Genomic DNA, 288,358 nt, shown 5'->3' with positions numbered 1-288,358 from the left:
GTCTTGATCCAGGTTGACAAAGTCATTCTGAACCAGGTTTTCATTGTCACCTCCCTGAAGTTCACTTCCCTCCCTGCCTGATACTTACAGAGACCCTTTCAGTCACCACCCACAGTTTAAGCACACAGAGCTCTATGGGTTTAGTGTGTAGTAACTCCAAGTAAGAAGTCATTTACAGTCTTAGTTTTCATATGCTTAACCCTTGCATTTGCCTCTTCTGCCCATCCTTGTCTGATGTTCAGGAATATAATTTGTTCCCCTCAAATACTTCACCTGGCATCCCTGGAAAATGAAAGTTTCTCACTGATTGTACACATCTAGTAATGTTATCAAATGATTTATTTGTTTATAAGCAGATTTACTGGGATAAAGTTTATGTGTCATACTCATTTTGAGTGCACGATTAAAACAATAAATTCAGAGCTGTGCAGACTTCATTACAATGTAATTTCTACTAACCCAGAGGATCCCCTCTTTTCCCCTGTGCATTCTTTCTTCATTCATACTCTTGTCCCTGGAAACCACACATATATCTTCTCTTCCTATAGATCACTCTCCTAGATACTTTACATAAGTGATGCTGAACAGTACAGTTTTCAGTCTGGTAATTCTTGCAACAGTATGATGTTTGTAAGACTTATTCATGTTGCAGTGTGTTCCAGTGCTTTATTTCTTCATATTGACAATCACAATTACATTGACACGTTACATTTTAGTTATCCATCTGATATAGCTGGACATTTGGGCTGCTTCTAGTTTGGGGTTATTATGAATGGTGCGCTAATGAATACATGAATGACATGTCTGTGAGTGGTATTCTAATTTCCTTCCTGATGCTGGGATAAAGGACTATGACCAACAGAAACTTAGGGGAGAGAAGGGTTTATTGGCTTCTACTTCCAGGTCATAGTCCAGTATTGGGGAAGTCAGAGAAAGAATTCAACTAGAAATCATGGAGGAATGCTGCTTTCAGGGTCATTCTCCAGCTCTCAGGCTCATAGTTAGCTTTCTTATGTAGCACAGGGCTGTAGTAGAATATTATTTGAAGGTGTGTTACTTTTGTTTATGTTGCATTTGTTTAACTCTGTGAAGCTGTGTTCCTGTGCCTGTCTGAAACACCTGATGGTCGAATAAAGAGCTGAACAGCCAATAGCAAGGCAGGAGAAAGGATAGATGGGGCTGGAAGGCAGAGAGAATATATAGAAGGAGAAAACTGGGAGGAGAGAGCTAGCAGCCAGGGAAGGAGGGGGACCCCAGGAGCCAGCCAGCCAGCTACATGGCCAGTCATGGAGTAAGAGTAAGATTTACAGAAGTAAGAAAATGGGAAAAACCCAGAAGCAAAAGGTAGACTGGATAAGTTAAGGAAAGCTGGTAAGAAACTAAGCCAAGCTAAGGCCGGGCATTCAAAGTAAGAATAAGCCTCCGTGTATGTTTATTTGGGAGCTGGGTGGCGGGCCCCCCAAAAAGAGCAGAAACAATACAAGACAACCTGCCCAAGTAATGGTGGGTTGGGTTCTATGACTTTGATTAACAACTAAGACTATTACCCCTGCAGACATGCTACAGGCCGAATTCAGTGGACAATCTCTCAATTAAGACTCCCTTCTCGAGTGACTCCAGGCTATGTCAATTTGACAAAGCTATCTAGGACACATGTTTGTTTGTTTTAAAACTCTCCTGGTTAGAATCTGGAGTAGAATAAGGTTTTATATAAGTCTGTTTTATAGTTTAATAAACTTTTTCTAAAGTTTAATGAACTTTTTTCTAAAATAGCTGCACCATTTTACATTTCTACCCACAATATATGGTAATGCTAATTTCTCTGCTTTCTTCCATGTTTTTCTACACTCTTGACAACACTAGTTACTGTCTGTGTTTATTATGATCCTAACAATGACATACATCAGTGCCCGCTAATTTTATGTCAACCTGACACAAGCTAGAGTCATCTGAACAAAGGGAATCCCAATTGAGAAAATGCCCCATAAGACTGAGCTGTGGGCAAGCCTGTAGGGCATTTTCTTAATTAGTGATTGATGAAGGAGGACCCAGACCACTGTGGGTGGGGCCACCCTTGGACTGGTGGTCCTGGGTCCTATAAGAAAGCAGGCTGAGCAAGCTATGGGGAGCAAGCCAGTAAGCAGCACCTCACCGGGTCCTCTGAATCATCTCCTGCCTCTATGATCCCTCTGTGTTGAGTTCTTGTCCTTACTTCCTTGTGATGGACCATAGACTTGGAAGCATAAGCCAGGTAAACCCTTTCCTCCTCAAATTGCTTTTGGTCATGGTGTTTTATCATAGTAATAGTGATCTGAACTAAGACAGAGATTACTGTACTGAGATAGAGGAGTATTGCTATGATGGATCTGACTTCGACAGAATTTGACGTATTTTTGGGAGGATTGTGGAAGAGCTTTGGAACTTGGGGCTAGAGAAGATGAGTGTTGAGAGCTCTTGGGGAGCTTGGAAGACAAGAATGGTGAGAGCAATGCAGAGGATGGAGACCTGGCTGGGGAAGTTTCAAGACTCTATCGGAGCCATTTGTTATTTTGAGTTAAGAGTCTGTGATTCTGGTCAGCTGAGGCAAAAGAATCAACTGTGATTAATAAGAGATCAAAAGTGAAACCTTGGTTTTGCTGAGACAATGGATGCTGGTTAGCTGGAGCTGAAGAATCAGCTGTGATTAATAGGAGACCAGCACCACGGAGGTGAAGTCTTCTAGAAAGTGTTTCCTCAGGGATAGCATACAGAAGCTGTGTTCCAGAGGCAGCCAAGGTTGTACCTTGTGCTGGCAGCCAAATTTGGTCATGGGTAAGAGTCTCCCAGTTGGTACTGCTTTTGAAGGTATGAAGGGGTCATAGAAAGCAGCTTAGACTTGGCACCAAGAGAGGCCATTGGTGAAGAGCAGCCAGCGTAGCAATGAAAGCCCCAGGACTGAAGAGGTCATGGGGAAAAGTTGAGGCTCTGCACCATGAAGAGGGGCCAGGAGAGGCTCCTGGTGAAAATGCAGCCCAGTTGCAGCAGAAGATCCCAGCATTTTGGAGATGCCAGTACCATGGGATGACCACCAAGAACAGCAGCAGCTGTGGAGTGGAGCCAGCTGGAGCCTAGAAGACAAGGTGTGTCTGTGTATGTGTGTGTGTTACAGAGGGTGAAGCTGGAGAAGTAACCCAAACCCCTTGGAGAGCCCAGAAAATTGTGAGTGAACTCCAGATATTGGACACTAAATTATTTACACTGTTGGGGTGTGGTTTTTCTTTGTTCAGATTATGACTATCCCCTAGTTCTTGAAGAAAGTATTTAACTTATTTTACTGGAGTCCATAGTTGACCTTTGAAAAAAAAGAGAGAGATTGGGTTTTTACAGACTGAACTTTTAAAGTGTTTGAGTTGGTAAAGACTGGGAATTTTAAGTTTGAAATATGTTTTATATTTGTAATATTCATATCTTGGTGATGAACAACAAAAAAATTTATGTCTCAAAAGTATAGAATGTCACATTGGCAAGGGGTCAGTTGTGCTGGCTAATTTTGTGCAAATTTAACACAGACTATGGTTATCTGAGAAGAGGGAATCCCAATTGAGAAAACGCCCCCATAAAATTGGGCTGTAGGTAAGCCTGTATTTTATTAATTAATGATTGATGGGGGGAGGGCTCAGCCAATGGTGAATGGTGCCATCTCTGGGCTGGTGGTCCTGGGTTCTATAAGAAAGCAGACTGAGCAAGTCATGAGTAACAAGCCAGTAAGCAGCACCCCTCCATGGCCTCTGCATCAGCTCCTGCCTCCAGGTTCCTGCCCAGTGTGAGTTCCTGTCCTGATTACCTTCAGTGATGAACTATGACTTGGAAGCATAAGCCAAGTAAACCCTTTCCTCCCCAGATTGCTTTTGGTGATGATGTTTTATAATAGCAATAGTACCCCAAACTAAGACAGCATCTCATAGTCTTAATTAGTATTTTTTCATGATGTATGCTATTTTCATGTGCTTGGCCTTTCTTATATCTATTTTAGTGAAATAGTTATTGAAATATTTTGCCAATTATAAATGCTGGTCATTTATCTTCTGCATATTGAATTGGGAACAATCTTTATATTTTCTGGGTATGTCCTTTATCCTATACATAATATGTAATTACTTCCTACTTATCTGTGGCTTATACTGCCACATTTGTGAGGGTATGTTTTATATTTTAAATGCTCTCAGTTCTTTTGAAATACAGTTCATATTTACTTTTGCTTTTGGGGTAGAAAACTATGTGGCTTTAGTGTAAAAAACAAACAAACAAAAAAACTTGGTAGACTTCCTAAATATATAAATTAACCTCTTTCCCCATTTTGGAAGCACTTTACTCATTCTAATTAAATGAAGATAAAATGAAAACTCTGTCTCTTTTTCAAAATCTAGTTTCCTTAATATCTGAGAAATAACTTTTTTTGTTTGTTTGTTTCAAGACAGGGTTTCTCTGTGTTGTTTTGGCGCCTGTCCTGGAACTCACTCTGTAGACCAGGCTGGCCTCGAACTTACAGGCTCTTCCTCCCAAATGCTGGGATTAAAGGTGGCCGCCCAGCCCGAGAAATAACTTTTTTTTTTTTTTGGTTTTTCGAGACAGGCTTTCTCTGTGAAGCTTTGCGCCTTTCCTGGGATTCACTTGGTAGCCCAGGCTGGCCTCGAACTCACAAAGATCCGCCTGGCTCTGCCTCCCGAGTGCAGGGCGGTGGTGGTGCACGCCTTTAATCCCAGCACTCGGGAGAAATAACTTTTGAGTGCAGTAATCCTTCAGGTAGATTTTCCCTTGCCACCCACGTCCATCTTTACTGTTATTTCTGTGTGTGTTCACACTGCACATTATCACTCCCTTTGGCAGTCTCTCCAGTTACTCACACTCACCACAAGATCCATGATCCACAAATTTGCTGTTTCCTTTGGTGGCTCCTTGGGTTTTTTACAGGAATGAACAATAGCACATCTTTTGTGGCTTCTGTCTAGAACACTTGGAATCCTTTGTTCAATCAGCAAGTGAGCCTTAACCTCTTCGGGGGATGAGCGACCTCAGGTTACTTTGCACCAATAGTCTCTTACACCCTGTGGGACATCAACTGCTTCTCCTTTATCAACTCCCAGCAGTTAAGAAATTACTAATGGCCGGGCAGTGGTGGTGCACGCCTTTAATCCCAGTACTCGGGAGGCAGAGGCAGGTAGATCTCTGTAAGTTCGAGGCCAGCCTGGTCTACGAGTTCCAGGACCAGCTCCAAAGCTACACAGAGAAACCCTGTCTCGAAGAGAAAAAAAAAAAAAAAAGAAAGAAAGAAAAGAAAAAAGAAAGAAGTTCTAATGTTTATTGTCTACTTGTGCCCACGTGCTGTGATTCACAGTTCACATAAGATCGCTCATTCAACCAGTTACTTGTTAAGCAGATATCCCTACCTCATAGAGAAGGAACTTGGAGCTTGGAAATGCTAAGTAATTTCATAGCTTTTCCACCATAGGCAAAAGAGCCTGCCTCCTCTAGAGCTCACAGTTTTCTGTTCCAGTTGTTCTTAACCTATACTACTTAGCCACCGATTCACACTTTTCCTGCCTTGATCTCTTAGGAGTCTTTGGGGGAAAATGTGTGTTCTATATTGGGCTTTATTTTTTTAGATATATTACTAAATTAATATCTGAGCTTTTGTTTTGAACCTAAATATTCAAATCAAGGTAAATACTCCAAGGGCACTGTGATTTCATGGGTAAAGGAAAAACATTCATATACATATTAAAGTGCCTTTTGATTACCATAAAATAATTGCATAATATTATAACGCAGTTAAGTGGTGTTATCTTGAACTGCCAGTTTCACATGGAATTTTCTTTATCTTTTTTTTTTTTTTTTTGCTGTGAATTTGTTGCAACGAGAGTGGAAAAAATAGATGCTGACAACGTTAATAGACTTATTTTTAGCATCCTTAATAGGTTAATGCTGATGGCCTCATCAATCAGTTTGGAGTGTCCTTGGCTTTTATCCTTTTTGCCGACTGCTAGTATTCATTACTGTCTTAACAAGCAATTCCGGCTGGGCTTACTCTCACGTCATACGTACAGGGAATTTATTCATGTAGAAAGTGATGTAAGAGGTGAAGCCTCATTTCAAATACTTAAATTAAACGTCGCCATGAAGGCATAGCTCCTCACTTCATTTTGCACGTTAAATAAAACAGCTGCAGCACAAATACTGAAACCCGTCGAAGAAACATCTGCCCTTAAAAAGGAAGTTAGAATTTACCCATTTAATCTGAAGCCCTTTCCTCCGAGGAAGGCGTTTGAAATAGCTTCTTTCCACCGTGTGCAATGGACCACTTCGTCTTCCCCCGCCATCTTGTCCTGTGGCCACCAGCAGCATTGAGTTATAGACGAGTGCTTTGTGGCCGTCTATGTCCTAATTCCAATAATGGCTTAAAACTTCAACTTGATCTACGTACCTTGCTCCGGGTGCATAGTAGGCAAAGCGGGAGAGGGAATGTGGGCACAATCCATCTTGAAGTCTGTAGCTTTCCAGGCTCTTGTGACTCTAAATGAACAGATCTGCTGTGGCTGGGAAAATGATTTTCTCTCTCTCTCTCTCTCTCTCTCTCTCTCTCTCTCTCTCTCTCTCTCTCTCTCTCTCCCCCCTCTCTCCCTCCCTCCCTCCTTCCTTCCTTCCTTTCCTCCTCCCTTCATTCATTACTTTATTATAAGTTTGCTGCTTTGGCAATTTCACGCATGTATATAATGCATTTTTTTTCTTATTTTTTCCACTCGCTTTTATTTACCTCTCACACCAATCTCTTACCCAGATTCATGACGTTTGGGTTTGTTTTATGACCCTTTTGGTTGAACCAAGACAATCTATGTGACCCTTGTGTTGGAACTGTCTTCTGAAACCTGGGAGGGGGGCGACACCAGTGGTTATGCAAGCAACGGCAATGACTTCCCTCTTCCTCCATCTATTAGTGGCAAATAGTAAAGCAGGGAAGGGTAGGGTCCCCTGAGCCCCCCTCCATCCATGCCTGACTGTTGCAGGGCCCATGCTTGTGTAGACCCAGTGCAGACACCCACAGCTGAGTGAGTTCCTGTTTCGGTGTCCGTGTCTTGTCCAGAATACAGCATTTTGGAGACTTTCTTCCTATCTCTCTGATGTTCTTTCTTCTCTCCTCTCTCCATTGTTCCGGAGTTCTGGAGAGGATTATGTACACGTCTTGTTTCGGACTGAGCCCTCATTTATCACTCATTCTCAGGCACACTGTTGAGCCGGAAGTCTCGTCACCATTCACCGGAAAGGGAGGCTGCTCTGAATTCATTTATGGGTACCAACAAGAATATTTAGAAGGCATCCAGTCATGCACCCATCTTTGAGGCCAATTTAGCTAAATGGCAATCAGTATTCAGTTTCCTCCTGGGGTCTGTGTCCGACTGGTCATGTCTTTCTCTTCCCTAGGTTTACAGTGCCAGACACAGATGACTTCCTGTGGAGTGGTCATCAAATTCATACCAGGAGTATCATTATTACATCTTGTCTGGCATGGCGGTCTGATAGTTTGTAGGGTTCATAGCTAGGTCAGAGCGTTGATGCCTTTTCTCTCCCGGAAGCTTGCATTGCTCTCTGGAATCTGGTTGGTAGGGACGACAATTCGAAATCAACTCCAGCTTGATCGACCCGTGTCATGCAATCAACTTGTACTTTCTTCTCACTGCCTTTATTATTGTCCTTTGTAAGCCGGCTCTAAATATGCATTTTAATTTTCCCTTTACTTACTGTGAACTTGGGATTCTCTTTGTAAACAAGTGGCAAGTAAGTTTGAAGGCAAGTCCTGTGATGTAGTCACACCCGTATCTGTGCAGAAATGACCTTTGTTCCTAGCTCACAAGAAGTGCTCAGTGAACAGCTGTTGTCTTGAGCTGTTTCCCACAAGACCTATGATTCAGTAATGGCAGGAAGTTCTTATTTTTAATTTTTGGATTAAAATGGCTCATAATAGTTACAAAGTGGATGTGAAACTGATCACATTGTAGTCCTTTCCCAGTTTTTATTTTTGTTGTTGTTGTTCTGATTTTGATCTTTCTGTTTATCCTCTCTCCACCCATACATTTACATACTTATCCACCCACCCACCTGGCATCTATTATCTTTTCCTGCATCACCCACCAGCTCTCCTGGGCAAAGGGTACACTAGGATTAATAAGCAATTATCTACTGGCCCACTCAGACCAATTCCCAACTAGATACTAACATTGGGTACTTGATAGAATTCATACTTGTGTTCCTTTGAAGTTTATGTTATTTTTTAAAACTATATGTGCTTCTGTGGTGCCAGTCAACTTCAAATATTAGCTGGAGATCTTCTGATGTGCATTTATCTCTTATAATAATCTGAGACTTTCCCCCATTCCCGGATACTTACAGCAGTTTACTTTTAGTTTCTCTGTTAGTTAATTTCGTGTTTTAATACCCCAGAGATTGTGCTTCTGGGTTAGTCATTTAGTAGCAGCTCCTGGCTGCCTCCGTGGTGCGGGAGGATCTGAGGAGGCCACATTTTGTCCTTTCTTTCTTGGGACACCAAACTGCTTTTCTGAGCTTCACCTTTCAACCTTTCCATTCTTCTTTATATCCTTAATTAAATGCCCAGTGCTTTGTCTGGAGAGGGTCGACTAAAAGTTTAAAATCAATAAGGCACATTTATTTTTGTCGATTAAAACCATCTACTGTACGCCAATGACTTGGTTTTCTCTTGACATCACAGTTTGGAGTTTTCTCCCTGTCATTTTCCATTAAAAAAAAAATTTAAAAAAGGTAAAAGAAAAGAAAAAGTCCATCTCTCCACCCTTGTTTATCAGCTCACAATAAAAATACTCTCTCAGCCAGGAACTACTTTCTTGGTAGAAGGTCTCCCTTCTGGATTTATAGTAAATAACAAATTTATATGTAATAAAAGCAATGTGAAGAAAGAAAAACAACTTAATACATAAAGTATTTGTCAAGTAAAAAGTACTTCACAGTGTGTGTGTGTGTGTGTGTATGTATGTATGTATGTATGTATGTATGTATGTGAGGCAAGAAATCTTAAGTGAGCAAGGAAGGAAGAGACAGAATTAAAAACAACTGTGAAGGAAGAGTTTAATTCAAGAGCACTAATGCTGGGTTTCCTCCATCTTTTCATCCCTTTCTTGGGTTGGATCCTAACTTTTCATTCATCTCTGTATTTGGGTTATCCCCACATTTTCTTGGAGCACATATTTAAGGAACTACTAATTTTTTAAAAATAAATGTGAGAGGAGAATTTTCTCAATTTTTTAAGAATCTGGAAATGTTTTCTGAGCTCATTATTGATTTGTATGATGTCTAGGTTAAAAGTCTAGGTCGAAGGTCACTTTATGGATGTGTTGTTGGCGACGAAACTGTTTATTCTTTGTACCACCTTCCCATGTGTCCCCGGTCCCTCTGTACACAGCTTTAGAATCTTGTCTTTAATATTAAAGAGATTAATTTTCAGTGTTATGAAATTTTGCAAGCGGACAAGTGTCTAGCAATGGATTTTATTTTAAAAGTCTTGTGTCAATATTGTTCATCTTCTGACTTTCCCCTCTTCATCCCTCTAAATTCTATTAATATTTATTTCTTTTTATGCTTTTGCTTCTCTTTTCCTTGGTGTTCTTGATTTAAACTGTCGTGGTTTTTTTCCCTTCTTTTTCTTTGTTGCTCACTTAAGATTTCTTGCCTTACATACACGTCTGTGGAGTATGTTTCACTTGGCAAACACTTTATGGATTAAATTAATGTTTTTCTTTCTTCTCATTGCTTTTTTATTACAGCAATTTGTCATCCCTTTCTTGCTTTACGGATACAGTGAGTGGCTCCTGAAATGTATGGGTGGTGCTACTTACATGCTACCTGGAGCGCCCCCTCCCTCCTCCCCACAGTGATGCCTCATCCCTGCCCTGATGCTCAGGTTGTTGCTTTTAGAGTCCCTCCTTGAGGGTGTTACCTGCCCCCTCCTCGGGTGAGCTGAATCTAGAGATGGATCAATAAGAACCAGTGTGTGAGGTGGGGTGGGGCTAGAAAATGAGCTGGCCTCATTCCTCAGTTCTAGAAATACCTAAAGGACCAGCTCAGCTTCTGGGTGTCCTCTGGGGTTCCCTGAGGTATTTGGTATTCCGCAATGACCTTTGTTACCTTCTCCGTGTGCTCAAGCCTGCTCCCCACATTCCTTTACTCTCTCTTGAAAGCACAAAAAGACTTCTTTCAGAGTCTGTTTCTTTGGGAGCCCCGTCTAAGGATATTATATATGGAAACCCATTTGAAGCGGGTACTGTTATTTTTATTATTTATTTGTCTTGGGGTAAATGTCTGGCTGTGTTCCATTCATTCCATAGACAGTAGTGTAAGAAGGTGGAGGCAGTAGTTCAGAACCACAGTTAATCTTCCTTTCCAACCCTCTTTCTCTCTCTACTCCCCATTTTCACGTCCTCATATGCCCCATGTCTGCACAGGGGGCCTCTCCCAGTCTTTCTGACAAACTGCATCTCTGTGCTCTGCTTTGTGCCAACCCATTGGGTCGGTCACAAATTTAATCTGCATTCTGAGTTCGGGAATGCATGAACCATCTCTCCTGTTGATGCCGCCTCTCCTCACGTGTTTATTTGTAGCACTGAGCTTTTTCTTTCTTTATGTCCTGTGTGTGGTCCTCAGAGGAGCAGTATGCGCACTCTCGGCTAATCCTGGGTCTTCTCTGGCCTTCTGTTTGGTGTGCAGTTGGAATAATTTACCAAAGCACTTTCAGTGAGTTTATTATATTCTTTAAAGTGGTCTAAAGAGTATAGATATTTCTGAAGTTCAAGGGGTTATTTGAGAAAGTTACTAGATTCAAATAAATGTACTTGATATCATTTGGGATGGAGATTTAGGACTGAAATCCCCCAGAAAACAAATAAACAAAAACAAAATAGTACCTGAATTTGCAATTTCTGGAAATACAAAAAAAAATTTTAGTCAAGAAGGCTCATGTTAGCTAATAACATTGATGTGTGTGGAGCTCACAGTTAATGAGTGCTCATGTATACTGGGCCCATCCTTCTTAACCTCACATCTATTTACAAACGAGTATTCACGATACACTTAGAGAACTATTCTCTTAGGCTAGGAGGGGATTTGCCAAGTTTTGAGGCATTTGCTGAAGACTCTTCAGGTAAGTCCTTCCCATGAACTGGTCACTTGGTTATGCCCTTTAACCAGAATCTTGTCATTCACATTAATTAAAGTCAATCTGGATATGTATGGCTTTTATTACTTTCTTTAAATAACTTTGGTAGTTAAAAATCAAATGCTCTCAAAACTATATTAAAGTATTTGTTAGTATTTTCCTTTGTACCATGGAAGAAAATACTGAATCATAAAAGAAACATTTAAGTATAAATTATTATACATACCAGTCTCTCAAAAAATCACAAGTCAGAAAATATCAAGTATTAGTATAAATGTGGAAATGTAGACATTCACATAGAGTGTTTGTGGGCTATAAGTTGAAATAATTTGGAAAATTTAGTATCTCTTAGCAATTGTTCATTTCCTACAAACAAAATTTCCCATATTTATGTTTACGCTTTCAGGAAACTCTTAACACATGATTCCACTGGGCATACAAAAGAAATTCATAGCCTTGCTTATCATAGCAACACTCCCAGGACAATGTGAATGTCCAGGAGACACAGAATAGCTAAATCAATCATGATGCATTCATAAATGGGAAAATGTAAATATTGAAGGATATTTTACAGTCTCTTATCTTTGTGGTATATTTCTAAGGGAACATTCTTAGAAGAAACAATAACAAAATATATTTATAACATATTTTTAAATTGTGTTTAGAAGAACAATGTGAGATTTATACAACGTCTTGGTGTAACCTTTCTTAATTAGCATAACGTTGTTTAAAATAATCATAGCAGAATTGTCTAACTAGCAGGCTTTGTACTAAAGACTTAAAGGGAGAAAAACTACCAAGCTCTTTAAATCTTCTCTTTTCTAAAAACTGAAGTTCCCAGTGCAGCTGTATGGTATCCTAGGTAAAAATCCGTTCTCTTCTTTGTTTGAGTCTTCAGAATGAATGCCTGAAGAACAAGCTAAGAGCTCTCCAGGCAGAAGGAAGAGCCAAGGGCATTTCACAAAGAGAGAGTGGCATAGAAAGTTCCTTTTGCCAAGGAGAAGAACCATGGTCTATCCCACAGGCCTGCCTTGGTCGCTTCAACCCAAAATGGCTCACTGTGAAATCAGTTTGCTAAATTCCTGGATGTTGTAAGTCATAGGTGCCACAGACATTTAAAACAGAGGCTCTACCTGCATTTGTTCATTCCCTAATCTAACAAACATGTTTTTGCTATGTACTGTGTTCTAGTCATTGTGCTGGGGAGATGCTCCTGACCGAGACTGGATGGTTCCTGCTCTCTTGCAGCTTACTGCTTGTGGGGGAGACCAGGCTGAGAAAATGAGATAGCGTCTCCACATTTTGCTCCTGGTACTTTGAAATGAAGTCTTGTCCTACTGAATCACGTGTATAGTGGTACATAACCAGCACTCGAAATTATCTTCTGAGACATTAACACAATGAAAAAAAAAAGTCTTTAAATACATCAGCTGTGAGGAGAATGAAATTTTGGCTTAAAAGATCTTTCAGGTAAAATATGAATCTATGATACTTCCCTGGTCATTTTTGTCTGAATCATTCAAAAAAAATGGAAATCTAATGGGACATAAACTCTACACTCAGACATTAGCCAGCTGTCACATGGTACCTCCATCATTTCCTCTCCCCAGGTTTTCACTGTAGAAGCTCACTGGCTCTTCTCCCACTGAAGCCCATGTTGGCTATGTGGCTCTTCTTCCCACTGGTAGGCTAGTCTTCACTTGAAAAGACTCTTTCTAGCTCATACAGGAACGCCCTGTGTTTGCCAGTGTTTCCCAAGCACAGCCTTGGTGGACACCTGTGACCCTAGATTCTTTTCTCATATCCCCTTGGATCTTCCACATTGAACATGAGCATCACAGGGTTAGACATGAGGAAAACAAGGCTAGAGCTCACTAGCTCCCCGATGTGAGTTGTCAGCCCCAAGAGGTAGAAGTTAGTCTTAAATGCTGATCTTCCAGGAGGCAAATTCTTACAAAATTCAAAACTCATCTTCTCTCTAACCTCCCTCCCTACTTCCTCCTTCTCTCCCTCCCCACTTCCTCCCCCTCCCCACTCTGTTCTCTTTGCCTCCAGAAGTATTTCGGGATGTCTGTACTTCCTGGGAGCCACTTCTAGCCCCTGTCAGAGTTCTGAGTCTCTCCTGTCATAATTGCTGATGCTGCAATAAGGCTCCAGTGTCTCATCCAGTCATCCCCTCCTCCCCCAGTTTTTCAAACCGCTGATGAAGCTATGGTTCTTTGCGTTTTAGCATAGGCACTCGTTAAAATTATTATTTATTGTCTAGCCAGATGTTTGCTCAGTCGGTTGTCATATAAGCATGAGGACCTATATTTGGATCCTCTAAGCCCATGTAAAAGCTGTATGAAGTGATGGTGGTCATCTGTAACCCTAGTTCTCGGAAGGAGAAGAGACATGGGCCTCTGGAGCTCAGAGGCCAGCCTGTCTAGCCAAATCAGTGATTTGCAGGTTAAGTATGAGCGACCCTATCTCAAGAAACAAGGTAGAGAGTGATTGGAGAAGACACTTGAAGTAGATCTCTGGTGTTCACATGCATAGACATTCGTATGGACCTATAGACATGAGCATCTGCAACTGCATATGGAAGCACACACACACACACACACCACACACACACACACACACACACACACACACACACACACACACACACATATACACAGAGGCAAGCACCCCCTATACCCACAGAAGAAAAAAGAAAATTATGAGTTACTTCATTTTCACTTCATAAAATTCCCAGAATTAAAGGATCTTATACAAATGGTAATACTTAATTTTGACCTTGTGAAATGTCAGTCATGAGGCTCTAAGAAGCTAAGCGAGGGAAGAAAAGGGGAAGTTGCTTTTCATCACAGGCCATGCTAGTCTCCAAGCGGAAGGCATACCAACACGCAAAGAAGCTTGGCACTGTGCCAGAGAGTTCTGCAGCACAGACACAAACCAAAGGTTTTGTTTCAACCTCCTGTGGTAATCAGTTACTGAGAGGAGTCACACATTGACTTGCACCATTCCTTCTTTCCTAGATTCTGAAACATATTTGTTGAATGCCAACTTCGTGCTTAATATTATTCTAAGCATAAAGTTTATAGCCGTCAACTCCAAGGACAAAAATATCATTTTCATGTGCCAGGAGTACAGTGAAAGATGGATAGTAGACAAATGGGCACATAAATAATACAAACTTCAATAACAATAATAGAAATGAAGAGAAGGCCAGAGAGATGACTCCTAATTTAAAAGTGCTTACACCAAACTTTTGAAGTCCAGAGTTCAGGTCCAAGCACTCATGTATCAAGCTGTGGGGTATTCCCTGTAAAAGACTAGAACTCCAACTTAGAGCCAGACAGAGACAGGATGGTTCACTGGAACTTGCTGGCCTATCAGAGGCTCCAGCCCCAAATCCAGGAAAACACCTTACCTCAGAGATACAGGCATAGAGCAACGGAATAGGATACCAGACACCCTCTTCTGACCTCCATGTTCATGCACAAGCATGTCCTCCCACCCACATGTGCCCACATACTCACACAGACACACATAAATAAATATAATTAAAAACCAATGATGTAAATGAAGTAGGTCATGGACTGTGTTTATTGAGTGTGGCTCCCAATGACCCAATCCGAAGCCCCATTTTCAGTCTGTAAGTTTCAGGATTTCGTGGATAACTCTCCCAGCTGGTTTCTTCTCTACTGAAGGAAGACTCTTTTTCAATTTCACTGCGGTAGGGTACGCCTTACTTGCCATTTCTGTCGGGCCCCTGTGTAATTGTAATCTTTACCTTCTGAATTAGCATTAGGTGATTTAGAGCTTTTTAAAAATCACTATCTAATTAATTTGTGACGAATTGTGCCAGTTGCCAAGAGAACCAGCCTTAATGGGATCTCTTTCAGCTTCCACATTCGTTAATTCTCGTTGAGAGCCATAGGCTTATTCATGACCTATTACCATTAATAATGCTTAAATGAACTCCGATGTAATACTTGATCATGCATCATTTATCCTTTGATACATTTAGGATATATTTGAAGTTCATACACTGGAGGACGTCCAAGGCATACAGAAAATTAACCATTATTCACATATCAGAAAACATTACACAAGAGCTATTCCCACAGGGAGAGCATGCGGGAAGCTGTGTGGCTGACAAATGGAGGTTGGATTTAGGGTACCACTATCCAACAGCTCTGGCACCATCTCCCAGAACGAGCTTCCTAGTTCCTTGCTATAAAGCTGCCTGATGAGTCCCAGGATTGGCTTCTATGAAAATCTTCAGTGGAGGCATCTATACCTTCACAATGTACCATGTAGGATACTGAAAAAAATCTTCCAGGAGGATGAGAATGGCAAGGAACAAGAGTAGCATACAAGGATCATATATATCACTGGAGAGAAAGGTGAGAGAAAGGTCAACCAAACATTTGGCTCATCCACAGCTGTCTCCTTTAGTACCAGCTCAGCGCGCTCTCTAGAAACCATCTGAAACTGAGACATGGAGCTTGTGGCTTCTCTTCCTTCCCTTGCTGATTCTGTGGGGATGCTCTGTCAAGAAGTGTGGCTCATTTTTCCATATAGAGTTGGGATTTCCCCCTTTATGATCTCCCAACACCAAACTGAGAAGTCCAAACATCTCTAAAAGGGTATTTAATAATTTCAACAAAATTTCCTTTTAACATAGGACTCTTGTGAATATCTTCTCAAATAGGAGCTTTAGTTGTTAAGGACTGACACCATTTCATACCTGACTTTTGTCACAGATATACTTCCCACTGGATTGATCATCAGATGTGCAGACAAGAACTAAGAAGGACATTCAGGGCTGACAGTTACTTAGTGACCGAACACATGACCCACAGTAGTTTTAGATCTAGTCTCCAACTAAGAGGGCACAAGGATCATATCTCTGTAAAGGAGAGGTGGTCAGTCAAAACACAGTCTGCATGATTATTCTTGCTTTGGTAACTGGAAACAAAGGTAAACACTGAAGGCAAGTTGCTTTCTGGCATTCAGGAAGCAAGAAAACTCCAGGATTGGTTGCTGGCATTGGAACTTGGGTATGAAAGGGGAGGTGGAAATAGAAAGATACACAGAAGTAGAAATCTCCCATAGCCTCTGCGAAGCTGAATTTGAAAAAACAATTTATAGTTATTGTCAACAAAGATTCTCTTGCATGTGAAAAGGCCGTGGTGTCCCTGACATCTTGGCTACATGGCAAACCATGGCTGTATGTCTGCCAGGTGTGTCCGTGGAAGGATGTGTGCATGTTTTGTGATAACACTGCAGACTGCTTCTGTGGGTGTCAACCTGAAACTGTCATAAGAACTGCCTCTGTCAACCAGTGACATCCTTGAGGTGAATTTTAAGTAGACACTGGCTCAGGATTCTTCTCTTCCTTGAGTTTCTTCATAAGTGATATCCACACTTGTCTCTCAGACTGATGGATGGATAGGCAGATATACATTTCACAGTGTTTCAGTAATAATCTGTCCATCTCTACAGTTCCTGCAGATCAGTGCTATTTTCATATGCTAGAAGCCTTATTAAAAAATGATAGGTATCAAATAGGTAGAAACAATGGTGGTTTAGAAGTCAAAATGCCCAGGGTTCAGGTGCCTGTGACTAGCAGTGTGTGTCCTGAGCTCACTACAATTTTTATGAAAGTCAAATTTGTTTGTTAAGCAACAACAATTTTCATAGCTTCTTTTGTTTGCTATGTTATTCTGAAAATCATTTTCTTCATCTGTAAGATGGAAATATTGTTGTGGCCCTCAAGAGGCATTTACAAGAATTAAAGAAGATGCTTCCATTTGAGGTGTTTACAATGAGTTCTGGCATAAGGAAAGTACAGTCTATGGTAGTTTGAATGTAATTGGCCCCATAATTTTCTAGGGAGTGGCACTATTAGGAGGTATGGCTTTGTTGAAATGGGTATGGCCTTATGTGGTGATATTTTATTTGTACTGAAATGTTATTTTAATTTTATGTTAATAAATAAAGTTGCCCTGGGGTCAGAGCTATTAGAGCCATAGTAAGAGCATGGTGGTTAGAAGAGCTAGGTAGATTTCTGTGTGTTCAGGGATACAGCCAGTATTGGAGACATACGCCTTTAAGACCTGGAGGGCGGTACTTACAGGCAGTGATGAGGCAGTCATGTGGTTGGGTTTACAACCAATGAGAAGGCAGAACAGAAAGATTATAAAAACAGAGACACAGGAAGTACCTCCCTCTCTCTCGGGGAAGCTAGGAGCATTGCAGGAGGTAAGATTTTATCTCTGAGCTCTGACCTCTCGGCTTTTCTCTTTTACCTTGGCTCTGTGTTTCTTATTTTAATAAGACGATTGGTTGCATCTACATCTGGCGCCCAACGTGACAAGAATCCATTAAAAACTGCTTGGGGCCGGCTCCCTAGCCGGAGCAACCGGCTCCCTAGCCCCGGCCCAGGTCTGGGCTCAGGCTGGACTGTGAGCTGCTTGCTTAAAGCCAGTGCTACAAACAGCTCAGGCCTGCCCTGCTAAACAGGGCCCCTGGCTGTAAAGCCAAGCCTTGACTCGGCTCAAGAGGGAACAAGTGGCTGGCTTTAAGCTTTAGCCGGCTACCCCTTCGCTTTCACTTTCACTTTCGCTTTCGCTTTCGCTTTCTCTCTTGCTTTCTCTCTGTCTCTCTGTTTCTGTCTCTCTCTCTCTCTCTCTCTCTCTCTCTCTCTCTCTGGATTTACACCTAGGACTCTAGGTGGCTGTTTTGAAATTCGCTCGGATTTCTACTGTTCTACGCAGATTTGGTAAGTCATAAAGGAAACTATTTAAAAGACAAATTTTTTCCACATTTAAAAAAAAATGGGTTTCCTGTGTACATTGGAAGAAAATTGGGTTTTGTTTGAAATTTTAGGCAGTCTGACAATGGAACAACTATATGAAAAGATTAGTATTATGGGAATTATGTAGTTAATCACCATGCTTATTCTCATTTTACTATTTAAAAAGATAGTCGATTTAAGTGCCAGGATAACAGCTTTAGAAAAACCTGTTAATTTTAACAGTGAAGTTGGTTCAAGTTTGGATCATAAGGTTACAGAAAGAAAGCCTGTTTTCACACAGTCATCCTTAATTTATCCTGTAACCGTACAGCAGATGCCTGATCAAATGGCTACACAAAATATCTGGGCTCCAATTGAACTGATGGATTTTAAAAGGTTTAAGGAGGCAATAGTATCTTATGGCATGCATTCCCCATATGTAAAGCAAATGTTAAACTCTTGGTCAACATATAATAGGATTATACCACAGGACTGGCGGGACCTTGCACAAGCTGTTCTGGAACCCAGCCAGAGAATTCAATTTCTAACGTGGTTTAAGGAGGAAGCTAGAAACGTAGAAACACAATGGAGGGATAAAGGAATACAAGTTTGTCAGGATCAGCTTATTGGAGAAGGCCAATATGCTTCAATACAAACACAATGTTTATATGATGTTCAAACCGTAATTTTATGTCGAATGGCAGCCTTGAATGCATGGGACAGAGTTGATGAACCAGGAAAAAAACCTGAGTCATTCACAAAGGTTATGCAAGGCCCAAAAGAATCTTTCACAGACTTTTTAGAAAGACTGGCTTCAGCAGTAAACAGAATGGTCTCAGGATCAGAAGCTAGTAAGGCAATAATTGAAGCTTTGGCATTTGAGAATGCGAATGCAGCATGCAAAAGAATAATCAGGCCATTAAGGGCAAGATCTGCACCTTTGGAAGATTGGATTAGAGAAACAATTAATGTTGAGGTTGATGAGCATGATACGTGGGTAGGAGAAGTAATTTCAAAAGGTTTGAGGAGTGTTAGATGTTTTGGGTGTGGAAAGCAAGGACATTTTAAAAGGGACTGTAAACAGGTCATTCCTAGAAGCAATGTTTCTTCAAGGAACAATGGCAACAGAATGCCCCTTCCTTCTGGAATATGCAGAAGGTGTGGTAAGGGAAAACACTGGACCAACGAATGTAGATCAACAAAGGACAGACAGGGTAATCCTTTGCCTCAGTTTTCGGGAAACTCCCGGAGGGGCCTCATGCAGGCCCCCATAGCAAAACCAGTTCAAACCTTTCCTGCAGCTGTAGAGGAAATCCCTGCTCTGAGCGATTAAATAACCAAATGACTATTGGAATAAATCATGCTGGTCAGGATGATGAAAAAGAGAGAATAGAAAATTCAGGAGAAAACATAAAGAAAATTTTTTGGCAAACTTCTATTAATGAACAGAGACCAAAATTAACGATAAAAATAAATGGTGTTTTGTTGTCTGGTCTGGTAGACACAGGTGCGGACATTACCATAATTGCACCAGAATTTTGGCATCCAGCTTGGCCTCTTCAAGAGGTAAACGTTCAACTGTTAGGAATTGGGACATTATCTGGAGTGAAACAGAGTGCAAGATGGCTGGAATGTATAGGTCCAGAAGGACAGAGAGGAAAATTAAAACCATATGTCGCTAACATAGCTATGAACCTGTGGGGTCGAGACTTGTTGCAACAATGGAATACTCAGATTAAAATCCCTCCAATCTCAGAAACAAATCATAAACTAGCACATGTTTCTGAGAGAAATATTAGAAGGCATTATTTTGAGTGGTCACCAGCCATCCATATTATACAGGAACAGGGCACAACAACTGATAATCCTCCAAAAATACCAACAGCTCTACCTTTAAAATGGTTAACAGACAAGCCTGTATGGGTTCAGCAATGGCCTTTAACAACAGAGAAACTCCAGGCTTTAGAAGAGCTGGTAGAAGAACAGTTAAATGCTCAGCATATTGAACAGTCAACCAGCCCTTGGAATTCTCCTGTATTTGTTATTAAAAAGAAATCTGGTAAATGGAAAATGGTAACAGACCTTAGAGCAATTAACAAAGTAATTCAGCCGATGGGCTCTCTACAATCTGGGATTCCTTTGCCTACTCTGTTACCAAAAGGATGGCCTCTCATAGTTATTGATTTAAAAGACTGTTTCTTTTCAATACCCTTACAAGAAAAAGACAGAGAAAGATTTGCTTTCACAGTGCCTACTTATAATAATTCTCAACCGGTTAAAAGATTTCAATGGAGGGTCCTCCCACAGGGAATGTTAAATAGCCCAACTCTGTGCCAATATTTTGTACAACAGCCATTGGAAGTGATACGTAAAAAATTTCCTAAATCTATAATTTATCATTATATGGATGATATTTTACTAGCTGACTCAAATGCAGATACTTTAGAAAGAATGTTTGAAGAAGTAAAGAAAATTTTGCCTTGCTGGGGATTACAAATTGCTCCTGAAAAAATACAAAGAGGAGATTCTATTAATTATTTAGGATATAAAATAGAGCTACAAAAAATTAGACCCCAAAAGGTGCAAATTAGGAGAGATAGACTACAGACTCTTAATGACTTTCAAAGATTATTTGGAGATATTTCTCATCTACGAACTATTGTTGGGGTAAAAAATGATGAACTGACTAATTTGTTCAAAACCTTAGAAGGTGACAAGGACTTAAATAGTCCAAGAGAATTATCACCTGAAGCTGAGAAAGAATTGGCCTTGGTAGAAAAGAAAGTACATGAAGGGCACGTGGATCGTATTGATCCAAAGCTGGATTGCATTTTGGTTATTTTACCTTCTAGGCATTCCCCTACTGGAATATTAATGCAGAGGGAAGATATTATATTGGAATGGATATTTTTACCAAATAAACCAAATAAAAAATTAAAAACTTATGGGGAAAAAATCTCTGACTTGATTTGGAAAGGAAAATTGAGACTTCGTCAATTAGCAGGAATAGACCCAGCAGAAATTGTCGTACCTTTAACTAAGGAGGACATTGAAAAATTATGGACAGAAAGTGAACCTTGGCAAATAGCTTGCAGTAATTTTTTGGGAGAAATTAACAGCAAATATCCCAAAAGCAACAGAATTGATTTTATAAAGAGAGCTGATTGGATCTTGCCTCGAATTGTACGGCAAAAACCCATATCTGGAGTTCGTACATTTTATACAGATGCCAACAAACAAGGAAAGGCAGGTTACAAATCAGAAAATTTAAGTAAAGTGGTACAAAGTCCTTATAATTCAGTGCAAAAATCAGAATTGTATGCTATTCTGTTGGTATTAATGGATTTTTCAGAACCTCTCAACATAGTAACTGACTCTCAGTATGCTGAAAGAGTGGTATTACATATTGAGACTGCAGAATTTATCCCTGATGCTTCAGAATTAACTTCACTATTTATTCAATTACAAGATACAATCAGGAAAAGGAGTCATCCTTTATATATAACTCACATCCGATCTCATACTGGTTTGCCAGGCCCTTTAGCACAAGGCAATGATGAGATTGATAAATTATTGGTAGGAAATGTGCTCGAGGCCTCAGAATTTCATAAAAAACATCATGTCAATAGTAAAGGTTTAAAAAAAGATTTTTCCATAACCTGGCAACAAGCCAAAGAAATAGTAAAGAAATGTCCTACTTGTTCCTTCTATAATCAAACACCATTACCAGCAGGATGTAACCCAAAGGGTACTCAGAGGAATGAAATTTGGCAGATGGATGTGTTTCACTTTGCAGAATTTGGAAAATTGAAATATGTACACCACACCATTGATACTTATTCAGGATTTCAATGGGCAACTGCTTTGAGTTCTGAAAAAGCTGATTCTGTAATCACTCATTTGCTAGAAGTTATGGCCATCATGGGTATACCTGCACAAATTAAAACTGACAATGCTCCATCATATGTCTCTGTTAAAATGAAACAGTTTTTTGCTTATTACAATATAAAGCATATTACAGGTATACCACATAATCCTACAGGTCAAGCAGTTATAGAAAGATCAAACAGAACTCTAAAGGATATGCTAAATAAACAGAAAGGAGTAACAAAAACCCCCAGAAATAGACTGCATAATGCTCTATTAACTTTGAATTTTCTGAATGCCAATGAGAAAGGAACAACAGCTGCAGAGAGACATTGGGTAATAGAAAGAACTACAGAATTAAATCAGCCTATATACTTTAAGGATGTGCTGACCTCAGAATGGAAGCCAGGGTATGTATTACGTTGGGGACGAGGTTTTGCTTTTGTTTCTACAGGAGAAGATAAGCTGTGGATACCATCAAAATTGATAAAGGTTCGATTTGAACAAGAAAAACCTCTTAATTAGAGGAGGTGATAGTTCATCAACCAGCATGAACATCCAATTTAAACTAACTTGTACCTGTAACACATGTCTTTTCATTTAATCAGATAATAACTTGCCAAAAGGGAACATCCCCAAAGTTAGTCTTGGGGAAAGGTTTTTGTTTTTGTCTTTTAGGAGAATGAAGGTTAAGGAATCTGAAGGACACAAGACAAATGAGACAACTGAAGAAAAGGGACAAATCATCTATCCCAGGAAATAAAGTGAAACGGCGTATGGGTATATATAATCTAAAAAAAAAAAAAAAAAATTTATGTCTTCTTAAATGTTTGTTTCTGCTTTTCTCTAAAGATTTAACACTATTGGTTTTCTAATAGTCCCAGTTCAATTAAAATTTAAAGCTGACTTTGGAGTTGGAGAATGGCTCTCTCCTTCTTTAAACTCAAGCATGTTGTTAAAAGGAAAATGCAAACTCCCTGTATCATGCCAGAAAGAGCCATTTTCTGCTATGGGACAGGACAAAAGCCAAATTAATTAAGGGACTATTCTATTACTAATCTCAACTCTTTGATTCTATTCTGATTCTTTAAACTTTTCTTAAAGTATAAATTTTATATCAAAATTTACAAGATTAATAGATACATATACATTTTAAACTTTGTTAAGATAGGAATGGTCATATAGAGTACTAACTAATTCTAGAAAAAAGGCTTCAATTAGCTGCATATATATGTCTTTGTGTTCGAGTCTCTTATCAGTTTTCTGCAGGAAATCATGGCCAGGCCTAACATCAACTGAAGTCTCCAAGAAGAAGATGGGGCCCCACAACAACAACAACAACAATTCCACGTGGACAATAATAATATCACTGAACTGACAAACATCATCTACAGATCAGCTTTGAACTACAAGGTGCTCAGAGCAATTTTGAGATGACTAGCTGAGATGATCCAGTCTCAAAGACTACTTGAATAAGGACTTGAGATAAACCCTGAACTTTGGCTTTATACACAGACTGGATAATAATGAAGGATATGTTACCTTTCCTAGAATTTGACAATTAACCTAAATTTTTCTTTCAGGATAAAGATAACTTCGCCCATACCCAGCAGGAAACAATTTTAAGAATATGACACCCACATTCCCAAAGAGGTGGTGTGGGGCGGGTAGTTTTTTTGGTTCTTTTAATGGGTTTTGGGTCTGGGACAATTTTCATTGTTTAGGGGGGTTGGTTACAAGTTGTCAAGGGTTAGGAAAAAGGCTAAGCAAAGGAGATTAGATTTAAGGTTCTTGTTTTAAAAAAAAAAGAAAAAGAAAGAAAGAAAAGAAAAGAAAAAGACAGTTACTAATTTTAAATACTTTACATTATTACCAACTATTAGGATATAAGGAAATGAAAGTTAGTAGTTAGACATTACAATAGAAATTGTAGTCATATTAGATATGTTTTAAAAATTGAGCAGATGTATTTTAGACAGGTCATCTTCAAACCCTTCAGAGATCTACAGAATATGGCATTTAAAATGTTTTAATAACTTAGAAATTTTTCTTTTTTGAGACATGTCGGCTCCTGGCAGTACCAATCTACTTCAGAGAAAATATGGGCATTGAAGAAATTGCATATGGAGTTAATTTTCATTGTGGCAAAAGTTAGCCACTGGACAACAAAGTATCCTCAAATCAACAGGACAAAATGGACAGACAGAACATGAAACAAAGGACTACTGATTCCTGCCAAAACAAGTGTGGTTATGGCTTTATCAAAAGGCATCTTCTGAGGCCAGGACAATATGGCACCATCCCTGAAGTCGCCTTCACAATCTGGAAAAGGTACAGTACCCTTTTCTTAGAAGGCAGCTGAACAGGCAGTGGGCCGATGGCTTCTGTTGTGCAATGGAAAAACAACTGAAAGCTCGCGCCTCTCAATAGTAGACTGGCATTTAATAGAGGGATGTGGAGAAGGGGATGCTTAGATGAAGCCATATATACACAGCCAAGAAGAATGGACAGCTGAATTCAAAAACCATCAACAATTTCCAGAATTTAAAATCCTGAATCATGACATGACACTAGTGGAATTCAGGTGTTTCTGGTATATGGACTGCTCTCACCCAATGTGAGGTTGAACTGTTGACCTTGTGTACAACCTACTTCACAAATGAGTCTGTCAGATACGATAAGCCTATAGGCTGAAGATGATGCCCCAACACTGTGGAGAAACCTCAGGTGACTGTCCAGGCAGCTGGCTGTTTCTGTCAACTCACAAAATTTTTGGAAGTTGCTTTTGTGCACTTCTTGTTTTTATTTTTGTTAGCTAATATTATTTCCTTCTTGGGTCTCTGAGGGAGTTGAAGATTAGTTAGTTATAGTTGAAGATTAATTAGGATAGAAAGTGAATTAGATACATTTTGGACTTACTAAAATAGGATAGATAAGGGAATTATTTTCTCTGATTTGTCAAATACAAATGGACTAGACATCGTTTAGGTATTTGTTACTTGTATATATTGTATATAGTTATTGTACTTTTGTATATAGTTTTTCTTTTGTTAGTTATAACTTTTTGCCTTTTTTCTTTTTATTAAAATAGAAAAGGGGAAATGTGGTGATATTTTATTTGTACTGAAATGTTATTTTAATTTTATGTTAATAAATAAAGTTGCCCTGGGGTCAGAGCTATTAGAACCATAGTAAGAGCATGGTGGTTAGAAGAGCTAGGTAGATTTCTGTGTGTTCAGGGATACAGCCAGTATTGGAGACATACGCCTTTAAGACCTGGAGGGCGGTACTTACAGGCAGTGATGAGGCAGTCATGTGGTTGGGTTTACAACCAATGAGAAGGCAGAACAGAAAGATTATAAAAACAGAGACACAGGAAGTACCTCCCTCTCTCTCGGGGAAGCTAGGAGCATTGCAGGAGGTAAGATTTTATCTCTGAGCTCTGACCTCTCGGCTTTTCTCTTTTACCTTGGCTCTGTGTTTCTTATTTTAATAAGACGATTGGTTACATCTACAGCCTTATTAGAGGAAGCATGTCACTGTGCAGGCATGTGTGTGTGAAGTTTTTTATGCTCAAGATACTGCCCAGAGTCTCAGTTGACTTCCTGTTGCCTGCAAGATGTAGAACTCCCAGCTACTCCTCCAGCACCATGTCTGCCTGCACGCCGCCATGCTCCATATCATGATGATAATGGACTAGATCCCTGAAACTGCAAGTGAGCCCCCTCAAACTGTTTTCCTCATAAGTGTTTCTGTGGTCATGGTGTCTTTTCACAGCAACAGAAACCCTAACTAAGACCCAGTCTATATTGGCTTTAATACCCTCACAGATGTTGATGGATGTTGATTTCCACTGTGAGTTAACATGACAAATATTTGTGAGGTGGCAACTGTACAGAATGGTTGTAATGTGGAAGACTTTAGTGTTTTCCTGGTGAAGCATGTGGAGGCAAAAGTTAGGTCCTTGTTCACCATTCATGAAATTTTGAGTTAGTGATGCATTTAATATTAAGTTGTAAAGAAATGAAATACTGAAAGAAGTAGAAGAAAATTTTGGTGAATAAGTGAAGAACATTGACAACAGCTGTATGTTGTCAATACACACATGCACACAGTACACACACATGCACACATACACACATACACACACACACACACACACTTATTCTTGGAAACCTTTTGATTTCTCATGGCTTTTATATTAGCTTATGAGGAAAAATTTTTACTCTGTTCTGTCATTTCTCTGGAGTGGATCGCATGAAAATAATTAGTAATCCATGCTTGTTCTCCACTTCCTGTGTATGAATTAAAAATCTTTTCCTTGACCACTTTCAAATTTAATTAAGAATCTAGGGTTTTAGGGGTTGGGGATTTAGCTCAGTGGTAGAGTACTTACCTAGCAAGTGCAAGGCCTTGGGTTCAGTCCTCAGCTCCAGAAAAAAAAAAAAAAAAAAAAAAAAAAAGAAAAGAAAAAAGAAAAAAAGAATCTAGGGTTTTAAAATGTGAATTTCCTTTTCTCTTGATTGCTTTATGATGTTTTTTTGGTTCTCTGATTTCATGTTTACTTTACATTTTAGTAAAAGGCATCACAAGCAGCTGAAGTTCTAAGACTCCTCCATTATGTTACTCTACATTAGCATAAACATGTGTGTAAACAGCAACAGGTAGGCCATTTCCCTAGGACCCCAGATCATTACTCAGTAAGGTTTTCAGGCAAGCAACACTCTCACAGATGGGAGAAAAAAAAGGTATGTGTTGTGTAGAATTGTCTACTCATTTTTGTTTTGTTTTGTTTTGTTTTTAAGGATAGAAAGCAGATAGACCAAAACCACAACCAGATTGATTTATCAGAAGCACATGCATAAACATCAAGAGCTTTAGTTGTCTGGAGAAACAAAGAGAACAAAATAGCTCACCTTCTCAGAAAGAAGTTTAGATACTAGCTTCCTAACCATTCCTGGTTGGTTTTCTGAGTGAGGGAAAAAGGAATTCTGATCTTAATGCTTCCACCCTGCAGAATTCTGATCTTAGCAGAGAGCTGCTGGTTTTGAGTCTTTCCTTTCTCCTGAGATTTAAATTGCATGTGGTAATCATTGACCCTGGTCTCATCCCAACAAAACTGAATGCTTCTTTTGAGTTTAGATTTATGGTCTGTAGAGGTTGCTGTAGACAGACGATTCATACAGAGCGGCACTCTGGGTCTCTGGAGCGTTTAAGAGACCCAAATTCAAGCATATTCCTCAGAGTGTAGAGGTTCCTTCCTGGTAAATGATGAGAGGCATAATTGAGAGCAGAATGAAGGGACAAGTGGTCTTCCTAAAAAAGCATTGGTTTTGAAGAACCCAAGGGGAGATGTCAGAGCACTAACAAACTGAAAACAGAGAAACGAGGTGAATACTAACCAGTAGGGGCAGAGGCATTGCACGGTGAGAGGAACTCTATCTAGCATGCCTCACCATCTCAGTGAAAATGACTTATATCACCACTCTGGAAAACCAGACAGTGACTCAGATATAAAACCTCACCTTTCAGAGCTCATTTTATCTCCTGGGCTATACAGCTGACAGATGAAATAACTCCACTCTGCAACTGTGAGAATGAGGAATTATACAACACATGTTTTGCTTCTACGAGTCTCTCCAGAACCTCTCCATGGGGCCTGACCTCTCTTGACTTCCTTGAAGAAGCTTGATTTTATGACCTAAGAGCTAGAGGCCCTAGGAGGAAGGTCCTCTGACCCCATGAGCTCATCTGGGAGGTTTGTACATCATGTCTAAAATTATCTGAAGGTTGACAATTTCAGAATAACCTGCCTGACAATTTGCATATGAAAAAAAAGTGTATAGGATTTTAAGAGTGCTGCTTTACGACCTCACATGTACCTCTGCTCCTAGGGCAGCATTGACAGGTTAGCTGGCATGGCCTTTGCATTGTGGGTGGCAATGCTGGCTCTGAGGGAAGATGGCAGGTCTGAGTTCCACCTTAAAGGTTCCACCTTAAGGAATGTGCGGAGAGTTTTAAAACATTAAATGTTAGGTTCTATTCAGAGTGCCTAACATCGTTACCATGGGGTCAAGGCTATCTACCTAAGGAATAAAAGCTGTGCAAGGTCAAGGAGTGCATACTGACTCAGGTGGTCACTGGAGCAGGGAGGACAGATGTAGAGGAAGTTAGGAAGAAGCACACTTTGTTCCCACATCAATGGGCAGCTAAATAATCCAGTAAAAAGGGCTGTGGTACTCACCCATCATGCACAAAGCCTTGGATTAGATCCAATGGATGAAAGAAGAAAAGGGAAGAAGGGAGAGAAGGAAGGATGGCAGTGAGGGAGGAAATCCCCATGGACCACCTTTACAGGTTCTTTACTTTGGGTCCCCAAGATCCATTTGGTTCTTTTCCAGATATTGCTGGATATCTAATCTCACTACACCACCTTTGGTCTTAACCAGAGTCCTAGTTAAACTCTTACCTGTCTTAATCCAGCTTCAGAAAAAGCAGCCAAACCCAAAGAAATCCCAGCTTCCTTGGCAAACACGTTTAACCTGAGGCCACACGCAGCCCAGGCTAGCTATGGGTATAGCCTAAGACAAATGTGCATGGTTCTTGCACATGAACATTATAGATGGAATCATCTGGTACATTGTCAAAAGGTTGGACATTCTTAGACTGTCTTCAGAATCATCAGAGCTCCAAAACCCTAAGAAAGCTCTCCTTTTTCTACCTTGGCTTTCCATGGGTTTTCCTTCACTTCATTAAATCAATCTTATCTTATCCAGTAGACTTGTGCTGAAAGGACCAAGCAGATATCATAACAGACTGCTCAGTCTTCTCTCAGAGATCAGGCCTCACTTTCAGTTTCCTGAGACTTGAGCAAGCAGGTTCTGGGAGGGCTATGACTTAGTCCTTGCAATAGCTCCCTTTCTGCATGTACTCTGACGGCTCAAGGTTCAGGCAGTTGTTTACTGTCTGGGACCCCTCACCAACTTAGAGCTTCATGAATGGGGTCACTGTGAATGTGTGAGGGCAGCCAGCCTCCGTGGCAGCTCAAGGACAGAGCCTGGGCCACTGAGTCAGCCCGCACAGTCAGTACATGCTAGACCAGCCAGCCCTCATGGCAGCTCAAGGACAAAGCCTGGGACTTGTCCAGGCCTGCCCCCAAGATGATAACTGTAACCCCCAACCAGTAAATTCAAAGGTTACACACCCTTACCCAATCATGTGATGCCAAGGTTTGTGCCACACTGCTTGTGGTGTTTCCCTTTAAAAAAAAACCCTCACCCTGAGAGCTCAGGGCCAACCTCCTTCACCTGGCTAGCCAGTGTGTTGGACATGAACCAATCCCGGGCTTGTAATAGACCCCTGTGTGTTTTGCATCGAATATTGGCTCTGTGGTGGTCTTGCTTGGGGGTCTCTTGATGCGGTCACAACAGTGCTTGGTTGGTGGTCTTTGGAAGTAGAAACTTTTAAGTTGGCATATTATTTTATGATATTGTTTAGATACGTGTATGCATTGGGTGCTCAAAGGGTTTATTTGAATTATATGTCCTGATCATACTCCATCATTAAGAGAAGCCAACGCAGGAACTTTGTCAACACAAGCAGGAAAAAGGTGTCCAGAAATCCAGAGATGTATTTCATGCATCCCAGGTAATTTTACTATTTGTTATTTATTTGAAATGAGGAGAGATTTTGTGGGGATATGCTGGTAGTGAGTGGGAGGAGATGGGATGAGATCATGATTTTCCAAGAAATCTAAGTTCTATTGTTGATTTGCAAAGTTTATGCATTCTCAAAGCAATCAAACACTGAGGTTAGGTAAGTGAAGAAAGGCAGAGAAAATAATCTCTGTGGAAGGGGGATATTGACCTTCTGAAAATGTAGTTTTTCAAAGCAAAAATGGAGAAATTGCTTCATATCAATCAGAAAGTGTTGGAGAAATTCTTCACTGAGCTCAATTTTGGAGAATGGAGACAGAGTTAGAGTTCTGGTTTCTGCTCTGGGAACAGTATGGCCAGGACAGTGATCCACAGCACAGAAAACCTCAGTGGGTAATAGGAAGTCTAGAAAAGCAGAATGATACAGGTCAGGGTGACTGTTGTATGCCAGTACTTGGTACCCTTTCCCCAAAAGTAATACTGAAAGATCTCTCCAGTGATGAGGGGGCATCAATGTTCCCATCTTGATGGAAGAAGTCAGTTTAAAGACAGATTAAATAAGAATGGGAATGAAAAGGCAAAATATAATTAATTCATGGTTAGTGAATGCTATCACTTTTCAAAGAAACACAGTATGGTACATTTGCAATATTATGAGTACTATAGCATTTGGAAGAGAGAAAGTGACTAGAACAGAGGTCGAGAAAGGTTTGGTAACAGCCAAGCCCTGAAATGATCTTTGAAAGATGGGTAGATTAGAAAGGGCATGCAACACTTAGAAGAGTTTGAAAGCAGAACATGAATCTAGGTGTGGACTAAGGGAGAAAAATTTTAATGTTCTTGTCATAAAGAAATGATAAGTGCTTTCTGTTTTCTTGGTTTGATTGATATGTTAATTTCCTTAATGTTTGAATGTAATTGACCCCCATAATCTCATAGGGAGGATTTTATGTATTAATTTTTTCAAGAAGAGAAACATATTTCATTTTACAAAAAAGCATATTTTTAAGACAAAGGAGCTAAAACAATAGTTAACCATTTCTGGTGATGAGGCTGGTCCCTTACAGGTTCTGGATATTCACTGTATCATCATTTTTGCACTTCTCAATGTCAGATTAAATGGTAAACTTCTGGAGTCACAGAAGACTTGGGGACCTACACAACACAGGCAGGCCTTCATTTCTGCCTTTGGAGCACAGTACCAATAGAATTTTCTTCCTTGATGGATATGTTTTATATCTGTTACTGAGCACTTGAAGTGTGGTGAATATAAGGAACTGAATTTTGACTTGAGAGTTTGGGGTAATTCAAATTTAGATCTACACAGGGACATGTGGGTAGTGACCACTGTATCAGACAAAGCAGGACTGACTGACTTAGAATCTCTAGTAGATGCTGGCATGATATTAATGATGTTGCTCTCACTGAAATCAGTCTCTAGAATTTAGCCATCTTTAGAAGTTGGGCTTACCATTTTTATTAGAAATTAAAGAAAATGAAATGAAAGATAATAACAAACGCAGAATCCCTTGGTACTGAATGTTTCTAATTTCTGGTCTCCATCAATTGTTGATAAAGAAGCTTAAAAATCAAACTATGCCCCATACTCTTGCTTGCTTAACAGAACTATAAAGCAAGACCCTGTTGCTGAAGACACCACATCGCTGTAGGACATAGAGAAATCAGTCTGGAAGGGAGCTCTAAGCTTCTTCCCTGTTGGTTAGCTTTCATAGTGTGGGAAGGTGTTGTGCAGAGCACTGGGAGAGAAAAATCGTCAGAGGTCTTATCCAGAGGTGGACTGTGTGTACTAAAACACTGACTCTCCAGGCAAGATATGCCCACTGTTGCTGTCTTAGTTTGTGTTCTACTGTTGGAATAAATACCATGACCAAAGTCAGATTGGTGTAGGAAAGGGCTTATTTAAATTACATGTCCTGATCACAGTCCATCAGTAAGAGAAGCCAAGGCCGGAACTCAAACGGTACAGGAACTTGGAGGCAGGAACTGAAGCAGACCATGGAGAAATGCTGTTGATGGGATTGTTCCTCATGGCTTGCTCAGCCTGCTTCTTATAGATTACAGGCCCACTGAGCAAGGAATGACACCACCCTTCGAGGTCTGGGACTTTCTACATTAATCAGGAAAATGCGTTATAGTGTTGAATACAGGTGTTTTCTCATTTGAGGTTATCTCTTTCCAGATAACTCTATTTTGTTCTGAGCTGCAAACCACTCCCCCCCAAAAAAACCCAAAAAATCAATCAGCATAGGTACAATAGTACCATGGCTTTTTTTATTTTGGTCTGGAGCTGAGGCCCAAACCCAGGGCCTTGTGCTTAGTAGGCAAGTGCTCTACCACTGAGCTAAATCCCCAACCCCATGGCTTTTATATAAGTATGCAATGGCTTTCTGATTGCATTTGAGGTCCAAATGGAGTAAAGAATTCATGGTACTATAAACAGGATCAGTAGACCAAAGCTAAAGGTGTCATATGCCTTACGGGGGGACCTACTGCTATTATGCTAAATGAACATGCTGTCAACTTGCCTTCCAACTATTTATGTTTATACCTAGAGGTTGATACTGTGCTCAGCCTTGGCCAGATAAGCTTCTTTTTTTGCATTGAGAAACAGTTAATGCATAGACTCATAAATTATCACAATGCTACGAACAAGTGATGGCTGAGTGTTCATCCTTAAACGAGACATCTGTGTCACCTCCTCAAAGGCTCCGGAAACATGGTAGAAGAGAAGGCAGAAAAACTTGAGATTCAGTAGATGGGGAGAAATTCTGAGAAATGCTTCTTATGGGCAGGCTGTGTCTATTGCACTGATGAAGAAGAGCATCTGTGGTTGCTTGCACAAGACTTACACAAAAAATTGGGCTGATAGGGCTGGAGAGATGGCTCAGAGGTTAAGAACACTGGCTGTTCTTCCAGAGGTCCTGAGTTCAATTCCCAGCACCCACATGATGGCTCACAAACATCTGTAATGGCTCCCTCTTCTGGCCTGCAGGGATACATGCAAACAGAACACTGCATACATAATAAATAAATAAATCTTTAAAAAAAATTGGGCTGTCAACATTCTGTCATGATGGGGGAGGGCTTCATGAGGCTCTATCCCTTCTCAAGGAGTTATTAGTAATTAGTTAGCTAGAAATTAGTTAATTTCTGCCAAGAAAGTGGAAGTAATTTTTCTTTAGTATTTTAGCCTTTGGTAAGCTGTAGATGAGCCAGTCGATAGCCCTCCGCTAATGTTCATGCAGGCAATCCTAATGAAACTCAACGGTTCTTTAAAAAAAAAAAAAGTTATCTTAGTTATCTTTAACCATCACCTGGACACAACCTAAAGTTATGTGAGAAGGAAGTCCACAACTGGAGAGATTGCCCAGATCAGATTGGTCTTTGCGCATGTCTGTACCAGGTTATCTTTATTGTTAATTGACATAGGAGGGCTAAGATGATGTTGAACATTCTTGGGACAAGTAATACTGCCTGAGTAGTAAAGCTAGCTAACTATAATCCTGAGAATAAGCTATCAAGCTGTACTTCCTTGTAAATGAGTAAATTCTCTGCTAATGGGTCATACAGTAGCATGGAATAGCACAGTTCCTTTCTTCAGTTTCCTGCCTTGAGTTCCTGCCTCGATTTTTCTCAATGATGAACCATGACCTGGAAGTATGAGGTGAAATAAACCCTTTTGTCAGAACGTTTTATCACAGCAACATTATATCGCAGAAACTATAGCAGAGCAGGGCTTGGGAAGCAGAAAGTGTTCTGTGGTAATAAGAGAAGATAAGAGAGAGTTATGGTCATGAATATGATCAAAATACTTTACATATATATGCATACAGATATGAAAGTGTCAAAGAATATTAATAAAAAGCATTTTTTTTTAATAAAAAACAACACAACGCCATCAAACTAACCAACCAACCCAACAGAACAAACTTTAGAAACACTGTTGAGATGCTTAATTGGTGACAGTTGATAGAGGTGACCACTGGGTACCTGTTCCTGCTGTGATTTGTTAGAACAAAATCTATTTCAAGTAAAGCTAAGCAGTGGGGCTGGAGAGATGGCTCAGAGGTTAAGAGCACCGACTGTTCTTCCTGAGGTCCTGAGTTCAATTCCCAGCAACCACATGGTGGCTCACTGCGATCTGCAATGTGATCTGGTGCCCTCTTCTGTATACATAACAAATCTTTTTTAAAAAAAAGAAAAAAAGCTAAGCAGTTTTGCATATTTCATTTTCATGCTGTTGATTAAAATGTTGCCATTTACTCATTAAGAGATTTACAACATGTGTCTGAATATACATTAAAGCCTGGTGGGGTTCTGATGTCCTTTTTTTTTTTCTTTTTTGAAATTAGAATTTTTACTTTCTTCACAATATTATGTACTGAGTCCTGGGGAGGGATGTGTAAGTTGAGCCTGGTCTTTTGCTTAGGGCATCATTCATTGGTTGAATCTGGCATTGGTGTTCTAAGAGGGTTTAGGATACAACGGGCCAGCTCTTAAGGCTAGTATCCAGGTTCAGAGACCTAGTCAACTTCCCTGTTGTCTCCCAACCACTCAAGCTGATGTGTTATATGTACTTTCTTTGGAAACATTGGACTGAGTTTTAAGATACCCAGGCACAACTGAATGGAAATGGGAGCAGCAGATCCCACCCCTCGACTTTCTACTGGGCCCTGTTTGCAGAGCTAGCTTGCAGTATACACTTTATCCCAAAATACTTCTTTTCCATGGCTTGTGAATACTCTGCTCTTGATTAAATTTATTTTCTGAAAAGCTATTCTTCGGTAAATATCAAAGGTACATTATGCAAAAAAAGAAATGAAAAAAAAAAGCCTCAATACATTATTCATCATAATCTATGTTCCTCAAAGATGAACAAGGCATCTTACCTAGCCAAATAATGTGCTTGGCCAAGGATCTTCCTAAGGACTCCACAGTATTGATAACCATAGCAATAAAAATGCTTCTCAGTTGCAAAGTGTATTGGTAAAACTCCAGGAATCATCTTTGTTGCTAAAAACATATTTGGTAAAAATTTCTGCTTTAATGTTCTCAAAAAGAGGGAAGCCTTTTGAAAAACAGGCTTTGCATGTAAGGCTTTTCAGTCCTATGTGCAGACAAAAAAAGATGCATTAGGAAAGGCTCTCCCTTAAGCAGTCTGTGATTGAGTCAGGCACAGCAGTCTCCTGGTTTGAGAAGCCACGTTTTTGCTCTGTGACATTTTACCAAGTTTTATTTAACTCAGAAATTTTTTCTTGAATTAGATTAGTGTGAGATATATTTCAACTTTTTTTTTTTTACTTAAAGAGAAGCAAGTTCTTGGGCTTATTTTAAACTACTAATATAAATTACTGTGCTAAATTATTAATTTTAAATTATATTTTTAATTTATGTTTTGCTTAGGATGTCATTTACTTATTTCTATATTTAACTTAATGTCCAAGGTGATGATTATGGCTTCTTAAATTTAAAATGAACCTCTTCCATTCTACTTTTTCTCCACTCCTTCATTTCATCTCCCCCTTTCTCCCTCCCATTCTTTCTGATAAGTTTAGTTCAGTATAGCTATCTCTGTGGTCCAGAAATTTAGTGAATTAATATTCTGTTACACTTTCTATAGTACTTACTATTATTGCCATGATTGAACCATGCCAGAAGCATAGACAACCATGTTGTGTTGAGTTTTAATAAGTTTCAGTTGTAGGCTGATAAAACTATAAATGGGGTCTGTATTGATTTGAAGACAACCCCAAGCCGGCTGGAAAAGAAGCTGCCCATGTTATACAGTAAGCTTGAGAGTAAGGATGTGAAGCCAAGTCCAGGTAGGTAATGAAAGGGTAGGGCAGGGTCTAGAGTTGGAACAGGTGGATAGATTGATGAATGGTAGGTCCAGATTGTCCAACAGAAATATGGGCAGCTGAAGAGGCCATGCCAACAAAGTGGATCGAGCAGCTGTTGAGACAGGAGTTCTCTACCTATCAATTCTTAGGAACATACTGGATATCAGATGACAGGTAAGTGGGTGGCCATTGCCATCAGTGTGGTAGGTGTCTACCTTTCCACAGGGTCTAAAGAGGGGGGGGTATTGCACCATTTCTTTGATCTGGTTTCTGATAAGTTTGGGGGCTTCGTCTTTTTGGTAGGAATTTAATATGCCTGTGTGGCCACATAGTCTCAATTCACCCTGATAAATTCATGGGGTGGTACTCTTTCTACATCAGTCTGTGCCTCTGAGGTAGGGCTGGACAGATGATGTTTTTGTGGGTCCACTCAGGCAAACAGTTACCCCAACCCTTAAAATGGAGTCAAAAGCTATTTGTAAAATTAAGTCTCGCAGAGGAGGGACAGTTTGAAAAACCACCGTTTTATAAAATGTTGAGTAATCTAAATCAGGGCACAGCCTGATGTAAACAATTATATACTTACTTTGTTCCATTGAACTAAAAATGCTTTATATGTATATTTTTATAGTACTCAGCACTTAGTTTAAATTTTTTGAGGGCATGGGTAGAATGTACTTTTTAGTGTCTCTCAGAGTTGATTTGATCCTTCTGTTTTCCGGTAATTCTTCAATCAATTTGTATAAATATATCATGGATACTTGAAAGGAAAGCATAGTTCTTGCACAGCGTGGCATCTGTAAATCAGCAGGGCCCTATTGATTAACTCCGATTTTATCCTTCAAATTACTGATGGCTGCATGATGGACTTTGAGTGGCGTATAAAATTCTTCATCAATATGTGTATTGGTTTGTTACTCTTAACCCTCTTAAAAACTTCTTCATGCCGGGCGTTGGTGGTGCACGCCTTTAATCCCAGCACTCGGGAGGCGGAGGCAGGCGGATCTCTGTGAGTTCGAGGCCAGCCTGGGCTACCAAGTGAGCTCCAGGAAAGGCGCAAAGCTACACAGAGAAACCCTGTCTCGAAAAACCAAAAAAAAAAAAAAAAAAAAAAAAAAAACTTCTTCATATACTTGACACCTCTGCTGTTTCTCACATAGGATTTTATGAATGAGACTTTTGGTGTGACTGAAACCATTCATTGGGGCTAATTTACTCTCTCTACTCTATTGTTTAGTATCTTAAATTCTGTTGGCACTTTAGTGTTACCAGTAATGTCTCCTTTATATCTACTTTACACACTACACTTGTGTTTTAGCTTTCTTTCATGAATAGTGAGCAATGTGTATTTTTAATACTATGTGATATAGTTGATTTTCAGACTTTAAAGAGCTTAAATTATTAATCATCCCAACAGGTTTGTTGTTTTTGAATGACTTTTGCCTTTGCTTTATGATTTTCAGATTTCCTTCCTAGTTATTGTTTCCTTGGTAGTTGTTCTGTTTAGTTATTTTTACATTAAAATATTTTACTGGTAAAATAGTATTTTATTATAATAATGCAGTTTTGAAAGTTTCTAAAATATAATTAAATAAACCATTTTGAAATAAGAGAAATATAAATTAATCTAAATAATGTCATTTTAGAGCTGAAGGATATATCTACTGAATATTCTGCCTCCTTTTCTTCTGTACTGGGATCATAGAACTTTGGATACAGAACTGCAGCTCATGAAATACATGTACATACAAATATAAATATAATAAAATATATTGACTGCAAACACATCAACACATGTATCAGCAGCCATTGAAAATGAAAGTGAAACTCTGTAGACTTAACCTAATCAATGGAAAATGATGATTCTTCTTCCATAGCCTTTAAACATCCTTGACAAACCATGATTTAAGTCTGTTATCATTGGACTTATTATTGATCGGATAGAGAAATAAATATAAAAATGTATGCATTAGTGACTTTTCTATTGCTGTGACAAAACACCATGACCAAGGCAGCTTCCTGGAAGAGAGAGATGATCCAGGCTCACAGCTTCAAAGGGTCCATGAGAGCGGAGGATAGCAACAGGCACGGAGGTTGGAAACAGCAAGCTGAGAGCTCATGTCTTTAACTGCAAGCAGGAAGCAGACCGAGTCAAATAGAAACGATGTGAATCTTTAAACTCTTAGAGTCTGCCCCTAGTAATATTCTTCCTCTGACAAAGCCATACCTCCTAAACCTCCCCCAAACAGTGCTGTCAAAGGGGCCCAAGCATTTAAATCTGTGCATCTCATTTAAACTACCACAATGTATTTATTGATTGCCTGGGAATTAAAGCGTAATGGCTTCTGATATATAATTCACATCCCATCAAGTTCACCCCTTACAGGTGCCTTTAGCACATTTGGAGTCCTGACCTATGAGGATGCTTTACTGTGGTGATATTGTGTCCCCCAATATATCATGAATATAATAAACTTATCTGGGGTCAGAGAACACAACAGCCACTAGATAGACACAGAGGCCAGAAAATGGCGGCACCCACACCTTTAATCCTATCACTTGGGAGGCAGAGATCCATCTGGTTCTCTATGAGTTCAAGGCCACACTGGAAACCATCAGGCATGGTGACACACACCTTTAATCTCAGGAAGTGATGCTAGGAAGCAGAAAGGTATATAAGGTGTGAGGATCAGGAACTAGAGGTTTTTAAGCTTTTAAGCTTTCAGCAGCAGTTCAGCTGAGATCCATTCGGATGAGGACACAGAGGCTTCCAGTCTGAGAAAACAGGATCAGCTGAGGAATTGGCAAGGTGAGGTTGCATGTGGCTTGTTCTCTTTCTCCAATCTTTCAGGGTTCACCCCCATACCTGGCTCCGTGTTTTTTATTAAAAAGACTGTAGCGGTAACGCCAGCATTACCAATACCCGTTCACCATGTCCGAGCGAAGGGCTGCGGATTAAAAAATAGAGACAAGAGACAGCGGGTCATCCATACGATTGGATGTCGAATGCTGTTTATTGAAAGAGGGAAGAAACCTTAAATACAGGCTTACAACACAAATGGAGGATCCTCTGAGGGCAGAAGTTCGCTACCAATGGTCTACATTCTAGACCCAATGTTCTGCATTCTTGCATCTAAGTTGTTTACACCAAATACAGGATGCACCTAAGTTGTTTACACCACAAGCAGGATGTAGGAACAAAGAACCTCCGGTAAGCTCTCCGATGATCCTAAGGTGAGAAGGACACCGGCAGGGAATCTGAATAGGGAGGACACCTGGTCAGCAAGCAAGGCTGCAGCCACTCACAGTCGGGGGCCAGGGCCCATGGCGCCCACAAAGACCTTTTAGAGATTTGCATTACACTGTACCCCCAGAATCTCACCCCTGTTTTCATTAGCAGTCACCCCTCCTTCAGCTTCTTCTTCCAGTCCGCCAACATATTTCTCTGTCTGTGGATCTACCTCTGCTGGACATTTTATGTAAATGAAATATATCATGCGCGATCTTTCTTTACAGGCTCCTCTCTCTTAGCATACCTGTTTAAGGAACATTCCTGTTGTAGTATGGAACATAGAACTTCATTCTATTTTAAGGCCAAATAATATTCCATGGGATGGCTCTATCGCTTCATCTCTTGTTGATCAAATTTTATGTCACGAATAATAAAATCTCAAGTGACCAAAAGAGGGAGCCACCACATCTCTTTTCTGATAATAGTTTTGACTTTATTTTTCTGAGGTCAGCCACTAAATCCAGGAAGAAAATATCCCAGATGACTTACAACTTAGCTACTTTTTGGGTTTGGGTTTCCCAAAAAGTTGCTGAAAATGTAGAAATGTATTGTTTTACCTTAAAATCATATGAATTTGTTATGCTTACCTCTTAGACATTGTTTAACACCATGGCAGTGCTTAGGGGTCATGGCAAATGAAAAGGGAAGATTGTTCCTTCAAGTACTGGTTTCTTCAGTGTAGTAAAAGGTTATTAAGTTTGCATTCTCAAGATGGAGCTAAAGGTGCTAGCAATTTATCAATGAATCCAGGTCCCTAACATATTTTTAATAATGAAAGACTTGAGATTAAGTGCTAGTTATCCCTAATGGGACAGCTGTGCAGTATGCGCTCACGCTCTCATGCGCACGCGCTCTCTCTCTCTCTCTCTCTCTCTCTCTCTCCCTCCCTCCCCTCACTCCCCCTCTCTCCCCCTTTCTCTCTCCCCCTTTCTCTCTCTCCCTCTCCCCCTCCCTTCCTCTATCCCTCCTCCCTCCCTCCCTCCCTCCATCCTTCCCTTCCTTCATCCCTCCCTCCATCCATCCATCCATCCCTCCCTCCTCCCTCCCTCTATTCTTCCCTCCCTCCCTCCCTCCTTTCCTCTCTCCCTCTCTTCCCCTCCCTCTTCCTTTCTCTCCCTCACCTCTCTCATCAATGGCAGGTTTACTTTCCTCTCAAGTGTTTCTTGAGGCTTTGGTACAAGTCATAGAATAGAAACTGAAGTTCCTGCGGGGACAGTTTCAGAGCTGTGTGGAAAGAACTGTATCAGTTATTGTGTGTGGGTGTGGGTGCGATGTATGCAAGTGTGTGCACCTGTATGTGCAGGTCTGGTGTTCAGAGAAGGGTGCCAGGAATCTTCTTCCTCTCTCACACTCTACATATTCCCTCGAGGCAAGTTGTCTCATTGGACCACTTTCTTGGCCAGGTTGCCTGGCCTGGCAGCAAGTTTCCATCAGCCTCCTGTGTCTACCTCTCCCAAACTATCCCCAGCAGTGGTTCCAGCACTGGTGTTATAAGTACATATGGTCACACCACTGCCCAGTTTATCTTATGTGTGGATAACTGTGTATATGTGGAAATGAATGTTATGTGTGTTCAGGAGCCTGAGGAGTTCAGGAGAAGGCATAGGGCCCCTAAGAGCTGGAGCTACAGTCAGGTGAAACCTCAGATGTGAGTTCTGGAAACCAAATTCTGGTTGTCTGGAAGAACAGCAAGCACTCTTACCTGCTAAGCTACCTCTCCAGCTCCCATGCCTCTTTAAATGGGTGCTAGGCATTCAAACTGAAGTCCTAACGCTTGCTCCCCAGCCCTGTACCTGGTATTTTAAACTCTACAAGAAGGAATTGACATAGAGATAAGTTCTCCACTGACATCACTTAGACAACTGATACAGGGCACCAGGGGGCACCTATTTTTCAAGTTCTTTGTAGCAAAAATAATAACCCACATGAATTTATGATAGCAGATTGCAGACAAAAGCTCCAGCTAAACAAAAATTAATTACACAGAATTAAATGAACTGATAAATGCAAACTAATTGTGGTCATTCATCCCGGAGTGTCGCTGGCTCTCTTCTTAATGCTCTGTTATGAATATATGCAGAGGCCTTTTATCTCTCTTCCTGATGACTGATCTCTAACTCTCCTCCTAGTAGAAAACTTTAAAAAAAAAAAGATACACTGTTTTACCTGTCTATCAAAAATCCCCAGTTTTATTTGGGTCCCTTTATGTTCTGGTAGAATGTTTGTTTCCAAAAATTTAATAAAAGAGACGATGGTGCAATGAAGGATATTCCTGCTGGTAATCTTTGAAAAGAAATCTCATTCATTAGTTATGATAAACTCACCATTATGGAATTAGAGCATACTTCCTGAGTGGAACTGGCATGCAAAACATCCCTCTGGAGGTCTGTTCTGGTGCCTGTTCTACGCTGAAAGAATTCCAACTTTGTGATCAGAAAAGGCCTACTTCCTGATAGGCTAAGTACTTTAGAAAATTTGGGAGGCGTCTGGTGATAGTGGTTTTGGCTTGAAATCCTAATATTTGGCAGGCTGAGGTGAAAATGAGGTCAGGAGTTTGAGGCTAGCCTGGGTTACAGTGAGTTTAATCCAGTTTGGATTGTAGAGTAAAACTCTTATTTCTAAATACCAAAGGGAATAAGTAAGATTTGGAGGACAACGAAGAAAGAGGAATTCACTCCCATGTACAGATTAATCAGATAAAATAGTGTGAGAATGAAGATTTGGGGTTTGGTTTCTTAGCCTTGGAGTAGAAATGCAAAATAAACCAAAAGCCTTCTTAAAAGTGTACTAAAGAGCATCACAAAGCCTCTTGAGTTACAGCTCATGGGTCACTACCTTAGATTAGTTGTACTAAATGCTGCACCATATTGTTGTTGGTAAATCAATTAGGCTGGCACACCAAGAGGCAAGCCTTTTTCATGGTAAAGTGTCAACTTCACTATAGTGTTGACTACCAGAGTTAAGAAAAATTACCCCAAACTTGGAAATAGGTTAAAAAAAATGTCGACACTTATCTTTTCAAAATCATGGCCCATCAAAAGACCATTTAGTGCTCTACAGCTATAATCTTTTAAGTTCCCCTAGGACAGTGGTCCTCAACCTTCCTAACACTGTGACCCTTTAATACAGTTCCTCATGTTGTAGTGACTCCAGCCATAAAATTATTTTGTTGCTACTTCATAATGGTAATTTTGCTACTGTTTTGAATCCTAATGTAAATATCTGATATGTAGGATATCTGATATGTGACCCTTGTGAAAGGGTCATTTGACCCCAAAAGGTCTCAACCCAGAGGTTGAGAATCATTGCTCTAGAAGATCCTAACACAAGTTTTAAGAAGTTATACATTTAATTGTGGGATTTTGTCCTGTAGAGATTAAGTGTTTCTGCTCATCAGAAAAGATAAAACCATACACTGAAGTCTCAGTTCTCTGAGAACATGAGTCATGTTCTAGCCCAACAACCATTATCCTCAAGTTTTCTCTCACCATCATATGTATCCATATTCATCTGTATGTATTTTTGAATTCTCTTATAAGCCAGATTTATCTGGCCAGATCCTCTACTAGCTAAGTGACATGTTTTTTATTCTGAAATATTATGAAAGTTATATTTCTAACTCTGAAATTATATTTTGACATTCTTATCTCAATCTAGCTTTGCTATTATGCTTAGCTAAAAAAAACAAGTGATTTTTCTCTTAATTTATTATTCTCTTTTCCTTATGTGACAGATTTTTTTTAAAAAAAAACTCTAGGTTGACAATGATTCTTTGTTTTTGTTTAAGCTGAGAGAGAGGAACTCTGTGCCTGTGTTTTCTGGTTTAAGGAAGGGGTGCCATATTTCTCTTGGCCTTCTCCACTCACAAGCATGCCTGTTAGCCCCATAATAGCTTTAGGTCATCTCTGAGGATGGCACAACACCCTTTTAGTGATTGATCGTTACCCAGCCTTGAGAGACAGTCTAGGTGGCAAAGTTTCTCACTCTGGCAAAGAATGTTTGCCTCCAGAGCAGTATTCTCCAAACCTGACTTAACAGCATCCCTAAAGAATATTAAAACTAAGCAGTTCTCAAGATTCCTTGATATTTCACAAAATTTTAATCTCTGTTGCAAAGACTTGGAGGGTTTAGAGTTCTTATTTCTTAATCTTTCCTTAGTTCCTTGTAATAGAGCTTGTGAAGAGCCCATCTTCAGATGAACTAAATCCATCCATGACATCTACAATTCTGGCTGAATCTGTGTCCTGGAAGGTGGTCTTACATCCCAGGATACATGCACAATTCTGCTGGGTGTGTCCTTCTCAGGGGTATTTCTCAAACCTTAAACCTTGTTGACAGTAGAGTGTAGCTAGAGTTTTCCTGGCCCACAGTCAAGACAAATCTCTCTCACCTGCCAGTCCCACAGCCACTCAGACCCAACCAAGTAAACACACAGAGACTTATATGATTTATAAACTTTATGGCCGTGGCAGGCTTCTGGCTAGCTGTTCCTATATCTTAAATTAACCCATTTCTACTCATCTATAAGTTGCCACGTGGCTCATGGCTTACTGGTATCTTAACATCTTGCTTTTCATGGCAGTGACTGGCAGTGTCTCTCTGCCTCAGCCTTCCACTTCCCAGAATTCTTCTCTATGCTTGTCCCACCTATACTTCCTGCCTGGATACTGGCCAATCAGTGTTTTATTTATACAGAGCAGTATCCACAGCAGTAGAGTTGAGTTGCAGTCTACAAGGAGATGTGGGTGTCACTAGCAGAAGGATAAAGAGTAAACCTGATTTTTAAAAAAGAGCCTGCAGAGATCAGGTGCATGATTTTCAGTTTCATAGAAGACTAGGCCAAAAGTAGAGAGTAGAACTTCCTTCACTAATGCTTCCCAGATGAGAAATATGGACCATTGTAGACTGGGGGTTTTCCTTACTCAGGATGTGATAGATGTGTTTGATAGACATATTCCACTACCGTATGCCAGAGCAGACCTTCCTTTCCTAGATAATGAGCCCCCTAAGGGCACTAAATGTGTCTCCATGACCCTATCCCCATCACTTCCACAGGACCTGATCCATAGTAGACATGTGAGTATGTGAGAACAACCAGACAAATGGTTTCATGATGCTGATCCCACGCAAAGAGAGTAAAGACCGTTACCCAAATTCTTTGGTCAAATTATACAAGCTTTATTTTCTATCAGATAGGGCTATCTCCCTGAAGTGGGGTTTGAGAAAAATGGAAGTGAACATAGGAGACAGTGGGGTTTATATAGCCCCCCAAACTGCAAGACTGGGGATTTTCAAGGATTTCCAGAGGAACTTAGGTTACATAGGAACTTGGCTGAATGTTTTAACATTATTTGGCAGAACATCTTATCAGGGTGGTGGTCAGGGTATAAGGTACGGAATCTGTCAAATTCCAGAAAATGGGTCAAGACCTGGTCAAATCCAAATTTTATAAGAAACAGGAATGATTTTTTTTTTGATCTTGTAATAAGATGGCTTCTAATCTTAAGATGGAGTCAGGTGGTCTATCAGTGATTTGTTGCCCAGTATCCTCAGAATTCAATTATGACTATATATAATGAGCACATGGAAAATGGGAGGGGCAATATCCAAATCCATAAAACTGCAAGTTACCTCAGTGTAGCAGTCCTGCATATATCTTCTCCAAAAAATAAGAATAGTGACTTAAGAGTAGATGGCTAGAGGCAGAAAGAAGGGTTGAGAAAGCATGCCTTTCATTTCTTATACATATTGACATAATTTTGTTTTGTTACATTACCAAACATGAAAGGACTTAGCCATGCCTTCCTCCCTAGGACTGGGTTTTGAACCTCAGGACTCATACGCTAACCTCATATTCTGCTAAAAAGTTTCATCACCACAGCTTTTTTTTTGGTTTTGGTTTTGGTTTTTCGAGACAGGGTTTCTCTGTGTAGCTTTGTGCCTTTCCTGTATCTTGCACTGTAGATCAGGCTGGCCTCGAACTCAAAAAGATCCACCTGTCTCTGCCTCCCGAGTGCTGGGATTAAAAGCATGTGCCACCACCGCCCGGCTCAAATTTTACAGATTATTATATTTCAATACCACAACTGGAGAAATTTCACAATCCCCCCCCCCTGCAGCTCTTTTTACTGTTTATTTTGAAACAGGTTGCACTAAATTGTCTAGGCTGGTCTAGAATAGACTCTGTAGCCTAGATGGACCTTGAATTCAAAAGCCGCCTACCTGAACTTCACAAGTAGCTGGGATTCTAGGCCTGATAAGTCCTGTTACTTCCTCAAAGTGATCTTACAGCTTTTCTGTTTTGTATCCTGTTATATATATATATATATATATATATATATATATATATATATATTTTACACACACAAATAAAATACCAAATGGGGCTCTAATTTCCAACCCACTCCACTGGAAATTTAAAGTTGATGAACAAAGAATATATATATATTCTTCCTTGGTATGAGACATGCTAATAAAGGGATAGAAATAAACAAAAGGAGAAAAACAAAGACAGTAATGGCTAGCTAGGTGGTGGTGGCACATGCCTTTAATCCCAGCACTCGGGAGGCAGAGGCAGGAAGATCTCTCCGAGGTCGAGGCCAGCCTGGTCTACAGAGTGACATCCAGGAAAGGCACAAAGCTACACAGAGAAACCCTGTCTTGAAAAAAACAAACAAAAAAAATAGTAATTGCTTTATTCGGGCTGTTCAAAGAGCTCAGTGTGTGCTGTCACCCTGGAGATTTTTGAAGATTTCCTCTTGCTAATCTGGATTTGAGTTATAGTTGGCTCTTCTCTTGCTCCAGTGACCACTTTGTTTTGTGTTTTGAGACATAGTCTCACCATGTAGCCTTGGCTGACCTTGAACTCAGAGGTCTGTCTGTCTGCCTCTGCCTCTCTTGGATTAAAGGTGTGTGCCAACATCCCTGTCCTTCCAGTGAAATCTTTGAAAATGACCTTTTAAGTCCAAGTTGCACATTTGAACACAAGTTTGGAATGTAGAAATTCTGGCTGGGACCAGGTAGACTTGGAAAGACAGGAGCAGTGACACATTATTTAACCCCAGCACTCTGGGAGGCAGAGGCAGACCATCTTTGTGAGTTCAAGGTCAGCTGTGGATACACAGCAAGTTCAAGCCTGCAAGAGACATTACCTCAGCAGACAAACAAGGGAACTAACCGAAAGACTGAGTGGACTTCAGTAAACTCTCTCCTTTGCTCTTTCTTACATTGACTTTAGAAGTACCTATGTCATCATGTATGTATTTCAGCTAGTTCTCCTCATAGGCCCTGTTGAGTTTCTGGAACTGTGTTTTTGGCTTTTGCCTCTGGGTTGGTAACTTTTGAGAACTGAATATGGAGAATGTGGAAATAGCTTCAAAATGGGTTTATTTTCAAAGTCATGGGTTTTTGTTTTGTTTTGTTTTTTTTCATCTGTAGCTGGAGTTCCCAAAACATATTCCCAAGGTGAGGGCAGAGACCATGACTGGCTTTTCAGGAGTGCTTCTTCAAACCTCTGTAGCCCCAGATGTGACCAAGCTTTCTGTGGAATGAGAGCACTCTGTTCTAAGACTTGCATCTTGGACACTTGAGCCATGTTGTGCAGATCCACAAGCAGTGGGAGGTGTGAGCCTGGGTATGAGGAGAGGAGGATCCTCCCTTCCAAGGACTTTAATAGGAATGTGTACTGTTTACCTTCTCACACTGACACTGAAATTGTTCCCTTCTGTTCCCTGCACAACATGGCTCCTGCTCCAGGCTTATCGCTCTATCTCAAACTAAGTCATGCATACACATCCCTTTCTTTTTATCTTCTAGACTAAAATATGCAACTCTTCAGTATGGTTAATACTCTTTCAGGCAAGGACATAATGAACTACCTCATTCTTGTGCTTTTAAAAGAAATCAGAATACCAAGAGAACAAGGCCTGCGTAACAATTAAGCTGGGCTCACAGAGACTGAAGCAGCAATCACAGAGCCTGTGTGGGTCTGTGCTAGGTCCTCAGCATGTATGTTATGGTTGTTATAGCCTGGTGTTCTTGTACTCCTAGTAGTGGGTGTGGGATGTCTCTGCCTCTTTTGTCTGCTCTTGAGATCCTTTTCCTCCTACTGGGTTGCTGTATATGTAGCCAACCATCTTATTAAATAAGAAACACAGCACCAATGCAAAGAAGAAAGCCAAGAGATCAGAGCTAAGAGCCTTACCCGCCTGCTGCAGCTAGCCTCTTAAGCCAAGAGGCCTCTCCAAAAGAGAGCTACTTCCTGTCTGTTTGTCTTTATATAGACTTTCTGTTCTGCCTTCTCATTGGTTGTAAAAACCAACCACATGACTGCCTAGTCACTGTTGTACCCCTCCAGGTCTTCTATGGTATTGAGATTAAAGGCGTGTGTCTCCAATGCTGGCTGTATCCTTGACCACACAGAGATCTACCTAGCTTTGCCTACCAAGTGCTGGGATTAAAGGCGTGCGCCACAAATGCCCAGCTTTTGCTATCTATGGCTTGCAATTAGCTCTGACCCCCAGGGAACTTTATTTATTAACATACAATTAAAATCACATTTTAGTACAAATAAAATACCACCATAGGTTGTGTCATCTAGTCCTGATATGAGGGTTTGTGCCTAGACATGTATCTTGTTCTGTGTTTGGTTGATATCCCTGAGAGGCCTGCTCTCTTCAGAAGGGAAATGGAAGAGGAGTGGATCTGGGGGAGAGGGGGGTTGAGAGAAGGAATTGGATGGAGTAGTAGAGGGAGGGGAAACTGCAGTCAGGATGTATTATATGAGAGAAGAATAAAAACAAAACAAAACAAAAAACATACATATTTTTTTTTACAACTCAGGTTTTGGGGTTTTTTTGTTGTTGTTGTTTGTTTTGTAAGGAAAAGCTTATCCACCCTCTGGGTTTCTTCCTGGCAGTCTAGTATTAGGGTGACAGCATAGATGAAGCTATGCAGGACTCAAGAAGGATGGGAATGTGTGTTCATAGTGGTGCACAACATAATGAACACCATTCAGGCACATTTACCTAATGGAGAGGCCTGCAAGCATTTGTAAGATTTATGTCTGTTTCTAAGAACAGCAAATGTAAAAAGACATCGTTAAGTCAGCCATTTGAGTATGCAAGGTGTTTATATATTTATACATTCATGCACTAACTGTTCTATACTAGAAAAGCTAGTCTTCTAAGACAGAAGAGGTTGTGAGGAAGGTGGAAGAAAAATGGAGCTGAGTAGTTTTGGGGAAGTAAAAAAAAAAGCTCCCAACTTTATTTTTGAAAACTACTTGTGAGTTTCAAGGACTATTTTGTGCATCTTTCAATTTCTAACTGAATTTGAATTAGATGATCTTGAAGTGTTGAATCCCAGTAGCTTTTCCTTTTGTATTTTAAGAATATTTTTGTTGGATGGCTATATCAAGTAGATATACTTAGCTATTCCAAAGCAGCTCCCAAGTATGGCGATCAAAAGACAAAAAACAACACAGCCTGTAGAATTGAAGTTGTCCATTGACTCCCTGTTGAGGACACAGGGTCTCCGAAGTGTTGTGTGAGATTGTAGTGTCTAGGAAACAACAAGTTCACAGTGACAATACAATCAAGGCAATGTTCGGGTCTGTGGCTGGCTAGATCATTACTGTTGGTCTGGCTTTCCTGCAAGAAGCTGGTATCAGAGCAGACACTGAGTCCTCTCCTGGGAGTGGAATTGGGAATGTACTTCTGGGGGTAATACAGGCTTGAGGTATCCTGGTCCTGTCTCTGCGAAGTTTTCTGTCTCTTACAGAACTTATCAGAGAGAAGACCAATGTGGCCTCTTGTAGTCCCAGATCCTTGGAATGTTCAAAATAAAACAAATTCAGAGACGTCAACGAGAGTATGAATTCTACCGAGTTGATGCCAAATTGTGCTGACTTTTCGATTCAGTAATTAATCAATGACTTTTGAAATAAAGTTTTCCTTCCAATACTAAGGTTAAAAAAAAAAAACCTAATGCACTGGAGATCAAGGTGGGAGAAACAACTTAATTCTCTTTCCAAGTGATGGGCAATTTGGTTAGAGAACTATAATGTTCCCAAATTGGAAGCTGTTTTTTCTGACCCTGTTATATGTTGGATTTTACAGTCACTTTTCTGTTTTGTGATTGTTTTCACCTATATATAGGATGAAGCAATAAAACTGACCGTATCATGTAGCATGAATTTTAACAGTTCTTATTAATAAAATCAAACCTGAGGCCAGTTATTGGGGTGAATACTGGAAGGTCAGAGAGACAGAACAAGCCACAGCTACCTCACCTGGCCAACTTCTCAGCTAGTCCTATTTTCTCAGGCTGGAAGCTTCTGTGTCCTCATCCCAATGGCTCTCAGATGAACTGCTGCTCCAAAGCCTGAAAGCTTAACCAGCCAAAATGCTTAACCAGCCAAAATGCTTAACCAGGCCAAATGCTTAGCCAGCCGAATGCTTCTAGTTTCTGCTTTCTCCCACCACTCCCTGGGATTAAATGCTTGCTTTCTGGGATTAAAGGCGCAAGTCACCATGCTTGGCTGTATCCATGAACACATGGATTTCTGCCTCTGGCATGCTAGGATTAAAGGCGTGTGCTACCACTGCCTATCCTTTATTTTTAATATTGTGGCTGCTCTGTCTCTGACCCCAATAAGTTTATTAGCATGCACAATATTTGGGGGAACACAATACCACAATATCACTCAACACACAGCAAAGGATACACCTATTTGGTTAATGTTTGGACTATATAGGTCACATATTCCTTACAACAATATTTGTTATTGTTGGTTATTATTTTATTAATGAACATAGCAAGTTCAGAGCCTCCTTTAACTCCTTGAATTTGAGATATGGCATTCGTAGGACCAAGGAAGACTCCCCCCTTTACTCCTATATTGACCTGACTGAAATATCAAAAGCACACACTAAATTATGCATGCCTTTCATGCTAGATATCTTCACTGGCCCTGCTGGGTTTCTGGAATTAGGTTTTTTGGTTTTTGTCTCTGGTTCTTTAGTTTTTGAGACTGAATATAGAGAATGTGTAAGAAGCTTCAAAATGGATTCATTTTTAGTCTTTTTCCATCCTTAGGCAGCTGGAGTTCACAAAGCATATTCCGCATAGGGAAAGCATGGACCATGACTGGTTTTCCAGGAGTGCTTCCACACACTGTATAGCTCCATATTTTCTTCAGAATGAGAATGCAGTTCTAAGGCTCTCATCTTGGACACTCCAGCCTTGCTGTGCAGATCCACAAGCAGTGCGAGGTGGACTATTCACATACAAACAATGCTGGGCAATACATGTGGGTGTATCCCTCCCCCTCCTCTCTGTCCACTCTTTTCTTATATTCAGGGCTTTGGACATATTTCTTATTAGTGATTGTTGGGCAAAATATGATCGACTCCAAACTCAGAGCCTGAAGCCAGAACAATTGTTTTGTTATCTCTCTGGTGTCTCTAGGCCAGGACTTATGAATGCCGAGGCAAGGGCCATCTTGGCTCTGGAAGTTCCAGTCTGATAATGACTAGAGTTAGAAACACAAGGGGCTGGCATGTGCCTGGTGCTGAGTAGGTAATTCACTCCATTCAGGCCATCTCAGAATGTCTCCTTGCCTGTCTAGGGAGAACTGACTTGGACATCTTGAAAGAAGATTGACTCAGTTCAGCAGAACTTCTTTCAAAGAGGCAGGAATCAGTGAAAGTGTTTTCTATCTAGCAAAGATAAAACCTCACTTGTCATTTAGCATCATCACTGGAACATTGATTATTTGGTTATAGGCAAGTCACTTACACTCCAAGATTGAAAGAGAATAGAATTAAACTCCATGTATTGATTAAACAGTTTGAAGATTCTGGAAATATATGTGGGATTAGAAGTACTGGAGAAGCCACGTGTGCAAAGTGCAGTTTTACCAGTCATTCTCACTTATGGGAGGCCTCACTGATAATAGCTATTCTGTGAATACATATGCAGGTATCCACCAGGCTGATATTTCCAGTGGCAATCACCTGATTTTGCAAGCAAAGCTCCTGTCTTTTAAAATGACCTTGTAGCCCCAAGGTTACCTTTTGTTTCTAATAAATCCTGACTCTGAAATTTGTATGGAAACAGCTCAAATGACCAGTCATACTGTGCCATCTCTCATGTGAAACAAATTGGCCTCAATATCGACATCCCTGCTTTCCTCATGTTCCAAAAGATAAATGAAAATTTTGTAAAAAACATTAATTTGTATCCTAGATTTCTTCCAGACTCCAAAGATTTTCCTCTCCTTGAATTTTTTAACACTGGGGTTATTTTCATTTTCTTAGATAGTAGGGATAAACAAATACTTGTTATTCATGTGATGATTAGTTTATTTCTTCACCAAGTATTGGTTTTCTGCACTAAATCTATTTAACCCTACATTCTTTTGCTCAAAAAATAAGTTTTCACTCATTTTTGTTAATGTTTATTTTCTCATTAGCTCTAAGTGGAAAGGAATAGTGTGGTGTACAGAAAATAAGAACTCAGGGATGTCGAGATAGCTTAGGCAGTAGACTGCTTGTCTCATGTGTGTGCAGGAATGTCTGGAGTCAGACACCAGTAATGCATAAAACTGGGCATGGTGACGCTTGCTTGTAATCTCACCATGTGCATGTGAGGGAGGAGCAGGAGGTTCAGAAGTTCAAGGTCATTATCAGTTACCTAGTAAGGCTGGCCAGAAATATACAAGATTCTATCTCAAATAGAAAATCATTTATGTCTTTGAGTATAGTTTTTCTTATGTACTAAATGGAAGATAAGTAACCACTATCTAAAGATCTGAACATGTTCCTTGGTAAGTGTTAGTGTTTTTCCCTTCTCTTTTAGTAAGCAATCTGCAGGGGGTCATTTTTTTCCATTGGAGACATTAATTCTTCTCCTTAGAAAACACCTAGGTATAACTTTAATGACCTTGCTCATTCTCCACCAACAGGTCATTGTTGGGACTGTTTTCTTTTGTCACAGTGCAGATTAATTTGACACTCTCAGACTCTTGCACGGATTCGTCCAGTCTTATGTGTAACTGAAGCCACAGTGTGTACTGAAGTAGAAGCTATGGGTTAGTCAGGGTCCCTCAGGTGATTGACATGCAACTAAAATCTCCGTTTTCTGACTGTCAGATATTAATCTCAGGACTTAGGTTTGATTAAAACTCTCAAATTCAAAAAAAATGACCCCTGGAAAACTTGTGTAAGTTACCAGCTGGTTAATTTGGGCTTTAAAAGATCCAATCAGTGCTGAAATAAACATTCCCAATGGAGGAGGAGCAATCTGTCTGTCATCTCATATCTCATAGACTCATTGAAGATAAACATTTGCCAATGACAGAGGACATAGACTTCAACTGCACTGAAATTAGCTTTGTATTCTTTACTTTGGAATATGATACAGGTGGTTCCAACTTGGAATGTAAATATGAGAGGTCAGAAAGTTAAACTCTCACCTTTTCAATCAGATTTTAGACATTGATTTCCACCTTAGCCTTCAGAAAACTATTGATGTTGTGCAGACAGGAAATGATGGTAGATAGAATAAAAGATTCAGTCAATGCTCTCTTGTTTAGTCTAGTCACATTCACTCATTTTCTATTGAGAGAACCATGCTGTGTCTTGTCAGACAATGGCACCTTCTAGAAAAGTACTTTCTGTGACACACAGTTCTGGGTCCTTCTACAGGGGATGTCTATGGCTCTATCTTTGGGTCATTTGCCTACTTTCAGGAAACCTATTAGTGTATATTCTAACTTGCCTCAAGATCATAAGAGAAAGAGGTTTTCATTCTGGGAGATCTATAGGGAAAACTATCTATTTTTGTTTTGTTTTTCCCCATAAAAATATAAAAGCTTCAGTAAGTATTTTTTCCTAAGATGTAGAAGTTAGGGTCCACGAGAAGTCCCATAAAAGACCACCAGTCACATATGCAATCAACAAGTATGGTTAATAAAAAATTCCAGTATGCAGAGGTTAAACCATCTGACACAGTGGCAAATGATGACTTCAAGAGAAGGTCAAAAGCTCCTTTTAAGCAGGATTTGGGGAATTCCAACTGTGGGTAAGTGTACTCTGAAAGTGATTGGGTAGAGACCCTTCCTGGTTCAGGAATCATTTTATGATTGGCTCATGACATCTGGTCAGCAACTGTAGCTGCAGTGTCAGGGGTCTGTTTGACTGAAAATAGTAAAAACAGTTCCTGCTTGTGGCCAGGAAGGACCCCGATTAACTATGACACTGGACATACTTCCTGAGGGTCTGATGGAGGCCAAACACAAGTCAATAGGATGGTGGGATAATATGGGGCAGAGGTCTTAGACAATTGGCTCCTGGAAAAAACAAAACAAAACAAACAGCTGGCTCTATTAGGGTCATTCCTGTTATAAGAGGGGATGTCCACTTCATAGACTTGAACAAACATCAATTTACCCAGACAGGGAACTCATAACCAACTGAAGAATGCCAACCACCAATGGGTTTCATTGGGGTTATTTACAGGAATATGGAAGAGAGATCACTTACAGGAACAGAAATGACGCAAAGACAGCTGCATCACCAAGCCCACCCCAGCCTGGGTGACGGCTCACAAAAGATAGAAGTCTGGAGCACATGGCACCTCTCCCAAGCAGCTCAGCTAGTCTTTGATTCTAGTTTGGATAGACTTTCTCATCGGATTTCTCTTGGCAGCTTTGCCTGTCTGATTGTGACTCTCGGGAGTCTTGACTGTACCTATACTCTTGGAGAGGGAGGGGCCTCATGAATCTGCTCAGTTTCAGAAACTCCCTGAAGCTGTTTGGAGTTGCTTACTTCCTGTCTCATGGACCTCCCCTGACAGATGGGATATTTCAACCTGAGAGGAAAATGCGACACACAACAGTATAAAAGTCACATGGCTGATAATCTGCATGCAGTGAAGGCTTTTCAAACCTAATGTGCCTATGGATTCTCACGTTACAAAATTACAATCATTGCTATTAAAAAGGCAAGCAAAAGGACAGAAGGCCGTCTTCACAATAGTGGCTTAAGATCTTCAGAGCACTTTTTATCTTTCCAAAGAAAATGTAAAAGGCTGAAAGTGTTAGGTATTCCCAGAAAAATACAGCATTTTCCACCTCATTTAGTTACTGAATTGGTTTGATATTTGTGGTAGTTTATATGTCAAAGTGTAACCTTTCATGTTCCTAAAACAAACACACTAAAAAAAATGAAAGTGGTTTAGAAACTGGAAAGTGATTTTTGAAGCTCAAGGTTGAAAAGGAGACATTTAATTTACAGGAAGAAAGATCAATGGGTTGGAGAGATGGCTCAGAGGTTAAGAGCACTGACTGCTCTTCAAGAGGTCCTGAGTTCAATTCCCAGCACCCACATGGTGGCTCACAACCATCTGTAATGAGATCTGGTGCCCTCTTCTGTATACATAATAAGTAAATAAATCTTTAAAAAAAAGAAAGAAAGAAAGATCAAACATGAATATCACATTCAAGGAGACCCAGGATTCAGGCCTAACTCTAAAACACTGGACTAGCCCCTTGGTCTCTCGTAATCATAGAGAAGGAGCCTGGAGGGCATTCTGAGAAAAAAGAATGGGAAGCAGCATTCTACTGAAGCGGCCATCCCCTTCTAAGGACTGACTGTAACAGGGCCAATTGTTTTGTTTTGATTTTTCTGGGGACCACTTTGTGAAGATCTCTGCCTCATATTACTGCACCATACTATTGACTCATGTCTGCTTCAATCAGACTCTTATTGACCCTAAGAGCCAGCCACTTAGCTGAGAATTTCATGAGTGCTACTGCTGTCTCCCCCTTGGACATGTGGCATTTGCACTCTGTTCCTCAGACCTAGAGCCTATCCCTGTAAATGAGGTTATTAGAGACCTTGGGCAAAGCTGGCAGTCTCCTTGGCTAGCCCTTTAAAGTGGCTCAGAAGGGAGTATCACCTGCAGCTAGGAGGCTAAGGACCTCATCACATGACTTTCTCATTCTAATTGCTTCTATATATATTCTTTAAGGAAGAAGATTGTCAAAGATCAGTTTCCAGAAGTCTCTCCTAGGAAACACAGAAGTTAGAGGGCAGCCTGGAACTAAAGAGACTAGTGGACACATTACCACTTATTATGTCCACCCGCCATATCTGGCAGGTAAAGTGCTTGTCTGGTTTGACCTTTAAGGAGTATCTCCTGACCTCCAAGGAAGGATACACCATAAGGTGGAGATTCATCTTTAGGGCTGTGATTCCAAATCTAATTCCCCAAATTTCAAAATTCTTAGGGTCAGTAAATCTATAGAGAAATAATTTCCAGTGAAGTGGAGCTTGTTTTATTTAATAGAATAGAGGAAATTGGAGCAGCATTTGCTATGGCAAGACAGTACGCAGAGGGACTTGTGGGCAGGATGACATGCTGTGTGGGTCCATGGGTGTCTGTGTCTCTGTAATATAGTGATGGGGCACACAGGGTTGGGCTCAGAAGGAAGCAGGAGCTCCCGCTCTGGGACTGATGTGCTGCTGCTGGGCATGGTATTCATAACTCACGTCTCCCTGCCTTGTGACAACCCCAGTGTCACAGAGTGGGGTCTTAGCATCTTCATTACATCCAGGCCCCAGGGCCAGCATCGTACGAGAGGAAGAATTGATTTTAATGCACATTTCCAGGTATAGTCCATCTTGGGGAAATCAAGGCAGAAACTCAGTCAGCTAGTCACATTACCACCCACCCTATCAAGAGCAAAGATTTGAAGGCTCCCATGCTGCCTGCCTCTACTTCAGCTCCAGGTTTCTTCACTGTTACAGAGTTCAAGTCCCAGCCAATGAAACAATTCTGTCCATCTCAGTTAACAATCTATAAAACCCACAGCCATGCCCAGAGTCAACCTGATCAAAATAGTTCATTTTGAGTCCCTCTTCCCAGCTGACTCTAGTCTGGCTCAGTCTGATAATAAAATTGTGTTGGGATTTTGATGGTCTTCTAAGATCATCAGGTAGCTTCTCTCTGCCATTTTTTTCTAGAGGTCTAGTGGTCCTTGTGCTCGTGAATGCCTATGATTTGTTAACTGGGCAATGTGTGGTGTTCAGAAGGCAGGTTTGCTGTGTTGATCAATGTTTGGATTTGTAGAGAGTCACTAAAGTCAAAACTGAATATAGTAAAAAATGGTATAGATATTTTGGTTTTTTCAGGGGCTAAAATAACATGAAAGAGAAAATAATTAATTGGCTAGCAATATTGAGCAGTAACTGCTTCACAGACATTTCACCCCTTGGTGTCATTACTCCATGCCCAAATAGCCCTGAATCATATTTCTCCTGCTTGGTTGATGGCCATGCTCTGTATGCATTTAATGACTTAGGTTTTCAAGAGACATGGAAGAGAAGAATTAGATTCTAAATTGCTTTAGGGGTAATAATCATACCTATTCTTTAAGTCTTGTAAAAAAAATTACATTAAATAAAAAGGTCCATATGTTGGTTTTTATGCTAGTACCAAGCTGTTTTTATTACTATAGCTCTATAGTAGAGCTTCAGGTCAGGAATGGTGATGCCTCCAGAGGTTGCTTTATCATACAGGATTCTTTTAGCTATCTTGGGTTTTTTGTTTTTCCATATGAAGTTGAGTATTGTTCTTTCTAGGTTTATGAAGAATTGTGTTGGGATTTTGATGGGGATTGCATTGAATCTGTAGATTGTTTTTGGTAAGATTACCATTTTTACTATGTTAATTCTACCTATCCAAGAGCATGGGAGATCTTTCCATATTCTGGTATCTTTTTCAATTTCTTTCTTCAGAGACTTAACGTTCTTGTCATACATGTCTTTCACTTGCTTAGAGTTACCCCAAGATATTTTATATTATTTGTGGCTATTGTAAAGGGTGATGTTTCTCTGATTTCTTTCTCAGCCCATTTATCATTTGTATACAGGAGGGCTACTAATTTTTTTCTTTTAGTAAATCTTGTATCCTGCTACATTACTAAAGGTGTTTATCAGCTGTAGGAGATCCCTGGTAGAATTTTGGGGGTCAAATATGTCTACTATCATATCATCTACAAATAGTGAAAGTTTGACTTCTTCCTTTCCAATTTGTATCCCTTTGATCTCCTTTTGTTGTCTTACTAATCTAGCTAGAACTTCAAGTACTATATTAAATAAATATGGGAAGAGTGGATAGCCTTGAGCAAGGGACATCGAGATCATGATGGAAAAATATAGAGAAGACCAGATCAAACTACTGAGAACTAATGAACTGTGGACCAATAGCTGTGGAGCCCCCACGGGACTGAACTAGGCCCTCTGGATAAGTGAGGCAGTTGTTTAGGTTGAATTGTTGAGGGGGCCCCTTGGCAGTGGGATTGGGATCAGTCCCTGGTGCATGAGTGGGCTTTTTGGAGAGAGCCCAGGGCCTATGGTGGGACACTTTGCTCAACCTTGGTATAGGAAAAGGGGCTTGGACCTGCCTCAACTGAATGTACCTGGCTCTGCTGACTCCCCATGGGAGACCTTGCCTTGGAGGAGGTGAAAATAATTGGTGAGTTGGGGGGAAGGTTGGGGAATGGGCAGAAGGGAAGGGGGATCTGTGGTTGGTATGTAAAATGAATAGAAAATTTCTTAATAAAAAAAAGGAAAAATAGCTATTCCTTGTTGTAGACCAGCAACTGTGAACATCCAGGGGTTTGGAAGCCTACCTGCATCCTCCTGGCTGTGGTCAGATTAGCCCCAAAGGCCTGTGTTGAGAGGATGCTGTCCACTGTGAAGACAGAAGATAATAGAGGTGGTAGAGGGCAGGGGCAGAGCTGGCAAGGGGCAGAGGGAGGTCAAATGCACAGGAGAGGGTTCCCTGTGGAGAAGAATGTCAGCAAATGTTTTCCAGATCCAATGAGGATGAAGAAGGGCTCCCTCTGTCAGAAAAATTTTCCTTAAAATCTTCTCACTGCTGGAATGGGCACCTGGGGTCTCCTAACACCAGTTAGCTTCACTGAGAGCTCTGGAAGTCCTTTGTTAGAGGACTCCCTGAGGGAGTTTTAGTAAAGTAGTCATAGCTGTGAGTAGCACTGATTTAATAAAGCAGTGCACTGCACACAGTTCTGGTCCTTTCCTGTGCGCTCACTGCTTCTACTTCTTACATCATTCCTGTTATCACTGCACAGCTCTACAAGGATGGCAGTGGTGATTATGTCTGCCTGGGGGAAGGAATTGCTGTTAATATTAAAAAATTGAGTTTCCTCTCAATGTGTTGAGGAATTGGTAGAATAGTGGCTGTGCATTGCCTGCATCAGAGACCACACAACCTGGTGGAGAGTGTGCCTCTGCAGCCCTCAGATGGGAGAGGGCACATGAGAGTGGAGACTAATGCTTTGTTCTTTTGCCATGGCAGATCTTAGACTACACTGGTGAAGAGTTTCTTCCTGATGACTGTATTATTCTTGCCCGGTCCCCCTGGGAGAGATTCGACTTCTGAGATTGGAGGTGAGTCAGAGAGTAAATTTTTTGAAGAAATGATACTGTGGGTCCTGAGACAGGTGCTGAAGAATCATAGATTTTTATAGGTCAACAGCCAGAGGAGCAGAAGAGAGGATGTGCCTGGTCTTTGTTGTTGGTCACCACATTGAACTCTTCTCACCTTACAGCCTTCTGAGTTGGCTCTAATGCAGACAAGACGTAGTCCTCTATAGATGCACAAGGAACTCTTTGAGACTCACTCTGATCTCAGTTTGTCAGTTTATCATGTAGTGTTAGGATATTTGATCTCTTCATCTATCTTCATGGCCCATGGATGGAGAATGGGCCACTTCTGCCTTACTCACTTGCGGCTCCTAAGCACAGTGCTTGACGGGTTTGTGATGCTTTCAATTGGAAGGTTATCCTGAGCTCACACTGATATTAGAGGTAGACAACAGTTGACTGATAACCACATTCCTAGAGGTCAACTGAGGTGGATAGCGATTGCAGATCCACCTTGCCTTTTGCTACTTAAGCTTGTTGTAGACTTGAAAAATCCTGAAAGCTATTCTCAAGTGCCATAATCTTGTGGTTCCCCAATGACAGTCAAGTCTGTCTTGCTGTGTGCCTTGTGACTCTGGTGGTAGAACTGACTTAGAAGCCTAGTATACACCTTGGTAGTGAAGTGATTCTCTTGCATTTATAAGATCTTCAGTTTTATCTTAGAACCAAAAACAGGGAGAAAAAGAAGAATCAAATTACATTTGGGGTGTAGTACACATCAACAAACTTCAGCCCTTTTGGCCTCTGATCTCCAGATACCCCTGAACTTGCTCCATGGATTCTACTTGTTTTCCTGAGTTGAGAATGAATTTTCAGTGAGACAAATAGTCATGCTTTCAATAGAGTTTCCTGTTCATGAATAAAGCACAGATATTGAACATAAATACATATCAAAATCATGTGGGTCTAGAGAGATGGTGCATAAGAGCATTTACTGTTTTTCCAAGAACACACAAGTTCTGTTCCAGCACCAAAGTGTAGGGTATCTCGCAACCTCCTGTAACTCAAGATCCAGGGGATCTAACATCTTCTTCTGGTTTTCATGTGTAACCCCATACAGGTGACATATACTCACACAGGCAAACACACATACCCAGGAATAAGAATTTAAAATAGATTTTATTGTAGAGAAATTAGCATAAACATGACTGGAATGACTTCTTCAAAAGTCACCAGGAAACTAAGAATGGAAGCTGTTGTTGCAGAAGTCTGCAGATATCCTGTACCCATGGCACCTTGCAGGTGAATGCTGAGACTGTGAGATCCTCTGTCTGTACATCCAGGCTGGCCGGACAACTGTCATCAGTGAGATGCAGGACACTATGTACCGTCACAGCATGAGCATCGACAGAGGGCATGCGATGCTGCTCTTTGACCTCCTGACCTACAAGGTACAATGGAGGGGAAGCCCCAGGTTGCCAGAGGTCTTGAAGTCCACTGTCTGGCAAACAGACCTGGGAGCATCTGTGGCATGGAAAGCACACTATTGTAAGCATTGACCTGGACAGAAAGTAAGGTGTCACCAATAAAAGACCTGAGTATTGTAATGTGGCCAGGAGTTCCCAGTGTGAGAATTATATCGCAGAAAGTTGTTAGAGGACCAAACCTGGGACATGACTTTGTCTATATCCTAAATCTCATCTTATAGGAAAACTGGCCTTTGGCAAAACCAAGATGCCCATGGTGACCAGGGGTCTTGGTCCCTTAACCCATTCCCTGTGCTATTTTTCACAGTAGCAGTTCCTAGAGAATAGGGCTGGGGATGTAGCTAAGTGTTTGCCTAACATGCATGGAGACTGTGTGTGATATCCATCAACACACACACACACACACACACACACACACACACACACACACGGGAGTGTAGGCAGAAGCTCCTGTGGGCGCTCGATTCCTCACCATACAATAGTGCATCAGCTTTTCCTGACCCTTTCCTGATCAGCCTATACTATAGTGAAGGGCGTGAGAAAGAGGTAGACCAAGGTCGTGATAAATATTCCTGAGATCTTGCCTCACTTCCAGCACCAAAACATAAACTAGACCGTGTATGACAGTAGGAACCCTGAGGATAGGTTTCAAGTGTTTATTCTTCTGGTCTGATTTTTTTTTTTTTAATGCATATACCATTTCCCTGAATCTGCCATACAGATTTTATTTCTATTTGTTAATGTGTGCATGTGGGTACATAATTGTGTGGGTGCCCCTTTATGTGTGCTGAGGCCTGAGGTAAACTTCATGAGCCATTGAAAGTTTTTTAAAAAATGTTTTTTTGGGCTGGGTGGTGGTGGCGCACGCCTTTAATCCAGCACTCGGGAGGCAGAGCCAGGTGGATCTATGAGTTCCAGGACAGCCAGGGCTACATAGAGAAATCCTGTCTCAAAAAAACAAACAGGGCTGGAGAGATGGCTCAAAGGTTAAGAGTACTGACTGGTCGTCCAGAGGTCCCGAGTTCAATTCCCAGCATCCACATGGTGGCTCACAACCATCTAGGAGATCTGGTGCCCTCTTCTGGCCTGCAGGCATATATGCAGGTAGAACACTGTCTACATAATAAATAAAAAAATTATTAAAAACAAAAAGTTCTTTGGCATATATTAATTATGCATAGCATGGGTTTTATTATTATGCATTTCCCTTTCTCTTTTCCTTTTTCTTTCTTTCTTCCTTCCTTTTTTAATAACCCAATGAATCTCATTGGGGCTGCCTACCATATCCAGATCAATAGAGTGTGATTACAGGAACATGGGCACCTTACCAGTGCTTACACTTTTGGAACAATTGTCTGTTCCTGCCCCCATCAACCACTACCTGGCTAAAATTCCTCAGCGAAGAGTGGGGCTTCATCACACTAAGATGTTGACAGAACTGGTCTTCTGCATGTGTAGCACAGGGTTTCCTTGGCTGGAAGCACCTGTTTCTAATTTTAGCTGAGTATAGTAAAGCAGAAGCTCTCTCCCCTTTTTTAAAAACTGAGATCCCTAATTTCTCGTGGCACAGCATCTGTGTATAATTGAAAGGCTCCATGCCCTTGCTGGGCCCACTGCATTGGCTATTAGGCTGCCCTGATAACCATCTGCCTTTTGTGGTACCACGAATACCTGCTTGGCTGGTTTTGTTGTCTCTGATGTAGAAATATCTGCTGCTTTGGTTTGGAACTTCTGGGAGTGGCTTGAGACTCTTCTGACCATCTTCTCTGACACAGGATAAAGTCCTGGTTATTACCAAGTTTGGCTGGCCAAGATGGAGGGTGTGTTGATGCTGTCCTCCTTTGAGAAGATGGCAGACTATCTCTTTGAGGCTGCCTACTCTGGGCAGAAAGACTTCTTTTTCGGTAGGTTTGTAGTGTCAAAGGCTTATTGCTTACAGAATCAATGGATTTTTTTTTTTTTTTTTTTTTTTTTGGTCTCCAGAGCCCAGCTAAGGTACCTTGCCATCTACATTCACTTACATAATTGTCTGTGTTTGCTGTTGAGCTGCTATGTCGGTCACACTGACTGAATAGTTTTTTCTGAGATCTCTGTTGTGGGTTTAGATCTACTGAGATGTAGCTATAACTATAACACAACGATATGTGATAAAGCATTTAGTAATTATATATAGCTAGACAAAATGGATTTGTTAATAAATACTTATCACAACATTTGAAAATCACAAATTGAAAAAAAAAACAATCAAGTGTAAAACCAAATGTGATGACAGTACAATTTCTTCTCAATGAACTGAGGATGTGACAAAAGTCAGTTCCCAAGTGGCACATTTGTTAGCCAAGTCATGAGGGCCATTTACTGAATTAAATCACATTGGCAGAAACAGGGGAAAAGAACACGATGTTTAAAAGCTATGAGCTTTGAGTGAAAACAGTGGTTTTAGACATTGGAAACAACAGCATGAACGTGTATAGTGACCTGAAATACAAGAAGTATTCCACATGGTTTTCCTGGGCTCAGGACGAGGTGACAGATGGGACTAGCACTACTCTTTTGAGACTGTTTGAGAAGTCAGTGCTGAATGACTGAATAATTAGCTTCTGTGAATAACCTGCAGGAACAGCCACAAATAATATTTTCAAGGAACACGAGAAAACACAAATTTAGTACAAGCTCAGGTGGAATTTGTTAAGTCCCCTCATGGGAGACTACTACATGTGAAACAGAAAAGCTTAATTTGATGTCTCTGTTAATTAGAAGGCTCTACCTATCCCTCTGGAGCAGTGGTTCTCAACCTTCCTAATGCTGCAACCCTCTACACAGTTCTTTATATTGTAGTGACTCCCAATCATAAAATTTTTTTTTTTTTTTTGGTTTTTCGAGACAGGGTTTCTCTGTGTAGCTTTGCGCCTTTCCTGGATCTCGCTCTGTAGACCAGGCTGGCCTCAAATTCTTTCTGCTACTTCATAACTATGATTTTGGTAGTTATGAATCATAATGTAAATATATCAAATGAGTGAATGTTCTAACAATAGAGACATATTTTTCTGATATTCTTAGGGCTGGATCTGAGTCTATATATGTACATACATACATGCATATATACATAGATATACGCATATGTACATACATGTACATGGTTTTCAGCCTGCTGAGTCAATTTTTGTGTAAATGGTTTTAGAGTGGACTGCTCTACTGTACAACCAATAAGGAACTTCTTTCCTGGGAGAGGCAAATTCTCCTTCTCCCAGCAGTCATTTGTTGCCTACAGTTCCTTGTCTAGGGGTGAACCTCCCAAAATTTTCTCCTTCCATGTTAACATGTCCATTGATCTTACCATTGCCCGATCTTCTTTATGCATCCAATTCTAAGAGAGACTGTTTTCACGAGACTTCCTGGTTTTCTCACTCTTACCATATTTTTGCTCCCCTTTCCTGCAATGTCCTGTGAATCACAGACGCAAGAACTATCTAAGTAGACTTAAAGTCCACTCACAAAGTGGGAAATTATACTTGATATTGGAAATATAGCCAGTTTCCTGAAAACTAGTGAATTCACAAACCTTAGGAAAATAACCACACTGCCTCTTTGCTTGACCAGCATATTCCCTAACTACATTCTAAATCTTATTCTTATACTAACAGGTAAGTACAGCTACCACCTCCTCCTTAAAGAAGCCTCTTTTTACAGAAAGTGGAGACCCTAAGAGAAAGCAGGACTGGACACAGTGGAGGAATCTCACGTGCAGCCCAGGCCCAACATGTACACCATGCAGGTTTTGTGTGCGTTCTTTCTTGAGGCATGAGTTCATGCAATCCAGGATGATCTTGAACAGCTGATTCTCCTGCTTTTGTCTCCCAAGTGATGAGATTACAGGAACAAGATGGAATCTAGCTGCAATGCATGTCTTGACAATATTTCACCATCCCAAATAAGACCTTTTGAGTCAAATAGTGAGACCTCATTTACACCACAAATGGCTGACAGAGTATGATCTCAACTCCATGTGAGAATCAGATCCAGATGAGGTCATTGTTGAATGGGGTCAGCTCACTGCACCTGCGAAGGGTTAGAGGTAAATTCTACTGTGAAAGTCACTCAGTGCATTCTTGTATTGACTTTTGTTCCTTCCATGTTTATGACTGCAGTGTGGTCTCAGTATATCATCTGTAGACATGTTATAAATGTTAAGATGTATTTCATAAGTGATAAGCAAAATAGACAAGTTCCAGAACATCAAAAATACTTATCTTGTATTTTACAGCTAGTCCTAAATGGTAAAATAATTATTTGCATTTGGTGCAATAAAAAGATTTAATAATGGTATTATTGAGTAGCAACATTTGGAAATTTAATTTTTATTTAAAATATTTACTTATATTTTTTATTATTATTTTTATATGAACATAGATTTATCAAGAATTATTTTCAAATGTTAAACTAGATTTTTTTGTATACACTAAAATTGATTAAAGATATTTACAAAATAAAATCCTAACTGTATCTATATGTGAAGCATTAGATTCACCTTAAATTCTATTAGAAAGCATGCATTTCTTAAGCAGCATGTCTAGTCCTATTAGTTATAATTAATTCAAGAGTCTGGGCCTATTTGTTAAGGAGAATAGGAACACTAGCTTTTGTATCATTTTCTTACAAGCCTGATTATTTGGAAGCAGGCCTTCTCAGAGTTTTGTACAGTTCTGCCTTTCCAAATAGTAATGTTTGTACCTTATGAAGCTCCTATTCTGTTTGCAGTACATTTTCAGCAAGCCAGTTAATCCTTAAGGTTGTACTTTGTGATTGAGCATCCATTCAGATGGCCTGCTACATGGCTGTTTCCTTTAAAATAGGGAAGCATCCTCTCCTTTAGAGGAGAGTGGCTCTTTTGTCAGAAAGCTTAAAAAGCTTACTAGCTCTGAAAGTTGCAAGACCCCCCAGGCATCTCTACAAGGTTAAATAAGTGGTAACGTTGAAGGGGACAGGAGGCTAGCTGGACTAGCTGCCTCCAAATGGGGCAGGGAGTTCTAAGGATGCCAGTTTCATGAGTCATCATGAATAGTACTTGGATATTTCTGCTAGCATGAAATGCAGTACAAATAATAGGATCTTTCATCCAGGGAAGCCATGTAAAATACTCACAAGCAATATTGCTAGGAATCTAAATACATATATACCCACATATCTGTATAGGTGTATATATGTACATATAACTTAGTTAATTAACATTCATGAGCTTGTAATACACACATATGTGACATATATTAATGATATATGGTACAAGAGACCATATAATCACATAATATGTAATGTTTGGTCACCTTTAATCTATATAGTTGATAATATAAATTAAGCAATGATTCATGTTATCTAGATTAATGCTATAATTATTCTTATAATTCTATAATTATAAATTATAATTTATAAATATAGAATTCTAATAATTCTATAAAATGAACTTACTACCTCAATACAGATGAAAGCAGAATGGCTGTTAATCTTATTTTAAAATAAAACATGTTTTCTAGACCAGTTCATGAATTATGGAGAAATTGAACCTGCCATGTTGAAAGTACTAAAATACTCCTGCCTCTCAGTGAGTTGTCTCCAAGGTAATGTTCTGAGCTACTGTTACACTGTTTTGACTAACAAGGAACCTGTGTTGACAGATTATTGACACCATCCCACTATGGAAGTGGGAGTTTTGTCTCAGTGCCTTGCAGGTTTATGTTTGGAAAGTACAGGATGCTCTGTTTACACCACTGCTGTATCCCAAGGCAGTTTCCCCTTCTCTTCTCCCTCCATAGCTTTTCTCACCTTCTCTCTAAATGAAAATCTCCTGCAAAGTGACAGATTTAATCATCTACAGGTAAAACATCCAGTTTTTGTTTTCTTGTTTACAATCAAGCATGATGACGTATGGTTCAAATGTTAACACTTGGGAGGTCAAGGGAGAAGGTTCAGGATTTCCAGGTCACCCTTAGTAATTAACTATTTCAAGGGCAGACTGGGATAAACAAGGCCTTCTCTCTAAAAACCAGAAAATATTTCTCTGCAGATATTGATATTTTCTCTTGCATTTTCTTCTTAAACAGTACTTCAAAACATTTAGCGTAAGCAGAATGCATAGTGATCACTTCTTTTTTATTTTGTGTACTTAAAATGTTGTTCCTTGACCATTTGTTACTTGCACTTCATAATTAAATGTCTTTTTCCTCTGATTTCTTTTAGACTCAGCATGTGGCCAGGTCAGAAATTCTTCCCTGAGCTATAGTCACCTGAGGAGGGGGCTCATCAAAGACATCCTCTATGGTGGTATTTTATTTGTACTGAAATGTGATTTTAATTGTATGTTAATAAATAAAGTTGCCCTGGGGTCAGAGCTATTAGAGCCATAGCAAGAGCGTGGTGGTTAGAAGAGCTAGGTAGATTTCTGTGTGTTCAGGGATACAGCCAACATTGGAGACACACACCTTTAAGACCTGGAGGGCTGTACTTACAGGCAGTGACGAGGCAGTCATGTGCTTGGGTTTACAACCAATGAGAAGGCAGAACAAAAGGACTATATGAAGACAAACACACAGGAAGTAGCTCTCTTTCAGAGAGGTAGGACCACTGCAGGAGGAAGGGTAAGGTTTTAGCTCTGAGCTCTGACCTCTTGGCTTTCTCTTTTACATTGGTTCTGTGTTTCTTATTTAATAAGACGGTTGGTTACATCTACAATCCTCCATTTCAGTGATCTTGACATCCAGTTTTTGAGTTCCAATCATTCTAAAATTTTTCATCTGGCTACTTACATTATATTTTGTTTAAAATATATAATACTGTTTAATATAAACAAATACAAAATATATATTTCATAATATATTGATATAATACATGTAATTTTATCCAAATATATTTATAAAAACTTCTTTAAATATATTTATAGAAATAAATAAATAAATAAAATATATAGATTTGCTTCTACTTGTTTTATATTTGGTTTATTTTTCAAGTAGAACTCTAGTCCCAGAAACTGAGATCAACAGGTATGTTGCCTAGGCATGTTGAATGCTTTGAATGGAAGGGAGGAAGATACTTCACAACCCCCAAATCTCTGGTTTCTACTGTCTCCTTTTTTCCAGTACCACAGTCAATACAAACTAAGAATTCTTCCCAAAACTCCACCAGAGAAAGCAGAGGCTCTGTCTACCAAAGCCTTCCATAAACCCTAGACATAGTACACTTACCTTATTTTTCCTTTTTCTCTGTGTAGCAGCAGATGAGGAAATTGTCTGAGCTACCTTGTCAGACAGATTAACAAAAGTCTGTTTCTCAAAGCAGGCCATACTCGCCAGGTGGTGGTGATGCACACCTTTAACCCCAGCACTCGGGAGGCAGAGCCAGGTGGATCTCTGTGAGTTCAAGGCCAGCTTGGGCTACAAAGCGTGTTCCAAGAAAGGGCAAAGCTACACAGAAAAACCCTGTCTCAAAAAACCAAAAAAGCAGACCATACTCAAGAGGAAATGCTACAGAGACAAACCAGGAATAATCAGAGCAGGCAACTCTGTTTCCCTGAAGCCTGAGGGACACCCTTTGTTGTTCAATCTCAATTCCACACACTGTCCAGCTGCTTCAAACCTCAGCACAACAGTGGACGACTCTCCCCAGGGTCTTTGTCTCTTGATTTATACTATTGTTAACCCACCTTTGGCTATATAAGTGTCATTGGTGACCCTTGTGATGAGGAGGAGACATTACATATTTTCTACCTGTTTATGTTTTTTATCGTAAATTTTGGAATAACTACGTCATCTCTGAGTTTGATACTATGTATGTTCTTTGTATAGCCCTGGAACTAGCTCTGTAGTCCAGGCTGTCATTGAACTCAGACATTGGCCTGCCTCTGCCTCCTCGGTGCTGGGATTACAGGTGTGCAGCACAACTGTCTGGCAGAATTTTGTATTTTTAGGAAAACAACTCTGCTCTGTTTTTTAAGTGCTATTAGTCATAAAGCTGAAGATAATTGTTATTTTCAGTACACTAAAATGACTAATTTTGTATCATTTACCTTCATATATTCTACTAAAGTTACATAATGCATTGTTTCATTTTGGAGGATACTTCACACCGTATGCTAAGGTACTCTGACCTATGACAAAGGAGATTTGAAAAATAACCACATTAAGGTGAAATAAGCCAAACAGGGCAGTGTATTTGCAATTCTGGAATAAGTTAGAATATTATTTTAAAGAGCTGATGCCCTTACTTCAATATTAAATGCTATAGCATGTCAGGGACAACAGATTGATCCTAGATGATTGTCAAAAGTGCTCCTAGGTTTATTAAAGTTCACTGAGATGTATCCTTTCTGACATCACTGCCAAAGCCCTTCATTATCACAGGCCACCGCTTCTTCTTGTCTTAGTCTTTCCCTACTCCTTCCAAACTGATTCTCAAGAGCTGCCAATCTTACCACAGCTCACTTAAAACTGCACCATGTCTCACCTTACACTATTCAAAGCTTAAATATATATAAGTGACTTGCTAGGAATGGTGAGACAGCTTAGATTTTTTCTTAACTGTCTAATTTCATTCTCCCTTATCATTAATTGATAAGGAGTATTTTTCATATTCTGCCTACCCCCATGATATTTGTAGCACTATGTATTAGATTTCTTACCAATGTAATACACACACACACACACCACACACACACACACACACATCAGTGGAACAACTTAGCAGGAAGAAGAACATATTTTGGCTCATGGTTTTAGAGGGGCTTAGACTACGGTTACTCGGCCCAGTGCACTTGGGCAGAACATCCTGCTGGCAGAGTATATGAGAAAAAAGAGCTGTTCACTTCATGGTATGTGGGGAAGTAGAGTGAGAAATGACAGACAGGGGACTATTATTATGACCTAGGTCCTTTAGTTATGTCCCATTTCCTAAATTAGGTTTTATAACCTCCCAAAGCACTGTCACCAGTATAGGACCAGGCACAGAAAACATGAGGACTGATGGAATTATGGTTTTCAGTCAATAACACAGTGCCTTCTACTTCAGAGGGGATTAGTTATCTGTTTACCATGCAATAATGAGCCTTAAACATCGTGATGCAAAACTATTAGGCTTACTGTTTCTTACAAGTCTGTAGAGATCTACAAAGAGCCCATTTAGTCTGCGTTATCTTACGAGGCTATGAATGATTTTCCACGGACTCAGTCACAGATCTCTGTTCTCTGCCAACACTATGGGGATAGCTGTAGCCCCTGTCCTGTCTCCTGAAGGTCTTTTATCCTTCATGAGATAAACTAGGCTTTTCCATGTAGTGGACGCCAGCTACACCAGCCAGCTCCCACAGTGTTCACTTATTTGTGTGTGGTCATTTGTGCTACTGTCAATTAGGATGTTATTCCCTTGGTATATATAAGCCACATGCTAACACAGGAAAAATGGAAATCAACGCAGTTCTTCAGAAAAAGTAGTGGGAAAACCACACCACCACGCTTGGACCACAGTTGCAGCAGGATCTGTATGAAGTTGCTTCCTGGAAATAGGAATCACTTTGCCTACTGTTTCCATTGATGAAAGACTTAGAGCGTGGAGTGTTACCCTTACACAGTACCTTGCTAGGCTTCTAGGCTACAGTAAGGGGTTTCTCTTTAATGGTGATAATCTTGAACATCCCTACCTGTCTCAGTACTTGGCTGCCATCTCGAACTACCTAGTGCAGGATTCCTCAACAAACCACAGACTTTGCATTTCTTTTTATCCCACTTGTTGCTCTTTTTCACTATAGACCTGAATGATCCATCAGTAATAACCATCCAATAAAATCAATACTTTGTCTAAGAAATCAGCCCTTTGCTTTTCAATTCTGCCTCATTCAATTTTATAGGACATATACAGAATAACAAAGATTTTGGGCCCAAACACCACACAAATGACCTCTGGCTGAATTTTTCTTGGAGACTATTTACCAATAAAATCCTATGACCTTGACCTCAACTGCATGCATTACCAGTGACCATCCCATCTTCCAGGTCCTAAAGGAATCGCTGACTAAGCTCTGCGTACAGCTTTCTTTGGCTTTTTGCCACCTAAAGTCCTGATATCTTCCTCATTCGTCCAAAAGACAACATTCCCAAGTCCTTTGCAGCAACAAAATCACCTTTGAAGTACCATTAACAAAAAAAAATTCTCTGTTGCTTCTCTGTTGCTGTGATTAAATTCTCCAACCAAAAGCAACTCCGGTCATGAAGAGGTTTATTCAGTTGACATCCCAGAACACAGTCCATCATTGTGGGAGCTTAGGATACAGGCTCAAGCTAATCACTAAGGACAAAACCACATGGAAACATGGTTTCTTGGCTTTCTTGCTTTGTTAATGTCTCATGTTCAGCTAGCTCTCTCATACAGCAGAGTCCAACTTGCTTAACAATATTGTCACCCTCCGTGGAAGACCCTTCCCACACCAATCCTCAATCAACACAATCTCGAACAATCAAATCCCATTGCAACCAGCCAGTATGATCTGGTCAAGCCATCAATTGAGGCTCACTCAGAAGACTCTAGGCTACGTTCGTGTTGACAGTTGAAGCAAAGTAGGACACAGAGACAATATATGAGCGTCGTTGAAAAATCCAAAACCAATGTATCAACCATATAAACCACCTAAGTAGCAACATCCCAAATGATGATGATAGCAAACCTGGAAAACACGGATATGCCAAGAAAGGAGGAGAGGGAAGCCTCTAAGATCCCGAGGAGGAAACTAAAATTCTTTCTCCACCAAAAGTCCTCGAACCAATAAAAACTCAAGGAACACAGTAAATTTTCAGAATACAAAGGTCAAGGTCCATTTTCAGAGAAACTACAATATAATTGGATATAATAAAAACACACAGCAATGATGGTATCATTGGTAAATGCAGACACCATACAGACCTATAAATATAACACTGTCCTTTAAAGAGGAACTACAAGATTATAATCAAAATCAAAATCAAAGAAATCACTGGCCAGCACTCACCCTGTATACTCCAGTTCTCTCCATTGTCCACTGGAGAAAATGGGTTGGGAGTGGAGGGCTGTATCACCAAAATGGGAGAGCTTTGCATAAAGCATTCTGATGTTTCAACACTGTAGGAAATAATTTTGACTGCTAAATGTATTTCATTCCCTCATGATAAAGAAAAGGATGTCTGTTAGGACCACTTAGAATCCATTTTGCTTTTTATGACTGATGATTGAATGTAAGTCTGCATCAGAGTGAGGAAATGAAAACTTTTAAAACCAAATGCAAAATAACAGAGTTTTAGAGAATCACTGTATGATTTGTCTTATACATGACGTAAAGCAACTTGTTTTGCTCTAATTGCTTTAGAAGCCACAAGAACTTTTGAAAACAAGTTCATCTTGTTTCATGAGTCTATTTGGGTGTGTGAGAGAATGTCTCCCATGAGTATATAGGTGACACAGCAGACAAAAGGGTGTCAGATCCCCTGGATCTGGAGTAGCAAATGGTTATGAGCCTCCCAATTTGGGTGCTGGTATCATCCCCAACAAGAATACTTGTTAAGTCGCCTCCCTAGTCCTCATAGCACTTGTTATTCCAATAAGCTAAAAGTCTTTTACGGATTAACCATAATAACAACAACAGAAGCCACCTAAATAAGTAAATACACGATCCCTGGGCAATTGCTGCATTAGTATTAAGATGTTGGGTATGCAGGCAAGACACTACCCATCATCCACTAAACCCCTTTAAGCCTGCCCAAATATTCCAGACTGCAGACACCACACCACCTCCAATCCCTTACCTCTGGCTCCATATCCTGCTCTACAACTTTGGAAGAAGACTTCAGCTTTACTAGGAGCTAGGCTGGATCTAGGGACCCCAGGTAAGACACTGCCCACTGCCCACTAACACTCCTTAAAGCCCACCCAGCAACACCAGACTGTATTATCTACTTTGGGCTCCACACTAGAGCCCAAAGTAGCCTGCAGCTGTACTGGAGGCCAGAGAGGTCCTCAGGACCCCCGGGAAGACACTGCTGACTACCCACTAAACCCCTTTAAGCCTGTCCAAATACTCCAGACTGCACCCCCTACCTCTGGGCCCCATTTCCCAACCTACTACTTTGGAAGAACTCTTTGGCTTTCCCAGAGACCAGGCAGATTCAAGAAACCCCAGGTAAGATACCACCCATGGCCAGCTAACACTCCTTAAAGCTTGCCCGGCAACACCAGACACCTCACCCTCCTCTGGGCTCCAAACTAGGGCTCACAGCTCTGGCAGCCTTACCTAGGGACCTCAGGTAAAACACTACCCACTACCCACTAATTCTGTTTAAGCCTGTCCCCAAACCCTAGACTACACACAATGCCCAACCAACCCTCCCCTCCCCCCTGGCCAGATCTAGGAATCCCAGGTCTACAACTTCAGAAGAATTCAGCCTTACTGGAAATCAAAGTGGATCAAGGTCACCAACAATGGAAGTTGTACTGGAGGCCAGGCTGCTCCTAGAGACCCTACTCTTCACTCTCTCTCTCCTGGGTTCCATATCCTGGCCTACAACTTTGGAAGAGGACTTTCAGCCTTAGTAAAGGCCAGACTAGATCTAAGTATCCTTATTCCAAAAAAACCCAGAGGGGACACTCTAATGAACCCAAAACCACACTAGTCAACATAAGTCTTGGCCATTTGGGCCAGAAGACCAGAGAGGAAAGAGAAACTGAGGAAAAAAACAACCATCTAACTAAACAAATGTAGGAATCAACACCTAGCTCTAAAATTACCCCAAATCCAGAGGGATAAATGCCAGTGTAAGAGAACAATCAATTATAAAAAAAAAAAAAATGCAATATGGCATCACCAGAGCCTGGCTATTCTACAACAGCAAGACCTGAACAATCCAACATAGATAAAGCACAAGAAAATGATGTTTAAAAATTACTTTATGAAGATGATAGAGGTCCTTAAGGAGGATATGAACAAATGAAATTGAGGAAAAGACAAACAAAAAATTGGAAAAAAATCAATAAATCTCTAAAAGAAAACCAAGGAAAAACAAACATTTCAAGACCTGTAAATGGAAATAGAAGTAATAAAGAAAACACAAATGGAGGAAATCCTGGAAGTGAAAATCTTGGTAAGTACACAGGAACTACAGACTCAAACATCATCAAAAGAATACAAGAGATGGAAGAGAAGATCTCAGGCACTGAAGATATGATAGAGAAAATAAATTCATCAGTCAAAGAAAATGTTAAATATGAAAAATTACTACTATAAAATATCCAGGACACCTGGGACACCATGAAAAGACCAAACATAAGAATAATAAAATAGAAGAATAGGAAGAAACCCAGCTCCAAAACCCAGAGAATTTATTTAACAAAATCATAGGAGAAAATTTTCCCAACTTAAATAATGACATGTTTATAAAATTACAAGAAACTTACAGAACACCAAAGAGATTGGATCAGAAAAGAAAATCACCTTGCCCCACAATAATCAAATTTTAAACATACAAAACAAATAAAGAATATTAAAAGCATCGAGGGAAAAAGGCTAAGTAACATATAAAGGCAGACCTATTAGAATTACACCCAACCTCTCAGGAGACCCAGAAACCCAGAAAGACTTGGATCAATGCCTTGCAGACTCCAAGAGACCATAGATGTCAATCAAGACTATTAGACCCAGCAAAAGTGTCAACCACCATAGATGGAGAAAACAATATAATTCATAACAAAGCCTGAACTAACAGACATTATGACTCAAATGTACGAATGAAAGTGATAGACTTAGTGCCATTAACTTTCCTCTTAGCACAACTTTCATTGTGTCCTTTAAGTTTGGGTATGTTGTCTATCACTTTCATTGAATTCTAGGAAGTCTTTAACTTCTTTTATTTCTTCCTTAACCTAGTAGTAACTCAGTAAATAGTTATTCAGTTTTTTGGGTAAAATGTTCTGTAGATATGTTAGGTACATTGATTCATAATGTCTGTTAATTCCATTATTTGTCTGTTTAGTTTCTGTCTGGATGACCTGTCAATGGTGAGAGTGTGGTGTTGAAGTCTCCCACTGTTTTTGTACGGGGCTCTATGAGTGATTTAAGCTTTAGTGATGTTTCTTTTAAAAATGTGGATGGCCTTACATTTGAGGCATAGATTTCAGAATTGAGACATCATCGTGATAAATGTGGAGCCATCCCATACTAATGACTTAACAGCACACCTGAAAGCTTTAGAACAAAAAGAAGCAGACACACTGAATAGGAGTAGATGGCAGGAAATAATCAAACTGAGGGCTGAAATCAATGAAATAGAAACAAAGAGAACAATACAAAGCAGCAAGAAAACAGAGCTGGTTCTTTGAGAAAACAAACAAAATAGATAAATCCTTATCCAAACTAACTAAAAGACACAGAGAGAATACCCAAATAAACAAAATCAGAAAGGAAAAGGGGGGCATAAGAATGGACTCTGAGGAAATAGAGGATAATAGCATGTTTGCATCTCATCTCTGTAACAATTCTTACTACAAAGTTGGGTATTTAATTATTCTTCTCCACATACCAACTAAATGAAAGTTAGAAAAACCCTCTGGAGGTGATTGCTTTCACTAGATGCTGTATTCTTTAGGCCCTTCATTTTCTATTGTTACCTGTAGTGTAGAGAAGATGGCTGGAGTTCTCACATCCACCTGACAAAGGAGAGGGCAGTAAAGATTAAAATCAGAAAATCAGATGGGAGAATGAAGTGGGCTGACAGAGCCTGACCTGTAATTGTACGCTGTTTCATGAACGATACAATGTTGGCTGTGAGAGTCCTATATAAGTGTAGAATCCTTTAGCCACTGCTATTGTCTTCATTCATTTAGCACTGTGTCCTCTTAAGGCCCCAAGCTTGTCCTCACCAAGTAAAAATGTAGGTTATTTTCAAATTTAGGCCACCATGAATATAAATGCCGTGAGCATAAGAATTCTGATACTTCTTAATACTAACTTTAATTGTATGGAAGATATACTGGGAAGACTGCAGGGGTCCAGGACAATCTTACCATTTTGTGAAAATCTTGTATTCTGTAGACACACATGAATACACGGATAGAAAGAAAATATCTGGAGAGTATGGTTTACTCTTTTGTTTGTAGTGATGAGGTTGCTTGGGTGTAGGTACTATGTCCAAATGCATCAAAATACATACACTAAATATGTGCAGTTTTCTATCAACTATTGCAATGCAACATGCTTTTAACTAATTTTACTTGATATCTACAGAAAATCACAAACTACAGCTATCAGAGATTATTTTGCACGCCATTACACAATGCCATGTCACATTCAGATTCAATGTTAAATTCTAGAGCATGTTTTACTCTCTTTGCTTTCTCAATTAAATTATAGTTAATAGGATATCTTTTAGATGAACATAACAATGCATTCTATGTCACTAAACTTACCGCAATCCTCTTTCTATGTCTTGGTACATTTTTTTCAAATCAGTTTCAGTTTCACACATTTACAGTAGTTTGCTAAAAAAAAAGATTATACAGAATAGTGGTTTTTACCCTATTATACTTTTGCAAACAACACAATTAAAATAATGTATTTTCAACAACAACAACAACAACAACAAAATGATGTTGGGTATGGTCAATTTACAGCATAAATTTAATGTAACCCACAGAAATTTCCCAACAAATTCTAACAGGAAAGCTGATTCCAAAGCTATGTGCCATGTGGAAAAACTCAGAACTCTTAATAGGATTAAGACAAACTGGTCTTAATTGACCAATGTGGCTTTTGTACTTAACACAAGTCTGCAACTGTTGTTGTTAGTCTTTTTTGGTGGGACAAATCACACACAGAAGCTTATTCTTCCTTATGAATTCCCGGCCTTAGCTTGGCTTCTTTCTTGCCAGCTTTCCTTACCTTATTCCAACTACCTTTTGCCTCTGGGCTTTTTCCATTCTCTTACTTCTGTAAATCTTACTCTTACCCCTTGACTTGCTGTGTAGCTGGGTGCCTGGTCCCTCAAGTCATCCTCCTTGGGTTCCTAGATCTCCTCCCTGAATTTTCTCCTTCTATATATTCTCTCTGCCTGCCAGCCCAACCTATCCTTTCTCCTGCCTCGCTATTAGCCGTTCGTCTCTTTATTAGACCATCAGGTGTTTTAGACAGCCACAGTAACACAGAGTTAAGCAAATGCACATAAACAAAAGTAACACTCCTTAATATTCTACTACATACAACAATGATGAATATGTACAATATTTGTGAAAGAATAAGGGAATAGAGAGAAAAAGCCAAAATCCAAATCACAAAAATATAGCCAAGGTTTCATCAGAGGACCCAAGGAAACTCAACCAGGAAAAATGTGAACATGACCAATGTTATCTATGATTGTACATCTATAAACTACATGAGAACAGACTGCACAACTCCCGCAAAAATAACTCAAAGCAACCCCGAAACTGATATATTTCTGACCCTCCAGCTACTACTGATCTCTTTTTCAAACAGAGAGCCCACCTGCTCTAGAGCTCTCTGGAATTGTAGGGGATCAGAAACATTGACTATGGCTATGCATCCCCTCATTTCCCCTTGTGGTTTCAGGAACACCCAGTCTGACTGATGCCCATACACAAAACAATGTTGAAGAATAATTTAATATCTGGCTCCTGACACATGAATTATGGCACAAGATGTGGAATCTGCCCTATCTACCTGCCAAACACCATGAACACTCAAGGAACCCTGCAGCTCAGAAATTCCTTTTGTTTCCCAGAACTGAATTTCCCTGAATCATGCCATTGTGACTGGTGGTAGAGGAAAGTTAAAAGCATTCTAATCAAGAATATCTAAAAGATGACACCCATTACCTCCTTTCTGCCAGTTTCTAAACTATTTGTAAAACTTACCACACAAACTGTGGATTGCAATGTTGAGAATTTCTACAAACCATGTCTTCGTTTTTCCAATCTCTCTTCCCACTGCACACCAAAAGCAATGCCAGTGTGTGCACAAAGGACAGTGATAATATACACACCATATCTCCCTAGCCAGGCCTGCAGAGCCTCCCCATTCCTAGGGAATGTGCATTCAGGAAGGTTTAGAGAAGGGCCACTGCCTGGGTCAACACATGGACCAACAGAACCAGACTGTCTCATTGTCTATCCAACTCCCAGCCAATCGGACAGCTCAGGCAATATGCTCCTCCTGCATGGGAGACAATTACCCCTCTTCATCATGGCATGGCTTATGGTCTCCATGTAGGCTCCTATAGCTGCATTAGAGGAAAACCCTAGAAAAACCCACAATCTACCTCCCACTGGGACTCCTGCTTGTTAGGCTTGCCCAGAGTCCCTCAATAACTAGTATTACCTGGGTGGGCCTCAGTCCAGATGAGCAAAGATCAACTGACTAAGGTAGCACAGGTCTTCCCAGCTGTGTCCTTCTACTTTAAGGGCAGACAAGGATCTAGTCTGGGAAATTTGTATTTAAGTAGAAACTCTTCCAGTCTCTCAGAGTACTTCCTGTTCCTCTTTTAAGATACAGTGTCCCTTCTGTGCATATTCCATTCCACAGTCACTGACCAGTGCAGCCACTAGGGAGTTTCCCAGTAGAGATTCTGTTCCATGACATCCAAAGAAGATCTTCACCAAAACTTATTCAAGAGATTTAATGGGGAGAGGGGAATCCAGAAGAGTGTCTGGAAAAGGGCAGCTGCTAATTAAATAGGCACAGGGCACATATAGGGCTTCGTAGGGGTAGACTTTTCTGAGGAAAAATTTTCAGGATGAGAATTGGTCAGATTTCAATCTCTGAGCCTGGACAATCTTGGATATTGGCTGGATTTTGTGTCAGGGATTGGTTGACTTTCCTGCTCAGGGATTAGTTGGTTTCATGCTAGCTTGGTAATGGCTACACATGCGTGGTTTTTTGGCTCTGGTTTCAGGCTCAGTGTGTGTTTCTTTTGCTGGTTCTTTTACCTTACACGTATGGCTCCATAAATTCACAAATATATTTTTGCTATGACTTTGCAGGTGCACACAGTTTAAACGTGGACATCATAATGTTTGAACAATTTGTTGACACTGTCAATTATTTTCTACAGAATAAATACAGTTGTATAACTGAATGTAAGAATTTTAGCTAAAGATCTTAGAAAATACTTTATATTAAGAAGCCCTTAGTATTTTTCTCAGGTACTCAAATATTATTGTAATATGCAAAGGCTTTAACAGACTCATTGCAAGCAAAAAGTTTATTTCTGTATAAAGTGCAAACATCACAACACTGACTACATTTACAGGCTTTCTCCACAGTGTGATTTTTTCTCATGAGTTCGAAGACTACTGGTATATGCAAAGACTTTACCACACCAATTACACTCATATGGTTTGTCTCCAGTATGTGTTCTTTTATGCCTTTGAAGAACACTGTGTTGAACAAAGGCTTTACCACATTGATTACATTCATAGGGTTTCTCTCCAGTATGTGTTCTTTTATGCATTTGAAGATGACCCACTTGTCCAAAGGCTCTACCACACTGATTACATTCATAGGGTTTCTCTCCAGTATGGGTTCTTCTATGTAATTGGAGACTTCGATGTGAAGAGAATGCTTTACCACATTGATTACAGTTATATGGTTTCTCTCCAGTATGTATTCTTTTATGCATTTGAAGAGAACTCTGATGTCCAAAGGCTTTACCACACTGATTACATTCATAGGGTTTCTCTCCAGTATGTGTTCTTTTATGTATTCGGAGATTACTATGACATACAAAGGATTTACCACACTGATTACATTCATAGGGTTTCTCTCCAGTATGGATTCTTCTATGTGCTTGGAGACTACTCTGTGTAGAGAAGGCTTTATCACATTGATTACATTTATAGGGTTTCTCTCCAGTATGTGTTCTTTTATGTATTTGGAGATTGCTGTGAAATGTAAAGGCTTTACCACACTGATTACATTCATAGAGTTTCTCTCCAGTATGTTTTCTTCTATGTAATTTGAGACTACTCTGTATAGAGAAGGCTTTACCACATTGATTACATTCATACGGTTTCTCTCCAGTATGGGTTCTTCTATGTAATTGGAGAGTACTCTGTCTAGAGAACGCTTTACCACATTGATTACATTCATAGGGTTTCTCTCCTGTATGTGTCCTTTTATGTACTTGGAGAGAACTCTGTTGTCCAAAGCCTTTTCCACACATATTACATTCATAGGGTTTCTCTCCAGTATGTGTTCTTTTATGCATATGGAGGGAACCTTGTTGTCTAAAGGTTTTATCACACATATTACATTCATAGGGTTTCTCTCCAGTATGTGTTCTTTTATGTATTCGGAGATTACTATGACATACAAAGGATTTACCACACTGATTACACTCATAGGGTTTCTCTCCAGTATGTGTTCTTCTATGTAATTGGAGACTACTGTTTGTAGTGAAGGCTTTACCGCACTGACTACATTCATAGGGTTTCTCTCCAGTATGTGTTCTTTTATGCACATGAAGATGACCCACTTGTCCAAAGGCTTTACCACACTGATTACATTCATAGGGTTTCTCTCCAGTATGTGTTCTTCCATGCTTTTGAAGATGACTGTCATATGCAAAGACTTTACCATATTTAGTATATAGAGAATGTTCCTCTCCAGTATGTCTTCTTTCGTGCCTGCAAATAGAATTAGCACAGGTAAAAAGCTTTACCACATTCAATACACTATTGAATCTTTACCTCTGTATAAATTAATTTTGCCATTTGGACCAACTGCAAAGAGGAATCAAATCTTAAAATTTTATCACTGTATTTGCACTCATGTTTTCTCCCTTCAGGAAGGGTTGTTTTGCATCGTTGAAAATACATATGATGGAAAGATCCTTATTTACATGGTTCACACACATTGAAAGTTTTTGCTTATTAGAGGGTTTTAGAGATATTCTTATGACCTCTTCAATGTGTGTATCTTTTGAAATATGAGTAGTATGAAATAAATAGATTAGCAGTTTTACAGCATTTGTCTCATGGTGCTATAATTAAATGTTGATATCTGTTAAGGCATTGTTTCCTTGTCTTCTTTCTTAAAAGACTGCCTTGCAAATGCAATTCACCAGCTGAAATTGAGGTATATCGTTTTGTGAGAATTTCATAATCATCAATACATTTTAAGCAGTGCTTATTTATACTGTTGCTTTTGTTTAAAACTTCCACAACACATTACAGTTTCTTGAGAGGCACATTTGTATCAGTTTGCACATGAAAATTACCTTTCATGACTTCTAGAAATTTGATGGTGTTCTTCAATATTATCATCTTCCCAACTGTATCCTAAAATATAGTACCAGAAAATGTATGGTATATTATTAAAAACTGGGCAAAATATAACATAATACCTTCAGTGAACCTTAGAACCATGTCTGAATTATTCACCTCATTCTTTTTCCTTCTCAATCAAACAATAGAAGACCATCACTAACCAAGGAACAGTTCTCTCTTTAATTTTAATATGAAGGAAAATTCGGTCTTACCTAAAGTATAGAGGTTCCTGTAGGTCTCCAGCATCACATCTTTGTAGAGAGTCTTCTGGGAAGGATCCAGCAAAGTCCATTCTTCCCAAGTGAAGTCAACATGCACATCATCATAGGTCACTGTATTCTAAAATATCCCATACATGTTTATAACAGGAAGTATGATACTGATGACATTGCAAATGTATACTTCTTTGACAACATAGTGATATAATTCTGGTACTCCCCACACTTATTCCATAACATAAAAATTATAATGTAATTACCAAGTCCCTTTAGATGAGATGAGAGAAATTGTATGAACAAATAGTAAGTACAAAAAATAAAAATAAGATGGACAAGCTGAATGTATTGACTCATGCCTTTGACCTCAGCACTCAAAAGGCAAAGGCAGGTATATCTGCCTCTGAGTTGAATCCCAGACTAGTCTATGCAATTGGTTCCAAGACAGCCAGAAGTACATATTAAGATACTGTCTCCCATGCAAAAATCAGTCAAACAAACAAACAAGATAGAACTCAGAGGTTTCTCCTGAAGTTCCTAAAAAGAGTTATGCATTCCCTCCAGTAGTGTACTCATCTTCCCGAAACCTGAAGTGCCCCGATTTAAACTGTAACATCAATAAGATTTTATTAAAAGACACTGCATGTTTAAACAGTTACAAATGGACAGATAAAAACATTAGCAATATAAATGTTGATCATAAATAATCAAAACAGGGCAGGAGATGGCTCAGTAGTAAAGAGCTCTTGCTGGTCTTGCATATAGGTGGGCTTAATTGCCAGTACTTACACGGGGGAATCACAACTATCCATTACACCAAGTTCAGGGGTGCTCAGACCATATTTTGGTCACTATGAGGACCAGGTAACCATGTGGTACATAACCATACATACAGGTAAAACACTCATATTCATTTTAAAAATATCAAAATAAACACAACAGGAAGGAAGAAGGTCCTATACCTGCATAATGTCCTAGACCTACATAATAACTCAGTAGGCTCATGCAGTGTTAATGTCATGAATATTTGCTATCCTGGGAAACAGAATGATATCCTCCGCCAAATATTAAAGTTCAAGATATGGGTGAATTTCAGTACAACAGCATATGCACAACATGTACAAAAACCTATATTGCAGGCCCATCACCCAATAATATAAAAACAAAAAAGCCAGAAATGGTGACCTACTTTTAACCCTAGAACTTGGGAGCCACAGTCAGGGATCTCTCAGTTCGAGGCCAGCCTGTTGATCAGAACTACTTTCAGGACAGCCAGGGCTACACAGACAAACCTTGTCTTCAGAAACAAAGGAACAACACAAACAAACAAACAAACTAAAACAGCAGGCTACCAAACTGACTCAGCAATGAATAGCAATGGCTTCTACGGTATCTTATGTAACTCTGGGGTAGAGTCTATAATGGTGGTTAAAGCATGACAGCACAAGAAGGAAGCTGACTGATTTGTTTCAATCACAACATAGTAAATACAAAGAACAGTAAATGGATTGAGGCTATTGCATCCCCAATGAGAAATTTCATCCAGAAAGGCTCCTCCAACCAAATGTTTCACAAGCAATTGAAAGACAGTCACCAAGGAGATACACATGTTCAAGTATATCATCCAATCTAGAAAGTTTTCATTCAGTCAACTACAATGTAAACCAGGTCACTATAGACTCATGGTCAAGAAAATGCATTTAGTCATTTCAATGATCCTCATAGTCTGTGACAGACCCTGAGCTGTTCAAATGTCCAAAGACTCTTCTGACATGCAAGACAATCTCTTCACAGTGACATATAAAATCAGAAATCAAGTTACATCTTTCCAACATACAATGGCACAGAATACGATTCACATTCCAAAAGAGAAATGGAGACCTACTGAGGGAAGATTAGACCAAGACAAGAATGAAGCACAGCAGGACAAACATCAAATCCTGTAGTTCTGTCTCAGATGCACGGAACTTCAGTTTCAAAGGGCTTGGATGGCCCTATCCCTGCAGCTTCTCATACATATTTCTCTTTGGTTACTTCCATTCACTATATGCAGCTAGGTCTCCATTGAAGATGTCTCATAGCTTAGGTATCTCAACATCTTGTAGTCTCAAAATGAAACCTAGGCTGTTGTGGAATATTATTTTAAGATGTGTTGTATTTGTTTATGCTGTGCAACATTTGTTTTAATGATGCAAAATGTGTTGCAGTCTTTTATGTTGCGTTTGGTTAACTCTGTGAAGCTGGGTTACTTTGCCTGTCTAAAATACCTGACTGGTCTAATAAAGAGCTAAACAGCCAATAGCTTGGCAGGAAAGGGTAGGAAGGGCTGGCAAGCAGAGAGAGAATAAAAGGGAGGAGAAATAAGGTGGGGGGGAAGGAAGGAGGAGCAAGAAAAGATGACACCAGGGACCAGCCACTCAGCTACTCAACAAGCCAATGGGTCACCACCAGATTCCAGCTATCCTACCATAGCAAACCCTGAATATTCCAATACAGTTGAAGCACTAGAGACTTAAGACCAACTTTTTAAAGATGACAGAAGTCCTTAAAGAGGAAGTGAATAAACCCCTTAAAGAAAGCCAACCCACAAACAGTTTAAAGAAATGAATGAATCTGTTCAAGACCTGAAAACTGAAATAGAAGCAACTTTTAAAAATGCAAACTAAAGGAATTCTGGAAATGAAAATCTAGGTAATTGTACAGGACCTACAAGGGCAAGCTTCACTAAAAGAATACAATTCATAGAACAGAGAATTCCAGGCTTTGAAGACATGATAGAAGAAATTGATAAATCAATCAAAGAAAATGTTAAATCTAAAATTTCCCTGAAATATAACATCCAGGAAATCTGGAACACTATGACCAAACCTAAAAATAATAGGAATAGAAGAAGAATCTTAGCTCAGAAAATATTTTCAAATAAATTTATAGTTGAAAAGTTTCCTAACTTAAAGAAGGACATAGGAAAATACAGCCCACAGAATCACTTAAGCAGGTTTCATAGGGGCTCACAGAAACTGAGACAGCAGTCATGGAACCTGCAGGGGTCTGCACCAAGTCCTCTGCATATATGTTACGGTTGTGTAGCTTGATGTTTCTGTGGGACTCCTAACAGTGGGAGTGGAGGGTGTCCATGACTCTTTTGCCTGCTCTTGAAACCCTTTTCCTCCTATTGAGTTGCCTCATCCACCCTTGATGAGGGTTTGTGCCTAGACTTAGCATAATTTGCTATGCAGGGTTGTGTTGTTATCCCTGGAATATCTGCTCTATTCTGAAGGGAAATGGAGGAGGAGCGGATCTGGTGGAGAAGGGAGCCGTGGAGAGGACTGGGAAAAGAGGAGGGAGGGACAACTGAAGTCAGGATGTATTGTGTGAGAGAAGAATAAATTTTTAGAAAGGAAAAAAAAAGTGGACACAGTGAGGGAAGATTGGACCAAGACAAACCTAAATTTAGCAGGGTAAACAGCAAATCCTGTAGCTCCATCTCAGACAAGTGGGGCTTCATTCTCAAAGGTCTTCCATAGCTCTATACCCCTGAAAATGTTCATACATGTTTCTCTTTTGCTACTTCCATCACTTGGCAACAAGCCAAGGAAATTGTAAAAAAAAATGTCCTACTTGTTCCTTCTATAACCAAACTCCATTACCTGCAGGAAGAACTCCTAAAGTAAGAAAAAAAATGAAATTTGTCAGATGGATGCGTTTTGTTCACAGAATTTCGAAGATCAAAATATGTACACCATACCATTGACACCTATTCAGAATTTCAATAACCAACTTCTATGAGTTCTGAAAAGGCTGACTCTGTGATTACACACCTATTAGAAGTTATGGCCATCATGGGGATACCTGTACAAATTAAGACTGACAATGCTCTAGCATATGTCTCAAAATGAGACAGTTTTTTTGCTTATTACAATATAATGCATGTTACAGGTATACCACATAATCCCACAGGCCAAGCAGTCATAAAAAGATCCAATCGAACTTTAAAAAATATGCTACATAAACACAAAGAGGTAACAATGACTCCTAGAAACAGATTACATAATGCTTTATTAACCATGAATTTTCTCAGTGCTGATTGTGGGCCCCAGCCCCTGACTGTGAGTGGCTGCCACCTTGCTTGCCGACCTTGACCAGAAGTCCTCCCTATTCAGATTCCCTGCCGGTTTGCTTCTCACCTAAAGATCACCAGAGAGCTCACCGGATGTTCTTTGTTCCTGTATCCTGCATTTGGTGTAAACAACTTAGATGCAAGAATGTAGAACATTTGGTAGTGAACTTCTGCCCTCCAGGGATCCTCTATTGTGCTGTAAGCCTGTATTTAAGGTTTCCTCCCTCTTTCAATAAATGGCATTTGGCATTCAGCCGTGGCAAATGACTCACTATCTCTTGTCTCTTATTTTCTAATCCACAGCCCCTCGCTCGGACATGGTGAACGGGTATCGGTAACGTGGGTGTTACCGCAACAGCTGATGAGGAAGGGATAACAGCTGTGGAGAGACATTGAATAACAGAAAAAACTCCTGAGCTAAACCAACCAGTTTACTTCAAAGATGTTTTGACCTCACAATGGAAACCAGGGTATGTCCTATGTTGGGGAAGGAGTTTTCCCTTTGTTTCTGTAGGAGGAGAAAAGCTATGGATACCAACAAAATTAATAAAAATTCACATAGAACAGGAGACACCCCTTGATGAAGAGAAGTAATAGCTCTCCCACTGATGCAACAACTCTGTAAAAGTTGTAAGAAAAACTCAACAAACAAGTGTCGGGACAAGGTTTTGTTTTTTGTCTTTGTAGGATAATAGAAATACCCACCTTCAAGAAATCATAAGGTTGTGGACACCTACATGTCTAGCGCATAAAGGAAGGACCTACTGGCACCAATATACTCTACAGGGTAATATCTCACTGCCTCATATCAATACCTCTTTAACTCTAGAATAGTTGTGGTCTCCAATTCAATTATAAATCAAGCTGGATTTGAAGTTGAAATGTGGCTCTCCCCTTCTCTAAACCCAAGCATATTGCTAAAAGAAAAATTAGGAGATTCTGTCTCATATCAAAAGAGCCAACTGGTATGGGACAAAAGAAAACCAATAATCTAGGGATCATTGCTGTCAGGATTCTATTTCTCTGCATGTTTATTTTTGATTTCTTGGAATCCTCCTCACATGTCATGTCATCTTAAGATTCAAACTTTCAGGGCTGGGGAGATGGCTCAGTGGTTAAGGGCACTGGCTACTCTTCCAAAGGTCCTGAATTCAATTCAAAGCGACTACATGGTGGCTCACAGCCATCTGTAATGAGATCTGGCACCCTCTTCTGGCCAGCAGGCATACATGCAGACAGAACACTGTATACCTAATGAATAAATAAGTTTTTTAAAAAAAGATTCAAACTTTCCATTTTGATATTAAAAATGTAAAGTTTTCCATAGTGAAAATAAGTCTTTCCGATAGCAATCTCTGAAGTATTCAGAAGGAAGATGGGACCCCACGACAATGACTCTACTCTGTCCAGAAAGATGCCATTGTACTAAGAACATTACTCAATGATCAGCCTTGGACTGATAACTCTTCACAACAGTTCTAAGATGAGATGGTCCATTATGCTACACTACTAGCCAGAATCTTCAACAATCTTATCCATTTCTGAGACTGGCTACAGACTTTATGGCTAGCCCTATTGAGACCTATCTAAGTTTTCTTACAGGACCTCACAGAGATACTGTCACCCCCTAAACATCAGGAAGCAATTCTAAGAAATTGATGCCACTCTCCCAAAGGTTTCATTTTTCTCAGAGTTATGGATGGATGGCTATAAGGTTGGAGGTGGAACAATAAAATTTAGGCTCAGTATTCTCCTTTAGAAAAGAAAAAGGGGAATGAATAGGTATAGTATATTAAGGTAATTATTGTATCTACTAGTAAACTGATTTAGCAAATTGGACAATTTGCACTGGTATGGATTCTCATATATTTGGTATAAATGTAAACTATTCTTATATTCCTATTTAAGATGATTTGTATATTGATACAATGACAAACCTCTACCTGTTGTACTGTACAATTATTTCAACTGTTTGAAATATTTTGTATATTGATACAAATGTAAAATTATATTTGTCATACTGTATGTATGTTCTACTTTTGTTTAAGATATTTTGTGTAGTAACACATGTTGAGGATAATGTTGTCATATGGCATATTACATTATACAGTTCTACCTCTGTTTAAGATATTTTAGGGGGGCTGGAGAGATGGCTCAGAGGTTAAGAGCACTGCTTGTTCTTCCAAAGGTCCTGAGTTCAATTCCCAGCAACCACATGGTGGCTCACAACCATCTGTAATGAGACCTGGCACCCTCTTCTGGCCTGCAGGGATACATGCAGGCAGAATACTGTATACATAATAAATAAATAAATCTTTTAAAAAAAAAGATATTTAATGTATTGTCACAATTTTGAGATCATTGTCCTTATATGGTTCATCTGCTTACAGACTGCTTATCTTGTTAATGTGAAGCCTTACCCCTTAAGATATTTAGGTAGAGAAGACTTACAGATTTATAGTCACCCATGCTTGCCATTTCTATAGTTATGTTAGTTAGGTTGTCCAGATTTACAGAAACATGTCAGATGGACAGGTAATCTTCAAACACATCACAGACCTAGAGAATATGGCACTTAAATGTTTTGATAACTTAGAATTCTGTTGACGGAGACACAATAGCTCCTGACAGCACGAATCAGATCCTAAAAGAATGTTGGGCTTCTGAGACATTTCCATTTGGAAGTTTGTCTTCTTCTTGGCACAAAAGGGGCTGCCGAGCAAAGAACTGCCCTTGCCTTGACTGCCGACAGTATGAACACTTTCCTTTCCAGACAAGCAAAACATAAGGAAAAACAACTACTGAACCATGCCAACACAGGGAAAGATGGTCTTTCAAAATTCCTGATTCTGAAAATGGTCTGTCAGATATTCTAGGCCTGTAGCCTGTAGATGTAACCAACCATCTTATTAAATAAAAAACACAGAACCAATGCAAAGAAGAAAGCCAAGAGATCAGAGCTAAGAGCCTTACCTGCCTGCTGCAGCTAGCCTCTTCAGCCAAGAGACCTCTCCAAAAGAGACCTGCTTCCTGTCTGTTTGTCTTTATATAGACTTTCTGTTCTGCCTTCTCATTGGTTGTAAACCCAACCACATGACTGCCTCGTCACTGCCTGTCTGTACAGCCCTCCAGGTCTTCAATGATATTGAGATTAAAGGCGTGTGTCTCCAATGCTGGCTGTATTCTTGACCACACAGAGATCTACCTAGCTCAACCTACCAAGTGCTGGGATTAAAGGCATGCGCCACAAACACCAAGCTCTGCTATGGCTTGCTATTAGCTCTGAAACCCAGGCAACTTTATTTATTAACATATAAATAAAATCACATTTCAGTACAATTAAAATATCACCATAGTAGCCAAATTAGATGCCCCAACGATGCTGAGAAATTTTAGGTGACTGTCCAGGATGCCAACTGTCTCTGTCTATTCTCACAAGAATTTTCAAAAATTGCTTGCTTGCATTTTCCATTTTCTCTGTTATTATTATGTTCCTTCTCAGGTCTTTGATGGAGTTGGAGACTAGATAATTACATTTACAATCTTCTCATATCTTAGCTAGAACACATTAAGTACTAGAGTTAGAATCTTCAGGAAAGGTCAGCTATTATAGTAATTTCAGTAATTTGTCATTTACCTATGATCTGGACATTCCTGAACATTTAGCATGTCTTTCTTGTTAGATGTTGTTCTTGTTGGTTGTAGTCCCATTTTTGTTTATATTACTACCCTTTGTTTTTCCAGGATAATACTTAATAATCATTCTTATTGCATGTAGTTTGCATTAAGTTTACAACCTTCTTATTTAGACAAAAAGGGGAAATGTAGTGGTATTTGATCCACCCTTGACCTTGGGCTATAGGGCCTGAAGGAGGCGGTGCTTCTTGCCATTTTATGTGACCTTTTAAAAGAAAAGGGATGAGTCCCTTCTCCTTGCTGCCTGCCAGGTAGATTCATTCACTTCTGGTCAGATCAGAGGACAACTTCAGCTGTCTACTCCATTCTGTCTTTGTGATTGTATTTCCTAAATTTACCCTAATAAATTTCCCTAATACTCCTTAACAGCCTCCCGTGGATTTATCACATTATCCAGCACCCAACATGTGTGCTCCATTAGGAAACCTTCCTAGGCTTCAAATGCCGAGAGGGACCTTCTCTTTAATGGTGCTAAACTTCTCGAAATCTCCTGCCTCTGCTTCACCAGAGGACTGCCATGTGAAAGAACCGAGTGCTGTTTCCCTCTACAAAACAAATTTTTCATTTCTTCCTGCACCACTTGTTTCTTTTCCATGGCAGACCCGAATGAATCCTCAGTAATAAACACCCAATAGAATCAATACTTTGTCCAAGAAATCAGCCAATCACTTTATAATTCTGCCTTACTCGTTTTCTCAAGGAATGGAGAAAATTGGAATTATTCAGGGACAGAACACTATACAAATGCCCTCTAGCTACATTTTTCCTGGAGTCTATTTCCCACTGAAATCCTATGACCCTAAGCTCCACTGTCTATATTACTATCAACACTTCCATATTCCTAGTCCCACAAGAATAGCTGATTAAGCTCTGTGCGCAGCTTTCTATGGCTTTTTCCATCTAAAGTCCTAATATCTTCCACATTCCTCCAAAGACAACATTCCCACGTTCTACACAGCAACACAATCACTTTTGGTACCACGTGTTGTTCTAACTTTTCTTGTTTCTGGATGTGATTAAATTCTCTAACCAAAAGCATCTCAGGTAACAAACAGGTTTATTTGGCTGACATTTGCAGATCACAACCCACAATTGTGGGAGCTCAGGATAGAAACTCAAGCTAGGAACTGAAGGCAAAAACCACAGGGAGACATTGTCATTGTTTCCTGGCTTTCTTTCTTCCCTGGTCTTATCCATCTCAGGCCCACTTGCTTCAGGTATTACAACCTCAGTGGAAGGACCTGCCACACCAATCATCAAGCAACACAATTTTGCACAAACACAGTAACTAGTGATTCTGATCTAGGCATAGCCTCTATTGATATTCCCTCAGATGAGTGTAGGCTACACCATGTTGAAAGCTGAAGCTAATTAAGACAAAGAGACAATAATAATATAAGAGAAGATTTTAAAAATACAAAGTCAATATATTAAACATAACCATCTATCACTTAAGCATCAAAAACATGAACGTGAACATGGTAACAACTGGAAAACATAAATATGTCAAGAAATAAGGAGAAGCAAGCCTCTGAGATCAAGAAGAGAAAACTAAAACTGTCTCTCCACAGAAAGTTCCCAAACCAACAAAAGCTCAAGGAACTCACATGAAATTTTCTGAATACAAAGTTGGTGAAGGTCCATCATTTTCTAGAAAATGAACAGTATAATTAGATTACAGTTAATAAAAATCAACAACATGGATGGCACAATTGACAAAACAAGACACAAAAACATACCTACATATATATATAGGTGCCTCACACAAAAACGACAAGATTCTAATCAAAATCAAACTCCAAAAAGGAAAAAAAAAAAAAAAAACCACTGGCCATCATTCATCCTTTACCCACTCCAGTTCTCTACTTTATCAATAACAGAAAATGAGTTGGGTGAGGAGGGTGTTCCACCAAAACTGGAGAGATTCACGTGAAATCTTCTGATGTTTTAACTTTATAGAAAATGGTTTTGATTGCTAAGAGGATCTCATTCTCTTATGGTAAAGAAAAGGATATCTGTAGGATCAGTGAGACACCATTTTGTATCCTATGATTGATAATTGCCTATAAGTCTGCATCAGAGTGAGTAAATGAAAACTTTTAATGAGGAAATGAAAACTTTTAAAAACAAAATGCAAGATAACAGATTTTTAAAGAATCAGTGTATGATTTGTATTAAATACCTAAGACAATTTGTTTTACTATAATTGCTTTATAAGTCACAGCAATTTTGAAAATGGGTTTATTGCTATTTTTTTGCATATGTTTGTGCATGATAGAATGTCTTCCATATGTATACAGGTGACACACAAAAAGAGGCTGTTAGAACCCTTGGATCTTAAATAGTAGATAGTTATGTGCCTCCCAACTTGAATGTTGGTATCTGAACTCATGTCATCCCACAAAAGAATATGTGCTGAGACACCTGCCAAGACCCATAATACCTTGTATCCAATAAACCAAAAGATCTGTCACAAATTAGCAACAACAAAGCCTAACTAAATAAAGAAGAAAAGAAATGACCCTTGGGTACATGAGGCATCAAAATTAAGATGTTGTAAATGATAAATCTGCAGAACAAATAGAATCCAATTATAATGCCCAACAATTTACAACAGGAAAGCTGATTCCAAAACTACATGCAAAGTGGAAACACTCAGGATATTCAATGGGATTATTAAAAAATAGTACACAGATTGAAATAATATGGCTTCTAAACTTAATACAATGATACAACAATCAAGAATGGGTACAATATTTGTAAAAGAATAAAGAGGAGAAAGAGAAAAAGCCAAGAACAAAAGAAGCCAACCTTTAATCAAAAACCAAAATAATAATAATAACGTAGCCAGTAAAAGTGTATTCTTGACCAATGTTACCCAGCTACCTATGATTCAATGTGCATAGAAATTAAATAAACACAAACTTGACAACTTTCACAAAATTAACTCAAAGTGACCCTTATACTGTTGTTTCTGACCCTCCAGCTACTGATGGTTCATCCAAAGACAGAAGCCCCATGCTTTAGAGCTCTCTCTGAAAATGGAGGTGATCTCCTGCTATGGCTCTGCAGCCCCTTACGTCCCCTTGTGGTTTCAGGTAAACCCAGCCCCACTGATGCCAAATCCCAATACAACATAGAATGATTTATAACCTGCTGCCTGCCAAGTGGATTAGGGCACAAGATGTGGATTCTTCCCTATCGACCTGCCCAACACCATGCACAACTGAGAAATCTCTGCCGATCAGAAAGTCTTTAGTGCCCGAGAACTAAACTTTACTGAATCACAACACTGTGGCTGATGGTAACAGAAGGTTAAAAGCATTCTAAACATGTATTGAAGAAATATGATCCATATCACTACCTTTCTACCAGTTTCTAAACTGTTTGTAACATTCATAAGACAAACCTGAAAGAGGAATGCCATATTCAAAACTTCTAAAAGTCAGACCATCAGTTTCCAATCTGTCTTCCCACTGAACACCAAAAGCAGTGCCCTTGTGTGCACACTAGACAGTGATATTACCAGCATTATATCCTTCCATGCCAGGGCTGCAGTCTCCCTCTCCCCAGCAAGTTCAGACATAGGAAGGCTCAGAGGACAAAGGCCACTGCCCAGGTCACCACATGGATCAACAGAACCACAGTCTTGCTCATGGTCCATCCAAATCCCAGCAGAAATGACAGCACAGCAAACCTGTTCCAATACCCTATACTCACCATGGCATGGCTTGGGGTTCTTCCTAACAACTCCCCACAGAGGATGCAGAGAAGAATCCAAAAAAATACCTGAAAGCTACTTGCTGCTGGTACTCCTGATAGATAAGCCTTCCCATAGTTCTTCATTGGCTAGGGCCACCCAGCTGGGTCTCAGAATATTAGCAGCTTCCCTACTGGGTGATCTTAGGTCAAATGACTCAGACAGCACAAGGCCCAGCAGGTACAGCCCTAGTCTAGAAAGTTTTTATTTTAGTAGACATTCCTCCACCCTCCAGAGCACCTCCTCTTCCTCATCCAAAGCACAGGGTCCTTTGTGTGCACATTCCATTACACACTCAGTGTCCAGTGCAGCCAACCCATCGCCTCATAGCTGGGAAATCCTGCAGCCAAACACAGGTCACATTCACACAGTACATGTTTTACTGTGTAACTGCTGTTAAGGAAAAACAGGCCATGAATTAGAAAACAATGAGGCATCATGGCAGGGCTTGGTGGCAGGAAAGAGAATGTGGATATGATGTAGTGATGATCTCAAAAAATTATTTTGAAAAATTGAAACAGGGTTTATGGCCATGTGCTCCAGAGACTAGGGATTTGTTTTAGAGCACATCTAAGATTTCTCATACCTCTTCTCTCAGGATGAACATCTTAAACTAGAAAATTAACAGTCCTGTTAGGCAGGGCCACAACATTTTACACAGACCTTCTATTGTGGTTGAACTACTATAACCATAGCAATTTGGTTTCATGATAAGGTCAGTCCTTTATCCAGATTCTAGATTGCCTTGGTCTGTGAAACCCAAGAAATGGCCAATCAGGACATTATGGAGCATCTGAAATTGATTACCTAATTCTACATTGCTACTCTCAACTACTGTTGAAGTAGGAAAGCTCTCAACCTCTGTCCTGCCTCTCCCTTTCTGCACTGTGACTCCACAAGCTCCACAGTTGGTCAATGAACTCAATTCTTGCACAGGTCCCTCTTCATTTATAAATCCTCACTAAAAGCCAGAGGTTGGAGGTCACTCATTAACTGGTCTATTTTTCCTCTTCACTGAATAGTCAAGGCCCGGATTCGAAGGAGCTGCAGAACTGTCTTCCCAGCCCTGGGCAGCAGAGGCAGGATTAGGTGTTCAATGCAATTCTCAATAACACATCATAAAGGAAGCCTGGGCTACTGGAGGCCTTGCTCTACACAGAAATAAAAATCAACAGCACCTGAGAGAAAAGGATTGAAACTCTCCATTAGGCCTCAAAACTTCGGGGGACAGAAACCAATAGAGATAAGAGCAGTAATATACTTATAGAAAATATTAGAAAAATATTAACAATAAAAATATTAAAAATATTAACATTTAAAACATTAAGTGACTTATAAAATGATAAAAATAATGTATTTTTCAGATTAAAATAACTTAGCTATATTGTCTTTGAAAAAGAGTAGGCCCTTCCCTAGCAGAGGGAATGTCATTAATAAGAGATAGATTGATTTTGCACAGATGCACATCTTGGCTGCTGAGTTCTGTTACCTGACACACAGTTACAGTCAATGGCCCGTTTCTCAAACCTCGGAGCTGACATAACTGTGTCAAGCAGAATTGACCATGTCTGCATAGGAGAGTAGCCTAATTGCAAATTCAATATTCATTAGCTCAAGATAACCTTCCCAAACTGTACACCTACACAATCTGGTCTGTGTTCATTCACATGAGATGAATTAAAACATGCTGGGAAATAACAAAATTACTCCCACTCCCACAATCAGATCCTTTTTCATAATGGTGACTGCAGCAGCTGATTGCCTACCCTGTTTCCCCTACTGTGTACCCAAGAACCTGTTCCTTCTATCTGGTCTGAAGACAGAAGCAATGTTCCACATGTGGATCCTTCTCCTGTGACTGCATTGTATAGTCCACTAAAATACTCAAATGGATAATTTTAGAACTCTGGGCTTGTACAGTCATTTCATTTAAGAAAGAATAGTATAGAAGACAGCAAAGTCATTGCTCTGGAAATCAACAGACTGGAATCAAGGCCACCTGAGTCAACATAAGAGAGCTTGTCTCAGAAACACTTTTCTCAACAGGATGAAATGCAGGTGTTCTAGAATTAATATGCCTTCCCAAGAAGAAATCACTCCACACACTTAGGAGAATAATAAAGAAAAATCTCTTTAAGGATAGTATGCCTCCATCTCTGGCTAATGCTCAAAGAGGAAACAGCCTAGACATATAGTGCATTCCACATATGCTGTCAGCCTCAAGTGTCTTTTAGGTTCATGCTTCAGGTTAACTTTGAACAATCTAAACAGAGACAGCAAATTGTAAAAGTCTAGCTACTTAGACAGACAGGAGAGTTACACAGCAAAGATATTCCCAGAATTATTTGAGTACACCAGTGACTTGAAATAGCAGACCTTTCTTCATAGACAGTGTCCTGAGGTGGAGGTGCCAGGAAAGAGAAAGATAGGAAAAGTAGAAGGTAGAAAAGATAAAAGCTGTGGTGGGGAGGTCCTGCACAAGCTACGTCTTATGCCAAGTAAGTTTCTTCTTAAGAAGAATAGCATCTTGTATACTACATTCAGGAGGGAAATGGAAGACAATTGGGGACTTGTATGAAGTCAACAGAAACTATCATACAATGAGACAAAATCAGAAGGAGACTAATTAAACAATACTGCACAAGAGGAACACAGGATATCTCAAGAACTTTACTGACAAAAGCCCACAGTGGCCTTGGAACTGATAACCATAGCTCCATGTGTTGGGAATAGCTGAGTTCTCAGCATTGGAGGAAATCCCTGCACAAAGGCATTACCAGCATTGCCAAAGCATATTCCAGGCTTTGGGGAAGGAGCTCTGTTTTATTGCCAATACATGAGGCCCTTAGGGAAAGCTCCCAAGGCCTAGGCCCCAGGCCATTACTAGCTCTCCCAAGAATACTCCTCCTCCAAGGCTGAAGGTCTAAATGAAAGCCTTGCTTGATCAGGTAAGTCCGTAACACAACACTGATTGATATTTCAAACAGTGACCACCTGGTGGCATATTGGCCATTTTCCAGAACTACACTTTTCTCAGGAAGAAAACTGGACCTTTCTGGCACACTGTGCCTTAAGGTTGGCTGTGACCCTGTAATGGCTCCTTGAGCAGCTTGTTAGAGGCCTGTTCTTTGATGTGGGGATGGGCCCAGTGGCTGGTAGTAAAATAGGAGTGGCTCCTTTGTAATAGTTTGGAGCCAAATGTCTGGACAGTCTTGGAAAACAAATGTGTATCCTACCATCCTTATCTCTAACAGGCCTGGTTAGCATACTTCTTATCTTTGGAGTGTTTTAGAGGCAGTCCTCCCTCAGCAAAATTCTACTTTGAGTAATTGTTACATCCTAAACTTTTGTAAATGTTTTATATCACCAATTCTACTCTTCCACATGACAGCTTAGTAGTGCAGTGCTACGCAACACTTGAGATGCCTTTTACAGCTTCCACAAAAACAACTATAAATGAGCTTTACATGTAAAAGTAAAATGCAAAGTGCTGAATGTCTGGAAGCTACTGGAGAAACTATGCGTCTCTGAGTTTGGCAGCCTGCTTTCCAGGAATGTATCAAAAACACGTTGAAGTTCACTACAATGATCTTTCTACACACAGCTCCCTGCTCCCAGTGATCTGTGAGGATGCAGCCACAGAGCAAAGTTATTCAGAGGCCTGCCCCTCTCGGACCAGGGAGTTGCAATGACCGCTGGGACCTCACAGGACAGAGACTCTGGTTGCAGGATCCCACCCGGAATTGGGGAGTCACAACCGGCTCTCACAACCTCGCCATCTGGAGACAGCAGACCCTCGCTCACCTGGTCACGGTTTCCCATGCTCTCCTCTCAGCTCCCCGCAGCAGCAGCACTCACAGCACAGCACACAAGACCTCTCCCGCCAGCTCCTCTTCAAAGCAAAGCCTGAAGCCGGGAACCCGGAAGCGCCCTGCACAACTCATGACTGGCAGGTCGCCTGGAGGGCCTGATTGGCTAGTGAGTTCTGAGTGACAAGAGAACCTCCCATAGGGTTACACTGTGCTTAAAGACACAGTACCATGGTTCCTGACCCTCCCTTCCACCTCAGACAAAGACCTTTTCTAATTCAGCAGAGATATGCAATTTAATAGCATTTGCCTCCTGACTCCAATAGCCAACCCTGCTAACTTTTTGCTATCCATAGACACTTCCTCCTTTTCTCCTGGACACAATGTGGCTAGCTAGCTTGAGCAGCCCTTTGTACTGCGTGGGAGAAGTGATTCCCTATCACAGAGGTGGAAGGGGGCCCATAATATTAACAACTAAAGAAGGATTTATGGCCAAACACCCTAATAGTTGTGCCATAAACCCCATCCAAGGACTGAGGAATCTGGATGCAGACATCCATGGCCAGGCCCTTGGTGGAGCGCTGGGAGTCTAATTAGTGAGAAAGAGGAGGGTTTATATGAGCAAGAATTGTTGAAACCAAGGTTGGATAAAGCACAGGGACAAATAACCAAATGAATGGAAACACATGAACTATGAACCAAAGGCTGAGGGGCCCCCAACTGGATCAGGCCCTCTGAATAGGTGAGACAGTCGATTGGCTTGATCTGTTTGGGAGGCACCTAGGCAGTGGTACCAGGTCCTGGGCTGGTTGCATGAGTTAGCTGTTTGAAACCTGGGACTTATGCAGGGACGCTTGGCTCAATCTGGGAGGAGGAAACTGGACCTGCCTGGACTGAGTCTATCAGGTCGATCCCAGTACTCGGGGAGACCTTGATCTGGAGGAGGTGAGAATAGGGGGTGTGCTGGGGGGAAGGGGAGGGGGGCAGGAAGGGAGAAAACAAGGGAATCTGTGGCTATTATGTAGAACTGAATAGTATTGTAAAATAAATACAAAAAAAAAAAAAGAACACAAAAGGAGATGATGTTCAGTGGCTTCACACAGAGGTCAGGTGAAATGAAGGTACTTTTTACCTGGTTTTCACAGGGACTTCAGAGAACCAGGAAAGAAAAGCAGGGACCAGATCACAAACAAGATAATAGATCTTTCTCCCATCAGAAGGCTGGATGATGGCGCCATTAATTTAGGAGTTTTATTCCTGAAATACAGAGCAAACTGCTGGCAAATGAGTAATAATAAAAAGAGTAGTCTTCATGGAAAGACAAATATTTAGAGAATAAAGGAGCTAGGAAGAATGACTTTATGAGCACTATTGTTAGCCAGCTAATCGGGCAGGTTAAAAAAAAAAAACAACACCAGCTGCATTATTCAAGGTTTTCCATATAAACATGACTAGTAGAATTAATTTCTAGATGTATGTATAAAGTCAAATTATTGGACTGTCTCACAAGCTGTGGCCCAGCTACTCCAACAGTGGCTGTCTACCAATGGAAATTTGAAGAAGACAGTAGTTGTTCAGTTCCTTTGACTGGATGTCTTAGCTCCTCTTCAGTATACAACAAAATTAAAAGGAAGTGGGCCCTAATGGTAGTAAAGGAGTGAACTTGGTAGCCAGAGCTAGGGCAAGCAGGCAAAGACTTCCTTCTTCAATATCCTTTATATATGTCAGCTGTTGCCAAAAGGTATGATCCAGATTAAAGGTGGATCTTATTCTTTGTTGATTGGTGTTTTGGTGTTTTCAAGACACGGTTTATCTGTGTAGCCCTAGAACTCATTCTGTAGACCAGGCTGGCCTCAAACTCAGAAAATCCAACTGTCTCTGCCTCCTGAGAGCTGTGGTTAATGGTGTGCACTGCCACCAAACAGCTAAAGCTGGATCTTATCACCTCATATGATACAGAGTAAAGATAGCTTTTTAATTTCATAACCTTTAAGGAACATTCTTCACAGATGTACTCAACTCTTTGGGTTTTAGTTAATTCCAAAGGTAGTCAGTTTGACTACCAAGAATGGCCAAGACAGAAAAATTAGAAAGATTTCTTACTTGAAGGAGGTAAAGAGAGCATGTGAGTTATTTCCAAAACAATGCCTTTCAACAAAGGAAGCATGTGGATTTTACTTAGGGAGTAAGAACATGTTCATGTAGAATTCTGAGTATTTATAAGCATGCGCGGTCAACAAATCTGCTTCTGAACATGATCACAATGTAAAAGCAGAGACATTCAGGGACATTCTTCTCTCAAAGTCATGTAAGAACATACATAAATTATGAGAATGATGGAAAGAAATGCCTCTGGCAATTTCATCTTGTACCACAAGGTCTTAGCTAAAAGTCAAGCAAATGGCACTGTGAAGGTAGACTGCTCTGGAGCCCATGGTGCCTGGCACTCTTGAAGTTGGATCTAAAAGATAACTGTACCAATGCCACAGTTCTCACAGATACAAAAGACAGAGAACACAAAAAGAGAAAACATCCAGGAAAGTTCACCTAACAGCACTGTATACTCTGCTCTTAGATGAACGGTTATGATGAGTGCTATTAACCTCAGAACAAAGCTGCTTTTGCCTCTGAGCAGGCTGACTTGGCAATAGGCCACAACTGCTTCCCTGAAAGACCAGAAGGAGTTCATTTTAACTAGCCCTGGCTGCTGTCTGTCTCAGGCCTGTGACATCACTGTAGAGAATTCCATTCTTCCTTTTTTCTAACTTTTAAAAATAAATTTTAGTTATATCGTGTTTTGCCTGCATGTGTCTGTGCATAGTACAAACAGAGGCCAAAAGAAAGCAGGAGATCCCTGGGAATGGAGTTACAGCAAATGGTTAGGTACCATGTGGGTTCTGGGAATGGAACCAGGGTCCTCTGTAACAACACCCAGTGCTCTCAATTGTGGAGCCATCTATCCAACCCCTGTTTTTTATTTAAAAGTTATTTCCATAAATGATTAATTAAAAGATATTTCATCACTGTCCCCTTTTATCTCTTCATTCTATCCCTTCCCAAATACCTTCCAACTTCTTCCTTGTTAAGTATGGTTGAATCAGTATGCTGAATACATGAATACAACCTGCTGTGTCCATTTGTGTTGTATACATATCTGTTGTATATATATGGATAATGGGCTCACCACATAGTACTTGATAAACAATTAAGGAGCTCATCCTCAATTAACGGATTTCACAGAGGTGTGTGTGCATGCTTCAGCTGCTAAGCCTGAAGTCATAAAATTGAAACACTAAAGCTTTAAAAGTATGGGTTCCTAATGAACTTAGAACCCGCAAAACAATACGCACAGGACAGTTTAGGGGGGGGTTTTTGGAAGTGAATGAATGAAGGAAATTTATTTGACATATCATTTTACTTTGAAAATGTAAAGTAACTTAGACATCTTCAACACACAATCTCTACTATGCTCTCCCTCTCACACAAAGCCTGTTATTTAATGGATACATAATGATATTCACTTTCGTTTTATGTTTGAAATACTTGCTAGGTTTCAGGGATTTTTGTGTGAGCATGAATTTGTAGGTTTTTTGTTTGTTGGTTTGTTTGTTTACTCTTTGGGACCAACCACGCAGCTCTCAAATAAGTACACTGAGATTTATTCTTTTTTTTTTTTTCCTTCTTGAGCTGAGGACCGAACCCAGGGCCTTGTGCTTGCTAGGCAAGTGCTCTACCACTGAGCTAAATCCCCAACCGAAATTTATTTTTAATTGTGAATGTCTGGCATTAGCTTGGCTTGTTTCTAGCCAGCTTTCCTAACTTAAATTATCCCATTGCTCTTTAAATACATTTTGCCTCTGGGCTTTTTACCTTTCCTTACTCTATATATCTTTATTTCCCTCTTACACTGTAGCTGGCTGGGTGGCTGGGTGGCTGGCCCCTGGTGTCCTCCTCTCCTCCTTCTTTTCTCACTCCTCTCCTTTTTTAGATATCTCCTCCTCTTTATTCTCTCTGCCCATCAGCCCCATTATTTCTCTCCTTCCTAGCTATTGGCCATTACGCTCCTTATTAGACCAATGAGGTGTTTTAGGCAGGCAAAGGAACACAACTTTATAGAGTTAAACAAATGCAACATAAAAGAATGCAACGCATCTTTCAGCATTAACAAATATTCCACAGCAGAAGTACATGTAACATATCTTAAACTAATATTCCACAATATAGATTAGCCCATAACTTACTATAGATAAGACCTAAGATATGTGAAATTTACTGTTTCTGAGCTATGTTATGTTAAGATACATGTGTTATCTTTTGAGTTGTAGATCACAGTCTCAGGAAGAGTTGGCTGTAACCGACTACTATCATTGATAAAGCATTATTGAGCCTAAAAAAAATAAATAATTGTAATGGCATTCTGTCTTTTGCTGATAAGCCAAATGTGTCTTGTTAATGGTCGATATGTTCTAAGTGGAATTTTAATGGCTTGCAGCAATGGTTAATAAGTACTGCAGAAGAACTGTTTTGAGGACCCAGGATCAGCAGGTGGAATGGAGCTGGTTCCCAGAGTGTGTGTAAATTCAACCTGTGAGGAGCTCAGGCTTATCTCTGTAGTTATTTAATTAGAGTAAGTTAAAGTATCAGGTATGGCCTTGCTAACAAGTGCAGTATTTGGTAGGATAAGTAATATTGTGTCTTTTAATAAAATGTAAGCTCTCATGATTGAATGCTTTTTGCATGACATATATATCAAGGATTACTTTGGGGATACATATGTATTTAGTTAACAAGGAATCCTTCATCTGCTGGCTATTTGTTTTGTAATCATAATGTGTAATTTATATCAGTTTGAAAAAGTATTATTAAGTAGACAAGGGAGAAATATATTAACAAAGGTTGCATGCTTACTTACTGTTTAATTGGGGTTTTTGTTCCTTATATTTCTGAGCTTTTGACAAAAATAAAATGGTAATATTTTTAAAATTAAATCATCCTTAAAACATAGCAAGGGAAACACCACTGACTTTTTATATTGGGTGTGTTGAAGTTACTTTCTGAAGATTTTTTTTCTGAGACAAATTTTACTCATATTAATTTCTTAAGACTCCAGTTAGTACATTATTGTATATTTAATAAAAAAAAATCAAGAGTATTTTTTGATCGGCTTACTTATTTAAAGAGGTAAAAACTACCCAGATAAAATTTCTCTCCTTGAGAATTTTGGAGTTAGACTCTACAATGAGTGCTAATCAGTCCTACTTTTTTGTTTTGAGAATAGATTTCAGCATTCCCAAGCAAATGGGTGGACATTTGTTAGGTTTAGAAAATAGTAAAAAGAACACCAGCCTGAATCTTTTGGGAAAGAAAATTCCTTGACACAGGGTCTCACAGGATACCTTAGCCTGCTTTAAAACTAGTGGTGATCCTCCTGCATCTGTTTGCTAAGTACTGAGATCTGAGGTGTGAGCCACCAAAATGGGCAAGTATGTTTGTTTGCTTGTTTTGTTTTGAGATAGGTTCTTGCTAAGGAGACTAACCTGATCTGCAATGCAAAATCCTCTTGTCTCCATATTCAATGTGTTGGGATTACAGGTGTGGAACAATGTGCCCAACTGAGATCTGGCTCCTTTGTCAACCTCTGATGGGTTTCAAAGCCCTCAGCCTTGCACTGGGAAGATGCTGAGAGGAGAAAATCAGTTGTTGCCAAAGAGATGACCTCAGTTAAATCCTCTGTATCCATGTGGTTGGAAAGAGAACCCCCCCCACACCCAAGTTGTGTTCTGACCTCCACACATGGGCTGTTTTATCCTTATGCCCACAAACACAGACACATAGATACACATACAACAGACACAGACACAGACACACACACAGACACACACACACACACACACACACACACACACACACACACACACACACACGGTGAGTAGGAGTAATAAATAAGAATTTAACAAATCTAAACAACACCAGTAAATCCTCTCCACATTGAGACCTGGTCTCACATATCATAAACTGGAGAAAACTACAGAAAACTCTGTTCTCAGACAAGGGATGTTGAGGCCTTAGGGCTCTGTTAGGATTCTTTCTTGTGAAATATAGACTCTCTTTTACTCCAGAAATCCCTGAGCTCTGCCTGGGTAAAGAGCTGCATTAGGGAATGACAGAATGTAAAGGTCCTGGCAGAGGTGAGAGGTGAACCAGACAAGCTGTGGGAAGTCAGGCAGGCTCCTAGGCCTGAAATCCTAGTCAGGGAAAGGTAAGGCCTCAGCTCTCTTCTCCCCCATAGGCCCCAGAAAATACTTTGAACAACAGCACATCAGAAGCCCCCAGGTAGACTGGATGTCTGGGGTCCTCAGCTTGCTGAGAGGCTGGCAGCCTCTGGATTTATGAAGTGGTGTGTCCACCCTTAACTAACATGGAGGCAAGGAATGTAATGGAGGTCACATTCTTGGAGACTTAGGCAGGAAGCAGTAGTGAGGCATGGGCAGGAAATTCCCTTGGAAACCTAGCTGTCCCCCAGCAATTGGTTCCTTCTACAAGAGAGTTTTGCTCCCAGCACCATTCATCAATACACTGCCCTCCAGGGGACACTGGAAGGAGGACTTGAGATAGGAGGAGACCTGGGTAAAGCCAGGATGCTGACCCCTCTCCTATGCCTACCTAAGCTAGCATTGCCCAGCACATCCCTTCCCAACCTGAGGAGTCTAGATCTCCATGATGCTAAAAGCCCATCCTCTGCCCCTCAATGAAGACCCATGCCACAGTCTGACTTTCTTGGCTCATCAGGAACCCTGGGTCTTCCTGGCTTCACCTCCTCTCTTCCTGCCTTGCTTGGTCTTGAAGAGGCCTAACAACATGAGTGCGGCCATGACAGGCTGCAGACTAATAATACTAAGATTAGGCTTCACCATTACAATAACCAGGAAAATCCACAAACTGTACCCTGCAGGAAACCAATCAGAATTGATACAAACAAGTACTAAATGCTCTAGAACATAAAGGATCGCTTACATAATCTGTGTATAGATTTCCTTGCTGCAATGCCAGAACAATCCCTGTTTAACAAGACTTCTGTTACCTCACTCCTGCCCAATCAGGAGTTCAAGCTTCATCTGAATCTAGAATTCCCCAAAAACCCTATCTTTTAGTCCTTAATACCCCTGCCATAACTGAGCTCAATGATCTCCCTAATCCAACTGGTATGTCAGAATGGACCAGAGGCCCAAGACAGAGCTTGCAATAAAGGCTCTTTGTTTTTGCATACAGACTCGAACTCCTGGTGATCTCTAGTGGGCTCGTGATGAGAGCATAACAGTCTATGCCTCCTTAGTACGCTTCTCCCCAGTGCCATATTTGATCTTTCAGAAGCCCATGGACTACATTACACCTGTGGCCTTCTCCTGGAGTTATCATTTCTCAGAACACAGACCACATTCCCTTCAAGAACTCTAAGAAGTATAACAGCTACTCCATGTCCTAACCCTTCTCTTATCCAAAGATTCTGCAAAGAAGGATTCAACCATCCAGGGTTCAAAAGAAAAAGTGTATGTCTCTATTAAGCATTGCACACACACACACACAGGCACGCACACATCTTGGTAAATATTTTACATCATACTTGTATTGTAAATATGTAAAAACATATGATTTAAATTCTGTAATAATGATTAATTACCCACACATATTCTACACTTTTTGTTCGTATCTTTGTATTTATTTTGTGATAATCTAGTGATACTATATACTTACCTGTAATCTGAGCTATTTAGAAAAGCAAGGCAGAAAATCACAAATTGGAGGCATGCCTGGGTAATAGAGTGAAATATACTGTTTCAAAAGGCAACCACTGCCTTGGTGCTCTTCTTTCTCTCCATGATCTGGAGTACACTGGTGAACTTAGCTTGTGTTTTGCCTCTTTCTTGTAGTATCTTAGTTTGAGTTTCCACTGACTCTACTGGACATAGTGAGATAACTGCTCGTAGATGATTTGTCTGAAGACAATTTTCAGAATTTTTGTATTCTGAATGAATTCATAACATTGGCTCCCAATGTGGGGCTGTTAAACTGATACCCTACTCATCAAACAGCATCAGATCTGAGAAGGATGAATTTGAGAAGTATTCATGTGTGGGGAACCGCCAGATGTCCAAGCCTAGGTATCCCACGCTCGTGGGAAAACATGCTGGCATGCCTCTGTGGATGCAGCAGCAGTGGCGGGTGGACATTCACAACCCAGATGCTGCATGGAAATAAGTTTATTGTAATAGAGAGATGAAGGGAAAAATAGAAAAGAGTGGGAGAAGAGAGAGAGAGAAGAAGAAGAGAGAGAGAGTTCAAGGGTGTGCAACTTCTGGGAGGAAAAGCAGAAGAGAAAGAGAGAAGAAAGGGCAGAGATTTTTCTTAAAATGAGGATGCAGGGCAGCACCAAAGAGCAGGTCAGAATATTAACATCCTTTTTAAATTATTATTATAAAAAGGTGAGTTATGACTATCGAGTGGGGGAACATGGGCACTGAATTCCAGAGATTGCTTCAAGCTGACAAAGAGTGAAGTGGGGAGGGGGAAACCTGGAGTCCTGCCTGGCTGGAGATCTCAGGCACATCTGTTCCTAGAGGGAGCTTAGAAGGCAGGTTGCAGAAGTGATGTTCCAGGAGCTTAGGAAGAAATGGGAGGCCAAATCAGGAGTAGAGAAGTCATGGTATCTATTTTACTGGAGGTCAGGCAGGAACAGTAATTCTGCTAAATGTGCTAAAAAAAAAAAAAAAAAATAGGTGGGGTCAAAATGGACTCTAAAGACTGTGAAGTTTTTATCAGACCAGGTTTCTTGATATAGTAGCAGAACCTTTCCCAGGAACCTGCAGGTATATGTAAAACAGGTGGAATAGATTTAGCAGGACTTTTTCTAGGAACCTGTAGGTATCTGTAAAACAGCTGGAATGAATTCATATCATAGAAGAAGGGTTAAAAATACATAGAAATTTAAGGACTCTTGAGAACTCTTTGTAGTGAATGTTCCATCAGTTTGTTAAAGCTGTATTTATGCCGGGCGGTGGTGGCACATGCCTTTAATCCCAGCACTTGGGAGGCAGAGGCAGGTGGATCTCTGTGAGTTCAAGGCCAGCTTGGGCTACAGAGTGAGGTCCAGGAAAGGTGCAAAGCTACAAAGAGAAACCCTCTTTCAAAAAACCAAAAAAAAAAAGAAAAGAAAAGAAAAAAAAAAGCTGTATTTATGAGTATTAAAACTTTGAGTCTCTGGAGTTATATCTGAAACCAGTCTATCCTGTACCATGAAGTCTTGGGCTATTAAACTGATACCCTAGTCATCAAACATCATCAGATCCAACAAGGATACATTTAAGAAGAAGTGAGACAGCTTCCCAGCTACCTAGGCAGCAACCCCAAGTCTCTCTGTGGTTGTTGGGGGGGGGGGACAGAGGCCCCAAAGGCAGCACTTGCTCAGCTGATATGCACAGAAGATCTGACAGATTTTTTTCCTGTAAAGTAGAAATTTGAGGAGGTCATCCTACCTGTCTCGGTGGAGAGGACAACCTATCGCTATTGTTCCTCTTATTTACAATATGGACAGGATCTCAGCTTTTTGCTGTATGACCAACCTTGCCATAAGCTCCAAGTTCTTCTGCGGCCATCCATCTTCTTTGAGAAGATACAGGATGCTGCCAGGAGCCGATATGTCTCTTTATCATAAAAAGCTTTTATATTAAATGCCATATTCTCAGATCTCTACAGGTGCTTGAGGACTGGGGGACCAAAATCTCTTAGATGCATTTATAACTTTGAGAGCATATATATGACATAAATCTGAATATACAGGTTTCCCAGTTAGTTACAGCTTAATGAAGTTAGCAAGGACATGAAGGCTCACATTCCTAAGCCTGAATAGACCTTAAGTAAGGAGAGACCCTTTTTAAGCAGTTGACAGTGATATCTGAATCTATTACATTTTAAGGACCTGTAGCTATAGTTCTGGTATTTGCGTACAGCCACATTATAATCCTGAATGACTTATATAGAAATAATTATTTCTTGGGGTTGGGGATTTAGCTCAGCGGTAGAGTGCTTGCCTAGCAAGTGCAAGGCCCTGGGTTCAGTCCTCAGCTCCAGAAAAAAAAAAAAGAAAGAAAAGAAAAAAATAAATAATTATTTCTTAAGCTGTCTCCTGAGAAGGCAAAGAAGAGTGACATGGGAAAGATCCCAAGGCCAAGTGAGAACAGGAGAGAAGGAGCTTATGAGTCGTGGTATGGCCCAACTTTCAGAAAAGAACCCTCTGAAGAAAGGAAAAAGACCTTCTTGGTGGACTCTTTGCCAGGGTTTCCATCCCTAACCTAGTCCTCCAGCCTGTCCTTGGAATAGGGAGCACAGGACAAAGTATTCTCCACAGCTGCTTCAAGCTGAAACAGGGCACAGGTGGTCAGGAGGACTCTGGCTAGTTAAGAGTAAGGAGCTAACCCAGGCATGTGGTCATCAGACCTGGATGTAGAGACAAGGAACAATTACATTTGGATGGACTGGTCCTCATCACATAGACAAGAATCTCTGCTGGCATCCGTACCAGGGAAAGTACTGAAGGGTGTGGTCTACAACTACTGCTTTGATGTTTCTGCCAGCCTGCTGAAATATAGGCTGGAGACAAGAATTAAAATTTATGAAATCTTCAGGCCTGTAGTTTTGGTAATTGGAGACCAGGAAAGAAAAATGCCATCCTCAGGAACAGACAGGTGAGAAAGACTCCTGAACTGGATAAGGGATGGGACTTCTAAAAGCAGCAGTAGACTCATAAATATAGGTTTAAAATCTTGAGCTTATAACCCAAATAATATCAGAATTGTATTAATGTTAAAATCTGAAATTTAAAATCCTTTTTTTTTGGGCGGGGGGAATGTTGAGACAGAGTTTCTCTGTGTTGCTTTGGAGCCTGTCTGAAACTCACTCTGTAGACCAGGCTGGCCTCAAACTCACAGAGCTCCACCTGCCTCTCCCTCCCAAGTGCTGGGATTAAAGGTGTTCACCACTACCACCTGGCTTGAAATTTAAAATATTAAGCATTAGTGCTGCTACCCTATCCTGGCATAGAAGCATGGAGTCACTGCCCACATGAGTGGCCAGGGAGGAACAAAACAATGCACAGTAGGAGGCAATTCCCTAAATTCCCTCCATACTGAAGGCCTGAGCACCAGGAGCACTACCCATGCTGCCCTTAATAAAGATGGCAGCAAGGTCATATGACCTGTCTGTTTTGACCTTAGCCAAGATGGCAGCTAGACCACGTGGTTACCCTTATTTAAGATAGCTCCTTGATCATGTGGTTGCCCTTATTTGAGATGGTGCCACCTGATCACGTGACTGCCCCTATCAAATATGGCAGCTGACCATGAACAGATAAGGAATAGGTAAAGCGAAGCATCTAAAAGTTAGTCAGGCTGGGCGGTGGTGGCGCAATCCTTTAACCCCAGCACTTACGAGGCAGAGACAGGCAGATCTCTGTGAGTTCGAGGCCAGCCTGGGCTACAGAGTGAGTTCCAGGAAAGGTGCAAAAAGACACAGAGAAACCCTGTCTCAAAACAACAACAACAACAAGTTAGTCAGAAATAAGTTAATGTGGCCATCTCTTAAGGCTCAGGAGCGGCAGCAGTAGTAGAGGAAAGGCAGGCTGATGGAGGAAAGAGGGGTTTGGCTCTGAGCAGTGGTGGAGCAGACAGTGGGGCGGGGAAAGGCCCCTGTACCAAAGTCCCATGGGTGAAAGAGGAGGTCCCTTCAACAGAGTCAAGCAACAGAAAGAAAAGATTTAAGAGAGAGACTTATACACAGGGAGAGGAAGTAGAGACCAGGGCTGTACATGCCGCATAAAGAAACCTGGTGATAGGTGATAATGTAATTGCTTAGCAGAGGTTGGGGGGGAACTTGGGGGGGGTAGGCAATGAGGAAAGAGCTGGAATGGGAGGTGTTGGTGCACTTTTTCCACAGTGAGATGTAAGACCCAACCGACTGACCTTCAGAGTCCCATAAAGGCACACGATAGCCAATGGACCGTTGTCACAAAGGCGATGGGCCATGGGATTGAGTGGGCACAGGCTGTCTCTATACACCATCACATAGGGGCTGAGAGGCTTAGAGCCCAAAAGACACGTGGTACCAGCAAGCAAAATGAGTCAAATCTGACCTCACCACATCCTGCACAGCATGCCAGCATGTTTCCCCTCATGAGTGGGATACCCTAGCCCTGCCAGCTGGGGGTTCCCCATGCGTGAATAATTCATAACAGCTTCTACAAAACTCTGTAGCCTCGGCTGTGACCAAGCTTTCTGCATAATGAGAGCACTCTGTTCTAAGACTTCTTAGATCTTGGACACTTGAGCCATGTTGTGCAGATCCACAAGCAGTGGGAGATGTGAGCCTGGGCATGAAGGAGAGGAAGGACCTCCTTTCCCAAAACTTTCAGTAGGAATGTGTACTGTTTACCTTCTCACACTGACAGTTCAAATTCTCACTCTCTTGCTGTCTTCAGAACATGACTCCTGCTCCAGGCTTATCTCTTCCATACATGCAAATCCCTTTCTTTTTATCTTCTAAACCTAAATATGCAACTCTTCAATATGGTGAACTCCCTTTCAAGAGAGGATATGATGAACTATCCTTGTGGATCTCTGCATCTGCTCCCATCTGTCACTGGAGAAAAGCTCTGTGATGACAGTTAGGGTATTTACCGATCTGATAACTGGGGTAAGCCAGTTCAGTTCAGGCACCCTCCCCACTATTTCTAGTAGTCCAAGCTGGGGTCATCCTTGGGAATTCCTGGGAACTTCCCTAGCACCCAGTTTCTCTCTGTCCCCATGATGTCTCCCTCTATCATGGTATCTCTTTCATTGCTTTCCTACTCCATCCCTGTTCCAGCTCGACCATTCTGTTTCCTTATGTTCTCATCCCCTATCCCCCATCCCCTACCCTCCATTGCCCACCCTTCATCCCCAGTTTACCCATGGAGATCTCATCTATTTCCCCTTCCCAGGGCTGTCCATCCATCCCTCACTTTTGTATCTTTGTCAGCTAGTTACCAAAATACCATTGTTTTGAGTTTCAGAATGGAATGGACACTTGTTCTGCCCTACTTAATATTCATACGTTGACCACACAAAATGCCACTGACTGTATGCCTTAGACAGCAGGAATTCATTTTTTCCATAGCTCTGTAACAAGAAGGTCCAAGATCACATTTCCAGAGGGTTTTCTTCCTGTTTGAGAAGGGACTTCTCTGTCTCTGCTGCTTGTCTTCACATGACTCTCTTGCTGCTAGCTTGCTAAGGGGGAGCTGGGGGAGGAATGCACTGATGTGTTTCTCTCTATAAGAACATTAATCCTACTGGATCAGGGCCCTACTCTCAAGATGTAATTTAATCTTAATTACTTCCTATGACCATTATTCCCAAATATAGCTACCCTGGACATTAGGGTTTCAGGTTGAGAACCACTGGTATATATCTATCTTGATTGCCAATCTTGTACTTTATATGAAGTTAGCTGCATTTTAATCTCTCTTTACTGTTTCCTTCAGCCCAGTGTCTCTTCCTAATTCTGTATTGGATCCTAGGGTGACCAATTTTACAAATTCATTTAATATACATTTTCAGTGTTTATTTACCATATAGTAGCGTAAAGATTTCACTTTCCTTTTTATAATTGGAAAAAATTTATATTTATATATATTATATTATATAGATAGATGTAGGGTACAATTTATATGTAGAATATATTTCAATTAAGTTCTAAAATTAAGTGTATTTATATAAGGAGATTAAAAATTACCTTTAATTCTATTTCTATTTTTTAATTAGTCTTAATTTCCTGTGAGGTAAAGCCTGTTCATCTAAAAAAAGTCCCTGATCCTTTGTGTGAGTATGGATCTGTCATGATTTTTGTTCAGCTAAGCTAAAGCCATATTGACTGTCACCAACAGGTCCGATGACAGTAGCGTTGATTAATCTCCATATGCACGGGCATCTGGTTTCAGAGCATTGCACATGGCACACTCAGTGCCAGCTCAGCCTTAGGGTGTTCAATGACTGATGAATACTGGATATGTGTAGCTAGAGTTTTCCTGCCTTGCCCACAGTCAGGACAAATCTGTCACCTGCCAGTCCCACAGCTGCTCAGACCCAACCAAGTAAACACAGAGACTTATATTGCTTACAAACTGTATGGCCGTGGCAGGCTTCTTGCTAACTGTTCTTATAGCTTAAATTAATCCATTTCTATAAATCTATACCTTGCCACGTGCGTCGTGGCTTACCGGCATCTTCACATGCTGCTTGTCATGGTGGCGGCTGGCAGTGTCTCTTCCTTCCTGTTCTTTCTTTTCTCCTCTCTGTTAGTCCCTCCTATACTTCCTGCCTGGCCACTGGCCAATCAGTGTTTTATTTATTGACCAATCAGAGCAACAGATTTGACATACAGACCATCCCACAGCACATATGCACATCCAGGATGGCCGCAATGGAAGTACCCACTGTGGCCAGACATTTGGCTTTGCAGATAGACCTGATCTCTACACTTTGGTTCACCCAGCCCCCACACCTGAGTTCTGCCCTGCAGTGAGCTGCTACATAGGCTGTTTCCAGGAGAGGAGGGGCAGGTGAGGGGCCGTGGCCCTTGCTGCTTCCTGAAATGACAGCAGGTGATACAGATAATTGTGCTGCACACACACTGTTTCTGCGGTTCTTGTTGACTGCTCTTACCCCCACCCTCTCCCTTTCTTCCCTGGGCTGACTTATTCCAAGTGTTCAGTGGTCTATCCTCATCTATATCACAAATTCAGAGGGAGGTTTTCTCCAGGAGTGTGTCACTATCATAACCTCTTTCCCCACATCTTCAGACCTGAGCCCCGGATATCACTGGGGATGAACAGGTCTGTTTCTTGCAGGGGTGTTGTATGTGATGCTCTTGAGTTGCTAACCTCACTTACCATCATCCCCATGCCTCCGGCATTCTGTGCCCAGGACTCACAAACATTAATGAGAGGGTTTACATAAATATTTTTCCCCTTAAGTTGAACAAGTCTTTTAAAACCCTCAAGTGGCATTTCATCAGTGCATGCATGCATAGAGTGGATACATTTTTATCAATTAGATAACTAGTTATTGAATAATTGGTACCAAATTCATTCACTGTTTGCCTTTCTTTTAAAATTGTTAGATAAATTCTAATACTAGCAAGGAGAAAATATTTTTTCCCAAACTTGAATCTGTTCTCTGGAAATAGTTTACAAAACTGGTCCACAGTGGGGAAAGAAAAACTGAGATCCTTGGTGTTAAGTGATTTTATTCCACAGAACCTGACTGTGGATAATTGACATTTCTTTCTAAGATTACTTACTGAATGGAGCCTATTAATATGTGTCTTGCTTTGAAGTAATACCAGTAGGAATTAAATTAGCCTTATGTTGAGATGTTTATGGATTTTACCAGTTTTTAGGGGAAAAAAGAGTTCACTGAAAAGAGCAACTGCTTATAGGGAAGTTTTCACTGAATTTGAAAAGAACCATAGACCAATTAGACATGGTTCCATCTTCTCAGTGTGCCTGGAACACTGTGTGATGCCAACACTCACATCCCTCCAGAAAGTTCCAAATTACAGTCCCCCAAAATTATGTCAAGACTTCCATATCATTTCTCAGCATCAGGGTAGCATTCAGCCTGGAAGACTTTTAGTTGATCATCTTTTATGCCTCTCACTCATTGGTTAAGAAATGATGATAAAATGATGAGCCATTAAAACTATAACTTAGCTTAAGGAAAGGACTGATATCACTTTAAAACATCTCATAAACCATCTACTTAGTTTAATAATAAAGTGAGAAAGCAATGAGCAAAAACAGAGAATAGAGTCTCACAGAAGACAGGATTCTCAGCTTCAGTTTTACTGAATGGAGTCTATTTCCTACCTCCATTATAATGTAGTATAACTTGACAGGAAGAAGACATAAGTAGGTTCTAATGGTGTGTGTCCCCATGTAGTATGTGTACCTTGGGCAAGTCATTTTGAATAAGTGAAGGAAACAAATTATATCTTGGTTTCTGCTTCAGTACAATGAGAGCACACAGACCTGTTTCAGAAACTGACATGAAATAGCATATGTGATCCGTTCTGTTGTAATGCTCATCTCCTGTATTCTGAAGCATAATAGGTCATTAAAAATCCACCAATTTATTGGTCCAGGAGCTGGAGGAGGAGGCAGCCATTGGATTTCATGTAGAGAGACTGGCTTGGGTGATGCTTTTCTTATTTAAGGAACATGAAAATGTAGAACAGAAAGCTTATGTGCTAGGTTTGAGAAAATATCAGAGTGGGTGCTAAAAAAAATGACTTCCCTTCTCTTTTGCATTAAGAAAATATACTTAGTCAAGGAGACTGGGATTTCTTGGTTTATTCATAAGACATTTTATTTCTAGTATGACTGTGTAGCATCTAGTGTATAAAGGTCAGAGAATCCTTTCCTAGGATGTGTGCATGTGTCATGTGGCTGTTATTTTTTCTGTTAAGATTGCAAATAAAATGAATTGGCCCATAGGTTTGGGAAGCCAACAATCAGAGTGTTCCAGAAACTGAATTTCATTGATTCTTGGAACAACCTTTTTTCAGCACAACAAGAAAATTGCAAACGCAGGAAAGCTAATTATGGATAGTCATTGTGAAATTTATTTCTATTTTTACCAAAGCGAAGTGTTGAGTTCTGTATGTGCTTTGGTTGATTTTGTTTGGGGGCCAGAGATGGAGGTCTCATAGGGGAGTGTTTACAGCTGGGGAACCAATGCAGGCAGAACTTCTGACTGTTAATCCCTCCAATAAACCAGGCTCCCTCATGGAACAGAATGATGAGAGGTGTATTTTTGGCAGACCCTCAATGGTTGGTGTTCCAGCATGCTACTGGGACCGCCATACCCTGGGACAAGAAGGAAAGGGTTGTGTTATCTTATATGGACTGTTCGTGCCTAAGCTTTTGGTACTTCTGTTATAGTTGCTGGGTTACATCTCTCATAAGTAAGAAGTGATAAGTTACATGGTAAGAAACGGGATATTTGTCCAAGCACATCAAAGAGATATTAAAGAAGATATTTGTTGGCACAATAAGAAATTTTTTTTTTCAGTGACTGTCTTGCTTCTTAACCTCTTGTAGTATATCATTATCTTTTCCCACCTTAACTTCCCAGATGAGAAGATGCATGGGCTAGGTTCTAGACTTCAGCATCCTGAAGGGCTCCCATTGCTATTCAACCTCAAAATGCTCAGGACTTTTCTTTATCAGCTCTCTAGTGATAGGCCATTATGGTTTGCTCTCCAAGTACTGCTCAGGCTGAGCATCTGCGTTGTCCCTCACATAGCCTGCTAGCTTATAGGAAGTCATTTCTCTCTCTTCTTTCAAATGTTCTACCTTCAAAGCCTGGAGATGACTTTGGCAGAGGCAAAGTAAGAGCTGTAGAGGTAACAGTGAAGGATAAAGTAAGAGCTCTTATCTATTGGTGAAATTAAGGCCATTCTACATAGTTAAAAGGGAGGTTTATTTAGTGGCATAACTTACAAATGAAGGGATAGGTAGGTTGCAGGGTCTGGGAAAGACACAGTGCAGTCCAGCGGTGCTCTCTAGAGAACTCTGCTCTGTCTACCTCCAGCGTCCAGGAACTAAGAGAGACAGCACATCCAGATCTCGGGTCTTCAGGGTCCTCTCTTGGCCCTGCCTTGTAGGCGTGACAGTTACCGAGGCCCCAATGGGGGTTGGAACTTCCAGATCAAGGTTGGAATGGCTACCCACTACCCTTACCCAATTTGTGGAAAATGTTATTTTACTATCACTCCCTGTGTATCTCCTTGGTCCAACTGGGATGGATCCATTGGTATACACACCTCCAATGAAGTTAGGGTGTCCTTGGGCTCAGTCTCTTGACTTCTATTTTCCTGAATTGTGTTTGTACATTTATCTTCATTTCTCTAATTGGTTATTTGTATCGATTCAAAGTGGTAGATTGTAAGAATAAATATTAGCTTATTAGCAAAAAAAAAAGTAAGTGATTAATTTCTAGTTCTGAAGAGACTGGGCACTGGCTTTTCAGGGCAGGCAGTTTGCTGTGAAATGCTACAGATAACAGCATTTCCTGTTGAACAGGCTCTCCTTAAGGAGGGGAGATTTGCTGGCTAGGAAGCAGCCACTCATTCTAAGGACCGTGAAACCTCTTAGATTATAGAAGGACTATCTATGTGTGAATATTTATACACGTCTTCAGGGTCCTATGGGAAACAAGGCAAACAGGAATAAACTAAATAAATGCGTGGAGGTGTTTCAGGTTGATGTCTGGGATTCCTATGGCTGTCAGCTACGTGTAAAAGATCTCACTGAAGATTATTGAACCCACACCCATTCTTTCTCTTAGAAAAAAAACCCATCATATTTAACACACTCCGATAGATACCATAGAAACACGGATGAGCACACTTCAAGTGGATTACTCATCATAGCTTTCTGGATTTAATGTTGCTTCTCCTTCAAAATCTGAATGTGCACACTAGTTTTCTTTTTCCTCTCACCATCTGTTTCCATAAGCTCATAGACAAAATATAGCTATAAATCAGAGTTATCAAATTTTACCCCTTTTGTCTCATGGGATCTATTCATGGGTGTATAATTTTGTGTGCTCATAAATTCTTAGTGTCTTGCATTCTCTGCATTTCTGCTAAATAAGAGGCAGACTAACCTCCTTTGGGTCATTATTACAAGCTTCAAACAAAGATAATGACTTTGAACTTCTGAAATAACCAGCGATCTTTAACTATCATAATTTTTTTTAAAGCAACACCTCTGTGGTGCAGAGAAAGATGCATTTCTTTATCAGACTTCGTTTTCTTCTTTTTAGTAGAAGAGATCTGTCATTTCTGAGTAGACTTGTAGGAAAGGATAATTATGCACACTGACTGTGCTGACTCCTTGGAGGAGCGCATGTGCCTACTAAGTTGTTAACAGATATGTATCTTGGCCGTCAGTCTCCAAGAATGCTTATAACCTCATGTTTGTAAGGAGCTGTGTGAAAAAAAAAATCAAAGTATTTTCCTATTCATTTAAACAGTTAACTCTTGATAAAGAACACTTTATCTCTGGTCACCAAAATGAATGTGGGGGAAAAAAATAATAACACTAGCAGATACCAACTGAATGTTGAATAATTTATTTAAATATTACCAGTGAGCACTTGAAGATAACATCAGAACACACATTTTCATAAAACGTCCCACTCTCTGCAAGCACTAACCCTTATCCTGATGTTAGCAAAAGTAGGATGTTTGTTAGCATTTCAGGCATCACCTAGCCAGCCCCAGGATCCTAAGGCAGCACGTACGCTGTCAGTATTCAGATAAATGCTTAGTCAGCCCAGGGTCCTACTGTCCTAAGTCATTACATAATCTGTACTCATGCGCTGTGACTGAGTAGTCTCTGTGCGCATGCGCTAAATCCCTTTATTAAAGGCAAACCGGTACCCGTCTCTCTTTGCATGAGGCCGAGTCTGCACCTTCTCTTTCCCCCCTTTTCCAGTCTCTTCTTCCCTTCCTCTCTTCTTCCTCCTCTCTCCTCAGCACTACATCTCCAGAGGTACACTCTGCATCTCTTTCTACCCTCCCCCAATAAATTCTCCATATGAGTTCTTTTGTGTGGCATGACTTTCTAGGGTCCCCTGGCTCCAACCTGCCAAGGTCGCCTCCCAATGTTGTCACTAGAATTCTTACCAATTCTTACCAATAGTCAGTAAATTGGGCTTAATTAGTTTAACCACTGAAAGACTCAAAGAAATACATTTTCTAGTTTCTTTTTTCTTCTCTCTCTCTCTCTCTCTCTCTCTCTCTCTCTCTCTCTCTCTCTCTCTCTCTCTCTCTCTCTCTCTCTCTCTCTCTCTCTTCTTTTGTTTTGACGGAGCGGAGGACCGAACCCAGGGCCTTGCACTTGCTAGGCAAGCGCTCTAACGCTGAGCTAAATCCCCAACCCCTCTAGTTTCTTATAGAACCTATCAAAGGGATTGAGATAATGAGGCAGCTGAAGAGTTGGATGGAGTAAGGTAAGGTCTGGGGGTGGAGCTTCAATACACTCTATGCTGATACCCTTAAGCATTTCCACAGGTCAAGCTACTTACTAGAAGATCTCCAAGCCTAGTCATTTCGGATTTCATGAAGGATTTGTTATTTAGACGTAATTTATTAAATCATTGGCCATTGGTGATCTCTTCAACCTTCAACCACAGGTCAGATGTTAATGAAGACTTTTAAGTGCCAGCCTTTAAAAGCCTTCTCTTCAGGGTTCTAAAAAGGCACTAGAAGCAGCAAGGGGCAAGTAAGTAGTATCTGAGGGCAAAAGAATGAATCTGCTCCCGTCATACATTGCTGTGTATCTCCTTATTCTGCTCTGTCTCCTTGCTCTTCTCTCTCTTTGTTCTTCCCCAAGTCTCTACAGTTTTCCGTTTTTATGCACTACACACAACCAGCAATTCTCTGACCAAAGCAAGGTCACAAGGCTTGAATTCTTTCAGGGTCATAAAAGCAGATAAGAACGGCACCAGGCCGTGACTGTCAGGCTTTCTTGAGGACTCCAGGTGGGGGTGACGTGTAAAAACCTCAGTGAACTCTTAAAGGGAACGGGGTCACATGAGAGGGAGATAGGCTTTAAATCAAATAGAGAAGTCTAAGAAAGGAAAAGGGGAATTCGTGAGTAATACTACATTCCTAAGTGTGGCTAGATCAATAAACTAAGGTAAAAGGTACAAAGAGTTAAGAATTTTTTTGTTTTGTTTTTTTAGGTTAATGTGGCAAGGTTAGCCTGGAGCAATAATTCCCTTATCTGCTGGCAGAGTGAATCCGGGGCCCTCTGCTCTTCCTATCTCTGGGGGCTACCAAACTTAGACAAGTTGTAATTTTGTCCTTGGGCCTGTCTTGTGAGGGCCCCAATTGTGATCTATTGGTAGAGAGACTTTTTCTGACCAAATGTTCTGCCATGAAGATAATTGCAGGGGGCAGACTTCTAAGTTTATAATGGAAAATGGAACAAAGACCTGGTGGTGGGAAACAAAGGTTTGCACTGTGTGGTTGCTTTCACACAGAGCTGAGGTGGGTCGTCCAAAATACACCAATATGTGGGGGAAACTGTGCTCAATAAATGATCAAGACTGCTAAACTGTGGGAATAAACTCCAAGGCTGTAACAGATGGGAAGCACTGTAGCTCACAGGAAATCTTGCAGCCAGAACAGCTATCCGTTCAAAAGGCCAAAATGCCCTGTGTGATGGTTTCCTCCAACAGAATCCATGTTTCTGATGGGTTGGCCTCAAAATGACAGCTGAATTCCTGCTGCATAATTCCGTGGCATGCAGCAATCTTTCATCTTTTTAAGGTATCAAAAATTTCTTTATAGTTCCAGATAATTGGAATGAAAGAGATTTGATAGGAAACTAGAGAGGAGAACCTACTGTCTGTCTGTCTACCTGTCTATCTGTCTACCTGTCTATCTGTCTATCTATCTATCTATCTATCTATCTATCTATCTATCTATCTATCTATCTATCCATCCATCCATCCATCCATCCATCCATCCATCCATCCATCCATCTCAGATTCATAATTGTAAAAGCCACAGCGTCAGACTTTGAAGTATATGGTACACCAGAGAAGTAAAACAAATGATCAACAATGAAAACTATTCTAGGAATATTTTCTTAAATAAGATGTGTTTTTGCCTCGTTGACTAAAATATTACATCAAATCAATAAAAAGAAAACATTCTTAGTACATCCTAATGCTTTGAACTCTAGTTCATACCTTAGAAATCCAAAACAGGATAGATATATCATGAATGTTCCAATATGACTTAGACTTTGGCTCTCACTTATCTCTCAGCCTCTGTTGGGTTCTTTATCATCGACAAGGCAGAACATTGTGTTGTAAGAATTATGCTGGGGCTGGAGAGATGGTTCAGAGGTTAAGAGCACTGACTGCTCTTCCAGAGGTCCTGAGTTCAATTCCCAGCAACCACATGGTGGCTCACAACCATCTGTAATGAGATCTGATGACCTCTTCTGGCCTGCTGTCATACATGCTGTATACATAATAAATAAATAAAATCTTAAAAAAAAAAAAAAAAAGAATTATGCATTTCAGCCCAGCGGTGGTGGTGCACGCCTTTAATCCCAACACTCGGGAGGCAGAGGCAGGCGGATCTCTGTGAGTTCGAGGGCAGCCTGGTCTACAAAGTGAGATCCAGGAAAGGCACAAAACTACACAGAGAAACCATCTGGGGGCAGGAAGAATTACATATTTCAGCTTGAGCAGTACTTGTGTTTTCCTTGTGAGGATGCTGACTAGCCCCCACAATTTGCCCCAGAGGTAATTTCTCATTTGCTCCCTGGATTCTCCATGAGGAGGCAGTCTTTTTTTTTTTGTCACACCTGCAACATCTGCTCTCACCTTAGCTGTGCTATGGCATTCAAAAATTTAAATTCCTCTGTTTGAATATACAATTGTGACCTTTCTTTTTTATAGGAGACCTATTCTATTTTCATCTTTGCTTGACACACAGCATCTTCAGAAAAAATGAGGCTGCGACTTTAAAAATGCCACCAGTGAGCCGGGCGTGGTGGCGCACGCCTTTAATCCCAGCACTTGGGAGGCAGAGGCAGGCGGATCTTTGTGAGTTTGAGGCCAGCCTGGGCTACCAAGTGAGCTCCAGGAAAGGCGCAAAGCTACACAGAGAAACCCTGTCTTGAAAAAACCAAAAAAAAAAAAAAAAAAAAAAAAATGCCACCAGTGAATGCCTGTCACTTAGCATCAACACAAGATAATACAGAAGGAGTTATCATTTGGTTTCAAAAAAGCCATCAAGTGAAGACCTACTTAAACAATTTATTTGTTTTATTTTAGGACAGTAGAGATGCATGCGTGTGTGTGTGTGTGTGTGTGTGTGTGTGTGTGTTTTCAGATTGAGGATGATAGTTATTATACTTAGTCTTTGCTTTACACACACAGAGAAAAATATAGAAGGTTTAAATTAGACCAAAAAATTAAGAATCATAAGCCGTGCGGTGGTGGTGCACCCCTTTAATCCCAGCACCTGGGAGGCAGAGGCAGGCGGATCTCTGTGAGTTCGAGGCCAGCCTGGTCTCCAAAGCGAGTTCCAGGAAAGGCGCAAAGCTACACAGAGAAACCCTGACTCAAAAAACCAAAAAAAAAAAAAAAAAAAAAAAAAGGAATCATAGACAGGCTAATAAACAGGAACCATATTAACATTCTGGCTTTTTGCTACCCATGTGCCCCAAGAAAAATCAACCTTTCTGTGTCATGATTTCTTATCAATAACCTAAAAATAGTAACATCTGCTGAGTTTTTCTGGGTTCTCATATGAGATCATATTCTTGGAATCTGAAGGACTGCACAAATATGAGCTGAAGGTATTTGAAAACTGAGCTAAGATCCTTTTGGTTAGAGGTAAGACAGTATTAAAATTAATGTTTATGTCAAATTACTCCTCTGGTAATAGAAAAAAACTTATCCTAGCACTTAAAGCTAAACAACAATAAATGAGGATTGCTTGAGGTGGGCATTTTTCTGACTTTGAGGTTGCTGGTTGCTAACGTTTGAGTACTGAAAGTCTCTGGAGGGCTGAGATATTAAAGCATTGTTCCCCAGGGAAGCTCTCTGCGGAGGTGATGGAACTGTTAGGGGCCTAAGGAAGGTTTTTAGGTCACCGGGACAAGACATTTTGTGTATTATTTAACAAATTTCTCTTGCAAATCTGAAAATTAAAAATGCATGTCATCTCACTTTATCATTTTTATACACTTACTTTAGCAGGATTATCATTTCCTGATATGTAAATGATACTCTCCATGTGATTATAAAGGTAGGTGTCTGCATGACATGCATGAGGGAAATTTCACAATTAGCAGTAATCAACTCATGTGTACACAGTGTTGTACCACTAAGAGACAATAAAACAAAAGTAATTTTAGTATGATGGTGCTGATTTTTCTATAGTGGAATTTCTTGCTCAGATGTACACTTTCCATTTAAAGAATGGAAGTAGTATAGTGACTGGAAAGATTGATCAGCTGTTACAAACACTTGCTGCATTTACAGAAGACCTGAGTTTGATTCCTTTGTCAAAAACCAGGCGTTCATAAGTGTGTGGGTTAATGTCAGGGTCTTCAGTTAGATTCCACTGGTCCATATGTTGGTTTTTAGGTCAATACCAAGCAGTTTTTACTACTATAGATCTATAGTAGAGGTTGAGGTCATGGATGGTGATGCCTCCAGAGGTTGCTTTATTATACAGGATTCTTTTAGCTATCTTGGGTCTTTTGTTTTTCCATATGAAGTTGAGTAATGTTCTTTCCAGGTCTGTGAAGAATTGTGTTGGGATTTTGATGGGGATTGCATTGAATCTGTAGTGCGGTCTGTTGTTGGAGTTCATGGTGGAATGGCAGAATTGGTAACCTGAGTCAGAGCTGAGATTAGAAACCTGAAGCCAAGGTTCAGGGAACCAGAGGGACAGGAGGAGTCAGAGGAGAGGAATAGCATGGGACACTGGAGCCAGCTGAGGGACACTGGAGTAGCGCCCAGTGAGCTTAGGTGGTCAGGGTTCAGCTGCCACCACCACCATCAACGTTGTCCCCTCCAACAGGAACAACAGGGTGGTGGTCTGGTGTTATTGCATGCATACATGTATCTGTATATACATATATATATATTCCTAGATATTACCTGTTCAGTTGGTATAATGTTATCTGCATGTATGATTTCTGGGCTCCCTGTTTAGCACAGGACAACCAGTTGGTGTTCTCTCCCCGGAGAGGCTCAACTCCTCCCTTATCTGTCTATTTTGTTGTTGTTGTTGTTGTTGTTATTTTTGTCCTGGATCTCACTCTGTAGACCAGGCTGGCCTCAAACTCACAGAGATATGCCTGGCTCTGCCTCCTGAGTGCTGGGATTAAAGTTGTGTGCCACCACTGCCTGGTTATGTCTGTTTATAGTGTTTATATCATCTTGGTTTCTTTCACTTTGATACATCAAATATATCAGGAAATTCATCTTTTTTTATGTCTTCCAGTTTTGCAAAAAACAAAATTTTAAAATATGTCCTTATGATTCTGTCAATTTCCTCAGAGTCTGCTGTAAAGTCACCCCTTTCATTTCTAACTTCATTAATTTACATAGTCTCTCTCATTCTGTTGACTTATTTTGGCCAAGGGCTTGTCATCTTATTGATTCCTTTGAGGAAACAACTTTGCTTTTCATTTATTCTTCTTTTGGTTTTTGCTGTTGCTGTTTGATTCTCTCTTATCCCTAATTTTTATAGCCTGGATTTTTCAGCCCTATTATTTCTTTACATCTACTCTTTTCAAGTATTGTTTTTGTGGAGATTTAAGTGTGTAATGAAATTATTAATGTGAAATCACTAAAGTATTTTTGTGTTGGCATTCATTGCTTTGAACTTGCCTCTGAGAACTGCCTTCATTGTGACCCATAGTTTGGATATGCTGTGTTAACATTTTCCTTCTTGATTGCTGTCTTGATGCACTGTTCATTCAGGCATGAGTTGTTCAGTTTCCATGAGTTTGTACATTTCCTGTTGGTATAGTTGATATCCAGCTTTAATTCATGGTGGTAGGATAGAGTCCAGAGTCTTTTTTCAATTTTCTTATAACTGTGGAGACTCTTTTATTGTTTATTCATGATCAATTTTGGAGAAAGTTCCATGCATTGTTGGAAAAAAATGAATATTCTTTAGTGTTTGGTTGCCATATTCCATAGATGGCTGTCATGCCCATCTGATTCATGAAGTTATCTATCTCTAGTGGTCCTCTGTTTAGATTATGTCTGGAAGACCAACCTATTTGTGTGATTAGGGTATTGAAGTCACCCACTGTCACTGTATTAGGACCAATTTTAGCAGTAGTACTGTTTCTTTTGCAAACTTTAGTACCCTAGTACTTGGTACAAACATGTTTAGAACTGTAATATGTTCTTATTGTAGTTTCCCTTTAATTAGTATATATTGTCCTTCTCAACCTCTTTAGTTTAGTTTTGGTTTGATGTTTATTTTGTCAGATAAAATACCTATACCTGCTTTTTCTTAGATAGATTTCCTTGCATATTTTTTAAACCTTTTAAATTAAGCAATGACTGGCCTTCATGGTGAAGTGTGTATCTTGCAGGCATCAGAAAGACGCATTCTGTTTTCTAATCCAATTTGTTAGTCAGTATCTTTTTATAAGGCAGTAAGACCATTAATGTCAAGAGTTATTAATGGGCAGTGTTTATTGATTTCTGCTATTTTGTTGTGGTGGTGTGTTTTCTCACCCCCTTTTGATGAACTGTTACAGGATTATTTCTCATTTCTGTCCTCTTGCATGCAGTAAGTCTTATTTTCAGACTGATGTTTTCCTTTTGTAGGCCTAGGTTTCCTGACAGAAATTGCTTAAAGTTGATTTTATCGTAAAAAGTTTCTCTTCTTTGATGTAAATGATACTTTTGCTGGGGATAGCAGTCTATTTTGGTATCTGTGGTCTGTGACAACTTGTAGAACGTACATCTAGATACCTCTGTATTTTAGAGCATCCATTGAAAAGTGGGGCATTAGTCTACTGTATACAGCTTTTGGATGTGATGTGGTCTCTTTCCTTTGCAGCTTTTAGTGCATTCTTTGCACTGTACATTTAGTGTTTTCATTATTTATGTGTCATGCATAAAATGTTTCTTTTCTTCTCTGCCTGTTTGGTGTCCTGTATGCCTCTTGTTCTTTAATAGAGATTCCCTTCTTTAGATTGGGAAAACTGTTTGCATCCAAATCATATACAAGCGGTCATCTCACTATGTCCAGTAGAGTCAGTGGAAACTCAAACTAAGATACTACAAGAAAGAGGCAAAACACAAGCTAAGTTCACCAGTGTACTCCAGATCATGGAGAGAAAGAAGAGCACCAAGGCAGTGGTCGCTGTTTGAAACAGTATATTTCACTCTATTACCCAGGCATGCCTCCAATTTGTGGTTTTCTGCCTTGGTTTTCTAAATAGCTCAGATTACAGGTAGGTATATAGCATCACTAGATTATCACAAAACAAATACAAGGATACAAACAAAAAGTGTAGAATATGTGTGGGTAGTTAATCATTATTACAGAATTTTTTTTAAAAGATTTATTTATTTACTATGTATACAGTATTCTGCCTGCATGTGTCCCAGCAGGCCAGAAGAGGGCATCGGCTCTCATTATAGATGGTTGTGAGTCACCATGTGGTTGCTGGGAATTGAACTCAGGACCTCAGAAATAGCAGTCAGTGCTCTTAACCTCTAAGCCATCTCTCCAGCTCCCTTATTACAGAATTTAAATCATATGTTTTTACATATTTACAACACAAGTACAATGTAAAATATTTACCAAGATGTGTGTGTGTGCGCGCGTGTGTGCGTGTGCGTGCGTGTGTGTGTGTGTGTGTGTGTGTGTGTGTGTGTGTGCAATGCTTAATAGAGACATACACTTTTTCTCTTGAACCATGGGTGGTTGAATCCTTCTTTGCAGAATCTGTGGATAAGAGGAAGGTTAGGACATGGAGCAGCTATTATACTTCTTAGAGTTCTTACAGGGAAGGTGGTCTGTGTTCTGAGAAATGATAACTCCTGGAGATGCCACAGCTATGATATAGTTCATGAGCTTCTAAAAGATCAAATATGGCACTGTGAAGAGCAATAGGGAGGCAAAGACTGTTAAGCACTCACTTCAGACTGTGGCATGGGTCTTCACTGAGAGGCAGAGGATGTGCTTTTAGCATCATGGAGATCTAGATTCCTGACGTTAGGAAGGGGTGTGCTGGGCAATGCTAGCTTAGGTAGGCATAGGAGAGGGGTCAGCATCCTGGCTTTACCCAGGTCTCCTCCTATCTCAAGTCCTCCTTCCAGTGTCCCCTGGAGGGCAGTGTATTGATGAATGGTGCTGGGAGCAAAACTCTCTTGTAGAAGGAACCAATTGCTGGGGGACAGGTAGGTTCCCAAGGGAATTTCCTGCCCATGCTTCACTACTGCTTCCTGTCTAAGTCTCCAAGAATGTGACCTCCATTAAATTCCTTGCTTCCATGTTAGTTAAGGGTGGACACACCACTTCATAAATCCAGAGGCTGCCAGCCTCTCAGCAAGCTGAGGACCCCAGACATCCAGTCTACCTGGGGGCTTCTGATGTGCTGTTGTTCAAAGTATTTTCTGGGGCCTATGGGGGAGAAGAGAGCTGAGGCCTCACCTTTCCCTAGGAGGCTGCCTGACTTCCCACAGCTTGTCTCCTTCACCTCTCACCTCTGCCAGGACCTTTAGATTCTGTCATTCCCTGACGCAGCTCTTTTGCTCTCTTTCCAGGCAGAACTCAGGGATTTCTGGAGTGAAAGAGAGTCTGCATTGCACGAGAAAGAATCCTAACAGAGCCCTAAGGCCTCAACATCCCTTGTCTGAGAACAGAGTTTTCGGTAGTTTTCTCCAGTTTATGATATGTGAGACCAGGTCTCAATGTGGAGAGGATTTACTGGTGTTGTTTAGATTTGTTAAATTCTTATTTATTACTCATACCCACCGTGTGTGTGTGTGTGTGTGTGTGTGTGTGTGTGTGTGTGTGTGTGTCTGTGTCTGTGTGTGTTGTATGTGTATCTATGTGTCTGTGTTTGTGGGCATAAGGATAAAACAGCCCATGTGTGGAGGTCAGAACACAATTTAGTGGAGTTGATTCTCCTTCCAACCACATGGATACAGGGGATTTAACTGAGGTCATCTCTTTTTAGCAGCAAGTGATTTCCCTCTCTCAGCAATCTTCCTAGCTCAAGGCTGAGTGGGGGCTTTGAAACCCATCAGAGTTTGACAAAGGATCCAGATCTCAGCTGGGCACAATGTTCCACACCTGTAATCCCAACACATTGAATATGGAGACAAGAGGATTTTGCATTGCAGGTCAGGTTAGTCTCCTTAACAAGAACCTGTCTCAAAACAAAACAAGCAAACAAACATCATAAATGCCCATTTTGGTAGCTCACACCTCACAACTCAGTACTTAGCAAACAGATGCAGCAGGATGACCTCTAGTTTCAAACAGGCTAAGGTATCCTGTGAGACCCCATGTCAAAGAATTTTCCTTCCCATAGGTTCAGACTGGTGTTTTTCACTATTTTCTAAATCTAACAAATGTCCACCCATTTTCTTTGAATGCTAAACCAATTCCAAACAAAAGAGTAGGACTGATTGGCACTTATTGTAGAGTCTAACTCCAAAATTCTCAAGGGGAGAAATTTCATCTGAGCACTTTTTACCTCTTTAAATAAGTAGGCCTATAAAGAAAATACTCTTGAATTTTTTTTTTATTAAATACCCAATGATGTAGTAACCAGAGTCTTTACATCTTTTTTTTTTTTTTTTTTTTTTTTTTTTGGGTTTTTCGAGACAGGGTTTCTCTGTGTAGCTTTGCGCCTTTTTCCTGGAACTCACTTGGTAGCCCAGGCTGGCCTCGAACTCACAGAGATCCGCCTGGCTCTGCCTCCCGAGTGCTGGGATTAAAGGCGTGCGCCACCACCGCCCGGCGTAACCAGAGTCTTAAGAAACTAATATGAGTAAAATTTGTCTCAGAAAAAAATTTCAGAAAGTAACTTCTACACACCCAATACAAAAAGTCAGTAGTGTTTCCCTTGCTGTGTTTTGAGGATGATTTAATTTAAACAATGTTACCATTTTATTTTTGTCGAAAGCTCAGAAATATAAGGAACAACAAGAACAAAAAAGAATTAAACAGTAAGTAAACATGCTACCTTTGTTAATATATTTCTCCCCTGTCTACTTAATAATACTTTTTCAAATTGATATAAATTCCACATTATGATTACAAAACAAATAGCCAGCAGATGAAGGAGTCCTTGTTAAATAAATACACATGCACCCCCAAAGTAATCCTTGATATATAAGTCATGCAAAAGCTTTCACTCATGAGAGCTTACATTTTATTAAAAGACACAATATTACTTATCCTACCAAATACTACACTTATTAGCAAGACCATACCTGATACTTTAACTTACTCTAATTAAATAACTACAGAGATAAGCCTGAGCTCCTCACAGGTTGAATTCACACACACTCTGGGAACCAGCTCCATTCCACCTGCTGATCCTGGGCCCTCAAAACAGTTCTTCTGCAGTACTTATTAACCATTGCTGCAAGCCATTAAAATTCCACTTAGAACATATCGACCATTTACACTATACATTTGGCTTAGCAGCAAAAGACAGAATGCCATTACAATTATTTATTTTTTTAAGTTCATTAATGCTTTATCAATTATAGTATTCAGTTATAGCCAACTCTTCCTGAGACTGTGATCTACAACTCAAAGAATAACATATGTATCTTAACATAGCATAGCTCAGTCATGATAAATTTCTAAATCCTATGTCTTGTCTATAGTAAGTTATGGGCTAATCTATATTGTGGAATATTAATTTAAGATATGTTACATGTGCTTATTCTGTGGAATATTTGTTAATGCTGAAAGATGCGCTGCATTCTTTTATGTTGCATTTGTTTAACTCTATAAAGCTGTGTTCCTTTGCCTGCCTAAAACACCTCATTGGTCTAATAAGGAGTGTAATGGCCAATAGCTAGACAGGAGAGAAAAAGAGTGGGGCCGGTGGGCAGAGGGAATAAAGAGGAGGAGATATCTAAAAAAGGAGAGGAGTGAGAAAAGAAGGAGGAGAGGAGGACACCAGGGGCCAGCAACCCAGCCTCCCAGCCAGCTACAGTGTAAGAAGGAAAGAAAGATATATAGAGTAAGGAAAGTTAAAAAGCCCAGAGGCAAAATGTAGTTAAAGGGAAATGGGATAATTTAAGTTAGGAAAGCTGGCTAGAAACAAGCCAAGCTAATGCCAGGCATTCATAACAAAGATTAAATCTCTTTGTATTTATTTGGGATCTGGGTGGTGGGTCCCCAAAGTGTAAACAAACAAACAAAAACCCTATAAATTCATGCTCACACAAAAATCCCTGAAACCTAGCAAATATTTCAAACATAAAACGAAAGTGAATATCATTACGTATCCATTAAATAACAGGCTTTGTGTGAGAGGGAGAGCACAGTAGAGATTGTGTGTTGAAGATGTCTAAGTTACTTTACATTTTCAAAGTAAAATGGTATGTGAAATAAACTTCCTTCATCCATTCACTTCCAAAAGAACCCCCCAAACTTTCCTGTGCATATTGTTTTGTAGGGTTTAACTTCATTATGAACCCATGCTTCCTCCCACCCACCCCCACCCCCGCTTTGGCTTTTTGAGATAGGGTTTCTCTGTGTAGTTTTGGTGCCTGTCCTGGATCTCACTTTGTAGAACAGGCTGGCCTTAGACTCATAGAGATCTGCCTGGCTCTGCTTCCCGAGTGCTGGAATTAAAGGCATGTACCACCACTGCCCAGCTGAACCCATACTTTTAAAGCTTTTGCATTCCGCCGGGCGGTGGTGGCGCACGCCTTTAATCCCAGCACTCGGGAGGCAGAGCCAGGCGGATCTCTGTGAGTTCGAGGCCAGCCTGGGCTACCAAGTGAGCTCCAGGAAAGGCGCAAAGCTACACAGAGAAACCCTGTCTCGAAAAACAAAACAAAACAAAAACAAAAAAAAAAAAAAAAAAAAAAAAAAAAAAAAAGAGTACTTACTTTGCCGGGCGGTGGTGGTGCACGCCTTTAATCCCAGCACTCGGGAGGCAGAGCCAGGCGGATCTCTGTGAGTTCGAGGCCAGCCTGGGCTACCAAGTGAGTCCCAGGAAAGGCGCAAAGCTACACAGAGAAACCCTGTCTCGAAAAACCAAAAAAAAAAAAAAAAAAAAAAAAAGCTTTTGCATTCCAATTTTATGTCTTCAGGCTTAGCAACTGAAGTATACACACACACTTCTGGAAAATCCATTGTCAGGATGATACTAGAATAAAGATCCCTCCATTTAGAAAGGGCTGTTAAATTTCATTCAGTACTCTAAATTTTTTTATATGCATTGGTGTTTTGTCTGCATGTGTGTCTGTGAGAGGGTGTCGAGTCCCCTAGAACTGGAGCTACAGATAGTTGTGAAACACCATGTAGGTACTGAGAACTGAACTCAGGTCCTCTGGAAGGGCAGTCAGTGCTCTTAACTGCTGAGCCATCTTTCCATCCCATCATTCAGTCCTTTGACTACAATTCTAAATGGTGGCTTTAGGACTGGAGACAGAGTTTCATTTCTCCTTCTTTGGTGTTTGGAGCTTTGATGATGGTGTTTCCTCTTAAGCATCAATTTACTTAATTTTTGAATTTTAATAGGTTTAAAGAAAGAATGTCTACAAGATTAAATTAATAAATAAGTAGCTTTCTATTAAGTAACAAGTACCTTATCAACTTGATCAAAACAAATAACCAAATCTTGCCATGTATCTAATGGCTCATACTATTTTATAAATTTTTCATCAATTATAAGAACCAACCCTATGGTTCATTCTTTCCCATATTCTTTAGCTTTATACAACAGGAAAGGTTGATTTCCGCAAATGAAATAATGTGGTGCTTGAGGTATTTGCTAAGAGTGTTTCAGTTGTGTAGTTAGTGTATAAATCAAAAATTAGGACCTAACAGTATAGAAATCTCATTGACTGGAAATCCCAGGGTATTAGTCAGGGTTCTCTGGAGTCACAGAACTTATGGAATGAATCTATGTTTCTTTCTTTCTTTCTTTCTTTCTTTCTTTCTTTCTTTCTTTCTTTCTTTCTTTCTTTCTTTCTTTCTCTCTCTCTCTCTCTCTCTCTTTCTTTCTTTCTCTCTCTCTCTCTCTTTCTCTCTCTCTCACTTTCTTTCTTTCTTCTTTCTATCCATCCATCCACCCACCCACCTACACACACACACACACACACACATATGGATTCCCATATGTATGAAGTTATTGGAATGCCTTACAGGCTGCAGTCTAAAAATGGCTAGCTACGAATTGAATGTCCACGAATCTAGTAGTTGCTCAGCCCCATGAGGCTGGGCTTCTCAGGTATTTTTTTTTATATGCTGGAATCTCAAGGAAGTAGGTTTTAATGCCACAGAAGGAATGGATGTGCTGACAAGGTGAGGGAAAGCAGACAAAGAACTAACATACACCTTCCCTCTTCCATCATCCTTCCAGCAGCAGGGGTGACCCAGATTAAAGGTGCGCCTTCCAGCTTCAAGGTCTGGATTAAAGGCTTGAGTCCTGCAGCCTCAGGATCTGGATCAAAGGCATGTTGTCTTCTTGCCTCAAGGTCCAGAGCACACCATGCCCTCCATTTCTGAATTGCAGTTCATTCCGGATATAGCCAAATTGACAACCAAGAATAGCCATCACAATCCACCCCTTGTCAACTTGACACACAATCACATTGCCTAATATCATGATTAATTTCCAAATGAAAAACAATAACCAGGTCATAATTAGCCTAAACATAACATAACTGTCCCATATACAATTGCAAATGCATTATATATTTAGAGTAGTGGCAATGTCCCTTGGGGGACATCTTTCTATTATCTCAAGCTTACATCTGATAACCAATGATATTCTCTTAATTGGTGTTGCAACATATGATAAGGAAATTGAAAGAAAACATAAATGATTGTACAAATGCATTATTAACAAAATACAACAGAAGCACTCTTGTCGGTTATAATCCTCATTTCTGCAACTGGTCATATAGCCTTTGATGATATTTAGAACTAGCTTCCTCTACTACCCATTCTGTACTTCCTCCACCCTCTGCAAGGGCTTCAGCAGGTCTTGGGCCTTCTCCTAGAGAGATGACCCATACCTACGTTCCTGATGGGTCTGTTTCATTTGTCATCCTTCCTGAATTAAATTGTTACAGTTTCCCATTAACTTTAATAACAGGGCACAGTAGTACAAAGAGAATGCACTAAAGGATCTCTTGCCCACGAGACATAATCCTTCTTATCTCCATTGTAGAGAGGCAATCCAGCTCTTCCATGCCAATCTGTATATATCAGCCTTCCTAACGCTGTTATTCCTTTCTTAGTCTGTTGGTCTAAAGGCATTTGAAGCCCAAAATAGCTATGGGGAAGTCTGAGTTTCCACTTCAATGGAATGCTTGTTGTTGTGGTTCCTGACAGGAGCATTCCCTTCTCTGGAACCAAAACTTCTAGGCCAGGAGATTTTAAGGTTGCACAAACACGAAGCAAAAATTTTCCTAGTTGGTCAGTAGGGGTGATAGTGAGTGGAACTATTCCCTTCTCCACCCCTTGATTCCTGGACACGTGGGTGCTGGCCATAGGAGAAACAGTATCATATATTGGATGCTAATTCAGAGCATATACTGCCTTCTGGAGAACCCTGCCCCAGTGCTCAAGATGCTGACATCTAATGGATGCCATAACTGTGTCTTCAAAAGACCATTCCATCTTTCTACCAAGCCAGCTGCTTCTGGGGAACAAGGTAAAAACAGTGGATTCCATGATTGTGGACCCACTGACATGCTTCTCTGGATATGAAGTGAGTTCCCTGGTTAAAAGCAAGAGTGTGTAGAATACTATGTCAGTGGGTGAGACATTCTGTAAATCCATCAATGGTGGTTTTGGCAGAAGTATTACCTGTAGGAAAGGCAAATCCCGAACCAGAATAAGTAACTACTTCAGTAAGGACAAAGAGTTTTTCTTTCCATGGAGGAAGTGGTCCAATGTAGTCACACTGCCAATAGATTGCTGGCTGGTCACCCCAGGGAATGGTGTCATATCTGCAGCTCAGTGTTGGTCTCTGCTATTGGCTGATCTGGCACTCAGTGTTATCTATAGCCAGGTCAACCATGGTGAGTGGATGTCCATGTTGTTGAACCCATGAAGAACCCCCATCTTCTCCAATATGGCCACTTTGTTCATGGGCCATTGGGCAATGACATGAATGGCTGGGAAAAGAGGCTGATTGTCCACAGACAGTGTCACCCTATCTACCTGATTATTGAACTCCTTCTCAGTTGGAGTCACCTTTTGGTGAGCATTTATATGGGATACAAGTATCTGCATACTCTTTGCCCATTTGGAGAGATCTATCTGCATACTTCTTTTCCTAATGTATTTTCTCACTAATTTTTCAGTCATGTTTTTTCTAAGTCCCTGACCATGCAGCCAATCCATTGTCTACAGCCCATCAATCAGTGTTCAGTTGCACATTTGGCCATTCCTGCTTCCAAACAAACTGTATGACCATGTGTACTGTCCAAACTCCTGCCCACTGTGATGATTTCCCTTCACCAGTATCTTTCAGGGTTGTCCCAGAATGAGGTTGTAATGCTACAGCTATCCACTTCTGGGTGGTACCTACATGGTGGACAGGACCATCAGTAAACCCAGCCCTGGTCATCTCTTCCTCAAACAATCATCAAAAACACTCCATGTAACCATAGGTAGATGTTTGGCAGAAAAAGTATTATAACAGGAGAAGAAACCATAGGCATTCCAGCAACTTCATGGAGCTTGCTTGTGCCTTCAGGACCTGCTTCGGCCTGATCTCTTATATACCACTATCATTTTGATAACAGTTGCTGCTGTGTATGGCCTACTTTATGACTTGGAGGGTCTGATAACACCCAGCTCATGATGGGCAGTTCAGGTGGCATGGTAACTTGGTGGACCATTGTCAAATGTTCAGTTTCTCCCAGTGGCTGGAATTAATGACATGTGTTCACATGCTTAGCCATATTTACTTTTGAAAATGATTCTTTGGGCACCAGTGGCAGACACTTGAACTGTCTTTAAGAAGTATTATATTGTCCCAATTCTCCAGTGCTCCTTTTCTTTGTATATTATTTAGTTTTGTTCTTATTCTGTGTGTGTATGTGTGTGTGTGTGTGTATGTGTGTGTGTGTGTCTGTCTGTCTTTCTGTCTATGTCTGTGTCTGTGTGTGTATAGACTATTTAGCATAGGCTCTAAAACTGACAGTGATCTTCCTACCTCTGTGCCCATATTTCTGGTACTAAAAGAATGCACTATCACACACAGCTTGAAAAATAATTTTTATGGTGTAAGTATTCTTTTCTTATGGGGGCCAGGGAGGCCAGGAGATGATGTCAGACCCCTGATACTGGAGTTACAGATAGTAGTGAGCTCCTATATGTACTGAGAATAGAAGCTAGATGCCCTGAAGGAATCTTCAGTGCTCGTAACTGCTAAGGTATTTTCCAATCTAAGTGTTCTGTTTTTGATTCTGCTTCTTGTCCAAGCAAGGTCAGACACCTGATGCTCATTACAAAGTGGAATTCTCCTCTAGTTGAGAGAATTAGCCTCAGCCAGGGATGACCTCCTTAATTGGTTATCCAGTACAAGGTAGTCAGCCCATTATCCATATATGTACAACAGATATGTATACAACACAAATGGACACAGCAGGTTGTATTCATGTATTCAGCATACTGATTCACCCATACTTAACAGGGAAGAATTTGGAAGGTATTTGGGAAGGGATGGAATGAAGAGATAAAAGGGGACAGTGATGTAATATCTTTTTGTTTTGTTTTGTTTTGTTTTTGTTTTTAGTAATTATTTTCATGTTTTTTTATTTGTAGCTCTATCATACATGTGTATGTTCTTTTTTTTCCCTTTTATTTTATTTTATAATGCCATTCAGTTCTACATATCAGCCACGGATTCCCTTGTTCTGCCCCCTCCTGCCCCCCTCCCCTTCCCCCCAGCCCACCCCCCATTCCCACCTCCTCCAGGGCAAAGCCTCCCCTGAGGACTGAGATCAACCTGGTAGACTCAGTCCAGGCAGGTCCAGTCCCCTCCTCCTAGACTGAGCCAAGCATCCTCCCTGCATAAGCCCCAGGTTTCAGACAGCCAGCTCATGCACTGAGCACAGGACCCAGTCCCACTGCCTGGATGCCTCCCAAATAGATCAAGCCGATGTAATATCTTTTAATGAACCATTTAATGAAATAAATTTTAAATAAAAAACAGGGGCTAGATAGATGGCCCAGCAATTGAGAGCACTGGATATTGTTACAGAGGACCCAGGTTCCATTCCCAGAAGCCACACGGTAGCTAACCATTTGCTGTAACTCCAGTCCCAGGCATCTCCTGCCTTCTTCTGACCTCTGTAGGTACTGTGTACAGACACATGCAGTCAAAACACCATATAAATAACTTTTTTTTTAAGTTGGAAAAAGGGAAGAATGGGCCAAGCAGTGGTGGCACATGCCTTTAATCCCATCCTGGGGCGGGGCGGGGGGGGGGGGGGGGGGGGGTTGGGGGGATGGGAGGGGGGATGGGGGGGTGGGGGGGTGGGGGGTGAGGGGGGTGGGGGGGGGAGCCAGGAGGATCTCTGAGTTAAAGACCAGCCTGGTGTACAGAGTGAGATGCAGGACAGGCACCAAAACTACACAGGAAAACCCTGACTCAAAAAAAACAAAAAAACAAAAAAAAAAAAAAGGAAAGAAAGAATTCTCTACAGTGATGTCACAGGCCTGAGACAGACAGCAGCCAGGGCTAGTTAAAATGAACTCCTTCTGGTCTTGCATGGAAGCAGCTGTGGCCTTCTCCTGAGCCAGCCTGCTCAGAGGCAAAAGCTGTTTTGTTCTGAGGTTAATAGCGCTCATCATGACCGTTCATGTAAAAGCAGAGTATACTGTGCTGTTAGGTGAACTTTCCTGGATGTTTTCTCTATTTGTGTTCTCTGTCTTTTGTATCTGTGAGAACTGTGGCATTGGTACAGTTATCTTTTAGGTCCAACATCAAGAGTGCCAGGCACCATGGGCTCCAGAGCAGTCTACCTTCACAGCGTCATTTGCTTGACTTTCAGCTAAGACCTTGTGGGACAAGATGAACTTGCCAGAGGCATTTCTTTCCATCATTCTCATAATTTATGTATGTTCTTACATGACTTTGAGAGAAGAATGTCCCTAAATGTCTCTGCTTTTACATTGTGATCATACTCAGAATTGGATTTGTTGACTGAGCATGCTTAGGAATATGCAGAACTCTATGAGAACATGTCAAGATTCCCTAAGTAAAATCTGCATCCTTCCTTTGTTTAGGAAAAGCATTGTTTTGAAAATAACTCCCATGCTCTATTTGCCTCCTTCACATAAGAAATCTTTCTAATTTTTTTCTGTCTTTGCTGTTGTGATGGCTATTCTTGGTAGTCAAACTGACCACCTCTAGAACTAACTAAAACCCAAAGACTTGGGTATATCTGTGAAGAATTTTTCTTAAAGATTTTGAAATTAAAGACTGATCTGCATCATATAAGGTGATAAGATCCTCGTTTAGCTCCTTGGTGGCAGTGCACACCGTTAGCCACAGTACTGAGGGGACAGAGGTAGTTGGATTTTCTGAGTTTGAGGTCAACCTGGTCTACTGAATGAGTTCCTGGGCTACACAGATAAACCGTGCCTCAAAAACACCAAAAAACCCATCAAACAAACAAGTTCCACCTTTAATCTGGGTCACACCTTTTGGCAGCAGCTGACATATATAAAGGATATTGAAGAAGGAAGCCCTCTGTCTTTGCCTGCTTGCCCTAGCTCTGGCTACCAAGTTCACTCCTTTACTAGCATTAGAACATAAGTTTTGGTAATTTTGTTGTATACTGAAGAGGAGCTGAGACATCCAGTCAAAGGAACTGAACAACTACTGTCTTCTTCAAATTTCCATTGGTAGATGTTGTGCCCAGATCGTAACCCCCAGAGAGACCACCAAGGACGAGCATACCAGAATGAATGCAAAAGCAAGGTTTATCTGTTACAAATCATGACAGGGAACTCATCTCAAGCCATCTCAAGTGAGGCAGGGAAGAGTTACTCTTTTTTGGGGAAGTTAGTTTTTATAGGCAAAACCCATAAAATTTCTTAGAGGGGAGGGGGTTAGTATGGGTCCATCCTTGATTGGTCCAGTTTTTCCCGGGCCTGGACTTTACCTTTTTTTTTTTTTTTGGTTTTTCGAGACAGGGTTTCTCTGTGTAGCTTTGCACCTTTCCTGGTACTTACTTGGTAGTCCAGGCTGGCCTCGAACTCACAGAGATCTGCCTGCCTCTGCCTCCGGAGTGCTGGGTGGACTTTATCTTATTCTAGCTTATCTGTTTGCCCTATCAGGAGTTTTACAACTCCTCTCCGGGGTCTGGTCATGTTATCTCCGGAGAGGGGCATCTCGCGGTTAATTGGTTACCATCAGACATTCTGACTCTGTTCTTTTGTTCCTGGGGTTGGCACCATCATTTATGGGGACTTGAAACTGGCCTGGGTCTATCTATATTGAGATAGCTTTGTCTAAGGCCCCCTTTTTGAGACAATAGAGTGAGGGTCTTGTTGTGCCTAGATCATGTCCCCAAAGCCGCCACTGGAGACTTTAGGTACTGTGAGACAAAAATGAGCCATCTTAGAAATAAGACCAAAATGCTTTCACCCTAAAATTAAGGCCTAAGATTTCTCCTTTTGGGAATAGGCCATTAGTTACTAAAACCAGTCAGTTCAGATTCCAGAAACCAGGAAGTGTAAAAGTACAGAGTCACAAGATAGTCACAAGGTAATGCCTGCCAGACTATGGAATGTCCTCTCCCTGGTTTCCAGGGTAACTGACCACAGAAATGCCCCCACCTGAGGGCAGCCAATGAGAAATGGTGGCGGGCAACCACTCCCTTAGAAGTAATTTCTAGAAGTCCCTAGAAGCAAGCCAATCAGAATTGTACCTGTACTAGCACCCCTAAATGATGTAACCTTGTGACTTTTCCCTTTAAAAACTGAGCTTACAGACAGGTGGGCACTTCCTCCAGCCTCCACTGCATTGGATGTATTGGACGAAGTCCCTGCCTAGGATTGTATTGCTTTTGGATATCCAGAATTAAACCTTGCTTTTGCATTCCAGCATGCTCGTCTTTGGTGGTCTCTCTGGGGGTCACGCTCTGGGCACAACAGTACAGAATACAAAAGTAAGGTGTTTCCTAAGTTTACAAGCCCCCAGGGAGGCTCTTCCAAATCTCTCACTCACAGCAGGGAGGTTGGAAGGAGAGCTCCCCTTTCTTTGTGAGGCTAGTTCTTAAAGGCACAGATCATATAATTTATTTTAACCCATCTCCCTTTTTAGTCTTTTGGTCGAATATCCTGACTGTGTTTTCCAAAGTCCCTGTAGCAGATACAGCCACCTGGGGAAAAGGGGTCTAAGTTCTTATCTACAATTAGGAATCCTGGTTTAAGCTTCTCTTTGTCTGTAGGGGAGAGAGTGGGGGGTTTTTACTGAGGTATCACAGTAGACAGCCACTGTTGGAGTAGCTGGGCCTCAGCTTGTGAGACAGTCCAATAATCTGACTTTATACATACATGTAGAGATTCATTTTACTGGTCATGTTCATGTAGGGAACCTTGAATAATGCAGCTGGTTTTTTCTTTTTAACCTGCCCACTGAGGAAGATGTGCTGGCTAACAGTAGTGCTCATAAAGACACTCTTCATAGCCCCATTATTCTCTAAGTATTCAACTTTACATGAAGACTACTCTTTTTATTACTCATTTGCTAACAGTTTGCTCTAAATTTCAGGAACAAAACTCCTAAATGAATGGGGCCATCATCCAGCTTTCTGATGGGAGAAAGATCTATTTTCTTGTTTGTGATCTGCTTCCTACTTTTCTTTCCTGGTTGTCTGAAGTCCCTGTGTCGACAAGGTAAAAAATACCCCAGTGTGAAACCACAGAACAAACATCTCCTTTTGTGTCCTTAAATCCCTCTCTAGTTGTTAATATTCCAGGCCCCCTTTTACCTGAGTGATAGGGAATCACTCCACCCACATAGCCACATTGTGTCCAGGAGGAAGAAGGGGAAGTGCCTGTGGAGAGCCGGAAGATGGCAGGGTCTGCTATTAGAGCCAGGGGCAAGTACTGTTGAAATGCATATGTCTTGCTGATTTAGAAAAGGACTTTGTCTGTGGGGGAAGGCAAGGTCAGGAACCATTATGCATGTAACCCTATGGGAGGTGCTCTTGTCACTCAGAACTCAGTAGCCAATCAGGCCCTCCAGGCGACCTGCCAGTCATAAGTTGTGCAGGGCACTTCTGGGTTCCGGGCTTCCGGATTTGCTTTGAAGAGGAGCCGGCGGGAGAGATCTTGGGTGCTGTGCTGTGAGAGCTGCTGCTGCGGGGAGCTGAGAGGAGAGCATGGGAAACCGTGACCAGGTGAGCGAGGGTCTGCTGTCTCCAGATGGCGAGGTTGCAGGGACCAGTGTGGTGGGTCCTCCCCAGTTCTGGGTGGGAACCTGTAGCCAGATTCCTTTGTGCTGTGAGGTCCCATGAGGTTCTTACAACTCCCTGGACTCAGGGGCAGGCCTCTGAATAACTTTGCTCTGTGGACTGCATCTTCACAGATCACTGGGAGCAGGGAGCTGTGTGTAGAAAGATCATTGTAGTGAACTTCAACGTGCTTTTGGTGCATTCATGGAAAGCAGGCTGTCAAACTCAGAGACGCATAGTTTTTCCAGTAGCTTCCAGACATTCAGCACTTTGCATTTTACCTTCATGTGTAAGACCATTTCTAGTTAGTTGTTGTTGCAGAAGTTATAAAAGGCATCTCAAATGTTGGGTAGCACTGTACTACTAAGCTGTCATGTAGAAGAGTAGAATTGGTGATATAAAGCATTTACCAATAATTAGGAGGTAGTAATTACTCAAAGTAGAATTTAGCTGAGGGAGGACTGCCTCTGAAACACTCCAAAGATAAGTAAGTATATGATATCCAGGCCTGTTAGAGATTAGGATGCTAGGATACACATTTGTTCACCAGGATTGTACAGACATTTGGTTCCAAATCATTACAGAGGAGCCACCCCTATTTTACTACCAGCCACTGGGCCCATCCCCACATCAAAGAACAGGCCTCTAACAAGCTGCTCAAGGAGGCATTACAGGGTCACAGCCAACCTTAAGGCCTGATGTGCCACAAAATTCCAGTGTTCTTCCTGAGAAAAGCATTGTTCTAGCAAATGGGCAATAGGAAACCAGGTGGCAACTATTTGAATGTAAAGGAGTGTTGTTTATCTGATCAAGCAAGGCTTGCCTTTAGGCCTTCAGGCAGGAAGGGGGAGCATTCTTGAGAGAGCTAGTTATGGCCTGGAGCCTAGGCCTTGAGAGCTTTCCCTAAGATCCTGATATATTCACAGTAAAACAGACCTCCTTCTTTAAAACCAGGGATATGCTTGGAAGAGGTGGTAATGGTGTGGGCCCATCCTTTGTGGAGAGCTTGCTTCAGATCCTGAGAGCCCAACACTTCCCTCTATCTACATGGAGCTATGGTTAGCAGCCCCAAGACAACTGTGGGCTTAGTAACGTTCTTGAGATACCCTGTGTTCCCCTTATGCAGCATTGTCTGATTAGCCTTTTCCCTGGGTTGGTCCCATTGTATTATAGTTTCTGCTGACTTCATAGATGTTTCCCATTGCCTTCCACTTCCCCCTAGATGTAAGATACAATATGAATCTATTCTTAAGAAGCTTACTTGGCATAAGACAGCTCGTGCAGGGCCTCCCCACCACAGCTTTTATCTTTTCTACCTTCTATTTTTCCTAGCTTTCTCTTCCCTGGCACCTCCCCCTCAGGACACTGTCACTGAAGAAGGTTCTGCTGTTTCAACTCACTGGTGTACTCAAGAAATAATGCTGGGAATATCTTTGCTGTGTAACTCTCCCATCTGTCTAAGTAGCTAGACTTTTACAAGTTGCCTGTCCCTGTTTAGATTGTTCAAAGTTAACCTGAGGCATGAACCTAAAAGACACTTGAGGCTGAAAGCATATGTGTACTACAGTATATGTCTAGGCTGTCCCTCTTTGAGCATTAGCCAGAGATGGAGGCATACTATCCTTAAAGAGATTTTTCTTTATTATTCTCCTAGTGTGTTGAGTGATTTGCTCTTGGGAAGAGGTGTTAATTCTACAACAGCTGCATTTCCATCCTGTTAGAAAAGTGTTTCTGAGACAAGCTCTCTTATGTTGACTCAGGTGGCATTGATTCCAGTCTGTTGATTTCCAGGGCAGTGATCTTCTGTCTTCTATACTACACCTTCAAATTTCTTAAATGACTGTACCTGCCCAGAGTTCTAAAATTACCCATTTGAGTCAATTAGTCAATCATCCAATTCAGTCAGAGGAGAAAGATCCACATGTGGAACATTGCTTCTGTCTTCAGACCAGATAGAAGGAATAGGTTCCTGGGTACACAGCAGGGGAAACAGGGTAGGCAATCAGCTGCTGCAGTCACCATTATGAAAAAGGATCTGATTGTGGGAGTGGGAGTGATTTTTGTAATTTCCCAGAATGTTTTAATTCATCTCATATGAATGAAAACAGACCAGATTGTGTAGATGTACAGTTTGGGAAGGTTATCTTGAGCCAATGCATATTGAATTTGCAACTAGGCAACTCTCTTATGCAGATATGCTCCGTTCTGCTTGACACAGTTATGTCAGCTCAGAGGGTTGAGAAACAGGCCATTGACTGTAACTGTGTGTCAGGTAACAGAACTCAGCAGCCAACATGTGCATATGCGCAAGATCAATCTATCTCTTATTAATGACATTCCTTCTACTGGGAGAAGGCCTACTCCTCTTCAAAGTCAAGATAGCTAAGGGTGTTTTTTTTGGGGGGGGGGGTTCAAAACAAGTTTTCTCTGTGTAGCTTTGTGCCTTTCCTAGAACTCACTCTGTAGACCAGGCTGCCCTCAAACTCACAGAGATCCACTTGGCTCTGCCTCCCGAGTGCTGGGATTAAAGGTGTGTGCCGTCACCACCCGGCCTTTTTTTTTTTTTTTTTTTTTTTAAGATTTATTTATTTATAATGTATACAATATTCTGCCTGTATATGTCCCTGCAGGCCAGAAGAGGGCACCAGATCTCATTACAAGTGGTTGTGAGCCACCCTGTGGTTGCGAGCCACCCTGTGGTTGCTGGGAATTGAACTCAGGATCTTTTTAAGAGCAGTCTGTGTTCTTAACCACTGAGCCATCTCTCCAGCCCAACTTTTTTTTTTTGTTTTGTTTTGTTTTTCAAGACAGGTTTTCTCTCTGTGTAGCTTTGCGCCTTTCCTGGAACTCACCCTGTAGCCCAGGCTGGCCTCAAACTCACAGAGATCCATCTGCCTCTGCCTCCCGAGTGCTGGGATTAAAGGCGTGCACCACCACCACCACCACCACCACCACCACCACCACCACCACCACCACCACCACCACCACCTGGTTGCTAAGTGTTTTTTTTTTCCTTTTATTTTATTTTACAATACCATTCAGTTCTACATATCAGCCACGGATTCCCTTGTTCTTTCCCCTCCTGCCCCCCCCCACTAAGTGTTTTTTTAATCTTAAATATACATTATTTTTATCACTTTATAGATCTCTTATTGCTTTAAGTGTTACATGTTAAAATTTTTAGAATATTTTCTTCAAGTGCATTACTGCTTTTATCTCTATTGATTTCTGTTCCCCACTGTTTCTAGGCCTAATGTGAAATTCACCCTTTTTTTCTCAAGAGCTGTTGATTATTTATTTCTGTGTAGAGCGATGTCTCATATATAGCCCACGCTTCCTTCATGATATGTTTTGAGAATTGCTTTGAACACCTAATCCTGCCTCTGCTGCCCAGGGCTGGTCAGACAGTTCTGCAGCTCTTTCCATTCTGAGCCTTGACTGTTCAGTGAGAAGGAAAAATAGACCAGTTAATGAGTGACCTCCAATCTCCCTGCTCTTAAGGGGACTTATAAATGAAGAGGGACCTGTGCAAGAATTAAGTTCATAAACCAACCTTGAAGTTGGTAGAGTCACAGTGCAGAAAGGGAGAGGCAGGACAGAGGTTGAGAGCTTTCCTACTTCAACAGTAGTTGAGAGTAGCAATGTGGAATTAGGTAATCAATTTCAGATGCTCCATAATGTCCTGATTGGCCATTTCTTGGGGTCCACAGACCAAGGCAATCTAGAATCTGGATAAAGAGTGACCTTATCATGAAACCAAATTGCTATGGTTATAGTAGTTCAACCACAATAGAAGATCTGTGTAAAATGTTATGGCCCTGCCTAACAGGACTGTTAATTTTCTAGTTTAAGATGTTCATCCTGAGAGAAGAGGTGTGAGAAATCTCAGATGTGCTCTAAAACAATCCCTAGTCTCTGGAGCACGTGGCCATAAACCCTGTTTCAACTTTTCAAAATAATTTTTGAGATCATCACTACATCATATCCACATTCTCTTTCCTGCCACCAAGCCCTGCCATGACCCCTCATTGTTTTCTAATGGCCTGTTTTTCCTTAACAGCAGTTACACAGTAAAACATGTACTGTGTGAATGTGACCTGTGTTTGGCTGCAGGATTTCCCAGCTATGAGGCAATGGGTTGGCTGCACTGGACATTGAGTGTGTAATGGAATGTGCACACAAAGGACCCTGTGCTTTGGATGAGGAAGAGGAGGTGGTCTGGAGAGTGGAAGAATGTCTACTAAAAACTTTCTAGACTAGGGCCCTGGCTGCTGGGCAGAGACTGTGCTGTCTGAGTCATTTGATCTAAGAATCCCCAGTAGGGAAGCTGTTAATATTCTGAGGCCCAGCTGGGTGGCCCTAGCCAATGAAGAACTCTGGAGAGGCTTATCAATCAGGAGTACCAGCAGCAGGTAGCTTTCAGGTACTTTTTGACATTCTCCTCTGCTTCCTCTGTAGGGAGTTGTAAGGAAGACCACAAGCCATGCCATGGTGAGTGTAGGGTATTGGAACAAGTTTGCTGTGTTGTCATTTCTGCTGGGATTTGGATGGATCATGAGCAAGACTGTGGTTCTGTTGGTCCATATGGTGACCTGGGCAGTGGCCTTTGTCCTCTGAGTCTCCCCATGTCTGAACTTGCTGGGGAGGGGGAGACTGCAGCCCTGGCATGGAAGGATATAATGCTGGTAATATCACTGTCTGGTGTGCACACAAGGGCACTGCTTTTGGTGTTCAGTGGGAAGAGAGATTGGAAACTGATGGTCTGACTTTTAGAAGTTCTGAATATGGCATTCCTCTTTCAGGTTTGTGTTATAAATGTTACATATGGTTTAGAAACTGGTAGAAAGATGGTGATGTGGATCATCTTTCCACAATACGTGTTTTGAATGCTTTTAACTTTCTGCTGCGACAGTTTGCTATAGTGAAGTTTAGCTCTAGGGGACAAAAGAAGTTTCTGATCGGCAGAGATTTCTCAGTTGTGCATGGGGTTGGGCAGGTAGATAGGGCAGAATCCACATCTTGTGTCCTAATCCGCTTGGCAGGAAGCAGGTTATAAATCATTCTATGCTGTTTTGGGATTTGGCATCAGTGAGGCTAGGTTTATCTCGAACCACAAGGGGGTGTAAGGTGCTGCAGAGCCATAGCAGGAGATCACCTCCATTTGCAGAGAGAGCTCTAGAGCATGGGGCTTCTGTCTTTGGATGAACCATCAGTAGCTGGAGGGTCAGAAACAACAGTATAAGGGTCACTTTGATTTAAAATTTTGTGAAAGCTGTGACGTCTGTGTTTATTTAATTCCTATACACATTGAATCATAGGTAGGTGGATAACATTGGTCAAGATTACACTTTTCCTGGCTGATTTCCTTTTGTCTTTTGATTAAAAGTTGAGTATATTTTCCTATCGAGGACTATGGGGGTCCAGCCCCTCGATAGTCCCCTCCCAGGGTCCAGGAAGAATCTACAACCAGCTGATAATTAATCTTTGATGAAAAGAAATGAATCTATGTACATGAAACTCCTTAGTCCATATACTTTATTATTCTGTGACAGTTATAAGCTTATATTCTGCTCTCATATTTAGGTCATCTTTAGCCTGATTTCTCTCTACCCTTGTCTGCGATCCCCTCTAAGTTCTATCTTAATTCCTTCATCTAGTTCTGCCCCTTCTAGGTTCTCATCCATCTTGTTCCTTCCCATATCATTTCCTCTCCCGTCTCCTTCTCTCTCATCTGGCTCTTCCTCATCTTCCATCTCGTTCTTCTAGTACTCTTCTGTAACCCTTCAATCCACTTCTTCCCCATCTCAGTTTGTTCCTCTCAAGTTCTTACCCATCTAGTTCTTCCATTCTCTTCTCTCTTCCCTGTCCTGTCATGTCCTGGAAGTCCTGGTATATATACACTTACAAGCAGTATTTCCTTAGCAGTGCAAAGCCAGGCTTCCAGGGTCAAATGGATGGGTGATAAGAATCACACAGGGAGGCAATAACCGTTAATTATCATTTGCAACCCTAAAGGGAAGTGACCAATGGGAAATGGATTAACTAAAGGCTAAATTCAGGTAATATCTAAGAAGGGGGCTCTTATGTGCTCAACTATAATCTTAGAAAGTGTTAAGAATCTATAAGTTGCTAGGTCAATGGGAGAAAATAAAACTGTCTTCCTTTTTCCTGTGGCTCCTATCTGTCCAAGCTATCTGCCATTTTTCTGCAGGGTGGGGGAAAGTGTGCTCAGTCGCTAGGCAACCTGTATACAGCTAGATGCCTCTGGTGATAGTTAAAGGAAGATCTGGAACTGGAGGTAAGGTTTGGGAAAGGAGGAAGTAAGGCTTAATTGGCACATCCGCCAGGCCTTCTCAAACAGGTAGCCTGGATGTTTGTCTATTCTTAGAAAGTATGGAGGTATCTCTGATAAGGTACTTTCCTCCATCTGGGGATGGACCTGGCTGGATGCTGCCAATGATGATAATTACAGGGAGGCTTGAACTGGGGTTCTGGCTGAGCATATCTGTTAGCACAGAAGGTTATCTAAATATTCCTAGAAGTGGTTAGGTAAGTAGTTAGAGGTCTATAAAGTTAGTAAGGCTGTAAGAAAGGAGGGGTCTGAGCTAAATTGTGTAAAGCTATTACTTAATGTCTACCTGACCTAGGCAGTGTCCCCTTGTGGAATTTACCTTAAGTCAGGAGACTCGCCTGTGGGTTGTTATCACTGTTAATCCTCGGAAATTGGGTGACCACCTGGGTGATGTCTCCTTTAGTCCTTGAAAGTGGCTAGGGGAGATATCTGATTCCAGAGAAAGCCTTTCCTGAGGCTGTTCTCCAAATGCCTGGAATGTGTATGTCTACAGAGTGATCAGTCCACATTGTTAGCCCTTCTTAGGGAAAAATCAATTGGGAAAACTAGGAAGGCACACATGATTTTCATAACAGAATACAGCTGATATATAACAAGCCAAGTAATACCAAAAACTCCTTGGAATTTGGCTTCCTCTGGAGGAATTCCCTGATTCCTCCAGGTAGTGACTTTGCCATAACCAGCTGAGTTCTTATGATATTCCTGTGGCCCGCAGCATTTTCCTGCCTTTATTCTTGGCTTTTGCTCTCCATCCCCTTTTATCATTCACAAACATTGTACCCAGTCTTGATTGTTGAATCTATGTGGTAAGTATAGAAGTCATATTATGTCAGTCTGTGTACTGTTTTTTCGCAATCCCATTGAGCTTTCTGGGTGTTGCACTGTTATTGTAGCTTCATAATCAACCTTCCGGTTATAAATTGTTGGGCTGATTGGATGGTATTCATTTTATGGTGCAAATTTACCATACACAACATCTTAGTTTTGATGCAGCATGTTCCCAAGGATCATCTCTTCACTTCTTTATTTAGTTAGATTTTGTTGTTCTTATTGTTGTTAATCTATGAAAAACTTTAGGTTTACTAGATAAAAGGCATTATGGGTCTTGGCAGGTGGCAGAGCATATATTCTTTTGGGGGATGACCTGAGTTCAGATACCAACACTCAATTGGGAGGCTTATAATTATCTACTATTTCAGATCCAAGGGATCTAACAGCTTCTTTTTGTATGTCACCTGTATACATATAAGACATTCTCTTTTATGCACAAACATATGCAAAAAATAGCAATAAACTTGTTTTAAAAAGTACTGTGACTTGAGCCAGGCGGTGGTGGCGCACGCCTGTAATCCCAGCACTTGGGAGGCAGAGGCAGGCAGATCTCTGTGAGTCTGAGGCCAGCCTGGTCTACAAAGGGAGTTCCAGGAAAGGCACAAAGCTACACAGAGAAACACTGTCTCAAAAAACCAAAAAAAAAAAAAAAAAAAAAAAACTACTGTGACTTATAAAGTAATTAGAGGAAAACAAGGTGCTAAAGAGATACACTGATTCATTAAAAATCTGTTATGTTGCATTTTATTTTAAAAAGTTTTTATTTCTTCACTCTGATGCAGACTTGCAGGCAATCATCAATCATAGGAAACAAAATGCTGTCTAAATGATCTTAACAGACTTCCTTCTCTTGACCATAAGAGCATGAGATCCTTTTAGTAGTCAAAACCATTTTGTATAAAGTTAAAACTTAGAAGGTTCCAAGTGAATCTCTCATATTTTAGCAGAAAAGCCCTCCTCACCCAACTCATTTTCTAATTTTGGCAAAGGAGACAAACTGAGTGCACAGGATGAATGACAGCCAGTGAGTTCTTGAAGTTTGATTTTGATTAGAATCTTGTCCTTCTTGTTTAAGGGACCCTAGTATATATTGTAGGTCTGTCTTTCCGCCTTGTTGTAAGTGGTACCATCTGTAGATGTAACCAACTGTCTTATTAAATAAGAAACACAGAACCAACACAATGACGAAAGCCAAGAGATCAGAGCTAAGAGCCTTACCCTGCACCTAGCCTCTTCAGCCAAGAGACCTCTCCAAAAGAGACCTACTTCCTGTCTGTCTTTATATAGACTTTCTGTTCTGCCTTCTCATTGGTTGTAAACCCAACCACATGACTGCCTCGTCACTGCCTGTTTGTACAGCCCTCCAGGTCTTCTATGATTTTGAGATTCAAGGTGTGTGTCTCCAATTCTGGCTGTATCCTTGACCACACAGAGATCTACCTAGCTCTGCCTACCAAGTGCTGGGATTAAAGGCATGAGCCACGAACACCCAGCTCTGCTATGGCTTGCTATTAGCTCTGACCCCCAGGCAACTTTATTTATTAACATACAAATAAAATCACATTTCAGTACAATTTAAATATCACCATATTTCCCCTTTTCTATCTTAATAAAAAGAGAAAAGGAAAAAGGTTATAACTAACATAAGAAAAACTATATACAAAAGTACAATAACTATATACAATATATACAAGTAATAAATACCTAAACAATGTCTAGTCCATTTGTATTTGACAAATTCAGAGAAAATAATTCCATTATCTATCCTATTTTGGTAAATCCAAAATGTACCTAATTCACTTTCTATCCTAACTAGTATTCAACTATAACTAACTAATCTTCAACAATAACTAACTAATCTTCAACTCCCTCAGAGACCCAAGAAGGAAATAATATTAGCTAACAAAAATAAAAACAGGAAGTGCATGCAAGCAACTTCCAAAAATTTGTGAGTTGACAGAAACAGCCAGCTGCCGGGACAGTCACCTGAGGTTTCTCTGCAGTGTTGGGGCATCATCTTCAGCCTATAGGCTTAGCGTTACTGACAGACTCATTTGTGAAGTAGGATGTACCCAAGGCCAACAGTTCAACCTCACATTGGGTGAGAGCGGTCCATGTACCAGAAGCACCTGAATTCCACTAGTGTCATGTCATGATTCAGAATTTTAAATTCTGGAAATTGTTGATGGTTTTTTAATTCAGCTGTCCATTTCTCTTGGCTGTGTATATATGGCTTCATCTCAGCATCCCATTCTTCTCCACATCCCGCTATTAAATGCCAGTCTACTATTGAGAGGTGTGAGCTTAGTTACTCTTCAAGAATAACTGTTTTAGCTGCTGTTCCATTGCACATCAGAAGCCATCGGCCCACTGCCTGTTCAGCTGCCTTCAAGAAAAGGACACTGTACCTTTTCTGGATTGAGAAGGCCTCTTCAGGGATGGTGCCATATTGTCCTGGCCTCAGAAGATGCCTTTTGATAAAGCCATAACCACACTTGTTTTGGCAAGAATCAGTAGTCCTTTGTTTTGTGTCCTGTCTGTCCTGTTTGTCAACAGTTGGTTCCAGGATACTTTGTTGTCCAGTGGCTAACTTTTGCCACAATGCAAGTTAACTCCATATGCAGTTTCTTCAATGCCCATATTTTCTCTGAAGTAGATTGGTACTGCCAGGAACCGACATGTCTTATAGTCATAACAAAATAGAAAAATTTTCTAAGTTATTAAAACATTTTAAATGCCATATTCTGTAGATCTCTGAAGGGTTTGAAGATGACCTGTCTATCTAAAATATATCTGTTCAATTTTTAAAACATATCTAATATGACTACAAGTTCTATTGTAATGTCTAACTACTAACTTTTATTTCTTTATATCCTAATAGTTGGTAATAATAACATTCAAGGATCAGAAAATTGCATTACATTGTTAAATGAATGGTATAAGTACAATTAGAAATATACATATAGCATTTTCTAACAATATCAATTTCAAATTTGTATACAATATAAAACCAATCCAATGTCAAGTATTTATAACTAGTAATTGTCTTTTTCTTTTCTTTTTTTTTTTAACAAGAACCTTTAATCTAATCTCCTTTGCTTAGCCTTTTTCCTAACCCTTGACAACAACTTGTAACCAGCCCCCCTAAACAATAAAAATTATCCCAGACCCAAAACCCATTAAAAAGACCAAAAAAACACCAGCCCTACACCACCTCTTTGGGAATGTGGGCATCGTATTCTTAACATTGCTTACTGCTGGGTATGGGCGAAGTTGTCTTTATCCTGAAAGAAAAATTTTAGGCTAATTGTCAAATTCTAGGAAAGGTAACTATATGTTGTTGATTTTATTAATTGTAATCTCATTAAATTCATTTTTCTGAGAAATGGTGGACCTTCATCAATTTTGTGTTTCAAAAATTTCTTCTGAGCTCCCTGGGTTTTGTTGGTTTGGGAACTTCTTGTGGAGAGATGGTTTTAGATTCCTCTTCTTGATCTTAGAGGCTTGCTTCTCCTCATTTCTTGACATATCTGTTTTCCAACTGTTAACATCTTCGTGTTTGTGTTTTTGATGCTTAAGTGATTGATATGGTTAGTATACAGATTTTGTATTTTAAAAATTGTCTCATAATATTGTCTCTTTGTCTTAATTGGCTTCAGCTGTCAACATGATGTAGCCTAGACTCACCTAAGGGAACATCAATAGAGGCTATGCCCAGATCAGAATCGCTAGTTACTGTGTTTGTATGAAATTGTGCTGATTGATGATTGGTGTGGGAAAGCTCCTCCACTGAGGTTGCAAAACCCTAAGCAAGTGGGCCTGAGGTGGGTAAGAGAGCTAGCTGAGCACAAGAGAGTGACCAGGCAAGAAAGAAAGCCAGGAAACAACGACAGTGTTTCCCTGTAGTTTTTGTCTTCAGTTCCTAGCTTGAGTTTCTATCCTAAGCTCCCACAATTGTGGGTCGTGATCTGGAAATGTCATCCAAATAAACCTGTTCATTACCTGAGATGCTTTTGGTTAGAGAATTTAATCGCAGCAAGAAACAAGGAAGTTAGAACAACATATGGTACACCTAAAGTGGTCTTATTGCCATGTAGAATGTGGGAATGTTGTCTTTCGGGGAAATATGGAAGATTTTAGGACTTTAGATGGCAAAAGCCATTTAAAGCAGTACACAGAACTTAATCAGCTATTCTTGTAAGAGTAGGAATATGGAAGTGTGGAGAGTAATGCAGACAGTGGATCTTAGGGTCATAGGATTTCAGTGGGAAATAGACTCCAGGAAAAATTCAAATAAGTTCACTTGTATGATATTTTGTGCCCAAATCATTCCTATTTTGTTCATTACCTGCGAAATTGAGTAAGGCAGAATTAAAAAGTTATTGACTGATTTCTTGGTCTACAGTGGAAAAGAAACAAGCAGTTCAGAAAGAAATTAAAGTCAGCTCCTTAGGGAAAAAAACAAGTGCACTAGGTAGTTTCACATGACAGTCCTGTGGTGAAAGAGAGGCAGAAAACTTCAAGATGTTTAGCACCATTAAAGAGAAGCCTCCTCTCCGCATTTGAAGCCTAAGAAGGCACCCTAAGGATAAGACTCTATCCATCTCAGCATTCAGTTTATTCAAGGAATAGGCAACTTGATTCCTAAATCCCAAGGAGCAACTTCCTACAGAACATGCTGCAATTCTGGTCCAAGGTGGTACCATAAAGCACAACTTAGAAGACAAATTTTGGGGGGCTGGAATAACCCATGTTGATCTGGTTCTAGAAACTAGAAAGATGCAAAATGTATAGATCATAGATTCTTCCTCTGTGATTACACTTCAGCAATGGTGCACCCATCTATGTTTGGCAGAGTCAGAACCCAGGGAGGAGACTGAGAGCTCATTCCATGAAGCTGTGAAGATGAAGGCAGTGTTGTATTTTGAGATGATAGGATGTTGAAATACACAAATCATGAGACATCTGCCATGGCGAGCTGTGTACAAGGAGTGGAAATAGCAAAGGAGAGACATGTATGAACATTTTCAGGCATAGAGCTATGGGAGACCTTGGAGAGTGAAGCCCTACTTGTCTTGTCTGAGTTGGAGCTACAGGATTTGTTGTTTGTCCTGCTGAGTTTCAGTCTTGCCTTGGTCCAATCTTGCCTCACTGTGTCCACATTCCTTTTTTTTTTTTTCTTTTCTTTTTTTAAAAATTTCTTCTTTGTTGGCCAAAGAATTAAAGAATCCCAGCACTCAGGAGGCAGAGGCAGGTGTTGGAATATTCAGGGATTGCTGTGGTAGGATAGCTGAATCTGGTGGTGACACATTGCTCTGGCTGTTGTTGATTATGTTCTTATACTGGTGTCCAGGTATCTGAGTTTGCAGTGATTTATTTATTTATTTATTTTTTTGTCTAGGTGCCAATTTCTCAGTTTAACCTTTTTGGATGAGAGTTTTGTTCCTTGGTGTCTATTTGCTCTGGTCTTCTGGTCTGTGTGTCCTATAATTGAACATGGGTTCTTCTTTTTTTGTTTTTCAACATGCGAATAAATTTATTTAGAAAACCAGAAAGACAAGGAAATACATTTTCATCTGTAGGGCAAGTTCTAGTTTGAAACAGCAATGAATGATAGGGAAGTGGTCAGCTGGGCACAGTGATGGCTCCTGCAGTTCAGTGTTTGGGGGCAGAAGACGAGGCTTGCATAGCAAGTTCAAGGCCAGCCTGACCTAAGAAGTGAGAGAAAAGTCAAAAGATACAAAGAAGCTTTCCTCATGTGTCACCGATCTGTACTGACCTCTCCTGTGGCTCAAGGTAGACCAGGCCTCAGCAAGAGGAGGAGGCCAGGCCTCAGCAAGATATTGAACTTGGGTTCTTACCCCAAGTTGGGAAATATAAGTCTGGCATTAGGTGTGGCCTTTGTTCCAGCATGGAGTTTCTGCCCAAGTTCTGGGCTGAAATGAGAAAAGAAGAGGGAGCTTGGGGATCGTGTTGAGAGGACACTGGAGAGTGGGAGAGATTTGAAGGCAGGTGGACTTCTAGCACCTTGTGTGTCCTTTGTTTGAGCAAGGGGTCCCAGCCTAAGTTGGAGGCTTCAACACAGATGAGGAAGGAAGTGGGATTGAGGATAGTGTTAGGGTTACTGAAAGAATGGAGGAGGACTGTAAGTGAGCTGCCTATGTGGAATTCTGATTAATGGCATGGCCTTTGGTCCAGCAGGGAGTCTTCACCTCAGTTTGCCTACTTGGCGTTGTGGCTGGTGTGTCCTGTACTTGAGCAGACGATATCCATCCAACTTGGGAGTGGGAACATGGATTTGGGGGTAACAGCTGTAGAGTTGTTGGGGGATCGTGTCAATGAGGATGTAAGATGTGTGGAAGTTTTTGGGCTGGTGCCCTGCTTACCTTTCTTCTGACTGGTGTGACATGCACATCAGCAGAGAATATCTGCCTGAGGTGGAGGCTGGAACATGGCCATATTCTTCTTTTTCAGAATGAGAACATATCCTGTGCCATTGTATGTTGGAAATCCTTAACTTGTTTCTTGATTTTACAAGACATGACAGTCAAGAGATTGTCTGAGTGTTAGAAGAGACTTAGGACATTTGCACTGTTTGGGATATTACATATTATGAGGATCATTGAAATTAGACTAAATGCATTTTCATCTTTTTCTTTTTTATTTATATTGATTCTTCTCTTATATGCATCCTGACAGCAGCCTCCTCTTCCACCACACCTTCTAGCTACCCCCTCCAATCCCCATTCCCCCAGATACTGTTTCCCTTCAGAGAAAAGCAGGCCTCCCAAGGATATCAACCAAACACATCATAACAAGGTACAATAAGACTAGACACAAACCCTTATATCAAGGCTGGACAAGGTAACCCAATAAGGAGGAAAAGGGTCACAAGAAGAGGCAAAAAGTCAAGAGATACCATGACTCCAACAGTTAGGAGTCCCACAAACACCCCAAGCTAAACAACCATATCATGTATGCAGAGGACCTGGCACAGAGCCTTGCAGGCTCCATGATTGCCACTTCAATTTTTTGTGAGCCCCTATGAGCCCTGCTTAGTTGATTCTGTGGGCCATGTTCTGGTTTCCTTAACACCTCTGGCTCCTACAAGCCTCACCCCTTCCTTTCACAGGATTTCTAGAACTCAAGCTAATATTTGAGTAGGGAATCTGTGCATGTATTCCCATTAGGTGACATAAGAAGCTTCTCTGATGACAACTGGGCTAGGCACATATATATTATAATTATAGCAGAAAATATTGACAAATCATTTCACTTTTTCTCCCTTGGTGAGTTGTATTTGGTTCTCTCCTAGTTCTCTGAGCCATTGAAGTTCTGGTTCCTGGTCATGTACACACCATCAGGCATGGGTTTTTTCTCACAGCTTGGGCTTAAAGTTAGACCAGTCATTGGTTGGCCATTACAGAATCTTGAGCCACCAAGGCCCCAGCATGTCTTGAAGGCAGGACAAGTGTGGGGTCAAAGGTTTGTAGTTTGGTGTCAAAGTCCCACCATTGGGAGCCTTATGTGGTTACAGATGTTGCCTGGTTCTGCCTTCATATTCTTGATTGCTAGGAGTCCTCAAGAGCGTCATCCTTCTTGGTTCCAGGAAGTTTGCACTCACTGTTACCGCACCCCACATGAAAGCTCCCCTATTCCAGCCATCTATCTCCTTCTCTCCCTCTGTCCCTTCCTTTTTCACCCAATCCTTCCTGTTCCCCCCAACCTGCCTCCAGTACACCCACAACATCTATTCCATTTCCTCTTCCCAGGGAGAGCCATGCATCACCCCTATTACTGTTCTTGATACTGGGCCTCTCAGCATCTCTGGATTGTATGTACTGTGATTAACTGTGATGACTGTGACTGTGTTTCACTTAAGTATAATATCCACTTATAAGTGAGTATGTACTGTGTTTGTCTTTGTGCTTCTCGGTTGTCTCACTCAGGATAATAAAGAACTCAAGAAACTAGACAACAACAAACAAAATAATCCGATTAAAATGGGGTACACCTCTAAATAGAATTCTCAGCAGAAGAATCTAAAGTGGCTGAGGAACACTTGAAGAAATGTTCACCATCCTTTGCCATCAGGGAAATGCCTATGAAAACTACTTTGGGATTTCATCTTTCACCTGTCAGAATGGTTCAGATCAATAACACAGGTGACATCTACTCCTGGCAAGGGCATAGATCAAGGGGATTCATTGTTTTGCAAGTGCAAACCTGTACAACCACTGTGGAAATCAATATGCAATCCTCGAAAAATTGGGAGTCAACCTCCCTCAAGACCTAGCTATACCACTCTTGGGCATATACCCAAAAGATGTTTTTCCATCCTACCACAAGGACACTTGCTCAACTATGTTCATCAAGGCATTATTCATAATAGCCAGGAGCTGCTATGTCTGTGAGAGTCTGTGCTGGTTGATGTGGAAGGCTGATGTGGGAAGGCTCCTCCACTGAGGGTGGAATTTTCCCCAAGAAAGTGGGCCTAGGCTGAAAAGAGAGCTATCTGAGCATGAGACAGTGACTGGGCAAGAGAAAAAGCCAGGAAACAATCTTTGCCCATGGGTTTTGCCTTCAATTGTTAGCTTGAGTTTCTATCCTAAGCTCCCAAAATGGTGGCATGTGATCTGACAGAATCAGCCAAATAAACTTGTTCATTGCCTGAGATGCTTTTGGTTAGAGGATTTAATCCCAGCAGCATAAAATCACATTAGAACAAAAAATGGAACAGGAAACATGTTGTTGTTGCTAGGTAGAACCTGGGATGTTGTCCTTTGGAGGAATGTGGAAGATATCAGGACTTTAGGTAGCAAAAGCCATAGAAAGTTGTACATAGAACTTAATTGTCTGTTCTTGTAGTACCAGGAAGATGGGAATGTTGAGAGTAATGTCAGAAAGTGGAAGCTGAGATCACAGGATTTCAGTCAGAAATGGAGACTCCATAAAAAATTAAGCTGAAGGTCATTTGTGTGGTGTTTTGGCTCCAATTTTGTTCTTATTCTGCCTATACCCTGGAAATTTAGTAAGGCAGAATTAAAACATTATGGGCTAATTTCTTAAACAGATCATTGAATCTGTTGGTTGGTTATTACTGGTGACTCATTCAGGCCCACAGTAGAAAAAAAATAAAATCAGGCTGAAATAAATGAAAATGAAAAGGTAGTTTCAGATAGCAGTCAAGTGCTAAAACTGTCAGGAATTTTTAAGGAGTTTATCACCTTTATAGAGAACACCCTTGCTCTTGAATGGAAGCCTAGCAAGGTACCCTAAGGGTAAGCTCCCATGCAACAAAACCTTTAATTTATGGAAGGAGTAAGCAAAGTGATTTCTAGTCCCAGGAAGCAACTTCATACAAAACCTGCTTCACGAGGCCAGCCTGGTCTACAGAGTGAGATCCAGAAAAGGCACAAAGCTACACAGAGAAACCCTGTCTCGGAAAAAAAAAAAAAAAAAAGATTACATTAAAAAAAAAAAACCTGCTTCACCTGTGGTCCAAGTGTGTTAGTGACCATCCCAATTAAGAAGTCAAATTTTGCATAATCATCTATCATGTGCTGGTCCTGGAAACAAGAAAGAATCAAAATTTAAGGGCATGGATTCTTAGTCATAGAGTAACAGTTTACAGTTCAGCATTGTTACAGGCATCTCTGTTTGGCAGAGTCAGAAACCCAGTGAGGAGACTGTGAGAATGTTCATTCCATAAAGCTCTGGGGATTAATCTGGTATTATGGGTTGTTCTTTTTTTTTTTTACTCTTTTGTGGGCCTGCAACCCAGCTCCCAAATAAATTACTTACATGGATGCTTATTCTTTCTTATAAATGCACAGTCTTAGCTTGGCTTGTTTCTAGCCAGCTTTTCTTAAATTATCCCATCTACTTTTGGCTTCTGGGATTTTATCTTTTCCTGTTCTGTGTACCTCTCTTTACTTTTTACTCCACGGCTTGCTGAGTAGCTGGTTGGCTAGCCCCTGGTATTCTCTCCCTCTTTTGACCCTCCTTCCTTTTTTCCCTCCCAGATTTATCCTCCCACATAATTCTGTCTGCTAGCCCCAGCTATCCTTTCCTGCCAAGCTATTGGCTGTTTATTATTAACAATTGGGCATTTTAGACAAGCAAAGTATCACAGCTTCACAGAGTTAGACAAATGTAACATAAAAAAGTAACACATCTTTGCATCATTAAAACATATGATCCACAGCATAAACAAGTAATCTTAAACTATTTCACAATATTTCCCCATTTTTGTCTAAACAAAAATGAAAGGTTTTAACTTTGACATAGTAAAACTATATATAAAAATATTATCAAATAAGAATTACAATTACAACATTCTGTTCATTTTTATTTTTTTATTTTTTATTTTTTTGGTTTTTCGAGACAGGGTTTCTCTGTGTAGCTTTGCGCCTTTCCTGGAACTCACTTGGTAGCCCAGGCTGGCCTCAAACTCACAGAGATCCACCTGGCTCTGCCTCCCAAGTGCTGGGATTAAAGGCGTGCGCCGCCGCCGCCGCCGCCGCCGCCGCCGCCGCCGCCGCCGCCGCCGCCGCCACCACCACCACCACCACCACCACCACCACCTCCCGGCACAGTTCATTTTTATTAAGAAAATTCATAGGAAACACTTCATCAACAATCTGATCTTAGTGACTCTAAAGTTTAATACTTAATTTACTTTCATAACAATGTGAATCTGAAATTCTAATTATTTAGTCTTTAACTCCATCAACGATTGCAGATGGGATTAATATTATATAACAATAGAGGCATCTGCCCAGAGAGTCACCCAAAGTTTCTCTGCAACATGGCCATTTTCAGCCTACAAGTCCAGATTATCTCGCAGACGTTTTAGTAAAGCTGGAAATTTAAAGAATTGTCCTGCCTTGTATTGGGAAAGTTCAGCAGTCCTTTCCTTTTCCAGTCCTTTTCCTACGGCTGCTGAATGTCCAGTCTGCACAGCACACTGTCAAGCAGTTAAGGCTTAAGCAGTTTCTTGCCCAAATGGCTAACCTTGCCACAATGAAAGCAAACCTCTATGGAGTTTCTTCGATGCCCATCATCCTTTTATGAAGTAAAGTGGTCCTGCCAGGAGCAGATGTGTCTCATTGTCATAAAAAACTGTTAACAAAACATTTTAAGTGCCATATTCTTTAGGTCTTTGAAGTGATTGAAGACCATTTATCTATCTGAAATATACCTATTTAACCTTGAAAAATAACTAACATGACTACAAATTTAATTATTATAGATTAGCTACTAATCTCATTTCTTAATTATACATTGCATTTTTAACTGAGCTGCATAAGCTTCAAACAGTACTCCAAACTAGAAATATACATAAAGTATAACAAAATTAAGTTTAAATTTGTATGGATATACCAATGCAAGATTTCTGAGGTCAATAGTTGTTTTTTTAAATCTTATCTTCCCATATTCCCCTAAATGATAACACATGTCCATAACTCCCACACCTCTTTTGAGAATGTGGGCATCATGCTCTCCAAACTGCTGCCTCTTGTCGTTAGTGTCCCAGAAAGAAAATTTGAGATAATGGCCAAATCCTGGGAAGACCAGCTATAATCTCGGTTGGTAGAGATCACTGGTTAAGATTCTGGAGGTCTCCCCTGATCAAATCTGATGCATATCAACCTGGAAAGAATCCACAGCATCTTCTTTCCTGTGATAATAAACAAAGCAAAAAACTGTTCTTCTGAGCATTTTTGATTTTTCACTTGCCAGTTATATTTTTTGAGTTCCATTTTAAAGTTAAGATAGCCCTAAAGAATCTAGGTTGGTTCAATTTTGCAATCCTGTTCACAATCCCATGTCAGTCACCAGTTGTTTGCTCATCAGCATTCAAAAACTTCAAGCCGGGCGGTGGTGGCACACGCCTTTAATCCCAGCACTCGGGAGGCAGAGGCAGGTGGATCTCTGTGAGTTCGAGGCCAGCCTGGGCTATCAAGTGAGTTCCAGGAAAGGTGCAAAGCTACACAGAGAAACCCTATCTCAAAAAACCAAAAAAAAAAAAAAAAAAAAAAAAAAAAAAATTCAAAATCAACACAATTGTATATAAGATCCAGACTCCCTGTGTATTTCCCATCTTTATGTGCATTTTCTTTATATTGCTTTTAGTGTCCCTTTAAACTGTCTCTTTTACTTTATTTTTTAAATCTATTTACTTCTCTCTATGACTATCTCTATTCATTTTCTTTTCTTTATTAAGCTTATACACATTATAAAAAACACACTGCAACCTGTTTACAGGTTGTGGGTTTTTGTTTTGTTTTTTCTTGTTTGTTTGTTTGTTTTTTTACTGCATGTCATTTAGGCTTTTTTAACCATGTGAGCAGACTAGCTCTGCCTCTGGCTTCTGTGGCTAGCTCTGCCCATTTCCCAAGTCATGAAAGCCAAGCCTAAAATTTTTTTTAATGTACCGACTGCCCAAGGGCTTGCTGTAAGACAGAAACTCCTAAAGGAGTCTTGAAACTTGAGCCTCACTTTGGTAGGCCAAAATGTTGTTGATTGTTATCATTCTCAGCTTTTTTGGTGTTTAATATTTTGGAGGGCCCATCACCCAGCTCCCGACAACTACACAGCATTTTTTTTATTATTATGAATGTCCAGCCTTAGCTTGGCTTGTTTCTAACCAGTTTTGTTTAACTTAAACTATCCAATCTACCTTTTGCCTCTGGGCTTGTATCTTTCTCTACTCTGTATACCATCCTTTACTACTTAGTCCATAGCTTGCTGTGTAGTGGGGTCTCTAGACACTGGTGTCCCCTCCTTTTCTTTTTTTTTCCCCCGAGAGAGGGTTTCTCTGTGTAGCTTTGCACTTTTCCTGGATCTCACTCTGTAGATCAGGCTGGCCTCGAACTCAGAGATCCGCCTGCCTCTGCCTCCTGAGTGCTAGGATTAAAGGCATGTGTGCCACCACCGCCCAGCTCTCTCCTTTTCTTGCTCTCAGTTCTTTCTACCTTTTTTCTTTTTCTCCCCCCCCCCCAGGGTTTCTCTGTGTAGCTTTGCGCCTTTCCTGGAACTCACTTTGGGGACCAGGCAGGCCTCAAACTCACAGAGATCCACCTGCCTCTGCCTCCTGTGTGCTGGGATTAAAGTTGTGCACCGCCACCACCCGCCCATTTTTTTGTTTTTGTTTTTCTGAGACAGGGTTTCTCCGTGTAGCTTTGTGCCTTTCCTGGATCTCGCTCTGTAGACCAGGCTGGCCTTGAACTCACAAAGATTTGCCTGCCTCTGCCTCCCGAGTGCTGGGATTAAAGGCGTGTGTCACCATCACCCAGCATTTCTACCTTTTTTCTTTGTTTGACTAATTTGTGCATGGGAAACAACATCATAATGTCTACTTCTGTGTGTCCTGGAAGCAATTGCATAGAGTAGGCTGGCAGTTTACAAGAAGCACACATGCCTGCTTCTGCCTTTTGAGTGCTGGGGTTAAAGGTACGAGCCAATGTACCCACCTTGCCCATCTTAGTCATGTAACATGAATCTTCAATGGTCTAATTAATAAAAAACAAACCCACAGCCAGGTATTGAGGTGAACACTGAAAGATCAGAGAGAAGCAGAACCAGCCACTGCTTAACCTCACCTCGCCAACAACTTAGCCAATCTTGTTTCCTCAAACTGGAAGCCTCTGAGTCTTCATCCAAATGGATCACAGCTGAACTGCTGCTAGAAGCTTAAGAGCCTCTAGTTCCTGGTCCTCATGCCTTATGTACCTTTCTGCTTTCTGTCATCACTTCCTGGGATTAGAAGCATGTGTCTTTCCCAAGCAAAGACATGAGATCTCAAGTGCTGGGATTAAGGCGTGTGTGTCACTGTTTCTGTTTCCAGTGTGGCCTTGCACTCACAGAGATCCAGATGGAGTTTTGCATTCCAAGTGATAGGAATAAAGGCCAGTGTACCACTATTTTCTGGCCTCTATGTCTAATCTAGTGGCTGTTCTGTTCTCTGACCCTCAGATAAGTTTATTAGGGTACACAATAAATCAATCACAAGGTTTCTTTTTTGTAGTTAGTAATCATTCATACAATTTCTCTCATTGTTTCCCACTGTTGATTTGGTTACTTGTCTCTCTATGTTTGTTAACAGGCATTTCTCTTGTAAGGTGATATGCCATTCATAGGATATGGAAATTGCAGAGGTGAACCTCCTATTCAGTTTCCTTTTTGAGTGACTTGTTGATTACATTATATATTACATAAAAGTGCATATATATATATGTATATGTATATCATGGAATGAGTGTGGGGAGCACAAGAATTATATGACTGTGTTGTTAAAGAAGTATACATTTGCAATGTCATTAGTATCATACTTTCTGTTGTACATGTGTATGGGATATTTTAGAATACAGTGACCTATGATGATGTGCATGTTGACTTCACTTGCGAAGAGTGGACTTTACTGGATCCTTCCCAAAAGATTCTTTACAAAGATGTGATGCTGGAGACCTACAGGAACCTCACTGCTATAGGTAAGACTGAGTTTTCCTTTATGTTTAAAATAAGGAGAGAAATGTTCCTTGGTTAGTGATGCTCTTCTGTTGTTTGATTGAGAAAGAAGAAGATTGAGGTGAATAATTCAGGCATGGTTCTCAGGTTCACTGAAGATATTAAGTTAAATTTTGTCCAATTTTCAATAATATACCATATATTTTCTGGTACTACATTTTAGGATACAGTTGGGAAGACCATAATGTTGAAGAACACCATCAAAGTTCTAGAAGGCATGAAAGGTAATTTGCATATGCAAGCTGATACAAATATGCCTCTGAAGAAACTGTAATATGTTGTGGAAGTTTTAAGCAAAAGCAGCAGTGTAAATAAGCACAGCTTAAAGTGCATGAATGACTATTAAATTCTCCCAAAGCCATATACCTCAATTTCAGGAAGGTGAATTGCATTTGCAAGACAGTCCTTTAAGAAAGAACACAAAAAACAATGCCTTAATAGATATCACCATTTGAGTCATTGTACCATGAGAGCTATGCTGTAGAAACTGCCAATCCATTTATTTCATACTACTCATATTATAAAAGGTAGACACATTGAAGAGGTCATTAGTATATTTCCAAAACCCTCTAATAAGCAAATAGTGCATAGTAAAGCTAGTGTTACTCATGAATTTGTTACTACAAAGTTTAGTGAGAGGCGCACTGAGAGTCAAGAGTCAAGGGGCAATTGTGGGAGAGAAACATTAATCCCTATATCTGTTCCTATGTCTATGAGGAACAGAAAGTCACACTCTGTGAATTCAATGTGGAAACACTTTTAGTTGTTATTCTTCCTTTACTAGGAATGTCATTTGTCACTCTAGATACAAGACATATGAGCACAGGGTTAAGGAGAGACGTAACATACTTTTCTCTCAGAACAATTAGAAGATATGTAGGAGTGCCCATGTTGAGTATACTTGTTGAATTTGATTCAAGTATACAAGTAATTGGTTTTCCAGCTTTATTGTTAATACATCAAAAAAGTGACAACTGCAAAAAAGCCCTGTGAGTATTAGGACTTTGTAAACACTTCTCTGCCCTATTTTACTTAGCACATTTAGTATGATTCGCTGTTAAAGAAAAATTTATGATTGTAGGAAACATGGTAAAGCTCTGAGGTTTTCCAGTTCTCTTGATATATATATGAAAAATCATATAGAAAACAGATTCTGTATATGTGAACCTTGTAAGAAAGGATCTTAACATCATAGGTATCTTCAAAGATGCAAAACAACCCTTCATGAAAGGAAAAAACATGAGTGCAAACTCTGTGATTAAAACGTTATGGTGTGATTCCTCTTTACAATTGGACCAAACTGCAAAATCACTTCACAGAGATGTAAAGATTTAATAGTGTACTGAATGTGCTAATGCTTTTACATGTGCTAATTTTCTTTGCAGGCATAAAAGAAGTCATACTAGAGAGAAACCTTCTCAATATACTCAATGTGTTAAAGTCTTTGCATTCGACAGTCATCTTCAAAAGCACGGAAGAACACATACTGTAGAGAAACCCTATGAATGTAATCAGTGTGCTAAAGCCTTTGTATGTTCCAGTAGTCTTCAAAGACATAAAAGAACCCATACTGGAGAGAAACCCTATAACTGTAATCAATGTGGTAAAACCTATGGACAACAGGGTCATCTTCAAATACATAAAAGAACACATACTGGAGAGAAACCCTATGAATGTAATCATTGTGGTAAAGCCTTCTCTACACCAGGTATTCTCAAGAAACATAGAAGAACACACACTGGAGAGAAACCCTATAAATGTAATCAATGTGGTAAAACCTATGGACAACAGGGTCATCTTCAAATACATAAAAGAACACATACTGGAGAGAAACCCTATGAATGTAATCATTGTGGTAAAGCCTTCTCTACACCAGGTATTCTCAAGAAACATAGAAGAACACACACTGGAGAGAAACCCTATAAATGTAATATGTGTGGTAAAGCCTTTAGACTAAATGGTTCTCTCCAAATACATAAAAGATCACATACTGGAGAGAAACCCTATAAATGTAATATGTGTGGTAAAGCTTTTACACAACAGGGTTCTCTTCAAATGCATAAAAGAACACATAGTGGAGAGAAACCCTATGAATGTAATCTGTGTGGTAAAGCATTTGGATATCAGAGTTCTCTTCAAATGCATAAAAGAACACATACTGGAGAGAAACCCTATGAATGTAATCTGTGTGGTAAAGCCTTTGGACAAAAAGAGTATCTTAAAATGCATAAAAGAATGCATACTGGAGAGAAACCCTATGAATGTAATCTGTGTGGTAAAGCTTTTACATATCAGGGTTCTCTTCAAATGCATAAAAGAACACATACTGGAGAGAAACCCTATGAATGTAATCTGTGTGGTAAAGCCTTTACACGACAGGGTTCTCTTCAAATGCATAAAAGAACACATACTGGAGAGAAACCCTATGAATGTAATCAGTGTGGTAAAGCCTTTACACGACAGGGTTCTCTTCAAATGCATAAAAGAACCCATACTGGAGAGAAACCCTATAACTGTAGTCAATGTGGTAAAGCATTTGGATATCAGCAGTCTCTTCAAATGCATGAAAGAACACATACTGGAGAGAAACCCTATGAATGTAATCTATGTGGCAAAGCCTTCTCTAGACAGAGTAGGCTCCAAGCACACAGAAGAACCCATACTTGAGAGAAACCATATGAATGTAATCAGTTTGGTAAAGCCTTTGTCTATGCTAGTAGTCTTCAAAGACATTTGAAAACATCATACTGCAAAGAAACCTTATAAATGTAGACAGTGTTGCAAAGCACTCTATACAGAAATAAACTTTTTGTATGCAATCAATGCATTAAAGCCTTTGATTATTACAATAGTATTAGGGGACCTGAGAAAAATACTGAGGGCTCCTTAATATAAAGTATTTGTTTAGATGTTTAGTCAACACACTTACATTCAGTTATACAACAATATTTTGTAGAAAAAAATGACAGTGTCAATCTGTTCAAGCTTTATGATGTCAACTTTAATATTGTCTGCACCTGCAAACTCATGGAAAAAATAAATTTGTGAATTTATGAAGCCCTATATTTAGGGTAAAAGGGCCAGCCAAAGAAACAGACCCTGATGCTGATACCGGAGCCAGTGAAACACACACTTTGGTCCTGAAACCAGAGTCAAAGAAAAACACATGAGTAGCATGAAACCAACCAATCCTTGAGCAGGAAAGTCAGCCAATCCCTAACATGAAATCCAGCCAATCTCTAAGATTTTCCAAACTCAGAGTTTGAAATGAGACCAATTCCCACCCTGAAAGTCTTTTCAGTGGAAAAACTGCACCCCTAAGAAGCCCCACAGCCATGTGCATGTTCTTTGGCAGCTGCCTTTTTTTTTTTTCAGCCACTCTCCTAGATTCCCTACACCACCATGCCCCCCCCCCATAAATACCTTGATGTGGTGGTATTGTGTTCCCCCAAATATTGTGAACCCTAATAAACTTATCTGGGGTCAGAGACACAACAGCCACAATATTAAATAAAGAAGTTAGGCAGTGGTACCACATGCCTTTAATCCTAGCATTCCAGAGACAGAAATCCCTCTGGATCTCTGTGAGTTCAAGGCCACATTGGAAGCAGCCAGGCATGGTGACACATGCCTTTAATCCCAGAAAGCTGGCCTTTAATCCCAGGGAGTGATGGTAGAAGGCAGAAAGATAATATAAGGCGTGAGGACCAGGAACTATTAGCATTTGGCTGGTTAAGCTTTCAGGCTTTGGAGCAGCACAGTTGAGGTGAGGTTCATTCTGGATGAAGATTCAGAGGCTTCCAGTCTGAGGAAACAGGACCAGGTGAGGAATTGGCAAGGTGAGATAGCTGTGGCTTGTTCTGTCTCTCTGATCTTCCAGTGTTCACCCCAATAACTGGCCCTGGGTTTGATTTTATTAATAAGAACTTTTAAGATTCCTGCTACACCTTGAATCAGTTTTGGGTGAGGACCTTCTTTCGCCATCATGGAGTTTAGTCTCTACTGGGAAACTCCCTAGTGGATCCGGGCAGAGAAGCAGTAGAACCCTCTGCAAGGAAACTCCCAAAGGGGAGCAGAGCAAAAGTAACAACTTCTTGCTAAAGCTGCTTCAGACTGTTACATTTCTGCAAGGGGGTTCCCCTTTGTTGTGTAAAGCAGAGAAGTAACAATTTGGGCCAGAGCTGAGAAGAAACCATCATCTGTGCCGGGAAACTCCCTAAGGGAACCGAGAAGAGAAGCAATGCACACCTCTGCTGGCAAAGTATTAGAAGAATATTGCAAAGTGGTAACAGACAGAGTGGAGGGGAGCAGAGCTGTGTTACAGGAATAAATGCTTTCAACAAAACTTTCAAATTTGCTTTTCTTTAAATGCACCACTGTTCTATCTCTTATTTGTTCCTATTCCCCCATTGTTTCCAGGTCATTAAGAGGAAGCGGGTTCTGTTCTCTAATATCTTTCTGTGGTATAATTCTCACACTGGGAGTTTGCTAAAACGCCTGGCCTCATGACAAGGCTCGGGTCGTTTATAGCTGATACTAGTTTCTGCCCAGGCCAGTGTGCTCACAGCAGTGTAGTTTCCATGCCAGATACTCTCAGCTCTGTTTACAGAGAACTTAAAGACTGCTTTTGACTCTGGAGCTCCAGAGAATACAGCTGAGCAGGATACTATTAAGTGTTAGGCAGAATGGGGGATTTAAATGGAAGATTTTCAATGTGAGAAATTCTCAGAATGGGGATTGATTCCATAGAGATTTTTAATTGGAGATGTCTAAAGTCGGGTGTAGGGAATTTCCATGTGTCAACAGTTTATTTTGGAGTTCCCAGGAGACCCTAGATTAGGGGCAGGAGGTGAACAGGTATAATGGTTGTGCCTTCAAATAGCTTGGGGCCTGGCCTAACTCCTCTCTCACCACCTGCTCCTTCACCAAAAGACACAAGAGCTTCCGGGAACCAGGGGCTGTGGTTGGGGCAGGTGTGGGAGTGGGTCAAGGACAGATCAGGGTCAGGTGTAGGATCAGGTCCATACCGCTGAGCTCTATGCTTTAGGCCAATAGCCTTAGACTCCAGCCAGAACGCTGGACAGTGAGTCGAGAGGCAGTAGGCAGAGGCCTCAGTTGGGAAGGCTGATGGCTGTAGAAGCTCCACCCATTGGGAGCCCAGCGACTTTTCCTCAACAGTGAGCGAAGTGTGGGCAGAAGCTGTGCTCAGAGGCAGAGTGGGAGAGCCTGTAGATCACTTGAGGCTGCTATCCCAAGTCCACCGCCACCTTCTCTTCTTTATCATCCTCTACCGGTCTGTCTACCACACCCCAGCTTGGCTATGTCCAGGAGGCAGGTGCTGAGAGACACACAAATACTGGAGCCCCAGGTGCCCAGGCTCCAGTCATTGGGAAGGGAAAATCTATCATTACTGCTTTTCCAGAGAGAAGACTGCCATGCAGGGTTAAAATTCTTAGGCAAGATGGAATGCCAAGGGTGTTGATTTATTGCCAGTTGCTTTATTTAACACATCCAGAGCCTGGAAACAACACAAGTGTCTTGGGTAGGTCCTACCTTTGTTCAAAGTGAATTAATAGACAGAACAAAATGAATAAAAATGTGTGTAAAAGGAGAGAGGGTGAAGAAACCTGGGGAAAAACAAACAAAATGTCCTTAGCAACCTGTAGACCTCAGATTGAAGAGACCGTTTACTGTGGCTGATAAAAGCCACAAATCTTGTGGAAAGATTTTAGTGTCCTTGGTGGAGGCTGTCATCTTCAGGCACTGTCTCTACCCTACTTCCTCTAGCTGCAGGAAACTGACATACAGAAAGGCTAAACACCAGCCAGCCACATAGTAGAGAATCAGCGGGGTGCCACTGCTATCTCCCTCAGACTTGTGGCTTTGAAACTCTGTTCCTCAGACCTACACCCCATCCCTGTAAATGTGGTTGCTAGAAGTCCTAGGCAAAGCTGGTAATCTCCATGATTAGCCCTTTGACATTGTTCATAAAGGACCGGCACCAGCAGCTACAATGATAAGGACTTCATTACATGACTTTTCCATTCTAATTGCTTCTATATATATTCTTTAAGGAAGAAATATGTTAAAGATCAGTTTCCAAAAGTCTTTCTGAAGAAGCACAGAACTTAGAGGGCAGCCTAGACCTAAAGAGACTAGTGGACACATTGCCACTTATTATGTCCACCCGCCATATCTGGCAGGTAAAGTGCTTGCCTGGTTTGACCTTTAAGGAGTATCTCCTGACCTCCAAGGAAGAATACACCATAAGGTGGAGATTCATCTTTAGGGCTGTGATTCCAAATCCCCATATTTCAAAATTCTTAGAGTCAGTAAATCCATAGAGAAATAATTGCCAGTAAAGTGAAGCTTGTTTTATTTAATAGATTAGAGGAAATTGGGAATAGATAGAGGAAATTGGGATAGCACTTGTTATGGCAAGACAGCATGAAGAGGGACTTGTGGGCAGGATGACATGCTGTGTGGGTCCATGGGTGTCTGTATCTCTGTAATATAGTGATGGGGCACACGGGTTTGGGCTCAGAAGGAAGCAGGAGCTCCCGCTCTGGGACTGATGTGCTGCTGCTGCGCATGGTATTCATAACTCACGTCTCCCTGCTTTGTGACAACCCCAGTGTCACAGAGCGGGGTCTTAGCATCTTCATTACATCCAGGCCCCAGGGCCAGCATCGTACGAGGGGAAGAATTGATTTTAATGCACATTTCCAGGTTATAGTCCATCTTGGGGAAATCAAGGCAGAAACTCAGTCAGCTAGTCACATCACATCCATTGTCAAGAGCAGAGATTCGAAGGCTCCCATGCTCCCTGCTTGACTCTTCTTGTGTACCAGGTTTTTCCACTGATAAAGAGTTCAGGTCCCAGCCAATTAAATGATTCTGTCCATCTCAGTTAACAATCTATAAAACCCACAGCCATGCCCAGAGTCAACTTGATCAAAATGGTTCCTCATTTTGAGTCCCTCTTCCCAGCTGACTCTAGTCTGGCTCAATCTGATAATAAAATCTAACAAGCACACTGCCCCAGCATCGTTTCCAGGCTTAGAGCAGATTTGTGCCTTGACTCTGGAGTCTCCAACTGCACTGTAGACTTCTGCATGGAAAGACCTGCAAAATAATGTCCTGAACATCTTCTGCCCATAAGGAAACTCTTGTTATGTATGGCAGATTCCAGGTCTCTGGTCACCTTCAGTACACAGCAAGAACAGACTACTGTGAACGACACCAAACAGTGGACACCCACCCAGTACACACAAGCTGACCACACAGAATTTAGTCACACTGACCATCTCACTCTTCTTGTTCTTGACTGTGCCAGCCTCTTCCTCTGACACAAATGCCTGGGCCATTGCTATATCCATCGTAAACCCAACAAGATCTATATATTTCCTTTTAAGAGGCAATAACCTGAAGTCTGTTCCTAGCATTTCTGATGGACTTTTCCTTGGTGCATCATATCCTTTTCTGTGCCCTTTCTTCTAGGACACAGATGGAGTCAGGTTCTGCAGTGGGTGCCCTTTGTGCAGAGTCTTGGTGAGCCAGGCACTGAGATGGCCCTGAAGACTTTCTACTTTACAGGAGTAGCCTCCATGATCATCACTGTGGATGTGCCTCTGATCCAAGACATCATGCACACTTCCACGGCCATCAGGTAGCTTCTCTCTGATTTGTTTCTAGAGGACCAGTAGTGCTTGTGGTCATGAATGCCTATGATATGTTACCTGGGCAATATGTGGTGTTCAGAAGGCAGGTTTGCTGTGCTGATCAGTGTTTGCATTTTTAGAAAGTTGTTAAAGTCAAACTGAATATAGGAAAAATAAAATGTATGTTTGGTTTTGGGGGGAGGGGCTACACTAACACGAAAGAGAAAATACTAAATGGGCTAGCAATATTGAGCAGTGACTGCTTCACAGACATTTCACACCTTGGTGTCATTACTCCATGCCAAAATAGCTCTGAATCCTTATTCTCCTGCTTGGTTGGTGGCCATGCTCTGTAAGCACCTAGTGATTTAGTGCCCTGGCCAGTGGGGTGTCAATGGGGGTGACCCACCTGTAGGAGAGGATGGAAGGGATGGAGAGACATGAAGGACGACAGCAAGACAGGGTTCTGATCAAGCTGCAAATTTTATTCTCCTCAGCAAATCTTATATAGCATCGGAGGGGCAGGGGGCAGGAAGGAGGGAAGGGGTGCAGGATGTGCCAGATGTGTAGCTAAGGGGGGACGTGCAGGTTGTGAGGCTGCAGGATGTTGTCCTAGGTGATCAGGTCACTGGTCAGGGCCCATTGTTCTGTTGCTATGCTACCTGACCTTGGGATGTTCTTTATCTTTGAGGGCACCTGGTTTAGGGCCTGTGGCTTGTTCTCTGGCCTAGCTTGTACTTTTCCATGGTTCATGTTTGGTCCCTGACAATTTAGTCAGGTTTTCAAGAGACCCATGATTATAAGAACTAGAGATACAACAAATTGCTTTAGGGGTAACAATCATTTTACCTATTCTTTTAAGTCTTGTTAAAGAAATGACATTAAATAAAAAAAATAGCTATTCCTTGTTATAGGCCTGCAGCTGTGAACATCCAGGGGTTTGGAAACCTACCAGCATCCTCCTGGTTAGTCATATTAGCCCCAAAGGCCTGTGTTGAGAGGATGCTGTCCACTGTGAAGACAGAAGTTGATAAAGGTGATCAGAGGGCAGGGGCAGAGCTGGCAAGGGGCAGAGGGAGGTCAAATGCACAGGAGAGGGTTCCCTGTGGAGAAGGATGTCAGCAAATGTTTTCCAGGTCCTATGAGGATGAAGAAGGGCTCCCTCTGTCAGAAAAACTTTCCTTAAAATCTTCTCGCTGCTGCAATGGGCACCTGGAGTCTCCTCAAACCAGTTAGCCTCACTGAAAGCTCTGGAAGTCCTCTGTTGGAGGACTCACTCAGGGAGTAAAGAAGTCATGGCAGCGAGTAGCACTGATCTAATAAAGCAGTGCACTGCACACAGTCTTGGTCCTTGCCTGTGTGCTCATTGTTTCTACCACTTGCATCACTCCAGTTATCACAGCACAGAACAAGGGAAACACACACACACACACACACACACACACAGGAGTGTAAGCAAAAGCTGCTGTGGGTGTTCGATTCCTCACCATACAATAGTGCATCAGCTTTTCCTGACCCTTTCCTGATCAGCCAATACTATAGGGAAGGACGTTTAGAAACCAGAGGTGTGTTATAGAGGTAGAACAAGGTCGTGATAAATATCTCTAAGATCTTGCCTCACTTCCAGCACCAAAACATGGAGTGCCCTTCCATGTGTGCTGAGGCATGAGGTCAACCTCACGAGCCATTGAAAGTTTTTTTTTTTTTTTTAAAAAGTGTGTCTGTTGGTATACATTAATTATGTACAACATGGATTTCATTATGATGCTTTTATGTAAGTATAAAATGTGCTTTGTCCTGTTACCTTCTTGTCCACTTTCCCCTTAAATTTGTATAGAATTTAAGCAATAGAATAAAAGCTTGGATGAACACGTTGCTTTGAAATTTCATTTTGTTCTGCTTAAGTTTACCCACAAGCTCTTTACTCACTTATGTACATGAAATCTTACCTTTATGCAGTTTCCATGAAGTTAAGAGTTATATATATTTATAACACTTAATAAATTATATGAAGTCAGGGTATTGTTTTCCAAGGCCTTTTCTTTTCATTATTATTACTTACATCAGTTTTGATAAATTCTCTCAGGAAATGTCTGTAGAAAACCTTAATATATACTTGCTTATATTCATTGCTTGTAATTTACTATGTGAAGAGTCTTATGCACGTTGTATAATTAACAGCAATTTTTTCCTTTTTTTTTTTTTCAGTATTCCAAGACAGGATTTCCATTGTGGAGCCCTGGAACTAGGTCTGTAGACAAGGCTGTCCTCAAACTCAGAGATCCACGTGTCTCTGCCTCCTAAGTGCTGGGATTTCATGTATGCATCACCATTGCCTGACAAAATTTGGTACTTTTTAGTATAAGAAATTTGCTATTATTTTAAGTACTATTAGTCATACAGCTGAAGACATGTTATTTTCAGTACACTAAAATTAACCACTGATTTTATATCACTTACCTTCAGATAGTCTACTAATGTCACTAAAGAGAACGTCTGAAGAACATGGTTTACTCTTATTTGGTGTAACAGGGTTGCTCAGGTGTAGGTACTGTGTCCAAATGCATCACTACACTCACACTAAATAAGTGCAATTTTATAACAACGATTCCAATGCAACATGCTTTCAACTAATTTTAGTTGATATCTATGGAAAATCCCAACCTACTGCTATCAGAGATTATTTTGCACACCATTACACAATCCCATGTCACATTCAGTTCATTGTGAAATTCTGGATCATGTTTTACTATTTTTGCTTCCATAATTATATTACACTTAATGCGATATCTTTCATGTGAACACAATGTATTCTGTCACTAAACTATACTGACATCTTCTTTGTATGTCTCTGTACATTATTTCAAATCAGTTTCACACATTTCCTATATTTGCTAAAAGTGATTATAGAGAATAGTATAATTTACCCTTTTATACTTTTGAAATAACACTATTAAAATTATGTATTTTCAACAACAAGAAGATGATGTTAAGCATGTTTGATTTACAACACAAATTCAATATAATCCACAGAAAATTCACAAAAAATTATGACAGGAAAGCTGAATCCAAAGCTATGTGCCATGTGGAAAAACTCAAAATTCTTTTTTTTAAATGACTCCTTTTATTAAAAGGTTGGGTTTATAGCATGGTTTATTGTATTATACTTACACATTTTAACTTCAGATGGAGGAAGCGGCTGGAATGACTTAGCTTCACCATGTATTCCACATGTTAACATGCAGTTACCACTGTGACTGAAATTAGATCCGATGGTATCATCTTAGAAATCAACCAACCCACACACATCTTAGGCTGGGGTGTAGTGACTGTTTTCATGAAGTGCCAAGTTCCACAAAGCAGAGCCTGACATTTTAAGACCAGAGGTGATCAAACCCTGAACCACCTCAGCTGACATACAGATAAATCCAGACTGGTATAAATCACAGAAGACAATTTTTACTTCTTGTGGGATGAAGAGCTATTTCTTAAAAGGCATAAATTGTATCACTTAGTTCTTTTCCTTGTAAATTCAAGGTTTAGTATTTGACCCTTCCAGTTTATTTTCCTATGTATATTCAGGTCTGACACATACCTTTCAACAGCTGTGTAAAATGAAAGCTAGAAAAGCCCCAACCCTTTTGGCTCAAATTGTTAAGTCTGTGAACTTCATTGTCATTCAACTGCATTGTCATGGGTCTGTTGCTTACCAGATTTGACAACCTAAATGATAGTGACTCCTTCCAGGAAGACTAGAAACCCAAGAGCTCTGTCATGTAAGATGGCTTTTTCTAGGGGCGGGGGGTGGGGGGACGGGACGGGACAGGACAGGACGGGATGGGGCTAAGCTTGTTTTGTGGGAGGAAAAACTTCTCAGCCAGGTGTGGTGTTACTTGCCCTTAATCCCAGCAAAGGCAAGTGGATCTGAGCTCCACTCCTTGGCTTTCATGCCTTCATGCTATCCCCTACGGTTTCATAATAACAGCTTAACCAACACAGAAATGGCTGCTTAGTCAATAAGTTTATTATCTTTATGAAAAAATCTTCATAGAAAATTGCTTTAGCTCTCAGCAGCCCTTTTCTGAGCTCTGAGGAAGCTTGCCTTCTTTTGAGCAACCCGATCACTCTTCTGGGGAAGAGACATTTTGGGTCGGTTCCACCTCTTCTTCTTCACTTCTCTCTTGGGCTTCTTCTCATAGACTGGATTCTCTCAGATAGCAGCATGAGCTTTCTTATACATCTCCTGCACGTCTGGAGTCACATTGTTCTTGAGGTACTGAGAGAACTGTTTCTTATAAGCATCTTCATCTTCCTCCATCAGGGAGCACATGTAGTCTGTCACATTCTGACCCATGACGTGCTTACGGTGTACCTCTGTGTTAAACTCCTTGCTTTCAGAATCATAACCAGAGAATCGTTTGGTACTATGAGAAATAGACAAGCCTCCATCCACAGCTCCCTTAGGGCCCCAAGAACTTTATTGGCAGTTGTAGTTCGGGCAAGACCTGCATCCAACCAGCTAGTGAAGGCACCAGGCTGACCATCAATGCTTTCCACATTGTATCCATCTCCAGTCACCTCCACTTGCCCTACACAGATCTTGTTCATGTCAAACCTACTGAGAAGCCTGCAGGCCAGCAGCAGGCCAGTGCTATAGGCGGCAGCATAATCTGTCAGGCCGACTTTCACACCGGACTTGCGCAGCTCGTGTGCATATGCTGTGCACACGATCATGTCCCCTTCTAAACGGGCATAGGCAATCTGGCAGATGATATTTCTGTTAGTTACATGAACTATCATCTTGTATTTGGGTGTGTTGTACTTATTTTTGTCTTGGATCACCATCCGTTTCTGAGCATAGTAGTCAGGTTTACCCTCTCACCGCCTTCTAAATCTCACTTGGTATCTCTTAAAGTAAGCCTTATTCTTGACAACTTTCACAAACCCCATTCTACAGAACAGCAACCCGGGACCGCGGCTCCACAGACCTGCGGGCCCAGTGGCACCAGGGGGAAAAAGTTCAAAATTCTGAATAGGATTAAGACAAACTAGTACACACATTGACATAATCCCATGTCACATTCAGTTCATTGTGAAATTCTGGAGCATGTTTTACTACTTTTTACTTCCTCAATTGTATTACACTTACTGCGATATCTTTTATGTGAACATTGTTTTCTCTGTCACTAAACTATACTGCAGTCCTCTTTCAATGTCTTTGTACATTATTTTAAATCAGCTTCAGAGTCACACATTTCCTATTAGTTTGCTGAAAATGATTGTACAGTATAGCATAATTTACCCTTTTATACTTTTGCAAGCAACACAATTAAAATTATGTATTTTCAACAACAAGAAGGTAATGTTGAGTATGTTCAATTTACAACACAAATTCAATATAATCCACGAAAATTCACAACAAATTATAAGAGGAAAGCTGAATCCAAAGCTTTGTGCCATGTGGGAAAACGCAAAATTCATAATAGCATTATGAAGACAAACTGGTACACACATTGACATAATGTGACTTTTGTACTTAAGTAAAATCCACAACTCCATGATAGTGCCTGTGCTACCACCACCCGTTCACCAAGCGAGGGGCTTGTGAATCAAAAAACAGAGGCAAGAGACAAGGGTCCTTTGCCTCAGCAGAATGCAGAATGCAGTTTATTGAAAGAGGGAGGGAAGAGGGACTGCACAACTCACATAAAGATAACTCAAAATGACCCCTAAACTGATATATTTCTGACTCTTCAGCTACTACTGATCTCTCTTCCAATCAGAGAGCCCACCTGCTCTAGATCTCTCTGGAAATGAAGGTGATCAGAAAGATTAGCTATGGTTATCCATCGCCTCAGTCCACCTAGTGGTGTCAGGCAAACCCAGTCTGACTGATACCCCCACACAAAACAATGTTGAAGAATAATGTCTGCTTCCTGCAACATGGATTACGGTACAAGATGTGGAATCTGCCTTATCCACCAGCTCAACACCATGGTCACCCAAGGAACCTCTATAGCTCAGAAATTCCTTTTGTTCCCTGGAATTGAATTTTTCTGAATCTTGCTATTGTGGCTGGTGGTAAAGGAAAGTTAAAAGGATTCTAATCAAGAATATCTGAAAAAAGCCAGGCAGCGGTGGCACTTCCCTTTAATGCCAGCACTTGGGAGGCAGAGGCAAGTGGGTCTTTGTGAGTTGGAGGCCAGCCTGGTCGACAGAGCGAGATTCAGGACAGGCACAAAACTACAGAGAAACCCTGTCTCAAAAAACAAAATAATAATAATAATAAAAAGAATATATGAAAGTTGACCCCATTACCTCCTTTCTGCCACTTTCTAAACTATTTATAAAACTTACCACACAAACTGTGAAATTCAATGTTAAGAATTTCTACAAACAGCCGGGCGGTGGTGGCGCACGCCTTTAATCCCAGCACTCGGGAGGCAGAGGCAGGTGGATCTCTGTGAGTTCAAGGCCAGCCTGGGCTACCAAGCGAGTTCCAGGAAAGGCGCAATGCTATACAGAGAAACCCTGTCTCGAAAAACCAAAAAAAAAAAAAAAAAAAGAATTTCTACAAACCATGTCTTCATTTTTCCAATCTGTCTTCCCACTGCATACCAAAAGAAATGCCAAAGTGTTGACACAGGACAGTGATAATATACACACCACATCTCCCTAGCCAGGCCTGCAGAGCCTCCCCATTCCTTGGGAATGCATAGAAAGGGAGGGTTAGAGAAGAAGGGCCACTGCCTGGGTCAACACATCCACCAACAGAACCAGACTGTCTCATGGTCTATCCAACTCCCAGATGACAGACAGCTCAGCGAACAATCTCCTTGAGTGCAAGGCCATGTGCCCCCACTCACCCTGGCATTGCTTATGGTCTCCCTCGCTGCTTCCTATACTTACATTAGAGGAAAATGCTAGAAAAACCCCACAATTGACCTCCCACTGGAGCTCCTGATTGCTAGGTCACATTCAAACAGTAACTGTTCTTAAAGCAAAAAGAGGCCATGAATTAGAAAACAATGAAGTGTCTATGGAAGGCTTAGAGGCAGGAAAGAGATAATGGAAACGATGTAATTATAATCCCCAAAAATTATTTCAAGAAGTAGAAATAGACTTCAAGGCCACGTGCTCCAAAGACTAGGGATTTGTGATACAGCACATCAAGTATTAGTCACACATTTCTCTCAGGCTGTACATCTTAAACCTGTAAAATAACAGGTCTTTTAGGAGAAGCCACACCATTTTATCCAGTTCTTTTTTTGCTTGAATTAGTGTTAACTACTATAATTTGGTTTCATGGTTAAGTTCAGTGTTTTATCCAGATTCTTGATTCCCTGGTCTGTGGACCCAAGATGGCCAGTCAGGACATTTATTGATCATCTAAAGTTGGTAACCTCACTTCTTATTTCTAATGTGAGCTAGTCAAAGGAGGAGAGCTCTCATGCTCCTTCTTGCTCATCCCTTTCTTTTCTGTGACTAACCTCCTTTAGAGTTGGTCAGTGAACCCAATTCTTACACAGGTCCCTATTCATTTACAAGTTTGCAGTAAAATCCAGAGAATATGGAGGACACTCAATAACTGGTCTATTTTTCCATCTGACTCACCAGTTAAGGCTCAGCCTTGAAGTAGTTGTAGGACTATCGTTCCAGCATTGGGCAGCAGAAGTAGGATTAGGTATTCAGAAAAGGCTCAACTACATGGGGTGAGGCAAGTCTAAGCTACAGGAAACATTGATCTAAACAGAAAGAGATAAATTAGAGAATGTGAGAACATGGAAAGAAACTCTTAATGACCTGGAAACAATGGGAAATAGGAACAAAAAACAGATAGAACAGTGATGCATTTAAAGAAAAGCAAATGTGAAAGTTTTTCTTGAAAGCATTAACTCCTGTAATACAGGAGTTGAGGCATCTAATATCTTAGAGAGCTTTTCTTTACTATGAATTGGTTCATGTAAGAGACAGCAAGCATGGAGGCCCCGAAGTCAGAGAAATCAACCCTTCTAAGTTTGTGTTATTGCGGCGCGCTCCTCGGCCAGTGAGGAAGAACGACCACCATGCTAGGATCCTTCTCAGAACACACTTTATTGGAGCGCCTCTTGATTAAGGGAGAGCGGGAGGTGAGGGGCCCCGAGGACTAAACTGCAGCTGCTTATAAAGGGAATCAGGCAAACGTGCCGTACTGTGATTGGGTCCCGCCAGAAGGCAAGCACGGGGAGCCACGGGATAGGCTGAGGACATAAGGCCAATTACCATACTCGTGCATCATAGCCAAATATGGAGTTGTTTACAGCTAGGCTACCAGGAAGCCAGCGCCATCTTTGAATAGCGGCTCCCTACATCTCCCCCCTCTTTATTAATTAAGCCGCAGGAGAGAGTATAGGTCTGATTTCTGCAACACAAGTATTTCATCCAATCAGGTCCCCACCTCATGATGTGTTGACCGATCGAGGATGAGTTAACTGTGCATACTTGCCTGCATACCTTCCCGAGTGCAATGGACCAACCAGTCCTAAGGGTGCAAAGGCTATGCATGTAACAATTGTCCACATACCTTCCCGTGTGCAATGGACTAACCAGTCCCAGGGGTGCAAAGGCTATGCGTGTAACAATGGTCCACATACCTTCCCAAGTGCAATGGACTAACCAGGCCCAGGGGTGCAAAGGCTATGCGTGCAACAATTGTCCACACACCTTCCCGAGTGCAATGGACTAACCAGTCCTGGGGGTGCAAAGGCTGTGTGGATATTAGGTAAAGCCAGATCTGAGGGGAGGAGCCACACTCCAAAGCGGCTAATGCTTGAGTGATAATGACCTTGTCCTTTTTTAGTACGTGCTTGCAAACGGCAGACCAACCACAGACAAAACACACATCCTCCAAGGCAGCATGCCAAAAATATACCCTACCCCCACCCATTCTAAACAGGGAGAAGGTAGAAGCAATCCAGGAGGACAGTCCCTCCGCCATGCTGAGATCCACTCATGTAGAGTTGATGGTCACCACTGCCACTCTCAGTTTTTCCAGTGTCTATTCAAATTCTCCGGACCAATTTCCTATAAGATAACTGGACAATCGTTTAGACAAATTCGCTGCTCGGGAACCATTTTGGAACTGTACACTAGTGACACACAAACCAGGCATTCTCCACTCACAGCCCAATTGGGCCAGCTGCCAAAGGATGTCAACTTGTTCTTGTACCAAGTCAATGCACTGGTTAAGCACCATAAGGCCACCTTTCAACTGTGCATTTAGAAAAGTAGAGGTATGAAGGATGGTTTGGAGCCATTAACTCCTTCCACCTGAAGAGGCTGAAATGGCCAAGCTTGCATCTCTGGAGACAGGGACCAGCTGCAGCAGTTTGAACCTCCACTGCAAAGGTGATGCCTAGCACCTGGCCCCCAGCCAGCACAAGGATTCCCCATAACATCTCTGAGAATGATTAGAATAACAAGTAATGTGTGATATCTGTTGTTTGCGGATCTTCAAAGACTGGAAACGCGGACGCTAGCCGCGCCCAATGTGTCTCTCCTGATAAAACGACAACCTCCACCTGTTTGCGGATACGAAGGTGTTGCCGGGGGTGGATGTGGTCCCGAAGGCCCCATTGGTTCCACATTCACCCCAGCAGAAACATTATAAGGAGGATGCCGCCACCGCCACCCGTATTTCTCTTCCTCATATTCAGCGGTGGCTTTCTCTAAATTTTCCTCCTCATCTGAATCTAATTCATTATCAGAGAAATCAAGTTTTGCAAATTTCTCTAGTACTAGATACAAAGGATCCCCTTTCTTTTCTGAATTTTCTTCCTTTTCTTCATTCTTTTCTTTCTTCTTTTTAGGCCTACTTAAGTTCTCCCTTTTAAAGTCTGACTCTGATAGACTATCCTGGTGCTTAATTAATGCCTTGCGTCCCTTTCTAATGATTTCCACATTGCGTCCTTCCTTAAGACATGCATGTACAAAACAGCAAAGAAGAACAACAATTGTCATAAGAATGAACGCAAGAGCAAGCACAAACGGATTAATCCCAGCAATCAGCATACCTGGAGAACTTACCGACGTCATCGCCGTTCCTGGCGAACTTACCGACGTCACCACCGTTCCTGGCGAACTTACCGACGTCACCGTTCCTGGAGAACTTACCGACGTCACCGCTCCGTGTGCTGAGTTCTGAATCCTCTTCGACCCCTCACCTGGTGTCCGAAGTTTCTTTCCCGTCCCGGGTTTCGGCACCAGTTGCGGCGCGCTCCTCGGCCAGTGAGGAAGAACGACCACCATGCTAGGATCCTTCTCAGAACACACTTTATTGGAGCGCCTCTTGATTAAGGGAGAGCGGGAGGTGAGGGGCCCCGAGGACTAAACTGCAGCTGCTTATAAAGGGAATCAGGCAAACGTGCCGTACTGTGATTGGGTCCCGCCAGAAGGCAAGCACGGGGAGCCACGGGATAGGCTGAGGACATAAGGCCAATTACCATACTCGTGCATCATAGCCAAATATGGAGTTGTTTACAGCTAGGCTACCAGGAAGCCAGCGCCATCTTAGAATGGCGGCTCCCTACATGTTATCATTTGGCAAGATTTAGGAAATGCTGCTGTTCTGGAGGAGATATGTCACTGGGGGAAAATTTTGAGAATTTACAGCCACACATCATCTCCAGTTCCTACTCTTTGCTTCATGCTGCAGGTTAAGGATGTGAGTTCTTAGCCTCCTGCTTTAGCTGCCATGTCTGACACTTGTTCTCATGCCACTTTCATGATGGACCTGTAGCCCTCTGGAACCAGGAGCCAAATTATATAAATACATTATATAAATACAACAGAATAGAAAGTAATACAAACCTATAAAGTTTTACAACTGAATTAGTTGTTTCCTGTAACTGAAGAGAACTGTAGATGTAACCAACCGTCTTATTAAATAAGAAGCACAGAAACAATGTGAAAGAGAAAGCCGAGAAGTCAGAGCTCAGAGCTAAAATCTCACCCTTCCTCCTGCTGTCCCAGCTTCGCGAAAAGAGACCTACTTCCTGTCGGTTCGTTTTTTTTTAAAGTATGTTGTTCTGCCTTCTCATTGGTTGTAAACCCAAACACATGACTGCCTCGTCACTGTCTGAATGTACAGCCCCCTAGGTCTTAAAGGCATATGTCTCCAATGCTGGCTGTATCCCTGAACACACAGAGATCTTATGGGATTAAAGGCGTGTGCCACCACCGCCGCACTCTTGCTATGGCTCTAATAGCTCTGACCCTGAACACACAGATAACTATGGGATTAAAGGCGTGTGCCACCACCGCCGCACTCTTGCTATGGCTCTAATAGCTCTGACTCCCAGACAACTTTATTTATTAACATACAATCAAAATAATAATTCAGTACAATTAGATTATCACCACAGAGAACCATGAATCCAAAAAGGTTACAATATCGTTTAAGTTCATACTGTAAGTGAGACAGTTCTGGAGGGAAAGTTACCCTGGCTGTCAGAAATCAGGCTATTTCTACAGCTGTGAAAGGAAGGTCTCCTGGACACCTACAGGTGTGAGGAGAAAGAAATCTTGAGTGGGGGGGGGGTGAGTCAGGCTATACCTGAAGCTGTGTTGCCATGTGGGATGGTCTCCACACAGGTTGTGGCAATCCTCCTGTCTCTGAGAGAGAGCCATTACAGCTCTGCTCCCCTCCACTCTGTTACCACTTTGCAATATTCTTCTAATACTTTGCCAGCAGAGGTGTGCATTGCTTCTCTGCTCGGTTCCATTAGGGAGTTTCCCAGCAGAGATGATGGTTTCTTCTCAGCTCTGGCCCAAATTGTTACTTCTCTGCTTCACACAACTAAGGGGAACCCCCTTGCAGAAATGGTGCACTCCCAAAACATTACTTTTGCTCTGCACCCCTTTGGGAGTTTCCCTGCAGAGGGTACTACTGATTCTCTGCCAGGCTCCACTAGGGAGTTTCCCAGTAGAGACTTTGCTCCATGATGGCAAAAGAAGGTCTTCACCCAAAACTCATTCAAGATATTCATTGGGGAGGGGAGAATCCAGGAGAGTGCTGGGAAAGGGCAGCTACCAACTGAACATGCACATGGCTATGGGGCTTCTTAGGGGTGGAGTTTTTCCAGTGAAATGATTTTCAGGGTGGGAATTGGTCTTATTACAACTCTGAGCTTGGACAATCTTAGAGATTGGCTGGATTTCATGTTAGAGATCAGTTGACTTTCCTGCTCAAGGATTGGTTGCTCTCATGCTACTCAAGTGTTTTTCTTTGGCTCTGGCTTCAGCATCAGAGTCTGTGTCTTTGGCTGGCCCTTTTACCCTACACATAGGGCTTCATAAATTCACAAATTCATTTTTCCCATGAGTTTGCAGGTGTAGACAATATTAAAGTTGACATCATAAAGCTTGAAGAGATTGTTGACATTGTCAATTTTTTTTCTACAGAATACTGCTGTAAGTGTGTTGACTAAACATCTAAACAGATACTTTATATTAAGAAGCCATCACTGGGCAAGGGTGGCACTAGTTTTTAATCCCTTTAATCCCTTGGGAGGCAGAGCCAGGCAGATCTCTGTGTTTGCAGGCCAGCCTGGTCTACAGAGTGAGATCCAGTACAGGCACCAAAACTACACAGAGAAACTGTCTTGAAAAACCAACCAACCAACCAAACAAACAAAAAAACAAAAAACCATTAGTATTTTTTCAGGTCCCCAAATACTATTGTACTATACAAAGGCTTTAATAGATTGATTGCACACAAAAAGTTTATTTCTGTATAAAATGCAAATTTTACAACACTGACGACATTTATAAGGTTTTTGCAGTATGATTTTTTCAAATGGTTTCGAAGACTACTAGCATAGACAAAGATTTTACCACATTGATTACATTTATAGGGTTTCTCTCCAGTATGTCTTCTTTTATGTGCTTGGAGACTACTCTGTGTAGTGAAGGCTTTACCACATTGATTACATTCATAGGGTTTCTTTCCAGTATGTGTTCTTCTATGTTTTTGGAGCTTACTCTGTTTAGAGAAGGCTTTGCCACACTGATTACATTCATAGGGTTTCTCTCCAGAATGGGTTCTTTTATAAATTTAAAGACCACCCTGTTATACAAAGGCTTTACCACATATGATTACATTCATATGGTTTCTCCCCAGTATGTGTTCATCTATGTGCTTGGAGATTATTGTGTCTAGAGAAGGCTTTACCACATTGACTACATTCATAGGGTTTCTCTCCAGTATGTTTTATGTGTCTGAGGATTACACTGTTGTATAAAGGTTTTACCACATTGATTACATTCATAGGATTTCTCTCCACTATGGGTTCTCCTGTGTAATTTGAGAACTTTCTCTGCAGAGAATGCTTTACTACATTGATTACAGTTATAGGGTTTCTCACCAGAATGTTTTCTTCTATGTGGCTGGAGACTACTATGCAATGCAAAGGCTTTACCACATTGATTACATTCATAAGGTTTCTCTCCAGTGTGTGACTTTTTTTTTTAAGTAGTAATGGTGTTTGCATGTGTGTGTGTTTGTGTATGTGCACGGTATGTTATGATGGCAACTGGTTCTCTCCTTCCACCATGAGACCCAGGGATTGAATTTAGGCCATTGGGTTTGCATGGTGAACACTTTTATACTGAGCATCTTGTTGACCTTGGCCTTGAACTTTTTTTTTAAAGATTTATTTATTTATTATGTATACAGTATTCTGTCTGCATATACACCTGCAGGTCAGAAGAGGACAACAGATCTCATTATGGATGGTTGTGAGCCACCATGTGGTTGCTGGGAATTGAACTCATGACCTATGGAAGAACAGCCAGTGCTCTTAACCACTGAGCCATCTCTCCAGCCCCCAGTGTGTGACCTTTTATGCAATTGGAAATTATTGGGCAATGCAAAGGCTTTACCACACTGATTACATTCATAGGGTTTCTCTCCAGTATGGGATCTTCTGTGTAATTGGAGACTTTTCTGTGTAGAGAATGCTTTACCACATTGATTACATTCATAAGGTTTCTCTCCAGTATGTGTTCTTTTATGCATTTTAAGATACACTTTTTGTCCAAAGGCTTTACCACACTGATTACATTCATAGGGTTTCTCTCCAGTATGTGTTCTTTTATGTCTTTGAAGAGAACCCTGTTGTGTAAAGGCTTTACCACACAGATTACATTCATAGGGTTTCTCCTCAGTATGTGTACTTTTATGTTTTTGAAGATGACTCTTTTGCCCAAAGGCTTTACCACACTGATTACATTCATAGGGTTTCTCTCCAGTATGTGTTCTTTTATGCATTTGAAGAGAACCCTGTTGTGTAAAGGCTTTACCACACAGATTACATTCATAGGGTTTCTCTCCAGTATGTGTTCTTTTATGAATTTGAAGATAACTCTTTTGTGTAAAGGCTTTACCACACACATTACATTCATAGGGTTTCTCTCCAGTATGGGTTCTTCTATGTAATTGGAGAATTTTCTGTGTAGAGAATGCTTTACCACATTGATTACATTCATAAGGTTTCTCTCCAGTATGTTTTCTCTTATGTTTTTGAAGATGACTCTTTTGCCCAAAGGCTTTACCACACTGATTACATTCATAGTGTTTCTCTTCAGTATGTGTTCTTTTATGTTTTTGAAGAAGATACTTTTGTCCAAAGGCTTTACCACACTGATTACATTCATAGGGTTTCTCTCCAGTATGTGTTCTTTTATGCTTTTGAAGAGAACCCTGTTGTCTAAAGGCTTTACCACACAGATTACATTCGTAGGGTTTCTCTCCAGTATGTGTTCTTCTATGCATTTGAAGAGAACCCTGTTGTGTAAAGGCTTTACCACACTGATTACATTCATAGGGTTTCTCTCCAGTATGCGTCCTTTTATGCATTTTAAGATACTCTTTTTGTCCAAAGGCTTTACCACATTGATTACATTCATAGGGTTTCTCTCCAGTATGTGTTCTTTCATGTCTTTGAAGAAGACGCTTTTGTGCAAAGGCTTTACAACATTCATTACATTCATAGGGTTTCTCTCCAGTATGTGTTTTTGTATGTATTCGCAGATTTCTGTGAGATGCAAAGGCTTTACCACACTGATTACATTCATAGGGTTTCTCTCCAGTATGTGTTCTTCTGTTCCTTTGAAGGTGACTGTCATATGCAAAGACTTTACTATATTGAGTATATACAGAAGGTTCCTCTCCAATATGGCTTCTTTCATATCTGCTAGGAGAATCAGCACATGTAAGAGCTTTAGCACATTCAATACACTATTGAATCTTTACATCTGTAATAATTGATTTTGCAGTTTGTTTCAAATATAAAGAGGAATCACATATTAAAGTTTTATCACAGTGTTTGCACTCATGTGTTCGCCTTCTTGAAGGGTTGTTTGAAGTATCTTTGAAGATACCTATCATGGTAAGATCCCTTCTTACAAGGTTCACATTTACAGAATCTTTTCTCTATATTAATTTTTTTTTATTTATTTCAAGTAAACTGGAAAACCTCAGAGCTTTACAATGATTGTTGCTTCATAAATTTTTCTATAACTGTGAGTCAAACTACATTTGCTAAGTGAAATAGGACAAAGAGAAGTATTTATACAGTCCTAGTACTCATAAAGTGTTTCTGCACTGTGAGTTTGCTCATGTATTAACAATGAACCTAGAAAACTTATATCCCTGAATCAAATTCAACAAGTATACTTAACATGTGCAGTCCTACATATCTTCTAATTGTTCTGAGAGAGAAGTATGTTACATCTTTCCTTATTCCTATGCACATATGTCTTGTATACAGAGTGACATATGATATACCAGTAAAGGAAGAATAACAAATAAAAAGGTTTCCACATTGTAATCATGCAATTCGACTTCCTGTTCCTTACAGACATGTGATGTAAGAATTAAGGTTTCTCCACCACAAGTGCCCCTTTACTTTTGACTCTATCAGCCCCCTCACTAAATTTAGTAGTCGTCACAACAATATATGCATAAAGACTCATTTACCATGGGCTATAAGCTTATTAGGGGGTTGGCAATATACTTATGACCTCTTCAATGTGCATTCCTATTTTAATATGAGTAGTATGAAATAAAAGGATTGGCAGCCTCTCATGGTGCTAGGATTCAAATGGTGATATCTGTTAAGGCATTGTTTCCTTGTCTTCTTTCTTAAAAGACTGCCTTCCAACCGGGCGGTGGTGGCGCATGCCTTTAATCCCAGCACTCGGGAGGCAGAGGCAGGCAGATCTCTGTGAGTTCGAGGCCAGCCTGGGCTACCAAGTGAGTTCCAGGAAAGGCGCAAAGCTATGCAGAGAAACCCTGTCTCAAAAAACCAAACCAAAAAAAAAAAAAAAAAAAAAAAAAGACTGCCTTCCAAGTGAAATTCACCTACCTAAAATTGAGGTATATGGTTTTATGAGAAGTTAATTACCATCAATGCACTTTAAGCTGTGCTTATGTGCACTGTTGCTTTCATTTAAAAATTTCAGGACACATTATAGTTTCTCCAGAGGAATATTTGTATCAGCTTGCACAAGAATATTACCTTTTATGTCTTGTAGAATGTTGATGGTGTTTTTCAATAGTATGGTCTTCCCAACTGTATCCTAAAATATAGTACCAGAAAATGTATGTATATTATTGAAAATTGGACAAAATTTAACTTAATATCTTCAGTGAACCTTAGAACCATGCCTGAATTATTCACCTCATTCCTCTTCTTTCTCAATAAAACTATGGAAGAGCATCAATAACCAAGGAAGAGTTCTCCCCTTAATTTAAATGTGAAGGAAAATTCAGTCTTACCTATAGCAGTGAGGTTACTGTAGGTCTCCAGCATCACATCTTTATATAGAGTCTTCTGAGATGGATCCAGCAAAGTCCACTCTTCCCAATTGAAGTCAACATGTATATCATCATAGGTCACTGTATTCTAAAATATCCCATACATGTGTACAACAGAAAGCATGATATGGACAACATTGTAAGTGTATACATCTTTGACAGTATAGTCATATAATTCTGGTGCTCCCACACTTATTTCATGACATAGACATTATAAAGTAATTTCCAAGTCACTTTAGATGACATATCACCTTGCAAGAGAAATGTCTATTAACAAACATAGAGAGACAAGTCAAAAGATCACCAGTCCAGAGTACACATGAGAGAAATTGTATGAACAATTACTAACTACATAAAAGAAAAATAAGATGGACAAGCTGAGTGTATTGGCTATGACTTTAACCCCAGCACTCAAAGGGCAGAGGCAGGTGTATTTGCCTCTGACTTAAATGCCAGCCTAGTCAATGCAATCTGTTCCAGGACAGGCAGAAATACATGTTAAGATACTCACTCCCATGCTAAAATCAGTCAAACAAACAAAAAAGATAGACAGAATTGCCAGGTGGTGATGACACATGACTTTAATGCCAGAAGTTGTGAGGCAGAGGCAGGTGTATTTCTGTGAGACTGAGTCCATCCTGGTCTACAGAGGGAGATCCAGAATAGCCAGGACTGTCTCACAGAGAAACCCTGAGTCAAAAAAAAAAAAAAAAAAAAACCCAAACAAAAGAACTCAGAAGTTCTTATTAAGTTCCTACAAAGTGTTATGCATTCACTCCAGTTCTGTACTCATCTTCCAGTAACCTGAAGTGTCAAAATTTATGCTGTAAAATCAATAAAATTTTACTGAAAGATGCTGCATGTTTAAACAGTTACAATTGGACAGATAAAAACATTAGCAATATACATTTTGACCATAAATAATCAACAGAGGGTTCAGTAGTAGTGGTAGTAGTAGTAGAAATAGTAGTAGTAATAGTAGTAGTAGTACTGGTCTTGCAGATAGGTGGACTCAATTGCCAGTACTTGCATGGGAGAATCAAAACTCTCTATTACTCCAAATTCAGGGTTTCTCAGAGCAGCTTTTGATCACTATGAGAACCAGGTACCCACATGGTGCATAGACATGTACACAGGTAAAACAATTGTATTCATTTAAAAATTTTAAAACAAATACAACACAAGGAAGAGAGTCCTGTACCTACAATCAAATGACTAAGAAGGCTCAGGCAGTATTGATGTCATAAATATATGCCATCTTGGGAAACAGAATGATACCATCTGCCAAGTTTAAATTCTATATATGGGTGAACTTCAGTACAACAGCATATGTCTGACATGTACAAAAACCAATATTCCAGGCCTATCACCGAATATTATAAAAACAAAACAAACAAACAAACAAAAAACCCAGTAATGTTGATCTACCATTAATCCTAGCACTAGGGAGCTACAGTCAGGGGGATCTCTGAGTTCGAGGCCAGCCTGTTGATCAGAACTATTTTCAGAATAGCCAGGGCTAGAAAGACAAACCTTGTCTTCAAAACAAACAAAGGAACAACAACAACAACAAAGAAAACATATTAAAACAGCAGTAACCAAACTGACTCAGCACTGAACAGCAATGGCTTCTACTGTATCTTATGTAATTTAGGGGTAGAGACTATTGTGGTGGTAAAGGCATGACAGCACAAGAGGGAAGCAGGCTGATTAGATTCAATCACAACACAGTAGATACAAAGAACAGGCAACGGGTTGAGGCTATCCCATCCCCAATGAGAAATTTCATCCAGAAAGGCTCTTCTTTCTAAAGGTGTCACAAGCAATCAAAAGAAAATAACCAAGGAGATGCGCATGTTCAAATATATCATCCTATCTGGGAAGTTTTCATTCAACCAACTACAATGTGACCCAGTCACATTAGACAGGGTCTAATGTCACTATAGACTCATAGTCATCCATGAAGAAAAGGCATTTAGTCACTTCAATGATCCTCATTGTCTGCAACAGACCCTGAGCTCGTCTATGTCCAAAGTCTCTTCTGACAAGGAAGACAATCTCTTGACAGTGACACATAAAATCAGAAAGCAAGTCATATCTTTCCAACATACAATGGCACATTCACATTCCAAAACAGAAATGGAGACATACTGAGGGAAGATTGGACCAAGACAAGAATGAAGCACAGCAGAACAAACATCACATCCTGTAGTTCTGTCTCAGATGCATGGAACTTCAGGTTCAAAGGGCTTGGATGGCCCTATCCCTGCAACTTCTTATACATCTCTCTTTAGTTACTTCCATTCACTATATGCAGATAGATCTCCATGGAAGATGTCTCATAGCTTAGGTATCTCAACATCTTGTGGTCTCAAAATGAAAACCAGGCTGTTGAGAAATATTATGCTAAGATGTGTTATATTTGTTTATGCTGTGGAACATTTGTTTTAATGATGCAACAATGTCTTGCATTATTTATGTTGCCTTTCTTTAACTCTGTGAATTTGCAATACTTTGCCTGTCTAAAAACCCGAACTGGTTTAATAAAGAGCTGAATGGCCAATAGCTTGGCAGGAAAGAATAGGCTGGGCTGGCAAGCAGAGAGAATAAATGGGAACAGAAATCTGGGAGGAAAAAAGAAGGAGGAACAAGAAAAGAAGAGGATACCAGGTGCCAGCCACCCAGCTACTCAGCAAGCCAGGCAGTAAGTGGTAAAGAAAGGTATACAGAATAGACAAAGATAAAAGGCCAGAGGCAAAAGGTAGATGGGATAATGTAAGTTAAGCAACACTGGCTAGAAACAAGCCAAGCTAAGACAGGGTATTTATAAAGAAACAATAAGCCTCCATCTGAGTAATTTATTTGAAAGCTAGGTGGCTGGCCCACAAAAGAGTGGAAAAACAAAAACAAAAACAAAAAACCAACACCAGGTTCATCCTCACAGCTTCATGCAATGACCTCTCAAAGTCTCTTAACTAGGTTTCTAACTCTGCTAAACATTGATGCCTGCAACAATGCTGAACTGTAACCAGGAAGACTAAGAATCCATGACCTTAATTTTTGATTCTTTCTTGTTTCCAGGACTAGCACATGATAAGTGATTCTGTAAAATTTGACTTCTTAATTGGGATGGACACTAACACACTTGGACCAGAGGTGCAGCAGGTTTTGTATGAAGTTGCTTCCTGGGACTAGAAATCACTTTGTTTACTCCTTCCATAATTAAAGGTTGAGCTGGATGTGGTCTTATCCTTAGGCTACCTTACTAGGATTCCATTCCAGAGCAAGGGCCTTTTCTATAAAGGTGATAAACTCCTTGAAAATTCCTGACTGTTTCAGCACTTGACTGCTATCTGGAACTACCATTTCATTTTCATTTCTTTCTTTTTTTTTTCAGAGCTGAGGACCGAACCCAGGGCCTTGCGCTTGCTAGGCAAGTGCTCTACCACTGAGTGAAATACTCAACCCCATTTCATTTATTTCTTCCCAACTCCTCGGTTGTTGTTTTTTTTAACTGTAGGTCTGAATGAGTCACCAGTAATAACCAACCAACCAAGATTCAATGTTCCATTTAAGAAATTATCTCATTATTTTGCAATTCAGCCACACTTAATTTCTAGGGCATAGGCAGAATAAGAAAGATATTGGAGCCAAAATACCACACCAATGATGTCTACCTTAATTTTTCATTCAGTCTATTTCTGACTGAAATCCTGTGATCTCAACCTCCACTTTCTGCCATTACTCTCAACATGTTCATCTTCCTGGTCCCACAAAAACAGACAATTAAGTTCTGTGTACAACTTTCTATGGCTTTTGCTACCTAAAGTCCTGATATCTTCCACATTCCTCCAAAGGACAACATCTCAGGTTCTATCTAGCAACAACATCATGTTTCCTGTTCCATTTTCTTATTCTAACATGCTTGTATGCTGCTGGGATTATATCTTCTAACAAAAAGAATCTCAGGCAATAAATGGGTTTATTTTGCTGATTCTGTCAGATCACACACCACCATTTTGGGAGCTTAGGATGGAAACTCAAGCTAACAATTGAAGGCAAAACCCATGGGCAAAGATTGTTTCCTGGCTTTTTCTCTTGCCCAGTTACTGTCTCATGCTCAGATAGCTTCCCTCTTCAGCTTAGGCCCACTTTCTTAGGGATAATTCCACCCTCAGTGAAGAAGCCTTCCCACATCAATCATTAATCAGCACAGACTCTCACAGACACAGCACTTTCTGGCTTTTATGAATAATCAACTATGGAAATAGTTCAGCAACTGTCCTTGTGGAAAGATAGAGGAACATCATTTAGGTACATGTCCAAGAGGGCTATAGCTAGGTCTTAAGGGAGGTTGACTCCCAATAATCTGAGGATTGCATATTGATTTCCACAGCTGCAACAGCAATGAATCCCCTTGCTCCATGTCCTGGCCAGCATTAGCTGTCACTTGTGTTATTGGACTTAATCATTCCCACAGGTATAAAGTGAAATCCCAAGGTAGGTTTGATATGCATTTGCCTAATGGCAAAGGATGTTGAACATTACTTCAAGTGTTTCTCAGCGACTTTAGATTCCCCTACTGAGAATTCTATTTAGAGGTGTATCCCATTTTAATTGGACTGTTTGGTTTGTTGTTGTCTAGTTTCTTGAGTTCTTTATTATCCTGAGTGAGGCAACCCAGAAGCACATAGACAAACACAGTACATACTCACTTATAAGTGGATATTATACTTAAGTGAAACACAGTCACAGTCATCACAGTTACTCATAGTACATACAATCCAGAGATGCTGAGAGGCCCAGTATCAAGAACAGTAATAGGGGTAATGCATGGCTCTCCCTGGGAAGAGGAAATGGAATAGATGTTGTGGCTGCACCAGAGACAGCTGGGGATGGTAAGAGGAAGGATGGGGTGTGTGAGGAAGGAAAGAGGGAGAGAAGTCAGGCAGAGATGACTGGAACAGCAAAGCTTTTAGTAGTGGCCATGGAAACAGTGCAGAGAAAACTTCCTGGAACCTAGAAAGGTGACCGTAATGAGGACTCCCAGCTATCAAGAATAGGAGGCTGAAGCAGCCATCTTCTGTAACCACATAAAGATCCCAATGGAGGGCCTGTGACACCAAGCAAACCACAAACCTTTGATCCACACTTGTCCTGCCTGGAAGATATGGTGGCTCAAGCTTCTGTAGTGGCCAACCAATGACTGGTCTAACTTTAAGCCCGAGCTGTGAGAGGAAGCCCATGCTAACACTGCCTGGAAGGCCAGAAAGGGGAACTGAGATGCTCAGAACTAGGAGAGAACCAAATAGAACTCTCCAAGGGAGAAAAAGTGAGATGATTTGTAACTATATTCTGCTATAATCATATATTGGTGCCTAGCCCAACTGTCATCAGAGAGGCTTCTTCTGTCACCTAATGGGAACACATGCAAAGATCCCCTACCCATATATTAGCTTGAGCTCTAGGAATCCTGTGGGAGGAGAGGGTGAGGATTGTAGGAGCCAGAGAGGTTCAGGAAACCAGGAAAATATGGCCCACAGATTCAACTAAGCAGGGCCCATAGGGGTTCAGAGAAATGAATGTGGAAATCATGGAGCCTGCAAGGCTCTCCACCCAGTCCTCTACATACATACTATGGCTGTTTAACTTGGGGTGTTTGAAGGACTCCTAACAGTTGGAGTCATGGTGTCTCAGACTCTTTGCCTGCTCTTGGGGTCTTTTCCTCCTGTTGGGTTACCTTGTCCAGCATTGATATGAGGGTTTGTGACTAGTCTTATGACAGTTTATTATGGTGTATTTGTTTGCTATCCCTGGGAGGCCTGTCCTTTTTTGAAGAGAAACAGTAGCAGTGCATCTAAGAGAATGGGGACTTGGGGTGGTGTGGGCAGAGAGCTGGAAGGAGTGGAGGAAGGTGACACTGCAGTCAGGATGTATTGTATGAGATAAGAATAATACAAAGAAAAAAGAATAAATGAAATTCATTTAGTCTAACTGCAATAATCCTCATAATCTGTAACAGCCCAAACAGAGCAAATATCCAAAGACTTTTCTGACACTCAAGATAATCTCTTGACTCTCACATCTTGTAAAATCAAGAAAAAAATTAAGCATTTCCAACATACAATGAAACAGGATATATTCTCATTAAGAAAAAGAACACAGCCAATGTTCCAGCCCCCATCACAGGCCGGCAACCCCTGCTAATGTGCCTGTCAAACATTCAGAAGAACAGGTAGGCAGGGCACTGATCCATGAAACTTCCACACTTTCTAACATTTGCACAGACAACAACCCCAACAACCCTATAGCTGCCAGGCCCAAATCCATGTCTTCACTCCCAAATTGGATGGCTATCTGCTGCGAAAGTGCAGACCACACTAGCTGGAAGATTATGTAGGTAAACTGAGGTGGTTTCCCTGATAGACCAAAGACCATGCCAGTAATCAGAACTCCACATAGGACCTCACCTATGCACCTCTTCCATTCTTTTCACAACCCCAACACCATCCCCAATCCCACTTCCTTCCTCATCTCTGTGATGTAGCCTCCAACTTAGATGGAGACCCCTTGCTCAAACAAAGGACTCACCATCTGCCAGAAGTCCATGTATGCCACCTGTCCACAGACCTCCCTCACTCACTCTCTCAGTGTCCCCTCAACACAATCCCCAAGCTCCCTCCCCTCTTCTCTTGTTTCAGGCCAGAACTTGTACAGATACCACATGCTGGAATAAAGGCCACACCAACTACCAGATTTCCATCCCCCAACTTGGGGTGAGAACCCATGTTCAACCATAGGACATACAGACCAGAAGAACAGAGCAAATAGAGCCCACAGAATCACCTAAGCAGGTTTCATAGGGGCTCACAGAAACTCACCCAGCAAAATTGGAACCTGCTTCACCACAGGGCTACCATGTGAAAGCACCTAGTGCTGTTTTTCTCTAAGAAACTGACTACATTTCTTTCTGCACCACATGTTTCTTTTCCACGGTAGACCTGAATGAGTCATCAGTAATAAACACCAAACAGAATCAATACTTTGTCTAAAAGATCAGCCAATTACGTTTTAATTCTGCCTTACTCATTTTTTCAGGGAATGGAGAAAATAGAAATTATTCGGGGACAAAACACTACAAATGCCCTCTAGCTACATTTTTCCTGGAGTCTATTTCCCACTGAAATACTATGATGCTAAGCTCCTCTGTCTGCATTACTCTCAACACTTCCATATTCCTAGTCCCACAAGAAGAGCTGATTAAGTTCTGTGTACAGCTTTCTATGGCTTTGCCATCTAAAGTCATAATATCTTTCACATTCTTCCAAAGACAACATATCCACATTCTACACAGCAACACAATCACTTTTGGTACCACGTGTTGTTCTAACTTTCTTGTTTCTCGCTGTGATTAAATTCTCTAACCAAAAGGATCTCAGATAATGAACAGGTTTAATTGGCTGATATTTGCAGATCACAACCTACAATTGTGGGAGTTTAGAATAGAAACTCAAGCTAGGAACTGAAGACAAAACCACAGGGAGACACTGTTTCCTGGCTTTCTTTCTTCCCTGGTCTTATCCATCTCAGGCCCACTTGCTTTGGGTATTACAACCTCAATGGAAGAGCCTTCCACTCTAATCATCAGACAATTCAATTTTATTGTATTATATACAATCACAAACAGTAACTAGTGATTCTGATCAGGGCATAGCCTCTATTGATATTCCCTCAGATGAGTGTCAGCTACATCATGTTGAGAGCTGAAGCTAAATAAGACAAAGAGACAATATGAGAAGATTTTAAAAATACAAAACCATTATATAAACCACATCAATCACTTAAGCATCAAAAACACAAACATGAAGATCGTAACAAATGGAAAATATAAATATGTCAAAAAATGAGTAGAAGCAAGCCTCTAAGATCAAGAAGAGAAAAGTAAAACTATCTCTCCAAAGAAAGTTCCCAAACCAAACAAAAACTCAAGGAACTGATAACATAAGTAATTTTCTCAATACAAAATTGGTGAAGGTCCATCATTTCCCAGAAAATGAACAATGGATATAATTAGTTTACAGTTAATAAAATCAACAACATGGATGGGGTACCACTGACAAAAGAAGACACAGAGACAGACCAACAAATATACACTGTAGTCCCTTAAACAACAACAAGATTCTAATCAAAACCAAAATCCAAAAAAAATCACTGGCCATCACTCATGCTGTACACACTCTGGTTCTCTTCTTTACCAATAACAGAAAAGGAGTTGGGTAAGGAGGATGTTCTACAAAAATTGGAGAGATTCACTTGAAGCCTTCTGATGTTTTAACTTTATAGAAAATGGTTTGACTAATAAAAGGATCTCATTCTCTTATACTAAAAAGAAGGAAGTCTGTTAGGATCACTTAGACACCATTTTGTTTCCTATGATTGCCTATAAGTCTGCATCAGAGTGAGGAAATGAAAAGTTTTTAAAACAAAATGTAAGATAAGAGATTTTTATATACTCAGTGTATGATTTGTATTATATAGCTAAGACAACTTTTTTTTGTTCTAATTGCTTTTTAAGTCCCAGCACTTTTGAAAATAGGTTTATCGTTTTTTGGTTTGTTTTTTTTTTGCATGTTTATGCATGACAGAGAATGTCTTCCATATGTATACAGTTGACACACAAAAAAAGAGGCTGTTATTTCCCTTGGATATGAAACAGTAGATAGTTATGAGCCTCCCAACTTTAGTATTGTTATCTGAACTCAGGTCATCCCACAAAAGAATATGTGCTGAGCCACCAGCCAAGACCCATATTACCTTTTATCCAATAAACTAAAGATCTGTCACAAATTAACAACAACAAGAGCAACAAAACCTAACTAAAAAAACAAGTAGAGAAATAATCCTTGGGAACATGATGCATCAAAATTAATATCTTGTGTATGGAAAATCTGTAGAACAAATAGAATCCAATGACACTATCCAACAATTTATAACAGGAAAGCTGATTCCAAAACTACATGCAAAGTAGAAACACTCAGAATGTTCAATGGAATTATTTAAAAAAAATAGTAAACAGATTGATATAATATGATTTCTATACTTACTACAAAGATACAACAATCAAAAATGGGTACAATATTTGTGAAAGAATAAAGGGGATGGAGAGAAAAGGCCAACAATAAAGATAGGAAACTTTTACTTTAAAAAAAAGGAAACTTAGCCAGGAAAAGTGTGATCTTGACAAATGTTACTCATCTTCCTATGATTCAATGTATATAGAAATTAAATAAATGCAGACTTCACAGATTTCAGAAAATTAACTCAAAGTGACCCTTATACTGTTGTTTCTGACCCTCCAGCTACTGATGGTTCATCCAAAGACAGAAGCCCCATGCTCTAGAGCTATCTCTGCAAATGGAAATGATCTCCTGCTATGGCTCTGCAGCCCCTTACGCCTTCTTATGGTTTCAGGTAAACCCAGACCCACTGATGCCAAATCCCAAACAACAATGAAGAATAATTTATAATCTCCTTGCTGCCACATTCACCATGGCACAAGATATGGATTCTACCCTATCTACCTGCCCAACAACATGCACACCTCAGAAATCTCTGCTCCTCAGAAACTCCTTTAGTCTCTTAGAACTTTAGTGAATCACAACATTGTGGCTGATGGTAGCAGAAAGGGAGAAGCATTCTAAACATGTATTAATGAAAGATGATCCACATCACCATCTTTCTACCAGTTTCTAAACCATATGTAAAATTTATAACACAAACCTGAAGAGGAATGCCATATTCAGAACTTCTTAAAACCAGACATCAGTTTCCAATCTGTCTTCCCACTGAACACCAAAAGCAGTGCCCTTGTGTGCACACTAGACAGTGATATTACCAGCATTATATCCTTCGATGCCAGGGCTGGAGACTCCCCCTCCCCAGGAAGTTCAGACACAGGAAGGCTCAGAGGACAAAGGCCACTACCCAGGACACCACATGGACCAGCAGAGCCACAGTCTTGCTCATGGTCCATCCAAATTCCAGCAGAAATGGCAGCACAGCAGACCTGCTGTGAATACCCCACACTCACCATGGCATGGCTTGTGGTCTTCCTTACAACTCCCCACAGAGGATGCAGAGGAGAATCCCAAAAAGTATCTCAAAGCTCCTGTTGCTGGTACTCCTGATTGATAAGCCACTCCAGAGTTCTTCATTGGCTAGGACCACCCAGCTGGGCCTCAGAATATTAACAGCTTCTCTACTGGGGATTCTTAGATCAAATGACTCAGACAGCACAGTCTCTGCCCTTCCAGCCCAGCAGCCAGGGCCCTACTCTAGAAGGTTTGTATTCTAGTAGACATTCTTCCACTTTCCAGAGCACCTCCAAAAACATGTTAAGTTGACTAAAGTGATCTTTCGACACACAGCTCCCTGCTCCCAATGATCTGTGAAGATGCAGCCACAGAGCAAAGTTATTAGGAGGCCTGCCGCTGGGTTCAAGGACCACATGGGACCTCACAGGACAGAGAATCTAGCTGCATGTTTCCACCCAGACCTGGGGAGGAGCCGCCATACAGGCTCCTGCTGAGAGAACCCCATCCTAGTGACCCTACAGCCCCAAGAGCTGAGGAAACGGATATCTTGAAATAACCAGAACTGAGTCAGTTCCCCATTCCCAGACAGGGTGAAGTCAGAAGTTTTAAAATACAAAGTCAGGCTGTCTGGTGGTAACTAACCAGGAGACGCCCCCTCCATGGAGATAACATGACCAGACTTCAGAGATGGGCCATAACACTCCTGACAGAGCAAACAGACAATCTAGATAGAATAAGATAAAGTCCAGGCTCTGGAAAACAGGGCCAGCTAATGACGGACCAGTGCTCACCCCCTCCTCTCTAAAGAATTTTGTGATTTTTGCCTTTAACAGCTAACCTCCCCCCAAAAAGACGAACTCTCCTCATAAGAGAGTCCCCTGCTAGCTGGTACTGAGCCAAAAAGTAAACCTTGCTGTTGCTTTCGGGACATCCTCAGTCACCAGTCCCTTTGGGGGTCCTAAACTGGGCAAAACACCGCAACCTCGCTATCTGGAGACAGCAGACCCTCGCTCACCTGGTCACGGTTTCCCATGCTCTCCTCTCAGCTCCCCACAGCAGCAGCACTCACAGCACAGCACCCAAGACCTCTCCCGCCAGCTCCTCTTCAATGCAAAGCCTGAAGCCGGAACCCGGAAGCGCCCTGCACAACTTATGACTGGCAGGTCGCCTGGAGGGCCTGATTGGCTACTGAGTTCTGAGTGAAAAAAGCACCTCCCAGAGGGTTACCCTGTGCTTAAAGACACAGTACTGTGGTTCCTGACCCTCCCTTCCAACTCAGACATATACCTTTTCTAAATCAGCAGACACATGCATTTCAACAGCACTTGCCCCTGGCTCTAATAGCAGACCCTGCTATCTTCCTACTCTCCACAGGCACTTCCCCTTCTTCCTCCTGGACACAATGTAGCTAGCTAGATTGTACAGCCCTCTACACTATATACATGGAGTGATTCGTATCACATGGTGGAAGGGTGCCTGGAATATTAACAATTAAAGAGGGATTTAAGGTTGGGCGGTGGAGGTGCATGCCTGTAATCCCAGCACTCTGGAGGCAGAGACAGGTGGATCTATGTGAGTTCGAGGTCAGTCCTGGTCTACAAAGATAGTCCAGGACAGGATCCAAAGATACAGAGAAACCCTTTTACCATGAAACCAAATTACCATGCCACCTGAACAGCCCATCATTAGCTAGGTATTATCAGACCCTCCAAGTCATAACGTAGGCCATAGACATCAGCAACTGTTATCAAATAGTTGTGGTATATAAGAGATCAGGTCAAAGCTGGTCCAGAAGAAACAAGCAAGCTACATGAAAGAGCTGCTGGAATGCATGTCTGTTGGTGTCCCATTAGTCAGGTCCCTCCTCCCATGTTCCTGGGACCAGTCCTAGTGCAGAGGCTGGGCACCTGCAGCGTTTTCATGGGTCACCTGTTCAGCCTGCTGAGGACCAATGCTAAGGGGCAGAAGACCAGGCAGCTAGATCTCACATCTGGATGCCCTGCTGACTGACTGGCCAATGTGAGCAGAGGCTGGGCGATAGATCTGCTCTTCATGCCAGATCACCTTGTCATGTCAAGCAGACTGTGTGCAACAGTAATGCCCTGGCAGGTATACACACTTGGCCACTTGGTAACCTGCACTGTGACGGAGACCTGGTGGGCAATAGAGGATATAGGAGAAGGATTCCCCTGGGCTAGACCAGAACCCTGTGCATGTGGACTCGGCTGTGTTCTTGTTGATTTTCTCTGATTGTTCCTCCTACTATATGACCTTTCTGAGAATGCTCAATTGGTTGCTGGACCAGATCTTCCAGGACAACTTCTCTGAGGATGAGAAAGTGTTGCTAGCTATAGAATACCTACAACAGGTGTCCCAGTTCATCCCCATCACCCCAAAGATGAGGCTGCAGATCCCCCACTCCTGGACTCCCAGCTCCTTACCTCAGGGCCCTTCCATCAGCATTCTAGAACTGTCCATTTGAGACCTTCAAATTCTTATCTCTGCAGGAGGCAGCTGGGATGACTAGAAGATGAATCCAGATCCCTGGGTCACAGGCTGGGGCTCACTGCTGCTCCATGGGAGCCTGGGAAGGCTGGGGTCCTCCTGGGCTGCCCTTGCCTCCTGGGATGGTGAGGTAGAGAGTCTAGATGTTTTCTAGGGCAGGTGTGACCACACCTATCTGCCGTGACCCTTTGGAGAGAGCCTACTAGTCTCTGCCAATCAGGAATCTGAGCCCAGTAAAGGCCAACTCCAAGGCAGCCCCTGTGAGTCTGTAGTGGCCTGCTTACAGTGGGAAACTGTACTGGGCATGACCCATTAGGGTTTTTCCTAGTCAGAACCAGGAACATGTTCTGTGTCACTGGGGCTTTGGACTCTTCAGGAAAAGCTTTACATACTTTGGCCTTAGTATACTACCTGCTCTGTAGATCCCTGCTGTACATCTATGGCTGGCTAACGGGTGGAGCCTTAGGCAAGAGCTAAGCTGTGTGGCTAAGCTGTTGGACCCTTGCAAACCTGAAGCTCCATGCCAGGAGGGGAACTTGCAAGCCATGATTCCTCTGTTATGGGTACAGGGCTTAATATGTTGCTCATGTCTCAATCTGTCAACTGTCTGCTCCTCTCCCTCTCTCTGGTTTCCATTCCTCACTCCACATCAACCTGAACACTCAGCTTCTTTTTTTTTTTTTCCAGGAAAGCACTTTTGGCATTATGTTGTACAATAGTTCATTTTATTATTGCAAAATCTTCCAGAAGAATGAAGGAAACATTCTTGGCTTGGCCATTCATGTGCAAACTAGGCACAGAGGCGTAAGTGGGTATAGCACCTGGGAGGCTGAGGCAGGAAGTTCATGAGTTTGAAGCCCAGGGGTGGCAGCTGAGGACTGTCTAAGAGCCACTGGTTAGTGTGGCTGCATCAGCCTCTCCTGGTGAGTTGGATATGCTGTGGACACTGAAGCCAAAAAAGGCCAGCATACTCTTGTTCAGTTCTTGCCCTGTGCAAACATCAATTGGCTACATGTGAGTAGGGGCCCCCAAACAGCTTGACCACACAGTTGCCATGACAGGTTTAGGGGCCTAGACACAGCTTCTGTTACTGGCTCAATGGCAGGCAACACCTAGATCCAAGAAAAGCTTTAAACTGACACCACCCAGGGATTCAGCCAGGGATGAGGAAATACCTAACATAGCTAACATTCCAACCATTAGATAAGGTGACCAGATTTCCTAGAGACTAGCACACACCTATTTCCCCTCCTTACCAAGATACCCCTAGAAAACTGTCAGCCAGTCAAGGTCTTGAACCCTAGAAATCACCTCACCCCAACCTCTGTTATGATAAAACCCCCATGCCACCTGGGCTCAGGGCTCTCTGCTCACTGCTTGGGAACATCTTTGCAGTGTAACTCTCCTATCTGTCTAAGTAGCTAGACTTCTACAAGTTGCCTGTCTCTGTTTAGATTGTTCAAAGTTCAACCTGAAGCACTAAATAAATAAAAACTAAATAAATCTTTAATTTTTAAAGAAAAACTAGCAAGAGTAAAGTACATAGATCTTAACTATATACAAATCTAAACATTTGAGATTTTTTGGTAAATATAAACACCCTTGTTTTTAATATTATCACTTAAATAAAAATATAAAACATTTTTGTGACTTCAGAAACTTCTCTTGTCCTATCTTGTCCTCTTCCAGTCTGTTCACCACACCCCAGCTTGGCTTTGTCTAAAAGGCAGGTGCTGAGAGACACACAAATACTAGAGACCCAGGTGCCCAAGCTCCAGTCATTGGGAAGGGGAACTCTCTATTATTACCACTTGTCCAGAAAGAAAACTTGCTTGCAGGGGTTAAAACTCTTGTTATGTATGGCCAATTCCAGGTCTCTGGTCACCTTCAGTACACAGCAAGAACAGACATCTGTGAACTACTCCAAACATTGGACAACGACCACACGCTGACCAACACACACGCTGACCACACAGAATTTAGTCACACTGACCATCTCATTCTTCTATTAGAACTTATTCTTGGCTGTGCCAGCCTCTTCCTCTGACACAAATGATGCCTGGCCAGTGGCTGTCTCCATCCTAAAGCCAACGGAATCTACACATTTCCTTTAAAGAGGCAATAACTTGAAGTCTGTTCCAGCATTTTTTTTTTTTTTTTTTTTTTTTTTTTTTTTTTGGTTTTTCGAGACAGGGTTTCTTTGTGTAGCTTTGCGCCTTTCCTGGAACTCACTTGGTAGCCCAGGCTGGCCTCGAACTCACAGAGATCCGCCTGCCTCTGCCTCCCGAGTGCTGGGATTAAAGGCGTGCGCCACCACCACCCGGCATGTTCCAGCATTTTTGATGGACTTTTCTTTTGTGCATTATATCCATTTCTGTGCCTATTCTTCTAGGACACAGATGGAGGTAGGCTCTGCAGTGGGTGCCCTCTGTGAAGAGCCTTGGTGAGCCAGGCACTGAGATGGCCCTGAAGACTTTGTACTTTGCAGGAGTAGCCTCCATGATCATCACTGTGGATGTACCTCTGGTCAAAGACATCCACACTTCCAAGGCCATCAGGTAGCTTCTCTCTGACTTGTTTCTAGAGGTCCAATGGTGCTCATGAATGTCTATGATATGTTACCTTGGCAATATGTAGTGTTCAGGGGGCAGATTTCCTGTGTTGATCAGTGTTTGCATTTTTAGAAAGCTGTTAAAGTCAAACTGAATATAAGAAAAGGGAAATGTATGTTTTGGTTTTGGGGGGAGGGGCTACAATAACACGAAACAGAAAATACTAAATGGGCTAGCAATATTGAGCAGTAACTGATTCATAGACATTTCACCCCTTACTGTCATTACTCCATGCCCAAATAGCCCTGAATCCTATTTCTCCTGCTTGGTTGGTGGCCATGCTCTGTAAGCACCTAGTGATTTAGTCAGGTTTCCAAGAGACCTATGATTAGAAAAACTAGAGATACAACAAATTGCTTTAGGGGTAACTGTGGTGGTATTCTAATTGTACTGAAATGTGATTTTGATTGTATATTAATAAATAAAGTTGCCCGGGGGTCAGAGCTATTAGAGCCATAGACAGAGTGTGGCGGTGGTGGCACATGCCTTTAATCCCATAGATCTCTGTGTGTTCAGGGATACAGCCAGCATTGGAGACATATGCCTTTAAGACCTAGGGGGCTGTACATTCAGACAGTGACGAGGCAGTCATGTGTTTGGGTTTACAACCAATGAGAAGGCAGAACAACATACTATAAAAAAAACGAACAGACAGGATATAGCTCTCTTTCGGAAAGCTGGGACAGCAGAAGGAAGGGTGAGATTTTAGCTCTGAGTTCTGACCTCTTGGCTTTCTCTTTTACATTGTTTCTGTATTTCTTATTTAATAAGATGGTTGGTTACATCAACAGGTAACAATCATTTTACCTATTCTTTTAAGTCTTGTTAAAGAAATGACATTAAATTAAAAAATAGCTGTTCCTTTTTATAGACCAGCAACTGTGAACATCCAGGGGTTTGGAAGCCTACCGGCATCCTCCTGGTTAGTCAGATTAGCCCCAAAGGCCTGTGTTGAGAGGATGCTGTCCACTGTGAAGACAGAAGATGATAGAGGTGATCAGAGGGCAGGGGCAGAGCTGGCAAGGGGCAGAGGGAGGTCAAATGCACAGAAGAGGGTTCCCTGTGGAGAAGGATGTCAGCAAATGTTTTTCAGGTCCTATGAGGATGAAGAAGGGCTCCCTCTGTCAGAAAAACTTTCCTTAAAATCTTCTCACTGCTGGAATGGGCACCTGGGGTCTCCTAACACCAGTTAGCCTCACTGAAAGCTCTGGAAGTCCTCTGTTGGAGGACTCACTGAGGGAGTAAAGAAGTCATGGCAGCGAGTAGCACTGATCTAATAAAGCAGTGCACTGCACACAGTCTTGGTCCTTGCCTGTGTGCTCATTGTTTCTATCACTTGCATCACTCCAGTTATCACAGCACAGAACAACAACAAGGGAAACACACACACACACACACACACACACACACACACACACACACACACACACACAGGAGTGTAAGCAAAAGCTGCTGTGGGTGTTCGATTCCTCACCATACAATAGTGCATCAGCTTTTCCTGACCCTTTCCTGATCAGCCTATACTATAATGAAGGATGTTTAGAAACCAGAGGTGTGAGAAAGATGGAACGAGGTCCTGATAAATATCCCCGAGATCTTGCCTCACTTCCAGCACCAAAACATAAACTAGACCGTGTATGACAGTAGGAACCCTGAGGATAGGTTTTAAAAGTGTATTCTTCTGGTCTGAATTTTTTTAAATGCACATGCCATTTCATGTATCTGCCATAAAGGTCTAATTTATATTTGTTTGTGTCTCTGCATGTAAGTGCATAATTGTGTGAGTGCCCCTCCATGTGTGCTGAGGCATGCGGTCAACCTCATGAGCCATTGAAAGTTTTTTTAAAAATATGTCTTTTGGGATACATTAATTATGCACAATATGGATTTCACTATGATGCTTTTATATAAGTATAAAATGTGCTTTGGTCATATCCACATCCTGTTATCTTCTTGTCTGCTTTCCAATTAAATTTGTATAGAATTTCAGCAATAGGATAAAAGCTTGGATGATCACCTTCTTTTGAAGGATGAACACCTTCCTTTGAAATTTCATTTTGTTCTGCTTAAGTTTACCCACAAGCTCTTTACTCACTTATGTACATGAAATCTTACCTTAATGCAATTTCCATGAAGTTTAAGTTACATATATTTATAACCATTAATAAATTATATATAAATCAGAGTATTATTTTCCATGGCTTTCTCTTTTGATTATTATTATTCACAACATTTTTGATTAATTCTCTCAGGAAATATGTCAATAGAAAACCTTAATATATACTTGGTTATATTCTTTGGTTGCAATTTACTAAGTGAAGCTTATGTACCTCATATAATTAACAGCAATTAATACATTTTTTTTCAGTATTCCAAGACAAGGTTTTCACTCTGGAACCTTGGAACAAGATCTGTATACAAGACCATCCTCAAACTCAGAGATCCACGAGTCTCTGCCTCCTAAGTGCTGGGATTTCACATATGCATCACCATTGCCTGACAAAATTTGGTACTTTTTAGTATAAGAACTTTGTTCTGTTTTTAAGTATAATTAGTCATACAGCTGAAGACGTGTTATTTTCAGTAAACTAAAATTAACCACTGATTTTATATCATTTACCTTCAGATAGTCTACTAATGTCACTAAAGAGAACGTCTGAAGAACATGGTTTACTCTTGTTTGGCGTAATGGGGTTGCTGGGGTGTAGGTACTATGTCCAAATGCATCACTATACTCACACTAAATATGTGCAATTTTATAATAAGTATTCCAATGCAACATGCTTTGAACTAATTTTAGTTGATATCTATGGAAAATCCCAACCTACTGCTTTCAGAGATTATTTTACACACCATTACACAATCCCATGTCACATTCAGTTCATTGTGAAATTCTGGAGCATGTTTTACTATTTTTTACTTCTCAATTGTATTACACTTAATGTGATATCTTTTATGTGAACATTGTTTTCTCTGTCACTAAACTATAGTGCAGTCCTCTTTCAATGTCTTTGTACATTATTTTAAATCAGCTTCAAATTCACACATTTCCTATTAGTTTGCTGAAAATGATTATACAGTATAGCATAATTTACCCTTTTATAATTTTGCAAACAACACAATTAAAATTATGTATTTTCGCCGGGCGGTGGTGGCGCACGCCTTTAATCCCAGCACTCGGGAGGCAGAGGCAGGCGGATCTCTGTGAGTTCGAGGCCAGCCTGGTCTACCAAGTGAGTTCCAGGAAAGGCGCAAAGCTACACAAAGAAACCCTGTCTCAAAAAAAAAAAAAAATTATGTATTTTCAACAACAAGAAGGTAATGTTGAGTATGTTCAATTTACAACACAAATTCAATATAATCTACAAAAATTAACAACAAATTATAAGAGGAAAGCTGAATCCAAAGCTTTGTGCCATGTGGGAAAATGCAAAATTCATAATAGCATTATGAAGACAAACTGGTACACACATTGACATAATGTGACTTTTGTACTTAAGTAAAATCCACAACTCCATGATAGCGCCCGTGCTACCACTACCCGTTCACCAAGTGAGGGGCTGTGAATCGAAAAACAGAGGCAAGAGACAAGGGTCCTTTGCCTCAGCAGAATGCAGAATGCAGTTTATTGAAAGAGGGAGGAAAGAGGGACTGCACAACTCACATAAAAATAACTCAAAATGACCCCTAAACTGATATATTTCTGACTCTTCAGCTACTACTGATCTCTCTTCCAATCAGAGAGCCCACATGCTCTAGATCTCTCTGGAAATGAAGGTGATCAGAAAGATTAGCTATGGCTATCCATCGCCTCAGTCCACCTAGTGGTTTCAGGCAAACCCAGTCTGGTTGATACCCCCACACAAAACAATGTTGAAGAATAATGTCTGCTTCCCGCAACATGGATTATGGCACAAGATGTAGAATCTGCCTTATCCACCTGCCCAACAACATGGTCACCCAAGGAACCTCTACAGCTCAGAAATTCCTTTTGTTCCCTGGAATTGAATTTTTCTCAATCTTGCTATTGTGGTTGGTGATAAAGGAAAGTTAAAAGGATTCTAATCAAGAATATCTGAAAGAAGCCAGGCAGTGGTGGCACTTCCCTTTAATGCCAGCACTTGGGAGGCAGAGGCAAGTGGGTCTTTGTGAGTTTGAGGCCAGCCTGGTTGACAGAGCAAGATTCAGGACAGGCACAAAACTACAGAGAAACCCTGTCTCGAAAAAATAAAATAAAATAAAATAAAATAAAAAGAATATCTGAAAGTTGACCCCATTACCTCCTTTCTTCTACTTTCTAAACTATTTATAAAACTTACCACATAAACTGTGAAATTCAATGTTAAGAATTTCTACAAACCATGTCTTCATTTTTCTAATCTGTCTTCCCTCTGCACACCAAAAGCAATGCCAATGTGTTGACACAGGACAGTGATAATATACACACCACATCTCCCTAGCCAGGCCTGCAGAGCCTCCCCATTCCTACGGAATGTACAGAAAGGGCAGCTTAGAGGAGAAGGGCCACTGCCTGGGTCAACACATCCACCAACAGAACCAGACTGTCTCATGGTCTACCCAACTCCCAGATGACAGACAGCTCAGCAAACAAGCTCCTTGAGTGCAAGGCCATGTGCCCCCACTCACCCTGGCATTGCTTATGGTCTCCCTCGCTGCTTCCTATAGTTACATTAGAGGAAAATGCTAGAAAAACCCCACAATTGACCTCCCACTGGAGCTCCTGATTGCTAGACTTGCTGGGAGTCCCTAAACAGACAGTATAGACACCTGGGCCTCGGGACAGTGGGGACTCTCCCACTAGATGAGCAGAGATCAAATGACTAAGGCAGCACAGGCCTTCCCAGCTCTGCCCTTCTACCCTAGTGGCAGACAGGCCTCTAGTCCGGGATATCTGTATTGTAGAAGAAATTCTTCCAGTCTCTCCAAGCATTTCCTGTACTTCTCCCAAGATATGGTATCCCTTGTGTGCATATTCCATTCCACAGTCACTGACTAGTACACCAACCCTTTGCTTCATAGCTCACAAGCGCCAAACATAGTCATATTCAAATGATAACTGTTATGGTGATATTTTATTTGAATTGAAATGTGATTTTATTTGTATGTTAATAAATAAAGTTGCCAGGGAATCAGAGCTAATAACATTTAGCAGAAATCTGGCGGTGGTAGCACATGCCCATAATCTGATCACATGACAAAATCTATGTGTTCAAGGACATAGCCAGTATGGTGACATATGCCTTTAATACCAGTCACAACCATAGAGAGCTGGAGGTCTGTATAGACAGGCAGTGATGAAGAAGTCATGTGGTTGGGTTTATAACCAATGAGAAGGCAGAACAGAAAGTCAATAAAAAGAAGGGTCACATAGGAAAAGGTCTCTCTCTCTCTCAGGGGAAGGACAGCAGTGACTGGTAAGCTAAAGGCTATTCCCTAGTGCTCTGACCTCTTGGGCTTTAACTCTTTATTCAGCTCTGTGTTTCTTATTTAATAAGACTATTTAGAATTACATCTACAAAATGTTGTTAAAGCAAAAAGAGGCCATGAATTAGAAAACAATGAAGTGTCTATGGAAGGCTTAGAGGCAGGAAAGAGATAATGAAAATGATGTAATTATAATCCCCAAAAATTATTTCAAAAACTCGAAATAGACTTTATGGCCACGTGCTCCAAAGACTAGGGATTTGTGTTACACCACACCAAGTATTAGTCACACATTTCTCTCAGGCTGTACATCTTAAACCTGTAAAATAACAGGTCTTTTAGGAGAAGCCACACCATTTAATCCAGTTCTATTTTGCTTGAATTAGTGTTAACTACTATAATTTGGTTTCATGGTTAAGTTCAGTATTTTATCCAGATTCTTGATTCCCTGGTCTGTGGACCCAAGTTGGCCAGTCAGGACATTTATTGATCATCTAAAGTTGATTACCTCACTTCTTATTTCTAATGCGAGCTAGTCAAAGGAGGAGAGCTCTCATGCTCCTTCTTGCCCATCCCTTTCTTTTCTGTGACTAACCTCCTTTAGAGTTGGTCAGTGAATCCAATTCTTACACAGGTCCCTATTCATTTACAAGTTTGCAGTAAAATCCAGAGAATATGGAGGACACTCAATAACTGGTCTATTTTTCCATCTGACTCACCAGTTAAGGCTCAGCCTTGAAGTAGTTGTAGGACTATTGTTCCAGCATTGGGCAGCAGAAGTAGGATTAGGTATTCAGAGCAAGGCTCAACTACATGGGGTGAGGCAAGCCTAAGCTACAGGAGACATTGATCTAAACAGAAAGAGATAAATTAGAGAATGTGAGAAAATGGACAGAAACTCTTAATGACATGGAAATAATGGGGAATAGGAACAAAAAAGAGATAGAACAGTGATGCATTTAAAGAAAAGCAAATGTGAAAGTTTTTCTTGAAAGCATTAACTCCTGTAATACAGGACTTGAGGCATCTAATATCTTAGAGAGCTTTTCTTTATCATAAATTGGTTCACGTAAGAGACAGCAAGCATGGAGGCCCCGAAGTCAGAGAAATCAACCCTTTTAAGTTTGTGTTATCATTTGGCAAGATTTAGGAAATGCTGCTGTTCTGGAGGAGATATGTCACTGGGGGAAATTTTTGAGAATTTACAGCCACACATCATCTCCAGTTCCTACTCTTTGCTTCATGCTGCAGGTTAAGGATGTGAGTTCTTAGCCTCCTGCTTTAGCTGCCATGTCTGACACTTGTTCTCATGCCACTTTCATGATGGACCTGTAGCCCTCTGGAACCAGGAGCCAAATTATATAAATACATTATATAAATACAACAGAATAGAAAGTAATACAAACCTATAAAGTTTTACAACTGAATAAGTTGTTTCCTGTAACTGAAGAGAACCATGAATCCAAAAAGGTTACAATATCGTTTAAGTTCATACTGTAAGTGAGACAGTTCTGGAGGGAAAGTTACCCTGGCTGTCAGAAATCAGGCTATTTCTACAGCTGTGAAAGGAAGGTCTCCTGGATACCTACAGCTGTGAGGAGAAAGAAATCTTGAGTGTGTGTGTGTGGGGGGTGAGTCAGGCTATACCTGAAGCTGTGTTGCCATGTGGGATGGTCTCCACACAGGTTGTGGCAATCCTCCTGTCTCTGAGAGAGAGCCATTACAGCTCTGCTCCCCTCCACTCTGTTCCCACTTTGCAATATTCTTCTAATACTTTCCCAGCAGAGGCGTGCATTGCTTCTCTGCTCGGTTCCATTAGGGAGTTTCCCAGCAGAGATGATGGTTTCTTCTCAGCTCCGGCCCAAATTGTTACTTCTCTGCTTCACACAGCTAAGGGGACCCCCCATGCAGAAATGGTGCACTCCCAAAACATTACTTTTGCTCTGCGACCCTTTGGGAGTTTCCCTGCAGAGGGTACTACTGATTCTCTGCCAGGCTCCACTAGGGAGTTTCCCAGTAGAGACTTTGCTCCATGATGGCAAAAGAAGGTCTTCACCCAAAACTCATTCAAGCATCAGGGATAAATTCTGCAGTCTCAATATGTAACACCACTCTTTCAGCATACTGAGAGTCAGTTACTATGTTGAGAGGTTCTGAAAAATCCATTAATACCAACAGAATAGCATACAATTCTGATTTTTGAACTGAATTATACGGACTTTGAACCACTTTACTTAAATTTTCTGATTAGTAACCTGCCTTTCCTTCTTTGTTGGCATCTGTATAAAATGTACGAACTCCAGATATGGGTTTTTGCCATACAATTTGAGGCAAGATCCAATCAGCTCTCTTTATTAGATCAATTCTATTGCTTTGGGGATATTTGCTGTTAATTTCTCCCAAAAAATTACTGCAAGCTCTTTGCCAAGGTTCACATTCTGTCCATAATTTTTCAATGTACTCCTTACTTAATGGTATGACAATTTCTGCTGGGTCTATGCCTGCTAATTGACAAAGTCTCAATTTTCCTTTGTAAATCAAGTCAGAGATTTTTTCCACATAAGTTTTTAATTTTTTATTTGGTTTATTTGGTAAAAATATCCATTCCAATATAATATCTTCCCTCTGCATTAATATTCCAGTAGGAGAACGCCTAGAAGGTAAAAAAACCAAAATGCAATCCAGCTTTGGATCAATACGATCCACGTGTCCTTCATGCATTTTCTTTTCTACCAAGGCCAATTCTTTCTCAGCTTCAGGTGATAATTCTCTTGGACTATAAGTCCTTGTCACCTTCTAAGGTTTTGAACAAATTAGTCAGTTCATCATTTTTTACCCCAACAATAGTTCATAGATGAGAAATATCTCCAAATAATCTTTGAAAGTTATTTAGAGTCTGTAGTCTATCTCTCAGAATTTGCACCTTTTGGGGTCTAATTTTTTGTAGCTCTATTTTATATCCTAAATAATTAATAGAATCTCCTCTTTGTATCTTTTCAGGAGCAATTTATAATCCCCAGCAAGGCAAAATTTTCTTTACTTCTTCAAACATTATTTCTAAAGTATCTGCATTTGAGTCAGCTAGTAAAATATCGTCCATATAATGATAAATTATAGATTTAGGAAATTTTTTACGTATCTCTTCCAATGGCTGTTGTACAAAGTATTGGCACAGAGTGGGGCTATTCAACATTCCCTGTGGGAGGACCCTCCATTGAAATCTTTTAACCGGTTGAGAATTATTATAAGTAGGCACTGTAAAAGCAAATCTTTCTCTGTCTTTTTCTTGTAAGGGTATTGAAAAAAAACAGTCTTTTAAATCAATAATTATGAGAGGCCATCCTTTCGGTAACAGAGTAGGCAAAGGCATCCCAGATTGTAGAGAGCCCATTGGTTGAATTACTTTGTTAATTGCTCTAAGGTCTGTTACCATTCTCCATTTGCCAGATTTCTTTTTAATAACAAATACAGGAGAATTCCAAGGGCTGGTTGATTCTTCAATATGCTGAGCATTTAACTGTTCTTCTACCAGCTCTTCTAAAGCCTGGAGTTTCTCTGTTGTTAAAGGCCATTGCTGGACTCATACAGGCTTGTCTGTTAACCATTTTAAAGGTAGAGCTGTTGGTGTCTTTGGAAGATCATCAGTTATTGTGCCCTGTTCTTGTATAATATGGATGGCTGGTGACCACTCATTAGAACAATATCTTCTAATATTTCTCTCAGTAACATGTGCTAGTTTATGATTTGTTTCTGAGATTGGAGGGATGTTAATCTGAGTATTCCATTGTTGCAACAAGTCTCGACCCCACAGGTTCATAGTTATGTTAGCCACATATGGTTTTAATTTTCCTCTCTGTCCTTCTGGACCTATACATTTGAGCCATCTTGCACTCTGTTTCACCTGAGATAATGTCCCAATTCCTAACAGTTGAACGTTTACCTCCTGAAGAGGCCAAGTTGGATGCCAAAATTCTGGTGCAATTATGGTAACGTCCGCACCTGTGTCTACCAGACCAGACAACAAAACACCATTTTTTTTTTTTTTTTTTTTTTGTGATATATATTTTTTATTTTACAATACCATTCAGTTCTACATATCAGCCATGGGTTCCCCTATTCTCCCCCCTCCCACGCCCTCCCCTTACCCCCAGCCCACCCTCCATTCCCATCTCCTCCAGGACAAGTCCTCCCCCGAGGACTGTGATCGACTTGGTAGACTCAGTCCAGGGAGGTCCAGTCCCTTCCTCCCAGACTGAGCCAAGTGTCCCTGCATAAGTTCCTGGTTTCAAACAGCCAACTCATGGAATGAGCACAGGACTTGGTCCCACTGCCTAAATGCCTCCCAAACTGATCAAGCCAATCAACTGTCTCACCTATTCAGAGGGCCTGATCCAGCTGGGAGCCCCTCAGTCTTTGGTTCATAGTTCATGTGTTTCCATTCATTTGGCTATTTTTTTTCAATAATTGAGTAAAACTGAAATTTATTATATGCCACAGTCGTCCTACGGACCTCCATGCTATATATATATATATAGCCTCTATGGTTCTATGGGTTGTGGTCTGATTGTTCATTTTATATCTAGAATCCACCAATGAGTGAGTACATACCATAACTGTCTTTCTGGGTTTGGGTTACCTCACTCAGGATGATCTTTTCTAGTTCCATCCATTTGCCTGCAAATTTCATGCTTTCATTGTTTTTCTCTGCTGAGTAGTACTCCATTGTGTATATGTACCACATTTTTTTCATCCATTCTTCCGTTGATGGGCATCTAGGTTGTTTCCAGGTTCTGGCTATTACAAATAGTGCTGCTATGAACATAGCTGAGCATGTATCTTTATGGTATGTATCAGCATTCTTTGGGTATATGCCCAAGAGTGGGATGGCTGGGTCTTGAGGTAGTTTGATTCCTAATTTTCTGAGAAACCGCCATACTGATTTCCATAGTGGTTGTACAAGTTTACATTCCCACCAACAGTGGAGGAGTGTTCCCTTTGCTCCACATCCTCTCCAACATTGGTTGTCATTGGTGTTTTTGATCTTAGCCATTCTAACAGGTGTAAGGTGGTATCTCAGAGTCGTTTTGATTTGCATTTCTCTGATGATTAAGGATGTTGAGCATTTCTTTAAATGTCTTTCAGCCATTTGTAGTTCTTGTTTTGTGAATTCTCTGTTTAGCTCTTTAGCCCATTTTTTAATTGGACTGTTCAGTGCTTTGATGTCGAGTTTCTTGAGTTCTTTATATATTGTGGAGATCAATCCTCTGTCAGATGTGGGGTTGGTGAAGATCTTTTCCCAATCTGTTGGCTGTCTTTTTGTCTTATTGACTGTGTCTTTTGCCCTGCAAAAGCTTCTCAGTTTTGAGAGGTCCCATTTATTAATGGTTGTGCTCAAGGTCTGTGCTGTCGGTGTTTTATTTAGGAAATGGTCTCCAGTGCCAATGCGTTCAAGAGTGCTTCCTATCTTCTTTTCTATTAAGTTTAGTGTAACTGGATTTATGTTTAGGTCTTTGATCCACTTGGACTTGAGTTTTGTGCATGGTGACAGATATGGATCTATTTGTAATCTTTTACATATTGACATCCAGTTATGCCAGCACCATTTGTTGAAGATACTTTCTTTGTTCCATTGTATAGTTTTGGCTCCTTTGTCAAAAACCAGGTGTTCATATGTGCATGGATTAATGTCAGGGTCTTCAATTCGATTCCATTGGTCCGTATGTCGGTTTTTATACCAGTACCAAGCTGTTTTTATTACTATAGCTCTATAGTAGAGTTTGAGGTCCGGGATGGTGATGCCTCCAAGGGTTGCTTTATCGTATAGGATTCTTTTAGCTATCCTGGGTCTTTTGTTTTTCCATATAAAGTTGAGTATTTTTCTTTCCAAGTCTGTGAAGAATTGTGTTGGGATTTTGATGGGGATTGCATTGAATCTGTAGATTGCTTTTGGTAAGATTGCCATTTTTACTATGTTAATCCTACCTATCCATGAGCATGGGAGATCCTTCCATTTTCTGATATCTTCTTCAATTTCTTTCTTTAGAGATTTAAAGTTCTTATCAAAAAGGTCTTTCACTTGTTTAGTTAGTGTTATCCCAAGGTATTTTATATTATTTGTGGCTATTGTAAAGGGTGATGTTTCTCTGACTTCTTTCTCAGCCCTTTTATCATTTGTGTATAGGAGGGCTACTGATTTTTTTGAGTTGATCTTGTATCCTGCCACTTTACTGAAGGAGTTTATCAGCTGTAGAAGTTCCCTGGTAGAGTTTTTGGGGTCACTTATGTATACTATCATATCATCTGCAAATAGTGAAAGTTTGACTTCTTCCTTGCCAATTTGTATCCCTTTGATCTCCTTTTGTTGTCTTATTGCTCTAGCTAGAACTTCTAGTACTATATTGAATAAATATGGGGAGAGTGGACAGCCTTGTCTTGTTCCTGAATTTAGTGGTATCGCTTTGAGTTTCTCTCCATTTAATTTGATGTTTGCTGTTGGCTTGCTATAAATTGCTTTTATTATGTTTAGAAATGTTCCTTGTATTCCTATTCTTTCTAAGACCTTTATCATGAAGGGGTGTTGGATTTTGTCAAAGGCTTTTTCAGCATCTAGGGAAATGATCATGTGGTTTTTTTCTTTCAGTTTGTTTATATGGTGTATTACATTGACTGATTTCCGTATGTTGAACCATCCTTGCATCCCTGGGATGAATCCTACTTGGTCGTGATGGATGATTGTTTTGATGTATTCTTGGATTCGGTTTGCCAATATTTTGTTGAGTATTTTTGCATCAATGTTCATGAGGGAGATTGGTCTGTAGTTCTCTTTCTTTGTTGCATCTTTGTGTGGTTTGGGTATCAGGGTAATTGTAGCCTCATAAAAAGAGTTTGGTAGTGTTCCTTCTGTTTCTATTGTGTGGAACACTTTGAAGAGGATTGGTATTAGTTCTTCTTTGAAAGTCAGGTAGAATTCTGCACTGAAACCATCTGGTCCTGGGCTTTTTTTAGTTGGGAGACTTTTGATGACTGTTTCTATTTCTTTAGGGGTTATTGGTCTATTTAAATGGTTTATCTGGTCTTGATTTAATTTTGGTATTTGGTATTTATCCAGAAAATTGTCCATTTCTTCCTGGTTTTCCATTTTTGTGGAATACAGGTTTTTGAAGTATGATCTGATGATTCTCTGGATTTCCTCATTGTCTGTTGTTATGTCTCCCTTTTCATTTCTGATTTTGTGAATTTGGGTGTTCTCTCTTTGCCTTTTGGTTAATTTGGCTAGTGGTTTGTCTATCTTGTTGATTTTTTCAAAGAACCAACTCTTTGTTTCATTGATTTTTTGTATTGTTCTCTTGTTTTCTATTTCGTTGATTTCAGCCCTCAATTTGATTATTTCCTGGCGTCTATTTCTCCTGGGTGAGTTTGTTTCTTTTTGTTCTAGAGCTTTCAGTTGTGCTGTTAATTCATTGGTATGGGATTGCTCCATCTTCTTTATGTGTGCATTTAGAGCTATGAATTTTCCTCTTAGCACTGCTTTCATAGTGTCCCATAAGTTTGGGTATGTTGTACTTTCATTTTCATTGAATTCTAGGAACTCTTTAATTTCTGTCTTTATTTCTTCCTTGACCCATTGATGTTTCAGGTGGGTATTATTCAGTTTCCATGAGTTTGTGGGTTTTCTATAATTTTTGTTGTTATTGAGTTCTAACTTTAAGGCTTGGTGGTCTGATAAAATACAGGAGGTTATTCCAATTTTTTTGTATCTGTTGAGATTTGTTTTGTGTCCAAGCATGTGGTCAATTTTTGAGAAGGTTCCATGGGGTGCTGAGAAGAAGGTATATTCTTTTGTGTTAGGATGGAATATTCTGTAGATATCTATTAGGTCCATTTGAGTCATAACATCTGTTAGGTCCTTTATTTCTTTGTTAAGTTTCAGTCTGGTAGATCTATCTTTTGGTGAGAGTGGTGTGTTAAAATCTCCCACTACTAATGTGTGGGGTTTGATGTGCGTTTTAAACTTTAGTAGTGTTTCTTTTATGAATGTGGGTGCTTTTGTATTTGGAGCATAAATGTTTAGAATCGAGACTTCATCTTGGTGGATTTTTCCTGTGATGAATATGTAATGTCCATCCTGGTCTCTTTTGATTGATTTTAGTTTGAAGTCTATTTTATTAGATATTAGGATAGCTACACCAGCTTGTTTCTTAGGTCCATTTGCTTGGAAAACCTTTTCCCAGCCCTTTACTCGGAGGTAGTGTCTGTCTTTGGGGTTAAGGTGTGTTTCTTGTATGCAGCATATGGATGGGTCCTGTTTTCTAATCCATTCTGTTAGTCTGTGTCTTTTTATAGGTGAGTTGAGACCATTGATATTGATGGATATTAATGACCAGTGATTGTTAATTCCTGTTATTTTTTTGGTTGTGTTGTGTTGTCCTTCTGCGGTGTATGTTGGTGTAGGATTATCTATTGCTTGATTTTTCATGGATGTGTTTAGCTTCTTTGGGTTGAATTTTCCCTTCTAGTGCTTTCTGTAGGGCTGGGTTTGTGGACAGGTATTGATTAAATCTGGTTTTATCCTGGAATATATTGTTTACTCCGCCTATGGTGATTAAGAGTTTTGCTGGGTATAATAGTCTGGGTTGGCATCCATGGTCTCTTAGTGTCTGCATGAGGTTTGTCCATGATCTTCTATCTTTCATAGTCTCTATTGAGTAGTCTGGTGTTATTCTGATGGGTTTGCCTTTATATGTTACTTGGTCCTTTTCCTTTGCAGCTCTTAATATTTTTTCTTTATTCTGTGTGTTTAGTGTTTTGATTATTATGTGGCGAGGGGACTTTTTTTTTGGATCCAGCCTATTCGGTGTTCTGTAAGCTTCTTGTATCTTCATAGGTATTTCTTTCTTTAGGTTAGGAAAGTTTTCTTCTATGATTTTGTTGAATATATTTTCTGTGCCTTTGAGTTGGTATTCTTCTCCTTCTTCTATCCCTATTATTCTTAGGTTTGGTCTTTTCATGGTGTCCCAAATTTCCTGGACGTTTTGTGTTAGGACTTTTTTGTCTTTATTGTTTTCTTTGACTGACGAATCTATTTTCTCTATCGTGTCTTCAGTGTCAGAGATTCTCTGTTCCATCTCTTGCAATCGGTTGGTTATGCTTGTTTCTGTAGTTCCTGTTCGTTTTGTCAGGATTTCTATTTCCAGCATTCCCTCAGCATGTGTTTTCTTTATTGTCTCAAATTCATTTTTCAGATCTTGGAATGTTTCTTTCATCTGTTTAATTGCTTTTTCTTGGCTTTCTTTGATTTCTTCCCATTTTTTGTTCGTTTTTTCTTCCATTTCTTTAAGGGAGTTTTTTATTTCCTCTTTAATGGAGTTTTTCATTTCCTCTTTAAGGGAAGTTTTTATTTCCTCTTTAAGGGAGTTTTTTATTTCCTCTTTAAGGAAAGTTTTTATTTCCTCTTTAAGGTAGTTTTTCAATTCCTCTTTAAGGAAAGTTTTTATTTCCTCATTGAGGGAATGTTTTATTTCTTCTTTAAGGGCCTCTATCATCTTCTTAATGTCATTTTTAGGGTTGATTTCTTCTGTTTCTTCTGTCATGGTATGTTTAGGTCTTGCAGGTGTAGAATCACTAGGTTCTGATGTTGCCATATAGGTCTTTATGTTGTTGCCTGTATTTTTGCACTGGCGCCTACTCATCTCTTCCTCTGTGAGGTGCAGGTGGTGTCTATGTCTGAGAGTGCCTCTCTTGTTCTAATTTTTAGTCTTGGTTTAGTAGGGGTTCTTGGTTAAATTGGTGCTTTTGGGCTATTTCTTCAGGGGCAGCTGATTTCGATCGGTGAATTATATATACTTATGATTCTGGTGATCTGGTTTGGTGTCTGGGTAGCGCCTTCTTCTGTGTTCTCAGGTCACTTTTTGTTCATTTGTCAACTCCTCAGCTGATCTTGTTTCTTCAGACTTTAAACTGTAGGCATCTGAATCCTCTCCCAGATGGGTTTCAGCTGAGCAGGGTAGTCTCACCAACACCTCCAAGTTGTTGGGTTTCACAGGATCAGCAGCTGGGCCCTGGGTTGTCCTCAGACGGAGTGTTCAGATTCGTTCTGGTTCTGACCCACGGAGATAGCTTCTTCCCAAGATGTTGGGGTTAGGGGCGTCCCTGTTCCAAGCTGTGTCTGCTTGTCTCCGTCCCTGGGCCTGTTTACCTCTGCGGTCCGCTGCCGGGCCTGTATGTCCCTGTCAGCTGCCGCTGGGTCTGTCTGCCTCTGGGGGCCGCCACCGGGCCTGAATGTCCCTGTCAGCCGCTGCACGTCTACCTCAGCGGGCTGCCGCTGGGCCCGTCTTCCTCCACAGGCTGCCGCCACAGGCCTACCTGCGTCTGCTTGTCTTCGCCGCCGGGCCTGTCTACCTCTGTGGACCGCCGCTGGGCCTGAATGTCTCTGCCGGCTGCCGCCGGGCCTGAATATCTCTGTCGGCTGCCGCCGCTGGGCCCGTCTACCTCAGCGGGCTGCTGCTGGGCCCGTCTACCTCCGCGGGCCGCCGCCGCAGGCCTACCTGCATCTGCTTGTCTCTGCCGCCGGGCCTGTCTACCTCTGTGGGCCGCCGCTGGGACTGAATGTCTCTGCCGGCTGCCTTCGGGCCTGAATATCCCTGTAGGCTGTCGCCGCTGGGCCCGTCTACCTCAGCGGGCTGCTGGCCCCGTCTACCTCCGCGGGCCGCCGCCGCAGGCCTACCTGCGTCTGCTTGTCTCTGCCACCGGGCCTGTCTACCTCTGTGGGCCGCCGCTGGGCCTGAATGTCTCTGCCGGCTGCTGCCGGGCCTGAATGTTCCTGTCGGCCGCTGCCGCCAGGCCCGTTTACCTCAGCGGGCCGCCGCTGGGCCCGTCTACTTCTGTGGGCCGCCGCTGGGCCTGAATGTCTCTGCCGGCTGCCGCTGGGTCTGAATATCCCTGTCGGCTGCCGCCGCTGGGCCCATCTACCTCCACCGGCCCCCGCCGCAGGCTTACCTGCGTCTGCTTGTCTCTGCCGCCGGGTCTGTCTACCTCTGTGGGCCGCCGCTGGGACTGAATGTCTCTGCCGGCTGCCACCGGGCCTGAATATCTCTCCGCGCCCGGGCAAGCAGCGGCAGCGGCGGCGGCGGCCGATCCGTTCGCCCTCGTCGCTCCTCCACGCGGCCCCCCACCATTTATTTTTATCGTTAATTTTGGTCTTTGTTCATTAATAGAAGTTTGCCAAAAAATTTTCTTTATGTTTTCTCCTGAATTTGCTATTCTCTCTGTTTCATCATCCTGACCAGCATGATTTATTCCAATAAGCATTTGGTTATTTAATCGCTCAGAGCAGGGATTTCCTCTATGGCTGCAGGAAAGGTTTGAACTGGATTTGCAATGGGGGCCTGCGCGAGGCCCCTCTGGGAGTTTCCTGAAGACTGAGGCAAAGGATTACCCTGTCTGTCCTTTGTTGATCTACATTCGTTGGTCCAGTGTTTTCCCTTACCACACCTTCTGCATACTCCAGAAGGAAGGGGCATTCTGTTGCCATTGTTCCTTGAAGAAACATTGTTTCTCGGAATGACCGGTCTACAGTCCCTTTTCAAATGTCCTTGCTTTCCACATCCAAAACATCTAACACTCCTCAAACCTTTTGAAATTACTTCTCCTACCCAAGTATCATCATGCTCATCAGCCTCAACATTAATTGTTTCTCTAATCCAATCTTCCATAGGTGCAGATCTTGCCCTTAATGGCCTGATAATTCTTTTGCATGCTGCATTCGCATTCTCAAAGGCCAAAGATTCAATTATTGCCTTACCAGCTTCTGAATCCGAGACCATTCTCTTTACTGCTGAAGCCAGTCTTTGTAAAAAATCTGTAAAAGACTCTTTTGGGCCTTGCATCACCTTTGTAAATGACTCAGATTTTTTTCCTGGTTCCTCAACTCTGTCCCATGCATTCAAGGCTGCCGTTTGACATAAAATTAGGGTTTGGACATCATATAAACATTGTGTTTGTACTGAAGCATATTGGCCTTCTCCAATAAGCTAATCCTGGCAAACTTGTATTCCTTTATCCCTCCATTGTTTTTCTATGTTTTTAGCCTCCTCCTTAAACCAGGTAAGAAATTGAAGTCTCTGGCTGGGTTCCAGAACACCTTGTGCAAGGTCCTGCCAGTCCTGTGGTACTATCCTATTATATGTTGACCAAGAGTTTAACATTTGCTTTACATATGGGGAATGCATGCCATAAGATACTATTGCCTCCTTAAACCTTTTTAAATCCAACATTTCAATTGGAGCCCAAATATTAAGTGTAGCCATTTGATCAGGCATCTTCTGTACGGTTACAGGATAAATTAAGGGTGACTGTGTGAAAACAGGCTTTCTTTCTGTAACCTTATGATTCAGACTTGAAACAACTTCACTGTTAATTTCTTCTGTCTGAATTTTTACAGGTTTAACAAGTTCTTCTAAAGCTGTTATCCTGGCACTTAAATTGACTATCTTTTTAAATATTAAAATGATTAGCATAGTGATAAGCTGCATAATTCCACCAATACTAATATTATATAGTTGTTCCATTGTCAGACTGCCTAAAATTTCGAACAAAAACCAATTTTCTTCCAATGTACACATAAATCCCATTTTCTTAAATGTGGAAAAAAATTCTCTTTTAGATAGTTTCCTTTAAAATATCTGATATGTTATGACTTACCAAATCTGCGTAGAACAGTAGAAATCCGAGGGGATTTTCAAAACAGCCACTTAGTGTCCCAGGTGTAAATCCAGAGAGAGAGAGAAAGAGAGAGAGAGAGAGAGAGAGAGAGAGAGAGAGAGAGAGAGAGAGAAAGCACAAGAAAGCATAGCCGGCTAAAGCTTAAATCCAGCCACGTGTTCCCTCTTGTGCCGAGTCAAGGCTTGGGTCTGGCTTCCTTAAGCTCCGACCACGTGCATTGGCTTTACAGGCAGGGCCCTGTTCAGCAGGGCAGGTCTGAGTTGTTTGTAGCACCGTCTTTAAGCAAGCTGCTCACAGACCTAGACCCGGGCTAAGAAGCCGCCGCTCGGACTAGGAAGCCGACGGCTGCCTGCCGCCGCCTGCCGCCGCCTGCCGCCTCCTGCCGCCGCCTGCCGCCGCCTGCCGCCGCCTGCCGCCTCCTGCCACCGCCTGCCGCTGCCTGCCGCTTTTGCGGGAAAGCGGACCTGCCGCCAAGCCAAGCGGTTTTTAATGGATTCTTGTCACGTTGGGCGCCAGATTTTGATGTAACCAACCGTCTTATTAAATAAGAAACACAGAAACAATGTAAAAGAGAAAGTCCCGAGGTCAGAGCTCAGAGCTAAAATCTCACCCTTCCTCCTGCTGTCCCAGCTTCCCGAAAGAGAGCTATTTCCTGTGTGTAAGTCGATTTTCCAGTCATTCTGCCTTCTCATTGGTTGTAAACCCAAACACATGACTGCCTCGTCACTGTCTGAATGTACAGCCCCCTAGGTCTTAAAGGCATATGTCTCCAATGCTGGCTGTATCCCTGAACACACAGAGATCTATGGGATTAAAGGTATGTGCCACCACTGCCACACTCTGTCTATGGCTCTAATAGCTCTGACCCCCGGGCAACTTTAATGATTAACATACAATCAAAATCACATTTCAGTACAATTAGAATACCACCACATTTCCCCTTTTCTATTTTAATAAAAAGAAAAAAAAGCAAAAGGTTATAACTAACAAAAGAAAAACTATATACAAAAGTACAATAACTATATACAATATATACAAGTAATAAATACCTAAACAGGTATTTGACAAATCAGAGAAAATAATTCCTTGCATCCATCTACCATTTCTCAGGTACCATTATGTTCCTTCTCAGGTCTTTGATGTGGTTGAAAACTAGATAGTTGTAATTTCCTCAGTTATGATAAAAGATAAGTTAGATATAAAACATTAAACTCACAAATATAAGATAGATAGGACATCTTCTTTAAAATTGTAACTATAATTCTTGCTCGGTAATTGTTTTGTTATATGTAATTTTACCATGTTAAAGTTAAAACCTTCCTTTTTAAAAAAAGAAAAAAAGGGGAAGTGCTGTGGATATTGCTCTATATAAATAAAACACTGATGGCCAGTGACCAGGCAGGAAATAGGTTGCCAGGCAGGAAGTAGGTGGGACAAGGAGAGAGGAGAATTCTGGGAAGCGGAAGGCTGAAGGGGGAGACACAGCAGCCACCACCAGGAGAAACAGCATGTAGACTCTGGTAAGCCAACATCCACGTGGCAAGGTATAGATTTATAAAAATGGGTTAATTTAAGATAAAAGAACAGTTAGCAAGAAGCCTGCCATGGCCATACAGTTTATAAATGATATAAGCGTCTGAGTGATTATTTTATATGTGGATTGTGGGACTGCGGGCCTTGGGGAACCTGGAGAGAAGCTCTCCAGCAACAATAAAACTTGAAGAGATTGTTGACATTGTCAATTTTTTTTTCCTACAGAATACTGCTGTAAGTGTGTTGACTAAACATCTAAACAGATACTTTATATTAAGAAGCCATCACCGGGCAAGGGTAGTACTAGCCTTTAATCCCTTTAATCCCTTGGGAGGCAGAGCCAGGCAGATCTCTGTGTTTGCAGGCCAGCCTGGTCTACAGAGTGAGATCCAGTACAGGCACCAAAACTACACAGAGAAACTGTCTTGAAAAACCAACCAACCAAACAAACAAACAAACAAAAAAACAAAAAAACATTAGTATTTTTTCAGATCCCCAAATACTATTGTACTATACAAAGGCTTTAATGGATTGATTGCACACAAAAAGTTTATTTCTGTATAAAATGCAAATTTTACAACACTGATGACATTTATAAGGTTTTTTGCAGTATAATTTTTTCAAATGGTTTCGAAGACTACTAGCATAGACAAAGATTTTACCACATTGATTACATTCATAGGGTTTCTCTCCAGTATGTGTTCTTTTATGTGCTTGGAGACTACTCTGTGTAGTGAAGGCTTTACCACATTGATTACATTCATAGGGTTTCTTTCCAGTATGTGTTCTTCTATGTTCTTGGAGCTTACTCTGTTTGGAGAAGGCTTTGCCACACTGATTACATTCATAGGGTTTCTCTCCAGTATGAGCTCTTTTATGAATTTAAAGACCACCCTGTTATACAAAGGCTTAACCACATTGATTACATTCATATAGTTTCTCTCCAGTATGTGTTCTTCTATGTGCTTGGAGACTATTGTGTCTAGAGAAGGCTTTACCACATTGACTACATTCATAGGGTTTCTCTCCAGTATGTTTTATGTGTCTGAGGATTACACTGTTGCATAAAGGTTTTACCACATGGATTACATTCATAGGATTTCTCTCCACTATGGGTTCTCCTGTGTAATTTGAGAACTTTCTCTGCAGAGAATGCTTTACTACATTGATTACAGTTATAGGGTTTCTCACCAGAATGTGTTCTTCTATGTGCCTGGAGACTACTATGCAATGCAAAGGCTTTACCACATTGATTACATTCGTAAGGTTTCTCTCCAGTAAGTGACTTTTTATGCAATTGGAAATTATTGTGAAATGCAAAGACTTTACCACACTGATTACATTCATAGGGTTTCTCTCCAGTATGGGTTCTTCTATGTAATTGGAGACTTTTCTGTGTAGAGAATGCTTTACCACATTGATTACATTCATAATGTTTCTATCCAGTATGTGTTCTTTTATGCATTTTAAGATACACTTTTTGTCCAAAGGCTTTACCACATTGGTTACATTCATAGGGTTTCTCTCTAGTATGTGTTCTTTTATGTCTTTGAAGAAGACGTCTTTGTCCAAAGGCTTTACCACATTCATTACATTCATAGGGTTTCTCTCCAGTATGTGTTCTTTCATGCATTTGAAGATAAGCCTGTTGTCCAAAAGCTTTACCACATTGATTACATTCATAGGGTTTCTCCTCAGTATGTGTACTTTTATGTTTTTGAAGATGACTCTTTTGTCCAAAGGCTTTACCACACTGATTACATTCATAAGGTTTCTCTCCAGTATGTGTTCTTTTATGCATTTGAAGAGAACCCTGTTGTGTAAAGGCTTTACCACACAGATTACATTCATAGGGTTTCTCTCCAGTATGGGTTCTTTTATGAATTTGAAGATAACCCTTTTGTGTAAAGGCTTTACCACACACATTACATTCATAGGGTTTCTCACCAGTATGGGTTCTCCTATGTAATTGGAGACTTTTCTGTGTAGAGAATGCTTTACCACATTGATTACATTCATAAGGTTTTTCTCCAGTATGTTTTCTTTTGTGTTTTTGAAAATGACTCTTTTGTCCAAAGGCTTTACCACACTGATTACATTCAAAATGTTTCTCTTCTGTATGTGTTCTTTTATGTTTTTGAAGAAGACACTTTTGTCCAAAGGCTTTACCACACTGATTGCATTCATAGGGTTTCTCTCCAGTATGTATTCTTTTATGCATTTGAAGAGAACCCTGCTGTCTAAAGGCTTTACCACACAGATTACATTCGTAGGGTTTCTCTCCAGTATGTGTTCTTGTATGCATTTGAAGAGAACCCTGTTGTGTAAAGGCTTTACCACACAGATTACATTCATAGGGTTTCTCTCCAGTATGCGTTCGTTTATGCATTTTAAGATACTCTTTTTGTCCAAAGGCTTTACCACATTGATTACATTCATAGGGTTTCTCTCCAGTATGTGTTCTTTTATGTCTTTGAAGAAGACGCTTTTGTGCAAAGGCTTTACAACATTCATTACATTCATAGGGTTTCTCTCCAGTATGTGTTCTTGTATGTAATCTCAGATTTCTGTGAGATGCAAAGGCTTTACCACACTGATTACATTCATAGGGTTTCTCTCCTGTATGTGTTCTTCCGTGCCTTTGAAGATGACTGTCATATGCAAAGACTTTACTATATTGAGTATGTACAGAAGGTTCCTCTCCAATATGGCTTCTTTCATGTCTGCAAGGAGAATCAGCACATGTAAGAGCTTTAGCACATTCAATACACTATTGAATCTTTACATCTATATTAATTGATTTTGCAGTTTGTTTCAAATATAAACAGGAATCACATATTAAAGTTTCATCACAGTGTTTGCACTCATGTGTTCACCTTCATGAAGGGTTGTTTGAATTATCTTTAAAGATACGATAATGGTAAGATCCTTTCTTACAAGGTTCACATTTACAGAATCTTTTCTCTATATGAATTTTTTTATTTATTTCAAGAAAACTGGAAAACCTCAGAGCTTTACAATTATGGTTGCTTCATAAATTTTTCTATAACTGTGAGTCAAACTACATTTGCTAAGTGAAATAGGACAAAGAGAAGTATTTATACAGTCCTAGTAATCATAGAGTTTTTCTGCACTGTGAGGTTGCTGATGTATTAACAATGAACCTAGAAAACTTATATACCTGAATCAAATTCAACAAGTATACTTAACATGTGCAGTCCTATATATCTTCTAATTGTTCTGAGAGAGAAGTATGTTGCATCTTTCCTTATTCCTATGCACATATGTCTTGTATACAGAGTGACATATGAAATACCTAGTAAAGGAAAAATAACAAATAAAAAGGTTTCCACATTATAATCATGCAGTTCGACTTCCTGTTCCTTACAGACATGTGATATAAGAATTAAGATTTTGACAGGCCCGGCGGTAGCCCACAGAGGTTGACGGGCCCAGTGGCGGCCCGCAGAGGTACACGGGCCCGGCAGCAGCGACAAGCAGAGGCAGGTAGGCCCGCTGCAGCAGCCAGCAGAGACATACAGGTAGACAGGCACCGCATCGGGTGACAGGCAGAGGCAGGTAGGTCCGAGGCGGCAGCCGGCAGAGACATACAGGCCCGGCGGTGGCCCGCAGAGGTAGATGGGTCCAGCAGAGGGAGGCAGGCCCAGGGTGGAGGCAGGCAGGCACAGCAGGTGATGACCGAAACAGAGTTGCAATAAAGACCAGAAACAGGGCTATTACTCTCTGAAGAGCTATTGAAAACAAACTCTTAATCAAAAGCTTGGAACAGAGGGATGCCTCTAACCCCAACACCTGGGGAAGAAGCTATCTCCGTGGGACGGAATCAGAACACATCTGAACACTCCATCTGAGGACAACCCAGGGCCCAGCTGCTGATCCTGCAAAACCCAACAACTTGGAGGTGCTGGTGAGGCTACCATACTCAACTGAAACCCATCTGGGAGAGGATTTATATGCCTACAGTTTGAAGTCTGAAAAAACAATATCAGCTGAGGAGTTGACAAATGAACAAAACGTGACCTGGGAACACAGAAGAAGGCACTGCCCAGCCACCAAACCAGATCACCAGAATCATAAGTATATAATTCACCGACTGAGATCAGCTACCCCTGAAGAAACAGCCCAATAGCACCAATTTAATCAAGAACTCCTACTAAACCAAGACTAAAAATTAGAACAAGGGAGGCACTCTCAGACACAGACACCACCTGCATCGAGCAGAGGAAAAGATGAGTAGACGCCAGTGCAAAAATACAGGCAACAACATAAAGACCTATATGGCAACATCAGAACCTAGTGATTCTACACCTGCAAGACCTGAACATACCAAGACAGAAGAAACAGAAGAAATCAACCCTAAAAACGACTTTAAGAAGATGATAGAGGCCCTTAAAGAAGAAATAAAACATTCCCTTAAAGAGGAAATATAAAAAATTCCCTTAAAGAGGAAATGAAAAACTCCATTAAAGAGGAAATAAAAAACTCCCTTAAAGAAATGGAAGAAAAAATGAAAAAAAAAAAAGGGAAGAAATCAAAGAAAGCCAAGAAAAACCAATTAAACAGATGAAAGAAACATTCCAAGATCTGAAAAATGAATTTGAGACAATAAAGAAAACACATGATAAGGGAATGCTGGAAATAAAAATCCTGACTAAACAAACAGGAACTACAGAAACAAGCATAACCAACCAATTGCAAGAGATGGAACAGAGAATCTCTGACACTGAAGACACAATAGAGAAAATAGATTCATCAGTCAAAGAAAACACTAAAGACAAAAAAGTCGTAACACGAAACGTCCAGGAAATTTGGGACACCATAAAAAGACCAAACCTAAGAATAATAGGGATAGAAGAAGGAGAAGGCGCAGAGCTACACAGAGAAACCCTGTCTCTAAAAACCAAAAAAAAAAAAAAAAAAAAAGACTGCCTTCCAAGTGAAATTCACCTACCTAAAATTGAGGTATATGGTTTTATGAGAACTTAATTATCATCAATGCACTTTAATCTGTGCTTATGTGCACTGTTGCTTTCATTTAAAACTTTCAGGACACATCACATTTTCTTCAGAGGTATATTTGTATCAACTTACACATGAAAATTACCTTTTATGTCTTGTAGTACTTTGATGGTGTTTTTCAATAGTATGGTCTTCCCAACTGTATCCTGAAATAGAGTACCAGAAAATGTATGTATATTATTGAAAATGGGACAAAATTTAACTTAATATCTTCAGTGAACCTTAGAACCATGCCTGAATTATTCACCTCATTCCTCTTCTTTCTCAATAAAACTATGGAAGAGCATCACTAACCAAGGAACAGTTCTCCCCTTAATTTAAATGTGAAGGAAAATTCAGTCTTACCTATAGCAGTGAGGTTACTGTAGGTCTCCAGCATCACATCTTTATATAGAGTCTTCTGAGATGGATCCAGCAAAGTCCACTCTTCCCAAGTGAAGTCAACATGTACATCATCATAGGTCACTGTATTCTAAAATATCCCATACATGTGTACAACAGAAAGCATGATATGGACAACATTGTAAATGTATACAACTTTGACAGTATAGTCATATAATTCTGGTGCTCCCACACTTATTTCATGATATAGACATTATAATGTAAATTCCAAGTCACTTTAGGTGGCATATCACCTTGCAAGAGAAATGTCTTTTAACAAACATAGAGAGACAAGTAAAAAGATCACCCGTACAGAGTACACATGAGAGAAATTTTATGAACAATTACTAACTACATAAAAGAAAAATAAGATGGACAAGCTGAGTGTATTGGCTTATGCCTTTAACCCCATTACTCAAAGGGCAGAAGCAGGTGTATTTGTTTGTCTCTGACTTAAATGCCAGCATAGTCTATGCAATCTGTTCCAGGACAGGCAGAAATACATGTTAAGATACTCACTCCCATGCTAAAATCAGTCAAACAAACAAAAAAGATAGACAGAATTGCCAGGTGGTGGTGACAGGTGCCTTTAATGCCAGCACTTGTGAGGCAGAGGCAGGCGTATTTCTGTGAGACTGAGGCCATCCTGGTCTACAGAGGGAGATCCAGAATAGCCAGGACTGTCTCACAGAGAAACCCTGAGTCAAAAAAAAAAAAAAAAAAAACAAACAAAAGAAGAACTCAGAAGTTCTTATTAAGTTCCTACAAAGTGTTATGCATTCACTCCAGTTCTGTACTCATCTTCCAGTAACCTGAAGTGTCCAAATTTATACTGTAAAATCAATAAAATTTTACTGAAAGACGCTGCATGTTTAAACAGTTACAATTGGACAGATAAAAACATTAGCAATATACATTTTGACCATAAATAATCAACAAAGGGTTCAGTAGTAGTAGTAATAGTAGTAGTAGTAGTAGTAGTAGTAGTAGTAGTAATAGTAGTAGTGATGGTCTTGCACATAGGTGGACTCAATTGCCAGTACTTGCATGGGAGAATCAAAACTCTCTATTACTCCAAATTCAGGGTTTCTCAGAGCAGCTTTTGATCACAATGAGAACCAGGTACCCACATGGTGCATGGCCATGTATACAGGTAAAATGCTTGTATTCATTTAAAAAATTCAAAACAAATACAACACAAGGAAGAAAGTCCTGTACCTACAATCTAATGACTAAGAAGGCTCAGACAATATTGATGTCATAAATATATGCCATCTTGGGAAACAGAATGATATCATCTGCCAAGTTTAAATTCTACATATGGGTGAACTTCAGCAACAGTGTATGTTTGACATGTACAAAAACCTATATTCCAGGCCCATCACTTGTTAATATAAAAAAAAAAAAACCAGTAATGTTGATCCACCATTAATCCTAGCACTAGGGAGAGAGTCAGGAAAATCTCTGAGTACCAGGCCAGCCTGTTGATCAGAACAACTTTCAGGACAGCCAGGGCTAGAAAGACAAACCTTGTCTTCAGAACAAACAAAGGAACAACAACAACAATAAGAAAAAAATACATATTAAAACAACAGTCTACCAAACTGACTCAGCACTGAACAGCAATGGCTTCTACTGTATCTTATGTAATTTAGGGGTAGAGACTATTATGGTGGTAAAGGCATGACAGCACAAGAGGGAAGCAGGCTGATTAGATTCAATCACAACACAGTAGATACAAAGAACAGTCAATGGGTTGACGTTATCTCATCCCCAATGAGACATTTCATCCAGAAAGGCTCTTCTTTCTAAAGGTGTCACAAGCAATCAAAAAAAAAATCACCAAGGAGATGCGCATGTTCAAATATATCACCCTATCTGGGAAGTTTTCATTCAACCAACTACAATGTGACCCAGTCACATTAGACAGGGTCTAATGACACTATAGACTCATAGCCATCCATGAAGGAAAGGCATTTAGTCACTTCAATGATCCTCATAGTCTGTAACAGACCCTGAGCTGTTCTATGTTCAAAGTCTCTTCTGACAAGACAAACTCTTGACAGTGACACATAAAATCAGAAAGCAAGTCATATCTTTCCAACATACAATGGCACATTCACATTCCAAAAAAGAAATGGAGACATACTGAGGGAAGATTGGACCAAGACAAGAATGAAGCACAGCAGAACAAACATCACATCCTGTAGTTCTGTCTCAGATGCATGGAACTTCAGTTTCAAAGGGCTTGGATGGCCCTATCCCTGCAACTTCTTATACATCTCTCCTTTAGTTACTTCCATTCACTATATGCAGATAGGTCTCCATGGAAGATGTCTCATAGCTTAGGTATCTCAACATCTTGTGGTCTCAAAATGAAACCCAGGCTGTTGTGGAATATTATGCTAAGATGTGTTATATTTGTTTATACTGTGGGACATTTGTTTTAATGATGCAATGATGTGTTGCATTATTTATGTTGCCTTTCTTTAACTCTGTGGATTTGCAATACTTTGCCTGTCTAAAAACCCGAACTGGTCTAATAAAGAGCTAAATGGCCAATAACTTGGCAGTAAAGAATAGGCTGGGCTGCAAGCAGAGAGAATAAATGGGAAGAGAAGTCTGGGAGGAAAAAAGGAGGAACAAGAAAAGAAGAGGACACCAGGTGTCAGCCACCCAGCTACTCAGCAAGCCAGGCAGTAAGAGGTAAAGAAAGGTATACAGAATAGAGGAAGATAAAAGGCCAGAGGCAAAAGGTAGATGGGATAATGTAAGTTAAGCAACACTGGCTAGAAACAAGCCAAGCTAAGACAGGGTATTTATAAAAAACAGTAAGCCTCCATCTGAGTAATTTATTTGAGAGCTAGGTGGCTGGCCCACAAAAGAGTGGGAAAAACAAAAACAAAAACAAAAACAAAACAAAAAACCAACACCAGGTTCATCCTCACAGCTTCATGCAATGACCTCTCAAAGTCTCTTAACTAGGTTTCTAACTCTGCTAAACATTGATGCCTGCAACAATGCTGAACTGTAATCTGTAACAGGAAGACTAAGAATCCATGACCTTAATTTTTGATTCTTTCTTGTTTCCAGGACTAGCACATGATAAGTGATTCTGTAAAATTTGACTTCTTAATTGGGATGGACACTAACACACTTGGACCAGAGGTGCAGCAGGTTTTGTATGAAGTTGCTTCCTGGGACTAGAAATCACTTTGCTTACTCCTTCCATAAATTAAAGGTTGAGCTGGATGTGGTCTTATCCTTAGGGTACCTTACTAGGATTCCATTCCAGAGCAACGGTCTTCTCTATAAAGGTGATAAACTCCTTGAAAATTCCTGACTGTTTCAGCACTTGACTGCTATCTGAAACTACCATTTTATTTTCATTTCATTTCTTTTTTTTTTTCAGAACTGAGGACCGAACCCAGGACCTTGTGCTTGCTAGGCAAGTGCTCTACCACTGAGTGAAATAGCCAACCCATTTTCATTTATTTCTGCCCAACTCCTTGGTTGTTGTTTTTTTTAACTGTAGGTCTGAATGAGTCACCAGTAATAACCAACCAACCAAGATTCAATGTTCCATTTAAGAAATTATCTTATTATTTTTCATTTCAGCCATACTTAATTTCAAGGGCATAGGCAGAATAAGAAAGATATTGGAGCCAAAACATCACACCAATGACGTCTATCTTAATTTTTCATTGAGTCTATTTCTGACTGAAATCCTGTGATCTCAACCTCCACTTTCTGACATTACTCTCAACATCCCCATCTTCCTGGTCCCACAAGAACAGACAATTAATTTCTGTGTAAAACTTTCTATGGCTTTTGCTACCTAAAGTCCTGATATCTTCCACATTTCTCGAAAAGAAAATATCCAGGTTCTACCTAGCAACAACATCATGTTTCCTGTCCCATTTATTTATTCTAGGCCCACTTTCTTAGGGATAATTCCTCCCTCAGTGGAGGAGCCTTCCCACATCAATCATTAATCAAAACAGACTCTCAATGACACAGCACTTTCTAGCTATTATGAATAATCCACTATGGAAATAGTTGAGCAAGTGTCCTTGTGGTAGGATGGAGGAGCATCAAGAGGGCTATAGCTAGGTCTTAAGGGAGATTGACTCCCAATTTTCTGAGGATTGCATATTGATTTCCACACCCGCAACAGCAATGAATCCCCTTGCTCCATGTCCTTGCCGCCATTAGCTGTCACTTGTGTTACTGGACTTAACCATTCCCACAGGTATAAAGTGAAATCCCAAAGTAGGTTTAATATGCATTTGCCTGATGGCAAAGGATGTTGAACATTTCTTCAAGTGTTTCTCAGCCACTTTAGATTCCTCTACTGAGAATTCTATTTAGACTTGTACCCCATTTTAATTGGACTGATTGGTTTGTTGTTGTCTAGTTTCTTGAGTTCTTTATTATCCTGAGTGAGGCAACCCAGAAGCACATAGACAAACACGGTACATACTCACTTATAAGTGGATATTATACTTAAGTGAAGCACAGTCACAGTCATCACAGTTAATCACAGTACATATAATCCAGAGATGCTGAGAGACTTAGTATCAAGAATGGCAATAGGGGTGATACATGGCTTTCCATGGAAAGAGGAAATGGAATAGATGTTGTGGGTGTACCAGAAACAGCTAGGGATGGGAAGAGGAAGGATGGGGTGTGTGAGGAAGGAAAGAGGGAGAGAAGTCAGGCAGAGATGACTGGAACAGCAAAGCTTTTAGTAGTGGCTATGGAAACAGTGCAGAGCAAACTTCCTGGAACCTAGAAGGGTGACCCTAATGAGGACTCCCAGCAATCAAGAATATGGATGCTGAACCAGCCATCTTCTGTAACCACATAAAGATTCCAATGGCAGGACTGTGACACCAAGCAAACCACAAACCTTTGACCCACACTTGTCCTGCCTGGAAGATATGCTGGGGCAATGGTGGCTCTTTGCTTCTGTAGTGGCCAACCAATGACTGGTCTAACCTGAAGCCCAAGCTGTGAGAGGAAGCCCATGCTAACACTGCCTGCACAGCCAGGAAGGGGAACTGAGATGCTCAGAGAACTAGAGGAAAACCAAATACAACTCACCAAGGGAGAAAAAGTGAGATGATTTGTAACTATATTCTGCTATAATCATATATATTGGTGCCTAATTCAATTGTCATCAGAGAGGCTTCTTCTGTCAGCTGATGGAAACACATGCAGAGATCCCCTATCCATATATTAGTTTGAGCTCTAGGAATCCTGTGGAAGGAGAAGGTGAGGATTGTAGGAGCCAGAGTGGTTGAGGAAACCAGGAAAATATGGCCCACAGATTCAACTAAGCAGGGCCCATAGGGGTTCAGAGAAATGAATGTGGAAATCATGGAGCCTGCAAGGCTCTGTGCCCACTCTTCTACACTCATGCTATGGCTGTTTAACTTGGGGTGTTTGAAGGACTCCTAACAGTTGGAGTCATGGTGTCTCAGACTCTTTGCCTGCTCTTGGGGTATTTTCCTCCTGTTGGGTTACCTTGTCCAGCATTGATATGAGGGTTTGTGACTAGTCTTATGACACTTTATTATGGTGTATTTGTTTGCTATCCCTGGGAGGCCTGTCCTTTTCTGAAGAGAAACAGTAGCATTGCATCTGGGAGAATGGGGTTTTGGGGTGGTGTGGGCAGATAGCTGGAAGGAGTGGAGGAAGGTGACGTTGCAGTCAGGATGTATTGCATGAGATAAGAACAATACAAAGAAAAAAGAAAAAATGAAATGCATTTAGTCTAACTTCAATAATCCTCATAATATGTAACAGCCCAAACAGCGCAAATATCCAAAGTCTCTTCTGACACTCAAGACAATCTCTTGACTCTCACATTTTGTAAAATCAAGAAACAAATTAAGCATTTCCAACATACAATGAAACAGGATATATTCCCATTTAGAACAAGAACACACCCAATGTTCCAGCCCCCATCACAGGCAGGCACCCCATGCTCATGTACCTGTCAAACAGTCAGAAGAAGAGGTAGGCATGACACTAGTCCATGAAACTTCCACACTTTCTAACATTTGCACAGACACAAAACCCAACAACCCTACAGCTGCCGGGCCTAAATCCATGTCCTCACTCCCAAATTGGATGGCTATCTGCTGCTCAAGTACAGACCACACCAGCTGGAAGACCATGTAGGTAAACTGAGGTGAAGTTTCCCTGATGGACCAAAGACCATGCCAGTAATCAGAACTCCACATAGGACCTCACCTATGGACCTCTTCCATTCTTTCAACAACCCCAACACCATCCCCAATCCCACTTCCTTCCTCATCTCTGTGATGTAGCCTCCAACTTAGGTGGAGACCCCTTGCTCAAACAAAGGACACACCACCTATCAGAAGTCCATATATGCCACCTGTCCACAAACCTCCCTCACTCTCTCAGTGTCCCCTCTACACAATCCCCAAGCTCCCTCCCCTCTTCTTTTGTTTCAGGCCAGAACTTGTACAGATACCACATGCTGGAATAAAGGCCACACCAACTACCAGATTTCCATCCCCCAACTTGGGGTGAGAACCCATGTTCAACCATAGGACATACAGACCAGAAGAACAGAGCAAATAAAAACTAAAGAACAAAACACCTATCCAACAAGGATAAAGTGAAAAATCTGCACCTAGACCAAAAAAATCATAGCAAACCCGTATACCTGGACGCCAGCATAAGAACACAAACAACAACAGCCAGAGCAATGTGTCACCACCAGATTCAGCTATCCTACTACAATAAGCCCTGAATATTCCAACACAGTTAAAGCACAAGAGACTTAAGACCAACTTTATAAGGACGATAGAAGTCCTTAAAGGGAAGTGAATAAACCCCTTAAAGAAAGCCAACCAACAAACAGTTGAATGTAATGAATTTATTCAAGACCTGAAAATGGGAATAGAAGCAATTTTTAAAAATGCTAACTGAAGGAATTCTAGATATGAAAATCTAAGTAACTGAACAGGCCCTGCAGAGGCAAGCTTCGCCAATAGAATACAATCCTGCCTCACTCAATTTTTCAGGGAATGGAGAAAATAGGAATTATCTGGGCACAAAACACTATACAAATGCCCTCTAGCTAAATTTTCCCTGGAGTCTATTTCCCACCAAAATCCAAAAAAATCACTGGCCATCACTCATGCTGTACACACTCTGGTTCTCTTCTTTACCAATAACAGAAAAGGAGTTGGGTAAGGAGGGTGTTCCACAAAAATTGGAGAGATTCACTTGAAGCCTTCTGATGTTTTAACTTTATAGAAAATGGTTTGACTAATAAAAGGATCTCATTCTCTTATACTAAAAAGAAGGAAGTCTGTTAGGATCACTTAGACACCATTTTATTTCCTATAATTAATGATTGCCTATAAGTCTGCATTAGAGTGAGGAAATGAAAACTTTTTAAAACAAAATGTAAGATAACAGATTTTTATATAATCAGTGTATGATTTGTATTATATAGCTAAGAAAAATTGTTTTGCTCTAATTGCTTTTTAAGTCCCAGCACTTTTGAAAACAGGTTTTTTTTTTCATGTTTGTGAATGACAGAGAATGTTTTCCATATGTATACAGGTGACACACAAAAAAAGAGGCTGTTATTTCCCTTGGATATGAAACAGTAGATAGTTATGAGCCTCTCAACTTGAGTATTGGTATCTGAACTCAGGACATACCACAAAAGAATATGTGCTGAGCCACCAGCCAAGATCTATATTACCTTTTATCCAATAAACCAAAGATCTGTCACAAATTAACAACAACAAGATCAACAAAACCTAACTAAATAAAGAAGTAAAGAAATGATCCTGGAGAACATGATACATCAAAATTAAGATCTTGTGTATGGTAAATCTGTAGAATAAATAGAATCCAATGACAATGGCCAACAATTTATTACAGGAAAGCTGATTCCAAAACTACATGCAAAGTGGAAACACTCAGAATGTTCAATGGGATTATTTTTTAAAAAAATAGTAAAGAGATTGACATAATATGACTTCTATACTTACTATAAAGATACAACAATCAAGAATGGGTAAAATATTTGTTAAAGGGGCTGGAGATATGGCTCAGAGGTTAAGAGCACTGCCTGCTCTTCCAGAGGTCCTGAGTTCAATTCCCAGCAACCACATGGTGGTTCACAACCATCTATAATAAGCTCTGGTGCCCTCTTCTGGCCTGCAGGCATACATGCAGACAGAACACTGTATACATAATAATAAATAAATCTTAAAAAAATATTTAAAAAAATTGTAAAAGAATAAAGGGAATGGAGAGAAAAAGCCAACAATAAAGGCAGGAAAATATAGTCAACTTTTAATTTAAAAAAAAAAAAAGGAAACTTAGCCAGGAAAAGTGTGATCTTGACCAATGTTACCCAGCTTCCTATGATCCAATGTGTATAGAAATTAAATAAACACAGACTTCAAGACTTCACAACTTTCACAAAATTAACTCAAAGTGACCCTTATACTGTTGTTTCTGACCCTCCAGCTACTGATGGTTCATCCAAAGACAGAAGCCCCATGCTCTAGAGCTCTCTCTGCAAATGGAGGTGATCTCCTGCGATGGCTCTGCAGCCCCTTACGCCCCCTTGTGGTTTCAGGTAAACCCAGCCCCACTGATGCCAAATCCCAATACAACAAAGAAGAATAATTTATAATCCGCTTCCTGCCACATCCATTATGGCACAAGATGTGGATTCTGCCCTATCTACCTGCCCAACACCATGAACACCTCACAAATCTCTACTGATCAGAAACTTCTTTAGTCCCTTGGAACTAAACTTTACTGAATCACAACATTGTGTCTGATGGTAACAGAAAGTTAAAAGCATTCTAATCATGTATTGAAGAAAGATGATCCACATCACCATCCTTCTACCACTTTCTAAACTATTTGTAACAAATTATAAGAAACCTGAAAGAGGAATGCCATATTCAGAACTTCTAAAAGTCAGACCATCAGTTTCCAATCTGTCTTCCCACTGAACACCAAAAGCAGTGCCCTTGTGTGCACACCAGACAGTGATATCACCAGCATTATATCCCTCCATGCCAGGGCTGCAGTCTCCCCCTCCCCAGCAAGTTCAGACACAGGAAGGCTCAGAGGACAAAGGCTACTGCCCAGGTCACCACATGGACCAGCAGAGCCACAGTCTTGCTCATGGTCCATCCAAATTCCAGCAGAATTGGCAGCACAGCAGACCTGCTCCAATACCCTACACTCACCATTGCATGGCTTATGGTCTTCCTTACAATTCCCTACAGTGGAAGCAGAGGAGAATCCCAAAAAGTACCTGAAAGCTACCTGCTGCTGGTACTCCTGATTGATAAGCCTCTCCAGAGTTCCTCATTGGCTAGGGCCACCCAAGCTGGGCCTCAGAATATTAACAGCTTCCCTACTGGGTGATCTTAGATCAAATGACTCAGACAGCACAGTTTCTGCCCTTCCAGCCCAGCAGCCAGGGCCCTACTCTAGAAAGTTTGTATTTTAGTAGACATTCTTCCACTTTCCAGAGCACCCCCAAAAATATGTTGAAGTTGACTACAATGATCTTTCGACACAGAGCTCCCTGCTCCCAATGATCTGTGAAGATGCAGCCACAGAGCAAAGTTATTTGGAGGCCTGCCCCTAGGTCCAGGGAGTTGCAAGGACCACATGGGAACTCACAGGACAGAATCTGGCAGCATGTTTACACCCAGACCTGAGGAGCTTCCATACTGGCTCCTGCTGAGAGAACCCCATCCCAGTGCCCCTAAAGCCCTGAGAGCTGAGGAAACGGATATCTTGAAATAACCACAACTGAGTGAGTTCCCCATTCCCAGACAGGGTGAAGTCAGAAGTTTTAAAGTACAAAGTCAGGCTGTCTCATGGTAACTAACCACGAGATGCCCCCTCCATGGAGATAACATGACCAGACTTCAGAGATGGGCCATAACACTCCTGACAGAGCAAACAGACAATCTAGAATAGATCAAGTCCAGGCTCGAGAAAACTGGACCAGTCAAGGACAGACCCGTGCTCACCCTCTCCTCTCTGAAGAATTTTGTGATTTTTGCCTTTAACAGCGAACCTCCCCCCAAAAGAGGAACTCTCCTCCGAAGAGAGTCCCCTGCCAGCTGGTACTGAGCCGAAAAGTAAACCTTGCTGTTGCATTCGGGACATCCTCAGTCACCAGTCCCTTTGGGGGTCCTAAACTGGGCAGAACACCGCAACCTCGCTATCTGGAGACAGCAGACCCTCGCTCACCTGGTCACGGTTTCCCATGCTCTCCTCTCAGCTCCCCGCAGCAGCAGCACTCACAGCACAGCACACAAGACCTCTCCCGCCAGCTCCTCTTCAAAGCAAAGCCTGAAGCCGGGAACCCGGAAGCGCCCTGCACAACTTATGACTGGCAGGTCGCCTGGAGGGCCTGATTCGCTAGTGAGTTCTGAGTGACAAGAGCACCTCCCATAGGCTTACCCTGTGCTTAAAGACACAGTACCATGGTTCCTGACCCTCCCTTCCAACTCAGACAAATGTCTTTTCTAAATCAGCAGACACAAGCATTTCAACAGCACTTGCTCCTGGCTCTAATAGCAGACCCTGCTATCTTCCTGCTCTCCACAGGCACTTCCCCTTCTTCCTCCTGGACACAATGTGGCTAGCTAGATTGTACAGCCCTCTACACTATATACATGGAGTGATTCCCTATCACTTAGTTAGAAGGGTGCCTGAAATATTAACAACCAAAGAGTGATTTAAGGCTGGGCAGTGGTGGCACATGCCTGTAATCCCAGCACTCCGGAGGTGGACACAGGTGTTTCTCTACTAGTTGGAGTCCAGCCTGGTCTACAGAGCTAGTCCAGGACAGGCTCCAAAGCTACAGAGAAACCCTGTCTCAAAAAACCAAAAAAAAAAAAAAAAAAAAAAGATTTAAGGACACAAAAGGAGATATTTGTTCTGTAGCTTTACATTGGGGTCAGGTGAACTGAAGATACTTTTTTTTTTCTGGAGCTGAGGATCAAACCCAGGGCACTATGCTTGCTAAGCAAGCTCTCTACCACTGAGTTAAATTCCCACCCCCCTGAAGGTACTTTTCACCTAGTTGTCACAGGGACTTCTGAGATCCAGAAAAGAAAAGCAGGAACTAGGTCACAAACAAGATAATAGGTCTTTTTCCCATCACAAGACTGGATGATGGCTCCATTAATTTAGGAGTTTTATTCCTGAAATTCAGAGTAAATTGTTGGCAAATGAGTAATAATAAAAAGAGTACTCTTCATGGAAAGTTGCATACTTAGAGAATAATGGAGCTATGAAGAGTGTCTTTAGCCAGCACATCTTCCTCAATGGGCAGGTTAAAAAGAAAAAAACAGATGTATTATTCAAGGTTCCCTACATGAACATGACCAGTAAAATGAATTTCTACATGTATGTATAAAGTCAAATTATTGGACTGTCCCACAAGCTGTGGCCCAGCTACTCCAACAGTGGCTGTCTACCAATGGAAATTTGAAGAAGACAAGTACACTACCTGCTCTGTAGATCCCTGCCCTACATCTATGGCTGGCTAACGGGTGGAGCCTTAGGCAAGAGCTAAGCTGTGTGGCTAAGCTGTTGGACCCTTGCAAACCTGAAGCTCCATGCCAGGAGGGGAACTTGCAAGCCATGATTCCTCTGTTATGGGTACAGGGCTTAATATGTTGCTCATGTCTCAATCTGTCAACTGTCTGCTCCTCTCCCTCTCTCTGGTTTCCATTCCTCACTCCACATCAACCTGAACACTCAGCTTCTTTTTTTTTTCCAGGAAAGCACTTTTGGCATTATGTTGTACAATAGTTCATTTTATTATTGCAAAATCTTCCAGAAGAATGAAGGAAACATTCTTGGCTTGGCCATTCATGTGCAAACTAGGCACAGAGGCGTAAGTGAGTATAGCACATGGGAGGCTGAGGCAGGAAGTTCATGAGTTTGAGGCCCAGGGGTGGCATCTGAGGACTGTCGAAGAGCCACTGGTTAGCTTGGCTGCATCAGCCTCTCCTGGTGAGTTGGATATGCTGTGGACACTGAAGCCAAAAAAGGCCAGCATACTCTTGTTGCCCTGTGCAAACATCAATTGGCTACATGTGAGTAGGGGCCCCCAAACAGCTTGACCACACAGTTGCCATGACAGGTTTAGGGGCCTAGACACAGCTTCTGTTACTGGCTCACTGGCAGGCAACACCCAGATCCAGGAAAAGCTTTAAGCTGACACCACCCAGGGATTCAGCCAGGGATGAGGAAATACCTAACATAGCTAACATTCCAACCATTAGATAAGGTGACCAGATGTCCAAGAAACTACACACCTATTTCCCCTTCTTACCAAGATACCCCTAGAAAATTGTCAGCCAGTCAAGGTCTTGAACCCTAGAAATCACCTCACCCCAACTTCTGTTATGATAAAAAACAAACAAACAAACAACAAAAAAAAAAAACCATGCCACCTGGGCTCAGGACTCTCTGCACACTGCTGCATTGGATGGACAGAAGGACCAAGCCCAGCACCTTAAAATAAAGGCTCCTTGCTTTTACTTACAGGATTCGGTCCCGAATTCGGTGGTATTTTGGGGGTCCCCGCGAACTGGGCATAACACATAGTCCTCCTTCTCAGGCACAGGCTGAGCTATGACTGAGTGGGTGGCATCACATTTTCTGGGAGCTGAGATCAGTGACAAACACCAGAGAGAGCTGGCCCAGGGGTGGCTGTGAGTGGCATCCTGTTAGGCTGTGGTGGTCTGGGAGGGAGGTGCTGCAGGTTCTGGGGCTGGTGGTAACACCCTGAGTGTGGTCTGTTGTTGGAGTTCATTGTGGAATGGCAGAATTGGTAACCTGTGTTAGCCCTGAGATTAGAAACCTGAAGCCAAGGTTCAGGGAACCAGAGGGACAGGAGGAGTCAGAGGAGAGGAATAGCACGGGACACTGGAGCCAGCTGAGGGACACTGGAGTAGTGCCCAGTGAGCTTAGGTGGTCAGGGTTCAGCTGCCACCACCACCATCAACGTTGTCCCCTCCAACAGGAACAACAGGGTGGTGGTCTGATGTTATTGCATGCATACATGTATCTGTATATACATATATATTCTTAAATGTTACCTGTTTAATTGGTATAATTTTTTAAAATAATTTATTAAGACTTATTTATTTTATGTATATGGTGGTCTATCTGCATATACACCTGCACACCAGAAGAGGACATCAGATCCCATTATAGGTGGCTGTGAGCCACCATGTGGTTGCTGGGAATTGAACTCAGGACCTTTAGAAGAGTTGCCTATGCTCTTAACCACTGAGCCATCTCTCCAGCCCCAGTTGGTATAACGTTACCTGGATTTCTGGGCTGCCTGTTTAGGCCAGGAGAGCCAGTTGCTGTTCTCTCCTCAGTGAAGCTCACCTCTTCCCTTATGTGTCTGTTTATAGTGTTTGCATCATCTTGGTTTCTTTCACTTTGATAGGTTGTATAAATCAAAAAATTCACCTTTTTTTATGTTTTCCAGTTTTGTTTGCATTTTTATTCTTTTCTTTCTTTCTTTTCTTTTTTTTTTTTTTTTTGTTTTTTGTTTTTTGTTTTGTTTTTTGAGACAGGCTTTCTCCATGTAGTTTTGGTACCTATCCTGGATCTTGCTCTGTAGACCAGGATGACCTCAAACTCACAGAGATCTGTATGGCTCTGCCCTCTCCGCCCCCCCCCCCACGTAGATCATCAGGAATCTGAGTTCATATGTAAAAGAAAATAGGCCTTATTACAAGCTCTATCTTCGGCCTCTGGTCCATTCTGACACAGCAGTTGGATCAGGGAGAGCATTGAGCTCAGTTATGGCAGGGTTTTTAAAGAGTAAAGGATGGAAGTGTAAGGGGAATTCCAGATTCAGATGAAGGTTGAACTCCTGATTGGGCAGAAGTGAGGTAACAGAAGTCTTGTCAAACAGGAATTGTACTGGTGTTGGTGTAAGGAGATTGGAAATCTATACACAGATCATGTAAGTGTTCCTTTATGTTCTAGAGCATTTAGTACTTGTTTGTCTTGTGAGACCAAAATGAGCCATCTTAGAAATAAGACCAAAATGCTTTCACCCTAAAATTAAGGCCTAAGATTTCTCCTTTTGGGAATAGGCCATTAGTTACTGAAACCAGTCAGTTTAGATTCCAGAAACCAGGAAGTGTAAAAGTACAGAGTCACAAGATAGTCACGAGGTAATGCCTGCCAGACTATGGAATGTCCTCTCCCTGGTTTCCAGGGTAACTGACCACAGAAATGCCCCCACCTGAGGGCAGCCAATGAGAAATGGTGGCGGGCAACCACTCCCTTAGAAGTAATTTCTAGAAGTCCCTAGAAGCGAACCAATCAGAATTGTATCCGTACTAGCACCCCTAAATGATGTAACCTTGTGACTTTTCCCTTTAAAAACTGAGCTTGCAGACAGGTGGGCGCTTCCTCCAGCCTCCACTGCATTGGATGTATTGGACGAAGTCCCTGCCTAGGCTTGTATTGCTTTTGGATATCCAGAATTAAACCTTGCTTTTGCATTCCAGCATGCTCGTCTTTGGTGGTCTCTCTGGGGGTCACGATCTGGACACAACAGTCTCAATTCTGATTGGTTTCCTGCAGGGTACAGTTTGTGGCTTTTCCTGGTTATTGTAATGGTGAGGCCTAGTCCCAGTATTGTTAGTCTGCAGCCTGTCATGGCCGCACTAATGTTACGTTAGGCCTCTTCAAGACCAAGCAAGGCAGGAAGAGAGGAGGTGAAGCCAGGAGGACCCAGGGTTCCTGATGAGCCAAGAAAGTCAGACTGTGGCAAAGGTCTTCATTGAGAGGCAGAGGATGGGCTTTTAGCATCATGGAGATCTAGACTCCTGACGTTGGGAAGGGGTGTGCTGGGCAATGCTAGCTTAGGTAGGCATAGGAGAGGGGTCAGCATCCTGGCTTTACCCAGGTCTCCTCCTATCTCAAGTCCTCCTTCCAGTGTCCCATGGAGGGCAGTATATTGATGAATGGTGCTGGGAGCAAAACTCTCTTGTAGAAGGAACCGATTGCTGGGGGACAGCTAGGTTCCCATGGATAATTCCTGCCCATACCTCACTACAGCTTCCTGTCTAAGTCTCCAAGAATGTGACCTCCATTACATTCCTTGTTTCCATGTTAGTTAAGGGTGGACACACCACTTCATAAATCCAGAGGCTGCCAGCCTCTCAGCAAGCTGAGGACCCCAGACATCCAGTCTACCTGGGGGCTTCTGATGTGCTGTTGTTCAAAGTATTTTCTGGGGCTTATGGGGGAGAAGAGAGCTGAGGCCTCACCTTACCCTGACTAGGACTTCAGCCCTAGGAGGCTGCCTGACTTCCCACAGCTTGTCTTTTTCACCTCTCACCTCTGCCAGGACTTTTAGTTTCCACCATTCACTCATGCAGTTCTTTACCCAGGCAGAGCTCAGGGACTTCTGGTGTGAAAGAGCATCTTTAAATTGTACAAGAAAACTAACAAGGTCCTAAGTCCTCCAACATCCCTTCTCTGACAATAGACTTTTCTTGTGTTTCTGATAGGTGAGACCAGTTCTTACTTTGAGAGGATTTCCTGGTGTTGTTTCAATTTGTTAAATTCTTACCTCTTTATTACTCCTACGCACCCACCCTCTGTGTGTGTGTGTGTGTGTGTGTGTGTGTGTGTGTGTGTGTTATGTGTATCTATGTGTCTGTATTTGTGGACATAAGGATAAAACAGCCCATGGGTGGAGGTCAGAACACAACTTAGTGGAGTTGATTCTCCTTCCAATCACATGGATACAGTGGATTTAACGGAAGTCATCTCTTTGGCAACAAGTGATTTTCTACCCTCAGCATCTTCCCAGTTCAAGGTTGATTGCTGTGAACCCATCAGAGGTTGACGAAGGAGTCAGATCTCAGTTGGCACAATGTTCCACACCTGTAATCCCAACACATTGACTATGGAGACAAAAAGATTTTGAGTTTCAGGTCAGGTTAGTCTCCTTAGCAAGAACCTGTCTCAAAACAAAACAAGCAAACAAACACCATACATGCCCATTTTGGTGGTTCACACCTTAGATCTTAGTACTTAGCAAACTGATGCAGGAGGATGGCCACTAGATTTAAACAGGCTAAGGTATCCTGTGAGATACCATGTCAAAAAAATTTCCCTTCCCAAAAAGGTTCAGATTGCATTCTTTTTACAATTTCCTAAACCTAATGAATTTTCACCCATGTGCTTGGGAATGCTAAAACCAATACCTAAAAATGAAAAGGTAGGACTGATTGACACTTATTTTATATTCTAACCCCAGAATTCTCAAGGGGAGATATTTTATCTGAGCACTATTTACTCCTTTATATAAGACAGCCTGAGCCGGACAGTGGTGGCACACTCCTTTAATCTCAGCACTTGGCAGGCAGAGCCAGGTGGATCTCTGTGAGTCTGAAGCCAACCTGGGCTACAGATTAAGTTCCAGGAAAAGTGCAAAGCTACACAGAGAAACCCTGTCTTGAGGAAATAAATAAATAAATAAATAAATAAATAAATAAGCAAGACAGCCTGTTTTAAAAAAAATACCCTTACATTTTTTTTTCTTAAGTACACAATGATATAACTAGAGCCTTGAAAAATTAACATGAGTAAAATCTATCACAGAAAAAAATTTCAAAAAGTAACTTCAACATACCCAATACAAAAAGTCCATGTTACCATTTTATTTTTTGTCACAGTTTAGAAAAATAATGAATCAAAACCAGAATTTAACAGTGAGCAAGCATGCTGTCTTTGTAATTTTTTTTTTCTTCCTTGTCTACCTAACAATATTTTTTCCAACTGTAAATTGGAAAAAAATGTAAATTTTAAATTATGATTAAAAACAAATAGCAGTAGAAGAAGGAGTCCTTGTTAACTAAATAAATATCTATCAGGCCAGCTACCTCAGGATGCAGGGGAACACTGTAAGACCAATGAATTCCATGATTATGGACCCACTGTCATGCTTCGTGGATGGGAAGTGAGTTCCCAGGTCAGAAGCAATACTGTATGGAATACCATGTTGGTGGATAAGACTTTCTGTAAATCTGTTGATGATAGTTTTGGTAGAAGTTTTGCATGTAGAAAAGGCAAATCCCTAATCAGAATAAGTATGTACTCCAGTAAGGACAGAGTTGTTCTTTCCATGGGGGAAGTGGTCCAATATAGTCACCCTGCCACTAGGTTCCTGGTTGGTCACCATGGGGAATAGTGTTGGTCTCTGTCATTGATTTGGCAATCAGCATTATCTGTAGCCATGTCAGCCATGGTGAGTGGATGTCCATGTTGTTGAACCCATGAAGAACCCCCATCTCTTCCAATATGGCCACTTTGTTCATGGGCCATTGTGCAATAACATGAGTGGCTGGGAAAAGAGGCTGACTGTCCACAGAAAGTCATACTTTCTACTTGATTATTGAACTACTCCTCAGCTGGATTTCACTGTTTGGCGAACATTTACATGGGATACTGCTGCGGGCCGCAGGAATATATCATAAGAACTCAGCTGGCTATGGCAAAGTCACTACCTGGAGGGATCAGGGAATTCCTCCAGAGGAAGCCAAATCCCAAGGAGTTTTTGGTGTTACTTGGCTTGTTATATATCAGTTGTAGTCTGTTATGAAAATCATGTGTGTCTTTGTAGTTTTCCCAATTGACTTTTTCCTAAGAAGAGCTAACAGTGTGGACTGATCACTCTCTGGACATACACATTTCAGGCATTTTGAGGACAGCCTCAGGAAAGGTTTTCTCTGGAACCAGTTATCTCCCTTAGCCACTTTCAAGGACTACAGGAAACATCACCCAGGTGGTCACCCAATTTCTGAGGATTAACAGTGATAGTAACCCACAGGTGAGTCTCCTGACTTAAGATAAATTCCACAAGGAGACATCACCCAGGTGGTCACCCAATTTCCGAGGATTAACAGTGATAGCAACCCACAGGCGAGTCTCCTGACTTAAGGTAAATTTCACAAGGGGACACCGCCTGGGTCAGGTAGACATTAAGTAATAGCTTTACACAATTTAGCTCAGACCCCTCCTTTCTTACAGCCTTACTAACTTTATAGATCTCTAATTACTTACCTAACCACTTCTAGGAATATTTAGATAACCTTCTGTGCTAACAGCTATGCTCAGCCAGAACTCCCAGTTCAAGCCTCCCTGTAATTATCATTATTGGTAGCATCCGACCAGGTCCATCACCGGATGGAGGAAAGTACCTTATCAGAGATACCTCTGTACTCTCTAAGAACAGACTTAAGCATCCAGGCCACCTGTTTGAAAAGGCCTGGTGGATGTGCTAATTAAGCTTAACTTCCTCCTTTCCCAAACCTTACCTCCAGTTCCAGATCTCCCTTTAGCTATCACCAGAGGCATCTAGCTGTACACAGGTTGCCTAGAGACTGAGCACACTTTTCCCCACCCTGCAGAAAAATGGCAGACAGCCTGAACAGATAGGAGCCACAGGAAAAAAGAAGACAGTTTTATTTTCTCCCATTGACCTAGCAACTCATAGATTTTTAGCATCTTTTACCAAACACATTTAAGATTATAGTTGTGCACGTAAGATCCCTCTTCTTAGATATTACCCATATTTAGCCTTTAGTTAGTTCATTAGTCACTTCCCCTTTGGGTCACAAATGGTAATTAACAACTAGAGCCCCTCTTTGTAATTCCTACCAACCCTCCATTTGAGCCTGATAATGGACAATCATTGCCTGAGGAAGTTCAGGCTGGGTTTCCTGGGTGGAGGGGAGGATTGTGATTTCTGGGGGATATATAACTGTAAAGCGAGGGTAAAGGGGGGAAGAATAAAGAAAAAGTGAATGGACTAAGAGCTCGGTGTGCTGAGATTCAATTTACAGAAAATAGTCCTCGCCGTCAGTAGTTCTCTCTCCTGAGCCTCTGGGATGTATAATATTGAGGCTGGTTCCTCTATTATTATACAAGACCTGGCGCCCTTGGGTACACACTCTTTGCCCATCTGGAGAGGTCTATCCCCAGATGTCTTTCTCACCAATTTTCCAGTCATGTTTTTTCTAAGTCCCTGAACATCCAGCCAATCCATTGTCTACAGCCCATCAATCAGTGATCAGTTGTGCATTTGGCCATTCCTGCTTCCAAACAAACTGTATGACCATGTGTACTGCCCAAACTTCTGCCCACTTCGATGATTTCCCTTCACCAGTATCTTTCAGGGTTGTCCCAGAATGGGGTTGTAACGCTACAGCTATCCACTTCTGGGTGGTACCTGCATGGTGGACAGGACCATCAGTAAACCCAGCCCTTGTCATCTCTTCCCCAGTCAAACAATCATCAAGAACACTCCATGTAACTATAGGTGCATGTTTGGCAGCAAAAGGTATTATAACAAGAGAAGAAACCATAGGCAATCGGGAAACTTCTTCATGGAGCTTGCTTGTGCCTTCAGGACCTGCTTCGGCCTGATCTCTTATATACCACTATCATTTGATAACCGTTGCTGCTGTGTATGGCCTACTTTATGACTTGGAGGGTCTGATAACACCCAGCTCATGATGGGCAGTTCACGTGGCATGGTAACTTGGTGGACCATTGTCAAATGTTCATTTTCTCCCAGTGGCTGGGATTAATGACATGTGTTCACATGCTTGGCCATATTTACTTTTCAAAATGATTCTTTGGGCACCAGTGGCAGACACTTGAACTGTCTTTAAGAAGTATTGTATTGTCCCAATTCTCCAATGCTCCTTTTCTTGTGTATTATTCATTTTTGTCTTTTATAGTGTGTGTGTGTGTGTGTGTGTGTGTGTGTGTGTGTGTGTGTGTGTGTAGACTATGTAGCACAGGCTTTAAAACTCACAGTTGCTGGTATTAAAAGAATGCACTACCACTGGGCAGTGGTGGTGCATGCCTTAAATCCCAGAACTCGGGAGGCAGAGGCAGGCTAATCTCTGTGAGTTCAAGGCCAGCATGGTCTACAAAGTGAGTTCCAGGACAGGTTCCAAAGCTACACTATCAAACATGGCTTGAAAAAGAATTTTTATGGTACAAGTCCCCTGTTTTAATGGTGGCCAGGAAGGCCAGGAGATGTATCAGAACCCAATACTGGAGTTAGGGAGAGTAGTGAGCTTCTGTATATAATGGTAATCGTAGCAGGATGCTCTGAAAGTATCTTCAGTACTCTTAACTGCTAAGGTTTTTTTCTACTCTATGTTTTCTGTTTTTGATTATGCTTCTTGTCCAAGGAAGGCTAGTCAGGGTCAGATACCTGATGCTCATTACAAAGTGGAATTCTCCTCTAGTTGAGAGAATTACCTCAGCCAGGGATGACCTCCCTAATTGATTATCTAGTACAAGGTGGTCAGCCCATTATCCATATATGTACAACAGATATGTATACAACACAAATGGACACAGCAGGTTGTATTCATGTATTCAGCATACTGATTCACCCATACTTAACAAGGAAGAATTTGGAAGGTATTTTGGAAGGGATGGAATGAAGAGACAAAAGGGGACAGAGCTGTAATATCTTTTGTTTCGTTTTTTGAGACAGGGTTTCTCTGTGTAGCTTTGTGCCTTTCCTCGATCTCGCTCTGTAGACCAGGCTGGCCTCAGAAAGATCCGCATGCCTCTACCTCCCAAGTGCTGGAATTAAAGGTGTGTGCCACCACCGCTCAGCAATGTAATATCTTTTAATGAACCATTTAATGGAATAAAATTTAAATAAAAAAAACCCAGGGGCTACATAGATGGCTCAGCAATTGAGAGCGCTGGGTGTTGTTATAGAGGACCCAGGTTCCATTCAAAATGGTAGCTAACCATTTGCTGTAACTCCAGTCCCAGCATCTCCTGCATTCTTCTGGCCTCTGTCAGCACTGTGCACAGACACATGCAGGCAAAACACCATATAACTAACTTTTATTTATTAAAGTTAGAAAAAGGGAAGAATGGAATTCTCTGTAGTGATGTCACAGGCCTGAGACAGACAGCAGCCAGGGCTAGTTAAAATGAACTCCTTCTGGTCTTTCAGGGAAGCAGTTGTGGCCTTCTCCTGAGCCAGCCTGCTCAGAGGCAAAAGCAGCTTTGTTCTGAGGTTAATAGAGCTCATCATAACTGTTCATCTAAGAGCATCATATAGTGCTGTTAGGTGAACTTTCCTGGATGTTTTCTCTGTCTTTTGTATCAGTGAGAACTGTGGCATTGGTACAGTTATCTTTTAGATCCAACATCAAGAGTGCCAGGCACCATGGGCTCCAGAGCAGTCTACCTTCACAGAGTCATTTGCTTGACTTTCAGCTAAGACCTTGTGGTACAAGATGAACTTGCCAGAGACATTTCTTTCCATCATTCTTATAATTTATGTATGTTCTTACATGACTTTGAGGTAAGAATGTCTCTGCTTTTACATTGTGATCATACTCAGAATTGGATTTGTTGACTGAGCATGCTTAGGAATATGCAGAACTCTATGAGAACATGTCAAGATTCCCTAAGTAAAATCCACATGCTTCCTTTGTTTAGGAAAAGCATTGTTTTGGAAATAACTCACATGTTCTCTTTACCTCCTTCAAGGAAGAAATCTTTCTAATTTTTTTCTGTCTTTGCTGTTGTGATGGCTATTCTTGGTAGTCAAACTGACCACCTCTAGAATGAACTAAAACCCAAAGACTTGGGTATATCTGTGAAGAATGTTTCTTAAAGATTTTGAAATTAAAGACTGATCTGCATCATATAAGGTGATAAGATCCTCGTTTAGCTCCTTGGTGGCAGTGCACACCGTTAGCCACAGCACTGAGGGGACAGAGGTAGTTGGATTTTTTGAGTTTGAGGTCAACCTGGTCTACAGAATGAGTTCCTGGGCTACACAGATAAACCATGCCTCAAAAACATCAAAAAACCCATCAAACAAACAAGTTCCACCTTTAATCTGGGTCACACCTTTTGGCAGCAGCTGACATATATAAAGGATATTGAAGAAGGAAGCCCTCTGTCTTTGCCTGCTTGCCCTAGCTCTGGCTGCCAAGCTCACTCCTTTACTAGCATTAGAACATAAGTTTTGGTATTTTTGTTGTATACTGAAGAGGAGCTGAGACATCCAGTCAAAGGAACTGAACAACTACTATCTTCTTCAAATTTCCATTGGTAGACAGCCACTGTTGGAGTAGCTGGGCCACAGCTTGTGAGACAGTCCAATAATCTGACTTTATGCATACATGTAGAGATTCATTTTACTGGTCATGTTCATGTAGGGAACCTTGAATAATGCAGCTGGTTTTTTCTTTTTAACCTGCCCACTGAGGAAGATGTGCTGGCTAAAGACACTCTTCATAGCTCCATTATTCTCTAAGTATGCAACCTTCCATGAAGAGTACTCTTTTTATTATCACTCATTTGCCAACAATTTACTCTGAATTTCAGGAATAAAACTCCTAAATTAATGGAGCCATCATCCAGCCTTCTGATGGGAAAAAGACCTATTATTTTGTTTGTGATCTAGTTCCTGCTTTTCTTTTCTGGATCTCGGAAGTCCCTGTGACAACCAGGTGAAAAGTACCTTCAGTTCACCTGACCCCGGTGTGAAGCCACAGAACAAACATCTCCTTTTGTGTCCTTAAATCCCTCTTTAGTCGTTAATATTCCAGGCACCCTTCCACCATGTGATAGGGAATCACTCCATGTATATAGTGTAGAGGGCTGTACAATCTAGCTAGCCACATTGTGTCCAGGAGGAAGAAGGGGAAGTGCCTGTGGAGAGCAGGAAGATAGCAGGGTCTGCTATTAGAGCCAGGGGCAAGTGCTGTTGAAATGCATGTGTCTGCTGATTTAGAAAAGGTATATGTCTGACTTGGAAGAGAGGGTCAGGAGCCCTGGCACTGTGTCTTTAAGCACAGGGTAACCCTATGGGAGGTGCTCTTGTCACTCAGAACTCACTAGCCAATCAGGCCCTCCAGGCGACCTGCCAGTCATGAGTTGTGCAGGGTGCTTCCGGGTTCCCGGCTTCAGGCTTTGCTTTGAAGAGGAGCTGGCGGGAGAGGTCTTGTGTGCTGTGCTGTGAGTGCTGCTGCTGCGGGGAGCGGAGAGGAGAGCATGGGAAACCGTGACCAGGTGAGAGATGGACTGCTGTCTCCACTTGGGGAGGAGCAGATGGGGCGGTGCGGAAGTCAGTGTGGCGGTCTGGGTGAAAACCTGCAGCCGGAATCCCTGTCCTGTGAGTTCCCATGTGGTCCTTGCAACTCCCTGGATGCAGGGGCAGGTCTCTGAATAATTTTGCTCTGTGGGCTGCATCTTCACAGATCATTGGGAGCAGGGAGCTGTGTGTAGAAAGATCATTGCAGTCAACTTCAACATGCTTTTGGTTCATTCCTGGAAAGCAGGCTGCCCAACTCAGAGAGGCATAGTTTCTCCCGTACCTCTTAGACATATAGAACTTTGAATTTTTACCTTTATGTGTAAGATCGATTTCTAGTTAGTTGTTTTTGCAGAAGTTATAAAAGGCATCTCATGTGTTGGGTAGCACTGCACTGTCATGTGGAAGAGTAGAATTGGTGATATAAAGCATTTACAAAAGTTTAGGAGGAAGTAATTCCTCAAAATAGATTTTAGCTGAGGGGGGACTGCCTCTTAAACACTCCAAAGATAAGTAGTATGCTAACCAGGCCAGTTAGAGATTAAGATGCTAGGACACACATTTATTCCCCAGGATAGTGTGGCTCTAAACCACAACCACTTGGGTCCATGCCTGTATCAAAGATCAGGCCTCTAACATGCTGCTCAAGGAGGCATTACAGGGTCACAGCTAACCTTAAGGCATGGTGTGCCATAAAGTTCCAGTGTTCTTCCTGAGAAAAGCATAGTTCTGCCAGATGTGAAAGAGGACACCAGGTGGCAAGTATTTGAAATGTAAAGCAGTGTTATTTATCTGATCAAGCTAGGCTTTCCTTTAGGCATTCTCCATTCTCATAGGGAGGAGGAACATTCTTGGGAAAGCTAATTATGGCCTGGGTCCTGGGCCTTGGGAATTTACCCTAAGGGCCTGATAGATTGAAAATAAAACTGAGCTCCTTCTTTAAAACCTGGAATGTGCTTGGAAGAGCTGGTAATGGTGTGGGCCCATCCTTTGTGGAGAGCTTGCTTCAGATCCTGAGAGCCCAACACTTCCCTCTATCTACATGGAGCTATGGTTATCAGTCCCAAGACAGCTGTGGGCTTAGTAACATTCTTGAGATACCCTGTGTTCCCCTTATGCAGCAGTGTCTGATTAGCCTTTTCCCTGGGTTGGTCCCATTGTATTATAGTTTCTGCTGACTTCATTGATATTTCCCATTGCCTTCCATTTCCCCTCTGGAAGCAGGAGAGGATGATACTATTCTTCTTAAGATGCTTACTTGGCATCAGCCATAGCTCGTGCAGGGCCTCCCCACCACAGCTTTTATCTTTTCTACCTTCTACTTTTCCTATCTTTCTCTTCCCTGGCACCTCCCCCTCAGGACACTGTCACTGAAGAAGGTTCTGCTGTTTCAAGTCACTGGTGTTCTTAAGAAATAATGCTGGGAATATCTTTGCTGTGTAACTCTCCCATCTGTCTAAGTAGCTAGACTTTTACAAGTTGCCTGTCCCTGTTTAGATTGTTCAAAGTTAACCTGAGGCATGAACCTAAAAGACACTTGAGGCTGACAGCATATGTGTACTACAGTATATGTCTAGGCTGTCCCTCTTTGAGCATTAGCCACAGATGGAGGCATACTATCCTTAAAGAGATTTTTCTTTATTATTCTCCTAGTGTGTTGAGTGATTTGCTCTTGGGAAGGGATGTTAATTCTACAACAGCTGCATTTCCATCCTTTAGAAGTGTTTCTGAGACAAGCTCTCTTATGTTGATTTAGGTGGCATTGATTCCAGTCTGTTGATTTCCAGGGAAGTAATCTTTTGTCTTCTAAACTACACCTTGAAAATTCTTAGGTTAAATGACTGTACCTGCCCAAAGTTTTAAAATTATCCATTTGAGTCATGTAGTCGACCATCCAATGCAGTCACAGGAGAAAGATCCACATGTGGAACATTGCTTCTGTCTTCAGACCAGATAGGAGGAATAGGTTCTTGGGTACACAGCAGGGGAAACAGGGTAGGAAATCAGCTGCTGCAGTCACCATTATGAAAAAGGATCTGGCCCAGTGGTGGTGGCGCATGCCTTTAATCCCAGCACTCAGGCAGAGACAGGTGGATCTCTGTGAATTCAAGGCCAGCCTGGGCTATAGAGTGAGGTCTAGGACAGGCTCCAAAACTACACAGAGAAATCCTGTCTCGAAAAAAAAACACACACACACACACACACAGAGAGAGAGAGAGAGAGAGAGAGAGAGAGAGAGAGAGAGAGAGAGAGAGAGAGAGAGAGAGGAGAAAGGATCCGATTGTGGAAGTGGGAGTGATTTTGTAATTTCCCTGCATGTATTAATTCATCTCATGTGAGAGAACACAAACCAGATTGTGTAGGTATATAGTTTGGGAAGGTTATCTTGAGCCAATGAATATTGAATTTGCAACTAGGGAACTCTCCTATGCAGATATGGTCAATTCTGCTTGACACAGTTATGTCAGCTCAGAGGTTTGGGAAACAGGCCATTGACTGTAACTGTGTGTCAGGTAACAGAACTCAGAAGCCAACATGTGCATATGGACAGGATCAGTCTAGCTCTTATTAATGACATTTCTTCTACTAGGAGAAGGCCTACTCTTCTTCAAAGTCAATATAGCTAAGTTTTTTGTTGTTGTTTTTGTCGTCCCCCCCAGCTGTGGACAGAACCCAGGGCCTTGGGTTGCTAGGCAAGCACTCTGCCACTGAGCTAAATCCCTAACCCCTAGCTAAGTTTTTTTTTTTAATCTTAAAAATACATTATTTTTATTATTTTATAAATCTCTTGTTTTAAGATCAATTAATGAGTGACCTCCAATCTCCCTGCTCTTAAGGGGACTTATAAATGAAGAGGGACTTGTGCAAGAATTATTTTCATAAACCAACCTTGAAGTTGGTAAAGTCACAGTGCAGAAAGGGAGAGGTAGGACAGAGGTTGAGAGCTTTCCTACTTCAACAGTAGATGAGATTAGCAATGTGGAATTAAGTAATTAATACTAGATACTTCATAATGTCCTGATTGGCCATTTCTTGGGTTCCACAGACCAGGGCAATCTAGAATCTGCATGAAGGACTGACCTTATTATTAAACCAAATTGCTATGGTTACAGTAGTTCAACCAAAATAGAAGATCTGTGTAAAATGTTGTGGCCCTACCTAACAGGACTGTTAATTTTCTGGTTTAAGATGTTCATCCTGAGAGAAGAGGTGTGAGAAATCTCAGATGTGCTTTGAAACAAATCCCTAGTCTCTGGAGCACATGCATAAAGCCTATTTCAACTTTTCAAAATAATTTTTGAGATCATCACTACATCATATCCACATTCTCTTTCCTGCCACCAAGCCCTGCCATGACCCCTCATTGTTTTCTAATTCATGGCCTGTTTTTCCTTAACAGCAGTTACACAGTAAAACATGTACTGTGTGAATGTGACCTGTGTTTGGCTGCAGGATTTCCCAGCTATGAGGCAATGGGTTGGCGGCACTGGACATTGAGTGTGTAATGGAATATGCCTACAAAGAACCCTGTGCTTTGGATGAGGAAGAGGAGGTGCTCTGGAGAGTGGAAGAATGTCTACTAAATACAAACTTTCTAGACTAGGGCCCTGGCTGCTGGGCAGAGACTGTGCTGTCTGAGTCATTTGATCTAAGAATCCCCAGTAGGGAAGCTGTTAATATTCTGAGGCCCAGCTGGGTGGCCCTAGCAACAGAAAGGCTTATCAATCAGGAGTACCAGCAGCAGGTAGCTTTCAGGTACTTTTTGACATTCTCCTCTGCTTCCTCTGTAGGGAGTTGTAAGGAAGACCACAAGCCATGCCATGGTGAGTGTAGGGTATTGGAACAGGTCTGTTGTGTTGTCATTTCTGCTGGGATTTGCATGGGCCATGAGCAAGACTGTGGTTCTGTTGGTCCATGTGGTGACCTGGGCAGTGGCCATTGTCCTCTGAGCCTTCCTGTGTCTGAACTTGCTGGGGAGGGGGAGACCGCAGCCCTGGCATGGAGGGATATAATGCTGGTGATATCACCGTCTAGTGTGCACACAAGGGCACTGCTATTGGTGTTCAGTGGGAAGAGAGATTGGAAACTGATGGTCTGGTTTTTAGAAGTTTTGAATATGGCATTCCTCTTCAGGTTTGTGTTATGAATTTTACATATGGTTTAGAAACTGGTAGAAAGATGGTGATGTGGATCATCTTTCAGCAATACATGATTAGAATGCTTCTCACTTTCTGCTACCATTAGCCACAATGTTGTGATTCAGTAAAGTTCTAAGGGACTAAAGGAGTTTATGATCAGCAGAGATTTGTGAGGTGTGCATGGTGTTGGGCAGGTTGATAGGGCAGAATCCACATCTTGTGCCATAGTGGATGTGACAGGAAGCAGATTATAAACTATTCTTATATGTTGTATTGGGATTTGGCATCAGTGGGGCTGGGTTTACCTAAAACCACAAGGGGGCGTAAGGGGCTGCAGAGCCATCGCAGGAGATCACCTCCATTTGCAGAGAGAGCTCTAGAGCATGGGGCTTCTTTCTGTCTTTGGATGAACCATCAGTAGCTGGAGGGTCAGAAACAACAGTATAAGGGTCACTTTGAGTTAATTTTGTGAAAGTTGTGATGTTTGTGTTTATTTAATTTCTATGCACATTGAATCATAGGTAGCTGGGTAACATTGGTCAAGAATACACTTTTACTGGCTACGTTATTATTATTATTATTATTATTATTATTTGGTTTTTGATTAAAGGTTTTCTGCTTTTGTTCTTGGCCTTTTCTCTTCTTCCGCCTTATTCTTTTACAAATATTGTACTCATTCTTGATTGTTGTATCATTGTATTAAGTCTAGAAGCCATATTATTTCAATATTTTTTAATAATCCCATTGAACATCCTGAGTGTTTCCACTTTGCATGTAGTTTTGGAATCAGCTTTCCTGTTGTAAATTGTTGGGCATTGTCATTGGATTCTATTTATTCTGAAGATTTTTCATACACAACATCTTAATTTTGATGCATCATGTTCCCAAGGATCATTACTTTACTTCTTTTTTTTTTTTTTTTTTTTTTTTTTTTTTTTTTTTTTTTGGTTTTTCGAGACAGGGTTTCTCTGTGTAGCTTTGCGCCTTTCCTGGAGCTCACTTGGTAGCCCAGGCTGGCCTCGAACTCACAGAGATCCGCCTGCCTCTGCCTCCCAAGTGCTGGGATTAAAGGCGTGCGCCACCACGCCCGGCGCAACTTTACTTCTTATTTAGTTAGGTTTTGTTGTTGTTGTTGCTTGTTAATTTGTGACAGATCTTTAGTTTATTGGATTAAAGGTATTATGGGTCTTGGCAGGTGGCTCAGCACATATACTTTTTGGGGATGATCTGAGTTCAAATACCAATACTCAAGTTGAGAGGCTCATAATTATCTACTATTTCAGATCCAAGGGATCTAACAGCCTCTTTTTTGTGTGTCACCTGTATGCATATGGAAGACATTCTCTGTCATGCACAACCATATGCCAAATAATAGCAATAAATGTGTTTTCAATAGTGCTGAAACTTATCAAGCAATTAGAACAAAACAAGTTGTCTTAGCTATATAATACAAATCATACATTGATTCTCTAAAAATCTCTTATCTTGCATTTTGTTTTAAAAAGTTTTCATTTTGCTGGGCGGTGGTGGCGCACGCCTTTAATCCCAGCACTCGGGAGGCAGAGCCAGGTGGATCTCTGTGAGTTCAAGGCCAGCCTGGGCTACCAAGTGAGTTCCAGAAAAGGTGCAAAGGTACACAGAGAAACCCTATCTTGAAAAACCAAAAAAAAAAAAAAAAAAAAAAGTTTTCATTTCCTCACTCTGATGCAGACTTATAGGCAATCATCAATCATATAAAACAAAATGGTGTCTAAGTGATCCTAACAGACTTTCTCCTCTTTAGTATAAGAAAATATCCCTTTAGTAGTCAACCCATTTTCTATCAAGTTAAAACATCAGAAGGCTTCAAGTGAATCTCTCCAATTTTTGTGGAACACCCTCCTTACCCAACTCCTTTTCTGTTATTGGTAAAGAAGAGAACCAGAGTGTGTACAGCATGAGTGATGGCCAGTGATTTTTTTGGACTTTGATTTTGATTAGAATCTTGTTGTTGTTGTTGTTTAAGGGACCATAGTGTATATTTGTTGGTCTGTCTCTGTGTCTTCTTTTGTCAGTGGTACCCTATCCATGTTGTTGATTTTATTAACTATAAACTAATTATATCCATTGTTCATTTTCTGGGAAATGATGGACCTTCACCAATTTTGTATTGAGAAAATTATTTATGTGATCAGTTCTTTGAGTTTTTGTTGGTTTCTTGAACTTTCTTGGAGAGACAGTTTTATTTTTCTCTTCTTGATCTTAGAGGCTTGCATCTCCTTATTTCTTGACAGATCTGTGTTTTCCAGTTGTTGCTATCATCATGTTTGTGTTTTTGATGTTTAAGTGATTGATATGATTAATATATTGGTTTTGTATTTTTAAAATCTTCTCATATATTATTATTGTCTCTTTGTCTTAATTAGCTCCAGCTGTCAACATGATGTAGCCTACACTCATCTGAGGGAATATCACACAGATCAGAATCACTAGTTACTGTGTTTGTGCAAAATTGTGTTGCTTGATGATTGGTGTGGCAGGTTCTTCCACTGAGGTTGTAATACCTGAAACAAGTGGACTTGCGATGGATAAGACCAGGCAAGAAGGAAAGCCAGGAAACAATGTTTCCCTGTGGTTTTTGCCTTTAGTTCCTAGCTTAAATTTCTATCCTAAGCTCCCACAATTATGAGTTATGATCTGGAAATGTCAGCCAAATACACCTAACCTGTTCATTACCTGAGATGCTTTTGGTTAGAGAATTTAATCACAGCAAGAAACAAGAAAATTAGAACAACATATGGTACACCAAAAATGATTCTGTTGCTGTATAGAGTGTAGAAATGTTGTTTTTTGAAGGAATGTGGAAGATATTATGACTTTAGATGGAAAAAGCCATAGAAAGCTGTGCACAGAGCTTAATCAGCTCTTCTTGTGGGACTAGGAATATGGAAGTGTTGAGAATAATGCAGACAGAGGAGCTTAGCGTCATAGGATTTCAGTGGGAAATAGACTCCATGAAAAATGTAACTAGAGGGTATTTGTAGTGTTTTGTCCCCGAATAATTTCTATTTTCTCCATTCCCTGAAATATTGAGTAAGGCAGAATTAAAACGTAATTGGCTGATCTTTTAGACAAAGTATTGATTCTGTTTGGTGTTTATTACTGATGACTCATTCAGGTCTACGTGGAAAAGAAACATGTGATGCAGAAAGAAATGAAGTCAGTTTCTTAGAGAAAAACAGCACTAGGTAGTTTCTCATGGCAGTCCTGTGGTGAAGCAGAGGCAGGAAATTTCAAGGTGTTTAGCACCGTTGAAGAGAAGGTCCCTCTTGGCATTTGAAACCTAGAAAGGTGCCATAAAGGTAAGACTCCATCCATCTCAGCCTTCAGTTTATTCAAGGAATGGGCAACTTGATTTTTAATCTCAAGAAGCAACTTCATACAGAACCTGCTGCAACTCTGGTGCAAGGTTGGTAGCATCCCGCACAACCTAGAAGCCAAATTTGGGGGTGGGGTGTGGAATAGCCTGTGTCATACTGGTCTGGAAACAAGAAAGATGCAAAATGTATAGATCATAGTTTCTTCCTCTGTGATTTTATTTCAGCACTATTGCACGCATCTATGTTTGGCAGAGTCAGAACCCAGTGAGGAGACTGAGAGCTCATTCCATGAAGCTGTGAAGATGAAGGCAGTGTTGTATTTTGAGGTGATAGGATGTTGAAATACCCAAACCATGAGAAATCTGCCATGGCAAGCTGTATACAAGGAGTGGAAATAGCAAAGGAGAGACATGTATGAACATTTTCAGGCATAGAGCTATGGAAGACCTTGGAGAATGAAGCCCCACTAGTCTGAGTTGGAGCTACAGGATTTGTTGTTTGCCCTGCTGAGTTTTAGGCTTGCCTTGGTCCAGTCTTCCCTCAATGTGTCCACATTTCCTTTTTTTTTTCTTTTTTAAAAATTTATTCTTCTCACACACAATACATCCCAACTTCAGTTTCCCCTCCCTCCTCATTTCCCAGTCCTCTCCTCTGTTCCCCTCTCCACCAGAACTGCTCCTCCTCCATTTCCCTTCAGAATAGAGCAAATATCCCAGGGATAACAACACAACCCTGCATCAAGGCTGGGTGAGGCAATCCAATAGGAGGAAAAGGATTCCAAGAGCAGGCAAAAGAGTGAGAGACACCCCCCACTCCCACTGTTAGGAGTCCTACAAAAATGCCAAGCTACACAACCATAACATATATGCAGAGGACTTGGTGCAGACTCCTGCAGGTTCCGTGATTGCTGTCTCAGTTTCGGTGAGTCCCTATGACACCTGCTTAGGTGATTCTGTGGGTTGTATCTTTCTATGCCCTTTAAGTCAGGAAAATTTTCAACTGTGAATTTGCTTGAAAATATTTTCTGAGCTGAGATTCTTCTCCTTCTATTCCTATTATTCTTAGTTTTGGTCTTTTCGTAGTGTTCCAGATTTCCTGGATGTTACAGTTCAGGGAAATTTTAGATTTAACATTTTTTTTTTGATCAGTTTATCAATTTCTTCTCTCATATCTTCAAAGTATGAAATTCTCTGTTCCATGAACTGTATTCTTCTATCAAGCTTGCCTCTTCAGGTCCTGTTCAATTACCTAGATTTTCAAATCCAGAATTCCTTGAGTTAGCATTTTAAAAAAATTGCTTCTATTCCCATTTTCAGTAGATTCATTACCTTCAACTGTTGGTTGGTTGGCTTCCTTTAAGGGGTTTATTCACTTCCTTTTAAGGACTTCTATCATCCTTATAAAGTTGGTCTTAAGTCTCTTGTGCTTCAACTGTGTTGGAATATTCAGGGCTTACTGTAGTAGGATAGCTGAATCTGGTGGTGACACATTGCTCTGGCTGTTGTTGATTGTGTTCTTATGCTGGCGTCCAGGTATACGGTTTTGCTATGATTTTTTTGGTCTAGGTGCTGATTTCTCAGTTTATCCTTGTTTGATGTGTGTTTTGTTCCTTAGTTTTATTTGCTCTGGTCTTCTGGTCTGTATGTCCTATGGGTGAACATGGGTTCTCACTCCAAGTTGGGGGGTGAAAATCTGGCATTAGGTGTGGCCTTTGTTCCAGCATGGAGTATCTGCACAAGTTCTGAGATGAAACAAGAAAGAGGAAAGGGAGCTTGGGGATTGTGTAGAGGGGAGACTGAGAGAGTGGGGGGGTGTCTGTGGGCAGGTGGCATACATGGACTTATGGCAGATGGTATGTCCTTTGTTTGAGCAAGGGGTCTCCACCTAAGTTGGAGGCTACATCACAGGGATGGGGAAGGAAGTGGGATTGGGGATAGTGTTGGGGTTGTTGAAAGAATGGAAGAGGTCCATAGGTGAGGTCCTATCTGGAGTTCTGCTTACTGGCATGGTCTTTGGTCCATCAGGGAGACTTCACCTCATTTTGCCACGTGATCTTCCAGCTGGTGTGGTCTGCACTTGAGGAGCAGAGAGCCATCCAATTTGAGAGTGGGAACATGGCTTTGGGGGCAGCAGCTAAGGGTTGTTGGGGGAGTGTGTCTGTGGGAATGTGGAAAGTCTTCGCTTTTGGGGGTGGCAGCCGTAGGGTTGGTGGGGGATAGTGTTTGTGGAAATGTTAGAAAGTGTGGAAGTTTCATGGGCTAGTGCCCTGCCTAACTGTTCTTCTGCCTAGCTGTTCTTCTGACTGGTGTGACATGCACATGCGCAGGGGACATTTGCCTGAGATGGGGGCTAGAATTTGGGCATGTTCTTTTTTCTAATGGGAATATATCCTTTGCCATTATATGTTGGAAATCCATAATTTCTTTCTTGATTTTTACAAGATGTGACAGTCAAGAGATTGTCCTGAGGTTCAGAAGAGACTTTGGATATTTGCGCTATTTGGGCTGTTACAGATTATGAGGATCATGGAAGTTAGACTAAATGTATTTCTTTTTTTTTTCTCTTTTTTCTTTGTATTGATTCTTATCTCATGCAATAAATCCTGACAGCAGCCTCACCTTCCTTCACTCCTTCCAGCCAATCCCCCTACCCCCAAGTCCCCATTCTCCCAGATGCACTGCTACTTTTTCTCTTCAGAAAAGGACAGGCCTCCCAGGGATAGCAAACAAATACACCATAACAAAGTGCCTTAAGACTAGTCACAAGCCTTCATATCAATGCTGGACAAGGTAACCCAATAGAAGGAAACGGGTCCCAAGAACAGGCAAAAAGTCAGAGAAACCATGACTCCAACAGTTAGGAGTCCCACAAACACCCCAAGCTAAACAACCATATCATCTATGCAGAGGACCTGGCACAGAGTCTTGCAGGCTCCATGATTGCTGCTTCAGTTTCTCTGAGCCCCTATGAGCCCTGCTTAGTTGATTCTGTGGGCCATGTTCTGGTTTCCTCAATACCTCTGGCTCCTACAATCCTCACCCTTCCTCTCCTTCCACAGGATTCCTAGAGCTCAAGCTAATATATGGGTGGGGACTCTCTGCATGTGTTCCCATTAGGTGACAGAAGAAGCCTTTCTGATGACAATTAGGCTAGGCAACAATATTTGATTATAGCAGAATATAGTTACAAATCATCTCACTTTTTCTCCCTTGGTGAGTTGTATTTGGTTTTCCCCTAGTTCTCTGAGCCATTTTAGTTCCCCTTCCTGGCCTTCCAGCTTGGGCTTCAAGTTAGACCAGTCATTGGTTGGCCACTACAGAAGCAAAGAGCCACCATTGCCCCAGCATATCTTTCAGGCAGGACAAGTGTGGGTCAAAGGTTTGTGGTTTGCTTGGTGTCACAGTCCCACCATTGGGATCTTTATGTGGTTATAGAAGATGGCTGGTTCAGCCTCCTATTCTTGATTGCTGGGAGTCCTCATTACGGTCACCCTTCTAGGTTCCAGGAAGTTTTCTCTGCACTGTTTCCATAGCCACTACTAAAAGCTTTGCTGTTCCAGTCATCTCTGCCTGACATCTCACCCTCTTTCCTTTCTCACACACCCCATCCTTCCTCTTCCCGTCCCCAGCTGCCTCCAGTACACCCACAACATCTATTCCATTTCCTCTTGCCAGGGAGAGCCATGTATCACCCCTATTGCCATTCTTGATACTGAGTCTCTCAGCATCTCTGGATTGTATGTACTATGAGTAACTGTGATGACTGTGACTGTGCTTCACTTAAGTATAATATCCACTTATAAGTGAGTATGTACTGTGTTTGTCTATGTGCTTCTGGGTTGCCTCACTCAGGATAATAAAGAACTCAAGAAACTAGACAACAACAAACCAAACAGTCCAATTAAAATGGGATACACTTCTAAATAGAATTCTCAGTAGGGGAATCTAAAGTGGCTGAGAAACACTTGAAGAAATGTTCAACATCCTTTGCCATCAGGCAAATGCATATCAAACCTACCTTGGGATTTCACTTTATACCTGTGGGAATGGTTAAGTCCAGTAACACAAATGACAGCTAATGCTGGCCAGGACTTGGAGCCAGGGGATTCATTACTGTTGAGGGTGTGGAAATCAATATGCAATCCTCAGAAAATTGGAAGTCAATCTCCCTTAAGAGCTAGCTATAGCCCTCTTGGGCATGTCCCTAAATGATGCTCCTCCATCCTACCACAAGGACACTTGCTCAACTATTTCCATAGTGGATTATTCATAATAGCCAGAAAGTGCTGTGTCTGTGAGAGTCTGTGCTGATTAATGATTGATGTGGGAAGGCTCCTCCACTGAGGGAGGAATTATCCCTAAGAAAGTGGGCCTAGGTTTAGGGGAGCTATCTGATCATGAGACAGTAACTGGGCAAGAGAAAAAGCCAGGAAACAATCTTTGCCCATGGGTTTTGCCTTCAATTGTTAGCTTGAGTTTCTATCCTAAGCTCCCAAAATGGTGGTGTGTGATCTGACAGAATCAGCCAAATAAACTCATTTATTGCCTGAGATGCTTTTTGTTAGAAGATATAATCCCAGCAGCATACAAGCATGTTAGAATAAAAAAAAAAAAGTTACAAGAAACACGATGTTGTTGTTAGGTAGAACCTGGGATGTTGTCCTTTGGAGGAATGTGGAAGATATCAGGACTTTAGGTAGCAAAAGCCATAGAAAGTTGCACACAGAACTTAATTGTCTGTTCTTGTAGGACCAGGAAGATGGGAATGTTGAGAGTAATGTCAGAAAGTGGAGGTTGAGATAACTGGATTTCAGTCAGAAATAGACTCAATGAAAAATTAAAGTAGACATCATTGGTGTGGTATTTTGGCTCCAATATCTTTCTTATTCTGCCGATGCCCTAGAAATTAAGTATGACAGAATTAAAAAATAATGTGATAATTTCTTTTTTTAAAGATTTATTTATTTATCATATATACCATGTTCTGTTTGCATGTATGCCTGCAGGACAGAAGAGGGCACCAGATCTCATTACCAGTGTGTATGAGCCACCATGCGGTTGCAAGGAGTTGAACTCAGGACCTCTGGAAGAGCAGCCAGTACTCTTAACCTCTGAGCTATCTCTCCAGCCCATGATAATTTCTAAAATGGAACATTGAATCTTGGTTGCTTGGTTATTACTGGTGACTCATTGAGGCCTACAGTTAAAAAAATAAAAAATAAATAAATAAAAAGCCAACATGTTGGGCAGAAAATAAATGAAAATGAAAAGGTAGTTTCAGATAGCAGTCAAGTGCTGAAACAGGCAGGAATTTTCAGGAGTTTATCACCATTATAAAGAAGGCCCTTGCTGGGCGGTGGTGGCACACACCTTTAATCCCAGTACTCGGGAGGCAGAGGCAGGCTGATCTCTGTGAGTTCGAGGCCAGCCTGGTCTCCAAAGTGAGTTCCAGGAAAGGCACAAAGCTACACAGAGAAACCCTGTCTTGAAAAACAAAAACAAAACAAAATGTCTTTAGGAGCTGGAGAGATGGCTCAGCAGTTAAGAGCACTGACTGCTCTCCCAGAGGTCCTGAGTTCAATTTTCAGCAACCACATGGTGGCTCACAACCATCTGTAATGGATCAGGTGACCTCTTCTGGCCTGCAGGGATACATGCAGACAGAACACTGTATACATAATAAATAAACAAATCTTTAAAAAAAAAAAGAAGAAGAAGAAGAAAGAAGGCCCTTGCTCTGGAATGGAGTCCTAGTAAGGTACCCTAAGGATAAGACCACATCCAGCTAAACCTTTAATTATGGAAGGAGTAAACAAAGTGATTTCTAGTCCCAGGAAGCAACTTCATACAAAACCTGCTGCACCTCTGGTCCAAGTGTGTTAGTGTCCATCCCAATTAAGAAGTCAAATTTTGCAGAATCACTTATCTTGTGCTGGTCCTAGAAACAAGAAGAATCAAAAATTAAGGTCATGGATTCTTAGTCTTCCTGTTACAGGTTACAGTTCAGCATTGTTGCAGGCATCAATGTTTAGCAGAGTTAGAAACCTAGTTAAGAGACTTTGAGAGGTCATTGCATGAAGCTGTGAGGATGAACCTGGTGTTGGTTTTTTGTTTTTGTTTTGTTTTTTTACTCTTTTGTGGGTCTGCCACCTAGCTCTCAAATTAATTACTCAGATGGAGGCTTATTCTTTTTTTATAAATGCCTGGTCTTAGCATGGCTTATTTCTAGCCAGTTTTGCTTAATTTAAATTATCCCATCTACCTTTTGCCTCTGGGCTTTCTCTAGTCTGTATACCTTTCTTTACTTCTTACTGCCTGGCTTGCTGAGTGGCTAGGTGGCTGACACCTAGGGTCCTCTTCTTTTCTTGCTCCTCCTTCCTTTTTCCTCCCAGATTTCTCTTCCCATTTATTCTCTCTGCTTGCCAGCCCAGCCTATTCTTTCCTGCCAAGCTACTGGCCATTCAGCTCTTTATTAGACCAGTCAAATATTTTAGACAGGCAAAGTATCACAGCTTCACATAGTTAAACAAACACAACATAAAAGAATGCAACACATCTTTGCATCATTAAAACAAATGTTCCCCAGTATAAACAAATACAACACATCTTAGCACAATATTCCACAACAGCCTGCGTTTCATTTTGAGATCACAAGACATTGAGATATCTAAGCTATGAGACATCTTCCATGGAGACCTATCTGCATATAGTGAATAGAAGTAACCAAAGAGAAAGAGATGTATGAGAAGTTGCAGGGATAGGGCCATCCAAGCCCTTTGAACCTGAAGTTCCATGTATCTGAGACAGAACTACAGGATTTGATGTTTGTTCTGCTGTGCTTCATTCTTGTCTTGGTCCAATCTTCACTCAGTAGGTCTCCATTTATCTTTTGGAATGTGAATGGTATTTTGTGTAATTGTTGGAAACACATAACTTGCTTTCTGATTTTATGTGTCACTGTCAAGAGTTTGTCTTGTCAGAAGAGACTTTGGACATTTGAACAACTCAGGGTCTGTTGCAGACTATGAGGATCATTGAAGTGACTAAATGCCTTTCCTTCATGGATGACTATGAGTCTATAGTGACATTAGACCCTGTCTAATGTGACTGGGTCACATAGTAGTTGGTTGAATGAAAACTTCCCAGATAGGGTGATATATTTGAACATGCGCATCTCCTTGGTGATTTTCTTTTGATTGCTTGTGACACTTTTAGTAAGAAGAGCCTTTCTGGATGAAATTTCTCATTGGGGATGAGATAACGTCAACCCATTGACTGTTCTTTGTATCTACTGTGTTGTGATTGAATCTAATCAGCCTGCTTCCCTCTTGTGCTGTCATGCCTTTACCACCACAATAGTCTCTACCCCTAAATTACATAAGATACAGTAGAAGCCATTGCTGTTCAGTGCTGAGTCAGTTTGGTTACTGCTGTTTTAATATGTTTTCTTTTCTTTTCTTTTTTTTTTTTTTTTGAAGACAAGGTTTGTCTGTCTAGCCCTGGCTGTCCTGAAAGTAGTTCTGATCAACAGGCTGGCCTCGAACTCAGAGATCCCTAGTGCTAGGATTAAAGGTGAATCAACATTACTGGGTTTTTTGTTTTTATAATTTTGGGTGATGGGCCTGGAATATTCATTTTTGTACATGTCAAACATATGCTGTTGTACCAAAGTTCACCCATATGTAGAATTTAAAATTTGGCGGAGGGTATCATTCTGTTTCCCTGGATGGCAAATTTTCATGACATCGATACTGGATGAGCCTTCTGAGTTATTACGTACATCTAGGATGTCATTCAGGTACAGGACCTTCTTCCTGCCTGTTGTGTTTATTTTGATACTTTTTAAAATGAATATGAGTGTTTTACCTGTATGTATGGTTATGCACCACATGGTTACCTGGTCCTCATAGTGATCAAAAGCTGGACTGAGAACCCCTGAACTTGGAGTAATAGATAGTTGTGATTCCCCCGTGTAAGTACTGGCAATTAAGCCCACCTATATGCAAGACCAGCAAGAGCTCCTTACTACTGAGCCATCTCCTGCCCTGTGTTGATTATTTATGACCAACATTTATATTGCTAATGTTTTCATCTGTCCATTAAAAACAGTTTAAACATGCAGAGTCTTTCAGTAAAATTTTAATGATGTTAGAGTTTAAATTGGGGCACTTCAGGTTTCTGGAAGATGAGTACAGAACTGGAGTGAATGCATAACTCTTTAATAAGAAATGAGTAAAAAACTCTGACTTCTTTCTTTCTTTCTTTCTTTCTTTCTGTCTTTCTTTCTTTCTTTCTTTTTTCTTTTTGCTTTGTTTCAACTCCGGGTTTCTCTGTGAGATAGTCCTGGCTATTTGGAACTCACTTTGTAGACCAGGCTGGCCTCAAACTCAGAGATATCCACCTGCCTCTGCCTCCTGAGTGCTGGGATTAAAGACATGTGTCACCAACACCTGGCAATTCTTTCTTGTTTTTTTTTTTTTTTTTTTTTTTTTTTTTTTTGGTTTTTTCAAGACAGGGTTTCTCTGTGTAGCTTTGTGCCTTTCCTGGGACTCACTTGGTAGTCCAGGCTGGCCTCGAACTCACAGAGATCTGCCTCCTCTGCCTCCCGAGTGCTGGGATTAAAGGCATGTGCCACCACCGCCTGGCCCTGGCAATTCTTTCTATCTTTTTTGTTTGTTTGACTGATTTTAGCATGGGAGTGAGTATCTTAACATGTATTTCTGCCTGTCCTGGAACAGATTGCATAGACTATGCTGGCATTTAAGTCAGAGACAAATACACCTGCTTCTGCCCTTTGAGTAATGGGGTTAAAGGCATGAGCCAATACACTCAGCTTGTCCATCTTATTTTTCTTTTATGTAGTTAGTAATTGTTCATACAATTTTTCTCATGTGTACTCTGTACTGGTGATCTTTTTACTTGTCTCTCTATGTTTGTTAATAGACATTTCTCTTGCAAGGTGATATGCCACCTAAAGTGACTTGGAAATTACATTATAATGTCTATATCATGAAATAAGTGTGGGGAGCACCAGAATCATATGACTATACTGTCAAAGATGTATACACTTACAATGTTGTCCATATCATGCTTTCTGTTGTACACATGTATGGGATATTTTAGAATACAGTGACCTATGATGATGTGCATGTTGACTTCACTTGGGAAGAGTGGACTTTGCTGGATCCATCTCAGAAGACTCTCTACAAAGATGTGATGCTGGAGACCTACAGTAACCTCACTGCTATAGGTAAGACTGAATTTTCCTTCATGTTTAAAATAAGGGGATAACTGTTTCTTGGTTATTGTGCTCTTCTGTAGTTTTATTGAGAAAGAAGAAGAATGAGGTGAATAATTCAGGCATGGTTCTAAGGTTCACTGAAGATATTAAGTTAAATTTTGTCCAATTTTCAATAATATACCATACATTTTCTGGTACTATATTTTAGGATACAGTTGGGAAGACCATAATATTGAAAAACACCATCAAAATTCTAGAAGACATGAAAGGTAATTTTCATGTGCAAGCTGATACAAATATGCCTCTGAAGAAAATGTAATGTGTCCTGAAAGTTTTAAATAAAAATAACAGTGTACATAAGCACAGATTAAAGTACATTGATGATTATTAGATTCACTTAAAACCATATACCTCAATTTTAGATGAATTTCACTTGGAAGGCAGTCTTTTAAGAATGAAGACAAGGAAACAATGTTTCAACAGATATCACTATTTGAATCATAGCACCATGAGAGACTGCCAATCCATTTATATCATACTACCCATATTATAAAACTTACACACATTGAAGAGGTCATAAGTATATCATCAACCCCCTAATAAGCGTAATCCATAGTAAAGCTAGCATTATGCATAAACTCTTTGTGACTGCTAAATTTAGTGAGGGGGCAGTTAGAGTCACGTGTCAAGGGGGAGTTGTGGTGGAGAAACCTTAATCACTCTATCACATATCTGTGAGGAACAGAAAGTCAAACTGTGAATTCAATGTGGAAACGTTTTTATTTGTTATTCTCTTTTACTAGGTATATCTTATGTCACTCTGGATATAAGACATATGAGCATAGGGATAAGAAAAGACATAACATACTTCTCTCTCAGAACAATTAGAAGATGTGTAGGATTGCCCATGTTGAGTATACTTGTTAAATTTGATTCAAGTATGCAAGTAATTGGTTTTTCAGCTTCTTTGTTAATCCATCAACAAACTCACACAGTAGCAAAGCCCTATGAGTACTAGAACTGTGTAAATACTTCTCTTTGTCCTATTTCACTTAGCAAATGTAGTATGACTCATACTTATAGAAAAATTTGAATAGTCATTGTAAAGCTCTGAGGTTTTCCAGTTTTCTGGAAATAATTAAAAAAAAATTATACAGAAAAATAATTCTGTAAATGTGAACCTTGTAAAAAATAATCTAACCATCACAAGTATCTTCAAAGATGCAAAAAAAAAAAACCACTCATGAAGAGGAACAACATGAGTGCAAACACTGTGATAAAACCTTAAGATGGGATTCCTCTTTACAAATGTACCAAACTGCAAACTCTGTTCATACAGATGTAAAGATGCAAGATGTAAAGATCGTGTACTGAATGTACTAAAGCTTTTACATGTGTTGATTCTCCTTGCAGGCATGAAAGAAACCATACTGGAGAGGAACCTTCTGTATATACTCAATGTGTTAAAGTCTTTGAATACGACAGTCATTTTCATGGAAGAACACATATTGGAGAGAAACCCTATGAATGTAATCAGTGTGGAAAAGCCTTTGTATGTTCCAGTAGTCTTCAAAGACATAAAACAACACATACGGGACAGAAACCCTACGAATGTAATGAATGTTGTAAAGCCTTTGGACAAAAACGTCATCTTCAAAGACATAAAAAAACACATACTGGAGAGAAACCCTATGAATGTAATCAATGTGGTAAAGCCTTTGGACAAAAAGAGTATCTTCAAATGCATAAAAGAACACATACTGGAGAGAAACCCTATAACTGTAATCACTGTGGTAAAGCATTAGCTACAAAGAAAAATCTCCAATTACATATAAGAACCCATACTGGAGAGAGACCCTATGAATGTAATATGTGTGGTAAAGCCTTTACCCAACAGGGTTATCTTCAAATGCATAAAAGAACACATACTGGAGAGAAACCTTATGAATGTAATCTTTGTGGTAAAGCCTTTGCATTTCCCAATAACTTCCAAATGCATATAAAAACACACACAGGAGAAAAACCTTATCAATGTAATCAATGTGGTAAAGCCTTTGTACAACAGGGTGGTCTTCAAATTCATAAAAGAACACATACTGGAGAGAAACCCTATGAATGTAATCTATGTGGTAGAGCATTCTCTACACAGAAAATTCTCAAATTACATACAAGAACCCATACTGGAGAGAAACCATATGAATGTAATCAATGTGGTAAAACCTTCTCTACACAGAGTAGTCTCCAAGCACATGGAAGAACCCATACTGGAGAGAAACCCTATGAATGTAATCAGTGTGGTAAAGCCTTTGCATTACGTAGTAGTCTTCAAGGACATAGAAAAACACATACTGGAGAGAAACCCTATGAATGTAATCAGTGTGGCAAAGCCTTTGCATTTCACAATAAACTCCGAATACATGAAAGAACACACACTGGAGAGAAACCTTATGAATGTAATCAATGTAGTAAAACCTTCTCTACACAGAGAAGTCTGCAAGCACATAGAAGATCACATACTGGAGAGAAACCCTATGAATGTATTCAGTGTGGTAAAGACTTTGTCTATGCTAGTAGTCTTCGAAAACATTTGAAAAAACCATACTGCAAAGAAATCCGATAAATATAGTCAGTGTTGTAAAGTTTGCATTTTATACAGAAATAAACTTTTTGTGTGCAATTAATCCATTAAAGCCTTTGCATAGTACAATAGTATTTGGGGACCTGAAAAAAAATACTGGGGAATTCTTAATATAAAGTATTTATTAGATGTTTAGTCAACACACTTACATTCAGTTATACAACAGTATTCTGTAGAAAAAAATTGACAGTGTCAACAATCTGTTCAAGATTTATGATGTCAACTTTAATATTGTCTGCACCTGCAAACTCATGGAAAAAATAAATTTGTGAATTTATGAAGCCCTATGTGTAGGGTAAAAGGGCCAGCCAAAGAAACAGTCCGTGACACTGAAACCAGAGCCACTGAGACACACACACTTTGGTCCTGAAACCAGAGCCAAAGAAAAACACATGAGTAGCATGAAATCCAGCCAGTCTCTAAGATTATTCAAGCTCAGAGTTTGAAATGAGACCAATTCCCACCCTGAAAATCTTTTTAGTTAAACTCCACCCCTAAGAATCCCTGTAGCCATGTGCCTGTTCAGTTGGAAGGTGCCCTTTTTCAGCCACTCTCCTGGATTCTCCCCTCCCCAATAAATATCTTGAATGAGTTTTGTGTGAAAACCTTTCTCCATCATGGAGCATAGTCTCTATGGGGAAAGTCCCTAGTGGAGCCCAGCAGAGAAGCAATAGAATCCCCTTAGTTGTGTGAAGCACAAGAAGTAACAATTTGGGCTAGCGCTGAGAAGAAACCATCATCTGTGCTGGGAAACTCCCTAATGGAACCGAGCAGAGAAGCAATGCACACCTCTGCTGGGAAAGTATTAGAAGAATATTGCAAAGTGGTAACAGACAGAGTGGAGGGGAGCAGAGCTGTAATGGCTCTCTCTCAGAGACAGGAGGATTGCCACAACCTGTGGGGAGACCATCCCACATGGGAATACAGCTTCAGGTATAGCCTGACTTCTCCCCCACCCCAGTCAGGATTTCTTTGTTCTCACAGCTATAGGTATCCAGGAGACCTTCCTTTCATAGCTGTACACAATACAGGTGTAAAACTTTATGGATTGGTGTTATGTTCTATTCTGTTATATTCATATACTGTATTGATATAATTGGGCTTCTATAGCTCCAGCGGACTACAGGTCCACCATGAAAGTGGCATGGGGACAAGTGTCAGACATGGCAGCTAAAGAAGGAGGCTAAGAAATCATATCCTTAACCTGCAACATGAAGCAAAGACTGGGAACTGAAGATGGTGTATGGGTGTAAATTCTCAAAACATACCCACTGTGACATATCTCCTCCAGAGCGGCAGCATTTCCTAAATCTTCCCAAATGATAGCACCAACCTAAAAAGGTTGATTTCTCTGACTTGGGGCCTCCATGCTTGCTTTCTCTTACATGAACCAATTCATGATAAAGAAAAGCTCTCTCAACTCCAGTATTACAGGAATGAATGCTTTCAAGAAAAACTTTCAAATTTGCTTTTCTTTTGTTTTCTTTTTTTAATTATTTTTTTAAATCAAATTTGCTTTTCTTTAAATGTATCACTGTTCTATCTCTTATTTGTTCCTATTCCCCATTGTTTCCTGGCCATTAAGAGTTTCTCACCGGGCGGTGGTGGCGCACGCCTTTAATCCTAGCACTTGTTAGGCAGAGCCAGGCGGATCTCTGAGTTCAAGGCCAGCCTGGTCTCCAAAGCGAGTTCCAGGAAAGGCCAAACCTACATAGAGAAACCCTGTCTTGAACCCTCCCCCCCCCAAAAAAAGAGTTCCTGTCCATTTTTCTCAAGTTCTGTTGCTTTCTGTAGCTTAGGCTAGCCTCACCCCATGTAGTTGAGCCATGCTCTGAATACCTAATCCTACTTCTGCTGCCCAATGCTGGAATGATAGTCCTACAACTACTTCAAGGCTGAGCCTTAACTGGTGAGTCAGATGGAAAAATAGACCAGTTATTTGGTGTCCTCCAAATTCTCTGGATTTTACTGCAAACGTGTAAATGAGGAGAGACCTGTGTAAGAATTGGGTTCACTGACCAACTCTAAAGGAGGTTAGTCACAGAAAAGAAAGGGATGGGCAAGAAGGAGCATGAAAGCTCTCCTCCTTTGACTAGCTCACATTAGAAATAAGAAGTGAGGTAATCAACTTTAGATGATCAATAAATGTCCTGACTGGCCATTTCTTGCGTCCACAGGCCAGGGAATCAAAAATCTGGATAAACCACTGAGCTTACCATAAAACCAAATTACAGTAGTTACACTAATTCAAGCAAAATAGACCTGGATAAAATGGTGTGGCTCCCCCTAAAAGACCTGTTATTTTACAGGTTTAAGATGTACAGCCTGAGAGAAATGTGTGACTAATACTTGGTGTGCTGTAACACAAATCCCTAGTTGTTGGAGCACACATGGCCATAAAGTCTATTTCAACTTTTGGAAGTAAATTTTGAGGATTATAATTACATCATTTCCATTATTTCTTTCTTGCCTCTAAGCCTTCCATAGACACTTCATTGTTTTCTAATTCATGACCTCTTTTTGCTTTAAGAACAGTTACCGTTTGAATGTGACCTATGTTTGGCTGCAGGACTTCTGATCTATGAAGCAAAGGGTTGGCTGTACTAGTCAGTGACTGTGGAATGGAATATGCACACAAGGGACACCATATCTTGGGAGAAGAACAGAAAGTGCTTGGAGAGATTGGAAGAATTTCTTCTACAATACAGATATCCTGGACTAGAGGCCTGTGTGCCACTAGGGTAGAAGGGCAGAGCTGGGAAAGCCTGTGCTGCCTTAGTCATTTGATCTCTGCTCATCTAGTGGGAGAGTCCCCACTGTCCCGAGGCCCAGGTGTCTATACTGTCTGTTTAGGGACTCCTGGCAAGCCTAGCAATCAGGAGCTCCAGTTGGTGGTGGATTGTGGGGTTTTTCTAGCATTTTCCTCTAATGTAACTATAGGAAGCAGCGAGGGAGACCATAAGCAATGCACATGGCCTTCCACTCAGGAGGAGCTTGTTCGCTGAGCTGTCATCTGGGAGTTGGATAGACCATGAGACAGTCTGGTTCTGTTGGTGGATGTGTTGACCCAGGCAGTGGCCCTTCTTCTCTAACCCTCCCTTTCTGTGCATTCCCTAGGAATGGGGAGGCTCTGCAGGCCTGGCTAGGGAGATGGGGTGTGTATATTATCACTGTCCTGTGTCAACACTTTGGCATTGCTTTTGGTGTGCACTGGGAATAGAGATTGGGAAAATGAAGACACGGTTTGTAGAAATTCTTAACATTGCATTTCACAGTTTGTGTGGTAAGTTTTATAAATAGTTTAGAAAGTGGCAGAAGGGAGGTAATGGGGTCAACATTCAGAAATTCTTGATTAGAATGCTTTTAACTTTCCTCTACCACCAGCCACAATGGCATGCTTCAGAGATATTCAATTCCAGGGAACAAAAGGAATTTCTGAGCTGCAGAGGTTCCTTGGGTGACCATGGTGTTGGGCAGGTGGATAAGGCAGATTCCACATCTTGTGCCATAATCCATGTTGCAGGAAGCAGACATTATTCTTCAACATTGTTTTGTGTGTGGGCGTCAGTCAGACTGGGTTTGCCTGAAACCACTAGGTGGACTGAGGCGATGGATAGCCATAGCTAATCTTTCTGATCACCTTCATTTCCATAGAGCTCTAGAACAGGTGGGCTCTCTGATTGGAAGAGAGATCAGTAGTAGCTGTAGAGTCAGAAATATATCAGTTTAGGGGTCATTTTGAGTTATTTTTATGTGAGTTATGCAGTCTGTTCTTATGTAGTTTCTATAGATGTATAGTCTTAGCTAACTTTGTTCAAGTTCACATTTTTCCTGGTTGGGTTTCCTTAAGTCTTTTGATGAAACCTTGACTATATTTTTCTGCTCTTGTTCTTGGCTTTTTCTATATCCTTATTCTTTCACAAATATTGCACACATTCTTCATTGTTCTGGATTTGTGTTAAGTACAAAAGTCACATTATGTCAATGTGTGTACCAGTTTGTCTTAATCCTATTCAGAATTTTGAGCTTTTTCCCCCTAGTGCCACTGGGCCTGCAGGTCTGTGGAGCCGCGGTCGTGGGTTGCTGTTCCGCAGGATGGGGTTTGTGAATGTTGTCAAGAATAAGGCCTACTTTAAGAGATACCAAGTGAGATTTAGAAGGCGGTGAGAGGGTAAAACTGACTACTATGCTCAGAAATGGTTGGTGATCCAAGACAAAAATAAGTACAACACACCCAAATACAGGATGATAGTTCATGTAACTAACAGAAATATCATCTGCCAGATTGCCTATGCCCATTTAGAAGGGGACATGACTGTGTGCATAGCATATGCACACGAGCTGCGCAAGTCCGGTGTGAAAGTTGGCGTGATAGATTATGCTGCTGCCTATAGCACTGGCCTGCTGCTGACCTGCAGGCTTCTCAGTAGGTTTGACATGAACAAGATCTGTGTAGGGCAAGTGGAGGTGACTGGAGATGAATACAATGTGGAAAGCATTGACGGTCAGCCTGGTGCCTTCACTAGCTGTTTGGATGCAGGTCTTGCCCGAACTACAACTGCCAATAAAGTTCTTGGGGCCCTGAAGGGAGCTGTGGATGGAGGCTTGTCTATTTCTCATAGTACCAAACTATTCTCTGGTTATGATTCTGAAAGCAAAGAGTTCAATGCAGAGGTACACCGTAAGCACGTCATGGGTCAGAATGTGACAGACTACATGTGCTCCCTGATGGAGGAAGATGAAGATGCTTATAAGAAACAGTTCTCTCAGTACCTCAAGAACAACGTGACTCCAGACGTGCAGGAGATGTATAAGAAAGCTCATGCTGCTGTCCGAGAGAATCCAGTCTATGAGAAGAAGCCCAAGAAAGAAGTGAAGAAGAAGAGGTGGAACCGACCCAAAATGTCTCTGACCCCCAGAAGAGTGATTGGGTTGCTCAAAAGAAGGCAAGCTTCCTCAGAGCTCAGGAAAGGGCTGCTGAGAGCTAAAGCAATTTTCTATGAAGATTTTTTCATAAAGATGATGAACTTATTGACTAAGCATCCATTTCTGTGTTGGTTAAGCTGTTATTATGAAACCGTAGGGGATAGCATGAAGGCATGAAAGCCAAGGAGTGGAGCTCAGATCCACTTGCCTTTGCTGGGATTAAGGGCAAGTAACACCACACCTGGCTGAGAAGTTTTTCCTCCCACAAAACAAGCTTAGTTCCCCCCCCCCCCCCCCCGGAAAAAGCCATCTTACATGACTCCAGGAGAGCTCTTGGGTTTCTAGTCTTCCTGGAAGGAGTCACTAACCTTTAGCTTGTCAAATCTGGTAAGCAACAGACCCATGACAATGCAGTTGAATGACAATGAACTTCACAGACTTAACAATTTGAGCCAAAAGGGTTGGGGCTTTTCTAGTTTTCATTTTACGCAGCTGTTGAAAGGTATGTATCAGACCTGAATATACATAAGAAAATAAATTGGAAGGGTCAAATACTAAACCTTGAATTTACAAGGGAAAGAACTAGGTGATACAATGTATGCCTTTTAAGAAATAGCTCTTCATCCCACAAGAAGTAAAAATTGTCTTCTGTGATTTATACCAGTCTGGATTTATCTGTATGTCAGCTGAGGTGGTTCAGGGTTTGATCACCTCTGGTCTTAAAATATCAGGCTCTGCTTTGTGGAACTTGGCACTTCATGAAAACAGTCACTACATCCCCAGCCTAAGATGTCTGTGGGTTGGTTGATTTCTAAGATGATACCATCGGATCTAATTTCAGTCACAGTGGTAACTGCATGTTAACATGTGGAATACATGGTGAAGCTAAGTCATTCCAGCCATTTCCTCCATCTGAAGTTAAAATGTGTAAGTATAATACAATAAACCATGCTATAAACCCAACCTTTTAATAAAAGGAGTCATTTAAAAAAAAAGAATTTTGAATTTTTCCACATGGCACATAGCTTTGGATTCAGCTTTCCTGTCATAATTTTTTTGTGAATTTTCTGTGGATTATATTGAAATTGTGTTGTAAATCGAACATGCTTAACATCTTCTTGTTGAAAATACATAATTTTAATAGTGTTATTTGCAAAAGTCTAAAAAGATAAATTATACTATTCTCTATAATCACTTTTAGCAAATATAGGAAATGTGTGAAACTGATTTAAAATAATGTACAAAGACATAGAAAGTAGATGGCAGTATAGTTTAGTGACAGAATACATTGTGTTCACATGAAAGATATCACATTAAGTGTAATATAATTATGGAAGCAAAAATAGTAAAACATGATCCAGAATTTCACAATGAACTGAATGTGACATGGGATTGTGTAATGGTGTGCAAAATAATCTCTGATAGCAGTAGGTTGGGATTTTCCATAGATATCAACTAAAATTAGTTGAAAGCATGTTGCATTGGAATCGTTGTTATAAAATTGCACTTATTTAGTGTGAGTATAGCGATGCATTTGGACATAGTGCCTACACCCGAGCAGCCCCATTACACCAAACAAGAGTAAACCACGTTCTTCAGACGTTGTCTTTAGTGACATTAGTAGACTATCTGAAGGTAAGTGATATAAAATCAGTGGTTAATTTTAGTTTACTGAAAATAACATGTCTTCAGCTGTATGACTAATAATATTTAAAAACAGAGCAAAGTTCTTACACTAAAAAGTACCAAATTTTGTCAGGCAATGGTGATGCATACATGAAATCCCAGCACTTAGGAGGCAGAGACTCGTGGATCTCTGAGTTGAGGACGGTCTTGTCTACAGAGCTAGTTCCAAGGCTCCAGAGTGAAAACCCTGTCTTGGAATACTGAAAAAAAAAAAAAACAAAAAGGAAAAATTGCTGTTAATTATACAACGTGCATAAGACTCTTCACTTAGTAAATTACAACCGATGAATATAAGCAAGTATATATTAAGGTTTTCTACAGACATATTTCCTGAGAGAATTTATCAAAACTGTTTTAAGTAATAATAATGAAAAGGCCTTGGAGAACAATACCCTGACTTCATATAATTTATTAAGTGTTATATATGTATATAACTCTTAACTTCATGGAAATTGCATAAAAGGTAAGATTTCATGTACATAAGTGAGTAAAGAGCTTGTGGGTAAACTTAAGCAGAACAAAATGAAATTTCAAAGGAACGTGTTCATCCAAGCTTTTATCCTATTGCTTAAATTCTATACAAATTTAAGGGGAAAGTGGACAAGAAGATAACAGGACATGGATATGACCAAAGCACATTTTATACTTACATAAAAGCATCATAATGAAATCCATGTTGTACATAATTAATGTATACCAACAGACACACTTTTTAAAAAAAAACTTTCAATGGCTCATGAGGTTGACCTCATGCCTCAGCACACATGGAAGGGCACTCCATGTTTTGGTGCTGGAAGTGAGGCAAAATCTCAGGGATATTTATCACGACCTTGTTCTACCTCTATAACACACCTCTGGTTTCTAAACGTCCTTCACTATAGTATTGGCTGATCAGGAAAGGGTCAGGAAAAGCTGATGCACTATTGTATGGTGAGGAATCGAACACCCACAGCAGCTTTTGCTTACACTCCTGTGTGTGTGTGTGTGTGTGTGTGTGTGTGTGTGTGTGTGTGTTTCCCTTGTTGATCTGTGCTGTGATAACTGGAGTGATGCAAGAAGTAGAAACAATGAGCACACAGGCAAGGACCAAGACTGTGTGCAGTGCACTGCTTTATTAGATCAGTGCTACTCGCTGCCATGACTTCTTTACTCCCTGAGTGAGTCCTCCAACAGAGGACTTCCAGAGCTCTCAGTGAGGCTAACTGGTGTTAGGAGACCCCAGGTGCCCATTGCAGCAGCGAGAAGATTTTAAGGAAAGTTTTTCTGACAGAGGGAGCCCTTCTTCATCCTCATAGGACCTGGAAAATATTTGCTGACGTCCTTCTCCACAGGGAACATTCTCCTGTGCATTTGACCTCCCTCTGCCCCTTGCCAGCTCTGCCCCTGCCCTCTGACCACCTCTATCATCTTCTGTCTTCACAGTGGACAGCATCCTCTCAACACAGGCCTTTGTGGCTACTCTGACTAACCAGGAGGATGCTGGTAGGCTTCCAAACCCCTGGATGTTCACAGTTGCAGGTCTATAACAAAGAACAGCTATTCTTTAATTTAATGTCATTTCTTTAACAAGACTTAAAATAATGGGTAAAATGATTGTTACCCCTAAAGCAATTTATCTTAGTTGTATCTCTAGTTCTTCTAATCACAGGTCTCTTGAAAACCTGATTAAATTGTCAGGGACCAAACATGAACCATGGAAAAGTACAAGCTAGGCCAGAGAACAAGCCACAGGCCCTAAACCAGGTGCCCTCAAAGATAAAGAACATCCCGTGGTCAGGTAGCATAGCAACAGAACAATGGGCCCTGACCAGTGACCTTATCACCTAGAACAACATCCTGCAGCCTCACGCCCTGCACGTCCCCCCTCAGCTGCACCTCCGGTGCATACTGCACCCCTTCCCTCCTTTCTGCCCCCTCCCCCTCCCATGCTATATAAGCCTTGCTGAGAATAAAATTTGCAGCTTGATCAGAACCCTGTCTTGCTGTCTTCCTTCGTTTCTCCCCATCCCTTTCATTCTCCCGCAGCTGGGTCGCCCCCATTGACACCCCGCTGGCCGGGGCATTAAATCACTAGGTGCTTACAGAGCATGGCCACCAATCAAGCAGGAGAAATAGGATTCAGGGCTATTTGGCCATGGAGTAATGACACCAAGGTGTGAAATGTCTGTGAAGCAATTACTGCTCAATATTGCTAGCCCATTTAGTATTTTCTCTTTCGTGTTATTGTAGCCCCTCCCCCCAAAACCAAAACATACATTTCCTTTTTCCTATATTCAGTTTGACTTTAACAACTTTCTAAAAATGCAAACACTGATCAACACAGCAAACCTGCCCTCTGAACACCACATATTGCCCAGGTAACATATCATAGGCATTCATGAGCATCACTGGTCCTCTAGAAACAAGTCAGAGAGAAGCTTCCTGATGGCCTTGGAAGTGTGCATGATGTCTTTGATCAGAGGCACATCCACAGTGATGTTCATGGAGGCTACTCCTGCAAAGCAGAAAGTCTTCAGGGCCATCTCAGTGCCTGGCTCACCAAGGCTCTGCACAGAGGGCACCCACTGCAGAGCCTGGCTCCATCTGTGTCCTAGAAGAAAAGGCACAGAAAAGGATATGATGCACCAAGGAAAAGTCCATCAGAAATGCTAGGAACAGACTTCAGGTTATTGCCTCTTAAAAGGAAATATATAGATCTTGTTGGGTTTACGATGGATATAGCAATGGCCCAGGCATTTGTGTCAGAGGAAGAGGCTGGCACAGTCAAGAACAAGAAGAGTGAGATGTTCAGTGTGACTAAATTCTGTGTGGTCAGCTTGTGTGTACTGGGTGGGTGTCCACTGTTTGGTGTCGTTCACAGTATCTGTTCTTGCTGTGTACTGACCAGAGACCTGGAATCTGCCATACATAACAAGAGTTTCCTTATGGGCAGAAGATGTTCAGGACATTATTTTGCAGGTCTTTCCATGCAGAAGACCATCCAGTCTACAGTCCAATTGGAGACTCCAGAGTCAAGGCACAAATCTGCTCTAAGCCTGGAAACGATGCTGGGGCAGTGTGCTTGTTAGATTTTATTATCAGACTGAGCCAGACTAGAGTCAGCTGGGAAGAGGGACTTAAAATGAGGAACCATTTTGATCAGGTTGACTCTGGGCATGGCTGTGGGTTTTATATATTGTTAACTGAGATGGACAGAATCGTTTCATTACCTGGGACCTGAACTCTTTATCAGTGGAAAAACCTGGTACATAAGAAGAGTCAAGCAGGGAGCATGGGAGCCTCCGAATCTCTGCTCTTGACAATGGATGTGATGTGACTAGCTGACTGAGTTTCTGCCTTGATTTCCCCAAGATGGACTATACCTGGAAATGTGCATTAAAATCAATTCTTCCTCTTGTACGATGCTGGCCCTGGGACCTGGATGTAATGAAGATGCTAAGACCCCACTCTGTGACACTGGGGTTGTCACAAGGCAGGGAGACGTGAGTTGTGAATACCATGCCCAGCAGCAGCGCATCAGTCCCAGAGCGGGAGCTCCTGCTTCCTTCTGAGCCCAACCCCGTGTGCCCCATCACTATATTACAGAGACACAGACACCCATGGACCTACACAGCATGTCATCCTGCCCACAAGTCCCTCTGCGTGCTGGCTTGCCATAACACATGCTACCCCAATTTCCTCTAATCTATTAAATAAAACAAGCTTCACTTCTCTGGAAATTATTTCTCTATAGATTTACTGACTCTAAGAATTTTGAAATATGGAAAAATGGATTTGGAATCACAGCCCTAAAAATGAATCTCTACCTTATGGTGTATTCTTCCTTGGAGGTCAGGAGATACTCCTTAAAGGTCAAACCAGGCAAGCACTTTACCTGCCAGATATGGTGGGTGGACATAATAAGTGGTAATGTGTCCACTAGTCTCTTTAGGTCTAGGCTGCCTTCTACGTTCTGTGCTTCTTCAGAAAGACTTCTGGAAACTGATCTTTAACATATTTCTTCCTTAAAGAATATATATAGAAGCAATTAGAATGGAAAAGTCATGTGATGAGGTCCTTATCATTGTAGCTGCTGGTGCCGGTCCTTTATGGACAATGTCAAAGGGCTAATCATGGAGATTACCAGCTTTGCCTAGGACTTCTAGCAACCACATTTACAGGGATGGGGTGTAGGTCTGAGGAACAGAATTCCAAAGCCACAAGTCCGAGAGGGAGATGGCAGTGGCACCCCGCTGATTCTCTACTATGTGGCTGGCTGGCAGTTTAGCCTTTCTGTATGTCAGTTTCCTGCAGCTAGAGGAAGTAGGGTAGAGACAGCGCCTGAAGATGACAGCCTCCACCAAGAACACTATAAAATCTTGCCACAAATTTGTTTGTGGCTATTATCAGCCACAGTAAACGGTCTCTTCAATCTGAGGTCTACAGGTTGCTAAGGACATTTTGTTTGTTTTTCCCCAGGTTTCTTCACCCTCTCTCCTTTTACACACGTTTTTGTTCATTTTGTTCTGTCTATTAATTCACTTTGAACAAAGGTAGGACCTACCCAAGACACTTGTGTTGTTTCCAGGCTCTGGATGTGTTAAATAAAGCAACTGGCAATAAATCAACACCCTTGGCATTCCATCTTTCCTAAACATTTTAACCCCTGCAAGGCAGTCTTCTCTCTGGAAAAGCAGTAATGATAGATTTTTCCTTCCCAATGACTGGAGCCTGGGCACCTGAGGCTCTAGTATTTGTGTGTCTCTCAGCACCTGCCTCCTGGACATAGCCAAGCTGGGGTGAGGTGGAGAGACCAAAAGAGGACAAGATAGGACAAGAGAAGTTTCTGAAGTCACAAAAATGTTTTATATTTTTATTTAAGTGATGATATTAAAAAAGGGGTGTTTATATTTACCAAATATTCTCAAATGTTTAGATTTGTATATAGTTAAGATCTGTGTACTTTACTCTTGCTAGTTTTTCTTTAAAAATTAAAGATTTATTTAGTTTAAAAAAATAGGTGCTCATCCCAGGGGACTGACCTGTCCTGATGGAGGTCTGAGAGGCAGTGTCTTGCTCTGGCCATTCCGTCTCCAGAAAGGAACAGGCATTCCCATCCCCTGCTCAACTTGCCAGAGCCCTTTGGTGAGGACAGAAAAGAGACCGCCAAGGCAAGAGAGACCACTATTTCCCAGAAAGGAGCCTCAGTGAACTCCTGAGCTTCTACAGCTGCATCCAAGACATAAGGGGTCTCAGCCTGAGGAAATTTTGAGGTGCATGACTATGTCGAACAGAGGGACCGCTCATCCAGGGAGCTCCCACCTGGGGGTGGGGTGACGGCCCTCAGGCTCGTAAGAGGACAAAGTCTTGTTCTTTGTCTCTTTTGAGAATCTCAGGGCTGGGGGTTTAGCTCAGTTGGTAGAGTGCTTGCCTAGCATGCAAAGCTCTGAGACTGACTCCCCCCTCCCCCCAAGCCTTGTATAAAGTGGCCATGGCAATACATCCCTGAAATTTTAGCATGCGGGTGATAGAGGCAGGAAGATCAGAAGTTCAAGGCCATCCAGTTACTTAGCAAGTTCAGGCCTAGCCTGGGCTAACGGGGACCCTGTCTCACTATCACCACCAAAAGGGGATCTCAGTTCACACTGAGAGAGGACAGGCTTCAAAGTCACAAAGATGCCGCCCCTGTTTTATTCCCATTCTCTAGCCACCACTGTTTTGTTTAGTTTTGTTTTTTCAAGACAGGGTTTCTCTGTGAGCCCTGGCTGCCCTAGAACTCTCTTTGTAGACCAGGCTGCCTCGAACTCAGAGATCCTCCTGCTTCTGCCTTCCTGAGTCCTAGAATTAAAGGCACACATCACCACCTCCTGGCTTCCAGCTCCCACTGTTTATCTCTGTCCTATCTGGCCTTAGCTGACGCAGACATTGGACAAGAAGGGCAAAGACAAAAGAACCAGGCTGTCAATGAAGACCCACTATGTGTCAGACTGAATGCCCTGCGCTTTCCTGCTTTCAGCTAGGGAACTCGCAAATCTGCAGCCTGACATGTGTGTGCAGGATGGGGAATGGCGTCTAATGACTTGATGATGGTTGGAAGAAGTGGTAGCTACTTGGAACCCTTCCCAAGTAGCAGAGAGGGGCCGAGCCTCAGGCCTTTGTTGTGGCCCTTGGAAATCTCAGGCCCCTGGACTGTCTCTGGCCTGACTCCACTCCCAGCTCCTGAGCTGCATCAGGCTGGTGTGTTCCTTAGAGCCCGCTTCTGCTCTTCCTACAACAGTAGCCCCGGGGCCTGAAGTATAACCAGCCAAGACACTGGAGGCACTGGCCCAATACAGACTCTGCATTCCATGACTGTACACTGCAGTGAGTTCTGGGAAGTCAAGTCCGGGAGTCAGTGTGGCATCTGGGGAGCCCAAGGGAACTCACTGTCTCTGCTCTGGAACTCAAACAAAATGTTCTCACTCGTGTTCGTCACCTGACCCCAGTGCAGCCAGCAACAGGAGCCTGAATGAGCTGGCCTGAATGCAAGGTGTTCATGTTGCTCTTTCCTGGAGGCCAACATGGTACCAATCGACCAGCGCCAGGACTGCTCATTCATGTACAGGGCCTGGCTGCAGGACCAGTCCATCTGGCACAAGCTCACCTGGGGCATGCTCATGGCTGGCTGGCCCTCTGCTGCCATGGTATCTCCTGTGTTAGTGTGCCCACCTCCATCCCCTCCCAGCTGCTTTTCTGGCAGCTTTAGGAAAATAAGTACTACTGACTGACCTCAGATAGCAGTTGGTTTTATTGTTACCAGGAAAATGGAGGAAGGTGGGAAAAGTTCTACATCTGTACGCTAACCAGACACAGCAGGGGGCCATGTATAATTCTAGAATTTGGGAAGCTGAGGTAAGAAGATGGTGGACTGAAATCTAGACTCGGCAAGACACTGCCTCAAAAACTGAACAGGGAAAAAAGTGCCGGGTGCAGGCTCAGTGGACTGAGGAGGAAGCGAAAGACTGCTACAACCCAGATGCTGCGGGGCAGGGGGACAAGGCGCTCTCTCTTGTGCTGGACCTCTTACAGGGGCCTGGACAGAGATAGGTACCTAATAAGGGTCAGTGAACGGCTGTGTCAAAGCTTTGCTGGGCCCGTTATCCAAGGTGATACAGAAATCGACTAAGTCTGGCAGTGGGGGCTGTCCAGAGCTTGTATGAACTCAGACTCTTGGTCCTCAAGGCACTGGCTGAGCCGTGTCTGCCCGATGGTTCTACCATGGTCAATAAGTACTAGAGCTTGTCTTGCCTCAGTCTGCAAGGAAGGAAGTGCTGTCAGGTCTGAGGTTGGTTTAACACTCTCTGAGGTGTGTTGGAGTCTAAGGTGGGGCTGCAGGATTGGCAACCCCACTTAGATCTGAGATGAGAAACCTGAAAGTGGGGAAAGAAACCAGAGGTACAGGTGGATCCCAGAAAACAGTACTGGCCGGAGGCACTAAAGCCAGTTGTGGAACATTGGTGTGGAGTCCAGTGAGCTTAGTTAGTCAGGGTTCAGCTGTCACAACCAGCATCAACAATTGTCCCTTCCAACAGGAACAATAGGGTGGTCTGGCCCCGGCTCACCGCACTGCTCTGACCGGCAGGGGGCGCCAGGCTGCAGTCGGTGTAGGGCTCCAGGCAGCCTGCCAAGGCCATGATGTGTGAGATGCAGATCTGCTCCTGGACTCCATGCATCAGGTGTGCCTGCAGATTACATGGGAATATTGCCATGTCCTTGCCACTATGGGTCTCACCGTCCAAGGGCACAGCTGCCTGTTGATGATGGGGGGGGGGGAGATTGCCCGCAAATAAGGGGTGTTTAGAGCAGGAGGCCTCCACTTCATGAGCACGCTCAGCCCCTGCTCCATGTTGACAACCCTTCTGAATTTACTGCTCTCTACCTTAGTGACAGCAGCCCCTACACCATAAGGAACCTGTGGCTGGGACGGTTGTCATATAGGATGGAGATAAAGGATTGGCCATCCCGAGCCTGAAATAATACACTGGGTATAGTAAAATTTTCTTTGAAGTCAGCCATTGGCAGCATACAAGCCCAGGGATTTACAGCTGGACTGCCAAGTTCATGATTCACTGTCTGGAATGTAGAGGAGATTCAGAACTTGAAGTCCTTCATCTTTAGTCCTTTCCTCTTCATCTTCCTGATAGTTCTTTGTTTGATGTTATTTGTCTAATTGTTTTAGAAAGTCATAGAATCTACTGCGATAAGAACTGAGGTAAGTCTAGTGTCTGAGAGGAAATCTGTACTAAAGTAACGTATTTTTCACTCGTCAGTGACTTTGGAGCAACCTTTAGACACGAGACCACTAAATGCCACAGTGTCCTGCACAAGGGACAGCTGGAGCAGCGTGTCTGAGGCCCCATCTGGATCACCTGTTTAGCTTGCTGTCCATGATTTTTTTTTCGTTCGTTAGAGACTAGAATCCCGGTAGGCACATATCACGTCTTTCTTCATGTATTGTTATAGTATTCTTCTGTCAACTCTTTTTCAGAATGCTGGCCAGATTTTTTAGAACTTGGTTTATATTCTGCACAGAAATAATTGAATTCTTCAACAAAAGACTCAAAACACCAAGCATAAACTAAGAGAAGCATCTAGGGTGATGCCTCCTTCCATCTATTCACAACTGAGAAAAATTGACCCCCTCCCCCTCAAATATCTGTTTCTCTATTTTGTGATTTGGATTCTATTCAGTATATTATATGACCTAAATGTATTTGCTTATGGTATATTACACATCTTCTTTATTTTTGTTCATGCATGTTTTGTTCATGACTTCTTTGTAGGATGCTAAGCTGGGCAGTTGATCTGGTCTTAGCTGTGTGGCTCATGGATGTGCAGTAACAGGAGCTCACCTGGGGGTCACTGACATGTCAAAATGCTGTGGATATCGTTCACATAAATAAAACACTGATGGCCAGTGACCAGACAGGAAGTGTAGGCGGGACAAGGAGAGAGGAAAATTGGGGAAACAGGAAGAAGGGGGGAGAGACACTGCAGCCACTGCCAGGACAAGCAACATGTAAAGACGCCGGTAAGCCACCAGCCATGTGACAAGGTATAGATTTATAAAAATGGGTTAATTTAAGATATAAAAACAGTTAACAAAAAGCCTGCCACGGCCATACAGTTTATAAATAATCTAAGCGTCTGAGTGATTATTTTATACGTGGATTATAGGACTGCAGGGCTTGGTGGAACCTGGAGAGAAGCCCTCCAGCAACAAATGGTGCCTGTCTGTCACTTGAACTGGCTTGTGATTTGTTCTCAGTCTACCGCAAGTATGTCCAGCCTTCTTCGCACAGTAAAAGAATAGTTTTCAGCAGCTTGAGTGGTCAGTGTTACCTAATGGCCCATTTGTCAAAGATTACTATGCCAAGGTCCAATCTGAAGTTAATTTAGGAGATATCTATGAGATGCAATATATGACCAACTACAGGAGATAGGAAAAAAAGACCTTTATGGGCTGGGCAGTGGTGGTACATGCCTTTAAGCCCAGCATGTGGGAGGCAAAGGCAGGTAATCTCTATGAGTTCAAGGCCAGCCTTATCTATAGACAGAGTTCCAGGACAGCCAAGGCTAAACAGAGAAACTCCATTTTGAGAAACCAAATTGAATGAATGAATAATTAAATAACTAGACCTTTATTTTTATGGGAGGCTCTTATTGGCTTGTGTTAACAAAAACTGAACATAAAATCACTAACAAACACAATCTTCAGCTTTACGCACTTTTTGAGTGCATTGAAAACAGTCCAAAGAATTGACAAGACACAAATTTGGGAAAATAATTTAATTATTTCAAATGGGTCAACACAACAAGACCAACAATGCAAAAGCATATTCAAATTTGGTGTGCTGTACACTCCTGTATTACAGAAAAAAGGTCCTAAAAAATTCTGAAGAATTCTGGACTTTGGGTGCTTTACAAAAACAGAAGCAGAGGATCCTGTAGGCATGGGCATAATTAAACTTATAAAAGCTCAAATCAAGATATATTTGTTACAAGTCCATATATTAAATGTAGAATAATGAAGCAAACTCTTCTCACTAGTGCGTCTACACATCATATTTCCCCTTTCACAATCTGAAGCAGTAAGTTCTTAAATACAATCTTTAAAGGTGAATTTTTCTTAAGGATAAGCAATACAATCCACCTCAAATTCCAAATTTATAAAGGCTGATAAGAATACATACTACAATATTCAGGAAAAATAATGCAACACTTTTAAATGGCTGTTTAAAGAAACTGGTCTTGTAGCAGGGTGGTGGTGTCACATGCCATTACCATTAATCCCAGCACTTGGGAGGCAGAGGCAAGCAGATATGTAAGTTCAAGGCCAGCCTGGTCTACAGAGTGAGTTCCAGTACATCCAGGGCTATATAGAGAAACACTGTCTCAAAAAAAAAAAAAAAGAAAGAAAGAAAGAAAGGAGAGGAAGGAGAAGAGGAGGAGGAAAAGGAAAAAAGAAAGGAAGGAAGGAAGGAAGGAAGGAAGGAAGGAAGGAAGGAAGAAGAGAAAAGAAAAAAGGAAAGAAAAGAAAAGAAAGAGAAAAACTTGTCTTGTTTCCATACTATTGACTAAATTCACTTTGGCCTTCTCCCTAAAACAATGGTGGTAGGGGATATAATTGGTCACTTCTCCACAAGACAGTAATGTTCATGTAACATCATCACATCCCAGAGGATTCAGCCTTTGCTTAGCACATTTTATGAAAATTTCATCTATGCGTCTCATAGTCATTAAAATTATGACATTCTAATCAAATTTCTTAAAGTACCAATCACATATCTTTCATATGTTAGAAAAAGTTGGAAGTTTCTATAGATTATCTTGACAACACTTAAAGATTCTAATTTCTTCTATAATACTCATGCATTTGAATATTAAGCAGCATGGACCAATTCAAATCACAGTAAAATCTCTGCTGCTTCATGCTTGTCTTACTAGGATTTTTTCTGTTGTGATTAAAATACCATGACCAAAAACAACTTGGGGATTCAAAGCTTTATTTTGCCTTAGAGTTGCAGACCAGGAAGTAGTACTGCAACTTGCTAAATTCTATGGGGATCCTCCCAACCCAGAAAATAGAGGAAACAGCTTAGCTACCCACTTAGGAAACTGGACTTTTCAAGCCAGCACAATCAAGACAGTTTGACATTGTGTAGGTAAACTTCACTGGAATATTTAACTATATCAGGGTCAAAAAAATTCAGAAATATCAGTTCTGCCCATAAAGCTCCCATCACATCCCCATAGCCTCCTTCTAGAAGCAAGGATTGTGTGTGGTGTGTATCTGTGTCCACATGAGCACAGACACTAACCCCTGCCACTTCCATCGTCCATGTTGTTCTCTGCCATTGTCACTCAGCATTTTGAAACTGGAATTCTGAGAAATGTTAACAAATGGTTAAGAATGGGGAGAGGGAAATATCAGAGAATTCCTGTTAAGATCCAAAGTATCTCAGTTACAAATAACAAAAAGAAGTTTATCTGTGTTAACTCAGTATGTTTAAGGAAACACATGCAGCCATGCCATGAGTTATCTAGTTAATGTGTCCTGTACACAGAGAGCAGTATATCCCAAAGACCAGAAGTGAAAGACCACAGACCTCAATCAATATGATCAAATTAATTTTTTTCTTCTTTTTTTTTTTGGGGGGGGGGGAGAGTTCGAGACAGGGTTTCTCTGTGTAGTTTTGGTGCCTGTCCTGGATCTTACTTAGTAGACCAGGCTGGCCTAGAACTCCCAAGTGCTGGGATTAAAGGTGTGCGCCACAACCTCCCAGCATGGCCAAATTAATTAAAGCAAGAGTTTTTATTAGTGTACATGGGTTGCTTTTTCTAAGGCAGGGTTCTAAAGGTCAGCATTGGATGTGAGAAAGACAAGACTGTTAGACTTTAGAGATCAGAGATAGGGGATTTACTAATGGGGGATTTGGCAGTCAAAATAGGCAGGGTTATAGGAGCAGAATGTAAGCCTAACAAGTTAGTCTCTCCTAGAAGAAAGGCATGGTTACAAGGTAACAAGGTAGTTGTATAACCTTTTTCAACAAAGGTAGGGTTGTAAAATGGTTATAAAAAACAAAGACATGATTCCCGTTCCTGGAACATGCAGAACAGAAGCATAGTTAAGGTCACAGGTGGCACACAGCCCAATCCTTGAAAAACAGAGGTTTAATCATAAACAGGAATAAGCCAATTGTCTTTACTATAAGATGACTTTTAAGCCCCAAATAGAGGCAGGCTGGTGTTCAGAGCAACTACATAAATACTTGAATTGGTCTAAATCCCACAATTTTATATTCAAAGCAGGAAAAGGTCAAGAGTGGAAGTAGGTTTATATTCAATTATACACCAGTAGATACTGTCTTATTTTACTGACTTTGCAGAAACATTTCAGACAGTATTCTAGGACACATCCCTCATTTCATTGTATTCTCAGAGGACCATGAATAAGATCCAGTTACTCTGTTCCCTTTCTTCATATTTACGACTTCCTGAATACAATTTCTTGTTTTAAAATAATTTGTCTCTGTGTTCCGTCCTTTGGAGCAGCTGCCTAAACTCTGTGTCCTTCTCTTTAGACTACTTTTCAGAGTGTTACACACCATTGTAAGAAATTCTGCAGCTAACAGGATGACAGCTTGTGGTTTATCTGTTTGCATGGCTCCTGGCATCCTATGTCTGCCTACATCCTACAGTCCTGGATTAGCAAATGATAGCTCCCAAAAGGTAATGAGACGTGGTCTGTATGCCTGGGGGAGTCAAGTCCTCATGGTGAGATGGGAATACAGGACAACCTGAGAGTCTTCTCAATGGGTTTTTGAGCACAACGCTCAGTCAGTTTGTCAATATCATTTGACAGCTTCAGACAGCAAGGACTGTAAGATGACAGGAAACAACATCAGTGCTGGGCTCAGCAAGCAAGACTGACTCATGGTGTGGTGTCATCACTGAGGGATGTGTGCGTGTTTACTTGTTTTCAAAATGACTGCCCCATATAAACAAGGCCAATATGGATTGGTATTTTTTTTTTTTAAATCAGACACGGTTGTTCTGGGTCTTGGTTAATATGATTTTATAAAAGTCTCTTGCTGCTGTCTGTGGTGGGTGCCTTTCAAATAAATTACAAGTATTCAGTATAAAACTCATATGATTATTTAGACACCCAGACTTTGAGTTTCTGAATGATTATTGATTGGCTCATTGCATTTGGGCCTCTAAAGAGTACATTATAGGTACACGTGACTCCCCAAATCTTTTCCCTATGCAGCGAGGAATCCAACAGAGAAAAGAAGATAAGGCCCAGCCTCCTTCAGTTGAGACCCACACTTATCCAATTCTCTCCCACCAGCCCTTACTTCAGATTCCTCCCAATGTAATGAACCTGAGGATTAAGCGGTTAATATTGCAACTGCCCTGAGTGATCAGAGACAGATGAGTGCTATTATGGCTCAGTTGGCTTTGCCCATCTGTCCCTTTTTATTCACCCTATGGAACTATCAATAGGATGGTGCCCACATTGAGACAGAGTGTTCCCACCTTATTGTGTATTTCTATAAGTGTCCTTACAAACAAGCTCAGCCATGTGTGTGATAAACGGAACCAAAGATAGTCAGGTAGACAATATAAATTAGCCATAACACTTGTAACCCTGGAAAGCATTCTCTTATATAGCATTTATTGTTCTGTGTTGATCACATTTTAACATCCGACCCCACAATAGGCTTCAAATTTCAAATGATTAGCCAGCTCCTATATTTTGTAACTGCTGACTTTTTCTCAGAATTTTGAATTATACATTTTTAACCTCCATGACTCATATATAAAATGTGATTTACAACTCTGTGAAATGACCGAGATCCTCTGTTTGCCCCATTTTTTTTTTCATAGTTTTCTCTTGTAAAATTTCTCATTGAAAACTGTCAGAAAATATTTGGAGAAGACATGACTTTGCTTCAGGGTGAGAGCTCAATGCCTTGCCCCCATAGAGAGGTCTCTGGGTCCCTAAACAATTTAACTGACTTTGATGAGTTGAAGGACAAAGACCATGAAGACAACAGCTGTCCCAGTGAGAAGACATGCCCCCTGGACAGTGATGCAGTGCCCATGAGTCCAACTGTTCCTCCTCACAATGGAGGACTTATAGGTAAGGAAAGATACTCTATGGTTACAATATAAAAGAAGCATTTAACACCTCAAATTGTCATTTACAATAAGATTAGAAGATGCCACTGTTTTTATGGAAATAGTCCAAAGAGTTATAATGACATGGAAAAAGCTTCAGATTCCCTAAATAATTTTTGCTGAATCTGATGAAAAGATGGCTGCCAGCGATAACCACGGTGGCCGTCACAATGAAAAGTCCTGTCCTCAGGGTAATGGTCAAGAATTCAAGAGTCCATCTTCTCCTCCTCAGGAGGAAGGTCCTACAGGGAAAGGAAAAATTTATATAGTCATCAAATGAATGGCAGGATAATATCAATTCCCTAATTTCAGGAGGATGTAAATAACATCACAGCAGCACTGAAAAATGTCATGTTATTACAGGATGGGGGATGTATTTCAAACTGTTCTTTAATTGAAATATATGTGCATATGTGTGTGTGTGTGTGTTCATAAACAGATACGCATATAGACACATACATCATAGATGCATGTATAAGTATATTCATATATAACAGATATACTCCTACTGAAGGAATATCCCAGAATATTTCCTTATACATTTCTCACCTCCCTTTCCCCTGGTCGATGAGCCACATAAGATTTATTTGATATTTATTTATTTATAAGTTTTATTGATAATATTACTTTTGAAAAGATCATTTAGAAACAAAAATTAATTTTAACATCCATCAAAGTTTCTGGAGGATGAAGCCCTGTGCCAGTATCTACAAACCGTGCTACGTTTGTGCAACAATAGTGTTGGTTTGATCTCATATGACAGATAAGTCTTATCAAATGCTTAGCACTGGCATAAATCTTAAATGACACAGGATTCACTGCAACAAATATGTTAAGAATGATAAAGGGGCTAGGCTGTCCCTGGGTCCAACCATTAGCACCTTTCAAGGTTGGAAAAACAGTTAACATAAGCAATTCACTGTGCAGTGTGGAGATGAGGCTCATAGTCGACTTTTCTTGGTTTGGTAATATTTGTTTCATTGAATTGAGGCGGAGGGAGATAGCCCATTGTACCTGAATTGAGGGGAAACCATAATCTGAGGATGTTTGTGTCAATATGACATTTTATGTTTCATTTAGCGGTGAAAAGTGAAACGACCTCCTCATCCAGTACCATTAAGACTCACTCGTATTGTTCTACAGAACCAACAACTGGGGGATGGTGATGGCTGAGGTAACATCTGGACTGGCTGAGCTATCTTCCTGCCTGTGATTTCCTTAGTAACTAGAAACTTCAATTCCCCAAACTACATTTGGCTTCTCTTTCTCCTTGCTTTTAAGATTATTATACTAAAAACTATTTTTACAAAGTATTTTTCCAGAATTTGAAAGAATTTGTTTGGCTCTTCTGGTTTTGTCTAGAAATAAGAAAGTTCCTCAGATATTGAACATGCCACCATTGATCAATAGAGGCATCCCGGGGGATGCTTTTAGATTATGGACTGGAGCCTTGAGTAAGAACTGAGTTCTCAGGTCCCTGCTCATTCCTTTTAAATGCTCCCTTCCTCCTCCCACTTATCCATGTTTCAGAAAAACTTATAAAACATTT

General features: G+C 41.0%; 5 protein-coding genes, 1 long non-coding RNA gene and 3 pseudogenes across 15 annotated transcripts in view; 3 read left to right on the top strand and 6 right to left on the bottom strand.

Annotated features, from left to right (window-relative positions):
* Nucleotides 1-77,822: 77,822 nt before the first annotated feature.
* Nucleotides 77,823-95,683, bottom strand: LOC102910327 (uncharacterized). 2 transcript variants are annotated; one of them, XM_042267245.2, is made up of 5 exons: nt 95,554-95,683; nt 89,597-89,639; nt 80,174-80,300; nt 79,913-79,973; nt 77,823-79,319 (listed from the first exon to the last, which is right to left on the bottom strand). In XM_042267245.2, exons 3-5 carry the CDS (start codon nt 80,205-80,207, stop codon nt 77,939-77,941), a joined length of 1,476 nt encoding a protein of 491 aa, XP_042123179.1. In that variant the 5' UTR covers nt 80,208-80,300; nt 89,597-89,639; nt 95,554-95,683; the 3' UTR covers nt 77,823-77,938. The 2 variants fall into 2 exon arrangements, with proteins under 2 accessions (XP_042123179.1, XP_006996507.1); XM_006996445.4 differs by lacking the exon at nt 89,597-89,639.
* A 41,012-nt stretch (nt 95,684-136,695) lies between these two features.
* Nucleotides 136,696-170,229, top strand: LOC102910000 (zinc finger protein 431-like). Of its 4 annotated transcripts, XR_013047144.1 has the most exons (5): nt 136,696-136,807; nt 158,413-158,539; nt 158,740-158,800; nt 166,077-166,245; nt 168,446-170,229. XR_013047144.1 is itself a non-coding variant. In XM_042266818.2 (4 exons), the coding sequence occupies exons 1-4, from the start codon at nt 136,790-136,792 to the stop codon at nt 168,492-168,494; spliced, it is 363 nt and encodes a 120-aa protein (XP_042122752.1). In that variant the 5' UTR covers nt 136,696-136,789; the 3' UTR covers nt 168,495-170,229. The 4 variants fall into 4 exon arrangements, 3 of the variants coding, with proteins under 3 accessions (XP_042122752.1, XP_076415151.1, XP_042122753.1); XM_042266818.2 differs by lacking the exon at nt 158,740-158,800; XM_076559036.1 differs by lacking the exons at nt 166,077-166,245; nt 168,446-170,229 and adding an exon at nt 159,962-166,057.
* On the bottom strand, nt 154,841-233,685 carry LOC143270166 (zinc finger protein 120-like). Of its 4 annotated transcripts, none has more exons than XM_076559034.1 (4): nt 194,205-194,331; nt 183,057-183,183; nt 182,797-182,857; nt 154,841-155,727 (listed from the first exon to the last, which is right to left on the bottom strand). In XM_076559034.1, the coding sequence occupies exons 1-4, from the start codon at nt 194,220-194,222 to the stop codon at nt 155,679-155,681; spliced, it is 255 nt and encodes an 84-aa protein (XP_076415149.1). In that variant the 5' UTR covers nt 194,223-194,331; the 3' UTR covers nt 154,841-155,678. The 4 variants fall into 4 exon arrangements, with proteins under 4 accessions (XP_076415149.1, XP_076415148.1, XP_076415146.1 ...); XM_076559033.1 differs by lacking the exons at nt 154,841-155,727; nt 194,205-194,331 and adding exons at nt 176,532-181,470; nt 232,774-233,685 and having other exon boundaries at nt 183,057-193,263; XM_076559031.1 differs by lacking the exon at nt 154,841-155,727 and adding an exon at nt 176,532-181,470.
* On the bottom strand, nt 170,240-171,304 carry LOC102906386 (large ribosomal subunit protein uL18 pseudogene; annotated as a pseudogene).
* LOC121826291 (uncharacterized) lies at nt 176,532-179,740 on the bottom strand (annotated as a pseudogene). Its single transcript, XR_013047437.1, has one exon. The product of XR_013047437.1 is annotated as an uncharacterized LOC121826291 (transcript).
* Nucleotides 218,527-233,854, bottom strand: LOC102918384 (uncharacterized). Its single transcript, XM_076559035.1, has 4 exons — nt 233,716-233,854; nt 223,390-223,516; nt 223,130-223,190; nt 218,527-220,727 (listed from the first exon to the last, which is right to left on the bottom strand). Exons 1-4 carry the CDS (start codon nt 233,731-233,733, stop codon nt 219,443-219,445), a joined length of 1,491 nt encoding a protein of 496 aa, XP_076415150.1. The 5' UTR covers nt 233,734-233,854; the 3' UTR covers nt 218,527-219,442.
* Nucleotides 233,855-246,482: 12,628 nt separating this feature from the next.
* Nucleotides 246,483-266,044, top strand: LOC102918071 (uncharacterized). Of its 2 annotated transcripts, XM_076559037.1 has the most exons (5): nt 246,483-246,594; nt 250,408-250,440; nt 263,237-263,363; nt 263,563-263,623; nt 264,768-266,044. In XM_076559037.1, the coding sequence occupies exons 1-5, from the start codon at nt 246,577-246,579 to the stop codon at nt 265,972-265,974; spliced, it is 1,446 nt and encodes a 481-aa protein (XP_076415152.1). In that variant the 5' UTR covers nt 246,483-246,576; the 3' UTR covers nt 265,975-266,044. The 2 variants fall into 2 exon arrangements, with proteins under 2 accessions (XP_076415152.1, XP_042122748.1); XM_042266814.2 differs by lacking the exon at nt 250,408-250,440.
* Nucleotides 266,045-267,790: 1,746 nt separating this feature from the next.
* LOC143270111 (large ribosomal subunit protein uL18 pseudogene) lies at nt 267,791-271,970 on the top strand (annotated as a pseudogene).
* A 14,316-nt stretch (nt 271,971-286,286) lies between these two features.
* The window catches only part of LOC121825032 (uncharacterized), a 17,664-nt gene continuing 15,592 nt past the window's right edge, over nt 286,287-288,358 (bottom strand). The window contains exon 3 of the long non-coding RNA XR_006067090.2: nt 286,287-287,051. This is a non-coding gene — a long non-coding RNA (uncharacterized LOC121825032). The remainder of the gene's footprint in view (nt 287,052-288,358) is intronic.

The sequence above is a fragment of the Peromyscus maniculatus genome, chromosome 22, assembly GCF_049852395.1.
Source record: "Peromyscus maniculatus bairdii isolate BWxNUB_F1_BW_parent chromosome 22, HU_Pman_BW_mat_3.1, whole genome shotgun sequence".
NCBI lineage: Eukaryota > Metazoa > Chordata > Mammalia > Rodentia > Cricetidae > Peromyscus > Peromyscus maniculatus.
The sequence above is the reverse complement of the archived record's forward strand: the minus strand, read 5'-3'. Positions and strand labels throughout refer to the sequence as shown.

Bases quoted from the DNA above. Each gene is read 5' to 3' on its own strand.
- LOC102910327 (XM_006996445.4), bottom strand. The intron at 79,974-80,173 runs GTAAGACCGAAT...ACTATATTTTAG, and splicing joins CAGGAACCTCTATACTTTAG to GATACAGTTGGGAAGATGAT. The intron at 79,320-79,912 runs GTAATTTTCATG...TTCTATTTGCAG, and splicing joins ATTTCTAGAAGTCATGAAAG to GCACGAAAGAAGACATACTG.
- LOC102910000 (XM_076559036.1), top strand. The intron at 158,540-158,739 runs GTAAGACTGAGT...ACTACATTTTAG, and splicing joins CAGGAACCTCACTGCTATAG to GATACAGTTGGGAAGACCAT. The intron at 158,801-159,961 runs GTAATTTGCATA...TTTTCTTTGCAG, and splicing joins AGTTCTAGAAGGCATGAAAG to GCATAAAAGAAGTCATACTA.
- LOC143270166 (XM_076559031.1), bottom strand. The intron at 182,858-183,056 runs GTAAGACTGAAT...ACTATATTTTAG, and splicing joins CAGTAACCTCACTGCTATAG to GATACAGTTGGGAAGACCAT. The intron at 181,471-182,796 runs GTAATATTCTTG...TGATTCTCCTAG, and splicing joins CATTCTACAAGACATAAAAG to CAGATATGAAAGAAGCCATA.
- LOC102918071 (XM_076559037.1), top strand. The intron at 263,364-263,562 runs GTAAGACTGAAT...ACTATATTTTAG, and splicing joins CAGTAACCTCACTGCTATAG to GATACAGTTGGGAAGACCAT. The intron at 263,624-264,767 runs GTAATTTTCATG...TTCTCCTTGCAG, and splicing joins AATTCTAGAAGACATGAAAG to GCATGAAAGAAACCATACTG.
- LOC102918384 (XM_076559035.1), bottom strand. The intron at 223,191-223,389 runs GTAAGACTGAAT...ACTCTATTTCAG, and splicing joins CAGTAACCTCACTGCTATAG to GATACAGTTGGGAAGACCAT. The intron at 220,728-223,129 runs GTAATTTTCATG...TTCTCCTTGCAG, and splicing joins AGTACTACAAGACATAAAAG to ACATGAAAGAAGCCATATTG.